Source organism: Lepisosteus platostomus, chromosome 6 (genome assembly GCF_059453375.1).
Source record: "Lepisosteus platostomus isolate fLepPlt1 chromosome 6, fLepPlt1.hap1, whole genome shotgun sequence".
Lineage (NCBI taxonomy): Eukaryota > Metazoa > Chordata > Actinopteri > Semionotiformes > Lepisosteidae > Lepisosteus > Lepisosteus platostomus.
In genome coordinates this window covers 15,708,057-15,982,615 of record NC_142616.1, presented here as the reverse complement: position 1 = coordinate 15,982,615, position 274,559 = coordinate 15,708,057, and the positions used below count along the sequence as shown (strand labels likewise).

Below are 274,559 nucleotides of genomic sequence, written 5' to 3'. Positions count from 1 at the left end.
CCGGGCCTACCGCCATGCCGGCAGCCTCCTCAACCACAAGAAGTCCCACAAGACCGGCGTCTTCCGGTGCTTCGTCTGCCAGAAGCGTTTCTACAACCTGCTGGCGCTCAAAAACCACCAGAGGGTGCACTTTGACATCAAGAGGTAAGACCGGCGGCGGAGGGGCAGGAGTCGGCCGCACCAGTCGCCCGCATCTTGTAAGAATACGACGAGAGGAGGCCGTTGGACCCGTCCAGTAAATTTGCCTTTTTAATAGTTAACTGAACCGCCGGTTCTTGAGAGAAGCCAGAGTATCGGCTTCATGACATGGCCGGGCAGTTGGTTCCACACTCACAGCACCCTTCGTGTAAAGTAGTGCCTACTGAGTCTCTGAACGCTGTTCCCTACTGTTTCACCGTGCCTTCTGTTTGCTTGAGAAGTTTCATTGAAGAAATCGGCTGTGTTGGCCTTCTAAACTCCTCTGAGGGTTTTTACTACTTGTGTTGGGTTGTAGTTTTGTTCTGTTCATGATTCAAGAAACTCAGTTCCTTCAGTCTGTCAGTGTAGGACACGCCGTTCAGACTAAAGAGACTCAGTTCCTTCAGTCTGTCAGTGTAGGACGCTCCGTTCAGACTAAAGAGACTCGGTTTCTTCAGCCTCCTGACACGCATTGTTTACAATCTTCTAAATACACAGCATCTTTTGATTTAAATTTCACACTTTTAAGTAAGTTAAGTAGCATAACATTTTGCCTTTTTAATTGGTTCACTGGATTGTCTTGAAACTGTAAGTGACGCGTTAACATGAACTATAAATAGAAGTGCTGAACTAGAACACGCTGCGCATGAAAAAGACTGAGGTGTTTACCTTTTTACTGTTACATGCAACACCCCGCTCTTGTTTGCATTAAACATCACCTGCTTGTGTCTGTTAAGTATTGGAATCTTTCATGTGGTGCTTAATTCTAATGGGAAAGGGTGATTAAGGGGACAGCATGGTAGCCCAGTAGTTAGCATTGCTGCCTTACATGGCTGGGGTCCTGGGTTCAATTCCTGGGGTGCTATCTGCGTGGAGTTTGTTCTTCCCATTTTCGCATGTGTTTCCTCCCAGAGTCCAGAGACGTACAGCTAGGTAAATTGTCTTCTGGGATTCATTGGGTTCGTTGAGTGTGTTTGTGTCCGTGTCTGCCCAGCGATGGACTGGTGTTCCATCCAGGAAGTACCCTGTCTAGCGCCCATTGCCTGCTGGGATTGCTCCCCCACGAGCCTGTACTGGACAAAGCACTTGAAAATGGGTGGAAAATCGTGAAACATTGCTCAGTCTGAACACCTGCTGGAGGTTAAGGACCGGCTCTTCTGAAACAAAGCTGCTCACTGAGAGTTTCCTCTTAAGACGTGGGGTGTAGTGGCCACAATGTGCTGTCAGTGCCTTACCTCATTTCCAGCAGGACTGATGTTGGCAGTGGTAGCTTAGAGGTTCTCCAGTTCTGATCCTGGATCACTCGCCTGGTCTTTGCTCTGTTACACCGTTGAGTTAGAAGCAGGATTTGATGGAACTGTTTAACTGTTCTAAACATGTCAAAGGTCACTGCTATATCTACTTAACAGTCTCGTTCAGGGGTTCCCAGTCCTGGTTTTGGAGGCTTACAAATCTGCTGGATTCCATTACGGCCCACCTCAATTGCTCAATTGAGCCTTTAATTGAGCTGACGAGTTTCTCGAGTAGGATGCAGTAAACCCTCGATATCCGCGCTTTTGCCTCTTGGTGGGAGAGGAAAGGCGGCCGCCCACTTCCACAGCAACGTCAGCTCTCAGATGGGCTTCACGCGCCCTGCAGCGTAGGAAAGGCACTGCTTGGTCAACAAAGAGTTCACGTGTCTCTGGAGCAGTGCCTCAGTAGTTCAGTTTCCTCTAGGGAAAGCGTTAGATGTGGCTTGTGGGTGTTATCAGAGCACTGCCTGCACGTGGCTCAGGTGAGTGAGGACATTTGATTCACTTTCTGATCTGTGGTTTCTGTGCTGTGATAAACTTTCTTACAGTACAGCAGTGCTGCAATTCTAGTAGTAAAACAAGACGTAAAGAAAAGGCAATCTAGTAAAGATGGGGGGGGGAAATGAGCTCTTAATACATGGTAAGCTGTTGTATCATAACAGTGATCTTATTTGCACATATATAAGCTTTTTTGAGGTTTCCAGTACTCATTTTCACTAAAAACAAACTTACTACAATTATTTAGATGCTGCAGAGCTATTTCTGAAACGGTTCATGGTTAAAGCACAATCACTGTGGAGATGCTTGTTCCTCGAGCTGTGGAGCCACATCCTGTTTTCCCCCTGAGATATTCAGTCTCGTGTTCACTAATTCACCATGCAGCGAGATCTCGTGACGCCTAACTTCCCATGAATGCTGAGGTTTTATTGCATCTGCCATTTTTTTTTCTTCTTGGCGAATTTGAGGATTTATTTTGCCACCGAAGAGGCAGCTTCTCGCAGGTTTGAGCAGTTTGAATTAAGCCCATTAAGGGTTCAACTGTGTCGCCGAGAGCGGGGCTGGAGCCAAGACCTGGTGTGTGTGATCCAGGAGCAGGACTGGGAGCCCAGATCCCCCTTCCTTTCTCCTTCCGCCCCGGTCCTGAAGGCCTCCGCTCTCTCTCCCCCTCTGCTGCAGGCACAAGTGCTCGGAGTGCGGGAAAGCCTTCAAGATCCACAAGCAGCTGGTCAGCCACCAGAGGACGCACGAGGAGAACCGGGCCCGGGCCAAAGAGCTCAACCGGCAGCTGCAGCGCCTCCTGCAGGCGAACGGCGGTACTGCGGCGCCGGCGGCTTCTCCTCCCCCGCAGCCTGACCCGCCGGCGAAGCCGACGCCGAAGCGCAGCCAGAGGCAGAATCGCGGCCGCGTCCTGGATTCCAGTCTCCCGGGGGCGGGAAGGTGCGACTTCCCAGGGCCTCCTCCTCCCCCCGGAAACACCCCGTCGGCCCCCTCTGCCGGCGCCAAGCCCCCAGCCGACCCCGAGCCGCCGCCGCCGCCCCTCGCCGGGGACCCGCAGGACGAGCGGCCCTACGCCTGCGATCAGTGCGGCAGGACGTACCGGCACGCCGGCTCGCTGGTCAACCACAAGAACTCGCACAAGGTCGGCCAGTATTACTGCACCATCTGCAGCAACACCTACCCCAACCAGCTGGCCATGAAGAACCACCTGCGCAACCACTTCGCCGTCAAGAAGCACTGCTGCGCCGACTGCGGCAAGGCCTTCCGGGGCCGGCGGCAGCTGTCCAGCCACGAGCGCTCGCGCGTCTGCCGCCGGAAGAGGGGCCGGGACCCGCGGCGGCCCCGGAGGGCGGCCCAGAGGCGGGCCGGCGGCCCCGAGGCCGAGCCGGAGGCGGCGGGGGGGCCCCCCGGCGCTCGCTGCGCGCGGTGCGGGCAGGCCTTCGCCTCGGCGGCGGAGATGGCGGGGCACGCCTGCGCCCGCCCGCCGCGGGGGGATGGGGCGGGCGCGGCGAACGGCGGCGCCGGCTCCCCCTCCGGGGCCGCCGCCGCGCCCGAGGAGCGCCCCTTCCGCTGCGACGTCTGCGGCCGCACCTACCGCCACGCCGGCAGCCTGCTCAACCACAAGAACACCCACAAGACGGGGCGCTTCGACTGCGCCGTCTGCGCCAAGGCCTTCTCCAACCCCATGGCCCTGAAGAACCACCTGCGCATCCACACCCAGAAGAGGCGCCACTCCTGCCCGGACTGCGGCAAGGCCTTCCGGCTCGCCAGCGCCCTCCGCAGCCACCAGAAGGTCCACTGCGGCCGGGCGCCGGCCCAGTGCGCCGACTGCGGCAAGGCCTTCCTGGGCAGCAGCGGCCTGCGGCGGCACCGCTGCGCGGCCGAGGGGGGCCGCAGCCCGGAGCACGGCGGCGCGGAGGAGGCGGGAGGGGGCGAGCGCCGCTTCACGTGAGTCGATCGGGGGGGATCGTGCTGGCAGCTCCTGCGTATAGCAATAATTATTATAATAATAATAATAATAATATCCTCACACTTAAACAGCGCTCTTCTGGACACTCCACTCAAAGCTCTTCACAGGTAATGGGGATCCCCTCCACCAGCACCAGTGTGCAGCCCCACCTGGATGATGCTCCAGTCTGCTCACACACACCAGCTCTCAGTGGGGAGGAGAGCAGAGTGATGAAGCCACTTCAGAGAGGGGGGTTATTAGGAGGCCGTGACTGGTAAATGCCAGGGGGCAATTTGGCCAGGATGACGGGGTGTGTGGGAGGTTAGGGAGTCCAGGTGCCCCCATACCCTTCCTGTGCAGCTGTGCGGGCCGCGGCCCTAACGGGTGTCTCCCTCTCCCCCCCCCCCCCACAGGTGCGAGCAGTGCGGCCGGTCCTACCGCCACGCGGGCTCGCTGCTCAACCACAAGAACACGCACACCACGGGCCTGTACCGCTGCGCCGCCTGCGCCAAGGAGTTCTCCAACCTGCTGGCGCTCAAGAACCACCGGCGCATCCACACGGAGGCGCGCCGCTTCGCCTGCCCGGACTGCGGCAAGGCCTTCCGCGTGTCAGCCCACCTGCTGAGCCACCGGCGCGTGCACGCCCGCGAGCGCCCGCGGGCCGGCCCGGAGCTGGGCTCGGGGCCCGGCCCGGCCTGCCGGCGGTGCCCCGGCCCCGAGGCGCCGCCCGGCGGGGAGAAGGCCCACGTGTGCGAGCACTGCGGCCGCACCTACCGGCACGCCGGCTCGCTGCTCAACCACAAGAACAGCCACAAGACGGGCTCCTTCTCCTGCGCCGCCTGCCAGAAGCAGTTCTCCAACCTGATGGCGCTGAAGAACCACCGGCGCATCCACACCGAGCCCAAGCGCTACCAGTGCCCGGACTGCGGCAAGGCCTTCCGCGTCTCCACGCAGCTCATCTGCCACCGGCGCGTGCACACCCGCGAGAAGCCCTTCGCCTGCCCGCTCTGCGGCAAGTGCTTCTCCAGCAAGTCCAACCTGCGGCACCACCAGAAGGTGCACAAGACCCGGCAGGCCGGGCTCGGCCTCGGCCTCGGCCTCGCAGCCCCCCTGGACGGGGGCTTCGCCGGCCTGGCGGGGCTCGGCGAGGACGGGCTCGGCTCGGGCGGGCTCGGCGCGGGCGGCTTCGCCGAGTGCTGACGAATCCTGCGTGCAGCCTCTCCGGCGGGTCCGAGAAACTGACTCCGGGAAGACAGGACATCCCTGGGATCCTTCCCCTCCTCGAGGCCTTGAATCTGCCCGGCTCGCCCCACCTTCCCTAGTAATTTAAAAACATGAGTTTTTGTAAGGGCTGGATTTTGGATTCTGCATAATCGCTGACCGTGGGTGGTCATCCCTTGTACTCTCAAGAATCTTGTTTGTTTGTTTTTTTTTGAGGGGGGGGTTGCACATGTATATTTTTATTTATTGTTTGTTTTTTTTTAATTCACAAAACATAAACGGCCTAGAGGGACATCTGCCTCCACGCAGAAGCCTTTCCAGTTCTCTTTACCTCGGCGTTGCGGTCCTCCTCCGTGCCGTCCCGCAGGAGAGACTCTGAGTCCGGCAGCGGCTCTCGCCAGCCGGCGCGGCGCGGTGCAGCGGCGCCCCCCAGTATTAGTGCCTGAAAGACGAGGGGCTCTGCGGTGAGGGCGTTTTCCGCTCCCCGAAACTCTGAACCGGCTGTACAAGTCTCCTGGGGTGAGACAGGTGCTTCTGCTAGCCGTGTCCCGTGGGGAAGAACAAATGACCTTTGAGTTTGTCCTTTGAGAACTCCAGTCCCCCTTCCTCCTGAATCGTGGCTGTAGACGACACTTCTGCTAGCGATGTCTGTGTCTGAGTTTCCAGCAGCGAGGAGAAAATGTTGTTGCAATAAAATAGATGGGGGTGGGGGAGGGGCTTCCCCTGCCCTGTCACGAGTCTGAAGAGCGAAGTTTCCGATTACAGCTCGTGGCGAGTGTGATTTTCCCATGTGTTTGTGTCCCTGCTGTGAGAACAGGAGAGAGTCCAGTGTGCTCATCTCGCTCGTCGTCTTGTATAGAAGTGTCCCCTGGGTTTCTTTCAGCTCCTTCTCAAGAGAAGCCAGGTTATCGTCTTCACCGACGGGGCTGGGCAGCTTGTTCCACTCCCCCAGCGTCCTTTGCGTATAGGTTTGTGGAACAAGCTGCCCAGCCCCGGTGTTAGCTGACGATAACCTGGCTTCTCTTGGGGAAACAGCTGGCTGTGATCCTCCAGTCAGGACAGATGTACGCAGAGAGTGGTGGGAGTGTCCTTGAAGCTGATCCTCTGGTTTCTTTCAAGAAACCACTGCATGAGATCCTGGGAGGATGGCTGTATGATGAAACCTCTGCGGGCGAGCCTTTTGGAGTGGGGAAGGCGGGTGCACTGGGGCAGTCCCACTCTGTCGCCCACAGAAGCCAGGGTCCGGTGGTACCAGTAGTCGACTGGAGACTGGAGACTTCCTTGGTTGCAGTAGATGGCCATGGCGCCTTTCTGAGCCTTGTCATGACCTCTCTTTCCACGGAGCGTTGCAACAGTATAGTGTCCCCATTGCTATACTGGGACATTAGGACCCACACAGACTGCAAGGTGAGCGCCCCCTACTGGCCCCACTAACACCTCTTCCAGCAGCAGCCTCAGCTTTCCCAGGAGTCTCCCCTCCAGGTGCTGACCAGGCTCAAACCTGCTGAGCCTCAGTGGGGTAAAAGTGGGGTCCCTCTTCTTGACGTCTCTTTGTTGGTGAAGAAGGGGGTTCAGTGTGCACATAGTCTCCTCCCCTCCCCTCTTTGTAGAGTGGCTCACTTCCGCCATGAGTTCCTTAGGCCTCTGGAGAAGACCATAGGCGACTAATTCATTTTGGCCTAATTAAACTCTTCTCCCCTGCTCTTGATCTGTTGTGTATTCACGATGCCTGCTGAATTTTTGAGTGGCTTGTGCTTGTGCAATCCATTTGGATTAATGAGATGAGAGGGTGATCCTAGTTTTATAAACTTCTGCTTTTTTGGCCCAGTTACATAAACCTCATGCCAAACAATATACATATATATTTGCACATTTAAACTGCTGAGCAAGTCAAGGGGGTGTTGGTATAACCATTTACTGTATTTGTGTGCAGAAACAGAGACCAGATCTGTATAGGAACCAGTAAAGGTTGATTCCATGTTGGAAAGAGAAGAAAAGAAAGTGTTTTGGCTGTGGTGTATTCTTCAGGTGTGATGAGGGCTTCGGGTGAACACCCGAAGAAGGCTCCACAACCGAAACGTATGTCTTTTCTTCCCCTTTCAGCAGGGAATAAACCTTTACTTGTTTCTTTGCAGCCTGCGCATGCTGCTGCAGCTCCCTACTTGAGCTAGATCTCGATATGTGTAAATGCTATATTCGGAGCTCAAGGCGGTCAGGATGCTCCAAGCGCTTCATCCGTTCCCCATACTGATGGAAGTGAGGAGACTGTGCCACGCCCCCCCCCCCGCGTAGAGTGTTGGTGATTGGATGAAGTGTGTGGTGGGGGGCGTGTCTTTCTCGCCCTGTGTTCTCTATTTCCATCGTCATAGGGGGCCGAGCCCCTGAAGAATATGAGTGCATGTCTGTGGATCATTAATACCTCCCGCACTAACCCCCCACTCCCCGGCAGACTGCCAAACAGAGCTAGTTTTCCACCCGCTCCAAGCCAGGTTTACTTCAGGTTTAGTAGAAACTGGTGTCCTGACGCTCTCGGACCCTCAACATATCATCAACACGAGGTGTCGACTCGCCGCACGATTGAAAAACAAAAAAAAGCGATACGATAATTCCCAGTTGTTATTTTTATATGTTCTAGTTATTTTATAGAAATCAAAATCTTCAATTTCGTACTGGGAATGAGGTTGCCTGTCGGTTAATAGTACTGTGAATGTCATACCCGCGTACATCGTGTGGAAGAATGAAGTCAGCCTAAATTCACGTCAGATTTGATTGTTCTGTTCGATCTGTATGAACAGACAAAAATTTAAACGGAGGAACCAGCTGAGCCAAGTAAAGCCACGAGACCGGTACAACTCTGACTAGTCGCGGCGGTCGGGAGTTCAGACCTTGCAGGGCGCCAGTGCAGTGAACCACTCTGTCCACTAGGGGGATCTGTAACGCCACCGAGTTCTTTTTGTCATACCAGGGAAGGGGGCGTTTTATTCTGGAAACAAGCTTTTATTACACTATAAAAGAACATAAAAATCAAAGTCAATAGGTTTGCATCGGTCTTGCAGTATTGGTTTTCTGGAGAAATCTTCAGAGCCAGTCATACTATAAAGCTGCAACAGCTGTGGAGTTGAATATTTCCATCAATGTAGAATTACTCAGATAAAGTCAGAGTCCTTTGCATGTGTTTTATATACCTCTTGTATACCTCAGCAAATGTCATTTTAGTCTCCCTGTCTGGGATAAACCGCTGAAGCCCCTGCAGGAAACACAAGACATACGAAGGATGTGAACAAAAGGTATCTGCTGTGATCTGGAGGAAAGCAAATGCCTTGATTCAAGCCAACACTGAAATTCACCATCTCGACACACGGTACACAGTGCAGAGAACGATCCCGCAAACCAGTCAGGAAGTAAGTGTGCTTGAGAATATTGTACAGTGACCAGGGCATGGTGGAGGGGATCAGGGGACTGTAGATCTCCAGGTGTCAGTGTGAACAGGAGTGTGGAGAAGGTGATCAGTACTGTAGATCTCCAGGTGTCAGTGTGAACAGGAGTGCGGAGGAGGTGATCAGGGGACTGTAGATCTCCAGGTGTCAGTGTGATCAGGAGTGTGGAGGAGGTGATCAGTAGACTGTAGATCTCCAGGTGTCAGTGTGAACAGGAGTGTGGAGGAGGTGATCAGTACTGTAGATCTCCAGGTGTCAGTGTGAGAAGGAGTGTGGAGGAGGTGATCAGTACTGTAGATCTCCAGGTGTCAGTGTGAACAGGAGTGTGGAGGAGGTGATCAGTACTGTAGATCTCCAGGTGTCAGTGTGAGAAGGAGTGTGGAGGAGGTGATCAGTACTGTAGATCTCCAGGTGTCAGTGTGAACAGGAGTGTGGAGGAGGTGATCAGTACTGTAGATCTCCAGGTGTCAGTGTGAGAAGGAGTGTGGAGGAGGTGATCAGTACTGTAGATCTCCAGGTGTCAGTGTGAACAGGAGTGTGGAGGAGGTGATCAGTACTGTAGATCTCCAGGTGTCAGTGTGAACAGGAGTGTGGAGGAGGTGATCAGTACTGTAGATCTCCAGGTGTCAGTGTGAGAAGGAGTGTGGAGGAGGTGATCAGTACTGTAGATCTCCAGGTGTCAGTGTGAACAGGAGTGTGGAGGAGGTGATCAGTACTGTAGATCTCCAGGTGTCAGTGTGAGAAGGAGTGTGGAGGAGGTGACCAGTAGACTGAAAATCTCCAGGTGTCAGTGTGAACAGGAGTGTGGAGGAGGTGATCAGGGGACTGTAGATCTCCAGGTGTCAGTGTGAACAGGAGTGTGGAGGAGGTGATCAGTACTGTAGATCTCCAGGTGTCACTGTGAACAGGAGTGTGGAGGAGGTGATCAGTAGACTGTAAATCTCCAGGTGTCAGTGTGAACAGCCTCTTGTTGAGGACAGTGATGATTCCCTTGTCCTGTGCAGCACTGGAGGTGACTGGTCATGGCTATCTGGGCCTCCTCCTCCGGCTGGGTCCCACCAGCAGGTAGACTGTATAACCAACACTGGCTAGAATATTGACTGTGGACGTAAAGCCCAGCGTCACCATTGCCATCTGCTTGTCGGAGCGGCCCAGCACCACGCACTGCACTTCCACTCTCGGGCAGAAGGAGGCGCTAGTCTGGCAGGACACGGTGTCGGGGGTTATGATGCTGGAGTTGATGGCAATCAGCACCCAGAGAAACGATGTCTCAATGAGGAGGAGGAGCAGGAGGAAGAAGAGGAGGGGGCAGGGGTTTGGGCGCTCCGGCTTTCCTGCCCCACCTTCGCCGCCTGCGAACACACAAACAGGACATCAGTGGTTGAGGTGAGAGGCGCGACACCGATTGTACTGTCAGTCAAGAGCCTGAGAGCACAGGTGTGCACCTGCAGGTGACAGAAGCAGACCCCCAGCCCAGCAAAATCCTCTTATTCCACAGAGGAGCTGAACTGCACCAGTAGTTATAATATTTTATTTTACAGAGGCCTCTGGAGACAGACTCAGTCCACCCAGTAGCAGTATTAATCAGACCGCTTTCCTCTTTCATGGATGCTTTTCTCTATTGTAACTCTGGAAAAGGTTAGCCTGTGTCTGGTACTGCCCTATCAGACTAGACGAAATGACTCTCCACCCAAATTCATCGTGTTGTAACATGTCCCAGGTCTGGGCAAGCAATCGCCAGTCATTCTTTACGGAATATTGTTAAAACATGTTCTTCTTGTATGCTAAATTATCAGCTTCTGAAGGCTGATGCTATAGACAATATTACACCAGATCCATCTATTTCATAATGGCTTTATCCAGTACAGGATCACAGCGCAGCCGGAGGCTATCCCAGCAAGCAACGGGTGCAAGGCAGGGGACACACACACACACACACAGACACACACACAGACACACAGATGGCACCCCAGGTCCAGAACTAAACCTAGGCAGCAATACTAACAACTGGACCACCTTGTCACCCATTGCATTGCAGTTTAAAGGTTCCGTTGTTGGAAAAAACTTTGTTTGGCAATGTCTCATAAAGTGATTTTTTTCCCCCAAAGGCCCTTGTGAGCTGAACAGAAAATATTAAATTTAACCCTTTCCATTCATTCCTCCATTGGCTGTTCCAAAGAAAATCCAGTTCAACACTTCAGGTTAAAGCTCATCATGCCAGATCAATCCGTACACAGAATCAGGTGCTGATTTAACCTAAGGTCAGGAAAGACTGCCTGTTTAAAACCCCTCCCCCTGCCCCTGTGATTGGCTGGTCATGTCACAGATGATTTAACCCAGGGTGAGGAATGGCTGCCTTTTTAACCCCCGCCCCCTGTCCCTTGGCTCAGATTGGCTGGTCATGTCCGTTTAAGCCCCGCCTCCCCGCCTCTGGGCTCTGATTGGCTGGAGGGCTCGATGCGACTCTACTCACTGTCCTGAGGACCACTGCGTGTCTTCCCCCTGCTGGCCACCTGCAGCAGCGCAATGGCCACGGCGACGGCCAGGAAGCTGAAGCTCCAGAGCGAGGCGGTGGGGAAGGAGAAGGCGTGGTTGAAGCAGAGGGCGTGGCAGAACTGGGTGAGGTTGCCGCCGCAGACGAAGTCCGTCCGGATGGCCCGCCAGCTGCTCTCGGCGCTGAAGAGCGCCAGCAGGCGCAGGCTGAGGAGCCCGTACCACACCGCCGGGCCGCGCAGCTCCAGCACCGAGCTCAGCACGGGCTGCAGGAAGCGACCCAGGCCGCCAACCAGCGACGCCATCTGGAGAGCGGGGCGCAGGTGACGGTCAGCGATCAGACATGCGCTCTAGATACACGGGAACACCAGAGAGGTCATGGACAAGAGGAGCCGCTCGGCCAAACCAGCCGGCTGGTGGGGAGGAGCTAATTGATCCTGAGATCTCATGCAGATGGTTCTCGAGAGAAGCCAGGATATCAGCTTCAACAACATGGCAGGGCAGCTTGTTCCACACTCCTACCACCCTCCGTGTAAAGACGTGCCTCCTGCACAGCTAAAATCAGTTGGACACAATGAAATACTGGTTGAAATTCGGGAGCAATCTTTGTTTCCATTCTGTTCAGATTGAACATGTTAGATAGATAGATACTTTATTGATCCCGTGAGGGAAATTGCAGATTTGTTGAGCTTGGAGCTACTTCTCCTCCAATTAATAAACAGTAAAGCAGAACAGACATTCGCTCAGTAATGCAGTGTCCTGTGTGCAGCGCTGTAATGCACAGTGTCCTCTGTGAGCTGTCCATCCTCCTGTCCATGAGTAAGACATCCAATCACTACTCATGAAAAAGGATTTAAGTTGATTCTGGACAATCACTGGGCTGTGCAGTAAAGCCCAGTGAGATCAGACTAAAATCACAGAACAGTGCAGTAAAGTCCAGTGAGATCAGGGTAAAATCACAGGACAGGGCAGTAAAGCCCAGTGAGATTGTGGTAAAATCACATGACAGGGCAGTAAAGCCCAGTGAGATCAGGGTAAAATCACAGGGCTGTGCAGTAAAGCCCAGTGAGATCAGAGTAAAATCACAGGGCTGTGCAGTAAAGCCCAGTGAGATTGTGGTAAAATCACAGGACTGTGCAGTAACGCCCAGTGAGATCCGAGTAAAATCACAGGGCTGTGCAGTAAAGCCCAGTGAGATTGTGGTAAAATCACAGGACTGTGCAGTAACGCCCAGTGAGATCAGAGTACAGTAAGTAGAGAGGCACGACAAAGCATGTTCCCCATCATGTTTCATATTTCCTGAAAACCACGGTCTCTGTGGGAAGAGCCAGGAAAGGCGGATCTGAGGCAGAGAGGCACACAGGAAGTGCAAATATCCTCTCGGCGTGAGCCGGCCTGAAGCGGAGACGTGAATCTGTGCAGCTCGGGAGAGTGTTGGTCAGGCTGTGCAGACGTAGAGGGGAAAGACTCAGTTTTCACTGCAACACTGCGCTGCCTCGAGGTCCAAACTGTGTCTGACTTCTGTTTCCCTGCTCTGGCTCTGTCGGGGACCTCTCGTTAAATGTGGGGGGACCCTGGTTTTTCCCTGGGAGCTTAAAATGGGTTAGGGTCACCAACCTGCAGCTCTTGGGGTCTTGGGGTACGATTCTGTCCCCGAGCACGTTCTGTGTGGAGTCAGCATGTTGTCGCCTTGATCACATGCGCTTTCTCCATGCGCTCCAGTTTCTCCCTGTTTCCCAAGGGCCTGGGGGCTGGGATACCAGCTGGATAACAGCTGGGGGTTGGTAAACTGGCCTTTACTAATCATGGCCTCCTAATAACCCCCCTCTCTGAACTGGCTTCATCACTCTGCTCTCCTCCCCACTGAGAGCTGGTGTGTGTGAGCAGACTGGAGCATCATCCAGGTGGGGCTGCACACTGGTGCTGGTGGAGGGGATCCCCATTACCTGTAAAGAGCTTTGAGTGGAGTGTCCAGAAAGCGCTATATACAGGTAAGGGATTATTACTGTATTTGTTATGAGGAGGCATCTCTTTATTGTCCCTGTGTGGTGTAGCTTCTCCTTGCACTTACTTGCACTGTATATTTCCTGAACAGGCCCTGGGCTGGTTCAGCCCTCACCAGGAACTGTAATGTAGTGAATTATTTATTAACAAAAAAAGGAAACAAAACCTAACACTTTCTCCGGCCAGCTACTATGTGTCAGGAAGCTGAACCCATCCCCCCTTGAAAGGATCTACCAGTGCCGGGAAGCTGCAATCCAATAGGGGACAAGGAACTGCATGTAGTAATAAAAACAGGAGGCACGTCTTTACACAAAGGGTGGTGGGAGTGGGGAGCAAGCTGCCCAGCCATGTTGCTCAAGAAACAGAGATGGGGGGATCAATTAGCTACTAACTAGAAAACGTGGCAGGTGGATCGAGTGGCCTCTCCTTTCTAGCTAAACTGTAGCGGTTTTGATCAAAGTTGGAAATTAAATACTGTACATCAGGTTTTCCACCGCAGAACGTGTTCTAAAAGTCTCGTTTTCGCAGAGGCGACTGTGCGACACATTCAACACTCTCTCTCCGGTTTGAACCGCGGACTTCCCTTTCTCCCAGCCGGCGAGAGCGGTGCGTTACTAACGCCAGGCGCGGCGAAATCACGGTAAAGCGAGGTAGGACGGTGTAAATCACCGCCGGCAAAGCGCTCGGGACTGCAGGTCCAGAGCGAATCCGGTTACAAAACAAACCCTGGAGGGGGGTCGTTTAAACGCGAAACCGTGTCGTGGAGAGTCTACCTACCCCTGTCTGAGACGGTGCTCGGCGGCAGGCGGCTGACGAGACGGGGCGGAGCGGCCGGGAAATGAAGTGGCTGCGCTCGGCACTTTTGGGAAGTGAAACCTCTCAATCTGCGCTTTCGAAAATGACAGCTCCGTCCCGAAGAGCCGGGGAAATCGGGAGACCGCGAGCAGCGGGGCGCATAAAGAGGACGCCCCGCCTCTTATCAGCCCAGCCGGGGGCGCTGGGGCAGTTAGATCACGAGCCCTTGGGAAGAGTGATACTGTATACCATCATATTTGACAGGCAAGGAGGACCAAAGTCTGACTCGAGCTGTCATTTAACCAGGGATTAGTCTGTGATGAATTAGCCCGTGTCAGACCAGAGGTCAGTCAGAAAGTGGGGTCCCCCAAGGACCTGGGTTGGGGACCCCCGTCCTAGCGGATGATTCCCAGTGTCGCACTCTAAGGTGACATTCACTCACCACTTTATCAGCAATTAGCCACTAATTAATCAATTAGCCTGCACTCACCTGGAACAACTAACCAGGAGACAGTGAGACAGGGAGGTGTCCCAAGGACCTGGGGTGAAAACCGGACACCCCTCTGCTCCAGGGACCCAGGACCTGAAGAAGGGGCATCACTTCGGGGAGGGGCATGTGAAAGCTAGGGGGGCTCGGGGGGCCGCTGGAGGCCCCTGCAGAAGTCTCTCGTGCCCGGGTCTGTCGGCCTGCTGCAAGGCACCCAACACCGTGAACTGCCTCCTCCTCTCAGTCTTAAACAGCCTTTCCTGCAGTTTCTGCTCCTCTGCTCTTACTCTTTCTGATTCTTGGTTTCCCGAAGGATGCTTTTCCAGTTTCAAGAATATTCCAGCGTGGCAGGTTTCCTCCACAACCCTCAACACAAGGTACAGCACAGTTATAGTCTGATAAAAGAGACAAACATCGCCCCCCGCTGGTCCCCCAAGGCAGAAGTCAGTTTGTTGCAAATGAACATCTCGTCTTCCAGAGAGGCCTAACACTACAGCTCTTCCATCAGTCCATGATCAGCAGCCGCTCTCCAGGAGTGTTCTCCAGGGGCCTCTCGAGAATTACAGAAAAATCTTCTCTTCCAGATGTTTTCATTTCTGTTATCACCAAAAAACTAAGCTTCAGGAGCACAGAAGGTCTGACACCTGTCAGAGGTGCGCAGCTGCAGGAGTGTGGGAGGTCTGACACCTGTCAGAGCTGCGCAGCTGCAGGAGTGAGGGAGGTCTGACACCTGTCAGAGCTGCGCAGCCGCAGGAGTGTGGGAGGTCTGACACCTGTCAGAGCTGCGCAGCTGCAGGACTGAGGGAGGTCTGACACCTGTCAGAGCTGCGCAGCCGCAGGAGTGTGGGAGGTCTGACACCTGTCAGAGCTGCGCAGCTGCAGGAGTGAGGGAGGTCTGACACCTGTCAGAGCTGCGCAGCTGCAGGAGTGAGGGAGGTCTGACACCTGTCAGAGCTGCGCAGCTGCATGCACAATGATGGCCGAGGACATGTGGCCACCAGTTTTGTGCGGCTAGGCACAGCTCTGCATGGAAACTCCCGGCACAGTGTCGCCTGCAGGCCTGGTCCTTCCCAGAATCAAGTAGTGCGTCAGGGAGTAGAGGAAGAAGAGGGCGCTGGTGAGGACGACCACGGCGGAGATGGAGGCCAGCGCGTAGATGGACATCCTCTTCTCGGCCGCCGCCCTCACGACGCACACGTAGGTGCCAGGGCACAGCCCGGTTCTGCAGAGGATGGGCGTCTCGTCCAGCGCGGGCAGGTTCCAGAAGACCAGGATGCCCAGGAAGGAGATCTCGATGGACATGCGCAGCGTCACACACAGCAGGTAGAACAACAGGGAGGCCTTGTGCCGGTGGAAGTCGATGATCACTTTGCGCTTGGGCCCGTTCTGCTCCTCGGCGTCGATCAGGCCCGCCTGGGCCTCCGACTCGGACAGCGCCGCCTTCTTGACGGCGGACTTGCGCAGCTGGGAGGCGAAGAGCTCCATGAGCAGCACGGACAGGATGAGCAGCACGTAGCAGAAGTTCCAGGCCATGACCGCGGGCCGGTGGAAGTGCTGGTTGAAGCAGGCCCGCTGGCACAGGTCGGGGCCCGTGGTGTTGCAGCTGAAGTCCGTGTCCAGCTTGGACCAGGGCAGCTGGGCCACGAACAGCACCACCAGCCGGATGCTGAGGAAGCCGAACCACAGCGTGCGGCCCTTGTAGTCCGTCGAGGCCTCGACCGCGGTGCGCAGGATGGGGATCAGCCCCGTGACGATGGCGGCCATCCTCCCGCCTCAGCGCCTGTCCGCACAGGGGGAGAAGCAGCGGCGTCATTAGTCAGGGGGTTACAGGGCGCTCTCAGGCCCGCGGGGAAGCACACACACTCGTCTCACACACCGCAGGATAAGACACTTAGTAAGACTGGACACGAGCGACAGGGGGCCTTCAGCCGGTCCAGCCCGTTTGGTAGTTAGCAGGTGATTCATCCCAGGATTCCTGAGAGAATCCAGGTTATCGGCTTCAACAACAAGGCTGGGCAACTTGTTCCCCCCTCCCACCACCCTCTGTGTACAGCAGGGGCTCTTGTCCTGACTGGAGGGTCTCATTCAGCTCTTTCTCGAGAGAATCTTGAGTATCGGCTTCAAGAATAAGGTTGGGCAGCATGTTCCCCCCTCCCACCGCGCTTTGTGTAAAGTAGGGCACAAAGCCTCCTCCTGACTGGAGAATCTCATCCAGTTGTTTTCTGAGAGACTCCAAGGTATTGACTTCAACAACATAGGCTGGGCACCTTGTTGCACATCGCCGACACTCTTTCTGTAAAATAGTGCCTCCTGTCTTGACTGGAGGATCTCACCCAGCTGTTTCATGAAGGACGTCAGGGTATTATTCTTAAAATGTACTGAAGTTCTAGGGTCTCCTTACTCAAGAAAATTACTTGCTTAAATCATCAATAACTACTGAGCTCCTAATCCTTATCAAATACGCGATTCAGGGTGTGGTCAGAGGCTCTTTGGGAGTGGGGAGCTTCTTGAGTGTGTATTTGTTCCATAGCTTTTCCTCTTTGCCGTGTGGAATTAACCAGTATGTCCCATTACTGGTGAAGAATGTATGAGTCCGGGTATCCTGGGTCCTGTCCAGGAAGCACAGAGCTCCCTATGGATTCCTGCTTTCTGCTCTGCTGTCTGTCCTGCCCCCTATCGGAAACATCAGTCCTTCTCCGCTGCAGTGTGTACTGACTCGATGACGCGCCGTCATTACACACACCTCACACACGCGCCACATGCACACAGTCGCACCACACACTTCCACGTGCACACACTCACACGTAGACACACTCGCACACACACCTGCACGTGCACACACTCACACGTACACACACTCGCACACACTCGCACACACCCCTGCACGTGCACACACTCACACGTAGACACACTCGCACATGTCCCCGTACATGCACACATTCACACATTTGCACACACCACTGCACGTGCACACATACACACATACACACACTCGCACACACACACACTCGCACCACACACACACTCGCACACACACATTCACAGACTCGCACACACCCCTGCACATGCACATGCACCACACACTCACACACACGCACACACTCGCACACACCCCTGCACATGCACACACACACAGATATGCACATACTCAAACACATGCACACACACGCACACGCACATACCTACACCCCCCCCCCCCCGCACATGCACACACACAAACCCCACATTCACACATACACACACTCACACTCTTGTATGCACATACAGACGTCCACATACACATGTGCACACGGATCTTTTGCTGTTGTAAGGCTGAGTTTTACTGGGCTCATTATTGAGAGTGACACACACATTCCACACACACTCCCACGCCCAGCAGCTCAGAATGCACAGAATGTGCTTGCAGCCAATTAACAGATTCCCGCAGACTCTGGGAGCTGGATCGGAATGCAGATACCCTTCTGCAGTTCTTTTCTAAAGCTTGTTCTCCTGAGACGAGCTTTTTCTCACTCAGACGTGAAGCAGGTGAGTGTTGACTTCTTAGCAGTTCTCATCCTGAACATATTAACCAAGTTTATTACTTGAGTTTCTGCTGCTGAAGACATCCCTAAATGTCTTTCCCCGACTGTGAGGTAAATTAAACTCTCCCACGAAAGCTAAGCACATACATTTTTACCCTGAAAGACTGAATCTGAATTATACCGATTTTATTTTCACAAAGGGTGGCGGGAGTGTGGAACAAGCCGCCCAGCCATGTTGTTGAAGCCGATACCCTGACTTCTCTCAAGAAACGGCTGTATAAGATCCTCCAGTCAGGACAGGAGGCTCTACTTTACACAGAGGGTGGTGGGAGTGTGGAACAAGAAGCCCAGCCATGTTGTTGAAGCCGATACCCCCACTTCTCTCAGGAAACAGCTGGATGAGATCCTGAGATCAATAAGCTACCAACTACCGGATGGGCCGAATGGCTGCACTCGTTCCTAACCGTGTTGTGCTATCGGTGGAGGAGGTGCAGGTGTTTTGTGTGCCCATCCCTGCACTGTTGTGGGGGCCAGAGGGTTCCCCATGACACGCATCCCCTCATCACCCGTGAAGCGCTGGGCTGGGCGCCCACTCTGCCCGGCGTCTCTTCATGCTCTAAGACTATGGCTAGAATATCCAGCTTGCGGCGTGTCTGGTATCGAGAGGCCTCTCCTCGGGGTACACTGAGAGTGGCGTTGCAACAGAAGTCGCCGCCGCAGGGCTCACATTCTTCACAGAGCTGAGCCCCAGCCACATGGCCCTGCCTGACACCGCGTCTTCAGGCACGCGCGAGCAGCCGTCAACGCTAAAGAACCCGCTATGTCTAATCAGAGTTAGAGAACAGGGACTTGAACCCTGGACCCTCAGATTAAGAGCCTTAACGACGGAGCTATCCAGGCTCTGCTGATGTCCATTCGGAGTCTTCAGGTTAAGGTAATAGAAAATTACACTGTAGGACCTGATCTGATTGCCTGTGTGGCTCTTGTGCTGTGAAGTCCCAGCACTTACTGTGACTAATTACACGTATTCTAATTCAGGCGTGCAATGCTATTATATTTAAATACAGATTCTACAAGGGAAACCTTTCAGGTTTACATTGTGTTCAATGAGCAAACAGAAGGTGCTGTGAGCCGCGGGACTGACGAATATCAATGAGGCTCCAGCTCTGCCACACCAGTGAAACGGCGGTCTGCGGTTTCCGCCTGCGGTACTGGGTTCGACTGGGGCGACCCCGATTCTGTCCGCACTCAGAAAGGGGCTGCAGGGCTGCCCGCTGCAGTTCGGGGCCAGCCTTTCTCGTTTGGTAACGAAAGGAGGGAAGTTATCCTTCCAGTTGTCCAGTCTGTCCAGTTGAACAGGTTTCCCTGCCAGGTGTGAGCAGGTGTGGGCCTGGAGAGTATTTGTCGAGAGGAGGGCCCGCCCAGCACTGCTCCCTGCTCTCCCATACTTCTGAAACAATAGCAGAACACGAACTTCAGGATGGAAGTGAACAATACAGGGTAGGGCATTTAAAACACAGCTGGACGGCATTCTCCAATCCAGACAGGAGACGCTACTTTACACAAAGGGCAATAGGAGTGTGTAACAAGCTGACCGGCCATGTTGTTCAAGCTGATGCCCTGACTTCTGTCAGGAAACAACTGGATGAGACGTTCAGCCAGGACAGGAGGCTCTACTTTACACAAAGCAGGGTGGGAGTGTGGAACAAGCTGCCCAGCCATGTTGTTGATGGCGATACCCTGGCTTCTCTCAAGAACCTACTGGATGAGATCTTGGGATCAATTAGCTTCTAATTACCAAACGAACTAGAAGAGCAAAAATGTCTGCTCTCTTTTGCATAATGTATCACATTTTCATAAAGAATGCATGGCTTGTGGTGAATCAGGTCTAGTGAATACAAACAGCAGACTGATCTACAAAAGATAAGGTGGCAGTGTGCTTATCAGGACTGAAATCTTGAATGGCTTCAAATTTCGCTCCCCTTTGTTTCAAATACCTGTTACTCACAGCTCACACGCAGCCTCCAGCCTCCAGCTTCTGTACTGCTCTCATACAGCCCCCAGCCTCTGTACTGCTCTCGCACAGCCTCCAGCATCTATATTGCTCTCGCACAGCCCCCAGCCTCTGTACTGCTCTCATACAGCCTCCAGCCTCTATACTGCTCTCATACAGCCTCCAGCCTCTGTACTGCTCTCGCACAGCCCCCAGCCTCTGTACTGCTCTCATACAGCCTCCAGCCTCTATACTGCTCTCATACAGCCCCCAGCCTCTGTACTGCTCTCGCACAGCCTCCAGTCTCTGTACTGCTCTCGCACAGCCCCCAGCCTCTGTACTGCTCTCATACAGCCTCCAGCCTCTATACTGCTCTCATACAGCCTCCAGCCTCTGTACTGCTCTCGCACAGCCCCCAGCCTCTGTACTGCTCTCATACAGCCTCCAGCCTCTATACTGCTCTCGCACAGCCTCCAGCCTCTGTACTGCTCTCGCACAGCCTCCAGCCTCTATACTGCTCTCGCACAGCCTCCAGCCTCTGTACTGCTCTCACATAGCATCTAGCCTCTATACTGTTTACACACAGCCTTCAGCCTCTATACTGCTTGCACACAGCCTCCAGCATCTATACTGCTCTCATCCAGCCTCCAGCCTTCATACTGCTTGCACACAGCCTCCAGCCTCTGTATTTCTCTCACACAGCCTCCAGCCTCTATACTGCTTGCACACAGCCCCCAGCCTCACTGCCTCTATACGGCTTGCACACAGCCTCCAGTCTCACTGCCTCTATACGGCTTGCACACAGCCTCCAGTTTCACTGCCTCTGTACTGCTTGCACACAGCCTCCAGTCTCACTGCCTCTGTACTGCTTGCACACAGCCTCCAGCATCTATACTGCTCTCATCCAGCGTCCAGCCTTCATACTGCTTGCACACAGCCTCCAGCCTCACTGCCTCTATACGGCTTGCACACAGCCTCCAGTCTCACTGCCTCTGTATTGCTTGCACACAGCCTCCAGCCTCTATACTGCTCTCATACAGCCTCCAGCCTCTCTACTGCTCTCACACAGCTTCTGGTCTCACTGCCTCTGTACCACTCTCACACAGCCTCCAGCCTCACCCCTCTGTACTGCTCCCACACTGAACCAGGCAAGCAACGTACACCCTGGACAGGACCCCAGTCCACTGCAGGGCACAAACAGTATTATACACAGACACACATACTCACACCAGTGAGCGTGCGACCAGTTTTCCCAGAGGCCCATTAATCTACCAGCATGTCTTTGGACTGTGGGAGGAAACCTCTATGAATACAGGGAGAACATGCAAACTCCACACAGATAGCAAATAGCAGGTCTGGAATTGAACACAGGGCCCCAGCACATTGAAGCAACAATGCTAGCTGCTGCCACACTGTGCAGTCTGTGTTTGTTTTTATTCTACATTAGATTCCACAAATCTAAGATGCACCTGAAGAGGAGTGAGAGTCACTGTGCCTCTTCCTGCCCTTCAGAGGAGCTGTGCTGCGATTTCAGTATGACGGGCCGGAAAAGTCCAGCACTGACCTCCTAGCCCTCTGCAGCTCCTGATTCGGGTATTCAGATATTTGGGGCAGGAGCTTCTGCTTGTGCTCCCTGACGAAAAGGGGGAAACAGACTGTAGTCATCTTCTAGATTCCCGGTTTGAAATCGAGCAGATTTAAGCATTGACGCAAAACAGATGCAGAAAATCCTGCCGGTCGCCTCTGAGCCTTCGTAGGAATGCTGTTGGAAAGCGAGAGCAACTCTCAGACCTGGTGGGATGGCCTCTGCTCCCTCACTCATCTCTCTCTGAGACGAGCTCGCTCCTGCTCTGCTTTTCTGCACTGACATTTCCCAGCGAGAAAGAGCCTGTTTCCACTCTGATCTCAGGGCTCTGCAGGGAAATCCACCGGTTCCACACACATCACACACACATCACACACACATCACACATCACACCACACACACACACATCACAGATCTCACACACACCGCACACACCACACACACATCACATACAAACCACACACACACATCACACACACCGCACACACATCACACACATCACACACACACACATCATACACACCGCATACACATCACACATCACACACACATACATCTCACACACACATCATTCACATTACCACTCATTGCAGTTATCACACACACATACATCACACATCACACACCACACACATCACACATATACCACACACTTCACACACCACACACACACTACACACATCACATACCACACACATCACACACCACACACATACATCACACATCACATACCACACACATACATCACACATACCTCTCTCACACGCACACATCCCATCAAGCCTCCCTCCCAGTCCAGCAGTGCTGGAAGGGTTGAAGAGGGATCCTGAGATCCGCCTCTCACCTGGTCAGAATCCGGATGAGACGAGAGATGGGAAGATCCTTCTCGGAGAGGAGGGGAGGGCTGGGACTCCCCGGTCAGCGCGAGCTCTCGGAGCGCAGGCGGAGGAGAGGAGAGGAGACCCAGCAGGGAGAGCAGTGGAGCCGTGCAGACTCCTGCCTGCAGGTAAAGGAAGAAGGACAAGGGCGTGGAGAGGGAACCTGTCGGACAGGTACGCCTCCACAGGCGGCCTTAACCCTTTCCTCACCCCGACAGCCTGACGGAGGCAGGGAGAGCGCCAACATACTGCGACAGGCTGTTTTCCAGGTTTTCCAGGTTTTCCAGGTTACAGTTGCTAACGTGTTTTTCAATACCAGGTTCACTTTTTTTTTTTTGGACGATGACCATACACTTTCCACCTCTGTGAGGAAAGCCTCATCCACATCAATGATTCACTGGGGTGTCGGACTGGCCTCCAGCTCCATGACTCTCTAGCAGAAATCAAACCGATGAGGCTAGACAGTCAAAGCCTTACTGTGGACCTACAGTACAAGCAATAAGGCAGTGAGTGCTGTGTCCTACAGTGCCCTAGCGTTTCTGTTGAATAGACACCTTACCAGCACATACTGGTGCCTGAGCTCCTTGATACGATCACCGTTCCTCTCGGAAGGAACGGTGTACAGCTGCTTCATGCTGCTGTGGCGTTTCGTCAGGGTCCGAGCTATCGCCATGAGGCCTACACTTTGAACATTTTGCAAAACAGTGTGCTCTGCCAGCACTCTGGCCTGAATTTCTCGAAGTTTGATTGCATTGGCCCTGTCCTGCTCAGCATTGAACGTCTTTCCTCCTCAGAACAAATCCAATTACACATTAGCAGTGGTTCTGGAGGCTAATATTCACTGGATGCATTTCAGTGTCAGCCTTTGTACAATGCATAACTTACCTGTTGGTCCGCTGGAAAGTTCTTACTATAGATGTGACAGTTGAATGGTTGAGATTTGGCTGAGCTCTTAGACCAGCCTCTCTCAATGACAGACCATGATTTATGACACGGTCTATTATGGTAGCTCTTATCTCATCAGACACAATAGCCCGTGGTCTTCCCCTGTGGCGAATGCCACCACGCTTTCGAACTCCTCTCCCTCTTCCTCTCCATCGTCCAGCCGTTGGTCTTTCACCCCCTCCTGCGGTTCTTGCTGGGTCCATGTTGAGCGAAATCATTCCAAAGATTTCCTCTTTTTCCGAGGTGGTCGTGGAATTGAAGATCTCTCAGCACCTGGGTAGGTTTTCAGCTGAGATGGGAATCAACTGTGTTTGGTCTATTTACAGAACTTCAATCAGCAGCTTGTCTCAGTAACCTTTATCAAAAACTTTGGTGTGGACTTGGAATGCGCACAAATATATTTGCGACATGGCAAATTGCTATCCCCTTGGATTGTACTGTATATGTTAGGTTTTGAAACTTAGTGTTATCAGTGCGGAGCGGTGGCTCTGTGGCTAATGATCTGTGCCTGGAACTGGAAAGTTACTGGTTCGTATCCCGTGGCCGGCAGAGGAATCCTACTCTGTTGGGCCCCTGAGCGAGGTCCTTCACCCCAGCTGCTCCAGGGGTGCTGTATAAATGGCTGACCCTGCGCTCTGACCCCCAGCTTCTCTCCCTGTCTGTGTGTCTCATGGAGAGCAAGCTGGGGTCTGAGAAAAGACAAATTCCTAATACAAGAAATCGTATATGGCCAGTAAAGTGATCTGATCTGTACGTAAGCATTTGCACAGTGGGCTGTTAAAATACACTGTTTTGCTGGTAGTGGCGCTTGAGTGAGACGTGAATTGAAGAATTGTGAAAACTATGTTCACCGAATGCATTTTGTGTCTAAGCAATGAAAAAATCATTCATGGTTCGGTCCACATAGGGGGCTGTCGTGTTAACTGTGTGAAGAGCTTTGAAAAAGTGAACTCGGTATCGAAAAACACTGTAATTCATCAAACACCATCGGCGTTCATTCACCTGGAGAGATCAGCGCTCCTCACACACCTGGGGAATTCTCCAGCACATTCAGACACTCTTCATACAAACCCTAGCTCGGCTGTCAGTAGAATCACCGCAGGGCTGCTTGTTAACCACCTTGGAACCACTCCCTTTAGTTATTTAACAATGACATAATTGGTTCTTGAAGTTGCTGTGTAATTCCACCGAAATGTAACACAGGTGGGCAGCTTGTTCCACACCCCCACCACCCCTTGTGTAAAGTGATGCCTCCTGTTCTGTTTTAAAAGTACACTTCACTTTGTTCAGGTTAAACCCATGCTGAGAGGCACATGGATGTGTTTGTACGAAGGTGGTAATTATACCGAGCAGCTGTGGACAAGGTGGTAATGAGGTGGCACGAGGTTGTTTATCCGTCTTCAGATCTGCAGCTCCCCTTGAGGTCTTTGTGCCCGGAGAGAGGCAGGCGTGGAAGAGCGAAGGAGTGATGATGGTGTCCGGGCGTTTCTGCTCTGTCTCTCTCGGGCCGGGTTGAAAGTGAAAGATGGAAAAGTCGCCCGGCAGCTCTGACTCTGGCTCTGCAGGACCCGGGTGCGACTGGGAGCCCTTCAGGTGCACCAAATGTAGAGACCAGTTAAGATCGCTCAAGCTGTGGAGGAGTCACGGCGCTTGAGTCGGAGCCGACAAGGTCTCACCTTCGAACCCGAGCCCAGCAGCCCATGAGGGCTCCAGGGCCAAGGGCCTTCCGGTAGTGCAGAGGAGTCAGGAAGAGAAGGAAGGAGAGCTCCTGACGTCCAGTTATGAGTGCGAAGGTCCCGGCACTGAACCACCACAAAGGAGCAGGTGGAGAATAATTCCATACTGAAAGGTTCTGTTGACCCAATGAGACCTTCGTCAGTTTCCGCCTGGAATGACGTCCCCTCAAACATGTTGTAATGTCTTTAGAAGTTTATACAGAAGCCTGGTTTATGGCTTAAATTAAGCAAGAGAGAGAGAGATGCTGTTTCACACTCCGTAGTGGCACAAGGACACAGGGTCACATCTGGAAACTGAAGGGGAATTCATTTAGGACCGAGGAAAGGATATGCTTCTTTACACAAAGAGTGGCGGGTGTCTGGAACAGGCTTACCCGCCAGGGTTCTTAAGGCTCAAACTCTGGGGCCCTTTAAGACACAGTGGGATGAAAGCCGAGATCCACTCCGCTATTAAACTCCCGTGAGCAGGGTGGGCCCTCGTGTGTCGCAGCACGTGAGTGTGTTTCGTAAGACTCGGGGAAAGAGGCTGTGGCGTGCGGAGGCGTGTGGTCCAGAGTTCTCTCTGGTGGAAACCGCATCCGCGCTGTAACAGGAGCGCGTTGTGTTTGGGTGTGCTGGGGCGGTTTCTACGCGACCGGCCTCCTCCTCCTGATCCCGGCTGACTTGTTATTCAAATCCCAGCTCCTCTGTCGGAGCTCCGTTTCCCCGGCACGGACGCGGTGTGTTTGTGAAACTGCTCTCCAATCCATCAGCAGACCTGAGAGCTGTGGTAACTCCGCAGGGAACACAGTCTGAACAACAGATGAAAAAGGAACACAGTCTGAGCGCAGTTCAAATGTCCATCCATGTTCTAACTGATTTTTCCAGTACAGCGTTGCAGGGGAGCAACAGGCTCAAGGCAGGTCACACCCTGGAAGGGACGCCAGTCTGTAGCAGGGCACACAAACACAGACAAACCGGGGCCGGTTTTCCCAGAAGCCAGTTAACCCCCCAGCACGACAGTGGACTGTGAGAGGAAACCCATGTGAACAAGGGGAGAAACTCCACAGTGACAGGACCCCAGAAACCGAACCCGGGGCCCCAACACTGTGAGACAGAAATGCACCACTGTAGCACCCATCCTTTCAAATGTAAATATCATTATTCTGCACTCCGCTGCCTGAACTGCTTCAACCTGGGCGTGCTGAAGCTCACTTCCAGGTGTCTTGCTGGAACTGAAAGTGTCCGTGTCTTATTATTTGCCTGCCCTCTGCTGGTCACTGCAGATGGTCACCAGCTGCGAGTGATTGGAGGGGGAGGGTGGGGCTTCTTGACCGAACCACCAATCGCCCGCTGAGGACACAGGGATGCAGGGCGGAGTCAGTGATGTCATCATGCCCGTGCCTTTCGCAGAAGCTCCTGAGCGAGGTTCCTGAGAGGGCTGGCCGTCCGGTGAAATGTACTGACTGGTCCTGTGATCAAAGTTAAACCAACTTTCTCCTGAGGGCGTTGGATCATAAAGAACAAGCAGGTCCTTATGGTAGTAACAGCGGGGGTGTGATCGTCCCGCACACCTGGGGCGCGAACCCGGGTCTTCAGCATAATGCGACAGGGCACCAACTGCGTGAGGTAAAGGAGACCTCCCTCAGCCCAGGCAGCTGAGGTCCCTGGTACGTGCAGGGAGGGCACTGACATCACCGCACTAGCTCCGCTACAGGGGCAGAAATAAAGGTGAAAAACAATACCCAACAAGCCCAGATTAAAAAGCTTTCTGGGCCCCACTGAGAGTCGAACCCGTATCATTAGAACGGGAATCGTTCAACGCTACACTGCTGCCGAACCTCTATTACGAGCTAGGGGACAGATCAGGCCTACAGATGACACCAGAGTCAGAGTGTGGAACAAGATGTCCAGCCTATGTTGCTGAAGACTGATAACCTGACTTCTGTCAAGAAACAGCTGGATGAGATCCTCCAGTCAGGAGACGAGGCTCTACTTTACACAAAGAGCGGTGGGAGTGTGGAACAAGCTGCCCAGCCGTGTAGTGGTTGTCGATCCATTGTTCCCCCCAAGAAACAGCGGGATGCGATCTAACTTTTCACTATGAGATCAGAAATGGAATCTCACCTTTAACCTAAACTGAGCTGATTCCAGGTTCCAAGGGAGAGGAATCTTGTTTTGCCTGAACGGGACTCCTGGCAGGAGATGCTGCTCCTCTTAAACATTAACCCAGCGTCAACAGCAGCTCAGTTCCAGGAACAGGCGGGTCTTGTCTTCCACAGCAGAGTGCAGCTGAAGCCCAGAGGAAGACGCTCAGCATGAGTTCCTGTCTGCTCCTTCTCCTGACGGCCGCCTTCTTCTTCTGCCCCGTCCGAACCGGTAAGAGACAGAACCCCCCCCTCTTTCCAGGCCTGCGCTTCGAGCTTGGACTTTCCCTTCCCTGCTCTGTCAGACAGAACCTTCATTCCAGCCCTGTCTGTACGCAGATCAGACAGCCTGCAGTAAGCTGGACTTGAAAGGACGTGGAGTTGAGTCTCTGGGCTTCTTCGGCCACAGGCTGGAAGCCGAGCTTTCGTTCTCTTGCTGGATTCTAACAGGAAGACCTGTCGACCTCCATGAGCCTCACCAGTCTGTGTCCAGTAGACACCGTCTGTCGTTTTGACACCTTCAGAAAGATCAGAACGGCTACAGCGAAGAGAAGGTGTTTCGGCCCATTGTGCTTCTGTTTTACTCTCATAACTACTGCTGCTTGTACTAGTCTGGGGTACAACCCGCACTGTGAAAGTACTGAGGACAAACGCCTCTGGTTATATTAGAAACCACCCACCCACATTGTGACCCACTAGGGGCACCTCTAAGTGGAGTGGACTGTCACCGGACTGGGGCTGGAGCCCCTCTGATTGAGGGGGACCTGTAAGACTCACTGGACTGGGGCTGGAACCCCTCTGATTGAGGGGGGACCTATAAGACTCACTGAACTGGGGCTGGAGCCCCTCTGATTGAGGGGGACCTGTAAGACTCACTGGACTGGGGCTGGAGCCCCTCTGATTGAGGGGGACCTATAAGACTCACTGGACTGGAGCCCCTCTGACTGAGGGGGACCTATAAGACTCACTGGACTGGAGCCCCTCTGACTATGGCAGGTCAGTTGTAAAGGATGAAGAGTAACAGGGGGCCACACTGTGCTGTGGGGGGTTTCTGGTGTCGTCCTACCTTGTGCCCAGAGCTTCTGGCTCCAGGCTGGTGTGCCGCCCAGCGTGCTGCTCGTGGCTGGGCTGGAGGCCTTCACTGAGACCGCCCGCCCGCTGGGCCCTCTGTTCCAGAGCTGCTGTGCAGCGGCGCCGAGGAGATAAGGGGCGGCCAGGTGGAGTACCCAGGGGACCGCAGGGTGGGCAGCGTGCTGCAGTACGTGTGCCCCCCGCGCACGAGGGCCCAGCCCGTGTCGTGGAGGGTCTGCGGCCGGGACGGTCGCTGGAGCCCCCTGAGGACCGCCAGGACGGCCGCCTGCGTGCGTGAGTACAGACCGCTGCGACCCCCCGCCGGGCTCAACAGTAAGGTGTAAACACGTCAATAAAAACAAGATCACGCCATCTCAAGCACACACTCTTTCAGTTTTAAACCATGAAGCACTAATCATCGTCTGTTAAAGAGTAGAGAGGCCAGGGGCTCCAGCAGGCCTCAGACTGTTCCTTCAAGATCCAGGACAGAGTCGCTGCCAGAGACTCTGACGATAACGTGTCTCCAGGACAGCAAGCATACTAGGGATGCCTTACACCCAGGAGTCACTGGGATAGTAACCCTCACTGGGATCACTGGGACAGGAACTCATGGGATCACTGGGACAGGAACTCATTGGGTCACTGGGACAGTACCTCATTGTGTCATGAGGACAGTCACGTATTGGGATCATTGGGACAGTAACTCACTGTGTCACTGGGACAGTAACCCACTGTGTCACCGGGACAGAAACTCACTGGGTCACTGGGACAGTAACTCATTGTGTCACTGGGACAGAAACTGTCACGCCCGACATCCCTCCCTAGAGGGCGCTCCACTGCTCTCATTATTGTCCGTGTGATTAAGCTCTCCAGGTGTACCCTTTCAGCGTTATTATTTAAAGAGCAGCTCCTCCAGTCCTCGGGGCTCATCATTAGGGTAAGATGTCGCGAGGCCCGCCTAGCACCAGGAAACCCTATGGCCGTCTCCTGAGGGCATAGGCCTCATCCCCGACACCTCCCGCTCCCTGAGCCCGGGGTCTGGAGGATCTCGCCCCGTCACCCTTGGACCTCCATGTTTCGTCTGTCCGTGTGCTCCCCCCTCCCGGGGATTTTAACTTTGTCGCGTCCCAGGATGGATTCCTTGTTGATGGACTCTCGGACTGTGCCCTGACCTGCCTTTGGACCCGTTTGGATTTGGATGCCGTTTTGTCTTCCCCGTTCACTGTCTCACGGATGGTCACTATTATTTTGTGCACTATTAAACCCCTGTGTGTTCCCTTTTACCACGCCTCCTGTTTTCTCCAGCTCTTACCGCATCGCATAGGGTCTTCTACAAGATCTGACACGGATTTCAGTCCGTGTTCGTGACAGAAACTCACTGGGTCACTGGAACAGTAACTCATTGGGTCACTGGGACAGTAACTCACTGGGTCAGTGGGACAGTAACTCACTGGGTCACTGGGGGATGATCATTGTTGTCACTGGGACAGTACCTCATTTTGTCATTAGGACAGTCACCTATTGGGATCATTGGGACAGTAACTCATTGTGTCACTGGAATGGTAACTCACTGAGTCACTGGGACAGAAACTCACTGAGTCACTGGGACAGTAACTCACTGGGTCACTGGGACAGTAACTCACTGTGTCACTGGGACAGCAACTCACTGGGTCACTGGGACAGAAACTCACTGGGTCACTGGGACAGTAACTCACTGTGTCACTGGGACAGAAACTCACTGAGTCACTGGGACAGTAACTCACTGGGTCACTGGGACAGAAGCTCATTGGGTCACTGGGGGATGATCATTGGTGTCACTAGTATGGTAACCCAACTCATCCCCGATAGACTGAAGTGCTCCCGTCCTTTGCCATGTGGCAGCTCTCCACTGCAGTGGTCCGATCACGCTGGAGAATGGCTGGTTTTCCCCACGCAAGGCCCTGTACAACATTGGAGACTCGGTGGAGTTCAGCTGCGCCGGGGGCCTGACGCTCTTCGGCTCCCCCAACAGGACCTGCCTGCCCACGGGCAAGTGGAGCGGCCAGACAACCTTCTGCGACGCGGGAGGTGAGTCCTGGGTCTTCGAACCCAGAGCAGCCTGGGGGAAGGTTGTTTAGATCACTGCCCACTGGCCTTGGGGGGGTGCTGGTAGATCATTAGGTGGGACTCTTTCTTTTTCTTAAATCAGGGACACTGTGCTGTAGGAGGAGCTGATTACTGATCATCACTTCCAGGACACTGTCAGTAAGAGTAGAGGTGTCCTGACTGCTGGTCAGTACAGATCCCAGGACACTGTCAGTAAGAGTAGGGGTGTCCTGACTGGTCAGTCCAGATCCCAGGATACTGTCAGTAAGAGTAGGGGTGTCCTGACTGCTGGTCAGTACAGATCCCAGGACACTGTCAGTAAGAGTAGGGGTGTCCTGACTGCTGGTCAGTACAGATCCCAGGACACTGTCAGTAAGAGTAGAGGTGTCCTGACTGCTGGTTAGTCCAGATCCCAGGACACTGTCAGTAAGAGTAGAGGTGTCCTGACTGCTGGTCAGTACAGATCCCAGGACACTGTCAGTAAGAGTAGGGGTGTCCTGACTGGTCAGTCCAGATCCCAGGACACTGTCAGTAAGAGTAGGGGTGTCCTGACTGCTGGTCAGTACAGATCCCAGGACACTGTCAGTAAGAGTAGAGGTGTCCTGACTGCTGGTCAGTACAGATCCCAGGACACTGTCAGTAAGAGTAGGGGTGTCCAGACCGCTGGTCAGTTCAGATCCCAGGACACTGTCAGTAAGAGTAGGGGTGTCCTGACTGCTGGTCAGTACAGATCCCAGGACACTGTCTGTAAGAGTAGAGGTATCCTGACTGCTGGTCAGTACAGATCCCAGGACACTGGCTGTAAGAGTAGGGGTGTCCTGACTGCTGGTCAGTACAGATACAGACACTGTCAGTAAGAGTAGGGGTATCAACCCCGGTGTCCTGACTAAATTACACTCTGGGGGACATGGTCTGTCCTCCCTCAGGTTCCTCCTTAATCCCCCTGGTCGAACAGATTCTCTCTCCTGCCCCTGATCTGTGCATAGAGGGGCTGCTGTGTGTCGCCCAGATGGGGCTGCACTTCAGTGCAGTGTGTGAAGTGCTTTGTGTTTCTTTGACATTACAGCCACTGTATACTTGTAGTTATTTAGAATTGTTACAAAGAGATTGGTTCCTTTACCCGCCAGTCCATGCCATTACTTTGAGATCAGAAATGGTTTTGCTTATTCATCTTTAAGCCCTTTCTAATGCAGCAGTAAGGTGTTTGTGTTGTGCAGCTACCACTGAAATTGAATTTGCTCATCGCAGTGGGTAGGATCTGGGGCCTCCTGAATGATGTTGAGACTGATTTTCTGGGGTGTCTCTTTCTCAGCGTCACTGTGCCAGAACCCGGGGGTGCCTTTGGGCGGTCAGAGGGTGGGTCGACGCTTTGAGGAAGGTGACCGGGTTCGCTACACCTGTTACAAAAGCCTGGTTCTTTTGGGCTCTGTCTACAGAACCTGCCTGGAAGATGGGAGCTGGTCTGGTTTAGAACCCCGCTGTGAAGGTACTGGTGTCCATAACTGCACCAGCGTTTCACCATCAGCCACCATTGCCATGTTCACCAACAGCACATTCACTATTATCACAATCTCCTTTTCCAGTGTACCTACAGCATGTTCACTATTATCACAATCTCCATAAGCAGTCTCGTCATGACCATGTTCATCAGCAGCACGTTCACTACTATCACAATCTCCCTTAACAATCTGACCATATTTTCCAACAGCACTTTCATTATTATCACAATCTCCTTTTCCAGTGTAACTACAGCATGTTCACTATTATCACAATCTCCATAAGCAGTCTTGTCATGACCATGTTCACCAGCAGCACGTTCACTACTATCACAATCTCCATTAACAATCTGACCATATTCGCCAACAGCACTTTCATTATTATCACAATCTCCTTTACCCGTGTACCAACAGCATGTTCACATTGATCACAATCTCCATTAACAGTCTTGCCATGACCATGTTCACCATTACTCTCTCTCTCTGCTTACATCTCACAGATCCTCATTCATACGATGAACCAGAAACAGTTGCGAAGCACCTGAAATTTTCTGAAGAAATTCTACTGAATCCAGACAAAGGTTTGTGCTGAGCAGGACAGCTGTAAAAGGTGTTTCTTTGTGGAGGCTCCTGAGAAATGTCAGTAGGCATCTTTACAGATGAACAAAACCAGTAGTGTTCTAAAGCTGATATGCACTTTTCCTCATCATTCACTCAGGGAGGAGTTACTTTACTTCTTTCTTCAGAAGGAAATATTATGTCCTTACCCATCTGTTAATTTAAAAATTACCAAGCTTTGGTTCTTGTTAGGTTTATTTTTCTTGATCTGTGAAACCATGTTCCCCACAGCCTGGTAATTCAATTCTATCCCCCTGTTTATCAAACACAGTAAAAGAGTAGCAATAACCAAATAACCAAACAGAGGTTTTCGAAGTGAACTCATTGCAGGTGAAGCCGACAGAAATTTTGTAACTACTTCCTGAATCTCATGGCAACACTTCAAACCATAAAAGACATCTGGTCTGTGCGTGTGTTTACTTATAGAGTGGCTCAGTGCTGGAGCAGTCAGCTCTGCCCTTCCTCCCGACATCCTTCTGTATGGAGTTAGTATGGTCACTATGTGGGGTGCTGATTTTCTCACACGTCTAAAAGATGCTAGATTGACTGTCACTAAATTAATGTCTGTCCTGTGATAGACTGGTGTCCTTTCCAGGGTGTGTTTGCGTCCTGTGATGGACTGTTGTCCTATCTAGGATGTAGTCTCCCCATGTATCCTGTGTTTACAAATTAGGCACTGGGTTGCTATGACTGACACCAAGAACAAGTGGGTTTTCGATAATGAGTGGACATTTACTTATACTATTTGCTTTAATTAGAAACTGAAATTGACTTGGCTAATTTCTTTAAAAAAATAATTTACTTTCTCTGAGCTTCACTTAACCTATTCCCAGGCTGAACGCCACATCTTCTAGCACAGAGTAAAGGAGGAACGTGTTTGTGGAAGGTATCGGAAGTATGATCACTCTCTTTAAGACTCCCAGCTCGCCTATTACACTGGCATAATGGAGATACAGGCTTCTGATGTCCAAAACTTCCATTAAAAAAATTTCAACGACTTGGCGTAACTTATGGATTAGCATCCTGGAGGAAGGGCGGCACTTTCTTGGAGCTGTTGGGTAAATGTTTTGTAAATGCAGTCCTAGCTGGTGGTGTTACCCCACTGCCATCAGAGTTCAATATTATAACAGCACACAAGTCACGCCTTTCACACAGGTCCGGGCTCAGAGACACTCCTTGTCGAAAGTGCCAGCAGCCACGTTGTGTCTGCAAACGTTTGCTCTTGATTCTTCTTTTGATCGTTTAGATTTTATTTTTCTCAGCCCTTCAGGACCGCCGCCGACCCAGAAAGATCTGTTCACTCTGTGCGGTCGCCCCCCTCCACAGACAGCCCCGAGAGCTGCCTGTTTCTGTGGGCCTGTGCCGTTGAAAGCATTGTGGAAACAGAGCATCTCTGTCTCTGTCTCTCTCTCAGTGTCTGTCGATGTCAATGCTTCGTCACAGTCATTTGTGCGCAGGAAATATATGCAGTAAAAGGGGACCGGCACCAAGCCTCCTGACATGAATGGCGTAAACTGTTGAGTACAGGAAGTATTCAGTGTGCTAAGCTGGGGGAAGTGCCTCCCACAGACTGGTCCCTGTCCTCGACTTCACTGTAAAGTTCCTGGGAGACCGAGTCACGTGACTCCGCAGAAAAGCTGCTCTGGCGCCACTTTCAACGGCAGAAACCAGCACAAACGGAGCACCAGCGAATGCTTCATTGCCTGTGCTGTTTGAAGGAGGTTAGATCTTTCAGGCTGGAGGAGCAGGAAGGGTAAAGACTACTGGTAACCTGCGGCATCCGATATCATTTTACTGACCGTTTAAGGGTTTAAGGGAACCTGAGTCCCTTGAAAACACACTGCATTTCTACCAGTTCACAGCTTAAATATGAGATACCAGAGAATGGTCTCCTTTCAATCTCAGATTTCTCAGACACAACGCAGATCCATCTGTCCATCTTCTAACAGCTTCATCCAGTACAGGGTCACAGGGCAGCCAGAGTCTATCCCAGCATGCAGGGGGCTCAAGGTAGGGTTCACCCTGCACAGGACGCCAGTCCGCCACAGGGCTGACACACATACAAACACACTCACACCAGCGCCAGTTGTCCCAGAAGACAGTTAAGCTCCCAACATGTCTCTGGACTGTGGGAGGAAGCCCATGCGAGCACAGAGAACATGCAAACTCCACACAGATAGCACCCCAGGAATTGAACCCCAGAGCTGGGAGACCACTGCACCACTGCACTACCCAACAGCTCAGATTTCACTCGTTATCTGTGTTCAGTGTGACTTCGGAATGAGACTGGCACAACAGTGCTGGAGGAGACCCAGCTGTGAGGAGAGGGGGGTCTGGATGGAAAACCGGGGGGGTTTCTCCTGCTCCGGGTTCGAAAGGCGGTGCAAGTGGGAGTCTTGTTCCTTCAACGACCCAGTGAAAGTTTGCCCACTTGGGTCTGGCCAGGTCTCAGCGGTTCAGATCCAAGTGTTTGTATTGCGAGGGGACAGGATGATGAGAGCTGAGCTGTGAAACGGGCTCACAGTGGAGTGTCCAAGGTCGACCAGAGCTCAGGGGGCACCCCAGATCTCAGCGAGCAGGCTGACCCCCAGTTCCCCACCCCGAAGCCCCAGGAACGTGACCGCACATTTAGGAAAATCATGCCCAGGGTGGGAACTGACCCTCAGTGTTTCCAAACAGGCTAGGAACCTGCTATGAGCTCAGAGTTTCCTCTTGTTTCTATCCCCAGAGATCCACATCTACTTTGTGATAAAGGCGTCAAGCAGTGTGGGCACAGAGAATCTGAAGAAGGCTCTGCTCTTTGTGGATAATTTGTCTGGGATGGTGAGAAAAGCTCTTAGTAGCTGGCTTTGTAACTGCAGGAAGAAGTCAGGTTGTCAGCTGGGAAGCTTGTTGCACACTCCCACCACCCTTTGTGTAAAGTAATGCCTCCTGTTTTCAGTTTTAAAATCTCTTCCCTCTAGTTTCCACTTGTCTCTTGTGGTTGGTGTTTCAATGTTAATTCTGGGTTGATTCTCTTGGTGAGAGATTTTGAACACTTGTATCAGGTCCCATCATGACCTTGTCTGAGACTATAAAGATTCAGGCCTATTTCATCTGGCCTATAGCCTGACTGATTGTCTTGTCCTGTAACATGTTGTCTCATACTGCCAGGTCATGGCCTCCTCTGGACAGGTGAAATGCAGTCTGGTGCTGTTTGGCTCCTCAGCTAGAGAGATGGTTCCTCTCACCTCAAACCAGGTGGCCATGGAGATGGAGGATACAGATAATGTCACAGGTATGACACTACTCGGCTCCTGGAGTCTCACCACCTCACAGACATTAGTAATCCAGCTGGCTCTGTTAGCAGTGTGGAGTCCCACCCCCTCACAGACGAGGGGCCTAGAAATGATCATCTGCTATCGTCTACCAGGGCTCGGTGCCCTCTGTGAAGGCAGTGTGAGTGGGAAATGTCATCGCTACGATTTCTGTTAGCAGACCTCGTATTATCTTGAATACTGTGCAGGTAAATGGCTGTAAATATCCTCTCTGCTTCGTACGCCGGAATCGCACGGAGGCGGGAGTTGACGCTATCTCCCCCTCTGCACGCCAGATTTCCTGGAGCAGCCGGGCGTGAACACCGGAGAGGCCCTGACGGTTGTCCTGCAGTCCGTCCGGCGCAATCCCACCGGGAAGCAGATCGTCATCCTGGTCACGGACGGTAGGGTGTGGCAGAGGGCAGAGGCAGGAGGGCTCTCGGAGAAGAGGGGTACACAGGGGCAGCTGGCAGGAGTCTCAGTCCAGAAATGCTTGCACATCGGGGTCCACGTCTGTCAACACTGCGTTCTGGGCCTCCCTTTTGAAAGCTGATAACAACAATGAAGTGCAGTGCCACTGCACACAGATTAAGATCTGACAGTACTGACCCAGCCCAGGCCCCTGAGATCACATGCACCCTCTCGTTCACCCATTTATCCATTCATCAACCCTACATCCACCCATTCACCCATTCACCAACCCACCCATCCACCCATTCACCCATTCATCAACCCTACATCTACCCATTCACCCTTCCACCAACCCACCCATCCACCCATTCACCCATTCATCAACCCTACATCCACCCATTCACCCATTCATCAACCCTACATCTACCCATTCACCCATTCACCCTTTCACCAACCCACCCATCCACCCATTCACCCATTCATCAACCCTACATCCACCCATTCACCAACCCTACATCCATTCACACATCCACCCATCCTCTCACCACCCGTCCACTCTTCCCTATTCTAACCCTTTTCCCCAGTACAGGGCCTCAGGGGAGCTGGAGGACACACCTTGGACAGAACGACAACAAACACGGGCACAGACACACACACTCACACCGGGGCCAATATTCCCAGAAGCCAGTTGACCCACCAGCATGTCTTTGGACTGTGGGAGGAAACCAGAACACCAGGAGGAAACCCATGTGATCACAGAGAGAACATGCAAACTCCACCCAGATAGGACTCCAGGTCTGGAATTGAGCCCAGGGCCCCAGCGCTGTGAGGCAGACAGATCATGGAGACATAGCATGGTCAAGACTAAGATGGTTAAATCACGTGCAGCTTGGAAACTTTTGTGCAACCTGTGTATTGGTGCCTCGGTGTTGTCTGCTGGGAGTTGTGCAGTCACTTCAGGGCACACGTCAATGGACTCTAGCTGTTTTAGGCTGTAAGGAGGAAAGTGACCATGAGGAAGTCTCTCTTCCTCTCCTTCTCTGCTTCAGGGAGACACAACATGGGACCCAGCCCCTATTCCGTCATGCGCAACCTGACCAACGCCATCCCTGAGCCGGACAAGCACCTGGGTGAGTCTGGGGACCGAGAGGGGCTCCCTGACTGAGGATCCTGTCTAACACCCGAAACTGCACACTGGTGTATTGTCTCCAATTCTGACTCTCCGTCTCAATGTCGTGTGTGCCTGTTCGATCTCTGCCCGCGCTGTCCAGACGTGTTCGCCATCGGACTGGGCGACGCCAGCAAGGAGGAGCTGGACAGGATCTCCTCCTCCCAGAGGGCCGAGCAGAGATCCTTCTACCTGCCTGACTACAGCGCTCTGGACCGCGTGCTGCCCGAAGGTGAGCTTTCTCTCGTCGTTGATTGATTGATTCATTCATTCATTCATTTGATTGATTTGATTGGGTGATTGAATGATCGGTCGGTCGGTCGATCGATTGATTGATTGAAGCAGTAGGTGAATCTGTCTGCCTGATCTCTCTGGGCTGCTCTGCAGAATCTGGGCAAGTACTAACTGGTTAGATTTCAGAGGGGAAACCTTATACTGCAGCAGAGAACCTGTCCTGCAGTGCACTGGCGTGGGTCTCCTCCCACAGTCCAAACACGTGCTGCTGGGTTGACTGTTTTCGGGGAAATTGGCCCTGGTGTGAGTGTGTGTGTCTGCTGTCCTGAGGGCCTGATGTGATGAAAGGCGCTATATCCCCTGACATATCTCCTCTCTGATCAGCGTCCTCGGACAGCTGTGGAATCAGAGGGGAGAAGACCTTTCAGTACAAGAGGGTATTCGGAGGAGTGAATGCCAGAGACAAGCAGTGGCCCTGGCAGGTGCTGCTGAAGATGAAGGTACTTGAACCCGGGACCTCATAGCTTCTCTATGCGTGGTTAATTGGGATGGGTGCTGCCTTTCTGCTCCAGGGCCGTTACGTCCTCTCCCCTGGGATCCCACAATGCATTGCACCTGACTGTGTGACGTCAGCCTCACCCGGCGTGGGCGTGTGCTCTCTTCCAGAGTGATGGCAGCTGGAAACCAAAAGGGGGCGGCTCGATCATCTCCAGGCGCTGGGTCCTGACCGCGGCCCACGTCCTGATGTGCAGGGACGTGGTCTGTGGCGCTGCCGACGTCACAGTCGTTGCCGGTAATACCCGATCGCCGCTAGCAGGCAAACGCACATTTCTGGCTATTTAACAGGAAGAAAGACGTTCTAGCTCTCAGGAATTACAGGGAGGATTAATAATTTATATCCCAAAGTGTGATCAATTACTCAAATCCCCAGGCATCATCAATAACCTAACCTAAATATCAATAGAAGTGTATAGATTAGTAGAAGTGTGTTTGACTGAAGGGATCAGCTGGAAAACGATACAATGATTTGCGTGGTTGTTCTCATAACGTGTGGAGCCAATAGCACTACACAGGCCTTTAAGAACCAGACCTCCCGCGAAAACTACAGTAGAGTCTAAGTTTCCTGTGGTGAAATATTGGCAGAGACTCTGATATCCAAGTTCCGAATCAGATCCCCTCATATCCACGGTGGAGACAGTGGTGAATTAATTGTTGCCACCCGGCAGGTGACATTGGAGGTGACAATGGAGACCAGGGCAGGGGGCTACACACGGGCGGTAAAAACGACATACAAACCTACAATGAGACGTGCTGAGCTAGAAGAGGCTACTTGTGCCAGAGACTCATGTGTTATGTGGACACATTGCTTGCATCTTCTAGACGCAAATGGTCCATGGACCACTGGTGGTCCGCCAGTGTGTGCCAGGTGGTCTGCGGGCTGACCGAGTCATGTTTCTTAAAGCAGGTCTCGGCAGAAGTCCCTTCTTCACATTAACTTTTCAAGTAATAAAAACAGTTGCAAAATATACGATTTAGTTCGTAAAAATATTAGTACTTTCATCAAATTTAATTCGGTATTAATTTTAGTACATTAATAGGTAATGATTTTACAGGGTAAGAAGTGGGTGTTGTTTGCTCCAGCTCCTTCTTCCAGCACTCCCATCACTGCTGCCCCCTTGTGTCCGCCGCAGGTATCACAAGGCGCACGGACAGCCAGGGCAGTGATCTGGTGGTGGAGGAGGTCATTGTGCATGAAATGTACAAGGACAACGAGAGCTATATCTACGACATTGGGCTGCTGAAGCTGAAGGAGGACATCGTCTTCGGCGAGCGCAAGAGGTACAGGGGTCAGAGACGTCTGCCCCACCAGCCACCAGCCAAGGGGCGCCTCGCGATGTTGAGCGGCGATGACCGACTCTGAGCTGAGAGTCAGCCTGTTGCGTAATTGACGAGAGGGACCATGTGTCAGGGCAGCACAGTGGCGCAGTGGTGTAGTAGCAGTAGTGGTAGTAGTAGCAGTTGCTGCCTCACACCTCCGGACCTAGGGTACTGTCTGCATGGAGTTTGCATGTTCTCTTTTTAGTTGGTATTTTTAGTTGGTTTCCTCTGGGAGCTCTGGTTCCTCCCATGGTCCAAAGACATGCTAGTAGGTTAATTGGATTGGTTTCTGGGAAAAACGGCCCTGGTGTGAGCGTGTGCGTGTCTGTGTGTGTCCTGCGATTCACTGGTGTCTTGTCCAGCGTGTGTCTTGCTGGGATAGGCTCTGGATTTCCACAGTGACCCAGAATAATAGGTTCTGTGAGCTTCAGTGAGCCTGATTAATAAGAAGTAGTATGAAAATGGATTTATGGGCTAATTGTGTCACAAAACATTAGTAAGACAAAGGCCACACAGACCCGCAGGAGGGAAGATCATGGCGGGGACGTCAGGGCTGCTACCACACAGTGTTTTGATCCTGGGTTCAACTGCAGATTGGAGCACATTCTGTGTGGAGTTCACATGTTCCCCTGCATTGCATAGGAATGGTGATTATTTATGGTGAGAGAATGACCTACACAGTCCCACGGTGTCTCTCTCGTCTGTGCAGCGGTGACTCTGCAGTGACACTGTCTGTCTCGTCTGCGCGGCGGTGTCTCTGCAGTGACACTGTCTGTCTCGTCTGCGCAGCGGTGTCTCTGCAGTGACACTGTCTGTCTCGTCTGCGCAGCGGTGACTCTGCAGTGACACTGTCTGTCTCGTCTGCGCAGCGGTGTCTCTGCAGTGACACTGTCTGTCTCGTCTGCGCAGCGGTGACTCTGCAGTGACACTGTCTGTCTCGTCTGCGCAGCGGTGACTCTGCAGTGACACTGTCTGTCTTGTCTGCGCGGCGGTGACTCTGCAGTGACACTGTCTGTCTCGTCTGCACAGGCCTGTCTGTCTCCCCTGCACGGCGGATCTCTCTCAAGTCCTCTCTCTTCCTGCACTGGACTGGCGCTCTCGCTGTGAGCACCAAGGTGAGACTGAATCCTCTCTTCCCTCGATCTGCAGCTGCTCTCAAACTCTTTGATGACACACACTTTCACCCTGAATTCCCGTCATGACACCACAAAAGGCTGGATGCCGTCTTCCCCTGTGAGCACTTGTGTGAGGGCTGTTTCGGCCAGCAGGGGGCGGCAGTGAGGCATGTTCTGGTGAGACTCTGAGCTCCAGGCTGAACTGGAGGGTTCAAACCCCTAACGTTGTCCCCTTTTGGCAATGTACTTAGCTCCAATTGATCCATCAGCCCCCCTGCTGTTTAGATGAAGGAGTAAAAACATTTTTGGGATCAGCTCGGTTTTCTAGCACTTTGCCTTCAGTTGTGTGCTTCATTGGTGATTGATCTTAAAGTTTTTAGCCGCTGTAACACAGCTGCAAAATTACACTGAATATCTCTGTTTATCCATCTTTTGGATGAGATGTTAAACCGAGGTTCTGACTCTCAGTGGTCATTAAAGACTTTGTGTGCTGTCTGTGTGGAGTTTGCATGTTCTCTCCAAGTTCGCTGTGTCCCAGGTTTAGATCTGCCGCACAAGTTGCCAGAACCCTGATCCATCTGTGATCCCATCAGTTTTGACAACCTTCCCTGTCCCTGCTGATGAGAAGCAGAGCTATAACCCCCTGCTGCATCGCCAAGCCTGACAGCAGAGCTGGCTGACTGGGCTGGGTGTGAGGCAGATGCACCTCTCTCCATTTAGCCCTAAGCGTTCCTGTTTTGATCACAAGCCTCTTTATGCAGACACCATGTACGAGTTTCACTATTGAGCTTTCCGAGCAATGGCCCTGCAGAGGGTGCAAGAAGCTGGTTCGGCGAAGGTTTGAAATGTGTTTTCATTTGTGCTGGAAAAGGCTGTTGTCCAAAGGCCCTGCCAAGAAGACACACATGAGGTGCCTCCCCTGTGGCGCTCTGAACCCAGGCAGGTTCATAGGAGGATTTATGGTGTGAGCGCAGCTCTGGTCTCACTCTTTAATCACCTGTTTGGAAGTGAGCATTGCATGCATGCATCAGACCTACAGAAAATATCCCCCACACTGTGGCAGAGTGGGACAGTGTCGGTGATGAGGGTGTCGCTGCAGGGTCAGTTGTGGGCAGGTCAGGACAGCTGCTGCAGTTTCAGTCTAGCTGCCCCTCCACAGTCAAGGGCCAGCTTCGTGCGTGTCGCTCCCCTTGAGTCATCTCCCACTCTCCCGGCGGGAACGCGGGTCTCCGCTAATCCCCTCGCCTGTGACCCCCAGACCTGATCTTCACCGGCCGGGGCGGTGAGGACTACAGGACCGTCAACGGGTTCGTGACTGGCTGGGGAAAGATTAGGGTGAACAGATGTATGGAGGACAACCTGCAGTACGGCAGCATCACTGTGCAGGTGAGCCCCCCCCCACTCCGGATAAACGCCTCGATTGCAGGGGCGGGTTTATTGGTCTGTTCTGTTGAGATATGTCCTAATCCAGGCAACACGGTGGCGCAGTGGTCAGCATTGATGCCTACTAGACAGCATAGCTTTCACATCGCTTGTTGTGTAATTCGCTACTGGGAAAACTGGTCTTGGTGTGCGTGTGTCTGTGTATGGACTGGTGTCCTGTCCAGGGTGTGTGAGAGTGTGTGTCTGTGTGTGTCCTGTGATGGACTGGTGTCCTGTCCAGGGTGTGTGAGAGTGTGTGTCTGTGTGTGTCCTGTGATGGACTGGTGTCCTGTCCAGGGTGTGTGAGAGTGTGTGTCTGTGTGTGTCCTGTGATGGACTGGTGTCCTGTCCAGGGTGTGTGAGAGTGTGTGTCCTGTGATGGACTGGTGTCCTGTCCAGGGTGTGTGAGAGTGTGTGTCTGTGTGTGTCCTGTGATGGACTGGTGTCCTGTCCAGGGTGTGTTGTGTCTGTGTGTGTCCTGTGATGGACTGGTGTCCTTTCCAGGGTGTATGAGAGTCTGTGCCTGTGTGTGTCCTGTGATGGACTGGTGTCCTGTCCAGGGTGTGTGTCTGTGTGTGTCTGTGTGTGTCCTGTGATGGACTGGTGTCCTGTCCAGGGTGTGTGAGAGTGTGTGTCTGTGTGTGTCCTGTGATGGACTGATGTCCAGAGTGTGTGAGAGTGTGTGTCCTGTGATGGACTGGTGTCCAGTCCAGGGTGTGTGAGTCTGTGTGTGTCCTGTGATGGACTGGTGTCCAGTTCAGGGTGTGTGACAGTGTGTGTCTGTGTATGGACTGGTGTCCAGGGTGTACTCTGCCTTGTTCTTGTTGCTTCCTGGGATAGACTCCAGCTCCCCGTGACCCTGTGCTGGATAAAGAGGTGGGAAAATGGGTGGATGTCCTAATCCAAGAAGATCACATGCAGTAGGAATACTCAGAGCTTGATGAGACAGGTTGTTATCTTGCCAAAGTGCATTAAACACATGAAAGTGTGTGTATGAGACATGAAAAGTGTTGGGTTTTGGATGCAATCTGCCTGCCTCTGACACCATGCTGCAGAGATCTGTGAAAGGATCTTTTGCGACACAAGGAGGGCTGGGGATACAGAGCTATCCTGGACCGAGGCTGAGAGACCTCTACCCACTTTGCCCTGTCTGCGGGACTTTGTGCTTTCCTGTGCCTGGTTATAGCAAAGGGGGACTAACGGTTGTCTAATTCATGAGCTGTCAACAACTAGTTTGTTTCTCATCTTCTAAAAGTTTGTGGCCAGCACTGCCTTTTGGGTTTGCTGGTGAAGTGAGTTTGTTAGAGGTCAATGGCAGTGCCGAGAGTTTGGAAATGACCCCAGGCTTCAGAGCAGGAGACTTTATTCCTGCAGGTTTTGTAAGCAGGTTGACAGACAAGACAGGTGGAAGACTTGTCTCGGCCAGGACTGACTTGAAACCCCCCCCAAAAAAACTGTCACACTTCCTAAAAGCTGTCATCTTGGTGGCTTGGTAACAAACGCCAGGAAGCAGCTGTCCGAGGAAATAATTCCTCTGCCTGCTTCCTCTCCCAGAGCCGGGAAAAGTGTGGGACAATCCTGCCAGATGTGCCCTTCACAGCCGAGAAGCTCTGCGCTAATGGAAACAATGTGGACGCTTGCAAAGGTAGGGCTTTCCATGGATATTGCTTTTGCCCTACAGCGCCCCCCTGAGGATGTTCTACATAACAGCTATTCTGATTTGAGCAGGACGGTGGCACTCTGGTGAGTGTATCGCTGCCTCACAGCCTCACAGCACTGGGGCCATGGGTTTGATTCCTGGGGTGCTGTCTGTGTGGAGTCTGTATGTTCTCCCTGTGCTCATGTGAGTTTCCTCCAGGTGCTCCAGTTTCCCCCCACAGCCCAAAACATACTGGTCGGTGAATTGGTTTCTGGGAAAACGGGGATTGTGTCTGTTTCTGTGTGTGTGTCCTGTGATGCTTGGCTGAGGAGTGTTTAGGCGGGATTCTGACTTAGAGGCGTTCAGTCATTATCCCACAGATGGTAGCTTCGCACCATTGGCTCCTCAGCCAAGCACAGGCACCAAATGTCTGAACCTGATGGGTTGGTGTCCTGTCTAGAGTGTATCCTGCCTTGTGCCTGGTGCTTGTTGGGATAGGCTGGGATAGGCTCTGGCTCCTCTGTGACCCTGGGTTAGAAAATGGCTGGTCGGAGCCAATTGATTTGAACATCTCCTGCTGCTGTTTTTCTCCAAAGTGTCGGCTCTCTTGGGAAAGAGTGTTTACACTCTTTGTGTAAAGACCTACTTTCCATTGTCAATCCGAAATGCCCCACCTTTCCCTTTCCACTGGGTGAGAAGATGGGAAACTCCTTTTTAACACAGAGGTGTTACGATCTGGTCCCCAACGTACAGGAGCTGTGATCGGTGGCAAGACGAGCCCCAAGTGCTCAGAGGGACTCGCAGGAATCTGGGGGACGTGAGGTTGATGTGCGGCTCAAAGGGAAGGCTGTGTGGAGTTCCCTGCCTGGCCAGGGCCCTTGCAGCAATGAAAGAAATGTAGTGCTTCACTTCAAGGAAGAGAAACCGAGCGTTAACTCAATGTCAGAGCACTGAATCTCAGGGGAGATCTTCAAGAAGGAGCTCCATTGCGTGATGAGGGTGCGCCTGGTTGATTTAGTAACAGGGTCTGGGAGGTGTGTCCCAAGTGAGTCTACACGGGGTTAGATGCAGACTGAGTCTCCGTGTGAATGTCCTGGCTGTTAGGAGCAACCCCCAACACCCGAGACACTCCCAGCCCAGGTGTAACAAAGGGGAGCCGAGTGTCCGGATCAAGGTGGGCAACAGTGTTACAGAAGCCATTTTCCCGTGATCCTGAAGAAAAGGCAGGGAAGACATCCGTAGACCGGAGCTCTACTAGTGGCCAAACACACGCGAGTCGACTGGGCTGCTCTCTGATCGGAGCTGTGTGTCAGAATCGGAGCCTCTGGGGCCAGGCGAGAGGAGACACTGCACTGCCTGAGGCTCACCGCTCACACAAGCCGTTAAACTGCAGGCCTGAATCCCAGCTGACACACAGCAGGTTTCAGACGGAGGCCATGTGGCTATTTACAGTCAATGTGCTCGTGACTTATACAGACAAGACCCGGAGTCTCCGACCGTGTGTGGGCTGGTAGGCTGGTGGACTGCCCCCTGAACTCTGACCTCTGACCTCTGTTGCAGGAGATTCCGGAGGTCCCTTCGTCATCAAGAGGAATGGCCGCTGGATTCAGGTACATCCTTGCTCTAAGCCTCCTGATCATTCAGTCGCAGTGAAGCGGGCGAAGGTGGGACTGCAGTCCGAGAGAATTGTGAATGATTCAACTGCATCTTTCAGATGGCATTTGCCCACTTTAAGAAAGTGGGAATGGTGTTAATAACATCTCATCAAGATGTCTGAAGTAGAGACTGTTAGCGATATCATAGGGTTAGTTAAATAATACAATACTGTAGTCCAGTCCTGGTCCTGGAGCGGTCTGTCCTGAATAGAACTATACTCAGAGGACGGGACAGCTCTACAGACACACTGCCTAGCACACCAGGACCAGGACTGGACAGCCCTGCTGCAGACACACTGACCCCTCCAGGACCAGGACTGGACAGCCCTACAGACACACTGACTGACCCCTCCAGGACCAGGACTGGACAGCCCTGCTGCAGACACACTCACTGACCCCTCCAGGACCAGGACTGGACAGCCCTGCTGCAGACACACTGATTGACCCCTCCAGGACCAGGACTGGACAGCCCTACAGACACACTGACTGACCCCTCCAGGACCAGGACTGGACAGCCCTGCTGCAGACACACTGACTGACCCCTCCAGGACCAGGACTGGACAGCCCTGCTGCAGACACACTGACTGACCCCTCCAGGACCAGGACTGGACAGGCATGCTACAAACATTGACCACTCCAGGACCAGAATGAGACAGGTCTGATCTCAGACAAAGGCATATTTCAGAATTATTGTCATGTTAGTTTACTCTACAATTTACACCAGAGGTCATGGCAAGTCAGTATGACCTGTATTTTTGAAAACACATTATTGAATACGACACCCTCATGCCATGAGCCCGCAGTCCAGTCAGTACAGTGCCGTCTCTGAGCTCGCGGTCGGTTTGCTGCCCTCTCCTGGCACAGATTGGGATTGTCAGCTATGGGGACAAGGACTGCACGAACGGCAGCACGGGATTCTACGTCAACGTGGCGCGGATGATGGAGTGGATCCGAGGGAAGGTGGGGGAGGACCTGCAGTTCGCCTGAGCGAGCGCACCCTCCCGCCTGATCGCTTCGCTGCCCTCTTCGCTCAATCCCGGCCACCAGCTGCCGCCCCGGAGAGACGACTCCGTCCCATCATGCAGTCCAGCCTCCGCCGGGCTGTTTTTAAAGGCTACAGCGGGGAGACCAGCGTCAAACCCAGGACCATGATCCCCTGCGGTTCGAATAAAGGTGGACAGGGGGAGGGGGGGCGACGAGAAACTTGTTTCCCCTCAGGGTTTTTTGTACTGGAAACCAGATCTTACAAATAAAGCGCAAAACTGAAAGATGAGCGGCGAGGCGCGTGATTCACTGAGTTTGTGATCTCCAGTCTGGTTGACACGATCGTCATCCCTCCTCTTAAGGGCGCTCCGGCTCTTTCACATTTTTGATGATTTCGTGCACCTGCCCCCAGTCCTGCCCCTCCTTGTTTTAGCTGGGCGCTCTCGTTACTCCCAGCTCTGCGATGGAAGACGGACGCCCGGAGGCCCGCCTACCATCAATAATAATAATTAAAAATAATAATTGCTTACACTTATATAGCGCTTTTCTGGACACTCCACTCAAAGCGCTTTACAGGTAATGGGGATCCCCTCCACCAGCACCAATGTGCAGCCCCACCTGGATGATGCTCCAGTCTGCTCACACAGATCAGCCATCAGTGGGGAGGAGAGCAGAGTGATGAAGCCAGTTCAGAGACGGGGGATTATTAGGAGGCCATGATTGGTAAGGGCCAATGGGAAATTTGGCCAGGACGCCGGGGTTACACCCCTATCAAGTCCCTCTACTCCCGCAGCTTGAGGGCACAGGCCTCCTGTCGGCGTCCTGACCCAGCTGAATCCGGGACTCGGAGCACCTGGCGTCGTCATCCCGTTTTTATTCCCCGTCCCTGTACCCGATCCCGTTCCGGTTTTTAACCATGTTTTGTCACGTCTTGGCTGGATCTCCCCGTTTGGACTTTTGGACTTCGCCCAGGATTCCCCCCCACCTGGACTCCTTGGACTTGTTCGCCCTGGCCACGCCCCCCCCGAGCACCAGTTCACCATCGCCACGCCCTCCTGTCTGTCAACCCCTCCTGATCCTCGCCGTCCTGTTCCACGTACTCCCGGATTATCCCCGTCACGCTAATCAGCACGGACCAGTGGTGAAGGCGATCGGACCCTACGCGGTGCGGAGAGGGAACGAGTCAGAATTCCAGGGAGCTGGAACCGGAGCGAGGTCGGAGTCAGAGTGAGGTCGGGTATCCAGAGGGCCAGGCAGCGAGGTATCCAAGTCCAAAAGACGCGAGGCAGAGACGTGGTCGGAGGCAGCGCAGGGTCGGGTACCCAGTAGTCAGTATAGAAAGAAAGCGCACAAGAGGAAGGCTAGGACGATCTCAACAGTGAGCGAGGCGTGCGCGGGTCTCAATGAGGAAACAGGGAGCGCAGTGCTAATTGCTAACAGCGGCGCAGGTGTGTACGCCGGGAGGTTTCACGCGGGAGTGTGGTTCGTGACGATACCATCTGCACAGGGTCCTGAACTCCGCTTCATCACACTGGTTTGCTTGAACACCAGCGCTTCCCCTGAGCAGGTGCGGCCTGAGCTGGTCGCTCCGAGGTTTCCTGTGTGTCGGATTGATTCATCGGGGATCCGTTCACCTGCACAGGGTGTCAGGAGAGGGAGGCCCAAGGTACGTGCACGGTGCTTATTGGAGAGTTGGTATCGGATTGATCTGAGAATCCCATCCAGCTGTTTCTTGAGCCAGGGCCAGGGTATCGGCTTCAACAACATGGCTGGGCAGCTTGTTCCACACTCCCACCACCCGCTGTGTAAAATGGTGCCCAGAAAACAGTAACAATGATGAAATCATGTGATGTACAATACCACATATAATTAAATAGTTAATTTTGACAGGGAGTCATTAATATTGACAGGGCGGCGTAATAAACAGCTGGACCCTATGCGGAAGGTTTAGTACAGATCCGAGGGCAGAGCAGAAGGCTAAATCCAATATTCAAGGCAGAGGTTGAGAATCCAGAAAAATCCAAGGAAGAGAATAGACTGAGCTGGCGGCAAGCTGGCAAGCCTGGGACTCTAATACTGAGCCTGGAACAGCGAGACGAGAGGGTTCAAACAGGGCGGAGCTGAGGCGTGACTGGAGAATGAGGTTATTAGTGAGGGCGTGTGCGGAATGGGGTTGTAACAGAACCAGCCTGTGCTCAGGAGTCAGTGACGTGTTTAATCTCGACCTCTGACAGGAGGCAGCAGCACAAGGTCTTTATCTGAATCCCAGGTCCTGAAGACAGGATAGATCTTCTCCCCCTGATTGAAGGCCATGTCAGTGAACGTGAAGATGTGAGTCCTGGACTCCACTGTGTAAAAGGAGACCTTCCTCTCGTCAATATCCACACACACCTCCATCTCCACAGGCTGACGCTCAGGGGGGGGAGAGAGGTCTTAGTGTGAGTAAGAGCAGGGAAAGAAGGATATTCCCCATCCAGGCTTAAAACTTGGGACTGATCACTTTTCGAAATGTAGCAATACCTGCCGAACGGGACAAGACTGATGACAATGTCAAAGATTAACACTCCCCCAGAAACTGAGGCTTTACGTTTAAATTCTCCCAAATACGGACTCCTTTGTAGGTAAGTAAGTGATGTTTGGAATCTGTATGTGCAGACAAATCTACAAATCCTACAAAGTTGTTTTTTTAGCATAGTACAGTTCCCGTGGGAGAAAAAAAAAACTTCCAAGTCTTTATTGACATGAAAAACATGATTCTGAATTAACAAAATGAAGCCTCACTAACTTCATTAGCAAGTTTTGTAAGTAAGTTTTTTTTACTGATTTTTAACAACAGGTTATTTGTTATTCTACAATTTCCCTCACGGGATCAATAAAATATCTATCAACTATCATTTGGATATAGAATATTAATATTTCAGTGTGGTTATTTTATTTTGTATGATATGTTTTACTTACATGTTTTGAGGTGAGTTGAGCATACAGGACTGCTCCTGAGTTATTCAGGAAGTGCTATTGTACATTGTTTTTTTTTCCTGTTCTCTTCATTGTATTGGAGAGTAAACCTCCTTACCTTCTTGTTTAATAGCCGCAGGTTGTTTTGAATAAAGACACCAAAGTTAAAATGTAATAGACAGGTGAGGTTAGCATTGTGCCTCACAGCTCTTGGGTCTGTGGTCTAAGATGCCTGCAGTTGTCCAGATAATTAAATGAATTAAACTGCATTTGAAAAGCAGGGGGTGGCACAATGGTGCCGTGGTAAGCATGGCTATCTTGTAGCACTACGGCTCCAGGTTCAATTCCTGGGGTGCTATCTGTATGGAGTCTGCATGTTCTCCCCATGTTTGTGTGGGTTTCCTCCCACAGTCCACAGACATGCTGGGAGGTTAACTGGCTTCGAGGAACATTGGCCCCGGATAGGCTCCGGCTCTCCAGTTACTCTGAATTTAATGAAGTATAGCTGTCACAATATAGTGAACAGTGTGCAAGTAAGCCTGACGTCTTCAGCTTGTGTTATCAGGCATGGAGAGCACAGGCAGGTTAGTGACATAGCCTGGGCTTGGGTTCGGCAGGAGGCGGGACATACCTGTCTCTGCACCCCTGGGAGCTAGGACTGGGATTTTTTGGTCGTGGCACTTCAGCTCACAGTGACTCTCACAACGTGAGGACCTGAGCAAGGAAAGCATTCCTCCTCCCGGCGCCACAGGGAGGAATTTGTTACCTTGTGATTTACTTATTTTTAAACACCTTTTAACTCTTAACTCTTAACTATTGTAGATGCATCTTTGTGATATTAATATGAAAGAGACTTTTCACTTTTGTATCATTTAAATAAGATGCATAAAATCTGTAATCAAGTTGGTGGGGGGGGGTCATTAATGTGCTGTCATTTCCACATCTTCTCATCTCCTGTAACTGGTCCAGTAGAGAGCCCCCTGCTGTTGAGGTCTGAGTACTGCAGATACAGGCCAGAAATCCTGGGACAAGAAACTGGAGGATAGAGCAAGGTGCCTGTTTAACACATTGGAACTCTCTTATCTCTCCAGTCCAGCTCAAAGACATGCTGGTAGGTTAATTTCTTTCTGGGAAAACTGGCCCTGGTGCGAGTGTTTTTGTGGGTGTGTGCCCTGTGATTTCCCGTCCAAGTTGTGCCCTGCCTTGTGCCTGTTGCTTGCTGGGATAGGCTCTAGCTTACCCACAATCCTGAATTGGAAGAAGCTGTTAGAAAATCAGTACATGGATTCATCTTGGCAAAACTCATGGTGGATGTTCACTCCAGTGCAAAGTATTTGATCATTACAAACATCAGTCTATGTAATTGATTAAACATTTAAAGTTGCTTTCAGGTTGAAAATGGAAGGGGCTTATGAGCTGGAAAGTGTACCCTCCCACACTGAGATCCCCAGGACAAACCCCGGCAGCTGTAGAAACTACTTGTCTTGTTTAAATGTGTACCTTTTTGGGACCTATTTGTTCAGGTAAAAAAAGATTTCTCTAAAGCAATATCTGTTTTTATTTTATTTGTTCAATACATTTTTAAGCAAATACGTCAGTATATGCTGCTCGCTGACTTCTCAAGCTGTGTGTGAGCAGAGCAAACAGCTTTATATGAAAGAAGATGAAATACCACTGATGTGCCCGACTACTACCGTAATTAATTGTTGCCTCTAATTAACAGGAAGTACCTAAAGGAGAATTTTGTCAAACCCATTGTGAATATAAGTAAAGTATTTAGACTATTTGCTAAAGTTTAGGAAGTTAATATATACTGATGGAAAAAAAAAACGCAACACCTCCACCTCCACACTCCTGTCTGCGTGGAACAGGCTGAAGAGGACCTAATGCCGCTGCTGACGAGTTCATTGCAGCCTTTGTCTGGCCGAAGCCGGTCGGGTGTGAGCAGAGGGCCTCTGACAGGTCGCCTTGCTCTAAGGCCAGCAGCATGGAGCCTCACTGTCCTGTCACTGATGTGGGCATTGTGTCGGCCATCAGTTTCAGCATCAGTACGGGTGCCGGATCTGAATCGATCTCTCAGATGGACCAGTCTGATGTGTCTGATGCTCTGGTTTGGTCACTTGAGGGCGACCGGATCTTGGTCGGTCATCCGTCCTGCCGGTCTGCTGAAACCTTCTCTGCAGTCGGGACACAGTGGAGCGGCTCAGTCTATAGTGTCTGGCAACGCTGGCACGTGACACGCCTGCCTGCAGCATGCCAATGACCCTCTCCCTTGCTTCTGGTGACATTCGAGGCATTATGGAATGACTAAGTGTGGCCTTTTTCTTGCAGTGACCTAAGCTTTGAATTAAGGCCTTTTTAAAGGTGACCTGATAAGGCATTGTTCCACCTGGATCTCATTTGGTAAAAGTGCACCTAACGAGCTTCCGTGTGATTGGCAAGTTGCAATGCCTCACTGCACAAGCTGTATTGCTGGTCAGAGGGCTTAAAACAAATTGACAATTTTTTGTGAAAGTACATAAGTATTCTCATTCCAGAAAATGTTGGGTTTCTTTTTTCATTCAGTGTATAATACAGCTACAATATTTAAAGTTAAGTGAAAATGTTTGTGAAGGGTCTTTATCAGAATTCATAGGGATTAATAAGAATAACAAAAAATGATCTCTCTTAAAAAGTTAAACGAAATGAGCCATAGAAGAAACTGGTTTAGTACCAGCAGGGGGCACTAGAGACACAGCTCCCAGAGCCCCAGAATAGGTAGTCTGGCTGCTGAGAGCTGCTGGCTGGGCTTCACTTGGTCTCACACTGACCTGAGGAGGAAAGACAGAACGAGTGAGAGGACACAGCTCCAGTGGGACAGCGGAGTGAGGGAAAGGAGACTTTGCTCTTACTCACCGTCTCTCTCCCCCTTGTGGAAGACTTTGCCATCCTGCTCTCTCCACTGCAGGGTTGTGTTTCCCATTGGAGTGCGCTTTGACAGTTCCCCTTGTACCTGGAAACAAGTTTTAGGAAACTAAAGACACAGAGACACAGAGAGCAGGGGGGACCAAAAAGGAGGGGAAACCAGGAAGAAAAAAAATCAAAACAAAAGGCAAAAAACAAGAAAAAAAAACTACAAAAACCCCGGGGAAAAATACCACAGACTGGGCAAATGGCACGTTCACATTCTAATGCTGATATCGGAGTGGACAACCTGAGGAAAGCCAGACCGAAGTCCGCTCACAGACACAGATGCCCGGAGTGATATCCAGAGAAAAGAATGGAGGAACGGCAGAACGCTTACCATTCTCTCACTGATATCGGAGAGAGCAAGACCAGGAAGAGCAAGGCAAGAGAACCCGCTCCAGACAGAAGCTCGGAGTGATATCCAGTAATAAGAATAGGCAAGCCAGCTCAACATTCAATCACTGATATCGGAGTGATCTACCCGAGGAAAGCCAGGTGCAGGACCCGCTCACAGGCACGGAAGATCGGAGTGATATCCAGTGATTAGAATAGAGGAACTGAAAAAAAAAACAGCCCAGAGAACAAAAAAAAACTGCGGCAAGACAAAAAAAAGCGCCGCTCGCGGGGTCAGTAGGTGGCTCAGCAGTCTGTCTCGGACTTCCAAAGGGACTAACTGTGGGGAGCAGGAGAGCGGAAAAAGACCCATATGCGTAGCGGTGAGACGGGAAAAAGGCCCGGGCTCATTAGTGCAAAGAGTTCAGGAATGCCGTATAGAAACCTATGCCCTCAGGGAGCGGACGTGGGGCGCCCTGGTGCTAGGCGGGTCTCAGGACATCCGAACGTCAATGCTGAGCCAGGGCAGAGTGCAAGACCCGGACATATATAGCCCAAGGGAAAGAGAGGGACAGGAAGGACAGCAGACCGGAAACTAGAGACAGGACAGAGAAGGAGCGCCCTCTGGCTGTAGAGGGCGTGACAATAGCCGTGTGTGAAGCAGCGCGGATACCACCACATCTCTGTCTCTGTGCTGCGGTGGAGGATGAAGCCCGTTCGCAGCTCAGAGAATCAGTCACACGGCAATACTGCTCTCAAAGGTAGAGCTGATCGGCCCCCGGAGAATGATCTATACATTCTGGACAGGATTTGTTCTCCAGGGCCCTGTGTAGCTTCTGTTCTTACCTGCTTCAAAATGAACTCCTTCGCTGCAGGATCATTGGGATCCTGTCCGTTCTGCTGTCTCAGCTCAATCCTCAACACAGCCCTTTTCTCTGGGGAAAAAGAAAACAGGCTCTTCCTAGTGACCAGGTTGGTGTGATTCTCCCTAATTTGACCTTGACCATCTACAAAACTTGTGCTCAGAGTAAGAGTGCCGCCGCTGTCAGAGTAAGAGAAGAATGTGTGTGGATATGGTCTTTTCCCTGAGCCCATATCAATCTCCACCTAATTAGAAGGGCTCAAGAACAAAGGTTGAGAACCTTTTGAGATATCTGTGTGCACCCAACACCTTCTGTAAAAGGGTATGAATAGTGCTTGATGCCAGTAATTAAGCACACAGTACCTGGCAGGGTAACAGAGGCTAAAAGATTAAAGTTCTGGTCCAGGTCAGTTTTAAAAAAAACAATTGTGTCTCTTCACTCTACCTGAGTAACACATGAATGGGTGCAGCTCATGACAGCTCACATCTGTCCAGTACCCATCTGGACCAATGGTGGCGCAAGAGAGCTGGGTCTTCCAGTTGGCATAGCTGGCCCTCTTTCCACTGACCCACTGCCAGTTCTCCTTACCATGGTACATTCCGATCCAGGACAATCCCGAGACGTAACCTGGAAGCTTTTGAAGCTGCTGATTTTCCTGCTGACTGTAAATGGTGACCAGGTACTTGTTCAGGGATCTGCAGTGGCTTTGGGCTTGACTCCATGACATGAGTGTCGACATGAAGACACACCTGTCAGCGATACTCCTGGACCTGTCGGCTGAAAAATCCCATATTGAATGAAACAGAAGATGATAAAACCAATGATGGAACAGAACTTCCAGTGGAATCAATCGGTTCATATTCCAACATGTTTAGAAGGGGAGTTTTTCTGTAAGATTTGCTTGGAACACCAAAGGAAAACTAACACCTGAAAGATATTTGTGCAGAATTCCTGTAGTTTCACACCCGACATATCTGCTTGAGGGTTCACCACTAATTGGTTTCTGTTTTTTTCTGTTCTTGATTTGTTCTTCCTTTCCTGCACTGCCCATGCTGTGACTGTATCTTTAACATTCTTGATAACTGACTTTGAGCATGGGGGTGAAGTGGTAAACATTGCTGCCTCAAAGCGCTGGGGCCACAGATCAAAGATATACTGGTAGGTTATTTGTCTCCTGGAAAAAGTGGCCCTGGTGTGAGTGTGTGCATGTCTGTCTGCCCTGCATTGTCTGTCCATTGCTTGCTGGGATAGCCTCTGGTTCCCCCACAACATTGTACTGGATAAAGCAGTTAGAAAATGGATGGATGGATAGACGACTGACTTTGCCAGCAGAGGCAGGTTTGGAATGGGACTTCTCCAGACTGAAGCAGTGAGACAGCAGTGCCGAGCGATGTCAGTAGTACTCATTTCCACACTGATGCTTGCTCAGAAATTGTTACAGTGCAGGCCGGTATAGAACAAATAGAAAGTATTTATATTTGGATTTGTCACAGGAACTTACCATCACAACAGAAGAACGTATACATTTCACTACAGTAGTAGTCACGCCACTGGGCTGGTTCCATTGCAACACAGAGCTGATTTCTATTTAGGTTGTTTGGTTCTATTGAATTCCACAGTCGTAATGATGAGTTTCCCCCATCATCCCACTCCCAAGGATCGTTGAACAGCCCGATCCAGAAGTTGCTGCCTTGTGCCGTCGCTTTCACTGCTTGGTTCTCACTGGGGCTGCTGATGGTGACCAGGTCAGCGTGCTGCTGTCTGCATTGATCTCGAGCAGTTGCCCAGGTCTGACTCTGCTTAATCAGGGTGTAGGTCCTGGAGCCCTGGCTGGTCTCTGATGAGGAGAAGAGCAGGCGAAAGAGATGGTTTTATGTGTGGACGGGCAAGTATGACCTGAGTGAAGATCGGCCTCTAAGTCAGAAGGGCTTAGAAGTTAAGTGGAAGGAAAGATGAAAACTAAAAGAAGGTTTGCCAAATGGCCTCCAGTCTCTTGTAACCTTTCTTATTTTCTTAGGAAACCATTAAAGAGTAAGCAGGGAGCTCCAAGGTAGTGTTATTTCCCTCTTGATGCTATAAAGGCCTGACAGTTTGATTATCACTTCTGGAGTGTCTCTTTCCACATACCTGTATAGAGGTGTCTACCACAGTTAGGAAATATGACATCAAATTTTAGTGTAGTAGAGAAAAGCAGTTTCAAAACAGAGCTTGAGAACACAGTGAGATTGTCATAATCCTCACAGTTTCTTACTTCTTATCAAATGATAATGAAATGGCTGCATTCTGCCCCTAACGAAATTACAGGTATAGACAAAACTATTACTGTTCTCAACATGAATTGGATTTGTATTTGCAGTACTGAGTTTCATGTGAAGCGATAACATGAGCCTGAGAATTGGTTATTGACAGGACCTGGCAAAGGTCTAGAGTGGCTGAAACCAACCTCTTGTGCAGTCTCCTTGCTGGGGTTGAGGTTCCATTTATAGTTAGGAGTTTTCATTTATTTCAATACAGATCCAAATGTCTCAATAGCCAATCAGAATCTTGGGTACGGGGCTAGATGACAGAATCTTTGCGAGATGTTATCAGATGGATAGACTTACCCAGCTTGAGTAAGCTTGATCAATTTAGTGAAGAAGAGTGGGCAAATATTGCAGTGTCCACTTATACAAGAATACTCACAGGTATAATTTCTGCCAAAAGTGCCTGTACCAAATATTGACTCATGGTGGCGAATACTTATGCAATCAGTTATTTTCTGTTTTATATTTACAATTAATGTAGGAGGATCTGTAGAATTATATTTTGAGTTTAACATTATAGAGTTTTGTCAATCAATGGCAAAATAATCCTAAGTAAATCAATTTTGATTCCATACTGTAACACGGTAAAATGTGAAAAAGTCCCAGGGGATGTACACTTTTGATAGCTACTGCAATTCATCTTTCAGCATAAGTATAGCCAATTGGAGTCATGGGGATACAGGGCTAGATGACAGAATCTGTGCATTGTATTGTCCACAGTGTCATCAGACTGATACGTTTCTAGTCCATAACTAATGACACACTTCAGGGTTCAGCAGAGGCAGAATAGCTCTGATTTCAGTGTTCGGGCAGTTGATCAGTTTTGAAATGCTTAAAAATTGAAATCCAGAAAAGAATTGATAAAATAATGAGGTATGTTACAATAATATAAGAGGAAGTCCTTAAGATCCTTAAGACTAGCTAATGCATTTTAAAATGTTCCCCAACAAACAGACTGAGTCCTTTCACACAAGTTGAATTGCTGTACACTCAGTGATTCAGTGGTGGCACTGGGGCTTGAACCTTCCTTTTAGAGACTTCTTTTATCTACTGGACAACCTTCATGTATGAGAAAAATCTACTTGTGTTCTCAATACAAATTTGAGTTAATTAGGTAGGCGGTGCTTTTGGTCTTGACATGAAATGGATTCAAAATGAATGAGAATTCATTTAGTTGTTTGTTACCACTACAGTGATTCTTCTTAAGACCTTTGACATTTCTCGGCTTACCTGTGGAGCACATGAAGTAGTTCAGGTTCATACAGAGTGTATCTTCCCAGGTGCCTTCAGCGTTGACTTGAGCACAGAAATAGGTCCTCATCCAGTTGTAGCTGGTGACTTCCTCCCCACTGGACCACTGCCAGTTTTGTTGGTCACGATACAACCCTATCCAGGCTTCTGTGTTGTTTCCAGCTAAATCTAACAGTATCTCTTGCATTCCTGCATTATTCACATCAGCCAGATCAGTGTAGGTCGTTCTACAGTACTGCCAGGCTTCATTCCAGGTCATTGGAGTTTCTACATAGTGGTATGTTCTGATCTGAGAGTGAGCCACTGCGCAGAGCCCTGAGGAACAAATCACACAAGTTGAGACTGTAACACCTGTTTTTCTATTATAAGATTTCTATTGTTTGCATGTTGGGGGTGTCCAAGTGCTCATAAAGTACCCTATTCTGAAAGGTCAAACTACGGGCATCCTCAGATGTGTTTGCACAGCCGTCCTTTATCTGATTGTCTCACAATGACCTTCCCTTTCTGAATCCATGTTCTCCAGTTCTTCAGTAGGCTCTGCCTCAAGAAAGCTGTTGTTTTGTAAGTACAGTGGGGTCTCGGCATCTGTGAATTAAAAATTTGCGAATATGCTTATTTGTGATTCGTCTGGCCGACAGGGTCTTGGATGAAAGAGGAGCAGAATGGGATGGAACTGAACTGAAGGTTGTTAAGAGCAACTTTCAAATTAGCAGAACAACAGAGTAAGAAAGATCGTGAGACGAATCTAGTGAGTGAGTGAGCCTCTCCCAGGACCCTGCCCAAGTACCCTCTACCAGTGTCTGCATCTCAACATGGTTGTGTTTTTGTACTGTAACAAATGCTCCTGGTTCAATGACGTTACAGGCTTCCTTTTTCATTTCAGTGTGGCATGATAATCACTGAGCAGGGAAATAGCTGGGAAGGCAGCTAAAGAAATTGCAGGCATCCACTGGACACAAAAGAGGGATTCATGTTGTTAAACTTATAACTAAGTGTGTGATTGCAGTTATTCCTTTAAGATGATAAGCATTATCTAAATTAAATTAAAGCCAATGCATTAGTACTTTAATTATCATTTAAGGGAGGCTTACATAACTCTTTTAATCATATGTACTGTATGTGAACTTGACCATTCGCTATGGTTCTCTGCACCAAACACTGGTGAATATCAAGACCCTACTGTGTCTGCTTCAGCTCTAATTGAAGTCAAGATTACTGAAGGTCGGGCCTCAGTTTCAGCTGAAATACCTACCCATCACAAATTTCAGACACACACTGCAGTGACAACATCTTGGAGTTCCCACTTGTCCGGGCCTAGGTTAGATCTCTACCTCTCCTTGCAGGGAGAATGCAAGGGGTTAACAGGCCATGTCCCAGCTCCCTCCAGAGCGCAGAGTGGGATTTTGCATTGTTCCCTTAGTTACTGATGATTTGTCTGTTGCCTCTTTACTGGGAATTTGATTTCTTTGATTTGCATGTGAAGCTGCATCACTCCCCTCTATACAAGCCACTGCTGTTCCCCTATATCCTACACTCAGAACATTTGGTTATTTTTACCTGTCTGTATATGACAATCGTCTTGTACTAGGAATCATTTTATTGATCTTCTTTGAACATCAAGAATTATGCACCAAAACTGAACACAATATTCTGAATGGGATAGTATTAAGCTATTGTAAAGCTTGAGAATAAATTTCCTTAGTTCCTCTCTTTGTACTGTAAACCTCAGCATGAGTTTGCCTCTTTTATAGCTTCCCAGCACTTTCTTGATGAAGACATAGAAGACTCTACATCAATATGCAGAACGCTTTCATGTGCAGCTTTCTGCTTCCAAAGCACCCATGCAATGTGTATACCAGTGTGGATAAATTTGCACTACATCAGTGTTAAATTTCAAAGTGTTTGCCAAGTTCATAAGTTTGTTCAAGTCTTTGTGCCATCCCTTTGCTGCTGTTTCTGTGTTTGTATCTCCCCTTGTGTTTGTTCTTCAACTGCTTTGCCAGCTGAATCCTACTCAAAGCCATGGAAGCAGATCAGGAAGAGCAACAGCCCTGTAACAGAAGCCTGCAGTGTACTTGAGCTCAGTCTGATTAATACATGGTAGAGATGGCATTGTACCCAAAAAGGCCCATAATAACCTGCAACACTGATAAAATGCATGATGCTGTAATAGTCACGAAACAAAACTATTCCTGGACACAGGGCCACATTAAGACTGTCACAGCCACCTCCCAACACACATCACTCCCAAACAACAAACACAACCGTGCCCTACATGTCATTACATTTAAAGTTCAAATCTTGTCCAAAACGTTGTACAAAAACAGAACTTAAGACAAGTTAGAATCAAAACGAAAGAGTAATTTATTGTTACGGTTGCGAAAAGCCACCTTGGCCCTACATACGCATGTACAGTACAGAAGCATTTGGCCCAATTGGGAAGCGCCGCACTCTCAAATGGGCACAGCAGCACGTCGTATGCTTGTGCAGTCACAATTAATAGGCTACTGCAGGCATTGCTTAAATGGTTTTGTGGTGCTCTGACAGCAGTCTCTGAATAGTCCATTTCTGAGGGCTGTTCCTCTTACAACAGGGACACGAGGAACCAGCACGCAACTTGGTACACTTCATAAATCGAATCCAATCAATGACAAACCAATGCACCGCCGGGCGTTCTGGGTGAATTTAGGAACGCACCCATATGTGCTATAAAGCACACAGCACGTAGCCTGTGAAAGCAAAATGCAACATGAAGAAAAAAAACTACGTGAAAACCGTCTATGACAGCTAGCTACAGACTAACAAACAAAGGCATGGGGTTGGCACAGAAATAATAACATCATGTAAACAGGCCTAGTTTAGTCAAGTAATATTCACCTTAGCCCTCTTTCTGATGTATTCTGAGTTGGCGTGTGATGTTTGGTGTACATCACAAAGCGAAGGCGGCAGGGCTTGGCGTTGAATATGATAACTGTCCAGAACTGGAACTGCCCAAGCGTGCTTTTTTTAAATGTCATTTGTTTTCCATGCTAAACTGGATAGCTGTGGCAAGCTCCTTATGCGAGTAGCTTACTCAATGTTGCACCACAACTGGCGGGATTTTTTATTTTACTCCGACATCAAGAGTTTGACAGCGACTTAGCCAATTATATCACATTGACCTCCCCCCTTACTATTACTGGCAGGGGTACAGTTGGATACAAGACAATCTTTAACAATACTCCAGTCCCTAATGATGTGATATTGGGAACAAGGGCCACTATAATAAAATAAGAATAATTCAACTGTGGCACAGCACCAGGGCACACAGTGCCTCATATAAATGATTATACAGATCTACATTTTGAGCAGTGTTGTGGCAATATGGAGAATTGCACTATGCTTGAGCAGGCAGTTATTCAATCTCTCTCTCTCTCTGTTGCGATTAAAGAAGAGGGTGAATATGTTTGCCTCTGACTGACAACAGAAACTAAAAACTCACCTGCAAACAAGAGAACAGTAAGGCTGGTCTTCTCCATGGTCGCAATCTGTAGAGGGAGAGGGAGACAAGGCTTTAATCCCTAGTTTCACGCACTTAATAAGTAAACATAAATGAATAAAAAGTAAACCTGATAGAGGAGACATCCGTAGGTGTGATGGAAAACTGACAGAGCAGATGAAATTTTTTCAGCTTTTGCAATTAAAATGTAAGATCTCAGACCCCGAGAGTGAGAGGAAATCTGCCTCGTTAATCCCTGTCAAAAGGCAAATGAATCATATAGCTTGAGAGTAGAATCCGCTTAACCATTGCAGTTCCAGGTTGTAAGATTCCGCAATCCATGAGCTCTCTAACCGTTTCTACCAAAACAGGGACGGTGGGGGAGCTGGAGTCAATCCCAGCAAGCAACGGGTGCAAGACAGGGGGCACCCTGGACAGGGCAACAGTCCATCAGACACAAACGCACTCTCCACATGCACATCCAGTAGGGGGTCACAGGGGAACTGGAGACTATCCCAGCAAGCAACTGAGTGCTTGACGAAGATGAGTTACACCCCGGACAAGACACTTGTCAGGACAGACAGAGCCAAACATAGTCACACACGCTCACGCCTGGGCCACTTTTCCCAGAAGCCACTTTACCTCCCAGCATGTCTTTGGATTGTGGGAGGAAACCGGAGCACCTGGGGCAAACCCACATGAACACAGAACATACAAACTCCACACAGACAGCACCCCAGATCCAGAATTGAACCCAGGGCCCCAGTGCTGCCAGGCAGCGATGCTGACCCCTGCACCACCAATGGCAAAATAACCTTTTTACTGTTATTTTTGTTAAAACAACGTTTGAAAAAAAAAAGCCACGATTTAGCCGACACTTTTATCAAATGAGACTTCTATTCAAAATATTTGATACACTTCAGTTGACAGAAAAATATACACTAAGGCTTTCTGATAATTACATTAAGTAATAATGGAAGTGAGGCAGGATACTGTAACGGCATGTCACACTGCCAGATCATGATAGACTTTAATTCTGCCTGCACATCTGGAGATTTAGAAATGCTTTCAAATAAATAACGTGTTCAGCCTGAGATGAAGCGATATTGACATTAAAATCTACTTTGAAAGGTGTTTTCACATCTGTTTAAAAGAACAATGAAAACACTCTACAGAGATGACTTTAAACAGCTTCATCTCACAATTTAGGGTCTTTTACTCCAGTTTCAGATTTATATTACTTTTAAACACAAAACGCTGTTTAAAGGCTGTTGGTAGTTTTATTCATTCAATTTGTGCTACTGTAAATGACAGAAGAGAACCTGTTAGCTGCAGCACTCATACCAACGTTCAGCAACATACAGCAGTGAGTCAGTCAGCTCCTTTAGACTTGCGAATGACAAAGGCAGTGTTTAAATGCAGAAGGATTTGTCAAAAACGCAGTCTTGTTTTACATTTTAAAAGTATACTTTGTAAAAGTGCTACTCTTGTTTTTGCTTGAGATATTTTATTTTTTTTTAATTTCTACAAATACATGTTCTAACCTGCAACACCACTCCCAGTGAGCAGCTGGTCAGCGTTGATGACCGCTGACAAACACGCCAATTTCTTTGCTGCGGTCTGTGCCCAGTGCCCACTCCCACGCAGACTGACACCTCAGCCCTGGTCCGGGTGTGGTTGCTGTAAACAGTGACGGGCCGCTCCTACCTGTTTACTCCAGTCCGTCCGCACTGCCGCGTGCTCCCAGTGCTGTCTCCCAGTCTGCAGTGCTGCTGTATGGTCTTGTAGTATAGCATGCATGTCCGTCACATGCTGTATGCAAACTATAGGCCTGCTAACTAGGAAAATGTCATCAGCAGCTTTTTTGAAATAAATTTCATCTGTAAGTAACACCAATAAAGGGAAAACGAGGGCACAAGCCTAAATACCGTAACGGATTTAATGTCTACAAAAAGCCATTAGAGTGATTTATTTCAAGAGAGGCAGACTCTGAAGAGCAGCTTCGTTGAAGGGGGTGAGACTCGAAATGCAGTACTTCTTAAACTGCAGGAGTTTTCGGACAGCGCTCGGATGGCAAAGCGAAGCGCAGGAGAGCAGCAAAGGGAACAACCTGATGTATGAGGGTGAACCGTTGGGAATTAACCAAGAGATACCTCTTCACCACAGTACTGCGGACCCTGTTAGCCATTATTTCACCATGCCTTGGAGACCTTCTTTCCTCAGACCAAGTGTCGCGATCGTAATCCCTCCTCTTAAGGGCGCTCTGGCTCTTTCTTATTTTACTGATTCTGTGCACCTGCCCTCAGTCCTGCCCCTCCTTATTTAAGCCCGGCGCTCTCGCTGCTCTGGGCTCAGCACTGGGAGATGGACCCCCGGAAGCCCGCCTGCCAGTGGGTTCAGGAGTGACCCGACGGCACAGGCTTCATCACGGCGTCCTGACCGTCTGAGTCCGGGGCTCGGAGCGCCTGGCCTCGTCATCCTGGTTTTATTCCCCGTCCCTGTCCCAGATCCCGTTCCGGGTTTTAACCTTGTCTATCTCCGTCTCGGATGGATCATCCGGTTTTGGACCTTGGACTTCGCCCCGGATTTCCCCCCCTGGGCTCCTTGGACTTGTTCACTGTCGTCACGCCCCCGTTTGTCAACCCGCCCTGATCCTCGTCGTCTCCTCCCCATTATCCTATTCCATTTACTTCCGGATTATACCGTCTGCATGGGGTCCTGAGCTACGCTTCACGGGAGGCTGAACCAGCTCCTGTAACACCAAGGAGATGGACGTCCGACATTGCGAGATCCTGATGGCATAGCGGGTTCTCCTGCGCCATGATGTCACGTGCCCAGAGACCACATGGGCTGCACACGGTGCACGGAGAGGAGGTTGGTTTTGATCCCTCAGCCCTCTCCACCAGCTAGATGTCAATGTACAGGGGGACTGTGTTGAATAATTAAGCAGTTTTTCATATCTGTGAAGTCTCTCTCTTTGTCGTTGAACCTTTAATGAGATTATTGTAGTAACACTATACAGTCACTTGACTCAAGATTGATATTAGATATTTGGTTTTATAGCATCTGGTTTGCATTAGGAAGATGAGCCATCATCAAATCATCACCACAACTCCTCTCTTGGTCAGCCCCCATGTGTATCCTTTTAAAAACCGCTATTCACACCAGGCTAAAAAGGCTGATTTGTGTAACCTGACTGAACGTATACTGTCTTTTGTAGCAATTGGTAAGCCCCTAGCTTTAATACTGTGGTATTTAAAATCCCAGACTATGTTTCAGAAGACGTTTTGTAACAAGAATGTGTAAACAGCAGCAGCCTCACATTGCATGCTGGGAAGTATTTCCATAAGCAAAGAGGTCACATCACATGACCACCCCAAAAGGATCAGGCAGGTGTCAATCACCATGGTAACAGGCTTGCTTGAGCTGCCACATCTAGTCCTCTCAAAATTGAGCAGTATCAGTAGGTATCAGTTGCCATGGAGTGAACTACTGTACAACGCCCAGCTTGTAGACCTGGCACAGACACAGAGCAGTCAAGACATGCCACTGGGCTGTTTTCTTTTCTGTGTTTTCATATTTTGTGTACAAAACCTGAAAATTAAAACCACTTCATTAGGCCAGGCAAGGATATTTATTGTAGCTCCTAAATCTCTGTCCAATTTCTACAATGGAAAAGAAAAGTGTATTTTTATCACTCAAGAGATTTGATATTCTTTAGTAGGACTAAATTTTTTTTCTGAAACTTTGATTCTGTGTATAAAAGCAAAATCAGACATCCAATTTAGAACTAGAGAGCTATAGACTGCAATATTTAACTTTGAAGAGAAAGTTAATGTGTAACTGCCCTCAGTGGATATATTAGACAACACAGTCCTTCTATAAGTCAGCAGTTGTACAGATCTCATGGTAATAGGAGGGCAGTCAGCATTTCTACAGATCTCATGGTAATAGGAGGACAGTCAGCAGGTGTACAGATCTCATGGTAATAGGAGGACAGTCAGCAGGTGTACAGATCTCATGGTAACAGGAGGGCAGTCAGAGGTTGTACACATCTCATGGTAACAGGAGGGCAGTCAGCATTTCTACAGATCTCATGGTAATAGGAGGACAGTCAGCAGGTGTACAGATCTCATGGTAACAGGAGGACAGTCAGCATTTCTACAGATCTCATGGTAATAGGAGGACAGTCAGCAGGTGTACAGATCTCATGGTAATAGGAGGACAGTCAGCAGGTGTACAGATCTCATGGTAATAGGAGGACAGTCAGAGGATGTACAGATCTCCCAGTAATGGGAGGACAGTCGTAAACAATCTTTTTAAGGTTTAGCTTTTAAAAATGACAAAAGTCATGAAAATTAGAATTGAAATTTTCTTGGAGTTTAAATATGTAAAACCCCTTAATCTTGGACCAAACATGTGACCACCACAAGGGCATTTTCCTACAGTATTCAAATCTGAACATCCTGTTAGCTTTCTTTATCACTTTCTGCTTAATGAGCACCAGATTTCCTAGGTTTCTTCTTGTTGTTCTTTAGGATCGGAGCCACCTACCTTGTATTTATAATAGTTCAGGTGGGTAGCTGCGTCAGCATGCGTAGGCTGCAAAGTAACAAGGAACAGGCATATTCCATGCTGAACAGAGAAGAAAGAAAACACAACGTTTCCATCTCTTTTCAGCATGGAATAAACCTATTATTTTTCCTTAATATTTATAATGTTGTTGTTTCTTACCTGTGTGAAGGATTTGTCCGTGTTAACTCTCATTTACCAGTGTCACAATCGTCATCCCTCCTCTTAAGGGCGCTCCGAGCCTTTCGTATTTTAGTTGCACCTGCCCCCTGTAATGCCGGTTAATATTTAAGCCCGGTGCTCCCACTATTCCTGGCTCAGCTTTCGGAGATCAGCCTATCAGCGGAGGTCCAGGAGAGGAGGTCCATGAAGCATAGGCTTCATCACAGCGTCGTGACCGTCTAAGTGGTGCTCCACCTGGCCTCATTTTCCTGTTCAGGATCCCGTTCCAGATTTGAACTTTGTCTGTCTCAGATGGTTCTCCGGGTATCTGGACCCTGGACTGCGCCCTGGATTTCCCCCTTGGACTGTTTGGACTTGTTGGCCTGCGCCACTCCCTCCCGAGCTCCGGGTCACCGTCATCAAGCCCCCCCTGTCTGTCATTCCGTCCTGATCCTCATCGTGTATTCCCTGTTGTCCTTCTCCAGGTACTTCCTGATGATACCGTCTGCATAAGGTCCTAAACTATGCACTTCACGGGAGCCCGGACCTGGATGGTGTCCAAATGTATTTGTCGCCTCACACACAGCGAAAGGGAGGGTTGTGAAAAATTAGTGCTGGGTGATCCAGCCCAGGCAGGGTGACCAGCTCTCGCTCATCGTGCTGGCTGAGCCCTGTGGGACAGAGCAGGACTGGGAAAGACAAGTGGAGCAAACTCTGGTGACAGATAGCGATTGGCCAGACAGCAGCCGGTGTCGGGGGACCGGGAGCACAGTTCGGGCTCCCCGTAGCGCTGGCACTGTGGGTAGAGCAGTGAGGCAGTGGGTGATTCCACCAGGAGTGGATTCCTTCAGAAGCCAGAAAACAAAAACAAAAACAAAAATCCTTTAGGAAGGAGAAGAAAGAGGATAAACAGAGAACATCAGTTATTAAAATGACAGAAGTTCTACTTAACAGAAAGCAGTTATGCTTGACCATTACACTGTGTCCTGAAAGTAAAGCATTGTTTTCAAGCCCTGACACGTGAGATAAGACTGCAGCTAGCAGCCTCTGACGAGTTCTGACCTTTTTGAGTCAATCACAGTCTGTTCAGTGATGCCACAGGACACTGCTCGACGTCCAGGACTATTTTATCTTCTCATGTTCCTCTGTTTAAGTTGGGAGTGTTGAGCAAATCTAAACAACACCCACAACAATTCAATTCAATTCACCTTTATTGTCATTATACTTACACAGGTGCATAGTATAATGAAAAGTGTTTCTCATTAGTCACTCAGGTGCAGTATATAAATAGGACAGAAGATAAGACAAAAGACAGTAACACAATAACAATAACAGTAATGTGTAATAACATAACATAAATAATATGTAATCAAGTAATTAAAACTGTGCAAAATTCCACAAACAGATCAAATATAACAGGACAAAAACAGTGCAAGGTAATTCTTGGAACAGTGCAAAAATAGTATGGTGATTAATAAATATTACGACTGATACAGTTTTACTGAGCTATCGAAGGAACAGGACAATTTTGGCTTACATGTGTGTGTAGTGGTGTTGGAGTACAGTCCTTGTCGGTACAGGAAGACGTTAGGAGAGATCATAATATGATGGGAGGGAGTGGGGGCGTCACCAACTTGACAACTCTGGGGAAGAAGCTATTTTGGAGTCTAGTTGTGTGCGACTGGAGTGACCGGAACCTTCTGCCAGATGGTAGGGGACAAACAAGTTATGACTGGGGTGAGTGGGGTCAGACATAATTTTGGTGGCTTTTTTCAGACTCCTGGTGTTGTAGATTTCCTGGATGGATGGTAAGGCACTGCCGATGATGTGTTGGGCAGTTTTGACCACCCGCTGTAGTGCCTTACGGTCGGATGCGGTGCAGTTGCCGTACCAGACTGTGATGCAGGTGGTCAGTATGCTCTCCACCGTACATCTGTAGACGTTGGTGAGGATCTGTGGATGTAAGTGTATTTTCAAGAACACTACTAGGTCCTGAAATCAACATTTTCCAATCTAGGAACAAGTAAAGGCTTATTCCACGTTGAAAAGAGAAGAAAGGAAATGCAACGTTTCGGCTGTGGAGCCTTCGGGTGTCTCCATTAGGGGCTCTGGGGCTTTGCACCTGATGATCCCTGCCTGCAATAGTAAGCATGCAATGCACAGTATAACCTGCAATAACTGACACCCGAAGAAGGCTCCACAGCCAAAATGTTGTTTCTTTTCTTCTCTTTTCAGCAGGGAATAAACCTTTGCTTGTTCCTTTGCAGCCTTAATCCATCTGATTTGTATATTGTATTGTGTGATGCGTGCAGCCTTTAGCATAGTGCAAGTGAACACAGCACTGAGACACAGCAGCCCTGAGGGCAGACTGGAACACAGCAGCACTGGGGACAGACAGACACTGGGACACAGCAGCACAGAGAACATTCATGGAAGGTTTGGTGTAGCCCACACTGAAAGGTAAGACCTGTATCTTACTATTGAATTCCTAGATGAGAAAGAAGGATGCCTTTTTGTTTAGACAACATAAATTATTTGTATGTTGCCTTGGTGATAATCTGTTGAAAGAACCTTTTGCAAATAAATACCATTAACCTTCTTGTTTGCTTTGGAAATGTTTCTGGCTACTGTGTTCTCAATTGGTGCTGATTGATTGATTCTACACGGGTAGTGTTTTTCCAGTGTGTAGCTCCCAGGAGATGGTAAGAGTATTCCTCTGCATTCCTGAAAATGGGAGGTCTTTAAATCCCAGTCTCCTCGGGTGCTAGGATAACAGATCACTGTCTGGTTCCTGTGGCACAAGGCAGCTCTGTGTTCAGTGCTTATCCAGTCAAGCAGACACTCAGCTGGATTGGGTGTGTCTCACCTGATAGGTAGCCTGTTCCCAGACATACAACCCTCTTTAAATAACCACAGCGTTGTCACGACTAGAGCGACACTAGCTTACCTGGGGCGGAAGAGCCTACAGCTCTGGGGAAACCAGGACAGAATTTTTTTGAATGTTTTTTTAAGTCGACGTGATAGTCACAAGGGGTCTGGCGCCTGGGCCGAGCCCTTATGATTTAGGGGGTCAAGCCTGCTCCTTTTTCCCGCCGTACGAAACAAGTTCTGTCACCCTGTTCCACTCCGAATCCTTGCCCTCCCTTCCTATCCCGCTTCAATACGACAGCAAGACATCCTGAGAGACGCTGGGATTGGGAACGTATTCTCCCACGGGAACGATGATATGAACACGCAGTGGGTTCCTGGAGGCCCGATACCCCGTTTTCCCCAAGATGCCCCAGAACTTTCTACTTGATCGATTACAGGTGAATAATATGGCCACTGCAATACCCTGTAATACATTCTTTATCTGTGGATTCACATTGCGTTGCCACTACAAGCAGATTATTGGTTGGTTTCTGTGTCCTTGACTTGATGACTTAAAACGGATTACGCTCCACTGTACCCATAAACAGTGTACAGAGTGGACGCAGTCGTACAAGCAGGGGACCCACTTGTGACGCTTGCTTCCTGGGGCACAACAGTTAGCTACCAGCTGCTAGCAAAAGCAGATCCTGGCTATGTACACACACACATTAGCGTAGTAGTCCCATGATTTACATACTCTTCCATGTGGTGTGAGACGGGTATTTAACCAAATATCAAAGACTGTTATCACTTTATGGGGAAAATCCAAAGCACTTAGAGCAGTGAGTACATCTCTCCTTCCTCCGGGAGCTCAGGGATGGGATGGGAATCAAGAGAAAGCGCCCTCTTTCTAAGAGGGAACCCCGGACAAAGCGAAGACGAGCCCACCGAAGCTAGGATCACTGGGATGAAAAGCCTCCAAACTGGAATTTCAAAAACCAACATCAAGCGGCACAGCTGATAACAGCTGCCTTTGCAAGGGATGCAGAATCCAGCACTGGGACTTGAAACCCCCAGGTAAAGAGATTAATCTTGTGCGAGTCTGGTTCGTGTGCTTTATTAAAGAAGAGAAGATATGGACCAAACTCCTCTGTAATACAAGTAGTAGACAAGTATGGTTGTAGCCCCAGACCTGAGCCCCTCCTCCCCCCCCCCTTTAGATCATTCCTCATGGGGAAAGGCGACAGGTTCAGTGACGGGGCGCTCTTTCCAGGAGAGACCCCCCCCCCAAGCTTGCACCGGGGGCAGTGATGGCCCATTTGTATACTTACGTTGTGGACAGCAATCACCATGGTATAATAAGCTGTAAATTCATTTAAATACAAGGTACCCCCTCCCCTTGTGCGTTACCCCTACCTACACACAATTCGAAAAGCAGCTTTGAACCCCGGTGTCAAACGGCACGGCCCCGAGAGGATCCCTCCATGTCCTCCACGCTGGCATGTGCCCTGCGCCGGCCTATGCACGATCAGGGGCCAGTCGTTCGTGCCGTGGCCCTCTGGGCTGCTCCGTCTTGCCACCTGGATGGGGCAGTGCCCTCAGGCTGCTCCCTGTCTTAAAATGCCCACTCTCCAGGCCAGTCTCGTGCAACACAGACAGTGGGCCGCTCTTTGTGAAGACAGGAAGGATTGAGTTCCGTGAAGCTGGTTCTGCTGGCAGACGGGGGCAGACATGAGGGTCCTTGGGTCACTGGGAATCTGTTGTCAGACGAAGAGGAAGAGAGAGAGAGAGGAAGAGAGAGACAGGGCCATTGTTCCTACATTCTGGGGAAGAAGATGCAGAGACACACTAAACGTGTCACGTCTGTTAACCCTTGTGTAGCTGTTAACCAGAAACCAGTGTTTAGCTTTTGACCAGTGTATAGTGGTTGACCAATGTAGCTGTTGACCAGCGTGTAGCTGTTGGGCACCTAAGACGAGTTCAGGTTTTTAATGATACTTTCTGTAATTCATGTGGAAAAAAAGAAAATGAAGCTCTGGGGAATTCAGTATTTTTTCTCCCAGAATGCAATCAAGTTTTGTCAAGCTGCACTGCGGACACGTTGTGTATTTTTCTGTAGGACAGCGGACGATTCTGTCTCCTGCTGTGTTACGTCCTCCACGCTGTGAACCCACTGCCTGACTCCAGTCTCCTTTTTACCCGTTCCTTGGTTTTCCTGGACCGTCGTCATGGAGAAGGCTCAGCTGGCTGTCGCTCTCCTGGCAGGTGACTTCTCCTTTGTTTGTCAGGGACTCGGGAGTGAGGACCTGCTCAAACACAGCCTGTCCTCCAGCCCACAGCCTTCAGAGTATCAGGCTTCCTACTGGAGTTATCCCAGAGTGCTTCACACTGGATACAAATCCATTGTGCAAATCTGCCGAGGACGATGCAAGGTCTTCTTATACCGTTGTGCCTGCAAAGTGCCGGTACTCTTCTAGTGCCCCCTAGTGGCAGAAAAACAACAACAATTGTTATCTCAGTCTTTCCATCCAAGGTCCAGCAATCTAACAGCAGCCATCCACAGCACCGAGCCAAGGTGGTTGTTTGTGATCAGCGGCAGGCCCTTCCAGCCGTTTCAATTCTTTAAAGGCTTTCCGCCCGCGTGACTCCTCTCTCCTCCTCTCCCCCGCAGTCTGTGTGATCGCCCCGGCCCCGGCCATGAAGTACTACTACATGAAGATTAATATGACCTGGGCTGATGCTCAGAAGTACTGCAGGTCGATCTTCGGTGATCTGGCCACTGTGAGCGGCCAGGCAGACCTGGATCGGCTCCAGGAGGCAGCAGGGAGGCCAGGCTCACTGGCCGCCTGGATCGGGCTGTATAGGGAGACGCAGAACTGGCAGTGGTCCAACGGACAGGAGGTTACTTTCCAGGGCTGGAAAAGAGTCCTGTTCTGTGCCCTGGTTAACATGGAGGGCACTCTGGAAGACGCACTGTGCCATGCTAATCATTACTTCATGTGCTACACAGGTAAACATAGTAAGACACACCATAATAGTAGGAAACTCTCGGAAACTGTAGTTATTTTAGTCTTTGATGCTACAGACAGACTCAGTGCATAATTATTCCAGTCTAGAATGTCCAAACCCATCTCACTACAGCTCTGGGTGGCTCTCGGGCAAGGTGGGACACTGTCCAGCCCTAATTAGCTAGGTTGGTGGACAGCTTCCTTCTCATTGGTAAATCACTGAGTCCCTCAGCCAATCAGGATGCAGCTTTCGAAGGCATCATGAGGATCTGAGCTACACAACTTCAGAGCTTCACAGCAGCAGTCTGACTTTCCTCCTCGACTGCGTCACATTTGGGCCCAAACTCTTTAAAGCTATTAGCTGTTTTGGCCATTTTAATTGTAATGAATTTACTTAAAATATTACTTCCCCTAAGTAAAGAGGAAACAATGTTAGTTTCTGTCATTAGCCCCCAGAACCTTCTGGATCTGTCTCCCCTTTGAGATAATCTTATTTCAAGAACTGTTCCAGACCCGGTGTGGTGCAGCTATGCCACTATCCCCACCCTGGTGCAGATACCTTATTTCCATACCTCCACTATTACTTTTGAAAGAAGCGAGGAACCTGAGCATGAGAGGCATCCTCACAGTGTGGAAGTGTATTGAAATGCTGGTAAATCCAATGAGGAGATTGGAGAAATCGGTGCTCATTTACTCATGCTGAAGGAACTCAGAATCAGGACACACATTTTGTGGCACCATGTAAAAATGCCCAGTATTACATCGCTCTACAGGGTCATGTAATGCAGGTCAGGTCTAGTAGTTTCTTCACACATTACTGAGGAAATGTTCCCACAGCACCCCAGCTCTCTGACCCCACAGCCCCTCCTGTCTGAGCCTCAGACCCCTACAGTCCCTCCTGTCTGAGCCCCAGACCCCCCACAGCCCCTCCTGTCTGAGCCTGTGTGTCTCTGTCAGACTCCAGCCGGGGCTCCAGGACCTACACCCTGATTAAGCAGAGCAAGACCTGGGCAGCCGCTCGAGATCACTGCAGACAGCAGCACACTGACCTGGTCACCATCAGCAGCCCCAGCGAGAACCAGGCAGTGAGGGAGGCGGCGCAGGGCAGCGTCTTCTGGATCGGGCTGTTCAACCAGCCCTGGGAGTGGTCTGATGGTAGCAATTTTACCTTTTCGTACTGGAACGAGACGCAGCCAAACAACTGGGAATTCACACAGAGCTGCTCAGACCTGTATTTCAGCAACTGGTCAAGAGGGCAGTGGAATGATGGAGGCTGCTTGGAGACATACCCCTTCATCTGCTGCGATGGTAAGACTGTTCAAAACCTCCGATTCTTTTCATCTCGGCTGCTCGGTTCCTGTGCAGGCATCGGCAAGGGGAAGTGTCATGGGCGACACAACACCTAGGCCTGCGCCTCATCAGATCCGTGGGGAACCCCAGAGCTCGCCCCTTCTCCTGGTGTCCCCGCGAAAGAGGCTGCTGTCTGCCAGTGGACAGAGCTTTCCTCTGCTGATCTCTCACAGCTGCAGTGGGGACGGCTTGTATGCATCTCACATCCCCAGTTCCCATCCCCCTCTGGCTCTCCGTGATGTCTGCCAAGCCCTGCACCCCGCAGGGTGGCTGAGACGCCCTTGACGCCCCTGCTAGTGCTCAACGCGGGCCCCGCCCGCATCCTCCGCCACACTCTGCAACCTGGGCTCCAGGCACCCCGGGGCCCCGCTCACGCCAGACTGCAGCCTGGCCGCCAGTATCGTGGCCTCACTGGTGCTGGCCCCATGCATTCAAGCCTGGCTGTGAGCTCGACCTCTGCTTCCCTGTCGGTCTTTCACGGCAAATCTGTTGTGTTTCCTGCTAACAAACTAAACAGGAGCTAGCCCAGAAATCAGGACTAGTGCGGTCAGGTTCCCTAAGCCTGCCTTCGTACACATCCCAGTATTGTGTCTGTGATGAAGCACTTCCCCATTGGCCGTGACTGAGCCTGCGTTAGTCTTTAGGAATCTGTCAGGGGCAGCCTACTGTATATCCGAGTTTCCTGTGTGGAATTCTGGATGCACAATAGGCCTTTGTAAGGGTCATCCACTGGCTTCTATGCAATAATAATAAATAAAAGTAATATCCTTACACATATTCTGGACACACTCCACTCAAAGCTCTTTACAGGTAACAGGGATTCTCCTCCTCCACCACCAGTGTGCAGCCCCTCCTGGATGATGCTCCAGTCTGCTCACACACACCAGCTCTCAGTGGGGAGGAGAGCAGAGTGATGAAGCCAGTTCAGAGAGGAGGATTATTAGGAGGCCATGATTAATAAAGGCCGGTGGGAAATTTGGCCAGGATGCCGGGGTAACACCTCTACTCTCTTCGAGAAACACCCTGGGATTTTTAATGACTGCAGGGAGTCAGGACCTTAGTTTTATGTCTCATCCGAAGGATGGCGCCTTTTTTTTTTGTAAGAGTTAAGACACAGGGTGTCCCATGTGAGTCAGCAGTGGGGCCTTTGTTCTGTCTCAAACATAGAGGAAGGACATAGACCACAGTAACGACAGTGAATTTGTGATTTTTTTTAATTCTGCAATAAAGCTAAGATATTACAGGTCAATTCATACTGTGAACAACTATTCTCAGTCATGACAGATCTTACGTTAGCACACAAGAATGTAAGAATGTAGCCCTGTTTGACTTCAGGGCCTGGCGATCCTGACAACGCTTGGAGAAGTGTGTCCCCTCCTTGCAGAGGGGAGGAGTGGCCCTTGGGGTGTCCTGGCACAGCTGCCAAGTGCCCGGCCCCTGATTTCTACCAGTGACCTTTCAACTATAAGGCTGTTTGGACTAAGAAATTGTCTGTAATCAGTGGGCTTAAGATCACAGTAAGTGATTCCCTTTTCTCAGCATGGGCCTCACATCTCAACATGATCACAGTTCATCATTTCCCAATGGCACAAGCCAGCCTGTGCCAACCATCCTGTCCCTACATCCTGCCTGTTTCATATATATTTATATGGTAGTAGCAGCAAGTGCATCAGTAATAATCGTCATTGTCTTAAATGCATCTGAAAATGAAATAGAGAAACACCTGAAAAAAACACCATAAGACTAGGAATTCAGCCACAAATCAGTGCTTGTGCTGGAGGCTTTTGCTGATTATGTAAAACATTTTTCCATATTATCCAGGTCCTGTGCTTCCGAAATCATGCCAGTTTGTTTCACAGGCCAAGTCATGGCAGGAGGCTCACAGCTACTGCAGGGCAGATAACAGGCACCTGGCTTCCATACACAGCCAGGAGGAACATGATCAGCTTTTACAGACTTCAGGCTTTTGTCATTGTATAACCTGGATCGGGCTGTACCACGGTAAGGAGAACTGGCAGTGGGTCAGCGGAGAGAGGGCCAGCTATGCCAACTGGAAGACCCAGCTCTTCTGCGCCACCGCTGGTCCGGATGGGTACTGGACAGATGTCGTCTGTGACGAGCTGCACTACTTCATGTGTTACACAGGTACAGTCACCCCCAAATCCCCACAGTACCCTAACTCTCACCCCAAAACCCCACAGCACCCCAACGCTATCCCCTTCACAACACCCCTCCTGTCTGAGCCTGTGTGTCTCTCTCAGACTCCAGCCAGGGCTCCAGGACCTACACCCTGATTGAGCAGAACAAGACCTGGGCAGCCGCTCGAGATCACTGCAGACAGCAGCACACTGACCTGGTCACCATCAGCAGCCCCAGCGAGAACCAGGCAGTGAGGGAGGCGGCGCAGGGCAGCGTCTTCTGGATCGGGCTGTTCAACGAGCCCTGGGAGTGGTCCGACGGGGGAGACTCGTCATTCCGAAACTGGGCGAGAGGGGAACCAAAAAACTTAGCTGACAGTGAGAAGTGTGTACTTCAGAGCGGCAGTCAGTGGAATGACGTCATATGCCAGACTCTGCAACCGTTCTTCTGTCAACACGGTGAGGCTTGTGAGAACAGCAGTGAGGGAGACAAATGGGCTTATGCTTTTGAAACTTTTTAATTTAGTACATAAATAATTCTTTTAGCATATGGACACCCAATCCAGGTCCTAATCAGTGTGTCTACAGGGTTTCGTTCCAACCCGGCTTTTAACTATCTTTATCAGCTCATTATTGGCTTAAAGGGACACATTTAACAACTTATTGTTTTTTTTCTTTTATTTCTACCACTGTCGCCACCATCTGGGGGCTCGAACCCGGTTCCCCTCCAGGAGCCAGTGTCCCCTCTAACTTCTCCTGAAACGGCCCCATGATAATTGTACTATAGAAGCAGATTTTCAGAATCCGAGTCCCCAGTGACCCAAATCTGAGGTAATAGTCTTCATAATCCAACACTGAGGTGACCTGCTCAGCCCCCAGAATTTAATTTTTGATGTCACCCCATCAAAAAGGTGAAAGAAATGAAGATTCTTCACTGAGGCTTAAACCTTTCCCCAGCTGAGAGTATTTATTGCTCTGATTCACAATTCTAGTGCCATCCTCTTCTATCCATTTGCCCAATAGTAGTTTCAAGATTTTGCCTATATACTGACCTGGGAGTCAAACATTACGTATAGTAAGCTCTTCTGTACAGATGTTATTTTTGGTAATAATGGGGAAAAGATACTTCTACTCTGGAATCCATCCATAGAACAGCAACCAGATACATTACATTTTGGTGCTGAAGAGAATGCCCTACACTGACAGACTGAAGGAACTGAGTCTCTTTAGTCTGAAGGGAGTGTCCCACACAGACAGGCTGCAGGAACTGAGTCTCTTTAATCTGAAGGGAGTGTCCCACACTGACAGGCTGCAGGAACTGAGTCTCTTTAGTCTGAAGGGAGTGAGTCTATTTAGTCTTCAAACAGAGAACAGAGAAGAATCCTCAAATGTATTCAGAATCCCCAGTTCAAAATCAGAAACTACAGGGAGATGCATTTAAAACAGAGAACAAGAGGCACTATTTTACACAAAATGTGGTGGGACTGTGGAACAAGCTGCCCAGCTGTGTATCTGAAGCCAATACCCGGGCTTCCCTCATAAGAAACAGCTGGATGAGATCCTATAGTCAGGACAGGAGACACTACTGTTCACAGAGGTGGGGGAATCTAGAACCCGAATCGTGATCAGTGGCACAATCTTCCATAACAGCTCTTGTTCAGCTGTAATTAAACATTGGGCTTTTAAACTGGCATTGAATGTGATATTCTAGTTTGATAGATTCAAAAGATTGTCTGGTCGTTTAGACGCCTTGTGGTTTTCAATATTTCTCTCTCAGTTTGTTTTGTTTTCCGAACTAGTCTTTGAAACCTGACCAGCAGGCTGAAAGATAATCCCAGATTCTCCATCCATCTTCAGACTTTCAGTTGGTCCTGGTGAAGGAGAACAGGAGCTGGGAGGAGGCGCTGGACTACTGCAGGACTCACCACACTGACCTCACCAGCCTCCTCTCTCAGACGGAGCAGGACCTCGCCGCCCTGGAGGTGGAAGGTGCCCGGTCTCCCCACGTGTGGCTGGGCCTCAGGCAGAGCTTCGTATCCGGCTCCTGGTTCTGGGTGAACAGGGAGCCCCTGGGGTACACCACGTGGGCCCGGGGAGAGCAGCCCCAGTGCCCCCAGTCGGGCCGCTGTGGAGCCATGTCCACTGAGACCTCCAGCTGGGCCGCGCTGGGCTGTGAGGAGAAGCTCAACTTCCTCTGCTACACAGGTAACCTGTCACTGCAGAGCTCATGGAGGACCTGTGCTCAACAGCACTCGTCCTTCTGTGTGTCCTGTGAGGGACTAGTGTCCTGTCCAGGGTATGTGTGTGTGTCCTGTGAGGGACTAGTGTCCTGTCTAGGGTGTGTGTGTCCTATAATGGACTAGTGTCCTCTCCAGAGTGTGTGTGTGTCCTGTGATGGACTGCTGTCCTGTCCAGAGTGGGTGTGTGTGTCCTGTGATGGACTGCTGTCTTGTCCAGAGTGTGTGTATCCTGTGATGGACTGGTGTCCTGTCCAGAGTGTGTGTGTGTCCTGTGATGGACTAGTGTCCTAACCAGAGTGTGTGTGTGTCCTGTGATGGACTGCTATCTTTCACAGGGTGTGTGTGTCTATCCAGTGATGGACTGCTATCCTGTTCAGGGTGTGTGTGTATCCTGTGATGAACAATGTCCTGTCCAGAGTGTGTGTCACCTACATTGGACATTTATTAGCAGTGTCTCCCCCAGTCCAGCAGGGGGCAGTGCAGCACCTGTGTGCTTTTCTAACTGTGTGGTTCTGTGTTTCCTCCACAGCTTAGTGTCTCAAAAGACCCCAAGGCAGAGTCTGACAGCAGCAGCATCTCTCCAGGCACAGGAAGGAGGACTGGGCAGCTCTGGGACTCTGGGAGCTGTGACTCTGGTGCCCTCTGCTGGCCCAGGCTCAGGTTTACAGCCCATTGGAGATGGTAGTTTCTAAAATTTAGCATTTCTGTGAGAGTAGGTTTCCTAATATGCAAGCTTTATAGATTTTAGAATTTTTGTTATTAACATACTTTGCAATTTTAAAGGGAGATGTTCAGAGCTCTTTGCTCTTGAGCATTTACCCCATATTTTCAAAGTTGTAATACAGAAATGTACCTAGATATTATAATTGTAGAATTTCAGCTCTGGGGAAAAAATGGAAACTTTTAAGTGGGGTCAAGAAACTTTCTCTGTGCTTCATCAAGAGATGAAGAAACTAGACAAACTCTGAAAAGTCACACTGTAAATGTACTTCATTTGACTTAATCTGCTGTGTGTGATCAGTGGTTTAGATCTTTTGTTTTCATTAGTTTTCTTACATTTCTGATTTCTGATGAAGTCATACCCCCCCCCATGATGGGTCTTTCAAGGGTGGAGGTGAGGATGTGGGCTTCCTGGGAGGAAGACACTGGAACTCTTCACTGAGCAGAAAGCTGTGCTTCTCGTCCAGCTTTGTGAAGTGTGAATGATGCTGTAACACACCAATGAAACGACTGTGCGTTTGCTGGGCTCGTCACTGACAATAAACAGGCTCTCTGCTTCGGCTCCGGTCACTGTAACCACAGGACTTGTGTGCGGATGATGCTCTAACACACTAATCAAACGAATGTATTATTCTCTGTGATCGTCACTAACAAGAAACAGCCTCTCTCCCCCCAGGCTCCTGTCTGTCACTGTAACCACAGGACACAAAAATCAGCTTTCCTGATCCTTTATTAAACCAGACATGCCAACTGAGCTCGAATTCTGGCTGACAGCAAAGATTTACTTGTGCAGTACCAAACTGGTACCTGGAGCTCGAATCCATGACCCTCCACTCAGGAGCTCAAAGTCATACTGATTCCCAACTCTAACATGGCAACAGCAAATCTATCGCCCTCGTATCAAGGGACGTATTTGGAGAAGGGACGTCTTCTCCAAATGACAGCACTCGCAACGCCACTCTAATTTCTTAGCTAGGAAAGGAGATGCCCTGACCAGTGTGTAGGCAGCAGCTATATCACCCTGCAACTCACAGCCTTCAGCCCACTGAAGCTCAGCAGGTGTGAGCCTGGTCAGTACCTGGAGGGGAGACTCCTGGGAAAGCTGAGGTTGCTGCTGGAAGAGGTGTTAGAGGAGCCAGTAGGGAGGCGCTAACCCATGCGCTAGCACAATGGTGGTGGAGGGGAGTCCCCACTAAAAATGCTTGGAGTGGAGTGTCCAGAAAAGTGCTTAAGTGTAAGGAGAGAACCCCACTACAGGAGCTCAGGGATCTCCAGAGGCTGGCGCAGAGCTGTCAGGGTTCCTGTCTGTAGCTGGACTCTCCAGTGCTCTCGGGGCTCCTGTCTGTACCTGCAGACTGTGGGGCTCCTGCCTCCAGCCCGTCTCTGGTGTGGACTCTCTGGTGTGCTCTCAGGGCCCCCACCCGGCCGAAGCTCTTGCCACACTGCGTGCACCCATACGGCCTTTCACCTGTGTGGATCTGCTGGTGGTGCCGCAGGGTGCCCAGCTGGCCGAAGCTCTTCCCGCAGGCGGCGCAGCAGTAGGGCCGCTCGCCAGTGTGCGTGCGCCGGTGGTTAGTGAGGCTGCACTCGCGGTTGAAGCTCCTGCCGCAGTGGGCGCAGGCGTAGGGCCGCTCACCGGTGTGGATACGCCGGTGGGCCTTCAGGTGCTCCAGCTGCATGAAGCTCCTCCCGCAGGCGGCGCAACAGTAGGGCCGCTCGCCGGTGTGGGTGCGTCGGTGGATCTCCAGCGCCCCCGTGTGGCCGAAGCGCTTGCCACACTGGGCGCAGCCGTACGGCTTCTCGCGCATGTGCACACGCTGGTGCACCCTCAGCTCCCCCGCCTGGCCGAAGGTTTTGCCGCAGCGGGCGCAGCCATGGGGGCGGTCCTCCGCGTGGGTGCGCCGGTGGGAGCCCGGCGCCCCCGACTGGCTGAAGCTCTTGCTGCACAGCGCGCAGCCGAAGGGCCGCTCGCCCGTGTGCACGCGCAGGTGCTTCCTCAGGTCCCCTGCCTGGCCGAAGCCGCGCCCGCACAGCGCACAGCCATAGGGCCGCTCGCCTGTGTGCACGCGGTAGTGCGTCTCCAGCGCCCCCGAGTGGCTGAAGCGCTGGCCGCACTCCGTGCAGCTGTAGGGCCGCTCACCGGTGTGGGTGCGCAGGTGGGTCTTGAGCACGCCCGACTGGCCGAAGCGCTTGCCGCAGAGGGCGCAGGCGTAGGGCCGCTCGCCCGTGTGCACGCGCCGGTGGTTCTCCAGGCTGCACTCGCGGCTGAAGCCGCGGCCGCACTGCGCGCAGGTGTAGGGCCGCTCGCCCGTGTGGATGCGCTGGTGGTTCTCCAGGCTGCACTCGCGGCTGAAGCCGCGGCCGCACTGCGCGCAGGTGTAGGGCCGCTCGCCCGTGTGGATGCGCTGGTGCCGCTTCAGCACGCCGGACTGGGCGAAGCTGCGGCCGCACTGCGCGCAGCAGTAGGGCCGCTCGCCTGTGTGGGTGCGCCGGTGCGTCCGCAGGCTGGCCGCCGACCCGAAGCTCCTGCTGCACTGGGCGCAGACGTGGCCGCCGCCGCCGCCTGACGGCTCTGGCGCAGGCTCGGGAGGGACGCGCCACACGGAGGACACGGGTTCGACTTCGCCTGGGCTTCCTGCAGACGGCGCCGTTCCGCGCTCCGCCTGCCCGCGTGGCTCCTGTTTGATGGGGGCGTACAGCGGGCCGAGTTCTGACTTGATGTCACCCGGGCCGAGGGGCTCCTGTTTAACGCGATCAGGGACTGGGAAGCCTCTTCTGTTGGAGCCCAGCTCTGCGCTCGGGGCAGATGGGACACTGGCGCACTGTTCGGGCTCAGCTTTAATTTGGCCAAGCACGGGCTCAGACCCCAGCTCTGTTGCGGCGGGAGGCTGCATGTTAGGGAGACCTGCAGTGTGGGGAGGAGCCCGGATCGGGGTGACCTCTGACCTCTTGTAGCCCCTTGATCCCTATGCCTGCTCTCCGGCCCGGCCTGTGCTCAGTTTTCCTTGGGCTTTGGAGTCGCAGGCCCGGCCTGAAAGAGTTAACAGAAACGTCAGATTACATGGGTAGCAGCTGAAATGTCTAGAATGAACAAAACCAGCCTGTTCTACGCTGCACCGCAGTGCTAACTGTAATGTCAGGTAAACATTCCAGGGGCTGACAACAGGACCAGACCCACTGGACCGCAGAACCAATTGGACAGAACCCGTTAATGAGAGTCTGTGTAACACTAATTAGCAATAAACAAGACGCAAGTGTAAGAGGGCAGCAGGTTCGGACAAAATGGAAATTCTTGTCTGAGCCACATTTCCCAGAAGGCTTTGGGGGAAGGAGCTGCTGCCCTCAAGTCACCTGAAAACAGCTGTTCAGGTGACTTTCAGAGCTGAACTTCCTGTCCAGTCCTCCCAGCCGTCCTGAACTGCACGTCCTGGCTCAGCCCCTTCCTCTGGCCCAGTACTTCCAGGACGGTTGAAAAAGCAGGAAGCGGAGGCTTTCTGAGGCGATTCCGATCCGCTGTCTGAGGGACGGAGAGCAGATGGGGTCTGCGCAGACTCGCTAGAGGGAGGAAGCAGCAACAGACCGGCAATGCTTCTGCTGTCCTGCAGGTACTGGGCCCCACGATAAAAATCTTATCTTGAGTCCAGGGGTGTGCAACGGGTCTGTCCAGTCACCCTGAGGCCGAGGCACTGAGGCCTGTGTGCAGCATGTGGAGTCTCAGTGCCAGGGTATCCTCTCCACTGTAGAGCACTGCTGTCCCACCCTGGTCCCTGAGGCCAGTGTGTGGACCCCTGAGGGTTTGATCAGGTCGGTAAGATAATCAGTTCAAGGAAGTCAGGAACAGCCACTCAACCTGAAACATAGCTGTTCAGCTCTTAAACCTGCTGGACGGCCCCTGTAAACCACGGCGGGTCATAAACTACAACCCAAAATTTCAGAGCAGGAAAAGAAACTTGCAAATATTCCAGTCAGTCAACTCGTTAGTTCACTTCAGTAATGACGCTGTGCAGGAATGAAAGCCAACAGGTTTGGACCTCTGAGACCTGCACAGGGGACACCTGCTCTCAGCTGCCTTTGTGTACAAGTGCTTCACGTCCGGGTCCAGCCTGAAATCGGCCGCAGCTGCTGGACTGGGGATCTCCGGGACACCCCGTCTGTGTGTCTGTCCCGCCACGGTGTTTGCACCGACACAGCCTGACGGCACCGAATCGTTCGTTACATCGCGATTAGCGACACCCTCGGGTCTCAAAACAAGACATTTTGTTTAACCGTGTTCACCCGTGTCCCTGACGTACTGTATTTCCTTGATCCTGGCCTCTTTTGGACTCCGGACGCTGCAGTTCACGAACCCGGACCCAGTCCAATTCGGGACCGGCGCTAGAGGCGACTCTGCTGCCGGTCACGGTGTCCCAGCCGTTACAGGCGGGAGGCTCCCCGGCGCCGGCGCTCGCTGGAGACACACCCACCTCGTCCCGGGGCTGGTCCGCCACGGCACCCCGGAGGTCTGGCGTGTCTGTATGTATGTCCTCAGCGGTGCGAGGCACGGTCGAGGGCCAAGAAGAAACAGGCTGTAGGATTTGGATGTGCGGGGAAGGCGGCTGCACGTCTGCGCAGCGCCTGCGAGCAGCTGCGCTCGTTCAGGGCTGCTGCTCCAGCTGCGCTCTGTTCCCCCGTCGGGACAGATGGAGTCCACACAGCGTTTGTTTAAAGCACAGATTCATGCAACCCCCCACCAACACGCGTCCCCCCGATGTTCCGGGCGCAGGATTATGAGGTTTCTGCAGCGAGACGACCTGCGGCTGCGTAGGGCAATAATGAAGCGCAGAATTGAATGACCGCTGTAGTTCCGAGTTCAAATGCCGACCACCACACCGCAAAGCTGTCTGTGGGAGTGATCGGTTTTTTTTTTTTGGTGTTACACAGTGTGCTGCTGGTGCAATTGAAGGGATCATCCCAAACAGAGACCAGTAATCCGCGCAGTGTGGCACTAGAACATCAAGAACACCGTTTAGTATTTATTTTGATTAAATTTCCAGATGGAATTTGCAGGGAGGCTCAAAGGTCTGTAGTGAACTGAAATCTACGGGCGGGGGATTCCACCTGTCCTGAATGTAGGGCTCTCTGACGCATGTCTTCGATTTCACAGTAGTGTCAGCGCATACAGACCTGCGCTCCTCTGGACCCTAGAAATCGAACTGCGCCGATCGTGCCGACACTACGGTAGGCGGGTGACCCGGTGACCCCGCTGGGGGCGTGGCTCCAGCCAGGAAGGCGGAACTGCGCTGGATGCGTGCCTGTTTCGGGGGCGAAACCGAGTCGACGGCGCAGTTTAGGTTCCAGGTTGGACTTGCTGGTGAGGTTCAGTGCTTACCCGGGATGTCGGAGGCGGCGACGGCGGCGGCGTTCCGAGCGCAGCTCGACTCCGTCATGCGGCTGCTGCTGAAAGCGGCCGTGGGGGAGATAGCCAAGCTGGTGGAGGAGAGCTTCGCCGACTTCCAGCTCCGGCTCGCCCGCAGCGCGCAGGAGAACGAGAGCCTGAAGCTGAGGCTGCGCCTGGCGCAGAAGGAGCTGCGAGCGGCGCGACAGTGCCTGTCCGCGAACAGCAGGAGCCCCGGCCGCGGGCAGGAACGCCACACTCAGACGACACCCTCGGCAGCCGCTAGCGGTCAGTCAGCCTCACTGCACAGTACGAATCTTGACACGCTGGGGGACACAGTACAGCACAGCTCTCAAACACTGAGTGACGGTGCAGAACAGTACAGCTCTGACACTGAATCACACAGTGCAGTACAGCTCTGACACTGAGTCACACAGTACACTACAGCACAGCTCTGACACCCTGAGTCACAGTGCAGTACAGCTCTGACACCCTGAGTCACAGTACAGCACAGCTCTGACACCCTGAGTCACGCAGTACAGCACAGCTCTGACACCCTGAATCAAAGTCAGTGCAGTACAGTACGGCTCTGACACAATTACACAGTACAGTAAAGCTTGGACACTGAGTGACAGTGCAGTGCAGTACAGTACAGCTCTGACACACTGAATCACACAGTACAGCACAGCTCTGACACACTGAGTCACAGTCACAGTGCAGTACAGCTCTGACACCCTGAGTCACGCAGTACAGGACAGCTCTGACACACTGAGTCACACAGTACAGTACAGCACAGCTCTGACACACTGAGTCACAGTCACAGTGCAGTACAGCTCTGACACCCTGAGTCACGCAGTACAGGACAGCTCTGACACACTGAGTCACAGTCACAGTGCAGTACAGCTCTGACACCCTGAGTCACACAGTACAGGACAGCACAGCTCTGACACACTGAGTCACAGTCACAGTGCAGTACAGCACAGCTCTGACACACAGTCACACAGTACAGCTCTGTGAGCAAAATGAGATCACATCTGTGTTTCCTACAGGCCGCCAGGACTGCTATGGAATGACGGGCAATTCCTGCATCCAGCAGTGGTGCAACAGCACGCCTCAACAGCGCCGCCCTGGTGTAGGTCAGGAGGAACTGCCCGGACCAGATTTCGCTTTCATTCCGGATCCGAGAGCTCCCTGTGCAGACAACAGCTCTTCTGCACCGGGTTCGATTTCCCTCCTGCAGGGCACGCCCACCCCCAGCGAAACACGCACACAAGGGAGAACTCAGCGGCCTGGCACCGCATGGCCGGGCCCGCAGGTCATGGAAGACTCCCGTGCTGATCCACACTCTGGCCAGCAGGGGGCGTGCAAGGTGGAGCGGGACCCCTTCGTCTTGGAGACGGGCGACACCCGCTGCACGGGTGGGGAGGACGCGGCTCCGGGGCCCACAGGCGGCACCGGGGGAGAGGAGAGGGGGAGCGGGCCAGAGCCCTCACTCCAAGTCAAAGAGGAGAGGTGTGAGCAGGACTGGACCGCTGCCGACCAGCAGGGGGCATTGGTGATCTGTGTGAAGAGTGAGTATGAACAATACCCAGGGACTGCAGTGCGATAAATTCTAGTCCAGTCCATCCATTCTGGGGTTCTGGGGATTCTGTGTGCCCCGGTGCACTAGTGCTCTGAGGCTTGGTGTGCCCCGGTGCACTAGTGCTCTGAGGCTTGGTGTGCCCCAGTGCACTAGTGCTCTGAGGCTTGGTGTGCCCTGGTGCACTAGTGCTCTGATGCTTGGTGTGCCCTGGTGCACTAGTGCTCTGAGGCTTGGTGTGCCCTGGTGCACTAGTGCTCTGAGGCTTGGTGTGCCCCGGTGCACTAGTGCTCTGAGGCTTGGTGTGCCCCAGTGCACTAGTGCTCTGAGGCTTGGTGTGCCCTGGTGCACTAGTGCTCTGATGCTTGGTGTGCCCTGGTGCACTAGTGCTCTGAGGCTTGGTGTGCCCTGGTGCACTAGTGCTCTGAGGCTTGGTGTGCCCTGGTGCACTCGTGCTCTGTCTGTGTGCTGGAAGCATGGCTGAGAAGCGGTGGTCCATAGCGAGTTCAGAGCTTTTCCCACAGCCTGTGGCCGTTTTTTACTTGTTAGATTCCTTGGCAGAGGCACTCATCTCTCTCAAATCTCTCTCTCCCCCTCCTCCCCCTCTCACCATTCCTCTGTCCCCTCCTCCTCCTCTCTGTATCGCCTCGCCCCCCCCCCTCCTGAAGTTGGTGAAACAGAAGTGGACTCCCGCTCTCCTTTCCCCGCGGGCGTCTCTGACGGAGGTGGGCCACCCGAGGGCTCGCGGGACAGCATGCCCCTCCCTGCGGCGGTTCCGGAGCCGGCGGGGCAGCGCGCGGCCGGCTGCTTCAGGTGCGGGCGGCGGGTCTGCGCGGGTGGAGAGGGGCGGCCGTGCGGCGCCCGGCGCGGCGAGGGGGCGCCCTTCCCGGGCCCGCCCCCCCCGGAGCTCGGGCCGCGGGCGTTCCGGTGCCCCGAGTGCGGGAGGGTCTTCCCGCAGGCCGGCCAGCTGCGGCTGCACCAGCGCTCCCACGCCGGCGAGCGCGCCTTCCCCTGCCCGCAGTGCTGGAAGAGCTTCCGGCGCTCCGACAACCTGCGCCGCCACCTGCTCATCCACACGGGCGAGAAGCCCTACCGCTGCACGCGCTGCGCCCGCAACTTCCGCCACCTGCACAGCCTGAAGAAGCACAAGTGCGTCGCGCCCTGAGGCCACCGGTTCTGATCCGGTTCCCATCCGGGACGGGTTGGTCTCAGCGTGCGGCCCTACAGCTGCCCGGACAGGGAGGAGCAGCGCCTCCTGCTGGCCTGCGCTCGGAAGGCGCGAGAGGAGCCCTTGTCCACCAGCAGCAGAGAACTAATTAAACCATTAAATCCGTCGGTGAGGACACAGGAGATAAGGGCCCTGGGGGGGTTCTGAATAAGTGGGTCAGAACACAACCCTACACCCCTCCTCAGCATGGCGGCATTTTAAAATCTGATCCGCTCTCTTCTCGGTCCGCCTGTCCAGAGAAGGAACCGTTCAGCTCAGAGCTGTGTCTGTCCGACCTGGTGCCTATGAAACGCTGCCCCCTAGTAGGCCTGCAGGTGGAATTGCATCCTGCAGTCCCCCCCCCCGCCAGTTTCACTAGGAGACCAGTGTCACCTGCTGTCCCAGAATCCTTGGTGCTTCCAGGATCATTCTCACTGTGGCGCAGTCATCCCTGTTCCCAACGAGAGATCGCAAGGATCCAACATCCCGACCTTCATTCTGGGTCTCGGAAGTGGGGGAACAGACAGTGGAGCCGCTTCTCCAGAACAAACATCGCGGGAAGAATGGGAACAGAGCGGGACACTCCACTCCATTTCTCTCTGCTCCACTCCTGTCCACTCCACTCCTCAGACCTGACCCTTTCCTCCAGCAGTCAGCTCTGTGGGAACGGGCCCAGATGACACGCACTGCATGCTGGGAAGGTGGCTGGAAAACTGGCATGTCCTGTAGCTGAGGATTTTGGTGACAAATGCCCAGGAAAAGCAGGTGACCCTGTGCAGGGGGGCTATCGGGGGAACGTGGAGGGGTGATGCAGCCTGTACCCCTCTCCGCCCACGCACCTTCTTAACTTAACTAACCGGCCCAGATGTGTCGCTGTAGCGGGTGTTGGGAGCACAAGCACATGCAGGTGATTAATGCACTTTCAACTAACGGTCAATCAATCAAAAACAGTGCCACATGATGTCCAAAATCGATTCATTGTTTCTACAAGTGTATTTGCAAGAATAAAGTTGTTGTTTTTGATGTTTTGTATACTTGTTGAAATGCCCACGGCAAAATATTAAAACAACCGTCGCCTCGCTTGCATCACAAGTGAGATAACTACCACAGAAACACCCCACTCTTACAGACAGCGCCTGCTACAACAGTGTCTCCCGTCACCACACACCCAGAACAGCAGTGTCTCCCATCACCACACACCCAGAACCTCCTTCAGAAGTGTCTCCCATCACCACACACCCGGAACCTCCTTCAGAACTGTCTCCCATCACCACAAACCCAGAACCTCCTACTGCACAGTGTCTCCCATCACCACACACCCAGAACCTCCTTCAGTAGTGTCTCTCATCACCACACACCCAGAACCTCCTTCAGTAGTGTTTCCCATCACCACAAACCCAGAACCTCCTACTGCACAGTGTCTCCCATCACCACACACTCAGAACCTCCTACACCACAGCATCTCCCATCACCACATGCCCAGAACTCCTACAGTGGTACAGTATCTCCCATCACTGTACATCTAGAACCTCCTTCAGCAGTGTCTCCTGTCACCATATACCCAGAATCTCCTATAAAACAGTGTCTCCCGTCACCTCCTACAGCACAGTGTCAAACTGGGGAACTGGTTTGGAAACTGTGGCTCGGAGGGGAGAGCGCCCCCTGCTGGTCGACCAGTACCACTGAGGTCTGACGGTACTGACCCGGCCCAGTCCACCCGGATCTGGCTTACAGGGTGGGAAATCTGCCGAAAGGTCAAGGGCATTTTGCTCTGTCCGGAACACAAACCACAACTCTGGAAACAAGCTGTTGGTTTTTCTTTTTTTTTACTGTATATCGTTAAGACAAGGCTGGCAGTTGGTGGTTTCATTACACATTAAAAAAATAAAAAATGATACACAGTAAGAGATAACGAGAATTCCACAAGGTGAGAAAAACAAAAGGAGAGAAAAAAAAATAAATCTAACTAAAAACGTCACCTGGCAACCACCCCATGGTCCTGATCCAATGGCAGGTCTTGTTACTGAGCACCCTCTGTGCTGTAGCCAATCAGCAAGGGCGGTGTTGGCCATTTATCTCTACAGCACCGCCCATTTTCTCCATATGGAATTTCAACATTATTTCCCGTGCGCTTGAGCGCAGGGCAGAGGCAGGGAGGAGTTGAGAGCGTGAGGAGAGAGACCCTGTTACTCCTTTCAAAGGAACCTGGTAGCCCAGAAAACTACAGCTCATGCCTTGGCCATATCCGCGATTGTTCCAGAGAGAGGAAAGGGACTGGAGAACTGGATCAATGGAGAAGACAAATCCAGGTCAGATTCCTGTAAAACAGAGCTGACATCTTTGTTTATCCTTCTCTCAGTAGGTGATGTTCTTGCTCTCCAGGAGGGGGCGTCCCCTCTCTCACTAGGTCATGTCCTTGCTCTCCAGGAGGGGGCACCCTCTCTCTCACTAGGTCATGTCCCTACTCTCCAGGAGGGGACACCCTCTCTCTCTCACTAGGTCATGTCCCTACTCTCCAGGAGGGGGCACCCTCTCTCTCTCACTAGGTCATGTCCCTACTCTCCAGGAGGGGACACCCTCTCTCTCTCACTAGGTCATGTCCTTGCTCTCCAGGAGGGGGCACCCTCTCTCTCTCACTAGGTCATGTTCTTGCTCTCCAGGAGGGGCCACCCTCTCTCTCTCACTAGGTCATGTCCTTGCTCTCCAGGAGGGGGAGCCCTGTCTCTCACTAGGTCATGTCCTTGCTCTCCAGGAGGGGGCGTCCCCTCTCTCACTAGGTCATGTCCCTGCTCTCCAGGAGGGGGCGTCCCCTCTCTCACTAGGTCATGTCCTTGCTCTCCAGGAGGGGGCGTCCCCTCTCTCACTAGGTCATGTCCCTGCTCTCCAGGAGGGGGCGTCCCCTCTCTCACTAGGTCATGTCCTTGCTCTCCAGGAGGGGGCGTCCCCTCTCTCACTAGGTCATGTCCTTGCTCTCCAGGAGGGGGCGTCCCCTCTCTCACTAGGTCATGTCCCTGCTCTCCAGGAGGGGGCGCCCTCTCTCTCTCACTAGGTCATGTCCCTGCTCTCCAGGAGCGGGCGCCCTCTCTCTCTCCCCTGCTCCCTAGTTGATGTAGATGCGGTGGAAGTCGTTGGCGCCAAAGGCGGCGTTGCACTTGGGGCACTTCCTCTGGCGCGTGTCGTAGCGCGTCTTCAGACACTCATAGCAGAAGACGTGGAAACACTTGGTCAGCACCGTCTCCTTGTCGCGAGTGTTGCAGCACGGACAGCGCAGCTTGGCCTGGGGGGGGTGAGAGGGAGAGAGGGGGGGGTTATTGAGGCCCCGAGAGAGGCAGTACCACTCTGACGACACTCCTGCTGCCCAGAGATGCAGGCAGAGGAGAGGGGCAGGGGGACATGGAGGAGACTGTGGTCGCACGCTGCCGGCTCTGAGTTGCAGGGAGACATGGGATTCGTCAGCCAGGCTCCTCCCACCTTTCCTCCACACCCACCTCCCAGTCACTGGAGCAGAGCCTCTCCCAGTCCAGCCCTGACACTTCCACTGGAGTTCTGAGTCTCCCAGTCCAGCCCTGAGTCTCCCACTGCAGTTCGCAGTCCAGTCCTGACACTCCCAGTAGAGCTCTTGGACTCCCAGTTGAGTTCCCAGTCTCCCTGTCCCTCTCACCTTGTACTGGTTGATTTCCTCCTGCAGGATTTCATCAGCGTCCGTGTAGACCTCCACCTTCTTCTGCTTCTCCAGCTTGCGGCGCAGCCGAGACAAGTCCTCCTGCAGACAGACAGGCAGGGGGTCAATGGTCAGGGGTCAGAGGACATGAGAGCTCCAGTGTCAGCACTCGGTGTTTTATAGCCAGCGAGTACCTGTGCCCTCTTCAGGTTGAAGGACTCCCTCTCTCGGGCGCTACGATTGTCAGACACAGAGTTCTGGATCTCCTTCAGCTTGGCTTGCGTGTGTTCTAACTGCACCTTCAGATCCTCCGCCAGCTGGGCGGCTTCCACTGCCTGAGAGAGAGGGGTTAATACAGACACACTGACTGACTGGACACTCCAGTACATCAACACTGCACTGAGAGAGAGGGGTTCATACAGACACACTGACTGACTGGACACTCCAGTACATTAACACTGCACTGAGAGAGAGGGGTTCATACAGACACACTGACTGGACACTCCAGTACATTAACACTGCACTGAGAGAGAGGGGTTCATACAGACACACTGACTGACTGGACACTCCAGTACATTAACACTGCACTGAGAGAGAGGGGTTCATACAGACACACTGACTGGACACTCCAGTACATTAACACTGCACTGAGAGAGAGGGGTTCATACAGACACACTGACTGACTGGACACTCCAGTACATTAACACCGCACTGAGAGAGAGGGGTTCATACAGACACACTGACTGACTGGACACTCCAGTACATTAACACTGCACTGAGAGAGAGGGGTTCATACAGACACACTGACTGACTGGACACTCCAGTACATTAACACTGCACTGAGAGAGGGGTTCATACAGACACACTGACTGACTGGACACTCCAGTACATTAACACTGCACTGAGAGAGAGGGGTTCATACAGACACACTGACTGACTGGACACTCCAGTACATTAACACTGCACTGAGAGAGAGGGGTTCATACAGTCACACTGACTGGACACTCCAGTACATTAACACTGCACTGAGAGAGAGGGGTTCATACAGACACACTGACTGACTGGACACTACAGTACATTAACACTGCCTGAGAGAGAGGGGTTCATACAGACACACTGACTGGACACTCCAGTACATTAACACTGCCTGAGAGAGAGGGGTTAATACAGACACACTGACTGACAGGACACTACAGGACATTAACACAAAAGCAGTACAAGACACTCTCTTGGTACCTTCCTCTTGTTGAGCTCCAAGGCCTGTGTCCTCAGCCCCAGCTCCTTCTCCAGGCTGGCCAGGGTGCTCTGTAACACCCCCTCCTTCTCCTCCAGCTTCTGTACCGCTAGCAGCTGAGCGTCCACCTGGGAGACACGAGATCAGGGGGAGAGGAGACAGAGACAGCCTCGTGAGAGCAGATACCCCACCCAGACTTCCTCAGTCAGCACAAGAGCTGGGCAGTGGAGTGGGAGTGGCGACGTGCAGCCCGGCGCCTCTCACCTGTGTCTTCAGGGTGAGCACCTGCTCGGCCAGCTCCTCCTTCTCCTCGCGCAGCAGCTTGTAGATCTGGTTGGATTTGATCCTCTCGCTCATCAGCTTGAAGTTGGCGTCGTCCTTCTCCCTCAGCTGCTGCATCAGCCTGATGTTCTGCTCCTGCATGTCTTCAAACGCCTGGCCTGTGACATCCATCTCACTGAGGAGAGCCTCCTCTTCCTAGTACAGCAGAGAGAGGGATTCATACAGACACACTGACTGACTGGACACTCCAGTACATTAACACTGCACTGAGAGAGAGGGGTTCATACAGACACACTGACTGACTGGACACTCCAGTACTCCAGCTGACGATACTCAAATATACATCCATACCAAACCCGACACTGATGTGGCTGTCTCTATTCTATCTAATTGCATCTCTGACATAAAAATTTGGATGACTCAAAACTTCCTTCATCTCAACTGTGACAAGACTGAAGTCATGCTTATTGGTACCCCCCATCAACTTCGTAAAGCCAGTCCTGTAACCCTGTCTGTAGATGGCTCTGTACTTGAGCTCCAATCAAAATTGAAAAACCTTGGGGTTATATTCGATTCTGGCTTAACATTCGACCCACATGTACAGCATACTGTCAAAACATCTTTTTTTCACCTTAGAAATATCGCAAGACTACGCCCTATGCTATCATTAACTGTGGCTGAAAAGCTGATCAACATATTTGTATTCTCTCGAATTGACTACTGCAATGCTCTGCTCCCTGGGGTATCTAAATCTACTCTGAACAAGCTGCAGTATGTCCAAAATTCAGCAGCCAGAATCCTGACCAGATCTAGTGCAAGTGTTCACATTACTCCTATCCTGGAGTCCTTGCACTGGCTTCCGGTCAAATTCCGCGTAGACTTTAAAATCCTCATGCTCACCTACAAGGCTTTACATGGCTTGGCACCTCAATACCTGTCTGAACTTTTATCGCCCTACTCCCCACCTCGCAACCTCCGCTCTTCAAATTCTGCCCTCCTTACTGTCCCCCAAGCCCGTCTACATTGTATGGGCGACAGGGCCTTCTCCTGCTATGCCCCCAAGCTCTGGAACTCCTTGCCCAAGGATATTAGAGAGTCACCTTCTCTAAACTCCTTCAAATCCAGACTCAAAACCCTCCTTTTCAGAAAAGCCTTTACTTAACTGGTTCCATTCTTCACCCCTCTGCTCTTCTTAATACCATCTTCCACGGTCTCCTCTATTGTTATTGTTGTATTGTTGTAATTATAATTGTGTCCTGTCTTGTGAAATTGTCTTATTTATTGTTGTAGTCTTCTTATTTATTGTTATTGTCATCCTGTAAAGCGCTTTGAGAAGCCACCTTTAAAGGCGCTATATAAAATAAAGTTTATTATTATTATTATTATTACATTAACACTGCACTGAGAGAGAGGGGTTCATACAGACACACTGACTGGACACTCCAGTACATTAACACTGCACTGAGAGAGAGGGGTTCATACAGACACACTGACTGGACACTCCAGGACATTAACACTGCACTGAGAGAGAGGGGTTAATACAGACACACTGACTGACTGGACACTCCAGTACATTAACACTGCACTGAGAGAGTTGGAGACAGTAAAATGCAGAAACAGAAATTTAACAGTGACTGGCAGAAGTGTTATGAACGATGTACCTGCTTGGTGGCAGTGAGTTTTTTCTGCAGGTGTTCAATCTGTTCCTCAGCCACTCGGATCTTCCTCAAGGCATCTTCATCTGCCAGCTTCTTACTGTCCTTCCTCTCCTTCTCCTCCAGCTCGCGGATGCGAACCCGCAGCTCCTCAACCTAAGAGAGAGACAGGGGTTAATACAGACACATTGACTGACGGGACACTCCAGTACATTAACACTGCACTGAGAGAGAGGGGTTCATACAGACACACTGACTGGACACTCCAGTACATTAACACTGCACTGAGAGAGAGGGGTTAATACAGACACACTGACTGACTGGACACTCCAGTACATTAACACTGCACTGAGAGAGAGGGGTTCATACAGACACACTGACTGACTGGACACTCCAGTACATTAACACTGCACTGAGAGAGAGGGGTTCATACAGACACACTGACTGACTGGACACTCCAGTACATTAACACTGCACTGAGAGAGAGGGGTTCATACAGACACACTGACTGACTGGACACTCCAGTACATTAACACTGCACTGAGAGAGAGGGGTTCATACAGACACACTGACTGACTGGACACTCCAGTACATTAACACTGCACTGAGAGAGAGGGGTTCATACAGACACACTGACTGACTGGACACTCCAGTACATTAACACTGCACTGAGAGAGAGGGGTTCATACAGACACACTGACTGACTGGACACTCCAGTACATTAACACTGCACTGAGAGAGAGGGGTTCATACAGACACACTGACTGACTGGACACTCCAGTACATTAACACTGCACTGAGAGAGAGGGGTTCATACAGACACACTGACTGACTGGACACTCCAGTACATTAACACTGCACTGAGAGAGAGGGGTTCATACAGATATGTGAACACTAGTCTCTTACCTCGGCCTTGGATTTCCTCTCAGCAGCCATCAGCTGTACCTTGTCTCTCTGCTCCTTGGGTGCAGACTTGTACATGTCCAGCAGCAGCTTCATCTCCTTCTGGCTCTCCTGGGCTTTCCTGACCCAGAGAAAGAGGGGTTAATACAGACCCATGGTCCGGCTGGGCACTGCAGGGAAGCACTAATGAGTAACAGCGGAGAAATAATTCTGGACACAGAAGTTGACTGTCAGGTGACTGTCCCGAATATTTGGGAGGAATGTAGTATTGTGCCTTAAACGGAAGCAAAGTTGAAGAGCTCTGACCTCTTGAACACGCCCCCTGCCCACCCTGTAACGTCAGTCACAGACGTCCTACTCACTTCAGCGGAGGTGATGAGCTCTGACCTCTTGAACAAGTACCCTACCCACCCTGTAACGTCAGTCACAGGCGTCCTACTCACTTCAGCAGCGGTGATGAGCTCTGACCTCTTGAACTCGCCCCCTACCCACCCTGTAACGTCAGTCACAGGCGTCCTACTCACTTCAGCAGCAGTGATGAGCTCTGACCTCTTGAACACGCCCCCTACCCACCCTGTAACGTCAGTCACAGGCGTCCTACTCACTTCAGCAGCAGTGATGAGCTCTGACCTCTTGAACTCGCCCCCTACCCACCCTGTAACATCAGTCACAGGCGTCCTACTCACTTCAGCAGCAGTGATGAGCTCTGACCTCTTGAACACGCCCCCTACCCACCCTGTAACGTCAGTCACAGGCGTCCTACTCACTTCAACAGCAGTGATGAGCTCTGACCTCTTGAACACGTCCCCTATCCACCCTGTAACGTCAGTCACAGGCGTCCTACTCACTTCAGCAGCAGTGATGAGCTCTGACCTCTTGAACACGCACCCTATCCACCCTGTAACGTCAGTCGCAGGCGTCCTACTTACTTCAGCAGCGGTGATGAGCTCTGACCTCTTGAACTTGCCCCCTACCCACCCTGTAACATCAGTCACAGGCGTCCTACTCACTTCAGCAGCGGTGATGAGCTCTGACCTCTTGAACACACCCCCTACCCACCCTGTAACGTCAGTCACAGGCGTCCTACTCACTTCAGCAGCAGTGATGAGCTCTGACCTCTTGAACTCGCCCCCTACCCACCCTGTAACATCAGTCACAGGCGTCCTACTCACTTCAGCAGCAGTGATGAGCTCTGACCTCTTGAACACACCCCCTACCCACCCTGTAACATCAGTCACAGGCGTCCTACTCACTTCAGCAGTAGTGATGAGCTCTGACCTCTTGAACACACACCCTACCCACTCTTTAATGTTAGTCACAGGCGTCCTACTCACTTCAGCTCGGCCCTCAGCAGCTTTAGTGTGTCGGAGTCCTTCCTCTTGAGCTCCTCGCTGCGCTGGCGCTCCCGCTCCCTCTCGCGCTCCCTCTCCCTCTCGCGCTCCCGCTCAGCCTCCCTCTCCCTCTCCCGGGCCCGCTGCCGCTCCAGCTCGCGCCGCCGCTCCTCCTCCTCCTCCTGGTCCTCCTCCTCTTCCTTCTTCACCTCAACGCCCCCCTCGCTCACTGCGTCCTCCAAGCCCGGGCCAGCCTCCCCGCTCTGACAGCGCAGCTGAGACGGAGGGAGGGGAACATGGTCAAACAGACACCATTCCCTAAAACTTACCAGTTTCCTCCCAGAGAGGTAGAGGCAGAGATGCACTGTCTCCTGCACTCTGGGATTAGACAAACATTCCTCCCTAAATTAACAACTCTGATCCCATAATTCACACACCTGCCAGAATCAGAACAGCTCCCAATCCTACTAGGGGAGGAAACTCCATAAAGCTGCAGCCTAGTATATGATCTCCTGACAGCCTGAGGAACAGACAGTGAGCCTGTCTCTCAATAACAATAATACAGTGTGTGATCTCCTGTCACAGCCTGAGGAACGGACAGTGACTCTATCAATATTATTATTATTGATAGTGATCCTCTGTAACACCCTGTAAAATAAAAACAATAATAGAACCTCTTCCAAGCGTGACATTTACAGAAACAAAGAAAGCAGAGACAGTTCTCTGACGGCGGAGAAACATGGAAACTCCATACAAAAAGTATGTCACATTGGAATCGCATCATGAGGCAATATCACTCCCTACCACACTGCCTGTTATCTACACATTAAACAGAGAGGAGCCGATGCACACCTTGCCAATTTCAACTTGTGTCTCCCTCAGCTTCCTCTTGTATCTCTGCACGTCGCCCTTCAGCTGGTGGTTGTGGTTCTGGAGGCTGCTAATCAGGTGGCGCATCTCCCTATTAATGGGACCTGTGACACAATCACACCAAGGAAACATAGTGAGACACAGTGACAGCGAGAGAAAGAGCGAAACACAGTGGCACACACGCGCGCGCGCGCACACACACACAGAAACAGCGAAAGAAAGAGCCAGACACACTGGCACGAGAGGTGAGAGTCACAGGATTGGAAGTGAGTAGTGAGAAGGAAGAGAGTTATCTCCTCTTCCTTCTCACCCAAAACACAAAGGAAAAATCTTTGCATGCTTTGTCGATTTAAAAAAAGCATTTGACTTGATTTGACATGAAAGATTTGTTTTATAAACAACTCCAAAGTGGCATAGGGGGTATAGTGTAATTAAAGCCAGTCCTCAGGGAAACAGGTACAAATTCACACTCAACAGCAACACATTGGAGCACACATCCAGCTACACATATCTCGGTCTCACCATCAGCTCATCTGGGAGTTTTGACCTGGCAGTGAAGGCACTGAGGGAAAAGCCACTCTGGCTTTCTATGCAATAAGAAGGAGGCTCTTCAACATCAATCCACCAACAAGAATCTGGCTCCAAATATTTGAAAGTGTAATCAAACCCATTGCCCTACACGGCAGTGAAGTGTGGGGTCCCCTCACAGACCAGGAGTACACTCAATTGGACAAACACCCCACAGAAACACCCACAGAGAAAAACACCTAACAACGGGTGCAGGGCCGAATTAGGCCAGTACCCACTATCAATAAAAATACAGAAAAGAGTATTAAAGTATTGGCTACACCTAAAAAACAGCGACCTAAATTCCTACCACCACAAAGCCCCGCTGAGCCCAAAACAGAGCCCCCTGAGCCAGCTGGTCCTGAGGCTCACTTACCTGAGCCACACCGACACTAATCAGCATCAGGACAGCACTGCTAGAGCTCCACAACTCAGACTCAAGCACATCACAGCACAGATCAAACAGCAATATCTCACACACTGGGACACACACACACAAACACAACATCAACTGGAATGCTACAGAACTCTCTAAACAGACAATACACACTAGCCAAATATTTGACCAAGATAAGAAACAGCAAACAGAAACAGACCCTGAAGAAGTACGGGCTCAGTGACCACAGCCTGGCCATAGAAACTAGGTGATACGGGCAGACCTGGTTGCCCAGAGAGGACAGGCTGTGCTCCCACTGCCAGCGGGGAGAAATAGAGACAGAGGTGCACTTCCTACTGCACTGTGACAGATACTCTGGGATTAGAGAAACATTCTTCCCTAAATTCAGAAATCTAATCCCAGTTTCCACACCTGCCAGAATCACAACGGGTCCCAATCCTACTGAGAGAGGGAGGAGGGAACTCAGTTGAAGTGGCAGCCCAGTATGTGATCTCCTGTTACAGCCTGAGGAACAGTGAGCCTGTCTCCCAATAATTCCCCCTATGTTTACAGTATATGTAAATATTTTATGATATGTCTTTGTTGTAAACGTCTGTAATATGTCTGTAGATGTTTTTTGTTTGTTTTGTTTCATGTTAATTTTATTTTTATTTGCTATGGCAACACTGATTGTACTCATCAGTCATGCCAATAAAGCATTTTGAATTGAGTTAAATGAAAAAGTTATCTGCTCAGTGAGACAGTGAGAGGTGAGACTGTACCTGCTTGTTCATTGGCTGCCAGGTTCTGCTCAAACTCAATCCTCAGCATCTCGTACTCCTTCCTGACCTGTGCTAGAGTGTCCTCCAACTGGATCACCTCTGTGCGTAGCTTCTTCTGGAGAGATAGCTCATCACTCTGTGAGAGAGAGGGATTAATACAGACACACTGACTGGACACTCCAGTACATTAACACTGCACTGAGAGAGAGGGGTTCATACAGACACACTGACTGACTGGACACTCCAGTACATTAACACTGCACTGAGAGAGAGGGGTTCATACAGACACACTGACTGGACACTCCAGTACATTAACACTGCACTGAGAGAGAGGGGTTCATACAGACACACTGACTGACTGGACACTCCAGTACATTAACACTGCACTGAGAGAGAGGGATTAATACAGACGCACTGACTGGACACTCCAGTACATTAACACTGCACTGAGAGAGAGGGGTTAATAGAAACACACTGACTGGACAATACAGGACATTTACATGCCTACCAGCGGCCAGGGAAGGAGACAGAAAAACAGGATGTACCTCCATGTGCTCGATCTGTCGCAGGTGGGCATTCTTGGTGGTCAGTAACAGGGCACGAGCTTCATCCAGCTGGGTCTTCACTTGCAGCGATTCATTATACAGCAGAGAGAACTGAGACTGCAGACACTTGAACTCAGGGGTCTCCTTCACCACCTCTTCTGGGATATTCCTAAGGTCCATCTGGAGAAAGGGGTTAATACAGACACACTGACTGACTGGACACTCCAGTACATTAACACTGCACTGAGAGAGAGGGGTTCATACAGACACACTGACTGACTGGACACTCCAGTACATTAACACTGCACTGAGAGAGAGGGGTTCATACAGACACACTGACTGACTGGACACTCCAGTACATTAACACTGCACTGAGAGAGAGGGGTTCATACAGACACACTGACTGACTGGACACTCCAGTACATTAACACTGCACTGAGAAAGAGGGGTTCATACAGACACACTGACTGACTGGACACTCCAGTACACTAACACTTACATAAGATATAAAGAATACCTTCAATTTTTCATTCTCCCTCACAGCCTCCTGGAGCTCCTGTTGCAGTTTCTCCAGCTCGGCCATGCGGCTGTTGGCCAGCTCCTGGTTCTGTTCCAACTCTGCATTCAGCATCTCAAACTACAAACAGAAAACACACCGTCTCACAGAGACACGGGGACACACACACATCGTCTCACAGAGACATAGAGGATTCAAAGGAGACACAGAGAAACACACTGTCCCCCAGTTTGTTTGTCCCTCTCAGGTTGTCTCTATCTCTCATTCCCATGTCTCACTGTTCATGAACTCTTTACCTTCTGGATGTTGAGGGTGATCTGTCCCCCAGGTAGACCTCCAGAGCGCCCCGAGGTGTAGTACCCAGAGTTCAGCTGAAACACGGAGACAGACACACCAGTCAATGAACATCATCACACAAAGAGCAACTCCCTCCTGCAGGGGTCACAGTGTGCTATAGGGACTGCAGACTGCGGGGGTCACAGTGTGCTATAGGGACTGCAGACTGCGGGGGTCACAGTGTCCTGTAGGGACTGCAGACTGCGGGGGTCACAGTGTCCTATAGGGACTGCAGACTGCGGGGGTCGCAGTGTCCTGTAGGGACTGCAGACTGCGGGGGTCACAGTGTCCTGTAGGGACTGCAGACTGCGGGGGTCACAGTGTCCTGTAGGGACTGCAGACTGCAGGGGTCACAGTGTCCTGTAGGGACTGCAGACTGCGGGGGTCGCAGTGTCCTGTGGCAAAGGATCGTTTGTACCTGTTCCAGGGCCTCGGCAAGGTGCTTGTTTAATTTTTGTTCCCTCTTCCTCAGTTTCTCGATGTCCCACTGCAGGTCCTCTACTGTCGTTTCCATCTCTGACACCTTTGTCTCCGAAGATGAAACCTTGTCCACCAGCTCATTATACTGAGAAGAGAGACACACTGACTGACTGGACACTCCAGTACATTAACACTGCACTGAGAGAGAGGGGTTCATACAGACACACTGACTGACTGGACACTCCAGTACATTAACACTGCACTGAGAGAGAGGGGTTCATACAGACACACTGACTGACTGGACACTCCAGTACATTAACACTGCACTGAGAGAGAGGGGTTCATACAGACACACTGACTGACTGGACACTCCAGTACATTAACACTGCACTGAGAGAGAGGGGTTCATACAGACACACTGACTGGACACTCCAGTACATTAACACTGCACTGAGAGAGAGGGGCTCATACAGACACACTGACTGACTGGACACTCCAGTACATTAACACTGCACTGAGAGAGAGGGGTTCATACAGACACACTGACTGACTGGACACTCCAGTACATTAACACTGCACTGAGAGAGAGGGGTTCATACAGACACACTGACTGACTGGACACTCCAGTACATTAACACTGCACTGAGAGAGAGGGGTTCATACAGACACACTGACTGACTGGACACTCCAGTACATTAACACCGCACTGAGAGAGAGGGGTTCATACAGACACACTGACTGACTGGACACTCCAGTACATTAACACTGCACTGAGAGAGAGGGGTTCATACAGACACACTGACTGGACACTCCAGTACATTAACACTGCACTGAGAGGGGGGGGGTTCATACAGACACACACTGCTGTACCTCGAGAGACATCTTGTGGTGGCGGCCCTGCAGACAGTTGGCCAGGTCCTGCAGCCTGAGGTTCTCCTCCAGCAGGGACTGACTGAGAGACAGCGCCTCTCGCTGGTTGTCGTCCTCAGCCACTGGAGCGGCACAGAGAGAGGGGGGTTAGTGTGCGGCCTGCCCGGGGCGTAGCCAGTGTCCCGTGCGCGGCGCGCGGCGCGGCGGGTACCTGCGGCCTTCACACGCCGGCACAGGCTCTCGATGCGGCGGTGCAGCCTGTCGAACACCGCGACCATCTTGGCCACCGCAGACTTGCTGAACTCCATCCTGCCCTGCAGCTGCAGCTCCAGCTCCTCCGCGCTGCTGCTGCCCAGAGAGGACAGGAACTCCTGCGCGCTGTCACTCAGGCCAGCAGGGGGAGACACAGGGCCTGCTGAGGGAGACAGTCACTGAGAGAGAGACAACTCAGACAGATAGAGACAGTGAGAGAACTGACGAAGTACAGGCTCAGTGACCACAGCCTGGCCATAGAAATGGGGCGACACAGGCAGACCTGGCTGTCCAGAGAGGACAGGCTGTGCTCCCACTGCCAGCAGGGAGAAATAGAGACAGAGGTGCACTTCCTACTGCACTGTGACAGATCCTCTGGGATTAGAGAAACATTCTTCCCGAAATTCAGAAATCTAATCCCAGAGTTCCCACACCTGCCAGCCAATCCTACTGGGAGAGGGAGGAGGGAACTCAGTTGTACTGGCAGCCCAATATGTGATCTCCTGTCACAGTGAGTCTGTCTCCCAGTAATGCTCCATCTGGCTACAGTATATGTAAATATTTTATGAAATGTCTCTGTTGTAAATGTCTGTAATATGTCTGTTGATTTTTTGGGGGTTTTATTTTTCATTTTGTTTCATGTTAATTTGATTAATTTTATTTGCTTTGGCAACACTGATTGTACTCATCGGTCATGCAAATAAAGCACTTTGAATTGAAATTGAACTGAGAGAGAGAGACAGTGTGACAGACAGACCATGAGAGAGAGAAGGACAGAAAGAGAGAGACAGACAGACCACCGGCCTGTCCTGTCCCATCCGAGGACTGGCGATGGGACTCACCCGACTCGCCCCCGTCCTGCTCCGGCTCCGCCGCCTCGGCCTGCTCCTCCCCCGGAGCCTGGGGCTGGAGATCGGAGCCCTCCGCTTCCGGCTGCCCCTCTTCCAGGACGGGCACAGGCGCAGAGTCCAGTCCGGGGGCTGGTGCTGGGGCTGGAGCCAGAGTGGAGGCACAGGCCGGGGCTGGGGGCGTTTCGGTGTCCAGACGCTGCAGCAGGAACTGCACGTTGTCATCCAGCTGTGTGAAGGGAAGGAGGAAGATGCAGGCGGTCACCTCTGTTCCTGCAGCCGGACTGAAAGCTCCAACTTGCCCTGCTAGCCTCTCGTGTCTTTGTTCAGTAGTATAGAACGTATTTATCACCTGTTATTTGTGTCTATCCCACCTGATGTGTGTCTGTGTCTGGGCTCAGAGCTCCAAACCCCCAGGGACAGGGAGCAGGTGTGCGCTGACTCCTGCGCTCTGGCCAGCTCGTCGTTACACACATCACAGGTAACACAGAGCCCTGGGGTTCCAGCGTGGGCGCCCCAGTGTCAGTACCTGGCCCCAGTGTCAGTACGAGACCCCAGTGTCAGTGTGTGGGCACCCCAGTGTCAGTACCAGACCCCACTGTTGGTGTGGGCGCCCCAGTGTCAGTACCTGGCCCCAGTGTCAGTGTGTGGGCGCCCCAGTGTCAGTATAAGACCCCAGTGTCAGTGTGTGGGCGCCCCAGGGTCAGTGTGTGGGCGCCCCAGGGTCAGTGTGGGAGCCCCAGGGTCAGTACCTGGCCCCAGTGTCAGTGTGGGAGCCCCAGTGTCAGTGTGGGAGCCCCAGCGTCAGTACCTGGCCCCAGTGTCAGTGTGGGAGCCCCAGTGTCAGTGTGGGAGCCCCAGCGTCAGTACCTGGCCCCAGTATCTGTTGACGATGAGCAGAGTGGTGTCGTCGGTGGCCTGTCTCTTCTCCAGCTTCTCGATTCGCTCCCGCAGCTCGTCCTCCAGCGCCTGCCTCTGCTCCAGCCGCTCGCACAGCTTCTTGTTCTTGAACTGCAGCACCTTCATGTCCATCTCCTCCTGCACAGACAAGGGCACGCGGGGTCAGAGGGAACAGGCCCGGTGACACTCCTACACAGGGGGCGTACTAACACCGGGGACTGCGCCCCAGAGCGGGGCGACACTCGGGACTGCGCCCCAGAGCGGGGCGACACTCGGGACTGCGCCCCAGAGCGGGGCGTGTGGGGGGTCAACACTCGGGACTGCGCCCCAGAGCGGGGCGTGTGGGGGGTCTACACTCGGGACTGCGCCCCAGAGCGGGGCGACACTCGGGACTGCGCCCCAGAGCGGGACGGGTGGGGGTCTACACTCGGGACTGCGCCCCAGAGCGGGGGGGATGCAGGGTGGCAGAAGACAGTGGCTGACCGTAGAGGACACCCCTCCAAGGCGGATGGGCTCGATCAGAGTGGTGGTAGTCTTCTCCTCCCTTTTCCCTTTCTTCTCGGGGGGCCCCGGTGGGCTGTCTCCTCCTCCTGCTCCCCGCTTTCCTGCCCCTGCCCCTGACATGATCACTGACACTGCACGCCTCCTCCTGGCACTCCAAGAGCTACACCTGCAGAGACAGAGCCGTTTGTACATGACCAGTACATTAACACTGCACTGAGAGAGAGAGGGGTTCATACAGACACACTGACTGACTGGACACTCCAGTACATTAACACTGCACTGAGAGAGAGGGGTTCATACAGACACACTGACTGGACACTCCAGTACATTAACACTGCACTGAGAGAGAGGGGTTCATACAGACACACTGACTGACTGGACACTCCAGTACATTAACACTGCACTGAGAGAGAGGGGTTCATACAGACACACTGACTGACTGGACACTCCAGTACATTAACACTGCACTGAGAGAGAGGGGTTCATACAGACACACTGACTGGACACTCCAGTACATTAACACTGCACTGAGAGAGAGGGGTTCATACAGACACACTGACTGACTGGACACTCCAGTACATTAACACTGCACTGAGAGAGAGGGGTTCATACAGACACACTGACTGACTGGACACTACAGTACACTAACACTGCACTGACAGAGAAGGGTTATTTAAGACACGGCTTGTACAGAACATTAAATTGGCCAATTTTTTTCAGTAACCTTCAGTCCTTCCACGTCTTCAGCGAAGAGAGATGTGGGTTGATCTGTAAGATTCCTGACAGACACATTTTTTGACAAAACGAACATCTGATGTTAGGCAGTGGACCTACTATCCTAGTAGGCGGGTCTTCCTAACGGTGTTCCTGTCCTGTTAGCATGACGCCCGATGCCCTCACTCTCCTGCACGACTGCAGTGTGCCCACCGTGAGCCGATCAGCGCTGCGGCGGCTGTTTGGCCCCGATCTCCGCACCCGACACGCAGAGCGATCCGCGTCCTTCTCCGTCTCCTCACCGCTGAGTTGACGTAGGACCTCGAAGGGAGTCACAACCGAGTAAACTGCTAATCTGGCACGATTTTTTCACGGAAAGTAATAAATTCACGAACAGAAAAGTGAACAAACCTCAGCGACTGTGACAGCGGCTCGCAATACAACACATCCTCCTCGTCACCCGGAAGTATATGTCGGACCGGCGCATTTCCGGGTCTCGCTCACGGGAAGAGGTTCCGGAAGCATCACGCAGAGGAAGCTGGGTTTCAGTTGCTGTGGAAACGAGCGAGACGCTCTTGACGCTACCGAAGGGGGTGGAAATGTTATTGTAGTTTAAATGATTAATCTTTTTATAATATTTAAGCATTACTGAAGGCTTTTTCATCCTAAACGCTAACCTCAGAATTCTGGACTAAGATACGTTTTCAGAAAATCATCTTAGAATGAAGGGAGAAGGCCTTTTGACAATGGTAAGACTTCGTCTCAGCGTGGTCGGGCTAGCCATCTGGTACCGGCTTTGCTCTGCTTTTGCAAAAAGATAACATTCTGAAAAAATGGGTTAACAACAACACGGCCTGACTATTGTTTTTGTGGGTTTGTTCTCTCTCCTCTCCTATCTTGCCTCACACCTTGTCTCTCCTCGCCTGTCCTATCCTACTCAGTCCCTCTCCCTCTCTACTCCCCCCTCCTGTCCTGTCCGTCTCACCCTCTCTCCTCTCCTACTCCCTCTGTCCCTCTCTCTCTCCTGTCCCACTGCCTCTCTCTCCTCTCTTTCTCTCCTGTCCCTCTCTCCTCTTTTCTCCTGTCCCTCTGTCTCTTCTGTCCCATTGCTTCTCTCTCCTGTCCCTCTCCTCTCTCTCTCCTGTCCCTCTCCCTCTCTCCCTTCTGTCCCATTGCCTCTCTCTCTCTCCTGTCCCTCTGTCTCTTCTGTCCCATTGCCTCTTTCTCCTGTCCCTCTCCTTCTCTCTCTACTATCTCACTCCCTTTGTCCCTCACCCTCTCTCTCCCTCAGTCTTTCTGATAACGCCCTGTCCCCTGTGCTCTTGTCTCTGCAGCCTCGCCCTCTGAAGCCCAGAGTCCTGCTGTGGTGAGTTCAGTCTCCCTCTCCTGCAGCTTGTTCTGCACTATTAAAATGCAGGCTTGTGAGATGGGCTCTGTGCTTATCCTGATGTGATTCGGGTTGGAAACTGGCAGACACAGTTTTGTGCAGTTTGTGTTTCCCAGTGATTCCCCCAAGCTGACATGGTACCAGTTAGGTAAGACCTGAACTGGATAGAGATGTTAATAAACGTGCTGTGTTTATGGGAGCTCCCTTCACGATGATGGCTTATAAAACAAACACATCTGACAGCAGCTACATGACCCTGCAGCTCACAGCTTGCAACCCACTGAAGGGAGACTCCTGGGAAAGCTGAGCTTGCTGCTGGAAGAGATGTTAGTGGGGCCAGTAGGGGGCGCCCCAGCATAGTGATGGGGACACTATACTGTAAAAAGGCACCGTCCTTCTGATGAGACGTGAAACCGAGGTCCTGACTCCCTGTGGTCATTAAAAATCCCAGGGTGTTTCTTGAAAAGAGTAGAGGTGTTACCCCAGTGTCCTGCCAAAATTTCCCCCTATCCTTTACTAATCATGTCCTCCTAATAACCCCCTCTCTGAACTGGCTTCATCACTCTGCTCTCCTCCCCACTGAGAGCTGGTGTGTGTGAGCAGACTGGAGCATCATCCAGGAGAGGAGACCCCATTACCTGTAAAGAGCTTTGAGTGGAGTGTCCAGAAAAGCGCTATAAAGGTGTGAGATTATTATTATTATATGATTATTATTACATCTTGGACGGGTAGTTATTGCTGAGATCCCTGCAGGGTAGCTGATGCCGTGGGGCGCAGGGGCGCCCCAGCAGTCTGGTCAGGGCAGTCAGTGACTCCGGCCGTCTGTGTGCAGGGCAGACCTCAGCTACGCCGACATGGAGGAGGTGGAGGCGGCGCAGACGACAGAGGAGCTGCAGAGGTCAGACCCAGAGCCTCCATACGTGTGTTAGCGGTCCGATTTCACCCGCCCCGGCGCTTTCGTAAGGGCCTCGTGGCAGGGACGCTCAGCTGAGCCACCAGTGCAGTGTGAACTCTCCCCCCCTCTGGCTCTCTCTCCCTCAGAGCGCTGGGCAGGGCGCTGGCTCTGCAGCTGTCCCGGCCCAGTGACAGCATCCTAGCCGACATGTACCTGTACGCTGTGCTGTTCTGCAGAGAGAGGCAGTTTAACAGGGAACAGACCTCAGTGCTGGTGTCCATCGTCAGAGCCCTGCACCTCGCCAATACTGGTAATCACAGCTCTGTGACCCCACACAGGAACCCCACAATGCCACTGTCTGTGACCCCACACTGTTTCACCAGGCAGGAACCCCAAGCTGTAACCCCACACTGCCACTGTCTGTGACCCTACACTGTAACACCACACTGCCACTGTCTGTGACCCTACACTGTAACACCACACTGCCGCTGTCTGTAACCCCACACCTCTGCTGTCTGTGACCCCACACTGTGAAGGAGAAGGAATAGCTGTGTTCTCATATCCTAGTCAGATTGAAAGGGGATTCAATCCAGAGTGCAACTCTTCATAGCAACAGTAACCTGACTGGTGGACTTTCATTCCAGGGACGCCCCTCAACAACATGGAGTACTGCTTCAACTACTTCACTGAGCTAGTCCTGTGCCACTGCGTCAGGGTCAGTGTGTCTGTCACTGTCTCACTGCTCTGAGCTGGCTGTCTCTGTGTTTCACTGCTCTGAGCTGTCTGTCTGTGTCTCTACCTTGAGCTGTCTGTATGTCACTGTGTCTCACTGCTCTGAGCTGTCTGTCTCTGTGTCTCACACTCTGAGCTGTCTGTTTCTACCAGGTTACAAGTAGGTAGTGTATGTCAGTGTGTTAGCCCTCATGTCTGTGTGCTGGGTGTTTAAAAATGATCTGGTCTCTCCCCCTCCCCGCTGTGTCCCTCTCTCCAGCGCCCTCCCTTCAGTATTGACCTCTTCAGCCCAGAGCAGGCCACACAGATCACAGAGTACCTCGTCAACACCTACTTCAGGCACTACGCCCTGTACAAGTACACCTTCACTCCCCAGGTGCTGAATGCCTGCAGCTTTTTCTGCCATTTCACAGACTCACTCTGCCCACCTGTCTGACTGACTGACTGACTGACTACTGATCTGTCTCACAGTCTGTCCACCTGTCTGACTGACTGACTACTGATCTGTCTCACAATCTTTCCACCTGTCAGACTGATTGACTACTGATGTGTCTCACACTCTGTCCACCTTTCTGGCTGACTGGCTGCTGATCTGTCTCACACTCTGCCCACCTATCTGACTGACTGGCTGCTGTTCTGTCTCACACTCTGCCCACCTGTCTGACTGACTGACTACTGATCTGTCTCGCACTCTGTCCACCTGTCTGTCTGACTGATGATCTGTCTCATATTCTGTCCACCAGTCTGTCTGACTGACTGCTGATCTGTCTCATATTCTGTCCATCTGTCTGACTGACTGCTGATCTGTCTCTCACTCTGTCCGCCTGACTGTCTGCTGGCCTGTCGCCCTCTTGCAGGTGAGACTGGACCTCTCTCTGACCTACTGCGGGATGCCTGAGGCCGAGGCAGTGGACAGTGACTCCCTGGAGCCAGGTACTGGCGCCACGCAGCAGCCCCAGCTCACACTGAGGCCTGTGTGCAGCATGTGGAGTCTCAGTGCCAGCGTATCCTCTCCACTGTAGAGCACTGCTGTCCCACCCTGGTCCCTGAGGCCAGTGTGTGGACCCCTGAGGGTTTGATCAGGTCGGTAAGATGATCAGTTCAAGGAAGTCAGGAACAGCCACTCAATCTGAAACACGACTGCTAAATCTCACCAGGCCTCACTTTGCGGTTTTGTTACACAGCAGTCTTTCATTGGCTGAAGCAACATGATTGATCTCAGCTGTTGTCAGCTCATAAACCTGCTGAATGCCCCTGTAAACCACTGCGGGTCATAAACTACAACCCAAAACTTCAGAGCAGGAAAAGACACTTGCAAAAATTCCAGTCAGTCAAATCGCAAGCTCAATGAAGGCATCAGTTAAGTAATTGAGTAATCACTTTGTAAAAACTAGCATGTTAACAAGCATTTTAATAAGTTCAGTGAAGTCAGGAATGGGGTGACCCAGAAGACTTTGTATATTGGGGTGTCCTTTGGCCATCTTTGGGTGGTTGCGCCCATACCGTGACTGTGTTCCAGGGCAAGGGACTGACGAAGAGAAGGAGACAGCCACAGAGGTCCTGGAATCAACTGCTCACGACGAGGAGATAAAAGACACAGAGGTGGACCATACAGGTATTGCATGCTTAAGCAAAACCCTGCCAGATTACAGTGAGCAGCCTTTACCTGGAGCTCAGATGTACACAATAAACCACCAAGCACTCGACAGAAGGAATGAGCACTGCAGTGTCTGGCACCTCAGAAGGCTGACGATCATGGGGTGTGCTTGCTGGGCATTCCCACTGCATCTGGTCTGTGTATGAGATGGAGATCCACGCACCAGTCATTCTCAGTGCTCAAGGATCATCTGTGGCCAGCATTAAAGATCAGACTCTCCTGCATTCAAACTGAAAACATGAAGTGCAGGTTCCCCCAGTTTAAAACTCTTTACAAGAGCCCAGGCGTCCAGGGAAGAGCTGTTTTAAACATTAGATCAGGGCCAGTTTGCTCTGAGCCAGCTACAGCTACACAGACCCACTGAAGCTGCCTGTGGTTAGCAGCTGGCTAGCACTGCTTTCATATTGCCCTAAACTCTAGAGTCCACAGGCAGTCCCGACCTCTCTCCCTCCCCCTGGGTGGAGCTAGGCTTTAATCCCTGTCCACTGCTAACAGCCCTGACCTCTCACTCTCTCTCACTCTTTCTAAACCCCTCCCCCTGGGTGGAGCTAGGCTTTAATCCCTGTGTACTACTAACAGTCCTGACCTCTCACTCTCTCTCCCTATTTGTAAACCCCTCCCCCTGGGTGGAGCTGGGCTTTAATCCCTGTGTACTACTAACAATCCTGACCTCTCACTCGCTCTCCCTATTTGTAAACCCCTCCCCCTAGGTGGAGCTAGGCTTTAATCCCTGTCCACTACTAACAGTCCCAACCTCTCTCACGCTTTCACCCTTTCCAGGCTTTCCTAGAGTGGAAGGTGGAAGTGAGCTCTGAACTCTGCCCAATGCACATGGTCCTGACCTCTCACTTGCTCTCCCTCTTTCCAAGCCCCTCCCCCTGACTGCCAGAAAGCTCTAATCCCCACCCACTTCACATGGTCCTGATGTCTCATTTGCTCTCCCTCCCTCCAGGCCCCACCCCCTGGGCGGAGCTGAGCCAGATTGTGCAGAGAGAGCTGAGCTCGGAGGTGAGACGGGTGCAGACCGTGCTGGAGCAGCAGCTGAGGGAGAGCACACAGAGGTTGGACAGCAGACTCAGCTCGGTGGAGACGGGCCGCGACAAGAAGAAGTAAAACCCAGTGCTGCTGCCCTATTGCAATATTAAAATATCTGTTCCATTGAAGACTGCTGCTGTCTCCTTGAGTACTGGTGTTTCCAGTTACACAGGTCTGTGTAACACGCTTGCACTCCATGTTCCAGACACTGGCAACAAAGACAAGACCACAGGGGCCCAGACCACCACGCTGCAGGTGCTCGGTCATGTGACATTCATGCTGGCCCTGTGCACAGTCGTGCCCATGTCGTTGGGTTTGAACTGCTGTAAATTTCCAGCGGTTCAGTAGTGTTGAAAAATTAGTCACACAAGGCTAACAGCTAATGGCTCTTAGTGTCATTGGTCAGAGCAACATGGGCAAAATACCTTTGTTCTCCCCTTGTAGGTGGGCAGTTGGAAAAATGGAGGAAGAGCAAAGTTTTTCTGTATGAACCCCTCTCTCAGTGCAGTGTTAATGTACTGGAGTGTCCAGTCAGTCAGTGTGTCTGTATGAACCCCTCTCTCTCAGTGCAGTGTTAATGTACTGGAGTGTCCAGTCAGTCAGTGTGTCTGTATGAACCCCTCTCTCTCAGTGCAGTGTTAATGTACTGGAGTGTCCAGTCAGTCAGTGTGTCTGTATTAACCCCTCTCTCGAAAAGAAAGACATGAAAATGCCAGAATCACAGGTTTGTAAACCACAAGTTAATCTATATTTCTCACCAGCTTGTTTATGAATGTTTTAAACATCAAGTACAGTACATAGGATGCAGTGGTGTATACAGTACTCAACAGGAAAGCGCCGCACCGCCCTTCTCTGTGCATGACATGACCTGCCCTGTAGCAGTCAGTCCCCCCGCCCTCAGAGTTCAAGAGTGAAAGCTGTGTCCCTCTCTTACTGCGGACAGGGTCGGCCCCGATGTCCTGTGCACAAAGTCAGTCCTTTCCACAGTGGTGTGTGGACGGGAGCCCCGCTCGGAGACAGCTGTCCCTGCGAGAGGAGGGATCAGGGGTGTAGGGGGCAGTGTGATGGGGTACAACTGAAGTCACAGCCACCACACCCCCAGGACTCCACTTCCCAAACTCTGGAAGCCCACCCATCCCCCCACAGCCTGCGGATAACATGTATGCAGGCCTGCGGCTCTTCCACACTGACCCATCCATTCAAGTCAGAGAGCCGTGTCAGAGGCTTGCGACGCAGCGCAGCCCGAGGGGGGTTCAGACTTTCAGGTGTCCCACCACGTGCTCCCCGAGGGCTCGGCCGACCCCCCCGAAACCCTCAGCAGAGCAGGACGTCTGGAAGAGGGCTGCGCCAGCTCAATCTAGACCTCTTGGGACCAGCGTCGCGCACGGGTCTGGAGCTGCTGGTGCCTCAAGCACACTGACAGAGGCTGCTGGCCTGGCGCCCCCGGGGAGAGTCCACTGCAGCCAGTTCTTCCCCAGAGTCAACAGGCTGAGAGGCCCCGAAGTTCTCACCCGACAGAAATTTGAAGAAACGGCTGCATGAGACTCACGGATCACTTTTAGCCGTTAGCAACCCAACCCACTTATGGTTCTGCGAGAGCCATCCTGTCCTCCGAGCTGCTCAGCACTTCCATAAGCGTCTCTGGTCTTGGGCCTGCTGTGTAAGCTCGAGACGCTGGGAGACGGTCGCCCACGAAGTGCGAAACGAACTGCCCTCCAGGTCCTCCAGGTCCGGAAATGCAGCCAGAACACAGTACTGGCAGGAACTGCAATGGTCCCGGGGCCACTGAATTTGTGTCGCGTTTGGACTTGGAATAATTAAGGATCGGGAACAAAACATTTAAAAATAAATTAAAAATTACAGACGGTCCCTCGGACAGGGCCCCGAGTTCTGGTCCTCACCCCTGCTGGTTTTCATCGCAGCCGAGCCCTCGACTGAAAAAAGGAACCTTAACTGAACCAGTCCGTCACTGGGCTGGAACCACGTGCGAGTTTATTCTTCTACTCAGAGGCTGGAGACTGGTAAGTCACCCAGGAGTTAAAAGGTATCTCAGTGCAGTGTCTGACTCCTACGTGGAACTGAAGACAAAAGAGTTTAAATTAAACCTAAATCTATGGAGTCTGTTCCCTAACTGAATGATATAACTAACGGGGCGCTCAGGTGGGACAAGGACCAGCAGGCGGGCTTCGGGGTCCCCAGGACTGGCCGCTGCAGGCAAGAGCGATGTGATAACCAGTGGTCTCCGGCTGGTGGTCTCCGGCTCGAGGGAAGGAAGCTGTGGCTCCACACTGGCGCTCGCCTACGGGGGTGAAAGGGGTGGGGTGGGACGCCAGTGTCCAGGCAGGGGTGGGACGCCCCGGAGGGGGACCTCCACTCACACGACAGACGCCGCACCAGAACGCCATCTGGGAATGCTTCCCCTTAAAAAGTTCCTGGAGATCGATGTCCGTTCCCGATCTCCCCTTCAGCCAGCGGCGCAGGGACGGGGATTGGATCGCGACAAGTCCAGACCAACCGAAGCCCCCCCCCCCTCCCCAACCCACCCCCCCCGTGGGGATGTCGGCACAGGAACACGACGACGACGACAGACATGCGGGGCGCTCGGCCCACCACGGCAGGCGCGGAGGCGGGGCCCCTCAGACTCGGGATGGGAGGAGCGGAAGGGAGAGACGGCGCTCCCTCTCCTCCCCCGGTCTCCCCCGCACGGCCCCGCTCAGTCCCCCTCGGCCTCCTCCAGGCTGGCCAGCTCCAGCAGCACGGTCTTGGGCGAGTTCTGGAAGAGCGCGGCCCGGTTCTGCTGCTCGCCTTTCTTCACCCAGTGGCCATAGATCCGGAAGGCACAGGCGTCAATCAGCTTCCTCACCCCCCGCACGGAGTAGGGGTCACGGGTCAGCACATCGCGGGTCAGCGGCCGGGCACGACGATACCGAGAGTACACCCGGATTCCTGCCAGGACGGTCAGGATGAGCACCTTAGAGAGAGAGAGAGAGAGGGGTTCATACAGACACACTGACTGACTGGACACTCCAGTACATTAACACTGCACTGAGAGAGAGGGGTTCATACAGACACACTGACTGGACACTCCAGTACATTAACACTGCACTGAGAGAGAGGGGTTCATACAGACACACTGACTGACTGGACACCGTGGTTTATGCTCTCACCCTGAACTTCCTGTAGGGGCAGAACTGCCGGACCTCCTCGGGCTCGTAGAGACGGAAGAAGGGGTGGGCGAGGGCCTGTTCGGCCGTGAGGCGCAGCGAGGGGTCCACTACCAGCAGGCGACAGATCTGAAGTGGGACACGGGGCAGGAACGTGTCAGCGCATCAGTCTGCACCAGCGCCCGCCTGCTGATCTGTCAGGCGCTGGTGCTGGGGCGTCCAGCTCCCCAGAAAGAGATGCAGTTCAACTCCGGGGCAGAGGGCATGCAGCTCTCGCCAGGGGTGCGGGCTCAGGAATGGCTTGCCATGACTAGAGAGGCCCTGACCTCTGACCTTTCACCCCTGGAGGGGTATTCACTGGTCAGAGGATGGGTGTCCCCACCTTACAGGAGAAGAGCACTCTGGTCCAATACTGGAGGGCCCTGCGAGGCCCTGTGCCCAGCACAATCACTACAACACACTGCATCATGGGATAGACTGGCCTGTAGTGCGCACTGGGGTGTGGTACAGTGACAGTGAGCACTGGGGTGTGGGACAGTGAGCACTGGGGGTGTGGTACAGTGACAGTGAGCACTGGGGGTGTGGTACAGTGACAGTGAGCACTGGGGGTGTGGGACAGTGACAGTGAGCACTGGGGGTGTGGGACAGTGAGCACTGGGGTGTGGGACAGTGACAGTGAGCACTGGGGTGTGGGACAGTGACAGTGAGCACTGGGGGTGTGGGACAGTGACAGTGAGCACTGGGACAGTGACAGTGAGCACTGGGGGTGTGGGACAGTGAGCACTGGGGGTGTGGGACAGTGAGCACTGGGGGTGTGGGACAGTGAGCACTGGGGTGTGGGACAGTGACAGTGAGCACTGGGGTGTGGGACAGTGACAGTGAGCACTGGGGTGTGGGACAGTGACAGTGAGCACTGGGGGTGTGGGACAGTGACAGTGAGCACTGGGGGTGTGGGACAGTGACAGTGAGCACTGGGGTGTGGGACAGTGACAGTGAGCACTGGGGGTGTGGGACAGTGAGCACTGGGGTGTGGGACAGTGAGCACTGGGGTGTGGGACAGTGAGCACTGGGGGTGTGGTACAGTGAGCACTGGGGTGTGGTACAGTGACAGTGGGCACTGGGGGTGTGGGACAGTGAGCACTGGGGGTGTGGGACAGTGAGCACTGGGGTGTGGGACAGTGACAGTGAGCACTGGGGGTGTGGGACAGTGAGCACTGGGGTGTGGGACAGTGACAGTGAGCACTGGGGTGTGGGACAGTGACAGTGAGCACTGGGGGTGTGGTACAGTGAGCACTGGGGTGTGGGACAGTGACAGTGAGCACTGGGGGTGTGGTACAGTGACAGTGAGCACTGGGGGTGTGGTACAGTGACAGTGAGCACTGGGGGTGTGGTACAGTGAGCACTGGGGGTGTGGGACAGTGACAGTGAGCACTGGGGGTGTGGTACAGTGACAGTGAGCACTGGGGGTGTGGTACAGTGAGCACTGGGGGTGTGGGACAGTGAGCACTGGGGTGTGGGACAGTGACAGTGAGCACTGGGGTGTGGGACAGTGACAGTGAGCACTGGGGGTGTGGGACAGTGAGCACTGGGGTGTGGGACAGTGACAGTGAGCACTGGGGTGTGGGACAGTGACAGTGAGCACTGGGGGTGTGGTACAGTGAGCACTGGGGGTGTGGGACAGTGACAGTGAGCACTGGGGGTGTGGGACAGTGAGCACTGGGGTGTGGGACAGTGACAGTGAGCACTGGGGTGTGGGACAGTGACAGTGAGCACTGGGGGTGTGGTACAGTGACAGTGAGCACTGGGGGTGTGGTACAGTGACAGTGAGCACTGGGGGTGTGGGACAGTGAGCACTGGGGTGTGGGACAGTGAGCACTGGGGTGTGGTACAGTGACAGTGAGCACTGGGGTGTGGGACAGTGACAGTGAGCACTGGGGTGTGGGACAGTGACAGTGAGCACTGGGGGTGTGGTACAGTGAGCACTGGGGGTGTGGGACAGTGACAGTGAGCACTGGGGGTGTGGGACAGTGACAGTGAGCACTGGGGTGTGGGACAGTGACAGTGAGCACTGGGGGTGTGGTACAGTGAGCACTGGGGTGTGGTACAGTGACAGTGAGCACTGGGGGTGTGGTACAGTGAGCACTGGGGTGTGGGACAGTGACAGTGAGCACTGGGGGTGTGGTACAGTGACAGTGAGCACTGGGGGTGTGGTACAGTGACAGTGAGCACTGGGGGTGTGGTACAGTGAGCACTGGGGGTGTGGTACAGTGACAGTGAGCACTGGGGGTGTGGTACAGTGAGCACTGGGGGTGTGGGACAGTGACAGTGAGCACTGGGGGTGTGGGACAGTGACAGTGAGCACTGGGGTGTGGGACAGTGACAGTGAGCACTGGGGTGTGGGACAGTGACAGTGAGCACTGGGGTGTGGGACAGTGACAGTGAGCACTGGGGGTGTGGGACAGTGACAGTGAGCACTGGGGGTGTGGGACAGTGACAGTGAGCACTGGGGGTGTGGGACAGTGACAGTGAGCACTGGGGGTGTGGGACAGTGACAGTGAGCACTGGGGGTGTGGTACAGTGACAGTGAGCACTGGGGTGTGGGACAGTGACAGTGAGCACTGGGGGTGTGGGACAGTGACAGTGAGCACTGGGGGTGTGGGACAGTGACAGTGAGCACTGGGGGTGTGGGACAGTGACAGTGTGCACTGGGGGTGTGGTACAGTGACAGTGAGCACTGGGGGTGTGGGACAGTGACAGTGTGCACTGGGGGTGTGGGACAGTGACAGTGAGCACTGGGGTGTGGGACAGTGACAGTGAGCACTGGGGTGTGGTACAGTGAGCACTGGGGTGTGGTACAGTGACAGTGAGCACTGGGGTGTGGGACAGTGACAGTGAGCACTGGGGGTGTGGTACAGTAAGCACTGGGGTGTGGGACAGTGACAGTGAGCACTGGGGTGTGGGACAGTGACAGTGAGCACTGGGGTGTGGGACAGTGACAGTGAGCACTGGGGTGTGGGACAGTGACAGTGAGCACTGGGGGTGTGGGACAGTGACAGTGAGCACTGGGGGTGTGGGACAGTGACAGTGTGCACTGGGGGTGTGGGACAGTGACAGTGAGCACTGGGGTGTGGGACAGTGACAGTGAGCACTGGGGGTGTGGGACAGTGAGCACTGGGGGTGTGGTACAGTGAGCACTGGGGTGTGGGACAGTGACAGTGAGCACTGGGGGTGTGGGACAGTGACAGTGAGCACTGGGGGTGTGGTACAGTGACAGTGTGCACTGGGGGTGTGGTACAGTGAGCACTGGGGGTGTGGGACAGTGAGCACTGGGGGTGTGGGACAGTGAGCACTGGGGTGTGGGACAGTGAGCACTGGGGTGTGGGACAGTGACAGTGAGCACTGGGGGTGTGGGACAGTGACAGTGAGCACTGGGGGTGTGGGACAGTGACAGTGAGCACTGGGGGTGTGGGACAGTGACAGTGAGCACTGGGGGTGTGGGACAGTGACAGTGAGCACTGGGGTGTGGGACAGTGACAGTGAGCACTGGGGGTGTGGGACAGTGAGCACTGGGGTGTGGGACAGTGACAGTGAGCACTGGGGGTGTGGTACAGTGACAGTGTGCACTGGGGGTGTGGGACAGTGACAGTGAGCACTGGGGTGTGGGACAGTGACAGTGAGCACTGGGGTGTGGTACAGTAAGCACTGGGGTGTGGGACAGTGAGCACTGGGGTGTGGGACAGTGACAGTGAGCACTGGGGGTGTGGGACAGTGACAGTGAGCACTGGGGGTGTGGGACAGTGACAGTGAGCACTGGGGGTGTGGGACAGTGACAGTGAGCACTGGGGTGTGGGACAGTGACAGTGAGCACTGGGGTGTGGGACAGTGACAGTGAGCACTGGGGGTGTGGGACAGTGACAGTGAGCACTGGGGGTGTGGGACAGTGACAGTGAGCACTGGGGGTGTGGGACAGTGAGCACTGGGGTGTGGGACAGTGAGCACTGGGGTGTGGGACAGTGACAGTGAGCACTGGGGTGTGGGACAGTGACAGTGAGCACTGGGGTGTGGGACAGTGACAGTGAGCACTGGGGGTGTGGGACAGTGACAGTGAGCACTGGGACAGTGACAGTGAGCACTGGGGGTGTGGGACAGTGAGCACTGGGGTGTGGGACAGTGACAGTGAGCACTGGGGTGTGGGACAGTGACAGTGAGCACTGGGGGTGTGGGACAGTGACAGTGAGCACTGGGGGTGTGGGACAGTGACAGTGAGCACTGGGGTGTGGTACAGTGAGCACTGGGGTGTGGGACAGTGACAGTGAGCACTGGGGTGTGGGACAGTGACAGTGAGCACTGGGGGTGTGGGACAGTGACAGTGAGCACTGGGGGTGTGGGACAGTGACAGTGAGCACTGGGGTGTGGGACAGTGAGCACTGGGGTGTGGGACAGTGAGCACTGGGGGTGTGGTACAGTGACAGTGGGCACTGGGGGTGTGGGACAGTGAGCACTGGGGGTGTGGGACAGTGAGCACGGGGGTGTGGGACAGTGACAGTGAGCACTGTGGGTGTGGGACAGTGAAAGTGAGCACTGGGGGTGTGGGACAGTGACAGTGAGCACTGGGGGTGTGGTACAGTGACAGTGTGCACTGGGGGTGTGGGACAGTGACAGTGAGCACTGGGGGTGTGGGACAGTGACAGTGAGCACTGGGGGTGTGGGACAGTGACAGTGAGCACTGGGGGTGTGGGACAGTGACAGTGAGCACTGGGGTGTGGGACAGTGACAGTGAGCACTGGGGGTGTGGGACAGTGAGCACTGGGGGTGTGGGACAGTGACAGTGAGCACTGGGGGTGTGGGACAGTGAGCACTGGGGGTGTGGGACAGTGACAGTGAGCACTGGGGGTGTGGTACAGTGACAGTGTGCACTGGGGGTGTGGGACAGTGACAGTGAGCACTGGGGTGTGGTACAGTGAGCACTGGGGTGTGGGACAGTGACAGTGAGCACTGGGGGTGTGGGACAGTGACAGTGAGCACTGGGGGTGTGGGACAGTAAGCACTGGGGTGTGGGACAGTGACAGTGAGCACTGGGGTGTGGGACAGTGACAGTGAGCACTGGGGGTGTGGTACAGTGAGCACTGGGGTGTGGGACAGTGACAGTGAGCACTGGGGTGTGGGACAGTGACAGTGAGCACTGGGGTGTGGGACAGTGACAGTGAGCACTGGGGTGTGGGACAGTGACAGTGAGCACTGGGGGTGTGGGACAGTGACAGTGAGCACTGGGGGTGTGGGACAGTGACAGTGAGCACTGGGGGTGTGGGACAGTGACAGTGAGCACTGGGGGTGTGGGACAGTGACAGTGAGCACTGGGGTGTGGGACAGTGACAGTGAGCACTGGGGGTGTGGTACAGTGAGCACTGGGGGTGTGGGACAGTGACAGTGAGCACTGGGGTGTGGGACAGTGACAGTGAGCACTGGGGTGTGGGACAGTGACAGTGAGCACTGGGGGTGTGGGACAGTGACAGTGAGCACTGGGGGTGTGGGACAGTGAGCACTGGGGTGTGGTACAGTGACAGTGAGCACTGGGGTGTGGGACAGTGACAGTGAGCACTGGGGTGTGGGACAGTGACAGTGAGCACTGGGGGTGTGGTACAGTGAGCACTGGGGGTGTGGGACAGTGACAGTGAGCACTGGGGTGTGGGACAGTGACAGTGAGCACTGGGGGTGTGGGACAGTGACAGTGAGCACTGGGGGTGTGGGACAGTGAGCACTGGGGTGTGGGACAGTGACAGTGAGCACTGGGGGTGTGGGACAGTGACAGTGAGCACTGGGGTGTGGGACAGTGACAGTGAGCACTGGGGGTGTGGGACAGTGACAGTGAGCACTGGGGGTGTGGGACAGTGACAGTGAGCACTGGGGTGTGGGACAGTGACAGTGAGCACTGGGGGTGTGGGACAGTGACAGTGAGCACTGGGGGTGTGGGACAGTGACAGTGAGCACTGGGGGTGTGGGACAGTGACAGTGAGCACTGGGGTGTGGGACAGTGACAGTGAGCACTGGGGTGTGGGACAGTGACAGTGAGCACTGGGGGTGTGGGACAGTGACAGTGAGCACTGGGGTGTGGGACAGTGACAGTGAGCACTGGGGGTGTGGTACAGTGAGCACTGGGGGTGTGGGACAGTGACAGTGAGCACTGGGGGTGTGGGACAGTGACAGTGAGCACTGGGGTGTGGGACAGTGACAGTGAGCACTGGGGGTGTGGGACAGTGACAGTGAGCACTGGGGGTGTGGGACAGTGACAGTGAGCACTGGGGGTGTGGGACAGTGACAGTGAGCACTGGGGGTGTGGTACAGTGAGCACTGGGGGTGTGGGACAGTGACAGTGAGCACTGGGGGTGTGGGACAGTGACAGTGAGCACTGGGGGTGTGGGACAGTGAGCACTGGGGTGTGGGACAGTGACAGTGAGCACTGGGGGTGTGGGACAGTGACAGTGAGCACTGGGGGTGTGGGACAGTGACAGTGAGCACTGGGGTGTGGGACAGTGACAGTGAGCACTGGGGGTGTGGTACAGTGAGCACTGGGGGTGTGGGACAGTGACAGTGAGCACTGGGGTGTGGGACAGTGACAGTGAGCACTGGGGGTGTGGGACAGTGAGCACTGGGGTGTGGGACAGTGACAGTGAGCACTGGGGGTGTGGGACAGTGACAGTGAGCACTGGGGGTGTGGGACAGTGACAGTGAGCACTGGGGGTGTGGGACAGTGACAGTGAGCACTGGGGGTGTGGGACAGTGACAGTGAGCACTGGGGTGTGGGACAGTGACAGTGAGCACTGGGGGTGTGGGACAGTAACAGTGAGCACTGGGGGTGTGGGACAGTGAGCACTGGGGGTGTGGGACAGTGACAGTGAGCACTGGGGTGTGGGACAGTGACAGTGAGCACTGGGGGTGTGGGACAGTGACAGTGAGCACTGGGGGTGTGGGACAGTGAGCACTGGGGTGCAGTCACACTCACCAGGTCCTTGACGGTGTCCGAGCGGTCGTCCCACTCCGGGGAGCTGAACTGGTACTTCCCCTCCATGATCATCCTGAGCATCAGCATCTGCTTCCGGTGCCAGAAGGGCGGCGAGCCGGCCAGGAGGGTGAATATGATCACCCCACACGCCCAGCTGCACAGGGCAAGAGAGAGAGAGAGTCAGACACCCCACACGCCCAGCTGCACAGGGCAAGAGAGAGAGAGAGAGAGTCAGACACCCCACACGCCCAGCTGCACAGGGCAAGAGAGAGAGAGAGAGAGAGAGAGTCAGACACCCCACACGCCCAGCTGCACAGGGCAAGAGAGAGAGAGAGAGAGAGAGAGTCAGACACCCCACACGCCCAGCTGCACAGGGCAAGAGAGAGAGAGAGTCAGACACCCCACACGCCCAGCTGCACAGGGCAAGAGAGAGAGAGAGTCAGACACCCCACACGCCCAGCTGCACAGGGCAAGAGAGAGAGAGAGAGTCAGACACCCCACACGCCCAGCTGCACAGGGCAAGAGAGAGAGAGAGAGAGAGTCAGACACCCCACACGCCCAGCTGCACAGGGCAAGAGAGAGAGAGAGAGAGAGTCAGACACCCCACACGCCCAGCTGCACAGGGCAAGAGAGAGAGAGAGAGAGAGTCAGACACCCCACACGCCCAGCTGCACAGGGCGAGAGAGAGAGAGAGAGAGAGTCAGACACCCCACACGCCCAGCTGCACAGGGCAAGAGAGAGAGAGAGAGAGTCAGACACCCCACACGCCCAGCTGCACAGGGCGAGAGAGAGAGAGAGAGAGTCAGACACCCCACACGCCCAGCTGCACAGGGCAAGAGAGAGAGAGAGAGAGAGTCAGACACCCCACACGCCCAGCTGCACAGGGCAAGAGAGAGAGAGAGAGTCAGACACCCCACACGCCCAGAGAGTCAGACACCCCACACGCCCAGCTGCACAGGGCAAGAGAGAGAGAGAGAGTCAGACACCCCACACGCCCAGCTGCACAGGGCAAGAGAGAGAGAGAGAGAGTCAGACACCCCACTGCTGGAGAGATGCACCACACACACACACCCTGAGCTCAGACTGGCACACAAACACACACACTACAAACACACTGAGCTCAGGCCGGCACACACACACACACACACACACACACAATGAGCTCAGACCGGCGCGCGCGCACACACACACACTACACGCACACACATACACAGAGCTCAGACTGGCGCATGCATGCGCGCGCACACACACACACACACACACACACACACACACACACACACACTGAGCTCTGTGGTGACAGTGACTCACAGGTCCACTTCCTTGCTGTATCCTGGGTGAGTCTCATCCATGGAGCACTTCAGTATCTCAGGAGCCAGATACCCAGGGGTCCCACACAGCTCTGAGTGGGATGACACAAATAGTGAGAGGCCTGTTGTAAACCCCCTTCTCCCCTCCAGTCTCACGCCTCGGTATCTCTCTGAGCCTGTCTAGACAGCCAGGTCTGTCTATGTCCAGTTTCTACGTCCAGGCAGTGGTCACTGAGCCTGTCCTCTCTGGACAGCCAGGTCTGCCTGTGTCCAGTTTCTGTTGTCAGTGCCCAAGTATGACAGTCCTGCTCCAGCCCCCCTCTCTCTCCCACCCTCCAGCCCCCCTCTCTCACCTCTCAGCCTCTCTTCTGGGCCCAGCTGACAGGAGAAGCCGAAGTCAGAAAGCTTGATGTTTCCATTGTCGTCTAGCAGGATGTTCTCGGGCTTTAGATCCCTGTGGATGATGTTGAGGGAGTGGAGGTACTGGACAGCCTGCAGCAGAGCCCGCATCATACTCCTGGACAGAGAGAGGGGTCAGAGCGGTCAGCACCGGACACTTTAGCGCAGCATCACCACGAGACTCACCCACCACCCGACACACTCACCTGGTCTCCTTCTCACTCAGCGTGACCTTCTCTGTCAAGTAATCGAACAGCTCACCTCTCCTCATTCTGAAACGTCAGAGAGAGAGGTTCATACAGACACACTGACTGACTGGACACTCCAGTACATTAACACTGCACTGAGAGAGAGGGGTTCATACAGACACACTGACTGGACACTCCAGTACATTAACACTGCACTGAGAGAGAGGGGTTCATACAGACACACTGACTGACTGGACACTCCAGTACATTAACACTGCACTGAGAGAGAGGGGTTCATACAGACACACTGACTGACTGGACACTCCAGTACATTAACACTGCACTGAGAGCGAGGGGTTCATACAGACACACTGACTGGACACTCCAGTACATTAGCACTGCACTGAGAGAGAGGGGTTCATACAGACACACTGACTGGACACTACAGTACATTAACACTGCACTGAGAGAGAGGGGTTCATACAGACACACTGACTGACTGGACACTCCAGTACATTAACACTGCACTGAGAGAGAGGGGTTCATACAGACACACTGACTGGACACTACAGTACATTAACACTGCACTGAGAGAGACAAGGTCAACTTTTCAATCATTGAGAGCAAAAGTAATACTCACAGATCAAACACCAGGAATATAAATGTGGACGATTCATAGGAATCAATGAGGGTAACTGAGGAAAGAGAAAAGAAAATCAGTCCCACATCTGGGACATGTCATTGATGTCTGCGGAGAAAGAGAGACTCACTGATGGAGGAGAGTGGAGAGAGGGACAGACTCACTGACGGAGGGGTGTCCACAGAGAGAGAGAGACTCTCTGACAGAGGGGTGTCTAGAGAGACAGAGACAGAGAGGTGTCCACAGAGAGAGAGACAGACTCACTGATGGAGGGGTGTCCAGAGAGACAGAGACAGAGAGGTGTCCACAGAGAGAGAGAGACAGACTCACTGATGGAGGAGAATGGAGAGAGGGACAGACTCACTGACAGAGGGGTGTCCAGAGAGACAGACAGACTCACTGATGGAGGAGAGTCGAGAGAGTGACAGACTCACTGACAGAGGGGTGTACGAAGAGACAGAGACCGAGAGGTGTCCAGAGAGAGAGAGACAGACTCACTGATGGAGGAGAGTCGAGAGAGTGACAGACTCACTGACAGAGGGGTGTACGAAGAGACAGAGACAGAGAGGTGTCCAGAGAGAGAGAGACAGACTCACTGATGGAGGAGTGTCCAGAGAGACAGAGACAGAGAGGTGTCCACAGAGAGAGAGAGACAGACTCACTGATGGAGGAGAGTCGAGAGAGTGACAGACTCACTGACAGAGGGGTGTACGAAGAGACAGAGACAGAGAGGTGTCCAGAGAGAGAGAGACAGACTCACTGATGGAGGAGTGTCCAGAGAGACAGAGACAGAGAGGTGTCCACAGAGAGAGAGAGACAGACTCACTGATGGAGGAGAATGGAGAGAGGGACAGACTCACTGACAGAGGGGTGTCCAGAGAGACAGACAGACAGACTCACTGATGGAGGGGTGTCCGCTCACAGTCTTGAGGATCTGTATCTCCTTCAGGGTGGAGCTCTTCACCTCCTGCAGCTGCTGCTCTGTCATCCTCTCAGCCGTGATCTCAATGATCTTCACCGCAAACTCCTGGCCGGACTGCCTGTGCACACACCGCCGCACCACGCTGCTCACGCCCCTGGAGACAGGGAGAGAGAGCTCCAGCACTCCGGCTCACACTGTAACCAGAATCCCAGAACTACTCCAGCTCACAGCCCAGTCAGGCCAGTCCAGCCTGGAGAGTCTCACACTGCTCTGTCAGTGTCAGTGGAGTCTGATTAAAATCTCAGTTCATCACTGATCAAGATCACAGTCCAGTCAGTCCAGTCCAGCCTGGAGAGTCTCACACTGCTCTGTCAGTGTCAGTGGAGTCTGATTAAAATCTCAGTTCATCACTGATCAAGATCACAGTCCAGTCAGTCCAGTCCAGCCTGGAGAGTCTCACACTGCTCTGTCGGTGTCAGTGGAGTCTGATTATAATCTCAGTTCACACCGAATCCAGCCCACAGTAAAGTCAGTCCTGTACTGTGACTCACCTGCCAATCACCTCTTTCGGATCATACTTCTGATAGAATTCTTTGGCTCCTGCCCAGTCAGGGAGCTCATCTCCCAGCTGCAGATCGCGGGTCATGTTGGGTCTTAAGAGAGAAAGACAGAGAGTCAGACCTGGCTGTCCAGAGAGGACATTATAATTAAAAGCTCAGTGACCACAGCCTGGACATAGAAACTTGACACAGACAGACCTGGCTGTCCAGAGAGGACAGGCTCAGTGACCACAGTCTGGACACAGAAACTGGACACAGGCAGACCTGGCTGTCCAGAGAGGACAGGCTCAGTGACCACAGTCTGGACACAGAAACTGGACACAGGCCAACCTGATTGCCCAGAGTGGACAGATTGAGCTCTCACTGCGAGCAGGGAACCCTCCACAAGGTCAGCCCGTTCTCGTGGACACACAGTGACTGCTCAGAAACTGGACCTGGTGGACACGGTGATCAGCTGCACTTTCTGCTGCGCTGTGAGACATACTCTGGGATTAAGACCAGCATTCTTCCCAAACATAACACATAGAGTCCCAGAATTCCCACAGCTCCCAGTGCTGCTGGGAGGGGGACTCAGCAGGGAGCCTGTCTGGTCGTCTCACTGGTGTACATGTCTCTGAAACTCGTGGCAGATGCGACTGTGCTGGCAGCACCGTCCAGCCGCCTGTCGCACCGCGGAGGCTCGCCGAGCTCTGGACAGAGGGACAGCGGTATGAGACCCCAGCTGCGCCCCTCCCCGACGGGTCCATCCCCCCTGCCCCCCTGACCCCTGACCCCGCAGCAGGGAAATCCCAAAACCTGACGTGACCTTCCTCACTTCCACCATTGGCCTGGCCAGCGACCGGGAGGGGCAAAGGGGCATCTAGTACCACAGGCGTGCTGGGTGGGGCAGGAGGGGCATCCAGTACCACAGGCGTGCTGGGTGGGGCAGGAGGGGGTATCTAGCACCACAGGGGTGCTGGGTGGGGCAGGAGGGGCATCTAGCACCCCAGGCGTGCTGGGTGGGGCAGGAGGGGCATCTAGCACCCCAGGCGTGCTGGGTGGGGCAGAGGGGCATCTAGCACCCCAGGCGTGCTGGGTGGGGCAAGGGGGGGAATCTCGTACCACAGGCGTGCTGGGTGGGGCAGGGGGGACTGTTCAGGAACTAGCAATGAACCGATGGACTGCAGCAGCTGCAGTGCTGTGGGTCGGCAGCTCTGCCCGACCGAGGTCAAGGTGAACACGAAAACCCCCCCCCCGTTCCCGTGACCCTGTCCTGCGTGTAAGTCAAAAGGAGAAGCCGGGGAGGGCGTGGACGTTGCGGGTGGAACGTGTATTCACTAGTATTGTCTGTAAATATCACGTCGCCACCTCTCCAGTATCTCTCTCCCTGTCCACTCCACGACACCGCACTTGAACCCACGGCTACGGCTACGGCCCCCTCCCCCGAGCTACACGCGTGTTCTTGCGTAATAGCGGCGCGCGCGCGCGCACAGCAGCCTACAAGTTTTAATCCTCTGCCCCTCTGCCCCTCCCCCGGGAAACCAGGTACTGACCAGTGTCTGTTCCTCGGGTCGTCACGTAGGACACGGCGGCGGCTGTAAGTGGAGCCTCGGCGAGCGTCCGGCGCTCAGGTCATCGTCCTCACAGCACGGGCAGGACTCGCTGCGGGCGTGAGGGACGCGTCCGAGCCGGGAGAGAGCGGCCCAGCTGCGAGATCCTGGCCCCCGGCGTCTCTTCTAGACCCGGGCGGGGAGCTGTGTGACCTCGGTCTGCACAGTGGTTACTCCGAGTCCCTGCAAATTCAGCGGCAGAGCGTCGGAGGGAGGGAATCGTACCTATGTGCAGCAGATCGAGCCGTATCCAGACTAATGCATTTAATCCAGAGCCGAAACTCGTCACTGCGGTCTCTGCAAATACCTGTACTTGCAGCTCGTCCGGGTTTGTTGTTGCTCCCAGCGGTAAAATGATCTGGTTACGACCTGTCACGGCTGATTGAAACACCTTCCCACCAATCGGGTTGCAGCAAAGCCTCGTCAAGGCGGTCTGCCAATGAAAACCCACCAATCTCTCTCTTCGTCACCAGGCTGTAACCAATCAAATCTCTCCACTCACTCCCTAGACCACGCCCGATCCTAACATTACGAAATTCTGAAGCCGTCTTGGCGCCATGTTGGTAGGGGACGAAAAAAAGGTCTTTCCACGCCCTGTGTGTGTTTTAGGGGTTATGTAATACAGATGTCGGAGCAGACGGAGAAAATAGGAGCGGGGCGAATATGTGTGGAGTTTACAACCCCCTCTCTCCTTAATTCAGTAAGATTTATTTTATAGCTGAGGCCTTTACGACTTTCTAGAAAATGGGAAGAGGACGATGACTCAATAATGGAGACTAACGAAAGAACATTGGCGCCCCCTGCCTTGTCAATTAGAATTAATATTTAAACAATCCCAGTTTCTTTCCAGCCGCCTCTGGGATAATCCTGGGGAGTCAACTATCACCAACAACACCGCCGCAGTCTAAAACACCCTGCACTGATGATTTTGAAAATGAATCATGGGATGAATAGGTTCCTCTCACCTGGGACCTGTCTTCTCTTTTTAAACAAAGCACTGAACGCTGTTCTCTTCTAGGTAGCACTTTGTCAGCATGCTGGGGCTCTGGTTTGTAATTGAACATAGAAAATGGTCATTCAAGGGCTACAATATGACTCTTAAACACCCAAAGCTTGCAAAGGTGAACAAAGACTGATGATGATGTTCACTGCAATGACCTTGTGTCTATAATATGGTATCTTGTTTATATACCACGATCATCCATGATTGAAAACTGAGGTATTGTAAGTTCAAGCAGAATCAAAACTAATCTTGAAAGTACAAAGTGTAAAACATGCTATCTGAAAAAGAGATAAACCTCCTATCTGCTGTGAATACATTTAAACTCATAATCATTAAACATGACTGATATGCTGTGCTGTACGGGTTTTCTGTATACTTCACATACCCCCCTGTACACAGATCAGGGGCAGCAGAGAGAAACTGCTGAACCAGGAGGATTAAGAGGGACTGTCTAGCCCAGAGTAGAGTTTAGTCAAGACACTGGGGTCAACACCCCTACTTTTAGTGACTTACCAGCAGTCAGGACACCTCTACTCTTACTGACAGTGTCCTGGGATCTGTACTGACCAGCAGTCAGGACACCTCTACTCTTACTGACAGTGTCCTGGGATCTGTACTGACCAGCAGTCAGGACACCTCTACTCTTACTGACAGTGTCCTGGGATCTGGACTGACCAGCAGTCAGGACACCTCTACTCTTACTGACAGTGTCCTGGGATCTGAACTGACCAGCGGTCTGGACACCTCTACTCTTACTGATGGTGTCCTGGGATCTGGACTGACCAGCAGTCAGGACACCCCTACTCTTACTGACGGTGTCCTGGGATCTGGACTGACCAGCGGTCAGGACACCCCTACTCTTACTGACAGTGTCCTGGGATCTGTACTGACCAGCAGTCAGGACACCTCTACTCTTACTGACAGTGTCCTGGGATCTGTACTGACCAGCAGTCAGGACACCCCTACTCTTACTGACAGTGTCCTGGGATCTGTACTGACCAGTCAGGACACCCCTACTCTTACTGACAGTGTCCTGGGATCTGGACTGACCAGCAGTCAGGACACCCCTACTCTTACTGACAGTGTCCTGGGATCTGTACTGACCAGCAGTCAGGACACCCCTACTCTTACTGACAGTGTCCTGGGATCTGTACTGACCAGCAGTCAGGACACCCCTACTCTTACGACAGTGTCCTGGGATCTGTACTGGGATCTGTACTGAGTTCTGTACAGTACTGGACTACTGAGAAGTATTTCAGGTGGGTATTTGTGTCAGCATGTGTAGGCTGCAAAGGGACAAGTAATAGGTGTAGCCTCATGCTCACCTATAAGGCTCTGCATGGCTTAGCACCCCAGTACCTGTCTGATTTACTATCGCCCTACTCCCCACCTCGCAACCTTCCCTCTTCTAATTCCTAACTGTCCCCCAAGCCCGTCTACATTGTATGGGCGACAGGGCCTTCTCCTGTTGTGTCTCCAAGCTCTGGAACTCTCTGCCCAAGGATATCAGAGAGTCACCTTCTCTAAACTCCTTCAAATCCAGACTCAAAAGCTTCTTCTTTAGAAGAGCCATTACTGAACTGGCTCCATTCTTTACCCCTCTGCTCCTACTTTTCTTAGTACCACCACCCAGGGTCTCCTCTGTATATTATAATTGTGTTTTATCTTGTGTATTCTCTTTTTTATTGTTGTTGTCATTCTGTAAAGCGCTTTGAGAAGCCACCTTTAAAGGTGCTATATAAAATACAGTTTATTATTATTATTATTATTATTATTATTATTATTATTATTATCCCATGCTGAAAAGAGAAGAAAGAAGACACAACGTTTCGGCTGTGGAGCCTTCTTCGGGCGTGAGGTCTCACAAGTGCCCCACAGGCAAGGAAGGTAAATAAGAAGCTCTAGAGCCGGGCAGGACGGGACTGCTGCTCCCCTCCGCTCCAGCAGGTGGCGCCACCGCCTCGGCTCTCCGCTGCACCGGAACAGGACAAGGACCAGCAGCGCAACAAGGATCTTCGCTTCAAGGGGAGGAAGTGAGGCGGTTCAGGGGCTGTAGTGAATAGTGAGAGCAGAAAGGGGAGAAAAAGGAGGAAATCTCCGACGTGGTGGTGGAGAAGACAGATTCTGAGAGAGGGAATACCGGATGCGTCGATCACCACCCTGGTGAATTTGGTCTCCGCGTGTTTTGGGAGGAGAAGGGACACTCTTTAAATAGCCCTCGCCGCCCGTGTGGGGCTGTGTGGGAGAGACGGAGACGGGCTCTCGCCGAGATGACGGCTGACTGGCTCCGCGGCGTCTGACAGCAGCAGCCCGGAGAGTGACCGGCTCTGACTCGGGGAGAGGGGGGGGGGGAAGGAGGAGAGACGACCGCCGTCCCGGGGAAGCTGACGGCTGGCCGGCGCGTGAGGAAGACCCCGAAGACCTTGACACCGCCGCCGGTCTCGGGGGGCGTCGCGCGCGGGCTTATCCGCACGCAGAGGCAGAGGGAGCTCGAGCCGCCCCGCGAGGCTCCACATTGTTCGAGGGGGGGAGCGGAGCAGAGCGGAGGCACGCGCTGACCGTCGCCAGTATAAAGGGCGCAGCGCTTCGGGGCGGGCAGGGGAGAGGGAGCGACCGAGAGGCGGAGACGGAGCGGCTCGGTCCCGGGCTCTGCTGCTCTCGCCCCGCCGTGTCGGGGAGCACCGGCTCCGAATCGTGACGGGTTCGGGAGGAAACACCCCAACAACAGCTATCTGGCATAACGTCCCCCCCCCTCCTCTCCGGGGCAGCGTCCATACTCGCCCCCTCCCTCCTCCTCCTCCCCCTCCTCCCCGCTCTCCCCTCCCCCTCGCCACCATCTGTGTCCCGGCCGCTCGCATTGTGCGCTCACGGTGCTGCGGGGCTTGCGGCGCGATTTCTACGCTTTTCTTCCTGTCCGCTCGGAGCAGAGACCCGTCTGGGCGGCTTGTTCCCGGGCCCTCGTCTCGGAGAGGTACCCGGAAAGCTCCTTTGTTCAAGAGTCAAGAGCGGGGAGGTTTTTCAGCGCTTCAACTACCCCCCCCTTCCTTTCCCCCGGTCTCTGTTGTGCTTCAGCGGGGCCGCGGAAGGAGGAGGAGTCCGACCTGAGAGCCCTCCGCCTGGGGAAGCGGCTGCAACGCGAAGCCGAGGCTTCTTCCGTCCCCGGGCCCCGTGGATGTTAATGGATGCGGAGAGCCGAGTGCGGGATTGGGAGAGGGAAGTGACCGCCGCGGCCGTTGTTTTCGGGAAGGGAGGCGCCATTTCCTTCGCCTCGCCTTGAAGAGGAGCCGCGCTCGCTCCTGCTCGGTGCGCCGTCTGTCTGCGACGCCGGAGCGGCTGAGCTGCTGGTGTCGAGGGAGAAGAGAGAGAGAGAGAGAGAGAGGGGCCTGCTCCCCTGTTTTCTCTCCTCCACAGGCCCTCACAGACCCCCCAGTTCGGATTTCCCTCTTCGCGGAGGGAGACTCGCCCGCGGAGCGACTCGCCTGCGGGACGCACGGCCGTTAGAGGAGGGCGAGCTCGAGCCCGGGCGCGGGCTGTCAAGCGGGTGTCCTCGCTCACCCTTGTCGCGAGCCCAGGGCACGAGCCTGCTGTCCCCCCGCGAGCCGGAAGGCGGAAGTCCTCGCCGAAGCGGACAGACAGACCGCTGGGTGGTTGTTGTTGTTGTTGTTGTCGTCGTCTTCGGGGTTAAGAGACACGAACCCTGCGGGGGTGAGACAGGCTGAGCCTCGGACGGGGCGCAGAGCGATGAGCGGCAGGTGTCGCTCGGCAGAACAGGGGAAAACCAGCGCCGAGCCCGCCGGCTGCGCCTCCTGAAAGGCCGGAGGGAGACCGCCAGGGCGAGAGGAGAGACCCCCCGCGCCCCGCGAAGCGGCGGAGGCAGAGCCTGGTGCCCGGGCGTGGGCCATGCTGAGCCCGGCCGGCTCGGGGCTCGGTGTCAGCGGATTCGGGCTGGGCTGCGGGCAGGGCCGGCTCCCAGCGCAGTAGCGACGAGCCCTCGGCTCCTCGGCTTCGGCTCGGACCCACACGCCAGGGGCGCCTGCTCTAGTTTCGGCAGCGCGGACGGGATGAGCCGGCAGGCGCCGTGAGAGACGGAGAGCGACACACAGACGGGACAGACGCGTTTCGGACGACAAGAGCCGAGAGCGGATCTTCAAGGCGAGGACGCAGAGCGGAGAGCGGCCGGGGGCGCCCACGGACTGCGCCATGGACGGGCCGGGCCGCAGCGCCGGCTACAGGCAGAGCCGGCGGTCCCGCTCGCAGCGCGACCGAGAGCGGCGCCGCCGCCGCTCCGACCTCGCCGAGCAGCAGCGCGCCTCCTCGGGCTCCTCGGGCTCCGAGCGGGAGGCGGCGGGCGGGGAGGCGGGTGGCGGCGGCGCCAGCAGCCGCCACAGGCCGCCGCGCCGGCGGAAGCGGGAGTCGGTGTCGTGCGAGGAGGACATCATCGACGGCTTCGCCATCGCCAGCTTCGTCAGCCTGGAGGCGCTGGAGGTAAGCGGGCCCCGAGCACGGGCCTCTGGGGTTAGGGGTCAGGGCTGAGGTGGGGGTGTTGGGGTGCTAGGTGTGAGCAAGTTGCCGAGGTGGGGGGGTATTGGGGTGCAAGGTGTGAGCAAGTTGCTGAAGGGGGGTGTTGGGGTGCTAGGTGTGAGCAAGTTGCCGAGGTGGGGGGGGTATTGGGGTGCCAGGTGTGAGCAAGTTGTCGAGGTAGGGTGTTGGGGTGCCAGGTGTGAGCAGGGAGGGGTCAACAGGGATGTCACTGAGGGGGTCACTGTGGCGCAGAGGACCCCGGCGATCTGCGTGTCCCCTGGCGGATGGGACACGCCTGGCAGAGTCTTCGACAGACGGGGTTCGTCTGAACTGTTGTCAGCTTGTGAGCCGTGCTCCTGATGGATGGGACACACCTGTGTCTTGCTCTCTGCTCCCCGCCTGGGAGTCGCCCATCACCATGGCGCTGCAGCGGTCGGGGGGACCCGGGCCCCTGGGCTCAGGGGGGATCCCAGTTTTCATCCACGGGCCGTCGCCCCGGCTCCCCGTCCTCCTCCTGGGCCTCTTCCAGCTGAGCTCTGGGACACGGTGGAGTCTTTGACGGACGGGGTTCGTCTGAACAGTTGTCAGCTCGTGAGCCGTGCTCCTGAGCGCTGAAGAAACCGCACAGTGGGCTCTGTGGGGGCTTGGGTCAGGCAGGGTCTGGGGGTCCCAGGGTGGACCGGGGCTCTGTGTGGCTTGGATCACATACAGGCGCTCTTGAGAACGCACCCAGGCACAAACAGTGGTGGGAGGCTGGAACAAGCTGCCCAGACATGTTGCCGAAGCCCCGGACTTCTCGAGGAGCAGCTGCATGAGACCCTGCCCTCAGGACAGGAGACTGGACGCGCAGGGTGCTGGGAGTGTGGAGCAGGCTGCCCAGACGTGAAGCGGATGCCCTGAGTGGATGAGATCGCCCCAGTCCTGTGACGCTGGGTCAGGGACACGGGGGCTGCAGCAGCGTCCGTGAGCCCCAGCTCTTTGCCTGGATTGATCCCGCTGATCCCCGGCTGTACCGTTACTGGAGCGCCCTGCCACGCCCCTCTCCCCCGGGATGGGCGATGAGCCACTGCTGTGGCTTACCCTATCTGCTCCGGCCCACCGGACCCCTTCATGCCCTCTCCCATCTGGGCCTGCACCCTGATCCCTCCGGACCACCAGACCCCTTCACACCCGGTCACTCCGGACCCCTTCACGTCCTCTCCCCGTCTGGGCCCACACCCTGATCCCTCCGGACCACCAGACCCCTTCACACCCGGTCACTCCGGACCCCTTCACGCCCTCTCCCTGTCTGGGCCCGCACTCTGATCCCTCCGGACCACCAGACCCCTTCACACCCGGTCAATCCGGACCTCCGGACCCCTTCACGCCCTCTCCCCGTCTGGGCCCGGTCGTCTCCCAGTTCCCCCGCCCTGTGGACCTCGCTGCCGAAGGACCGGCCCGAATGGATCAGGACTGTTTCTTGCCGGAGCCAGGCCATCCCGCACATCGCTTCCGGACAGCAAGTCCGATCGGCTCCATTTCCCCCGTCCTGGGGTTCTGAGCAGGACCCGGCTGGGGCTGGACGTTCCTCTGTACAGGGGCCGTGCGTCCAGCGTGCAGGAGTTCACTCTGGGGTCGGACACTCGCGGCCGTGCTGAGGAAGCTCTGGGCCTGGTGTTGAGAGGGATGGCTTTTCCACACGATCCCTGAATCTCCGAGTCAGTTGAAGGAAGCCGACCTGCAGAGTGGATCCCAGTTGGGACAGAGGTCCAGCAGGCCAGGTGGTCAGAGACCTTCCCTTCATCGGAGCCTCCCTCCCAGTCTCCTCTTGGTCATTCAGCGTTGTCCCGAGTGTCGGAGATCCATGGACTCGAAGGGAACCGCTTCATCGCACAGACCTGTACCCCGCTTATTCCACTTATTTCTGAGTCAGCAGCCAACTGCTGAGGGGTCACCCCAACATTGGGCATTCTGTCCATCTGGTGACAATTCAGGAAAGACGCCTGAACGAGGACAGTTCCGAACCCCAGAGCCCCATAAGTTACACCCCCTCAACCTTTAAGAGCCGAAAGCAAAATAGCCCATCTCCCCAGACAGTTAAGTGCCATGAGTCTGGGATTAAAGGCAGGGCATCAGTTCTATCCTCCCCCACCTTCATGTTTAATGGACGCTCTCGCTAAGCTGGTGCTGCGTTGGTGGGAGTGTCCTTTTCTTCTGCAAGGAGCTGGGCCTTTTCTTTGCCTTATGAAAGGAAGGCAGCGGTTGAGCGGCAGCATCCTCCATGTTGAAGCTGAGGCCCGCTGTTGAGCCCGTCCAGGGCCCGGTTGTGCGGCCGAGATCTGGGCTGGAGCGAAGACCAGGTGTGTGTGTGTGTGTGTGTGTGTGTGTGTGTGTGTGTGTGTGTGTGTGGTCTGGGTTCTGGACCCTTGCGCAGAGCTGGCCGGTGACGGAGGGCTGCGCTGATGCAGGCAAGTCCGGAACCAGCGCCCCCCCCGTTACAGCCGGGGCGCAGAGGCCTGCAGGCGCGAAGCAGGATCACGGTGACGGGGAACTGTTCACCCGCACAGTGGTGGGGTTCTGGTGTACCCCAGCTTGCAGGTCCCGCGTGGCGCAAGCCGCGTGGATTGGGCCTTCCAGTCCGCCGGGCTGCTGCGCTCCTGCCGGCCCGAGTCTCGCCTGGTACTGGCTTCTTCAGACAGGCCCTCAGCCTCCTGGGTGCCCGGGTTCGAGGAGTGCTGGGACCCCCCGCCCAGTGGTGGCGACGTCCCGCGTGGATAATCTCGCAATCAGACGAGAGCTTCGCTCGCGTGTGTGCTCGACCCAGAGGGGAAGACTCCCTCCAGCGGCGGCGTATCGGCCCTTAATTACACTCTCCCGGGAGTGTCTCTCTTGCTCTTTTCCAGCTCTGCTGTTCTCTTGGTTAGGGGTACAGCCCTGTCCTGGCCACTCTGGAGCCTAGTTAGCGCAGCTAGCTCCAGCCCCTGGAGAAAGGGCACACCCCTTGCAGAGTAACCTTGCGTGGCCTAATGGCCTGAAATCAAGACAGTTTCCCTCTGCGTTTACACAGTGTAACACACAACCCCTCCGGGTGAGAAGCACGTGCGCTGACGTTCTGGAAAGTCATTACGGATGAGGACCTGGTGAACTGGGCTGGACGGGGGCTCACGCCCCTGAGCCCGTCCCTGTTGGAATGAGTCGCACTTGTGCGCGGATCGCTCTGTGCCAACGCAGCGCACCGGGTTCTGGTCCTGGTTCTTCCAGAGCTGCTCGAGGCCTGGGCCTCTCGGGGACAGTGATCTTCCTGCCCTCGGGCTGTGTGCCCTGGGTCCCCGTCATGCTGAAAGGTAGACGTCCTTCCCGATTCCAGTTTTCGTGACTGGAGAGCAGCAGGTTTTCTGCGTTTTTTGCTCCCTTCGGTCCTGACCAGTACGGGGGTCCTGACTGCGGCCGAGCAACACCCCCCATTACAGAGCAGCGTTCTCCCCCCTCCACTGTGGGTCATGTGCTCTGTTGTTTGCGTTGCAGCCGGAAGGTTCTGTCCCGGTTTGAACCGGCCACGACCCGCTTTCCCCGCGCGGCATCTGGGTCCGGTGCAGTGCTGTGCGTTCCTCGCGCGCGGCTCGGTGTGGGCTCTCCTGGGCAGCGGCTTTCTTCCTGCTGCCCTCCCACACCACGACGGGAACACGCGGGCGGCTCTTGACACTAGCCCCTGGACTCTCGGTGGCCTCTCTTGCTGTGGGCCTCCCCTTGCTTGGTCATCCATTTTGGAGAGGTGACTTGACCTAGGCTAAGACGGGCCCTGGCAGGAGTGTGTCTGCGTCTGCCCTGCCCTCTTGCCCTCGGAGCCCGGCGCTCGCTGGGACGGCGCGGTTGGAAAGTGGGTGATCCACGCAGGGTCTAGCTGGTGCCCTACGTGGTCTTGACTCTTCCAAGAGAGATGTATGGCCCCCGACACCCGTCTCCCGCGCTGCGGCTTTCCAAGACGATATCCCGAGGACCTCCGGTAGCTCCTAGCTGCCCAGGGTCGACTCTTCACCTGGAGCAGCGGAGAGCTACAGGAAGGGCTGCTTCTGTTCTGGAGTCGTCAGAACCGCTCCAGTTGAGGCTGATTGGCTTGTTGTGTGATGTGGGAGGTAACGGGTCACACAGAGCTGGTTTACCATTGCTCTTGCGTTCGTCCGCGTGTTCACCCTCTGTGACTTTTCAGGATGTTGCAGAGGTTGTGTTGAGGTGTGTGAATAAAGGTCGGGTGGATTCCGTTGGCGTCTCTTATTTTCTCTCTGGCGGGGCCACAGGGTGTGTGGCCGAGGGTGCGGACTGTGATGACGCTCGCCTCGCGGTTCTCTTCGGCGGCGGCGCGGTTCAGCTGGTGAAAGATCCAGTTCTGGCTCTGGGATCGAGGGTTTCCAGTCACGCGGTTAATGAGCTCATGAGCCCGACTGGAGCAGGTTCCAGACTCTCTCGGGTTGGGCGGGTCCCTGGTTCTGGTGGTCAGAGCAGCAGGGTCACGGACTTCAGGCCCTGACTGTGTCCGAGACGGTGTCCGGGGGCTCTCGGACTCCGTTGCCATGGAGCCCAGCGTCTCCTGGTTTTGGCCTTGACCTGCGTGAGCTGGGCCCGGGTGCGGCCAGGAGCCGGTTATTCTGCCTGTTCCGAATGCGTGTCCGACCCGGCTCTTGATCGTGACGTGACATGCGGTCGCTGGGGGCGTGTGTGGATGAGCTCTGCCAGTTTTTTTTTGCCGAATCCAAGAAAAGTCTCGGAGGTGATCCCTCCGTGGTCGGAGGTGGGCGGGGAGGGGGGTGTGACGGACTGTCAGCTGTGTGTGTCTGAGAGGGCACAGCTGTGGCTGCTCCTTCCCCCTGTTCTTCCAGGAGAAACCAGGGCTCTAGTTTCCGGGGGGTGGGAGGTTGCGGGAGCCTGGAGTGAAATTGGGGTACCTGATCTCAACATACTGAGGCTGTCTGGTGTCGTGCGTGCCGCGTGTGCGTCTAGGAGCCTCTGGTTGATTCCTCTCTCCCACTGCAAGGGGCCTCGGCTGCTGTTCTATGTGAAACCGTGGCTCTAGTTTCTGAGGGTGAAATCGGGGTACCTGATCTCAACATACTGAGGTGTCGTGCAAGCCTTGTGTGTGTCCAGGGGCTTCTGGTTTGTTCCTCTCTCCCACTGTGAGAGGTAGCAGCTTCTGTTCTTCCAGGTGAAACCAGGGCTCTAGTTTCTGGGTGGAGGTGGTGGGAGCTTGGAGAAGAATTGGGGTACCCGAGTCTGGTGTGGTGCGTGCCTCGTGCGTGTCCAGGACCCTCTGGTTGATTCCTCTCTCTCTCTCTCCCTGTTTGTGTGTGTGTGTGTCTGGTGCAGAAGGACTGCTCCCTGAAGCCCCCAGAGCGAGTGGCCCTGTGGGAGCGCAGGGGTAGCAAGAGGAAGAGGGCGGAGGAGGAAGGGCCACGGTCGGACCCCGAGGACGGGGACCCCCTCCCCCACCGGCCCCCCGCCGCCTTCTCCCGCCATGAGGGGGCCCCCGACCGAAGAGCCAGCAAGCGCCGGAGGAAGAGAGAGGTGAGAGGGCAGCGCCCTTGTCCCAGCCCGGAGGGGAAAGCTCGGGAAGATCCCGCTGCCTGACGCGAGACCCCTCCCGCTTCGTACCCGGGGTCTCGAGAGGCGTACTGGTACCCTAACAGAGCCCCGCGCTGCCGGAGAGCACTGGTGCCTGTTCGTGATCACCACACTTACTGCAGAGCAGTGGTTACAGGGGGCCTGCAGGCCTGTCGTTTCACCTCTCAGGGTCAGAAAGAATTGGCATGGAGGAGTGCCTTCCAAACCCCGGTGAAAGCAAAAAGTACACCGTAACGTGTAAAACCCAGTCTCCATCACGACGGAGGCACAGTTTCCAGATTTGCGCTGCGCTGTGTTCTGCGATTCACCAACAGTGAGTCAACAGGACTTCCCGAGACGTGAGCAGCCCTCTTACACTGTGAACAAGCAGGCTCGTGACTCCAATAGGAACAGTGCTTTCGGTTTTGAGGTGTTTCTGCAGACAAATAAAACTTACTGGCTAATTGCATGCGGATCAGGTTGGAACGTTACTGGTGGGATGTCTGCTGCACAACCTGTACTCTTTCACTCGCACGTCCCGTTGCTTTAGTCATTACCGGGACTAGTGAGCAGGAAGGGCCCCAGTTCGTGGGGACTCGAACCCGAATCTGCGACAACGTGCCGACTAACAGTACTTTCACAGTGTTCAGATTAAGCACAAAATGGGGAACTTTGTAAATTTTTTTCTGTGTGGTCACGGAACTTATTTTGTTACTGAGATTTAACAGCCGCTCTGAGAAACTGGGACTGCAGTTCCTCCTTAAGATCAGTAAGGTGCGGAGGTGACCCTCTGCTGGGAGAATCTGAGAACTGGGGGCTGGGAAACCGAGTGGAAGGTGTGCTTGTGTAGAAAGAGGGGTTTAATAAGGTCGGGATGAATGCCGCACAACCAGAAGTGTGGCGCTGCCCCCTGTGTGCTGCTCTGTGTGCTCAACTCTTTCTGTCCTTTTTTTTTCCTGTCATCTGTGCCCTGCCCTTGTGCCCTTTATTCTGTTCTCTACTCTGTGTCCTGTATCTTTCCGCCTGTGTCCTCTGTCCTCTTGAGCTGCCCTCTGCCCTCGGTGCTCCTGAACCCAGGAGGTGCCCTGTCCTGACAGTCCCTTCTCTCTGTGCTGTTGCAGGGTCCTGGGAGCCTGTTCCTGGAGACGGGCTACATCGTAAGTGTCCCTCCCCCCCAAAGCCCCCCCCCCCCCCCCCCCCCCCCCGCCCGGCTTCAGCAGCGACCCGCCACGAGGATGTCTGTACATTTTGCGATGGCGGTGACAGCCTGTTACACCAGTTTTATGATAACTCCACTTTTGTTCCCCCACATTGGCTGGCTGGGGGATCTGAAGCAAGTGCTCTGATTGGCTAAGGCACCAAGCTGTTTTATATTCCCCACTCCCACCACCCTTTTTGTAAAGTAGGCCCAACTGGAGGATCTCATCCAGATGTGTCCTGGAAGAATCCCGGGTATCAGTTTCATCACAAGGCTGGGCACCTTGTTCTCCACTCCCACCCCCCTCTGTGTGAAGACACAGGGTGTTCATTATAGGCCTCAATTCTGGGGACAGCGGGCCTGAGATTTGGGAAAGGTTCTGCGATCATAACAGAGGTTACAAATCACAATTTGGCCCCTCTAGCTGGTTTAGTAGTGGCTGGCCAGCTTGTTCCACGCTCCTACCACCATTTGTGTACAGAGAAGCTGCTTTCCTTTCAGTCTGTGGACAGGTAGACCTCTGCTTGTCTCACTGTTCAGGCTGTTGGAAAAGCTTAGACCAGAAGCTGCCCTGCCCCTCCAGCCCTCCCACAGGCGCTCTGACAGACTCCCATAAGGAAGCAGGTCTTCGCCAATTCCAGTTCAACCAGTTCAAGCTGCTTCCTCCCCAGTCGGTTTTCCTAGTCTGAATGAGAAAGGTCCAGATCTCCCACTCCGGGATCGACAGGGATGGCCGTGTCCCGGGGGAGCTGTGATGCTGTGTTAGAGCCGGGATTAAGAGACAGTGCTGCCACAGTGGCTACATGAGACTGACCTGCTTTCTGTTTTCTCTCTGCTGCAGTGCGACACAGAGAGCGACTCTGGAGACAGGGTGAGTCTGCGAGTGTTGGTGACCCTCTGACCTGGCCTAGGGACCCATGACCCGGTCCAGCCTGGAGTGTCTCGGACTGCTGTGTCAGTGTTGGGGGAATGTGTACCTTGTCTGAAGGCAGTCAGACTCCACTGACACTGACAGAGCAGTGTGAGACTCTCCAGGCTGGACTGGACTGACTGGACTGTGATCTTGATTAGTGATTTATTTAGATTATAATCAGACTCCACTGACACTGACAGAGCAGTGTGAGACTCCAGGCTGGACTGGACTGACTGGACTGTGATCTTGATTAGTGATTTATTTAGATTATAATCAGACTCCACTGACACTGACAGAGCAGTGTGAGACTCCAGGCTGGACTGGACTGACTGGACTGTGATCTTGATTAGTGATTTATTTAGATTATAATCAGACTCCACTGACACTGACAGAGCAGTGTGAGACTCCAGGCTGGACTGGACTGACTGGACTGTGATCTTGATTAGTGATTTATTTAGATTATAATCAGACTCCACTGATACTGACAGAGCAGTGTGAGACACTCCAGGCTGGACTGGACTGACCGTACTGCAGGCTGGATTAGTTATGAACTGTGATCATAATCAGACTCCACTGACAGAGCAGAGTGAGACTCTCCAGGCTGGACTGGACTGACTGGACTGTGATCTTGAGTGGTTATTGATTGGGATTATAAATGGTCTCTCTCTCGCTGTGTTCAAGGTCTCTGACGACATGGATCGGATGTTCACGGTGACCACCAGGAAGGGTAAGGAAAGCCTCCCTCCAGTGACGCTTCGGCTTTTTATTCCTCACTCAGGCACTCGGGTCGGAAGTTGGGGGGGGGTTAGGTTTTTATTTAGAATAAATGAGTCCTAGTCACATGAACTGGGGGTTAGTACAACTAACTGTCAGCTGTGATGGTGTTAAATCCTAAAGAACATGGCAATGGTTCTGAAACCACGACGCATGCAGTCCTGTCGAGTGGTTCCCGGGAACATGGGTTCACACACACCGTGGAGAGCCAGGTTTATCTGGCCTGGGGATGCTGCACTGATTGTGCCAACTACAGCTCCCATAATCCCAAAGGGCCAATTCCTGTAGTGTTCCTGCATCATGATTCGCTAAGATGCCTGGTGGTCAGGGGGACTGGTCTGCCAGGAGCCCACTGGGAATGACCCCACGTGGGCTTATTTCTGAAACACTGGGACAGTGCAATGGGATGGAATTCCAAATGATTGCTTAGCATGGCACAGGACACTGGTAGCTTTCAGGGCCATGGCAGAGGTTCTGCACCGGGTCGTCTTGGCATGCTGTCACTCCGCGACGGTCTTCCCAGAAACCCCAGAAACACCCTGCTACGTTTCCAGCCAGGGTGCCAGCAGCCAGCTCCGGAGTGTATCGGGGTGCAGCAAGAGTAACTTCTCTCTCCCTCCCTGTCAGTGCCCGAGACGGCAGTGGGACCCGTGAACGGCCGCCCCTGTGACTCCTGTGGCCCTGCCCGGCTCTCGGTGACGCCCCGCGTCTCGGGGCTCCAGCGCAGCCAGGAGAGGAGCCAGGACCCGCTGCCGCCCCCCCGCGATGCCCTGCTGCTGCTGCCGCCCGGCCCCGCGGCCCCACGCCACAGCCCCTCCCCCGCCCCGGTCCTGCCTTCCCAGCACCCCCGGCTCGGGCCCTCCCCCGCGCCCCAGCCCGCACAGCCCCAGCTCAACGGAGACGGCCGACCCCCCTCCCACGGCCCCAGCCCCCCGCAGCCCAGGAACAAGACGCCCCTGTCCTTCGGGCCCGCCCCGCAGACCGTCTACTCCTCAGGGCTGGGACTGAGCACCGTCAGGTGCGTGTGTGCTGGCGGGGGGGGGGTTCGGGTCGAGGTCCATCTGCTGTGGCGGTGCTACAGCGCCGCCGGACTGTCGGGTCCGGCTTGTCTCCGGGTTCAGCAGTGTACTCCTGTATTAACTCTCTCCCTCTCTCTCTCAGGAGCAGTACCCCTGTCAAGCGACCCTCCTCCAACCCCCACTCCCAGTCCCACCGCTCCTCCACGCCATCATCCACTGGAATGGCCATCTCGCTGGGGGGGGCCGGGGCCCCTCCCTCGTCTTCCCACAGCTTTGGTGGCGCCCTGCGGCCCCCCTCGCACCCAGGGTCTGGGGGAGCTGGACTGTTCACCCCCTCCCCCGGTTTGCCTCCTCCGCCACCTCTTCTTCAGGTGTCCAGCCATCACCACAGCACTGTCCCTGCCAACACTGCTGCCTTCACAGGTAGATATGGACACACTGTAGCACTGTACTGACGCACACTGTCGCTGTCCACACCGCTGTCCCCACTGCTAGATATGGACACACTGTAGCACTGTACTGACACACTGTCGCTGTCCACACCGCTGTCCCCACTGCTAGATATGGACACACTGTAGCACTGTACTGACACACTGTCGCTGTCCTCACGGCTAGATATGGGCACACTGTAGCACATTACTGATGCACACTGTCGCTGTCCTCACGGCTAGATATGGGCACACTGTAGCACTGTACTGACGCACACTGTCGCTGTCCACACCGCTGTCCACACTGCTAGATATGGACACACTGTAGCACATTACTGATGCACACTGTCGCTGTCCACACTGCTAGATATGGACACACTGTAGCACTGTACTGACGCACACTGTCGCTGTCCTCACGGCTAGATATGGGCACACTGTAGCACTGTACTGACGCACACTGTCGCTGTCCACACCGCTGTCCACACTGCTAGATATGGACACACTGTAGCACTGTACTGATGCACACTGTCGCTGTCCACACCGCTGTCCCCACTGCTAGATATGGACACACTGTAGCACTGTACTGACGCACACTGTCGCTGTCCACACGACTAGATATGGACACACTGTAGCACTGTCCAGTCAGTCAGTCAGTGTGTCTGTATGAACCCCTCTCTCTCAGTGCAGTGTTAATGTACTGGAGTGTCCAGTCAGTGTGTCTGTATGAACCCCTCTCTCTGTCAGTGCAGTGTTAATGTACTGGAGTGTCCAGTCAGTCAGTGTGTCTGTATGAACCCCTCTCTCTGTCAGTGCAGTGTTAATGTACTGGAGTGTCCAGTCAGTCAGTGTGTCTGTATGAATCCCTCTCTCTGTCAGTGCAGTGTTAATGTACTGGAGTGTCCAGTCAGTCAGTGTGTCTGTATGAACCCCTCTCTCTCAGTGCAGTGTTAATGTACTGGAGTGTCCAGTCAGTGTGTCTGTATGAACCCCTCTCTCTCAGTGCAGTGTTAATGTACTGGAGTGTCCAGTCAGTCAGTGTGTCTGTATGAACCCCTCTCTCTGTCAGTGCAGTGTTAATGTACTGGAGTGTCCAGTCAGTCAGTGTGTCTGTATGAACCCCTCTCTCTGTCAGTGCAGTGTTAATGTACTGGAGTGTCCAGTCAATCAGTGTGTCTGTATGAATCCCTCTCTCTGTCAGTGCAGTGTTAATGTACTGGAGTGTCCAGTCAGTCAGTGTGTCTGTATGAACCCCTCTCTCTCAGTGCAGTGTTAATGTACTGGAGTGTCCAGTCAGTCAGTGTGTCTGTATGAACCCCTCTTTCTCACTCTCTCTCTTTCTCTCTTTGTTCTCTTCACAGATCACGACTTGCTGCGTCAGGAGTTGAACTCTCGGTTTCTGAGTCACAGCGCAGAGCCTGTGGGGGTTGGGGGAGGGGGTGGAGCGGGTGGGGGCCGCGGAGGGGCTGGGGGCGGCTCGGCGTCGGGGGCGGCCCCGGGTTCAGGTGCTGGGGCGTCCCCGGCCCAGCCTGCCATTCCCCCGCTGGCCTTCCAGTTCCACCAGCACAACCACCAGCACCAGCACACCCACACACATCAGCACTTCACCCCCTTCCTGACCTCCCCCGCCGCTGCGCCCCCTCTGGTAGGTGTCGGGATTGCGCTCTTGCCCCTTTCCTCCACCGGGGCCTCGTCTTTCCTCGTCGGCGGCAGCTGCAGGCCAGGCTGTGAGGTGCCAGGCCGGGCCAGCGCTGACCCGAGGGCCGTGCCGTGGGGTCTGCTCTCCTTGTAGGTGGGGCTCTCGCACTGTGTCCCCCCTGAAGGGGGGACCTGGGGCATCAGTGGGCTGTCCTGCTTCACATTGGAGACGTCCTGTGCTGGATCAGCAGGCCTGGGGCGCTGCTGTCTGGCCGCAGGCCTGGTCATCGGCACAGGGCCGTCCCGGGGCTCAGCAGCTCTGTTGCGCCCGACGTCCGAGCACCTTGTCCTCTCCCGGGGCCGGTTGTGGGCGTGGGCTGAGGGGCGGAGACGCTGAGCTCCGGTGCGTTGGTCTGATCCGCGTCTCCCAGCAGGACAGATCCTGCCTGGCGTGCGAGCCCCCCACCCCCCCTGTGGGCCGGGGCGACTGGGCGGTGACCGCTGCGAGCTCGATCCACCCATCTCTGGGTGCCAGCTCTCAGGGCAGACGCTGGTTCTTTAGAAAGCAGCGCAGGGGGCTGTTGGGGTATTGGAACTCTTTGGGCTGCCGTGTGACCTTTGACCCCAGTCCTGACTAAGTGCTGGAGAGGGTCCTGGGGCTCCGTCAGTGAACAGCTCGCCTGCTCTCCCAGAGCCAGCCTCTTCTCTGGGCTTTAGAGCTGACCACTCCCAGCAGCTCCTGGTACCCAGTGGGACAAGGGAAGCAGGCCCTCACCCGCCCAGTTTCTCCGTCTTCGTTCGTCTCCCGCTTGTAGCGTTCAGCCTCTCAGTCCTTCCTTCTCTTTCTCTTTCTCAGTTCGACAAATTCCCAGGGAAGATGGAGGGGCTGTACCGACACAGTGTGAGTGGGGCCTCTATCTGTGTTTCTGTGTCCATGTCCATTTGCCTGCTCAGCTCTGTGTTTTTTCTGTTCCTCCCTGTGAGATCCTGCTTGTGTCCTCTCTTCCAGTTCTACCCCAACTACCCCCACTCTGTGCCTGGGATCCAGCCTGTACTGCCTGGACCATTCAGCTCACTGCAGGGAGCCTTCCAGCCAAAGGTGAGGACTCGCTGACCTTTGACCTTTCACACTGCAGCCCACACTGTTCTATATCGCCCTCACCCTTCCAGCAAAAGGGTGGCACTGTCTCTGACACTTGTTCTTTCACACTGCCCCTGTGCCAAAACTCAGACCTGGGTTCTCTAGTTGTCGCACTCAGACCTAGATAGATCACTGCTCACTACCCACTCCCTAGCTGTTCCATGAGTGACAGTCTCTCTGCTTCCAGGCTACCAATCCAGAGATGGCAGCTCGACTAGGGGCGGTGCCTCACGCCCTGCAGCCCAAAGACCCCCGGGTGAGTGACAGTGTTTCTGGTGTGTATGTCCTCAGTCACTGTTGGTGCACAGTGAACAGGTGTGTGTGTGTGTTTGTGCAGTCTGTGATCAGGCTCTGGCTGTGCACAGTGAACAGGTGTGTGTGTGTTTGTGCAGTATGTGATCAGGCTCTGGTTGTGCACAGTGAACAGGTGTGTGTTTGTGCAGTCTGTGATCAGGCTCTGGTTGTGCACAGTGAACAGGTGTGTGTGTGCGCACAGTCTGTGATCAGGCTCTGGTTGTGCACAGTGAACAGGTGTGTGTTTGTGCAGTCTGTGATCAGGCTCTGGTTGTGCACAGTGAACAGGTGTGTGTGTTTGTGCAGTCTGTGATCAGGCTCTGGTTGTGCACAGCGAACAGGTGTGTGATTATTGTTAATTGTAGGACATGCTGTCAGTGTTTCCTTCTGATTATGGCTTGTTGAGATCACAGGTTGCCAGTAGCTAATTGACCTAATGAACTTGCTGGGCTCAGTGAGCTGTAACAGTGTTCTGATTCTCACTGTCTTTTTCAGCTGACTGATCACTTCAGGACTTCACTGCGAGTCAACAATGTAAGAACCTGCAATTGCTCTGACTCTTTTTGCTTAATCTACCTCTGACATCACAATCTGTCGGCATATCGCTCTGTCTCTGATGTTTATCAGTCAGTGTGTCTGTATTAACCCCTCTCTCTGTCAGTGTGTCTGTATGAACCCCTCTCTCTCAGTGCAGTATTAATGTATTGGAGTGTCCAGTCAGTGTGTCTGTATTAACCCTTCTCTCTCAGTGCAGTATTAATGTATTGGAGTGTCCAGTCAGTTAGTGTGTCTGTATTAACCCCTCTCTCACAGTGCAGTGTTAATGTACTGGAGTGTCCTGTCAGTAAGTGTGTCTGTATTAACCCCTCTCTCACAGTGCAGTGTTAATGTACTGGAGTGTCCAGTCAGTCAGTGTGTCTGTATTAACCCCTCTCTCACAGTGCAGTGTTAATGTACTGGAGTGTCCAGTCAGTCAGTGTGTCTGTATGAACCCCTCTCTCTCAGTGCAGTGTTAATGTACTGGAGTGTCCAGTCAGTGTGTCTGTATTAACCCCTCTCTCACAGTGCAGTGTTAATGTACTGGAGTGTCCAGTCAGTAAGTGTGTCTGTATTAACCCCTCTCTCTCAGTGCAGTGTTAATTTACTGGAGTGTCCAGTCAGTGTGTCTGTATTAACCCCTCTCTCTCAGTGCAGTGTTAATGTACTGGAGTGTCCAGTCAGTCAGGGTGTCTGTATTGACCCCTCTTATGCTCTCTCTAGAAGCCGGGCAAGTGGTGTGCAATGCATGTAAGAGTAGCTTGGATGATCCTGAGACACCAGGAGAAAGTCAAGGTAATGGCATTATGAAGAGAAGATACTTGAATTAAGAGGAATATTTGCAAATCTGCAAAGATTTGTAGTTTTATATGCTACTCTTATCCTGTGCATTATGTCCCAGATTAACAGCAAAATGTACCAGTTTCAGTCTAACGACCCTACTGCTTTCGAACATGTAGTAAGAAGTTTAGGATTGTTGTTAAGAGATTCCCACAGAGCAGTGTGAGACTCTCCAGGCTGAACTAGACCAACTTCACTGTGCTCTTGATTAGGTATGAACTGTGATAATAATCAGACTCTGACAGAGCAGTCTGAGACACTGCAGGCTGTACAGGACTGGACAGAGTTCACTGTAAACTGGGTTAGTGATTAACTGTGATGAGAATCGGGCTCTGAGAGAGCAGTCAGTGCCTCCCCGGTCCCCTGTCGCTTCTGTGCTGTACACTCTGTTCGTTTGCTCACTGTCCTCTCTGCTGCTCAGATGATGCAGGGGGACCCTCACAAGCTGGACTTCCGCACTGACCTGCTGGCCAGGATGCCCGGGGCCAGCTCTCTGCCCACCTCTCACCAGCTGGCACGCCCCGCCTCTCTCTTCTCTGCGGCTGGTGAGTCTGGGTCCGGCTGTCCCCCTTTCCTTTTTGCTCCTCCTGCCCGTTGGAGAGCGACCTTTTCCACATGGATCTGTCTGCACAGATCAACAGGGAGTCGGCCGTCGGTTCCTTCTCTTGACCTCCTTCACCCAGGCCTCTGTCTCGACAGGTGCAGTTCACCCCAGCTCCTCTCCGTTTGTTCCCCCCTCGGGACCTCACTCCTCTTTCCTGGCCCCAGCAACCCACCTAGGTAAGAATCTCTTGGGCGCACACGGCCCTGTCACAGCGGTGTGTCGGCACTTTCGTGTGCACGGCCCCCGTCGCACGGACACTGGTGTGTCGGCACTTTCGCGTGCACGGACACTGGTGTGTCGGCACTTTCGCGTGCACGGACACTGGTGTGTCGGCACTTTCGCGTGCACGGACACTGGTGTGTCGGCACTTTCGCGTGCACGGACACTGGTGTGTCGGCATCTTCTTAGGTGCAAAAGGTGTCTTTAATTCCAGGAAGCAATCTGTACTTCTGTGACGAGCACTAACCAAGCTCTCCCATTTCTCTCCTCCTCCCGTCTCTCTTCTCTCTCTCCTGCAGATCCCTTTGGTCGCTCCCAGGCTTTCACACCTCTGGGAGCTCTGGGTAATGGGGCGTTTGGCGGCTTGGGCAGCCCCACACTGGGTGAGCACTGTGTGTCTGAGGGAACAGAGCACAGGGTTCGAGTGCAGAGACGGGGCGGGGGAGGGAACAGGGCACAGGGTTTGAGCGCAGAGACGGGGCGGGGGAGGGAACAGGGCACAGGGTTTGAGCGCAGAGACGGGGCGGGGGAGGGAACAGGGCACAGGGTTTGAGCGCAGAGACGGGGCGGGGGAGGGAACAGGGCACAGGGTTCGAGCGCAGAGACGGGGCGGGGAAGGGAACAGGGCACAGGGTTCGAGCGCAGAGACGGGGAGGGAACAGGGCACAGGGTTCGAGCGCAGAGACGGGGCGGGGGAGGGAACAGAGCACAGGGTTCGAGCGCAGAGACGGGGCGGGGCGGGGGAGGGAACAGGGCACAGGGTTCGAGTGCAGAGACGGGGCGGGGAAGGGAACAGGGCACAGGGTTCGAGCGCAGAGACGGGGCGGGGGAGGGAACAGGGCACAGGGTTCGAGCGCAGAGACGGGGCGGGGGAGGGAACAGGGCACAGGGTTCGAGTGCAGAGACGGGGCGGGGAAGGGAACAGGGCACAGGGTTCGAGTGCAGAGACGGGGCGGGGAAGGGAACAGGGCACAGGGTTCGAGTGCAGAGACGGGGCGGGGAAGGGAACAGGGCACAGGGTTCGAGTGCAGAGACGGGGAGGGAACAGGGCACAGGGTTCGAGCGCAGAGACGGGGCGGGGAAGGGAACAGGGCACAGGGTTCGAGTGCAGAGGCGGGGTGAGACTGTGTCTGGTTCTGGTGGTCTAGATCTGTGTGTGTGCCTGTTGCAGGAGCTGGCTCCGTGTTCGGGCACAAGGACTCCCCGGGCGGGGTGACAGGGGGCTTCGGCAGCCCTCACGACACCTGGAACCGCCTGCACCGCACCCCCCCTTCCTTCCCCACCGCCCCCGCCTGGAGCAAGGGGTCCGAGAGCGAGCGCGACAGGGACGCCCCCCTCATCAAGGATGAGAAGGACCGGTAAGAGGTCTTATTCCTGCTGTTGGGCCCAGTATTGGACCCGGTGTTGTTCCAGGTGTTGGGCCCAGCTCTGGATCAGGTGCTGGACCAAGTGTTATTCCCAGTGTTGGGCCCAGTTTTGGTCCTGGTGTTGTTCCCGGTGTTATTCCTGCTGTTGGACCCAGTTTTGGACCCTCTGTTATTCCAGGTGTCATTCCTGGTGTTGGGCCCAGTTTTGTACCAGTTGTTGTTCCCGGTGTAGGGACCCGGTGTTATTCCAGGTGTTGGGCCCAGTTTTGTAACCTGTTGTTCCTGGTGTTATTCCTGCTGTTGGACCCAGTTTTGGACCCTCTGTTATTCCAGGTGTCATTCCTGGTGTTGGGCCCAGTTTTGTACCAGTTGTTGTTCCCGGTGTAGGGCCCGGTGTTATTCCAGGTGTTGGGCCCAGTGTTGGGCCCAGTTTTGTAACCTGTTGTTCCTGGTGTTATTCCTGCTGTTAGACCCAGTTTTGGACCCTGTGTTATTCCAGGTTTTGTTCCCAGTGTTGGGCCCAGTTTTGTACCACGTGTTTTTCCCAGTGTTATTCCTGCTGTTGGGCCCTGTGTTATTCCAGGTGTTATTCCCGGTGTTGGGCCCTGGCCCTGCCTGGTCACTAACCCCTCTGCTCTCCTCCTCCCCCAGTGACAGCGCTGCCTATGGCCGCCACCCTGTCCGGATGTCTCCCGCCCACAAGCCGGCGCCTGCGTCCCATAGCAACGGCCACGGCAGCCACGGGCCAGGAGGAGGCCCGGACAGCGACGCCGCCCCGCGAGCGCGGAGCCGCGAGCCCAGCCGGGACCGGGACCACGAGAGGGAGAGGGAGAGGACCCGGGACAGGGAGAGAGACAGCCGGCAGGCCCCCGCAGCCCCCAGGAGCTCCTCGCTGGCGCCGGAGAGACCCCGCTCCTCCTCCTCGGCCTCCTCCTGCGCCCCCACCCCGGCCGGCGAGTCCTCGCGGCCCTCCCACACCCCCCCGGCCCGGCCCGAGGAGGCGGCGGGCCGCTCGTCCAGGGAGAACGGCTGCGCCCCAAACCCCCCTCCCGCGGACCGCAAGCCCAGCACCCCGGACCTGCTGCTGCCCCCCCAGCTGAAGAAGACGCCCGACGGTGGCCCGCCCGCCTCCCACGTGAAGGTGAAGGAGGAGCGCAAGGAGGAGCCGGAGCCCGTCCCAATCTCCCTGCCCCCGCCCCCGCCGCCGCACGCCTTCGAGAGGCCCAGCAGCCGCCCGCACCCCTCCGCCCTGCACCCCCCGCTGGCCCCAGGGCCGCCGCTGGGGCCCCCCGCCTTCCCCGCGCTGGGCTCCCTGTCGCTGCTGGAGCGCACACGCATGCTGGACTACCTGGGCGGGCCGGTGCCGGTGCTGGCGGGCGAGCGCTTCCCGCCCCACCACCACCACCACCCCGCCGCGCCGCCGCCGGCCTCCGCGCCCTTCGGCTGGGACTGGCGGGAGCTGAGCCAGCAGCAGCAGCGGCGGGAGGCGCTGGCCCTGCGCCCCGACCCGCACCTCAGCCGGCTGCTGGCCGCCCAGCACCACCATCACCACCACCACCACGCGCAGCGCTTCTACGAGTCCTCCGCCGCCGCCTCCTCGGCCGGCGGCGCCCCCGGGCGGGCGGACGACTTCGGCCTGCTGGCCCACGAGCGGCCCGGCGCCGGCGGCCTCCTGGACGAGGAGGAGCGGGCGCACATCCTGCGCGAGGACTTCGAGCGGGCGCGCTTCTACGCCGGCGTGCACTCCCACCCGGGGCCGCCCCACCCCGGGCAGCACCCCGTGGCGGCCGCCGCCCTGGAGCAGCTCGCCCACCCGGGGCTGCTGGCGCCCCACCACGGCCCCCCGCCGCCCCCGGGCGCGCTCTACTCCCGCCTCGGCCCGGCCCTGCACACCCACGCTCACCACCCCAACAGCCTGCTGACCAAGACCCCGCCCGGGCTGGTGGGGCCCCTGGGCGCCGGCCCCCCGCCGCCCCTCATCCCCACCGTGGCCCCCAGCAGGGCCTCCGCCTCCCCCCGCAGCTCCCGGATGGGGGGTCCCCCGGTCGAGCTGGCCATGTACGGTGCCCACAAGGACCGGGACTCCAGATAGTGGGGCGCGCAGTCGGGGCGCTGCCTGGTAGCGGGTGTCAGTTTGTTCCCCGGTTCCGGTGTCGTGACCCGCGGGGGGGAGAGGGCCAGCGCTGCAGGAACTCAAACCCTGAGCCGCCCCCAGCCCCTCTCCTTGGGGACAGGGCTGCTACCCCTCTGACCTCCTCCCCGGAGGCCCCAGTGGGATTCGGCAACGCAGTCCCTCCGAGGGGTCACCCTGTCCCCAGAGGGATGTCGGGGCTCCCCTGCTGTGGCACTGTGACAAAGTGTGTGGGGCGCCCCCGTTGTTTGTCCTCTGCTCTGCCCCCATGGTGGGGGGGGGGGTGAAGGGTCTTGGAGATGGGGCACCCCCGTAATGTATGGGTGAAGGGTCTTGGAGATTGGGCGCCCTGTTGTGGGTGGTGAAGAGGTTTGGGGAGGGGGTGCCCCTGTCGTGGGGAAGTGAAGGGTTTTGGAGAGGGGGGCTCCCGTCGGGGAGGGGTGAAAGGTCTCAGAAAAGAGCGAACTGCAGGCGTCTGAGACCCCCCCCCGCCCATCCTACATGCAGTGTGTCGAACCCAGACCCGCGCAGCGCAGAGGGAGTTCAACACACGCCGCCGTGCCCGGCAGCCCTCAGTGCATTCAGGCAGAAGTATGCGCTGTGCTCTTAATTCAGGTGTCATTTTTCTATATAAATATTGTAAATTAGTCAAGTGTTTGCCCATCAGCACACACACGCTGGGCTATTAATCCCCTCTCGCGCACCTGGGCAGTACTACTGCGTAATATTATTGTTGCTATTATTATTATTGTAATTATTAATATTATTATTAATTATTTTTAATAAATATATTCCTTTTTTTGAGGCAGTTTTTTTATTTTTTTAAGTTTCCGGACTGTTACTGGCTCCTTTCCTTTAGGCTATTGTATGGACATTTGGATCACGACGTGAACATTTCAAGGAAAATACGTTTTGTGGGGAGGTGAGGTGAGGGCTCGTGTTGAACTCGTCAGGAGTCCTTCAGGGCTCCCCGCCCCGCTCTGCGTCTGGATATTGAGCGTTCCTCTTGAGGTCTGTGGCCTGCAGAGGGGACAGCAGAGGCTCCTGGACTGTGCCCAAGAAGCGTGGAGCAGCAGTGGAGTCCTGGCAGGCGGGTTGTGAAGACAGACCGCCCGCATCCTCCACCTTGACACAAGACCCCATCCGCACGGCCTGAGGAGGAACTCGGCTCTTCAGGACCCGGAGATCTGAAACACGCTGGAGAGCAACACAAAGAGAAGAGACTGCTATAATATGAATATTTTGTACATTTTTAACACCTGGGATTTCCTTCAAAAAAAAAGCTAACAATGAAAATGTTTTGGTTATTTATTTGGGTGTGTGTTTTTTCTTCTTGAGCATGGTTGCGTTGCCCGTCTGGGGAGGGACATTGTGTGAGAGCATGTCCACAGGGCTGTATTGGGACAGAGTGGAAGAGCTGCTCTGCTTGACCTCGCCCTACCAGAACTAAGAGCTGGTCCGCGTGCTTGTGCTAACTAGAATAACACTGCAGCACAGGGTTATTCGCTCGTTACTCCACTCATCCAGTAACACGGGGTTAAGTTCTGTAGTTATTCCACTGTTGGTATAAGGTAGCGTCCCGAGCTGTAGTTATTCCACTAATGCAGTAACACAGGGCCATAAGCCGCAGTTATTCCACTAATAGTGTAAAACAGGGCTGTGCTCTGCAGTTATTCCACTAATTCAGTTTCAAGACCATGTTGTAGCTGCAGTTATTCCACGTACAGAGTTACAAAGGGGCCATGTGCTGCAGTTATTTCACTAATGCAGTGACAAGGCCGTGAGCTGCACTTCTTCCACTAATAGTGTAAAATGGGTCTGTTACTAAAACTATTCAGTGATCTGCAGCTGCTTTATCAGGATCACAAGCACAATAAGCAAGTGCAACAGATCGAGGTGCTGAATTGATGCTCCCTAAAATCTAAAAAGTATTTCACTAGGGAAAAACAACATCCAAAGATTGAAAGCCTGGTGAGAAACGTGATTTATCCTGCTTGATTAATTGTTACTAGCCACCCCCCTACTCTTCTCAAGAAACATCCTGGGATTTTTAATGACCACAGAGTCAGGACCTCAGTTTTATGTCTCATCCAAAGGAAGGTGCCTTTTACTGGGGCATTAGGACCCACACAGACTGCAGGGTGAGCGCCTCCTACTGGCCCCACTAACACCTCTCCCAGCAGCAGCCTCAGCTTTCCCAGGAGTCTCCCCTCCAGGTGCTGACAAGGCTCTTACTGCTGAGCCTCAGTGGGCTGAAGGCTGTGAGCTGCAGGGTGATACAGCTGACATTCCTCCATGTGTCCAAGTGCACAGTTATCCCCCTGCCCCCCTCACGTTGGCCGGGCTGACTGGCACAGAGCCACTTCTTTCTGAAAGGCAGCTGTTTCGTGGTGAGGAACATGCATTGTGCATGGTGTGATCCCACTACCCACATACCCCCCTGTACCGCACTGTCACTGTCCGGTACCCCATTGTCCCTGCGCCGTACCCCACTCTCGCTGTCCTGTAGCCCACTGTCCGACTGGGGCTGACGTCCGGCTCGCCGTGACCCCCGGATTCTGAAGGGATTCCAAGCTTGCCCGAGTTTCCCCTGGAAATGTCTCAGTCCCTCGCTCACTAGCGCAAGAGGGACCCGCTTGTTCTGAAGAGGCCCAGCTGTGTGCAGGAGTTAGGGCACGCCTGGTCACACTGCATGAGTCGCCGAGTCATAACCCCCGCAGGGTCCAGACTTCAACAAGACATCTTTCTGCACATTTTAGAGCACCATTCAGATCAGATCACTTTATTGGTCATATACAATCTCTTGCATGAGGAATGTGTCTTTTCTCAGACCCCAGCTTGCTCCCCATGAGACACACAGACAGGGAGAGAAGCTGGGGGTCAGAGCGCAGGGTCAGCCATTTATACAGCACCCCTGGAGCAGCTGGGGTTAAGGACCTTGCTCAGGGGCCCAATGAAGTAGGATTCCTCTGCTGGCCGCGGGATTTGAACTGGCAACCTTCCAGCCACAGGCACAGATCCTGAGCCACAGAGCCCCGTTACTATTTCTTTGCTAATTATCCAGTTGATTCATCAGAACTTTTCTTAAGCCTTCAAAACTTGATTGGCTCCTTGGGCCTTAAATTAAGCGAGACAAAGACACTTCCAGAGTTAAAGACGGACCCCGCTAACCTCTCAGGGTGCTGTGCCTACCCTCAGCCACCATGGGCTCCTCTAAGCAGCTGACTGAGGACTTGAAAATAAAGACACGCGACTCTTACAAAGCAGGGGAAGGCTTTAAAAAGACATCTAAAAGCCTCCAACTTGGAATCTCCACCATCAGAAACATCGTGAAGAAATGGAAGTTAAGGGGAACCGTTGAAGTCAAAAACAGAAAACTGAACTGCTCGTAAACTGGTCAGATATACGCAGCAGAACCCACATATCGCTGCAGAGGAGCTGCAGAAAGGTTAAACTGCCACCGCAGGTCCACAGTACAGCCTGGCTTACACAAAAATGATCTGCACGGGAGAGCTGTCAGCAGGAAACGTCCTCAGAAGAGGCGACGTTGGAAGTATGCAAACCAATACTGGGATAAGGCGGAAACCGTTTGGAACAAAGGGCAGGTGGACTGATGAAACAGAAATTGAAAAGGTTTGGCCACAGCCACAGAAGATGCATTTGGAGAGGGACAGGTGAGGTATTCGAAGAAAAGAACACCTCGCCAGCTGTTCAGCACGGGGGTGGATCCGTTATGCTTGGGAGTCGTGTTGCAGCCGGCGGTGGCACAGGAGACAGTGTGCGGGTAGAGGGAAGAATGGACTCTACTAAATATCCACACATCCTAGAAGCTCGTGTCCCAGAGTCAGTGAAGAAATGGAAGCTGAAAAGAGGCTGTATGTTTCAGCACGACGGCAATCCAAACATCCCTCAGAATCAACCATGAAGTACTAACAGGAACGGAAGATGAAGGTTTTGGAATGGCCTTCACGGTCCCCAGGCTTGAATAGTATTGAACATCTGTGGGGAGATCTCGACTGCACTGTACTACAGCTGCACATTACTGCTGCTGTTAATCCTACAGCTAGAAATCACTGTGGGTGTTCATGTGTTTTTTCGAAATTATTTCTACTATTAATACTACTGCTATACATAACTGTTGAGGTTAAGGCTTATCCCCTACAATTAATTCTGCTGTTAATACTACTGCTGTCTATTACTGCTGATGTTGACGCTACTGGTTATGTCATGGATCAGGTGACCCCTAAATTCAGGCTTGTTTTTACTGCAGCTCACATCTGGCAGCCCCCTGGAGCTCAGCAGGTGTGACCCTGGTCAGTACCTGGAGGGGAGACTCCTGGGAAAGCTGAGGCTGCTGCTGGGAGAGGTGTTAGTGGGGCCAGTAGGGGGCGCTCACCCCAGAGTCTGTGTGGGTCCTTATGCCCCAGCATACTGATGGAGACATATTATTCTGTAAAAAGGTGCCGTCCTTCAGATGAGACATAAAACCGAGGTCCTGACTCTCTGTGGTAATTAAAAATCCCAGGGTGTTTCTTGAAAAGAGTAGGGGTGTTACCCCAGCATCCTGGCCAAATTTCTCCCTGACCTTTACCAGTCATGGCCTCCTAATAACCCCCCTCTCTGAACTGGCTTCATCACTCTGCTCTCCTCACTGAGAGCTGGTGTGTATGAGCTGACTGGAGAATCATCCAGGTGGGGCTGCACACTGGTGCTGGTGGAGGGGATCCCCATTACCTGTAAAGAGCTTTGAGTGGAGTGTCCAGAAAAGTGCTATATAACTGTAAGCAATTATTATTATTATTATTATTATTATTATTATTATTATTATTGTTATTATTATTATTACTATTACTGCTTCTATTACTCTGTTGTTATTACTGTGTTATTAATACTACTGCTGTAAATACTCCTACCTCTATTACTGTGGCTATTAATAATACTGCTGTAGTTTTGCTGTATGCTACTGCTGCTCCTAACACTCCAGCTCTATATTACTGCTGCCCTTAATACTACAGCTCTATATTACTGCTGCCCTTAATACTACTCCTGTATATCACTGTTGCTCTAAATACTACAGCTGTCCATTACTGGTGCTCTTAATACTATTGCTGTATATCACTGTTGCTCTTATTGCTGCTGCTGTACACTACTACTGCTGTTAATACTACAGCTGTACACTACTACTGCTGTTAATACTACAGCTGTACATTACTGCTGGTCTTAATACTACAGCTGTACATTACTGCTGGTCTTAATACTACAGCTATATGTTACTGCTGCTCTTGATACTACAGATTTGTTACTGCTGCTCTTGATACTACAGTTGTACGTTACTGCTGCTCTTAATACTACAGCTGTACGTTACCGCTGCTCTTAATACTACAGCTATATGTTACTGCTGCTCTTGATACTACAGCTATATGTTACTGCTGCTCTTGATACTACAGCTGTACGTTACCGCTGCTCTTAATACTACAGCTGTACATTATTGCTATAGGTGTTAATACTACATCTAGACATTACTGTTGAGGTTAATACTAATCCTGTACATTAATTCTGCTGTACATTACTGATGCTGTTAATACTGTACTACTACTGTACACTAATGCTGCTATTAATACTACTGCTGTACATTAGTGCTGCTTTTAATACTACTGTACATTACTGCTGGTGTTAATTCTACTGTTGTATATTATCAATTTCCCTATGGGATTAATAAAGTATTATCTATCTATCTACTTCTGCTTTTAATATCACTGTAAATAGTCTGTGCTTTTAATATTGCTGATCTATATTATTACAGCTGTTAATACGACTGATATCACTACTGTATACTAGTGCCACTGTGAATACTATTACTAACCATTACTGCAGGTGTTACAACACATATAATACACAATGACATATAATGACATATAATAATGTTCTACATTGCTTGTAATGTACTGCTGTTATTAATATTGCTGCTATATATTACTGCTGTTTGTAAAAATACTATTGGACATTTCTGTTGCTTTCAATACTGCTGCTGTAGTTTACTAGTGCTCTTTATACTACTGATTATCTTATTTCTGTTGTTAATACCACTGCTGCACAGTGCTGAAGCTACTCCTGAAATACATTACTGTCACTGCTAGTGCTGTAAATTACAGCTGATTTCAAAACTACTGCTGTACATTACTGCTGCTGTTAATACTACTGTTGTACAGTACTGCTGTAACTAATATTAATGCTGTATACTACTGCTGCTAACAGTACTGTTGTACATTATTGCAGCTGTTCATACTGCTGATCAAAAGTATTGTTGCTTTTCATACTACAGCTGTACATTACTGCTGCTCTTAATACTACACCTCTATATTACTGCTGCTCTTAATACTAGTGCTGTACATTACTGCTGTTCTTAATACTGCTGCTTCCATTACTCTGTTCTTAATACTACAGCAGCAGTGACATACAGCAATAGTATTAAGAGTGACAGTAATAGACGGCTGTAGTATTAACAACAGAGTCGTAATATATACTGTAGTAGTAATATTAATAACAGCAGTAATGTACAGAAATAGTATTATCAGCAGCAGTAGTATTGACAGAAATAGTAATAACAGCAGTAGTATTATCAGTTGCAGTAATGTTTGGTAGTATTAACAGCAGCGGTAATATGTACTGTAGCAATAATATTAATAACAGCGGTAATGTGCAGGAAACATCAGCAGCAGCAATGAGTAGTACTACCAGCTTGACTAAATTACTACTGCTGTTAATACTACTGCTGTAATAATCATCATTAATAATTGCTTACACTTATATAGCGCTTTTCTGGACACTCCACTCAAAGCGCTTTACAGATAATGGGGATCCCCTCCACCACCACCAATGTGCAGCCCCACCTGGATGACCTGTACATCACTGCTGCTGTTCATACAACAGCTGTACATTACTGCTGTTCTTAATACTACTGCTGTACATTACTGCTGCTGTTCATACTACTGCTGTACATTACTACTGCTGTACATTAATACTGCTGTTACTACTACAGCTGTACATTACTGTTGCTGTTATTGGCGCTACTGTCACAAATGCAAGTGATTATAGTAATTGGTTTCATTACTCTGTTCTCCTCCCCACTGAGAGCTGATGTGTGGTGAGCTTTCTGGCGCACTATGGCTGCCGTCGCATCATCCAGGTGGGGCTGCACATTGGTGGTGGTGGAGAGGATCCCCATTACCTGTAAAGAGCTTTGAGTGGAGTGTCCAGAAAAGCACTTAATAAGTGTAAGCAATTATTACTATTATTATTATTAATTATTATTGATCAATTATAGTTATTAATCACTTGTATAATTAATAATACATGATAACAGTATTATATACTGTGGTAATAATATTTGATATTAATAATTGTTTCATGTAACAATGTATATTTTTATTGTTTAAATAACTATTTATTCATTATATTTATTAATGATATTTATTTATCTTCTTTCATCTCAAAGCAGGTACAAATGAATATCGTAAAAGGAGTTAAAAGTGGGGGGTATGAGAGGATCCCGCAAAATTCTGCTATGAGCTCCCAGGATCCCAAAAATTCTGCTAGATCTCCTAGGGTTCCTCAGTGATCTGTCAGGGTTTCCAAGGATCTACAGGGATCAGCCTCAGGATCTCCCAGGGTCTCACAGGATTTCCACGCAGACAGGAATCCTTACTTTACAGTGGCTGCTAGAGGAATGAAAGGTGCAATGGTGTGTCTGTGGGCGCGCAGGTGGTTTTTGGGGGTACCCGGTGTGGGGAGATGGGGTCCCAGTGCAGCGAAACCGCTAGGTGGCGCAGTAGCTCCAGGACCCGCATGCACTTGGGTGCTGCTATGGCCTTTAACACAGGACTTCTGCTCGCTGTGGTCCCCTGGCGAAGGGCTATGCGCCCAGGAGGGGCGAGCGGGCTCGACGTGTCCGGGCTACAGGTGCGCAGGCGAGAGCCGGGCGGCTCAGCCCGGAGGGTCACGGGAGTCCGTCTCCGGCTTCTCAACTGGGGCACACGCAGAGCCCGTTCAGGCGACAGACGCTCCTGATATTTCGACCAAAGAGCATACGAGCGACATGCCGGGGGTGTAACGCACGGCAGGAGTAACTGTGAAAGAGGAAGACTCACGGTGGCGCCCGGGGACGACACTGGGGGAAAAAAAAAACAAACGCTCGCCTTGGAGACAACTTCTTTCTCGCGCTGCAGGACGAGCAGAAAACTACACTTCCCGTCAGCCCCTGCCGCGGCGGCGGGCGGCCGGGCTCTCGCGAGGCTGCGGCGCGCTCCCAGCCTCTCGGCGCGCGGCGCTCCTCCATTTCGCTGAAACCCGAGTCTCCTCCCCGCAGCCGGCCGCCGAATCGCCGTCCGGACCCGCAGCCGGTTAGCCCTCACTTTTACCCGCTCCCACGGTCCCGCCAGCAGCTCGCTGGGTACCGAGAGACAGTTTGGAGCGGCCCTGTCACGGATTGAGGACGATTTCAGGCGGATGGCGACTCCTTCCCCGAGTTTTTAGTGAAAGAAAGCGGCTGAGAAATTCAGGTAGGAGGGGAGAGAAGATGGCGGCGGGGGTCGGGGAGGAGGAGGGGGGGGTTCCGCGAGGGGGCGAGCGCCGGGCGGCGCTCATGGGGCGGCATCAGCGACCGGCCTCCGCGTTGCGGGGGGGGGGTTGTGGCCGAAACAGGACCTCGCTGGGCAGCGGCTTGTCCCCGTCCTGTCCCACAGACTGGCACGGCGCGGTAGCGGCAGGGGAAATGCACTATTTCAGTCTGGTCCACGATGGGTTTTCGAGGCCGGTGGATGTTGTGGTGAGCTGCCTGGTCCCCCCCTGGCGGGCCCCCGCGCGGCGTGGGCTCAGAAATACCTGCGGAGGGAATTTTTGGGGAAGCGACCCCGAGCCGGGATAGGGTCCCGCAGCCGTGCGGAGCCCGGGGTCGGGGTGGGAAAATTTTCGGCTCCGAGGGAAAAAAAAGCCTAATTTCTGGGCGGCGGTTGACCCCGCGGGTGACGTCACGGGGGTTTATTCCCTCGCCGGGGAGGAGGGGGTCTGGCGGGACACGGGAAGGTGGCGTGTGTGTGTGACCGGGATATTAATGTTTCACGGGCGAGCGCGGAGGTGCGCAGCCGTGGGAGCGGAGCCGGCCCGCCGTCGCCGGTGGGGTTACATAACTGGGCCGCCGCGGCTGCTGCCCGGGGCCGGCCCGGCGGAAACCCGGCGCCCTGCGGGTCCTGCAGGGGGAGTTGACCGGCTGAGGCTGAGCGGGGAGCGCAGCGGTACCGGCTCCTCCGCACTGGCAGGCCGGCCCGGGCTGAGCCTCGGCGAGGTCCCGCTCTCCTGCGAGTCTGCGGTGCTCGTGCGGGGTTCGTGCCCCCCTGGCTGCCTCTGCCGGGTGTGGGGGGGTACCGCCGCCCCTCTCGTGTGCTCCGCTGCGGGCCCCGCAGAGCCCATTACCCGCCCGGACTCAGAGGTCCCGCCCGGAGCTGTCCCGGGTACCCCCGTGCAGGCAAAGTGAGGGCGGGAGACGAGGGGTACCCCCGTGTGGACAGGGTGAGGGTCTGAGACAAGGGGTATCCCCGTGAGGGCCGGAGACGAGGGGTACCCCCGTGCAGGCAGGGTGAGGGCTGGAGTGAGGGGTACCCCCCGTGCAGGCACGGTGAGGGTGGGAGTGAGGGGTACCCCCCGTGCAGGCACGGTGAGGGTGGGAGTGAGGGGTACCCCCCGTGCAGGCACGGTGAGGGTGGGAGTGAGGGGTACCCCCGTGCAGGCACGGTGAGGGCTGACCTGCTTGCCTCCTGTCCAGCTCTATGCTGTGCTGCTCTCTGTCGCTGCTGCACCCCACATCGTGGAATCACGCACACACCCCCCAGGTCTGAGAGACGCACACACCCCCCAGGACAGGAGTGTACAGGCCCTGAGAGACGCACACACCCCCCAGGACAGGAGTGTACAGGCCCTGAGAGACGCACACACCCCCCAGGACAGGAGTGTACAGGTCCTGAGAGACGCACACACCCCCCAGGACAGGAGTGTACAGGCCCTGAGAGATGCGCGCACACACACACACACACACACCCCAGGACAGGAGTGTACATGCCCTGAGAGACGCACACACCCCCCCCAGGATAGGAGTGTACATGCCCTGAGAGACGCACACACCCCCCCCCCCCCAGGACAGGAGTGTACATGCCCTGAGAGATGTACACACACACCCTCCAGGACAGGAGTGTACAGGCCCTGAGAGTGAGACACACACCCCCAGGACAGGAGTGCACACTTCCTGTCACAGTACTGAAGCTCTTGACTGGTGTTCCAGATCACACTGTTCCTGTCACTGTACTGAGCCTCTCGACTGGTGTTACAGATCACACTGTTCCTGTCACTGTACTGAGCCTCTTGACTGGTGTTCCAGATCACACTGTTCCTGTCACTGTACTGAGCCTCGTGACTGGTGTTCCAGATCACACTGTTCCTGTCACTGTACTCACTGTACTGAGCCTCTTGACTGGTGTTCCAGATCACACTGTTCCTGTCACTGTACTGAGCCTCTTGACTGGTGTTACAGATCACACTGTTCCTGTCACTGTACTGAGCCTCGTGACTGGTGTTCCAGATCACACTGTTCCTGTCACTGAACTCACTGTACTGAGCCTCTTGACTGGTGTTACAGATCACACTGTTCCTGTCACTGTACTGAGCCTCTCGACTGGTGTTACAGATCACACTGTTCCTGTCACTGTACTGAGCCTCTTGACTGGTGTTCCAGATCACACTGTTCCTGTCACTGTACTCACTGTACTGAGCCTCTTGACTGGTGTTCCAGATCACACTGTTCCTGTCACTGTACTGAGCCTCGTGACTGGTGCTCCAGATCACACTGTTCCTGTCACTGTACTGAGCCTCTTGACTGGTGTTACAGATCACACTGTTCCTGTCACTGTACTCACTGTACTGAGCCTCTTGACTGGTGTTACAGATCACACTGTTCCTGTCACTGTACTGAGCCTCTCGACTGGTGTTACAGATCACACTGTTCCTGTCACTGTACTGAGCCTCTTGACTGGTGTTCCAGATCACACTGTTCCTGTCACTGAACTCACTGTACTGAGCCTCTTGACTGGTGTTACAGATCACACTGTTCCTGTCACTGTACTGAGCCTCTCGACTGGTGTTACAGATCACACTGTTCCTGTCACTGTACTGAGCCTCTTGACTGGTGTTCCAGATCACACTGTTCCTGTCACTGTACTGAGCCTCGTGACTGGTGTTCCAGATCACACTGTTCCTGTCACTGTACTCACTGTACTGAGCCTCTTGACTGGTGTTCCAGATCACACTGTTCCTGTCACTGTACTGAGCCTCGTGACTGGTGTTCCAGATCACACTGTTCCTGTCACTGTACTGAGCCTCGTGACTGGTGTTCCAGATCACACTGTTCCTGTCAGTGTACTCACTGTACTGAGCCTCTTGACTGGTGTTCCAGATCACACTGTTCCTGTCACTGTACTGAGCCTCTTGACTGGTGTTCCAGGTCACACTGTTCCTGTCACTGTACTCACTGTACTGAGCCTCTTGACTGGTGTTCCAGGTCACACTGTTCCTGTCACTGTACTGAGCCTCTTGACTGGTGTTACAGATCACACTGTTCCTGTCACTGTACTGAGCCTCTCGACTGGTGTTACAGATCACACTGTTCCTGTCACTGTACTGAGCCTCTTGACTGGTGTTACAGATCACACTGTTCCTGTCACTGTACTGAGCCTCTTGACTGGTGTTCCAGATCAGACTGTTCCTGTCACTGTACTGAGCCTCGTGACTGGTGCTCCAGATCACACTGTTCCTGTCACTGTACTGAGCCTCTTGACTGGTGTTACAGATCACACTGTTCCTGTCACTGTACTGAGCCTCTCGACTGGTGTTACAGATCACACTGTTCCTGTCACTGTACTGAGCCTCTCGACTGGTGTTACAGATCACACTGTTCCTGTCACTGTACTGAGCCTCTCGACTGGTGCTCCAGATCACACTGTTCCTGTCACTGTACTGAGCCTCTTGACTGGTGCTCCAGATTGAACTTTTCCTCTCATCTCTGCCATTTATTTTCTTCTGTGCTCCTCAAGCCACCATTGTGTTCTATTCAGGTGCTGTTTAATATTTTGTGCTCTGTGGAGCAATAAGTCTCATTTTACTTGGAAAGTTAAGCGTCTTCCACTCCCCTTATTATTCTTTAGAAATGATGTTTCTTGCCAACTTCTGCAAGCGACGAAGGGACGCAGTATTTATCTGCGACCTGGTGATTCAGCTGCGAAGAAGCCCTGCATTTTTTTGTTTTGTTTCTGCGTCACGTACTAAAGCCCAGTCCTAAAGCATAGTCCAAAACCCAGATTTTTTTCTGGCTGAGATTTTGGAAGGAAAGCCGCGATGGCTCGTAGTTTCTCCTATTCCTTCCTTTCACTCAAGAGAACACGTTGGTGTCCCGATCTCGCGGTGATTCGTTCGCCGTTTTCGATCTGACCAGATCTGATGGAAATGCGTGGGGGTTGAGAGCTGCGCGATGGCTGGCAGGCTGTCTCGAGGTCTCGGTCTCGGTCTCGCTGTGAGACGGATTCGCGTGCGTGCGTGCGTGCGTGCGTGCGTGCGTGTTTGGTCGGCGTTCGCGTGTTTCTCAGGAGGTCCGGCGGCCCACACAGCCCGCGTACGTCTGCGGGACACCGTGCCGAAGTGTTGGGCACCCTGCCGCACCTGCTTGTTCTGTTCCGCTCAGGGGGCCTACAGCAGAGTGGGGGGTGCCAGCCGGGGCTGGTGGGGGAAGGGGCCGGGGTTGCCCACCGGCCCTCAGTCCTCCCTCACGAAGTACCGGCGGAAAGCGGGCACCGTGCGAGGGTTTAGGGGAACCCGAGGCGGCAGGGAGAGGGTGTTCCCGGGCGCTCGGGTCACTGGGAGCGGAGGAGCGCCGTGACGTCTGGTGTGGCCGCTGTGTAGTAGGGGAAGGGGTGTCTGGGACCAGCCTTGAGCGTGGGCCAGCGGGGCTGTGCTGCACTGTGTGGAGCGTGACCTGTCCCCCCCCTCTCTATCTTGCAGAAGCGCAGGTGCCCATCAACTCAGCATCCTGGAAGTGGAAAGCACAGACGAGCCTGGTCCTGAGCCACAGACAGGTCAGAGCGCCCCAACTGTCCCAGCCGCTACACCTGTCTGTCTGTCTCTGCCCGTGCGTCCCCCTGTCCCGCGCGCTGGCCCCAGCCGGTGAACATGCGTGTCCTCGTGTTGTTCGTGAGCTGGTGATGTTTGAGGAAATCCCCCTCTCGGCTCTCCTTCTTGCTTGCGTCAAGCTTTGCAAAACAGGTGGCGCTGTCAACTTTCTGCATGCCTCTCCTGCTCATGTGCTCTTGTTCTCTTGCGGTCTCTTCCAGGTGCGTTGTGCGGCGGTGGTTTTGGGGAGACGCTGCAGGGGTCCCCAGCTCCGGACGCCTCGCCCCTCAGACTGGCAGTCCAGAATGAGGCCGGGCTATCCCAGCATGCCCCGCAGCAGGCCGTCGCTGTCGCCACACAGCCGCCGCCACCGCCGCCCCCCCTACAGGAGAGAGAGCACAGCAGCAGCGCCCCGTGGGACACGCGCCCCCGCCCCCAAGCAGACGGCGCCGTGGAGCCCGAGAGCCGCCCGCACCCTGACAAGACCGCGACCGGCGCTGGCCAGCACGGAGCCGAGCCCCGGTGCGTCTCCCTGCCCGCGGCTGAGCAGCCCGAGGGCCCCAGGCCAGCTGAGTCCCTGCAGCAGGTGGGGGATCCCCGAGACGCCGCCGCCGCCGCGCAGGCCGGCTCCGCCCGCCTCATGGACTCGCAGGACACGGCCCTGGCCCTGCAGGAGGCCGAGACTCTCCCTGAGCCGGGCAGAGACGCGGCGGAGTCTCGCGGCCACGCGGTCCTGCAGGAGGCCGGCCGGCGCAGTCCCCCAGGGGGAGACGCCGCGGGGCCCGGCGATGGCGGGGCCGACACAGCGCCCGGGCCCTTCCTCCAGGCTGCCGCAGATGAGGACGGGGCCGGGAGAGAGGACGGAGGAACACAGGGATGTCCCGGTATCCCAGGCAGCTCCCTCTCCCCTGCGGAGGGACAGACGCACAGAGGAGCAGGCGCCGCCCCCACAGGAGAGCCTCCGGCCTCCGAGAGCAGCTGGGGAGCCGACCCCGGCCCCCCGCCCACAGCTGCTGCCCCCCTTGGGCCCGGGGGCGACGGACTTGAACAGCAGGCCGCCCCGCTGTCCGGCTGCCCCGCTGCCGCCCCGGCCCAGGAGCCACCGAGCCCTCGTGGCGAAGAAGCTCCTGGTGGGCCTGGCGGCGCGCCTGGCGCGGAGGCTGCTGCCGGGCACGCGGACCCCCAGCCCGCCCAGCCCGGTGCGGAGGCGGGAGGCGACCAGGCCGGCGCTCAAGGCGCTGGCAGCCCTGCGGACCCAGGCGGCGCGGCGGGGGGCGGGCGGCGCGCGGGCCTGGCTGCTCCGGAGGCTGGGGCTCCTGCTGCTCCAGATCACTGCCAGGATGCGCTCCCGGAGGACGGCCCAGCCGCCTCCCAAGACCTTCCGATCCCTCCCGTAGAGTCCGAGTGTGACCACGGCGCCGCCAGCCTGCCCACCAATGACCTCGCGGCGCTGCAGGGGAGCCCGAGGGGAGCCGGGGGCGGTGGAGATGCGAGCCCTGGCGCCCACCAGGCAGAGGGCAGTGCCAGCCAGGTCCCGGGCAAACCCCTCGGTCCGTGCGCCAGTCGGGCCGAGCTGGCCCCGGGTCCTGTGGAGGAGGGCAGCGAGCCGCGCGACCGAGCCAGAGCCAACGACTGCGCGGCTCTGACCGGGGCGTCCCCGTCCGATGGGGGCTCCCCAGTCTCCGTCTGGGGGTGCAGGTCAGAGACTGTCCTCAACAACGACCCCCCGGTGAACCAGCACGACGACACCTGCTGCCTCCCCCTCAACGACCTCCACAGCGTCCCCTGCTCTCCCCTGGGTGCTGGACAGGGGGACGGCTGCGCTCTCCAGAGCAGCCAGCAGGGGGAGCCCGACGGGAAGCCAGCTCTCCCTGCCCCCCGAGACCCTGCTGAGGAGGGCCAGGCCCGCAGTGGAGAGGAGGAACCCCTGCCTGGCCTCGTGGCTGGAGGACTGCTGCCGAGCGCAGACTCTTCTGAGGGGGCCAGCGGGCCCGGCGCTGGGGACCCGCTGGTGGCCTGTGTGGGCTCCCCGGAGCAGCCGGCGGAGCACGTTGGTCCCGGGAGGTCAGAGGTGGAGATGGGTGCCGCGGTGCTGGATGACGTTGCCGGCGTGGTCAACGCCCGCGTGCCGTCGCCGTCGCCTCCGCTCTGCGCCGCGCCTGCCAGTGCGCCCCACACGGAGGAGAGCGCGGGTGACCCCGCTGACCCCCAGCTGCACACGGGCGTCGGGGTCTTCAGGCTGGGGCCGGTGTTCGCCCCGCCCGTGCCTGTGGCTGCTCCCGCGATGGACACTGGCGACAAGCCGAGGGAGACGCCCGCGGGCGCCGCCGACGGCACCGACTGCCCCCTCCAGACCGACGGGCCGTCCCCCTGGCCCCTGTCTGCGGCCCCCGCGCAGCTCCCCGACACGCCGCCCTTCGGGGATCCCCCCGCCCGTGCTGCTGAACCCCGGGCGGACAGCACAGCCTCGGGGCCTCCGGGCGCTGCCGTGGAGGTGCCCGCCCGGGCCCAGGCCAGCGGACTCGGAACCGGAGAGCCCAGTCCGGCACAGTCCAAGGTACGCCGCGCGCCCCCGCGGTCATCGCCCGGGTGAAGCGGGCTGTTCGGTGCCGAGCCGTTGTGATGGCAGAATCTGGGGGGGGCTTGGTGTTCCATGGTCAGGGTTTAGGGTTAGGCGTGCGCTTCTGGGACCGGGTTCGAGAAACCCAGAGGAGGGCGTCCTGGCGGTCTCCCCAGTGATGCGCGAGGTGAGGAGCACTTGTTCCCGCCGGCGCCGAGTCGGGGAGGAGGAAGTGTGCGCCTGCGTGTGTGTGCGCGCTCGCTCGGTTGGGTCGCGGGGCGAATGGGACAGAAGGAGGTGTGGCGACAGTGCCCGCAGTGCGAGCAGCAGTAGCTCATGATCTCTTCTGGCCCCGGGGAGCCCCCTTCAAGCAGGGTTTGTGGGTCACCCTGAAATCGCCAGTTTCTAAAGATAAGGAGCATGTCTGCCTTTGAGAGAGAGAGCACACAGGTGTTTAGGAATGTTAGTAGCCCGCTGGGACACCTGTCTTGCCTGGTAGAAGAGTGGTCAGGGCAGGCGTGTGTCTGTCAGCGCAGGGACAGGTTGTTTGAGCCCAGTTCGGAGCTAATCAGCTGCAGACCCTCCCGGAGGTGCCAGGCTCTGCCTTCCTGCGCCTGCGGGTGGGAGACCCAGGACTGACTTGTGTTTCTGGACTGTTTTGCAGCTGAGGGTAATGACAGAGTGACTGTTTTGGCAGGGACAGGGCACGCCAGGCAGGGAGAGCACGTTCCTGAAGGTAAGAGTCGCGCAGGGGCGTTCTTGTACGCGCAGTGAAGATTTGTTTTTTAGACATTCTCAGTTTTTCTTTTGGGAGCTGGTGCTCGTCCTGCAGGCGGTGCGGAAACCTCGTAGTGAGATAGATAGATCTCCTCAGTATAAGCAGCATGTGCACTAAACCTGTCCTGTGCACCAGGCCTGGCTGTCGGGGTGAGAGCATACGAGCTGGGAAGTGACTGGGTCTCCTTGCGGGTTGCCTGGCCTTGCCAGGGGCTTAGAGCTGGGGTTGTGAGCCAGCAGGGTTCCGTCTGGGACTGGAACTTGCAGGCCGGATTGTCACTTTGCCATTGTCCGGCTGAATTATTCCGTACGGTGTCCTGGAGAACTTTAGTTCCTCTTGGAGCAGGTCATATGAGATCCGTCATTCTCGCTGTCTCCCTGTCTTCCGGCTACCTGGGGCAGTGAAGGGAGCAAGTCTGCGTCTCGTCTCCCTTTTCTACTTTTTTCGCTGCCGCCTCGTGGTTCTGCTTGGAAGACGTGCATTCTGGGGCTCTAAACCCGGCTGGGAAAATCGTGCTCCAAAATCTCAGGAGGAGAGCAGTCCGCTCCCGGTTATCTGGGGCGTGCAGGAAGGGTTCTGTGGCGTGATGCGGCCCCCGAGAGGCGTCTGGCATGTGCTATCGGATCACTTCTCTCACGACACCTCAGGCTGCCGGGGCTGCTGTGGTGGTTCTCCGCTCTCAAGGTGATGGTTTTCCTGTTGGCTTCTCTCCCGCAGCTGAACAAGTGGATCACGGACAGGATATCGCCGGCCCGCCCCTCTTCCTCCTCCTCCTCCTTCAGCCTCAGTGGCTGGACGCCCCCCGTGGAGCGCCACTTCACCCCCCTGCGGGGGCCCCACGGCAAGTTCATCTCCCCCCCTCAGCGGGCCCCTTCCACTGCCTCCTCGCCGGGCTCTCCGGCCGACTCCGCCCAGCGCCACGCCCGGGGAGAGCGCAGCCACTCGGACATCGCGGAGCTGGCCAAGCACGTGAGTCTGACCGCCCTGCCTGCAGGCTGTGTGGAAGGTGCTGCGCTGACAAACGAAGTGTTTGCCGCTGCCTCCTCAGCATCTTAACAGGTCGTGGCCGCAGGGCAGTGGGCCAGGATTTGGTAGCTGGTGCTGAGAGGAAAATTCTCCCCCTGCAACTCACTGCTGGGTCCCACTGTGCCAGTAGTGCTACTAATGGGGAGAAACACTGCAGCTCTTTTGTAGTTTCTGTGTGCTATCCTTCCTCTCCCTCTGTCTGTGTCCCAACCTGATTTTCCCCTCACTCTCCTCTCTCTCGGGTGCCCCACTCCTCCTCCCTCTCTCTCCTCTCTCTCGGGCGCCCCACTCCTCCTCCCTCTCTCTCTAGGGTACCCCCCCCCCACCTTCTCTCTCGGCATCCCACCCACCCCTCCCTCGGCGTCCCACCCCTTCTCCCTCCTTCTCTCGGCGTCCCACCCCTCCTCCCTCCTTCTCTCGGCGTCCCACCTCTCTCTCTCTCTCTCTCTCTCTCTCTCTCTCTCTCTCCCTCCTCTCTCCCTCTCTCTCTCTCTCTCTCTCTCCCTCCTCTCTCCCTCTCCTCTCTCTGGGTAACCCTGCCTCTCTCCCATTGTGCCTTTACAGGAGGCTGAGATTGAGCACCGCACAGCTGCTCTGAAGCGTGAGGGCTTCTGGTCCCTGAAGCGGCTGTCCCGAGTGGCGGAGCCCAGCCGACCCAAGGTGCACTGGGACTACCTGTGTGAGGAGATGCAGTGGCTGTCGGCTGACTTCGCGCAGGAGCGCCGCTGGAAGAGGGGCGTTGCTAGGAAGGTCTGTAACAGTCAGTGCTTCCTGGTGGGCAGGAGCTGCGCGGGTCTGCGCAGGCTGTCCATGGGCCTGGCAGTAATGTGCCCCTGATGCTGGGTGTTGGGGCTGGGGGGGAGGTGTGTTCAGGCTGTGACGTTGGGTGTCGGGGTGTTGAGGTTGCGGGGGTGCGTTCAGTCTGTGACGCCGGGTGTTGGGGTGTTGAGGTTGGAGGGGTGTGTTCAGGCTGTGACGCCAGCTGTCAGGGTGTTGAGGTTGGAGGGATGAGTTCGGGCTGTGATGCTGGGGGGTGTGTGTTCAGGCTGTGATGCTGAGTGTCTGGGTGTTGGGGAGGTGTGTTCTGGCCGTAATGCGGGGCGTTGGGGCTGGGGAGGGGGTGTGTGTTCAGGCTGTGACGCTGGGTGTCGTGTTCAGGTGGTGCGGATGGTGATGCGTCACCACGAGGAGCTGCGTCAGAAGGAGGAGCGTGCTCGCCGGGAGGAGCAGGCCAAGCTGCGGCGCATCGCCTCCTCCATCGCCAAGGAGGTGCGGGCCTTCTGGAGCAGCGTGGAGAAGGTACCAGCACTCGCCCCTTCCTCATCCTCAGCATCTTAACAGGTCGTGGCCGCAGGGCAGTGGGCCAGGATTTGGTAGCTGGTGCTGAGAGGAAAAGTCTCCCCCTGCAACTCACTGCTGGGTCCCACTGTGCCAGTAGTGCTACTAATGGGGAGAAACACTGCAGCTCTGTTGTAGTTTCAGTACCCTATCATGCCTCTCTCTGACTGCAGCTCTGAATTTCCCAGTTATGTCCTGTAGTGTCCAGTCAGTGTGTCTGTATGAACCCCTCTCTCTCAGTGCAGTGTTAATGTACTGGAGTGTCCAGTCAGTCAGTGTGTCTGTATGAACCCCTCTCTCTCAGTGCAGTGTTAATGTACTGGAGTGTCCAGTCAGTCAGTGTGTCTGTATGATCCCCTCTCTCTCAGTGCAGTGTTAATGTACTGGAGTGTCCAGTCAGTGTGTCTGTATGAACCCCTCTCTCTCAGTGCAGTGTTAATGTACTGGAGTGTCCAGTCAGTCAGTGTGTCTGTATGAACCCCTCTCTCTCAGTGCAGTATTGATGTAGAGACAGACAGAAAAAAGAAACACGACAACAACAATCTGCATACAGATTTTCATGGAAAATCAAGTGTTAAGTACTGATATGGCTACAGGTATAACTGAGAACTTAATGAGGTGTGACGGAACTTATGAACGAGTGTGTTTGTATTAACCCCTGTCTCTCTCAGGTTGTGCAGTTCAAGCAGCAGTCTCGGCTGGAGGAGAAGAGGAAGAAGGCCCTGGACTTGCAGCTCGATTTCATCGTGGGCCAGACAGAGAAGTACTCTGACCTGCTGAGCCAGTCTCTGAGTGAGGCCCCTGCGGGATCCGTGCTCCTGCCGCGCCATGGGGCCCCGGTGCGGCCCGCTCCGGAGGAGGATGGTAATGTCTGATGAGGAGCAGCACGTGTGTGTCCGTGTCGGGTGTGTGCACATATTCACAGGGACAGTGCGTGTTAGACTGTTCTCGGCTACCTCTGCTCTCCCCAGATGGAGACTTTGAGCCCCAGTGTGAGGAGGAGGACGATGAGGAGACCATTGAGGTGGAGGAGCAGCAGGAGGGCAACGACGCCGAGGCACAGCGGCGGGAGATAGAGCTCCTGAGGCAGGAGGGGGAGCTGCCCCTCGACCAGCTGCTGCAGACTCTACGCGCACAGACGGAGGCCCAGGTGAGGTTCTGCGCAGGCTGGACATGAGACGGGGGGCGGGCAGGAGCTTGCGCGGGTCTGCGCATCCGGGGGGAGGCAGGAGCTTGCGCCGGTCTGCGCATCCGGGGGGAGGCAGGAGCTGTGCGGATCTGCGCAGACGTGCAGGTGGGGAGACAGGAGTTGCGTGGGTCTGCGCAGGCTGTGTAGGTGGGAGCTGCGTGGGTTTGCGCAGGCTGTGCCAGCGGGAAGGCAGGAGCTGCGTGGGTTTGCGCAGGCTGTGCCAGCGGGAAGGCAGGAGCTGCGTGGGTTTGCGCAGGCTGTGCCAGCGGGAAGGCAGGAGCTGCGTGGGTTTGCGCAGGCTGTGCAGGCGGGGGGAGGCAGGAGCTGCGCGGGTCTGCGCAGGTGGGAGATGGGGAGTGGCAGGAGCTGCATGGGTCTGTGCGGGCTGTCCAGGCGGGGGGAGGCAGGAGCTGCGCGGGTCTGCGCAGGTGGGAGACGGGGGGAGGCAGGAGCTGCGCGGGTCTGCGCAGGCTGTGCAGGTTGGGGGAGGCAGGAGCTGCGCGGGTCTGCGCAGGTGGGAGACGGGGGGAGGCAGGAGGTGCGCGGGTCTGTGCAGGTGGGAGACGGTGGGAGACGGGGGGTGGCAGGAGCTGCGCAGGTCTGTGCAGGCTGTGCCCTCAGGCTGCTCACTCATTATGGTGACAGGAACGTGAGCACAAGCGGTAAGCCTTTGCTTGACTGCCTGCTCTCTCACTCAATCAGGACTCTTCAGAGGGTGAGGGCTCCCACAGCACCTCTCGTGCCCCAGAGGAGGATGAGGATGATGAGTTCGCTGCCAACGAGGACGAAGGTGAGTGGTATATTATGGTTTCTGCTGTGCACTCAGTAGTACTGCACTCTGCGCTGTTGTAATTAAATGGTGTCTCTGTACCTGTGCATTAATCCCTTTCTTTCTGTCCAGCGGAGGATGAGGAGGACACCATAGCAGCTCAGGAAGTAGTTGAGGGGGATGCTGATCATTCACAGGAGCTCAGTGACCTGGCCAGAGAAGGTAACACCACCCCTTGTTACTGCAGTGTTAATGTACTGTAGTGTCCAGTCAGTCAGTGTGTCTGTATTAACCCCTCTCTCTCAGTGCAGTGTTAATGTACTGGAATGTTCAGTCAGTGTGTCTGTATTAATCCCCTCTCTATCAGGTGAAATGAGTATAGAGGAGCTGATGGAGCGCTATAGTGGTGCCTATGCTGAAGATTTTGAAGTGCCCTCAGCTTCGGAGTCATCCTCCAGCTCTGAGGAGGAGCAAGAGGAAGCAGATGAAGAGTCCGTGAATACTGGGGAGCGAGAGGAGGAAGATCAGAGTGAGGCAGCGGAGGGAGACCAGAGTGAGGAAGAGGAGAGTCACTGTTCAGGTAACTGGACCTGGAGCACATTGCAAAAATGACGTACAGTCTGTCGGAGCATCCCATCATTTTTCCCACACAAGTTTAGAACCACGAGCTATTTGAGTTAAAAACCCGCCTGATGTGGAAGAGCCAGGTGTGTGTCACGGTCTTGATGTGCAGCTCCAAACCCCACGAGCGCACACAGGACAGGGAGCGGGTGTGTGCTGACTCCTGCGTTCAGGCTACCTCAGGGAAGAGAGGAGCGGAGCTCCGGCCCCCTCCCCCTCCCCGCCGGATGAGAGGCTGGTGTGATAAGATATCGATTCTCCTTGGGCGAGAGTCTGGTGCTTAAGTAGGGGTCACGCTCAGAATATAGAGGGATCCTTCACTGGCCTGACTGACCACGGGGTCTCTGTCTCCCCTTCGGTTTGCCCCAGACTCCTCTGCAGCCCTGGACAGCGATGACGGGCGCTCGAGTCCCGGGGGTGACGTGGGGGTGGCGTTCCTGCTGAAGGGGGACCGCAGCCCCCCCACCCCGGGAGAGAAGGTCCCCATTGCTCCCCGGCCCAAGAAGGAGATCAGCGACATCGCCGCCACAGCCGAGAGCCTGCAGCCAAAGGGGTACACGCTGGCCACCACCCAGGTAATAATAATAATAATTAATAATAATAAACTTTATTTTATATAGCGCCTTTAAAGGTGGCTTCTCAAAGCGCTTTACAGGATGACAATAACAATAAATAAGAAGACTACAACAATAATTAAGAAGATTTCACAAGATAGGACACAATTATAATTACAACAATAACAATAGAGGAGGCCGTGGAAGGTGCTATTAAGAAGAGCAGCGCCTGTCCATCTGGAGCCGTTCTCCCGGCTCACCCTCTCTCCCTCCTCTCCGCCAGGTGAAGACGCCTATCCCATTCCTGCTCTACGGCACGCTGCGGGAGTACCAGCACATCGGGCTGGACTGGCTGGTCACCATGTACGAGAAGAAACTCAACGGCATCTTGGCGGATGAGATGGGGCTGGGCAAGACCATCCAGACCATCTCGCTGCTGGCCCACCTGGCCTGCGAGAAAGGTACTGAGAGCCTGGGCATCACTGGACACTCCAGTACATTAACACTGCACTGAGAGAGAGGGGTTAATACAGACACACTGACTGACTGGACACTCCAGTACATTAACACTGCACTGAGAGAGAGGGGTTCATGCAGACACACTGACTGACTGGACACTCCAGTACATTAACACTGCACTGAGAGAGAGGGGTTCATGCAGACACACTGACTGCCTGGACACTCCAGTACATTAACACTGCACTGAGAGAGAGGGGTTCATGCAGACACACTGACTGACTGGACACTCCAGTACATTAACACTGCACTGAGAGACAGGGGTTCATACAGACACACTGACTGACTGGACACTCCAGTACATTAACACTGCACTGAGAGAGGGGTTCATACAGACACACTGACTTTACGCAGCGATATTTCAGTGAGCTATAAGGATTATTGGTGTCGCAGACCATGTTGTAAAATGTCTCCTCTCTCCCTCTCTGAGGTAACTGGGGGCCTCACTTGATCATTGTGCCCACCAGTGTGATGCTGAACTGGGAGATGGAGCTGAAGCGCTGGTGCCCTGGCTTCAAGATCCTCACTTACTATGGCAGCCAGAAGGAGCGCAAGCTCAAGAGACAGGTAGGGGGCAGCGCAGAGCTCTGCCCGTGCTGGTTGTGTGGCTGTGGACCCGCCCGGAGGCCTCAACCGTTGGTCTCTCTTCCACCCCCCAGGGCTGGACGAAGCCCAACGCTTTCCATGTCTGCATCACCTCCTACAAGCTGGTGCTGCAGGACCACCAGGCCTTCCGCCGCAAGAGCTGGCGCTACCTGATCCTGGACGAGGCGCAGAACATCAAGAACTTCAAGTCCCAGCGCTGGCAGAGCCTGCTCAACTTCAACAGGTGGGGTGCGCCCCCGGGGCGGCTGGCTAACGTCCGCACCTCTCTCTCTCAGTTCAGGTTCAATTCTAGACGCTTTATTGGCATGGCCGATGTATATGATCTGGCAACACTGAAATTCAGTTAACACAACATCTACGGATATTTACAGTCATTTACGATACAGATACACCGTAATACATTTAAATACAAACATATGGAACACTATTGAGAGACAGGCTCACTGTTCCTCAGGCTGTGTCAGGAAATCACATTATTATTATTATTATTATTATTATTATTATTATTATTATTATTATTGAGAGACAGGCTCACTGTTCCTCAGGCTGTGTCAGGAAATCACACACTATTATTGAGAGACAGGCTCACTGTTTCTCAGGCTGTGTCAGGAAATCACATTATTATTATTATTATTATTATTATTATTATTATTATTATTATTATTATTATTGAGAGACGGGCTCACTGTCTGTTCCTCAGGCTGGGACAGGAGATCACACACTGTATTATTATTATTGAGAGACAGGCTCACTGTCTGTTCCTCAGGCTGGGACAGGAGATCACACACTGTATTATTATTATTGAGAGACAGGCTCACTGTCTGTTCCTCAGGCTGGGACAGGAGATCACACACTGTATTATTATTATTGAGAGACAGGCTCACTGTCTGTTCCTCAGGCTGGGACAGGAGATCACACACTGTATTATTATTATTGAGAGACAGGCTCACTGTTCCTCAGGCTGGGACAGGAGATCACACACTGTATTATTATTATTGAGAGACAGGCTCACTGTCTGTTCCTCAGGCTGGGGCAGGAGATCACACACTATTATTATTATTGAGAGACAGGCTCACTGTCTGTTCCTCAGGCTGGGACAGGAGATCACACACTGTATTATTATTATTGAGAGACAGGCTCACTGTCTGTTCCTCAGGCTGGGGCAGGAGATCACACACTGTATTATTATTATTGAGAGACAGGCTCACTGTCTGTTCATCAGGCTGGGGCAGGAGATCACACACTGTATTATTATTATTGAGAGACAGGCTCACTGTCTGTTCCTCAGGCTGGGGCAGGAGATCACACACTGTATTATTATTATTGAGAGACAGGCTCACTGTCTGTTCATCAGGCTGGGGCAGGAGATCACACACTGTATTATTGTTATTGAGAGACAGGCTCACTGTCTGTTCCTCGGGCTGGGACAGGAGATCACACACTATTATTATTATTGAGAGACAGGCTCACTGTCTGTTCCTCAGGCTGTGACAGGAGATCACACACTGTATTATTATTATTGAGAGACAGGCTCACTGTCTGTTCCTCAGGCTGGGGCAGGAGATCACACACTATTATTATTATTGAGAGACAGGCTCACTGTCTGTTCATCAGGCTGGGACAGGAGATCACACACTATTATTATTATTGAGAGACAGGCTCACTGTCTGTTCCTCGGGCTGGGACAGGAGATCACACACTATTATTATTATTGAGAGACAGGCTCACTGTCTGTTCCTCAGGCTGGGACAGGAGATCACACACTGTATTATTATTATTGAGAGACAGGCTCACTGTCTGTTCCTCAGGCTGGGGCAGGAGATCATAAGCTAGGCTGCAGCTCTGTTGAGTTTCCTCTCCCAGTAGGATTGGGAGCTGTTGGGATTCTGGGAGGTGTGGGAATTCTGGAATGGGAGTTGTTAATTTGGGGAATGTTGGTCTAATCCCTGAATGTTTGTCCCTCTCTCACTCTCAGTCAGAGGAGGCTGCTGCTGACGGGCACGCCCCTGCAGAACAGCCTGATGGAGCTGTGGTCCCTGATGCACTTCCTGATGCCCCACGTCTTCCAGTCGCACCGCGAGTTCCGCGAGTGGTTCTCCAACCCGCTGACTGGCATGATCGAGGGCAGCCAGGAGTACAACGAGGGGCTGGTCAAGAGGCTGCACAAGGTACTGCCCCCGCCGCCCCCGCCCTGGCCGACGCAGTGTGCCCCCCCCTGTGCCCGAGCCTCACCTCACGCTCTCCCCTCTCTCCGCGCAGGTGCTGCGGCCCTTCCTCCTGCGCCGGATCAAGGCCGACGTGGAGAAGCAGATGCCCAAGAAGTACGAGCACGTGGTGCGCTGCCGGCTGTCCAAGCGCCAGCGCTTCCTGTACGATGACTTCATGGCGCAGGCCTCGTGAGTACCCGCCACGTCCTTCGGGGTGGGGAGGGGAGGGTCACTGGGTTGCGGTAGCTGAGTTGGTCATCTCTCGCTCTCTCCCCTCCCCTCCTCCCTCTGTCCAGCACCCGGGAGACGTTGGCCAGCGGTCACTTCATGAGCGTCATCAACATCCTCATGCAGCTGCGGAAGGTGTGCAACCACCCCAACCTGTTCGACCCGCGGCCGATCCACTCGCCCTTCATCACACCCCGCATCCTGTACACCACCGCCTCGCTCGCCCTGCGCGGGCTGGACACGCACCCCTTTCAGGTGAGTCGCACCCTGATGAAGGACCACAGCCTGGACACGGATACTGGGCACAAGCTGACCTGGCTACTCATGGAGAGCAGGCTCAATGACATAGCCTAGACATAGAAACTGGACATAGGCAGTTGCTGACCCTCAGGCCTCTCTTTCTCCCCTGCGGCGCTGTGATCTGTGTTAATGTGACGTCACTGTGGCCCGTGTGCCTGTGCTGACCCTCGGGCCTCTCTCTCTCTCCCCTGCAGCGCTGTGACCTCTGTGTTAATGTGACGTCACTGTGGCCCGTGTGTCTGTGCTGACCCTTGGGCCTTTCTCTCTCCCCTGCGGCGCTGTGACCTCTGTGTTAATGTGACGTCACTGTGGCCCGTGTGTCTGTGCTGACCCTCGGGCCTCTCTCTCTCTCCCCTGCAGCGCTGTGACCTCTGTGTTAATGTGACGTCACTGTGGCCCGTGTGTCTGTGCTGACCCTCGGGCCTCTCTCTCTCTCTCCCCTGCAGCGCTGTGACCTCTGTGTTATTGTGACGTCACTGTGGCCTGTGTGTCTGTGCTGACCCTCGGGCCTCTCTCTCTCTCCCCTGCAGCGCTGTGACCTCTGTGTTAATGTGACGTCACTGTGGCCCGTGTGTCTGTGCTGACCCTCGGGCCTCTCTCTCTCCCCTGCAGCGCTGTGACCTCTGTGTTAATGTGACGTCACTTTGGCCCGTGTGTCTATGCTGACCCTTGGGCCTCTCTCTCTCCCCTGCAGCGCTGTGACCTCTGTGTTAATGTGACGTCACTGTGGCCCGTGTGTCTATGCTGACCCTTGGGCCTCTCTCTCTCCCCTGCAGCGCTGTGACCTCTGTGTTAATGTGACATCACTGTGGCCTGTGTGTCTATGCTGACCCTTGGGCCTCTCTCTCTCCCCTGCAGCGCTGTGACCTCTGTGTTAATGTGACATCACTGTGGCCTGTGTGTCTGTGCTGACCCTCGGGCCTCTCTCTCTCTCCCCTGCAGCGCTGTGACCTCTGTGTTAATGTGACGTCACTGTGGCCCGTGTGTCTGTGCTGACCCTCGGGCCTCTCTCTCTCTCTCCCCTGCAGCGCTGTGACCTCTCCATGTTTGACCTCATTGGCCTGGAGGGCCGTGTGACGCGCTACCAGGCGGACGTCTTCCTGCCGCGGAGGAAGGTCTCCCGCCTGCTGGTCCAGGAGGTGATGGACTCTCCCGACCCGCCACCGCGGCCCAAACCCGTCCGCATGAAGGTCAACAGGTGCGCAGCTCCCGTTACCATGACGCCTTTGTGACACAGGAGGCCGGATGAGGCTGCATGGTGGTGTGCTTGCCGGTCTCGAAAAATTGAGGTTCGCTGCCAAGGAGCGGAGCTGTGTCTAGCGAGGTGTCAGTGACTTCCTGGGTAGTCCCTGGGCCTTCCCATCAGCAGAGCTCGTGTTCCCTAGCGAAAACCTGCAGTGTTGTGTGAATAACATCCAGACCTGGGTGTCGGGATGAGGGGGGGGGGGTCGAACCCAAGTCAGAAACTCCATGGTCTCTTCGTATGGGGTGCCCGGTGATAGTGAAGGGATTCAGAAGACTTCAAGAAACCCTGGGGAACAGGGGTTCAGAGCTGCAATCCCAGACAGGGTCTGAAAGACCAGGGCCGTGGCAGCGTCGGTCTTCTGGTCCACAGTGCACTCTGGTAGCCGTCGCCTGATTAAACGCTCAGTGCGTCTCTTAACCTCCCCCCTTCTCTCTCTCTCTCTCTCTCCGGCAGGATGTTCCAGCCGCTGCCGAAAGCGGACGGGCGCACTGTAGTGCTGGTGAACAGTCCCCGCCCCCCCGGCCCGGCCCCCTCTCCTGCCCCCTCGCCCTCCCCCCTGCTGCGCCCCCCTGTGGCCCCGGAGAGCGCCCCCGTTGCCGCCGCCCCCCTTCCGCAGCAGCACCCCGCCCCTCCAGGTGAGCAGCCCCGGAGGCCGGGGGGCCGGTGTCCCGTGTGCTGAGGCAGCGGGGCGGAGCGGTGGGCTGCCCGGCCCGCTCCTGTCCGGTGTGGGGCGTCAGGGTCTCCGTGTTGCAAACCCCCCCCCCCACACCCAATCGGGGAGCACGAGTCCTAGGCTGACCCGGGGCAGTTGTTCATTGTAACGGGCTGGGTGGAATGAGTGCAGCCAGCACAGGTTATCTATAAGATCAGAAGCTCGTCCTTGAGCGGGCTGTGATGTGTAACAAATTCATGTCCTTTCTTGAGATATGGGGTCAAAGGACCGGGGGCGTGTTGTCAGCTGTGTGGCGTTGAGTCGTCTGTGCTAATGGGCCTCTTGTCCCTTTCTCTCCCAGTGACGGTGTGTTCGGTGCCGCCCGCTGCTCTGGCCCGGCCTCCGCTGGTCCCAGCTGGCCCCAGTGCTGTCTGCGTTGGCGGAACCGGGGTGAGGCCCGGCGCCCCTTTGCCTGTACTGGCTGTGCGGCCTCCGGGATCCCCTGGCACCCTGCTCCGGACCCCGACGGCACCCGCAGCCTCTGCGCCCCCTCTGTCAGGCTACGCAACACCCACTGGTGGGACCGTCACCCAGCGAGTGCTCCTCACCCCGGACATGCAGGCCAGACTGCCCTGTGAGTGCACACTGTCTCTGACTGTGGATCTCTCTCTCTCTTTGTTGGTGTCTGTTAAAATTCTTTATTCACATGCTGGAGTTTATATCTCTCGTATTAACCCCCCTCTCTCAGTGCAGTGTTAATGTACTGGAGTGTCCAGTCAGTCAGTGTGTCTGTATGAACCCCTCTCTCTCAGTGCAGTGTTAATGTACTGGAGTGTCCAGTCAGTCAGTGTGTCTGTATGAACCCCTCTCTCTCAGTGCAGTGTTAATGTACTGTTACCCTCTCTCTAGCCGGTGAGGTGCTCAGTATAGCCCAACTTGCCTCTTTGGCCAGTCGCCCAGTCCAGTCGTCTCAGGGCAGCAAGCCGGTCACCTTCCAGCTGCAGGGCAACAAGTTGACTCTGTCAGGAGCGCAGCTGCACCAGGTCAACATGAGCCAGCCTCGGCCCGTGCAGGGTGAGTGTCTGCGTGCTTCCCTTTAAAACCCTCTAGCGCGGATCTTGAGTGCGTGTTTTTATCCCCCGGCTCAGTGCAAGTGCTGTTGAGATGCCAGGTGCTGTCGTGTGTGTGTGTGTGTGTGTGTGTGTGTGTGTGTGTGTGTGTGCGCGCGCGTGCGTGTGTCTGGGATCCGGGTTTCTGTTTCGCTGCCTGCTCGCGCGCCCCTCCAGTGTCGTGAACTGTGCGTCGTGGTGATGTCATCAGTGACCAGATCCGTGCCCGTCTCTGCAGGGAACGTAGTTCACCTGGTGTCCAGTGGGGGGCAGCACCACCTGATAAGCCAGCCGGCCCAGGTGGCTGTGATCCAAACCGTGAGTCAGAGCAGCGCGGGGGTGGTCAGCACGCACCAGCCCACCCTGCCACCCGGTCCCCCCGGCCTGTCGCTGCCGCTGAATGCCACCCAAGGTAGGGCTCTTTCCGGCTCTTCCTCCCACGGTGCAGAACTGCGTCGACGGTTTTCTGTCCGGTCAGAGTCATGTTGCTTCAGTGCAAGGGTTAGTGGAGAACTGCTGGGACCTGTACGTGGTCTACTGCTCTGCTTCGTTGTGTCACTTTAAAAACTGAGGCCAAAACAGCTGGACTGGCAGACACTGTGGCAGCGGCAGATGAAATTTGGAATGATTCAGCTGATGTTCAAGCCTGGGCGAGCACCTGGCAGATGACGTTGAATGCAGGTTTCAAGTGCCAAGTTTCACGTGCGGGCAGCACTGACATGAACTGCTAATACAGAACAGGACAGGCAGACAGTGGTAATGTGCAAAATTTGCTTTTTTAACAACCAATTCAAAAGACAAATGGATGTGAGGATCTCGAGTTAAGTGTTGAGTTTTAATCAGTAGTAACTCTCTCTTTTCAGTTCCTTCCTCCATGGTGTCTGGCTCTGGCATTGTGAAGATCGTGGTGCGCCAGTCGGCTGGTAAAGAGGGGGTGCCCACCCTGGCTGTGCCCCCCACCCCCCGTGCCCCTCCCTCCTGCCCCACCCCCTCCCCCTCTCTTGCACCCCATTCCAATAGCAGCCCGTCCGTGCGCCCGGTGCCCCCCTCGCAGCCCGTCAGCCGGCCTCCTGCCCCCCTGCCCAGCCAGCTGGCCCCCCCACGGCCCCCCCCTCAGCCCCCGTCGCCCACCCCCACACTCCCGCCGCTGCGGCCCGTGCTGAGGGTGCTGCAGGGCCCTGCCGCCGGGACAGAGCAGGGTGAGGAGCGCCGCCGTCTCTCGGGGTGCTGAACCCCCGCCCGCAGGCACTGGGCTGCTCCTTGCTGCTTCAGTGATGCCCCTCCCTCCCTCGCAGACCTGTGTCCTAACTGTTGTCCCTCTCTCCCTCTGTCCGCTCGCAGCGCGCCTGAGCGCGACCCCGGGCCGGGACGACAGCGACGTCATCACCCTGCGCGTGGCCACGCCGTCGGGAGCGAGCCCCCACCTGGGCGGCGGGCTGAGCACCCCGAGAGTGCGCACGCAGGTGCCTCCGCCCCCCCGCTCGCCCTTCTACATGGTGAGTAGCCTCTGGGCCAGCCCCTGTACCGCTGAGGCCTGACCCCCTAGTGTCCAGGGGTTGACCCTTCTCCAGGCAAGCTGTGAGGACCCCAGCCAGCTGATCCCGAGTCTCATCTCGGGCAGGGCCGGCCGGTGGCAGGACCCTGCCTCCCACCCGAGCTCGGAGCGGGGCTTCCTGCTCGAGTCACACGGCGGCGGCCCCTGCAGTCTGTTCGAAGAGATGAGCTTTGCTGATGGGGTCAGCGCCCTTGGTTTTCTCGATTAATCATTTTAGTTTGGCTGACGTTCAGGCAGCCATTTCGAAGCGGCGCCCTTTCCTGTACAGGGAGCTCTTTTTCCCAGCGCGAGTCGGCAGCTCTGCGACAACTTCATCGCTGCCGCTGGCCGTGCGTGTCCCGTGCGAACCTGCGGTGGAGGAGCAGGGGTGCCCAAGCACTGTCCAGCTGCCTTTCGTGACGTTACACAAACACGTTTTGAGGCCGCAGGCTTTCATTGTGAAAGCAATCGGAACGTAAACCCTCCTTCGTTTTCCCCGCTTTCCTGCTGAAGGCTGGCGCGTGTGGTACCATTACATGAGTTTGAGAAAGTAAGGGCTAACGCTATGTCAGTCCTGAATGGGTTTTCTGGAGATCCTGCCCCTACCCGTTAGTTCCCATGGAATCAGTGGCGAGGAGTCTGTGCTGTCTTCGGGAACGCCACGGACATGTTGCAGCGCTCACTGTCGTTGTGACTCGTCCAGATGTCCACGACGGGCGTGACCAAGCCCGGACCCGCTCTGATCAGTACCTGCGTCCTGGCTCTTTTCTTTCAGTCCTGGCTGGCGGACCGGCGCAAGGCCCAGCGTGAGGCCCGCCTCTCCCGGATCCTGCGTGTGAACGAGCAGCACTGCTCGGCCCGGCCCATCTATGGCCAGGAGGTCCTGCGCTTCCTGACCGTCCTGGACCGGCCCTCCGCCCCGTCTCCCGACGCCCCGGGGCACTGGCTGAGCTCCGGCTACGCCCACTGCCTGAACGCCCAGTCCCAGGCTCCGGACCGGTACTGGGAGCGCAGCGAGGCCCTGAGCCGGGTCATCCAGACCCCAGAGCAGCGGATAGAGCAGCTGTCCAACGTCATAGACAGGTGCAGACTAGCGGCGTGTCCCTGAGCTCACGCAATTCTTCCAGCAATGTTAGCCAGTCACTGTCCTGGTCCTGGAGAGCCCCAGTCCGGTGAGGCTTATAAGTCCCCCTCAATCAGATGGGCTCCAGCCCCAGTCCAGTGAGTCTTAGAGGTCCCCCTCAATCAGAGGGGCTCCAGTGGTTAGTTCAATGGTGGATTGAGGTCAGTTCCCCCAGTCTACAGTGAAGTGACCCCTGCTGCCCCCTCTCTTCCCCAGGTTCATCTTCGTGATCCCCCCAGTCGAGGCCCCGGCCGTGGCCCTGCACACCTCTCACCCCCCGCCCTGGCTGGCACACCGTGAGGCCGTGTTCAGGGAGCGGCTGCGCGCCGAACTGTCCCCGCGCACCGCCTGCCTGCACCGCGTCCACTGCAACATGCGGACGCAGTTCCCCGACCTGCGGCTCATCCAGTACGACTGCGGTGAGTCCTCCGGCCACCAGGGGGCGGTCTCGCAAGAGGCCCATTGGCCGGCGCACCCGTTACTCACCCCTCTCTGTCTGCCGGCCCGTAGGGAAGCTGCAGACTCTGCACATGCTGCTACGCCGGCTGAAGGCGGGGGGTCACCGCGTCCTGATCTTCACCCAGATGACCCGCATGCTGGACGTACTGGAGCAGTTCCTCAACTACCACGGACACATCTACCTGCGCCTGGACGGCAGCACCCGCGTGGAGCAGAGACAGGTGAGCTGTGGGGATGAGCACCGTTTGGAATTGGGAATGCTGGGCTGGAGGCTTCTTCAGTCAGCCCAGGAGACGGTGGAAAGGGCTCTTCTCCCTAGGAGCAGAAAGACTGAAGTGCTCACAGCGGCCTACACAGACTCCTGTTTCTCCTCCTGCTGCCTGGTGCTGACCCCTCCTCTCGCTCTCCCTCAGGCCTTAATGGAGCGCTTCAATGCAGACCGGCGGATATTCTGCTTCATCCTGTCGACCCGCAGTGGGGGCGTGGGGGTCAACCTGACCGGGGCCGACACCGTGGTCTTCTACGACAGCGACTGGAACCCCACCATGGACGCCCAGGCACAGGACCGCTGCCACCGGATTGGCCAGACCAGGGACGTGCACATCTACAGGTACAGTGCGGCGCTAATCCTGACACAGAGCTGACCGTGTCAGCCATCTGCAGCCCAGCGTCCCGCTGACGCAGGTCAGGGAGAAGCGCCTCTACGGCCCAGAGTCGCTCTAGAGCAGGCCGGGGACGAGCGCCTCTACGGCCCAGAGTCGCTCTAGAGCAGGCCGGGGACAAGCGCCTCTACGGCCCAGAGTCGCTCTAGAGCAGGCCGGGGACGAGCGCCTCTACGGCCCAGAGTCGCTCTAGAGCAGGCCGGGGACGAGCGCCTCTACGGCCCAGAGTCGCTCTAGAGCAGGTCTGGGACATCTACAGGTACAATTAAGTCTTCAGTTTTGTGCTGTGAGTTCACTGGGTATTGCTGGTTGTTGTTCAGACTGATCAGCGAGAGAACGGTGGAGGAGAACATCTTGAAGAAGGCCAATCAGAAGAGGATGCTGGGAGATATGGCCATCGAGGGTGGAAACTTCACTACAGCCTTCTTCAAACAGGTACTCCCTCCCCCCCCCATCTTCCTCCCGTCCTGGTGTCGGTGCCTCCTCAGCATCTTGACAGGTCGTGGCCGCAGGGCAGTGGGCCAGGATTTGGTAGCTGGTGCTGAGAGGAAAAGTCTCCCCCTGCAACTCACTGCTGGGTCCCACTGTGCCAGTAGTGCTACTAATGGGGAGAAACACTGCAGCTCTGTTGTAGTTTCAGTACCCTATCATGCCTCTCTCTGACTGCAGCTCTGAATTTCCCAGTTATGTCCTGTAGTGTCCAGTCAGTGTGTCTGTATGAACCCCTCTCTCTCAGTGCAGTGTTAATGTACTGGAGTGTCCAGTCAGTCAGTGTGTCTGTATGAACCCCTCTCTCTCAGTGCAGTGTTAATGTACTGGAGTGTCCAGTCAGTCAGTGTGTCTGTATGAGCCCCTCTCTCTCAGTGCAGTGTTAATGTACTGGAGTGTCCAGTCAGTCAGTGTGTCTGTATGAACCCCTCTCTCTCAGTGCAGTGTTAATGTACTGGAGTGTCCAGTCAGTGCATTAACCTTTCTCTTTCTCCTTAGCAAACAATTCGGGAGCTCTTTGATCTGACCGAGGGGGAGAGGAAGGAGATGGAACAGCCCAACCAGGCCCCCTCCCGACAAGAGGAGGAAGAGGCCTTGAACAACAAACACACCTCTATCCTGGAGCAGGTGAGGGGCTGCAGTGCACCTAGACACAACTGGCATCCCACAGGGCTCTGTTTTTGGTCCCATTCTTCATATCTTTTGCATCTGTTTCCAGTTCAAGGCTTGTCCATTCATTTTCTAACCTTTTTATCCAGTATGAGGTTGTGGGTGAGTTGGAGCAAGCAATAGGCGCAAAGCAGGACACACCCTGGACAGGATGTCAGTCCATCACAGTGGACAGCAATGTTGACCACTGCACCTTATTTCTAGGCTTATGAAACACTGGAATCATACTCGCGCAAAACCTGGTACGAATTGCAAGCTACAGAGGGTCCCTGTTGGAAGTCGGCTTAATAATTTGTTGCTTTGCATATACGTTGTCAATTAAATTAATTATGCGTCGAACATCATACTGATCTGTCCTTTTTTCAGGGCACCAATAACTAGCACGTGTAGGTGGTTAGTGAATTGCCTTGTTCCAAAATGAAACAACAAAGGAAAAAGGCAAAATGCAACACGTAAAAATTGTTCTCGTAGCCAGTGCAGTTGCAAGTGACTCGGATTATGAATCGTTGTTCCGCCTCGTTAAAATCAATCTCTTACCTCTTCATTGATCCGGGAGGTGGATTAAGGTGTGATTGCTCACTTTTAAAGCCTCTTCTCCACATTGGGCTTTCAGGAGGCTCCGTGATGAGGCAGTGGGCAAAGGGAAACTATCGGGGTGGGGATTTTGGCATGGTTTGACCTTGTGAACGCAGTGATGCGCACTAGGGTGGCGTGGGGTGAGGGAAGTGTTGGCTGCATCAGCGGTGTTGGAGTCGGGGGGAGGGGGGGGTATCGACCGTGTCGCAGTGCTTGACTGTTGGGTTTGACGAGCTGACAGCTGGAAAGGAGCTGATGCTGGCTCGCTGTTTCTCTGTACGCGTGAGTTCGGGGTACGTATCTGAAGGTCACGACATTATTCTCCATGGATAAGACTTTCCTCTTCTAAGCAGAGGTCACATGATCTCCCAGGCTTGTCGCGGCCAAGAGCTGCATTATTTAGGGACGTATCCTGGACTTGCATGGGGACCCCCTGTACTGTTCTTCAGTGCACCCCTGTAACACTGGATGGAACCAAGTCCGACTTGGGACCATCAGCCCCATTAATTTCTGATTGGTAGAGCCTTCAGCTTGGCTGCTGGGGGAGGTTTATGCTGTGATGCTCCTGAACCCTCCGTGTTTTCCATTCTCATGGCTGGGGGGGCGTTCCCTTTTGTACGTCTTCACACTATACGTCACGGCTTTCCGTGGGCACGGGTTCGAGCCTGGATCGTGTCACGCCAGCCGTCCGGGACTGGCTGTCCTGGGGCAGTGTGGGATTGCTCGGCCAGAGCGCAAGCAGCTGGGTCTGCGTGCTGGGGCGGGGGGTCCTTCCCGTGCCGCCGCGTTCTCCTGCCGCACTCGGTCAAGTTCAGTCGGTTTCGCCTCTAGCTCTGCGGGCAGAAACTGCAGCGGCTGGCCCGGGGTTCACCAGCTCCTCTCTCTCCCAGGCGCTGTGCCGGGCGGAGGACGAGGAGGACATCGCCGCCGCCTCGCAGGCGAAGGCGGAGCAGGTGGCGGAGCTGGCCGAGTTCAACGAGAACATCCCGTTGGAGGAGGGCAGCGAGGGGGCGGGCCGAGAGCAGGAAGAGGAGGAGCTATCCAAGGCTGAGCAGGAGATCGCCGCCCTGGTGGAGCAGGTACAGACCGACACGTGACACACACACTCAGCAGATTGCAGCTCTAAAGCGGAGCGGAAACACACACCATGTTTGCCTCTTGCACCGGTGTGTCATTCTCGCCATGGGTCCAGGCTCCTGCCTCCAGGTGTCCAGTCAGTCAGTGTGTCTGTATGAACCCCTCTCTCTCAGTGCAGTGTTAATGTACTGGAGTGTCCAGTCAGTGTGTCTGTATGAACCCCTCTCTCTCAGTGCAGTGTTAATGTACTGGAGTGTCCAGTCAGTCAGTGTGTCTGTATGAACCCCTCTCTCTCAGTGCAGTGTTAATGTACTGGAGTGTCCAGTCAGTCAGTGTGTCTGTATGAACCCCTCTCTCTCAGTGCAGTGTTAATGTACTGGAGTGTCCAGTCAGTCAGTGTGTCTGTATGAACCCCTCTCTCTCAGTGCAGTGTTAATGTACTGGAGTGTCCAGTCAGTGTGTCTGTATGAACCCCTCTCTCTCAGTGCAGTGTTAATGTACTGGAGTCTCCAGTCAGTCAGTGTGTCTGTATGAACCCCTCTCTGTTTCTCTCACAGCTGACTCCAATAGAGCGCTATGCAATGAACTTCCTGGAGGCCTCACTGGAAGACGTCTGCAAGGAGGAGCTGAAACAGGCCGAGGTAACTGCCTTCTTTTCTCACAAGCTCTCCCACTGAGCTGCACTCGTGCGCACCGCCTGTATTTGAGCCGCGCCCTGAGAGAAGGGTTCTGGGCAGCTACTTATTAAGCAGTGGCCTTGGGTTCATATTAAAAGGGAGGGACGACAAGGTCTCTGCCCTGCTGAGGAGCAGTTCCTGTGGTATAAAAAAAATATTCCAGACCTGTGTTTGCTGGATCTCCTGCGTGTGGTCCAGAGCGAGGTAGCAAAAGATGCCAACTAACAAGGTTGGGGCCCTCATTCTGCAGAAGTGGCCGCTAGGCTCGGTCTGAATCGGTGTTTTCCTCTTTGCAAGGGGCTAGCAGAGCAGTTGGTGTTTTTTCTTTGTGTGCAAGATGTCCTCTCTAAAGGGACGTTGCTTCTGTCCTTACACCCACGTGTGGTTTCTGGGGTGGGCCGGTCCCAACGCAGCGTCGCTGTTTACGCCGCTGGCCGTGGCGTTCAGACGCTCTTCCTTGGTGTTATCGATGAATATGAAACTGAACCTGCAGCGCAGCCTAGCGACTGTCCACATTGACGCGGCAGGGCTGATGGTGTACAGCCATGCGGTGCTGGTGCCTTCCTTGAGTTTGGATCGGTCTCGATCTGTGAAGGCATGGCAGCTCTCCTCCTGGGGTGCGCGTGGTCCGAGGATGCGCCAACTGGTCTACTTATCCCAGAGCCTGCTGGAAGATTTTAGACTGGGCTGAGATTTTGGACTGCCACACTGTGGACATTTCAGCAGACGCTGTGGGTTTGTCTGAATTCCTCTCTCGGGGAGAACAGACACGATTGCGCCCCGTTTTCAAAACCCTTGAGGGCCGGGCTGGGGTAACCCGACGCGGATCAGGAACTGCCATATCTAAATGTTCCCGGGGGTCTCTGAGGTGAGCGGTGGTTTGGCTTCTTCGCGTGCAGGCAGCCAGCTTAGTGATGGAGTTGAAACGTTGCTTTCAGGGGTGGGTGTTGTCTCGGTTGTTTCACCGCCTCACAGTCCAGAAGAGCAGTGATGAGGAGTACTTACAGACCCCGGAGACGCAACCGGTTAGGTGTGAAGAAGGCTCTCAGGACGCCTTCCTCGCCTCTTGGCTTTGTCTGCCAGTCTCTGGACCGAGAGGCGCTTAGAGTTCGATCGGGGTGCGTTTTCCTTGTGCCGTGGCCTGGGGCTCCGGTGATAATCAGCGAGGTGGTAATCCGATCAGGTTGTGACCACAATCTTTGTCGCCTGGTTCCCTGGAAGCTGCTTAGGGGGTTGTGCTGGTGCCAGAAGGGGTTCACAAGGGTTGAACTAATGCCAGCGTGACGGTGGTCGGGTTTTCAGAGTTTTGTCTGTGAAATATTTGCAAGCGGGATTCGAGGGGTTAAGAAACAGCTTGTGTCCAGAGCCCCTGACACTGGAGCTCTTGTGCCTGACGCCCTCCTTCTCCTCTCCGTGTCCGCAGGAGCAGGTGGAAGCCGCCCGCAAGGGCCTGGACCAGGCCAAGGAGGAGGCGTTCAAGCTGCCCTCGGACGACGAGGCCCCGTCTGTGCCCCGCGCCCCGCCCGAGGACGCCCCGCACCGCCGGGCCCGCAAGACCAAGGAGAAGAGCGCCCTCTGCACCCGGGCCAGCGGGAGGCTGAGGCCTCGAACCCCCGCGGCGGAGGGGGCAGACGAACTTCCCCCCGCCCCCGGCCAGAGTCCGGGGGAGGTGACGGGAGACTCCCCTCCACAGCCTCGGATCGACGTCCTTCCTACCACTCTGGCTCGACCGGAGCCTGAGGCAGGGGCCCGGACCGAGGACAACATGCCAGTGCAGGAGGCGAGCACGGCATGTGTTTCCGCTCCGGCTCCGGCTCCGGCTCCGGCTCTGGCTCCGGCTCCGACCCTGGCTTCGGCTTCGGCTAATCCGAATCCGGCTCCGGCTCCGGCACCTGCTCCGGTTCTGGCTCTGGCTCTGGCTCCGGCTCCGACCCTGGCTTCGGCTTCGGCTAATCCGAATCCGACTCCGACTCCAGCTCCGGCTCCAGTTCAGGCTCCGCTGGTTCCCGCCCCCGAGGAGGACAGCACCCCGCAGCACAGAGACGTGCCTGAGCCTGCCGGCCTGGCTCTGCAGGGAGACACCAAAGACGAGCTCCACCTCCCTTCACCACCGCCACTCACCCGCCTCGCCACCCCCGAAGCCCATCAGCTGCCCGAGCCAGCCGAGCCGGCGCCGCCTTCTCCCCAGAACGACCTTTTGCCCGACGCAGGCGTTGGGCAGCCAGAGGGAGGAGGAGGAGGCCTCCCTTCCCCGGGCCCTTCCTCCCCACCCCAGCCAGCCGCCTGCCAGGCCCCCAGGGACCCCCAGCCCCAGGTCTCCCCTCTCTCAGTGCCTTCTGCCGCCCCCACGTCTCCCTGTGGCGAGACCGGGAGGACGGCCCCACTCTCCCCTCCGGCCACCCCCGTACCCTCCTCCGAGCCCCCGCCTCCTTCGCAAAGGGGGGGCGGCCCCCACAGCCCCCCTGCCCCGCTCCATGAAGAGCCAGAGCCTCATGCCGCCCCGCAGCCCAGAGCAGAGAGGGCGCCGGAGCAGCCCGTCTCCACAAGGGAAGGGGGGTCAGCCCCCGGCTCGCCTGTGAAGAGCGAGGGGCTTGATTCCTGTGGGACGGCTGCCGCCATGTTGCCCGGATCCCTTGTCTACAGCAACGCGGACGAGGCAGGGCAAAGCAGCAGCCCTGGACATCGCGCTGCAGAACTGGGCACCCCACCTCCCCAGCCCCCGCCCGCCTCCCCCTTGCCCTCCCCCGGCTCCTCGCCCCCGGGCTCGCCGCCGCTGCCACAGGCGCCGGCCCGCTCTCCCCGCAAGCGGGTGTCGGCGGACGGGGAGGTGCTGAACAGCCTGCAGGAGGGGTCGCCCTCGGCCAAGGTGCTGCGCAAGCTCCCGGGCCGGCTGGTGACCGTGGTGGAGGAGAAGGAGCTCAAGCGCCGCAGGAGGGGAGCGAGCGGCCCGCGGAGGGACGCCGCCGGGGAGGCCGACCGAGGGGCGGACCCGGCCGCGGAGGACGGAGCCATGGCCGCCGGGGAGCCCCCCGGCCCCGGAGACCTGCTCGACCACGCACCCGCGCTGCCGGACTCCCTGCCCGGCCCCGGCAGGGCCTACCCCGCGGACATGCCCGTGCTCAGGAACCTGCCCGTGCGGCGGCGCCTGGAGACCGAGTCGCGGTTGGCGGCCCAGCTGGGCGAGCAGCCGGGCCGCGGACGAGGGAGGGGCGCCGGGGGAACGGTGGGGGACAGGAGGAGCTTCTCGCCCGGCTCCCCTCGGAAACAGGACACCCCGCCGGAAAGGGACTGCTTGTCCTCGCCAGACAGCTCCGCCGCCACTCCCACCCCTCCGGGGAAGCGCAAGCGCGGCAGGCCCCCCAAGACGCCTCCCCGAGCCGTCAGGGACCCCAAAACCCTGGAGTCGTCGTCGTCTTCGCCCCCGCCGCCTCCCCCGGCCCAAGTGGCGGCGGCGGGAGACGACAGCCTGTCGCCCTCCCCCAAACGCAAGCGGGGCCGGCCCCGCAAAGACCAGCGCCCGCCCGAGATGGCCGCGGACTGCCCCGCCAGCCCCTCCGCGTCGAGGTCCCCCGCTGCCGCCCCCACCTCTCCCCTCCTCCGCAGCTCCCCGCCCGATCCCTCCTGCCTGCCAGTGCCTGCCCAGACCCTGCCGCCCAGCCCCCACAGGCAGGAGGCGCAGCTGGAGGGGGAGGACAAAGAGGCAGCACTGAAGCAGAGTCCCACAGAGTCCCGGGTAGGAGAAGAGGGGGGGAATGGCAAGATGGCGCCGCCTGAGGAGAGCAAGAGCAAGGGCTCGGAGAACAGGAGGCCAGGGAAGAGGAGGGACAGCGAGAGCCGGGACTCGGAGGACAGGAGGCCAGGGAAGAGGAGAGACAGCGAGAGCGGGGCCGAGGCAGACGAGGAGTTGTTGCCCCACCGCAAGAAGAGGAGAGTGACCCGCTCCTCTCAGGAAGAGCACTCCCCCTCTCCCTCCCTGCGCAGAGTGACCCGAGCCGCCGTCAGGGGCCGCAGTCCCCGGCCAGAGGAGCAGCGGAGGCGCAGCCGGGCCAGGCAGGGGGGCAAGAGGGGGAGACGCGCGGCACAGGAGGAGGAGACGGAGCCGCCGCAGCACCGGCGCAGCAGTCAGAGCCAGGAGTCGACGCGCTCTTCCTCCGCGTCGTCGTCCTCCTCCTCTTCCTGCTCGGCCTCCACCAGATCGTCCTCGCTGTCCACCGGCAAGAAGGGCGGCCGAGGGAAGGCAGCGGTCAAGAGAAAAGGAGAGGAGGTGGAGACGGAAGAGGAGGAGGACGCTCCCCAGAGGAGGGTCACCCGCTCCTCCCGGACAGACGCCCTGGCCGCCACCGCCACCTCGCAGTCCTCCTCCCCCTCGTCCTCCGATTCGGAGGCGTCCGGCGGGACGGGCGAGCGGCGCCTGACACGGGCGTCCCAGCGCAGGCCGGAGGGCAGGCGGCGGGAGGTGGAGCGCCAGGGCAAGGGCGGGGACAGGAGGAGAGCGCCGAAGAACCTGAAGAGGAGAGAGCGTCCGCGGGAGGCGGGCTCGTCCGGCAGGCTCACGCCCAACACCACCACCACCACCGGGGGCGAGTCGGGCAGCGAGGTGTCGGTCAGGGCGACCCGCAGGACCCTCACACCCTTGCCCGCCCGCCAGGACCCAGAATCCACCTCTGCACCTCGGGCCGCCGCGGCTGGCCCCCCGGACAGCGAGCGCAAGCAGAAGGCCGGCGCGAAACCGCGGCCGAGCCCCGTCCCCGAGGTCCTAGGCAAGCGCTGCTCGGCCCTCAACGCGGCCGCCAAGCTGCTCGCCATGCGCGGCCGGGGCTCGGCGGGTCCCGCCGGCAGAGGGGGCCGGCAGGGGGGCACCACCACCTCCTCCTCCTCCTCAGCGGACCGCAGCTGCCGGCCCGAGCCCCTGGCCGAGCACCCCGAGCCCGGCCCCCGCTGCACCAGGCAGAGGCCGGGGCCGCTGGTGCCCCCGCTGGAGGCGGGCGGCAAGAAGCCGGCGCAGAAGCGGGCGGAGGCGGGCGGGCGGCAGGCGCGCAGCAGGAGCAGGGCCTCGCGCCGCAGCAGCAGCGGGAGCTGCCGGAGCTGCAGCAGCAGCAGCAGCAGCAGCGGCGGCAGCCGGATCAGCCGCAGCCTCAGCTCCCAGAGCACGGGCCGCAGCCGGAGCAGCACGGGCGCGGACAAGACCTCCGGCAGCGACTGCGAGGAGCGCCGCTCGCGCCACAGGGGCCGCCGGCGGCAGGCGGAGGACTCCTCCTCGGACAGGGAGCGGGGGGGCCGCCGGAGGCCGTCCCGAGGGGGCGGGAGGCTGCGGAGCCGCCAGCCCCCCTCGGAAGGCACCCCCGACCGGGTGCTGCGCAGCGTGGCGGCCGCCGCCGCCGCCCAGGCCCGCACGCCCGCCAGCAACACGCGCTCCTCGTCCTCCTCCTCCTCGCAGCACCAGCCCCCGCCCCGCCGCCGGGGCAAGACCTGAGGGTCCCGAGGGCGCCGGACTCGACGCGCGGACAGAACCTGCCCCTCTCCGGGCGCCAGGCTGCTTTCGAGGGGGGGGGGGGATAAAACTGCTTCTCTCAGGCGCGCACCCTTCCCCCTGCCCTCTCCTCTGCCACCCCCCTCTCTTGACGCGGCCGTGAGCGCCCCCTGGTGGACACCGCGAGGAGCCGCACTGCTCACGTACAGAGAGAAGGACCGTGGGGGGCCGGCTGCTGCGGCACTGTCTTGCCCTGCTGGAGGAGAGAGATGGGTGTCCGCTTGGGTCCCGGAGCCTGTCCGCGTCTGCGCCCCAACACGCTGGGGGTCAGACGCGCAGGCTTGGGGGTGGACGGGGGGCACACTGCTGCTAGCTCCCTGTAGGGGGCAGCGGGGATCAGGCGTGGGAAGGGGGGGGTCGGTTCTGTCCAGTTCTGTCCTTACAGCTGGACCCCTCTCCCTGATAGAGCACGCAGGAACCTCGTTTGGGGTAACAAACACTGGTTGCCCCCCCTTTTCACCTGCCGTTTGTTTTTTCAAGAACTGTGGGAGGGACTGGGGGGGAGAGGGGAGTTGGTGCCAAACCTGCTGGGGTGCCGCTGGATGAACTGGGGTACAAGATGCCCCGTAGTTTGAGAAGGTGAGGGTTTTTTAGGGGCTTAGAGGGCTTGCTCTTCTACTCCAGAGGGAATCCAGCAGCCGGCACAGTACATGACGTCAGGTCGGAGCCAGGGGTGATTTTAGGGAGCTTTTTGGGGGTGAGGAGTGACGGCTGGGAGCGGGCAGGCAGTGTGTCTAGGGAGAAAGGGCTGTCGGCACTGCCCCCAGAGCGAGGTTCCTGCTGCCCAGCGGTGGCCCTGTGTGACCCGATCTGCGGTTCCAGTACCAGCAGCTGCAGGGCCCTGAGCTCCGGGGGGCGTCCTTTCAGTTTCAGGGGTTCCAGCGGTTCAGCGGAAGAGTAGGGGTGCCCCGTACCAAACTGCATGAGACCATCAATTGAAAAGCCAGGTGTTTCGACACGTTTCCGTCGGGGTTGAAGTGTACTTAATCTGTCTGCTCCCACTGAACAGACTCGGGGTTTCCTCCCCCCTTCCAGGCCTCATCTCCCCCCATCTGCCCCTCTCGGTACCCCACTAGCACCCCAAACCGGCGTCCACGCGCTGTGGAGCCCGGTCTGACCACTGGAACTGGAGGGGGTGGGGGGGCTGGTGTTGCCTTAATGTGGAGACTGTTGGCCAATCGGCACATAAAATGACCCCCCCCTCTCCCTCTCTGTCCAGTCTAGCTCGCACCTTCTCTTTCCCTCTCCCTGCCCCTGGTCGAGCTGGCGCCCCATCTCTCCCTCTCCCTGTCCCCAGAGCGTCTGAGTCCTGTTCCGACCTCTATCTGGGGTTGGACTGGCCAAGCCCCTGTCCATCCTTGTTCAGAAGGCACACGCTGCAGGGCGCGGGGGAGCCAGAAGGGGGACCCCCCCGAGTCTGAAGTGGAGGCAGCCATGAGCATGTCCGGGAGAGCTGGGGAGAGGCGTTAGGAGGCGGGGCTGGGGGGGAGTTCTGGGACTGGGAAGGAGTTTGGTGGGGGGGGGGATGAAGGTTTTTACGTTGGACTTTATTTTCAGTTTCTACATTCCTGTGTTCCCGTGTAATTCCAGATTATTTTACTTGAACGAAAAACGATTAAATAAAAAGACCAAAAAACTTGAAAGAGCCTCTGCAGTGGTGGGTGTTTTTCACTGGGGTGGGGAGGGGGGGTGGAGGGCTGGCTAATTCTGCCCCGCCAACAGGCTTTAACCCCAACTGGCCCCCCTGGGTGTTTCATTCAATTACCTGACTTACTGGGAGCTGCCGGAGCAGTTGGCTAGTTCTCATCTACCTGGAAGTGTGGGGTTTTATTTCATCCACCCCTTTTCTAACCGCTTCTTCCAGTACAGGCTCGGGTGGAGCCGGAGCCTATCCCAGTGAGCCGTGGGCACAAGGCGGGGTACACCCTGATCGGGGTGCCAGTCCATTGCAGGGCAGACAGACGGACGCTCACACCAGAGCCAGTTTTCCCAGAAGCCCATTGACCTACCAGCTTGTCCTTGGATTGGGAAGGAAACCAGAGCACCCACAGGAAACCCACACGCATTTGGAGGACATGCAAGCTCCATGCAGACAGCTTGAACTCTCCGGGTCCGGAATTGAACTTGGGGGGCCATTGAAAGGCAAGTTACGTCCCGTTGAAGGGGGCAAAACAAACCATTAAAATGCATCGTGTCAAGTCAATTAAAGGACTAATGGTTTAACTGTGCGGCAGATCTGGGCTCGAGCCAAAACCGGGGGTGTGATCCAGAGTCGGGATTGAGATCCCCGTTTTAACCCTTCATGGCAAGGCCCGTGGTGGAGAGACACGGCTGAAACACTACCGCCGGGGCCTGAGTAGAAAAGTACAGGGAAGTGCAAAACCAAAAAGACATGACACTCTACAAAGCATAGTGTCGCTATACAAAGTGGAACACGCTGCCCAGCCATGTCGTGGAAGCCAATACCCTGACTTCTCTCAAGAAACAGCTGGATGAGATCCCTCAGTCAGGACAGGAGGCTCTACTTTACACACAGGGTGGTGGGAGTGTGGAACAAGCTACCCCCCACCATGTGGTTGAAGCCGATACCCTGACTTCTCTCAATAAACAGCTGGATGAGATCCTTCAGTCAGGACAGGAGGCTCTGCTTTACACCCAGGGTGGTGGGAGTGCGGTCTGCATGTGAGAGACAGTAGAGTTCCCAATGTTTTGCACTTCAGTTATGAACTACCTGGGTCACCGATTTACTTCTTCATATTTTTAAAAAGGGACACAACTACGGAATATTGAGACATGCTCGTTAGTTTCTTTGTAAGGACATGCAGTTTCTTGCTAATATTTGCCTTTTAAGGCTACATCCGCAACTGTTCTGATTAGGCTATGATATTGGTGACTATTTTAATTTTCCTGATCATACAAACGCGCAGAAGAACACAACTGCAGAATAGTCACTCTCGCACCAGTGGCACAGTGCTTGAACTCGACAGACGGGGTTACTGGAGGTCAAAGTCACTGCGTGTGGTCACGTGATCACTGGAGAAACAAGGCGCTATATCTCGGGAACGAGAGCAACTGGAAAGCTATTTTCAACCGCACAAACACAGCACTAAGGAATGAGACCAGTTTGGTTTCCCTACGACACTGTAGAGGGGCTGAGTGACGGCAAGGCCCCGGAAGAACACGGCGCTATATCTCGGAAGCGGAAGAAGCACAAACGCTACTTTCAACAACACAAGAGTAGCGCTAACGAATGAGGTGGGTTTCATCGTTTGCGCTGTCTGTAGGGGGGACCAACTTCACGGAGCTGCGGCCCAGCCACGTTGTTGGAGCCGATACCCTGACTTCCCCTTTCAGAAGCAGCTGGATGAGATCCTGGAACCAATGAACTATTGAAGTACCAAATGGGCTGGATGGACCAAAGGGCTTCGTCTTGCGTGTGACCGATCTGTTCTTCCGGGTCTCTCAGCTGTGAGAGCCACTGAACGCGGAGGAATACCCATGCTGCTCAGCTGCCCCACGTGCTTTGTGTTGGAAGTGCTAATTGGGAGGTGCTCCTCAATTCTCGTGCTATTTTCTTGTCACAAGAATGTGTCCAATGAGTGTGCCGGTGATAAAATTTCAGGTGATAATTTCCCTTTTTTTTCCCCCCCAAGGTGAAGTCTTAAACTTACCGTAGTGTTTCTTTATGATGAATTTAACGTGCATTTAAACCGTGCTAACATTTTTATTAGGATAAGTATTGCATTTGGTAAAGCTTTGGTTAGGTTTTGGAGTGGTCCGCCCCCTAATGCTATTTTACCCATAAGCCCTGTAATTTTTTTTTGCGTGATTTTGCGTAACGTGAGGTTTTACAGGAGCTCATCTATTGCGTTATAGCAGAGACGCCCGTACTCAACACCAGGTCAGAGACACAGCTGGGGCCAACTCCAACTCTTGAGTGGGGTTGGTCTTTCAGGTCATCCATTAAGAGTTCAAGGAGCTGGCAGTAGCTGCAATTAGCAGTGGGAAAGATTGCAGGTATGATGGGCTGTGGGGTCTCCGCTGCACATGAACTGCAGATCTGTAGACAGCAAAACCGGCCCGACGAGTGGAGGATGGTTTGGTGTTTGGCTGTCTCCTGCCTTCTCTATCACTGACCAAGGGTAAACAGAAATGTTGACAATCTCCACAGGAAAGGTTGCCCTTTATTGCTCACCTTGGCACTGTGTTGGACAGTCTTTGTCCGATTGTAGTGTCCATCTTAGCACTATATTAATCCTGTCTGACTGTAGCAGCCAGCGTGGACCAGTACTGGACAGTCCTGTCTGACTGTAGCAGCCAGCGTTGGCACCATGTTGAACAGTCCCGCTAGAACTCTGCCCTGTACAGAGTTGGACACTTACAAATTGCAGGTAACCTGAGGCCGAGAGAGCCTGCAGGCTTCACATACCTTCCTCTGGGAAAGAGCTTTCTGGCGCCAGATCAATATACTGCAGTCGTTCAACATGAAGTGCTTTTGTACAGTACATTAACACTGCACTGAGAGAGAGGGGTTCATACAGACACACTGACTGACTGGACACTCCAGTACATTAACACTGCACTGAGAGAGAGGGGTTCATACAGACACACTGACTGACTGGACACTCCAGTACATTAACACTGCACTGAGAGAGAGGGGTTCATAAAGACACACTGACTGGACACTCCAGTACATTAACACTGCACTGAGAGAGAGGGGTTCATAAAGACACACTGACTGGACACTCCAGTACATTAACACTGCACTGAGAGAGAGGGGTTCATACAGACACACAGACTGACTGGACACTCCAGTACATTAACACTGCACTGAGAGAGGGGGGTTCATACAGACACACTGACTGACTGGACACTCCAGTACATTAACACTGCACTGAGAGAGAGGGGTTCATACAGACACACTGACTGACTGGACACTCCAGTACATTAACACTGCACTGAGAGAGGGGGGTTCATACAGACACACTGACTGACTGGACACTCCAGTACATTAACACTGCACTGAGAGAGGGGGGTTCATACAGACACACTGACTGACTGGACACTCCAGTACATTAACACTGCACTGAGAGAGAGGGGTTCATACAGACACACAGACTGACTGGACACTCCAGTACATTAACACTGCACTGAGAGAGAGGGGTTCATACAGACACACTGATTGGACACTCCAGTACATTAACACTGCACTGAGAGAGAGGGGTTCATACAGACACACTGACTGACTGGACACTCCAGTACATTAACACTGCACAGAGAGAGGGGTTCATACAGACACACTGACTGGACACTCCAGTACATTAACACTGCACAGAGAGAGAGGGGTTCATACAGACACACTGACTGACTGGACACTCCAGTACATTAACACTGCACTGAGAGAGAGGGGTTCATACAGACACACTGCTGACTGGACACTCCAGTACATTAACACTGCACTGAGAGAGAGGGGTTCATACAGACACACTGACTGACTGGACACTCCAGTACATTAACACTGCACTGAGAGAGAGGGGTTCATACAGACACACTGCCTGACTGGACACTCCAGTACATTAACACTGCACTGAGAGAGAGGGGTTCATACAGACACACTGACTGACTGGACACTCCAGTACATTAACACTGCACTGAGAGAGAGGGGTTCATACAGACACACTGACTGACTGCACTTCTATCTCTCAGTACAGTATTGGAGCAGGTCAGAGCGGGGTTAATCCTGCTTCAGACTCGCCTGGGTCGTTTACGGGAAAGAGCTCTTCAGAAGAACCCGCGTGTTACAGATTTGCTCTGGGGTCTAGCTGTGGCGTATCCTTTCTCGGGGGGCGGGTGGGGGCCCTCTGACGTGTACACGTGTGGGGGAGGGGGCTGTCCGAGTCCAGGCTACTTTTAAAGCCTGGTTTCTTCACTGGTCGGCACGCCGCCGGGCAGACCGGACTGGACTGGACAGGGCTCCGCGGCGCAGGGAACCACCGCCGAGGCTGTGCTTCAGTATCGACGGCAGCGATGGAAGTCGAGCGGGGTGTGTCGATTCGTGTTTTGTGCAAGAACTCGGACAAACCCCGCGTTTCTCCGGGTGGAGAAGCGGCCGGTACCTCTGGAGGGCGTGTGTCCGTGTGTTTGGAAAGTCAGCCTCGTTTGTGAAAAGCGCTCGGAGGAGACGAGTAGCGCAGACCTTCCGTACGGCGGCTCAGGGCTACCGGCCTTAAAGCGGATGCATAAAGGCGCACATAAACCGCCGCGTGTTTGTATTGAGCGCTGGATTGAAAATCGGGCCACAGCCGAGTTTTCGGGAGTGTGCCGCGTAACAGCTCGCTATAACGCTACTCTGTCGCAAGGGATCACTCTTGCACTGTCGGATCCCAGCGCAGCGCGCGTACTGGACCGGGCCGTGTCGCTCCCGCACCTGCGGCGCCTGTGTCTCTGTGGTTGAATGCCCCGGATTGCGTCTCCGGTGTGATTTGCTGTGGATTTCTCGCAGTCGCGCGCTCTCTGCATCGCGTCGTAGCAATATCACCTGCATCGGCTCAAAAAGCCGGGGTGCCTGGTTCTGGGGACCTCCGAACCTGTCGATTTTCACCCGCTCCGAGCTCGGTAAATGAACACTTTGGCCTCACAATACAACCACTCCACCCGTCCCAGCGGGGGTCTGCTCTGTTTCCGCTTCATTCGGATTAAAATCGGTTTCGGTGCGCGGCGGTTTTCAGACGGGGCGTGGCTTTGAGTATAGTGGGCGTGTTTTTCGCAGAGTGGGCGTGTCTTCCATGGCGAACGTGTTGTCTTTAAGAGGGCGTGTCTTATTGGTTAAATGGGCGTGTCTTGTACGCTAAAGGGGTGTGTCTTTCGAGGTAATGGCGGGAAGTGGGGAACTGGTGAACAGGCGTCTTCCTGCTGGGTGTCCAGGGTCCAGGACCCCAACAGTAATGCCCCTACTGAGACCGTTGTTAATTAGTTATCAATTAATCAATTAAGTCCTTTAGCGATAAGGACACTCCGATTTGCAGTTAAAGGTTTTTTTTTTAATTATGCAATTTCCAAGTCCTGCTGAAATAAAAAAAAAACCTTTAACTGCAAATCGGAGTGTCCTGATCGCTAAAGGACTTAATTGATTAATTGATAACTAATTACCAACGGTCTTGTGCGGTTATGTTCTGAAGTGGAGGGCAGCAGCACGGCTGAGCGGCTCGTTCCAGACCCCTGCCACTCTTTCCGCGAAGATGCGTTCCCACTTCCCGGCCTGCGTGACGCTGACCTTCAGAGGCAGTGACCGCAGATCGGGGCGATCCGCTGCCTTCCCCGGCAGTGGCGTGTCTCCCCCCCGCCCCCCTCTCCGCTGTGAGAAATCCCGGGTGGCGGGACAGGGGTGGTGCCTGCTCTCCTCTCCGGGCCCGTCCTGTTGTGTCATGCTGGGAGCTGGAGCAGTGCAGGCCGTGCGGGGGGGGTGGTCCTCTCCCCCCTGCTTCTGGGAAGAGGCTGGGAGCAGCGGCGCTGCTGAACTGGACCTATTGTCTGATCCCGCTCGGTTGTGGAGTGGGGGTGGGGGGGTGTTAGAGAGTGGCGCCGGCAGTAAATCCCACATAATCTGCCTTCCAGCCGTCGCGGCGTGCCACTCTGTACTGCGCAGTGACCGCTGTACGGGCCCGAGCCAAGCGCAAGGCCCAGCGAACCTTTTCATACTCGGTATCGTCTTCAACAACATGGCTGGGCAGCTTGTTCCACACTCCCACCACCCTCTGTGTAAAGAAGTGCCGTCTGTTCTCAGATTTAAATGCGTCACTCCTAAGATTCTCCCTTGTGCACGTGTGAGATTCACCTGATTCACTCTATCAATGCGTCAGCGTGTCTTTCTGTGTGACTGTTTCTCTATCCAAGTGTGACATCCTAGAGACTGCTGTCCCTCTCCTCCCACACTCCCCCTGGATTCACACACTGAGACACACCTGACTGGACTGTAGACACTGCAAGAGACACTGCTGTCCCTCTCCTCTCACACTCCCCCTGAATTCACACACTGACACACCTGACTGGACTGTAGACACTGCTGTCCCTCTCCTCTCACACTCCCCCTGAATTCACACACTGACACACCTGACTGGACTGTAGACACTGCTAGAGACACTGCTGTCCCTCTCCTCTCACACTCCCCCTGAATTCACACACTGACACACCTGACTGGACTGTAGACACTGCTAGAGACACTGCTGTCCCTCTCCTCTCACACTCCCCCTGAATTCACAGACTGACACACCTGACTGGACTGTAGACACTGCTAGAGACACTGCTGTCCCTCTCCTCTCACACTCCCCCTGAATTCACACACTGACACACCTGACTGGACTGTAGACACTGCTAGAGACACTGCTGTCCCTCTCCTCTCACACTCCCCCTGAATTCACACACTGACACACCTGACTGGACTGTAGACACTGCTAGAGACACTGCTGTCCCTCTCCTCTCACACTCCCCCTGAATTCACACACTGACACACCTGACTGGACTGTAGACACTGCTAGAGACACTGCTGTCCCTCTCCTCTCACACTCCCCCTGAATTCACACACTGACACACACCTGACTGGACTGTAGACACTGCTAGAGACACTGCTGTCCCTCTCCTCTCACACTCCCCCTGAATTCACACACTGACACACACCTGACTGGACTGTAGACACTGCTAGAGACACTGCTGTCCCTCTCCTCTCACACTCCCCCTGAATTCACCAGCACACACTTGCACTCTCACCATTTCAGTAGTAAAGTTGCATGAGCCCGTCTCTGTTTTCCAGCAGACCCAGACCTGGCCCAGTACGCCCCTCTCGAACCCAGTGTCCAGGACATGCTGGAGAAGTCCCACAGTCTGACAGTGCTGCTGCTGACCCACTGTAGGGATCTTCTGCTGGAATATGTGAGCGCTCACTCTGTACCTGCGGCTACGGGTTCGAATCAGTGACCCAGAGTGTGGAAAGGGCAAGGGTGGAGTGGGAGAAGTGAATAACAAGTAATTCCTTTCTTTTATATAGTGCCTTTCATCCAGGTGGATAATATATCCCTCTACCCATTTTCTAACTGCTTTATCCAGCACAGGGTCACAGGGAGCTGGAGTCTATCCCAGGAAGCAACGGGAACAAGGCAGGATACACCCTGGACATCAGTCCATACACAGACACACACTGTCACACACCCTGGACAGGACACCAGTCCATCACAGGACACACACAGACTCACACACCCTGGACAGGACACCAGTCCATCACAGGACACACACAGACTCACACACCCTGGACAGGACACCAGTCCATCACAGGACACACACAGACTCACACACCCTGGACAGGACACCAGTCCATCACAGGACACACACAGACACACACACACTGGACAGGACACCAGTCCATCACAGGACACACACAGACTCACACACCCTGGACAGGACACCAGTCCATCACAGGACACACACAGACACACACACACTGGACAGGACACCAGTCCATCACAGGACACACACAGACTCACACACCCTGGACAGGACACCAGTCCATCACAGGACACACACAGACACACACACCCTGGACAGGACACTAGTCCATCACAGGACACACACAGACACACACTGTCACACACCCTGGACAGGACACCAGTCCATCACAGGACACACACAGACACACACACCCTGGACAGGACACTAGTCCATCACAGGACACACACAGACTCACACACCCTGGACAGGACACCAGTCCATCACAGGACACACACAGACACACACACCCTGGACAGGACACTAGTCCATCACAGGACACACACAGACACACACTGTCACACACCCTGGACAGGACACCAGTCCATCACAGGACATACACAGACACACACACCCTGGACGGACACTAGTCCATCACAGGACACACACAGACACACACTCTCACACACCCTAGACACCAGTCCATACAGAGACACACACACCAGTTCTCCCAGAAGCCTCTTACCCTTCCAGTCTCTGGACTGTGGGAGGAATCCCTCATGAACACAGGAAGAACATGCAGACTCCACACAGATGGAACGCCAGCACTGTGAGGCAGAAGTGCTCACCATGCTGTCCATGATAATATATAAATATGAATTCCACTCTGGGTTGGTCTCCCTAGGCTTTGTCTCTCCTGCCCCCATAATGTGTGCAGGGGAGGGGGTGCTGTGTGTCGCCCAGAAGAGGGATGAAAGGCGCTACATCAGTGCAAGAAATTGATCACCACTGATAGCAATTCCTGGATTGGATTTAGCCTCAGAATGCGGCAAAAAACATTTAATTTCCAGATTAAATGCAGAATCGCAAAGTTTTCTCCTTCTTCCTTGTATTGGTTTATCAATCAGAGACAGTCCATAAAAGATCCAAGGTTAATAATAATAATAATAATTATTATTATTATTTACTTATATTTATTTATATAGCGCTTTTCTGGACACTGCACTCAAAGCTCTTTACAGGTAATGGGGATCCCCTCCACCAGCACCAGTGTGCAGCCCCACCTGGATGATGCTCCAGTCTGCTCACACACACCAGCTCTCAGTGTGGAGGAGAGCAGAGTGATGAAGCCAGTTCAGAGAGGGGGGTTATTAGGAGGCCATAACTGGTAAAGGCCAGGGAGAAATCTGGCCAGGACTCTGGGGTAACACCCCTACTTTTTTTGAGAAACAACCTGGGTTTTTTAATGACCACAGAGAGTCAGGACCTCAGTTTTACATCTCATCAGAAGGATGGTGCCTTTTTACAGTATAGTGTCCCTGTCACTGTACTGGGGCATAAGGACCCACACAGACTCTGGGGTGAGCGCCCCCTACTGGCCCCACGAACACCTCTTCCAGCAGCAGCCTCAGCTTTCCCAGGAGTCTCCCCTCCAGGTGCTGACCAGGCTCACACCTGCTGAGCTCCAGGGGGCTGAAGGCTGTGAGCTGCAGGGTGATAGGTTCAAGCTACTGTAAGATCAGCCAAAGACACATCCTGTTTCTCCCGAGAGCAGGGCAGGATTGGTTCAGTTTTCTCTAGAACGGAATCAAGGCAGTAAGAGGGATTTGGATGTGGGTGGCGGGACACTGTAAAATAATTCAAGCAGATAGCTGCGTCAGCTGGCACAGGCTGCCAAGGCAGAAGTAAGGGTTTATTCCCTGCTGAAGAGGCGAAAGGAAACGCAGCATTTCAGCTGTGGAGCCTTCCCGCCTGAGGAAGGCTCCTGCTGTAAAACGAGGTGAGCTGACCCCCCTCCCCTCTCTGTCCCGTCCAGCGGCGGTGGCAGGGACCCCCGTTCCTGGACCAGAGCTTCTCCCCTCCTCCCTTCGCCTGCCCCGGCTGCCCCCCCCTGCTGCCGGCGGAGCTGCGGCGGAGCCCCCTGTCGGCCCCGGAGCGGCTGCGGGAGAGCCACGCCGCGCACCGCGTCCTGGCCGCGCGCCTGCCGCGGGTGCAGCGCTGGCAGGGCGAGCTCAACCCCCGGGCCCTGCGCCTCCACCGCCTGCTGGGGGAGGTGGGCAGCCGGCTCGGCCTCCTGGCGTCCAACCTGGCCGGCGCGCTGGGGCTGCCCGACTCGCCGGGCCTGCCGGAGGAGGAGGAGGAGGAGGAGGAGGACACGGAGTACGCCCGCAAGCTGGCCGGCTTGAGCGTCTGCCAGGCGGTCCTCAGCTGGCTGGAGGAGACGGAGAGGGACCTGCGCAGCCTGGCGTCCCCCCCCGGCCCCGCAGCCCTGAGGAGAAGTGGACTCCCGGCCCCGTTCCTGGTGGGGGGATCCGAGAACGAGAGCTTCAGGACGGGGGCCCCTGTTTCCCACCATGCACCTGGAAAGAGTCGCCAAGCCCTGAGCCCCCCGCGGGCTCTTCCTCTGGGCCGACCCCTCCGCCCCTCTCTTGCAGGCGGGCGGGAGGGACACGCCCCCTTGCGGGGAGAGCGGGACGAGGGGGTCGGATCGGGAAGGGAAGAGGTTGCGTGGGGACGTGAGGGGACAAGACGAGGAGACTGGAGGGACAGGGACGGCCTGGATCTGACCCCTGGGGCCTGCCGTTGGGAAGCCTTGTTTCGAGTGAACAGCTGGCCATTAATACACCCGCAAGTCGCGGGCGGAGCTCCCGCTGCTGTGTGCTGGTGCCGGAAGAGTGGCCGGCGTGCGAGAGGAGTTTCTGGCCTCGGCTCAGGAAGGCAGGGCTGGGACCCCGGACGACAGCACTCCTGCTGATACACTGAACACTGCTGCACGACGACAGCACTCCTGGTGACACACTGAACACTGCTGCACGACGACAGCACTCCTGCTGATACACTGAACACTGCTGTACGATGATAGCACACCTGCCGAAACACTGAACGCTGCTATACGACAACAGCACTCCTGCTGATACACTGAACACTGCTGCACGACGACAGCACTCCTGGTGACACACTGAACACTGCTATACGACGACAGCACTCCCGCTGACACACTGAACACCAATACACGACAACAGCACTCCCGCTGACACACTGAACAGTACTGCATGACAACAGCACTCCCGCTGACACGCTGAACACTGCTATACGACGACAGCACTCCCGCTGACACACTGAACACCAATACATGACAACAGCACTCCCGCTGACACGCTGAACACTGCTATACGACGACAGCACTCCCGCTGACACACTGAACAGTACTGCATGACAACAGCACTCCTGCTAAAACACTGAACACTGCTGCACGACAACAGCACTCCCGCTGACACACTGAACACTGCTATACGACGACAGCACTCCTGCTGACACACTGAACAGTACTGCATGACAACAGCACCCCTGCTGACACACTGAACACCGCAGCAGTGACACAGTGCTAGTACTGACACATGGACATCACCAACAGTCCTGCAGAGGAACGCTCCCATGTGCTCCTGAATAAGAAGTGGTGGATCTGGCACGGCTGACTGCCTTAGTGGTTTATTTTGTTAGTGTAGGTGCAGCACCATGAGGTCTTTTTGTGTGTAATGGGTTCGAGCGTTCCAGCCTGCTCTGCCAGACCCAGAGTCCACAGTGCTCGCAGCGGCGTGAGAAGGAGGTCGCTCTGGGCAGGACTGCTGACCCCGGAGCACTTAGATTTCCCCCCCAGCGTACATCCACTCAGGCAGAGACTGAGTAGAGCCTCCTGTCCTGACTGCAGGATCTCATCCAGCTGTGTCTTGTAAGAAGTCAGAGTATCAAGTTCTAACAACATGGCTTGGCAGCGTGTTCCACACTCCCACCACCCTGTGTGTAAAGTAGAGCCTCCTGTCCTGACTGCAGGATCTCATCCAGCTGTTTCTTGTAAGACGTCAGAGTATGAGCTTCAACATTAGGGCTAGGCAGCTTGTGCCATACTGTCCCACCACCCGTTGTGTATATTAGTGCCTCTCATCTTCCAAAGGCAGCAACACTGGCTGATCAGTGGCTAACTGTGATTATGGGGCATAGACACACATGCACGCACACCCAAGACAGGACACCTATCCATTAAAACATCCACAAAAAAAGTAGGAGACGATTCAGACATACTAACTCATTTCTCGATGTGTTTTGTATGTCGAAGGAAACTGCAGCACCAAGCAAAAACCCCCCACACACACACTACTGAAGAGCATGCAAACTCCACACAGACACCCCAGATTCAAACCCAGGAACGCAGAGTGACACCCCTATCTGCTGCTCCCCCAGTGCCACTTCTTACAAACTCTGAATTACAGTACAGATTTCCTCGAGTCTTGTTTCATTCAATCCAACCTGAAGCCTTAATTACGATCGTTATTCGAATTGTCTGGTGAATTACTGAAGTCGCAATAACAGACAGGAGCTGAGAGAGAGAGAGAGCCCATTTATTGTCAGCGATGATCTCGGCAAACACCCAGAGTCAATGAATCAGGTTTATAAACACGGCAGCGGTGCGAAGAGCTGTTCCCTCTATCTCCATCTTCAAATAAAAGCCCGCTACACCTCCTATATTATGGCTATATTCTCCTTTTATTTTCTCAGATAGCAGTTTATTGCAAATTATCTTAACAGCTTTTAACGTCACATTATAAAGTTGCAAAGGTTATGAATAAATCCTAAAAATCTGCAAAAGCTTGCCTATTAGGAGACCTACTGTACTGTAACAGAAATGTAAATCTTAACAGGAACAATAGGTTTATTCCATGCTGAAAAGAGAAGAGTGAAAAAAACGTTTCAGCTGTGAAGCCTTACATTGTGTTTTCTCTCTTCTCTTTTCAGCATGGAATAAACCTGTAACTCTTTCCTTTGCAAACTACACGTGCTGACGGAGCTCCCCACCCGAACTACTGTAAATCTGAACTATTACTACCATCTCCAATGGGCTGTAAACCTGAGCCTGGACCAGCAGAGGGCACCAGAGTCACAGCTCCCAGAGTCCCAGAGCTGCCCAGTCCTCCTGCCTGTGCCTGGAGAGATGCTGCTGCTGTCAGACTCTGCCTGGGGGTCTCTGGAGACACTAAGCTGTGGAGGAAACACAGAACCACACAGTTAGAAAAGCACACAGGTGCTGCACTGCCCCCTGCTGGACTGGGGGAGTCACTGCTAATAAATGTCCAATGTAGGACACACACATCCTGGACAGGACACTATTTCATCACGGGACACACTAACACCCTGGACAGGACAGCAATCCATCACAGGACACACACACACTCTGGACAGGACACTAGTCCATCACAGGACACACACACTCTGGACAAGACACTAGTCCATCACAGGACACACACACACACACACTCTGGACAGGACACTAGTCCCTCACAGGACACACACACATATCCTGGACAGGACACTAGTCCATCACAGCACACACAGAAGGACGAGTGCTGTTGAGCACAGGTCCTCCATGAGCTCTGCAGTGACAGGTTACCTGTGTAGCAGAGGAAGTTGAGCTTCTCCTCACAGCCCAGCGCGGCCCAGCTGGAGGTCTCAGTGGACATGGCTCCACAAAGGCCCGACTGGGGACACTGGGGCTGCTCTCCCTGGGCCCACGCAGTGTACCCCAGGGGCTCCCTGTTCACCCAGAACCAGGAGCCGGATACGAAGCTCTGCCTGAGGCCCAGCCACACGTGGGGAGACCGGGCGCCTTCCACCTCCAGGGCGGCAAGGTCCTGCTCCGTCTGAGAGAGGAGGCTGGTGAGGTCAGTGTGGTGAGTCCTGCAGTAGTCCAGCGCCTCCTCCCAGCTCCTGTTCTCCTTCACCAGCACGATGTCTCGAGCATCTGAAGGCATGGAGGAGGAGGAGACAAGATAGCTTTACACACAGGGGGGTGGGGGGGTGGAACAAGCTGTTGAAGCCGATACCCTGGATTCCCTCAAGAAGCAGCTGGATGAGATCCTCCAATCAGGACAGGGCAGCTTACACAAAGGGTAGTGGGTGTATGGTCCAAATAATCAATTGAAGAAGATAGAATATCACATACTCAGATGTTCCCCAGTTAAAGTGTGTTATTTCCAACAGCTTCAGCACACAGAACTCTATGCAGTTTCCTCCTAACTTGGGAATTAAGAACTTGTTCCCTTATTTCTGACTAAACTGATCTAACAGGTTGATCACTTGGAGAACAGACAACTGGGAGTGACACAGGGTGAGTGCCCCCTACTGGTCACACTAACTTCTCTTCCAGCAGTAACCTCAGCTTTCCCAGGAGTCTCCCCTCCAGGTAGTGACCAGGCTCACACCTGCTGGGCTGCAGTGGGCTGCCAGCCGTGAGCTGTGGGGGAGATATGGTTTCTGGCAAAAGAGGATGTGGCCCTACCTAGGTTGCTGCTGGAAGAGGCGTTAGTGGGGCCAGCAGGGGGTGCTCACCCTGCGGCTCATGTGGGTCCTAATGCCCCAGTATAGTGACGGGGACACTATACTGTAAACAGGCGCCGTCCTTCGGATGAGACGTAAAACCGAGGTCCTGACTCTCTGTGGTCATTAAAAATCCCAGGGCGTTTCTTGAAAAGAGTAGGGGTGTAACCCCGGCATCTTGGCCAAATTTCCCCATCGGCCTTTATCAATCATGGCCTCCTAATAATCCCCCTCTGTGAATTGGCTTCATCACTCTGCTCCCCTCCACACTGAGAGCTGATGTGTGGTGAGCGTTCTGGCGCACTATGGCTGCCGTCGCATCATCCAGGTGGGGCTGCACATTGCTGGTGGTGGAGGGGAGTCCCCATTACCTGTAAAGCGCTTTGAGTGGAGTGTCCAGAAAAAGCGCTATATAAGTGTAAGCAATTATTATCATTATTACCTCCTGTGAGGATCAAACTCATGACCTTCAGATTATGAGACCGATGTGCTACCTACTGGACAGACACTGTATCAGATACACTCAGAATATGCCCATAGCAGGAGTATCCAGGATTTGACATTGTATCAGATGTCCTCAGCAGGAGTGACAATCTATGAGACACGCCCACATCGAGTCAGTGCTCAAGTCTGATTGGTCAGCTCCAGCTCACACACCTGAGTGAGGGCGAATGAGTCCTCCCCCCATGAGCACAATTCACAAAAACAATTCAGGTTCAGAAGGGCTGCCAGCGGATGTAAAGAGAGACCTTTTTCGAGTGGAAAAATGAAATGAATGATCATGTTAGAAAAACGTTCACCTGCAGCACGATCCAGAAGAGACAGTTTCCCCAGAGCTGACGGCCTCTGTGCTAAACCTGCGTGAATAACTTCTGCGTGAGGGGAAACACAGAGGACTCACCCCCAAGACAGAGGAAGGGAAACGCACGTCCACAATTCTTATCGATCAAGGCTCCCCTGGACGGACTGCTCAGAGACAGCAGTACACACTTCTCATTGCCACCCATGTTGTTCGGCTCCCCTGTCGTCCAGTTTCGGAATGACGAGTCTCCCCCGTCGGACCACTCCCAGGGCTCGTTGAACAGCCCGATCCAGAAGACGCTACCCTGCGCCGCCTCCCTCACTGCCTGGTTCTCGCTGGGGCTGCTGATGGTGACCAGGTCAGTGTGCTGCTGTCTGCAGTGATCTCGAGAGGCTGCCCAGGTCTTGTTCTGCTCAATCAGGGTGTAGGTCCTGGAGCCCTGGCTGGAGTCTGAGAGAGAGAGAGAGAGAGAGAGAGAGCTCAGAGAGCTGGGGTGCTGTGGGGGTCTGGGGCTCAGAGAGCTGGGGTGCTGTGGGGGTCTGGGGGTGAGAGAGTTGGGGTGCTGTGGAGGTTTGTGGGTGAGAGAGTTGGGGTGCTGTGGAGGTTTGTGGGTGAGAGATTTGGGGTGCTGTGGGGGTTTGGGGCTCAGAGAGCTGGGGTGCTGTGGGGGTCTGGGGCTCAGAGAGCTGGGGTGCTGTGGGGGTCTGGGGGTGAGAGAGTTGGGGTGCTGTGGGGGTTTGTGGGTGAGAGATTTGGGGGGCTGTGGGGGTTCGGGGGTGAGAGAGTTGGGGTGCTGTGGGGGTTTGGGGGTGACTGTACCTGTGTAACACATGAAGTAGTGCAGCTCGTCACAGACGACATCTGTCCAGTACCCATCCGGACCAGCGGTGGCGCAGAAGAGTTGGGTCTTCCAGTTGGCATAGCTGGCCCTCTCTCCGCTGACCCACTGCCAGCTCTCCGTGCCGTGGTACATTCCGATCCAGGACAATCCCGAGACGTAACTTGGAAACTGTTGAAGCTGCTGGTTTTCCTGCTGACTGTAAATGGTGACCAGGTACTTGTTCAGGGATCTGCAGTGGCTTTGGGCTTGACTCCATGACATGAGTGTCGACATGAAGACACACCTTTCAGCGATACTCCTGGACCTGTCGGCTGAAACACAAATAGAGAATCAAACCTGAAACTCTTGAGAGGCTGAGTCTCGTCAGGGGACGTCCTGTCCAGGAGGGGTGATCTGAGGATCACCAGTGACCCCATTACTCACAGGTCTCCAGGAAAGAGACAGGAAGTGGTTCTGAGAGAGAGGGGCTCAAACCCTTACAAGGGCTGGAGATGATCTCACACTCTTCTGTCCCGTGCTGCTCTCCTGCAGTGTATGTGAGTGTCACAGTGTCCTGTGTGTGTTACACTGCGACACTGTGTCTGTGAAACACTGTGTCCTGTGTGTGTGTATGACACTGTGTACTGTGTGTGAGAGACACTGTGACAGTATGTCCTGTGTGTGTGAAAGACACAGTGTCCTATCTGTGCGTTACACTGTGACGTGTGTGTGTAACACTGTGTCCTGAGTGTGAGAGACACAGTTTCCTCTGTGTGTGTTACACTGTGTCCTGATGTGTAACGCTGTGTCCTGAGTGTGAGAGACAGTTTTCTCTGTCTGTGACACTTTGACACTGTGTACCGTGTGTGAGAGACACTGTGACAGTGTGTCCTGTGTGTGTAACACTGTGTCCTGAGTGTGAGAGACAGTTTTCTGTGTCTGTGACACTGTGTACTGTGTGTGAGAGACACTGTGACAGTGTGTCCTGTGTGTGTAACACTGTGTCCTGTGTGTGAAATTATTATGAAGCTGTGATCGGGGTGATAACAGGACCCCTGTGTCCCTCCCTCAGACTGACAGTGACAATTCCAGACTGAATCCGCAGTGGAAGAGCTGGGAAGATGCTGTTGGGAAGATGCTGAGGACTCACCGTCACAGCAGAGGAAGGACAGTGCAGTCAGACAGTTCATATCGTACCACACAGATAGAGACACAATGACAGAGGGACCCCCAGTCATTGAAACACAGAGCTCAGTTCGGTTCTGATTGTCAGGTTCTCCTGGAGCCCACAGTCGAAATGACGAGTCTCCCCCGTCGGACCACTCCCAGGGCTGGTTGAACAGCCCGATCCAGAAGACGCTGCCCTGCGCCGCCTCCCTCACTGCCTGGTTCTCGCTGGGGCTGCTGATGGTGACCAGGTCAGTGTGCTGCTGTCTGCAGTGATCTCGAGAGGCTGCCCAGGTCTTGCTCTGCTTAATCAGGGTGTAGGTCCTGGAGCCCTGGCTGGAGTCTGAGAGAGACACACAGGCTCAGACAGGAGGGGCTGTGGGGGTGTGGGGGTCAGAGAGTTGGGGTGCTGCCTGCTGTTCACCTGCTGCCTCATAAAGACTCGACTGGAGCTTTAGAGCCGGTTGTCTTTACCTGTGGAGCACATGAAGTAGTTCAGATCGTCACACACTGCATCCTCCCAGGTGCCTTCAGCGTTGACTTTAGCACAGAAATAGGTCCTGTTCCAGTTGTAGTAGGTGACCTCGTCTCCACTGGACCACTGCCAGCGGGGCTGGTCCTGGTACAGCCCGATCCAGACCTGAGGGGCAGAGGAGCCCTGGGCTGCTACTAAAAGCTGCTGCAGCTGTGATTGGTCAAGCACGGTGGCCAGGTCACCATCGTCACCCTGTCTGCAGTACTGACGAGCGTCAAGCCAGCTCATTGCTGTCTTCACCAGGTAGGGTCTCCTGCTTCGGCCATGGGTGACCACGCTGAGCCCTGAGACATAAACACAGGCACTAATTCACACCTGTCTGTAACTCCTCCAGCAACACACACAGAGACACTAATACACACCTGTCTGTAACTCCTCCAGCAACACACACACAGACACTAATACACACCTGTCTGTAACTCCTCCAGCAACACACACAGACACCAATACACACCTGTCTGTAACAGCCTGTCAGTGTGGAGAACTCCCTCCACCCTAAAGAGACTCAGCTCCTTCAGCCTGTCAGTGTAGGACACTCCCTTCAGACTAAAGAGACTCAGTTCCTTCAACCTGTCAGTATGGGACACTCCCTTCACAGTAAAGAGGCTCAGTTCCTGCAGCCTGTCAGTGTGGGACACTCCCTTCAGACTACAGAGATTCTGATAATTTTCTTTTCCATAACATCACAACCAAACTTGTAAAAACATTGCATAAGTAGACCTTACTAGTGTGTTATACAGTTTTAACATCCCTTTATTTAAATTCTACATTTAAGCCATATCCCAGTATTTTGTTTGCCTTCTTTCGTGTGCTGTGTGCCAGCGAGAGGTGCCGTCACTCACCTGCCAGCAGGAGGACAGCCAGCCCCCTTCTCTCCATGAGCCTGTATGGGGAACAGGACCAGTGCTGAGTCAGCTCTTCCACACACAGACCCTGACTGAACTGGACTGAATGTCCTCAGTCTTGAACAGTGAAGACTGCCAGCAGACCTGACAGAAGTATTCAAAATCCTCAACCCCATCAACACAGTCACCCCACCAGACGTCTTCACAATCAACAGTGAGACACCAGCCTGAGAAATCAAGTGGAAAATACCAGGGAAGAATTTACAACTTATTTTCATAAAGGGTGGGGGGAGTGGGGAACAGGCTGCCCAGCCATGTCGTTGAAGCCGATAACCTGTCTCTCAAGGAACAGCTGGATGAGATCCTTCAGTCAGGACAGGAGGCACTACTTTACACAAAGGGTGGTTGGAGTGTGGAACAAGCTGCCCAGCCATGTCGTTGAAGCCGATAACCTGACGTCTCTCAAAGAACAGCTGGACGAGATCCTTGTTTTAATTAGCTACCAAACGGGCTGGAATGTGCGAATGGCCTCCTCTTGTCTGTGACCCGACTGATGTTTCCATAAGCAAAAACTGTCATTTGAGTTTTGACTGTGTGCCTGCTGGGTGCTGACAGACGGAGATATATATAGCGCAAGATCGGGGCCGTGTTTCCGAGCGCCTCTGCTGGACCGCGACGAAACGAGAAGTTTGGCCGGACCTGATTTTTGCAAACCAAATGGTTTTCACCCACCCACATCTCTCCACTCTGCCCGAGCTTCTGTCCTCTGCTGCAGTATGAATTTTCACTTCAAATGAACAATTCAGATTTGAAGTAATAACTACAAGACTGGGTTGCAATGTGGTGCAGTGGTGGGCATTGCTGCCTCTCACCTCTGGGGCCCGGGGGTTCAGTTCCAGAACTGGGGTGCTGTCTGTGTGGAGTTTGCATGTTCTCCCCTTGTTTGCATGGGTCTCCTCTAAGAGTTCAAAGGCAAGCTGGCAGGTTTATTGTCTTCTGGGAAAGCTGGCCCTGGCGTGAGGGTGCTTGTGCCTGTGTGCCTGCTCTGTCACGGACTAGCGGCTCGTCCGCGGTGTACTCAGCCGTGCGCCTGTGTCTTGCCGGGATAGGCTCCTGATTCCCCACCACCCTGAGGGGGAAAGTAATGCCTCTTGTCCTGATTGGAGGATCTGATCCAGCTGTTTCTTGAATGAAGCCGCTGCCTTGGCTTTTACAACATGGCAGGGCAGCTTGTTCCCCACTCCCACCGCCCTGTGTGTAAACAGGGGCCTCCTGTTCACAGTTGTGCAGAAATGCACTACTCTGTAGTTTCCACATGTCTCCTGTGGATCTGTTGCGATGACTCTGTTAATGGCTTTGAGGGATTGTGAATACCTGTGTTAGGTCCCTCATAGTATTCCCCATTCAAGAGATTCTGTTCCCTCAGTCAGTGTGGTACACTCCCTTCAGACTAAAGAGACTCAGTTCCTCCAGTCTGTCAGTGTGGGACTCTCCCTTCAGACTAAAGAGACTGAGTTCCTTCAGTCTGTCAGGAAGAATCTATGGCCAGCAGCTATATCACCTTGCAGTCTGTGTGACAGAGACACTATACTGTAAAAAAGGCGCCGTGCTTCAGATGAAACATAAAACCAATCATGGCCTCCTAATAACCCCCCTCTCTGAACTGGCTTCATCACTCTGCTCTCCTCCCCACTAAGAGCTGGTGTGTGTGAGCAGACTGGAGCATCATCCAGGAGGGGCTGCACACTGGTGCTGGAGGGGAGACTCCTGGGAAAGCTGAGGCCGCTGCTGGAAGAGGTGTTAGTGGGGCCAGTAGGGGGCGCCCACCCTGCGGTCTGTGTGGGTCCTAATGCCCCAGAATAGTGACGGGGACACTATACTGTAAACAGGCGCCGTCCTTTGCATGAGACGTAAAACCGGGGTCCTGACTCTCTGTGGTCATTAAAAATCCCAGGGTGTTTCTCGAAGAGAGTAGGAGTGTTACCCCAGCATCCTGGCCAAATATCCCATTGACCTTTACCAGTCATGGCCTCCTAATAACCCCCGTCTCTGAACTGGCTTCATCACTCTGCTCTCCTCCCCACTGAGAGCTGGTGTGTGTGAGCAGACTGGAGCATCATCCAGGTGGGGCTGCACACTGGTGCTGGTGGAGGGGATCCCCGTTACCTGTGAAGAGCTGTGAGTGCAGTGTCCAGTGTGAGGATATTATTATTATAATAATCTAGTGTCAGGTTTCCTCTGGTATAGCGATAGACTCTCGAGGGCCAGGACTGCTGGTGCTGCTCACTCTTTGCTCTCTACATTGCTCATGTCTTTGGAAATACTTCAGTTTAGATATTTTGCTGCAGTTTTGAATCCAGCTGCTCCCTATTCCCGAATGTTCAGCAAACCCCAGCAATCCTCAACGCCGCTGTGCGTGGACCTTAACTTATCTCCTAGCTTGGGGCTGCTGCTTTTCAATATGGAAATGGGCGACACACTCTGTACGCTCCTGTCGGCACCTAACACTCTTTAGAAACACACAGTTCCAGTGTCTGGTGCTCTTGCTGCTGTATAAGCTGCGTGGAGAAATTGTCATTCACCTTGAACTCCGCTCTATTTGCAAGCCTTGGTCTGCAGAGCCGTCACAGGAAATACCACAGGCTGAGTGCAATTCGGAAACACAAACTGCAGTCCAGCCTTGTCTGAAGCAGACCACTGATACCTTGTCCTCACTCCTCTGATACTGCTGACCCCTGTGCTGGTCTCTACAGTACACTGACTCCTCTGATGGTCTATTCAGTAATATAGCTGACCTCTCTGATGGTCTCTACACCACACTGTCCCCTCTGCTGGTCTCTACAGTACACTGATCCCTCTGCTGGTCTCTACAGTACACTGATCCCTCTGCTGGTCTCTACAGTACACTGATCCCTCTGCTGGTCTCTACAGTACACTGATCCCTCTGCTGGTCTCTACAGTACACTGATCCCTCTGATGGTCTCTACAGTGATACAGCTGACCTCTCTGCTGGTCTCTACACCACACTGTCCCCTCTGCTGGTCTCTACAGTACACTGATCCCACTGCTGGTCTCTACAGTACACTGATCCCTCTGCTGGTCTCTACAGTACACTGATCCCTCTGATGGTCTCTACAGTACACTGATCCCTCTGATGGTCTCTACAGTACACTGATCCCTCTGCTGGTCTCTACAGTACACTGATCCCTCTGCTGGTCTCTACAGTACACTGATCCCTCTGATGGTCTCTACAGTGATATAGCTGACCTCTCTGCTGGTCTCTACACCACACTGTCCCCTCTGCTGGTCTCTACAGTACACTGATCCCTCTGCTGGTCTCTACAGTACACTGATCCCTCTGCTGGTCTCTACAGTACACTGATCCCTCTGATGGTCTCTACAGTGATATAGCTGACCTCTCTGCTGGTCTCTACACCACACTGTCCCCTCTGCTGGTCTCTACAGTACACTGATCCCTCTGCTGGTCTCTACAGTACACTGATCCCTCTGCTGGTCTCTACAGTACACTGATCCCTCTGATGGTCTCTACAGTGATACAGCTGACCTCTCTGCTGGTCTCTACAGCACGCTGTCCCCTGTGCTGGTCTCTACAGTACACTGATCCCTCTGATGGTCTCTACAATAATACTGCTGTCCCCTCTGCTGGTCTCTACGGTACACTGACCACTCTGCTGTTCTCTACAGTGATACAGCTGACCTCTCTGCTGGTCTCTACAGTACACTGACCCCTCTGCTGGTCTCTACAGTGATACAGCTGACCTCTCTGCTGGTCTCTACAGCAGACTGTCTCCTGTGCTGGTCTCTACAGTATACTGACCACTCTGCTGGTCTCTACAGTGATATAGCTGACCTCTCTGCTGGTCTCTACAAGGATATAGCTGACCCCTCTGCTGGTCTCTACAGTGATATAGCTGACCTCTCGGCTGGTCTCTACAGTACAGTGACCCCTCTGACAATCCTGTTGGAAGGGCTATTTTTATTTAACACCTTGAAAGAAATATAATCATTAATAATAGTGCTTTACTTTTATATAGCGCTTTTCTGGACACTCTGGCCTGATGTATTTTCTGCGTGTGTTGTTACACGTTCCCAGGCTGGAACATGCAGGATGTCGACCTGTCTGACACTTTTATGGCTGCTTCTATTACGGAGGATAAGGGTCCTTTGATTCGTGTAGATTCGAGTAGTGTGAAAAGGACTCCGGTGCAAATTAGTGAGAGTGATGTCTATGCTGAAATTGCCCGTAACTAGAGAACAGCTTATTGCAGTGTGACCGTCGCGGTTCCGTGCTGGCTCGTTCCCTCCGCAACACCTGGGGCGCAAACCCGGGTCTCCGGCGTAACGCAACAGGGAACCAGCCGCAGGAGCTAAACGAGACCTCCCTTAGCCCAGTCGGCCGAGGTCCCCGCTATGCGCAGGGAGGGCGCTAACGTCACCGTGTCCGAACTAGCTCCGCTACAGCAGCACGGAAAGCCGGTTCTTCTCTCGCTGCTCCTCGGTCTGCTGTTGTGGATTCAAAGGCGGTTACGGAAAAATATGTGGCGTATTTTATCGCTAAGGAAATCCTGATGCGCGAACGGATTCCTCCCAGATGCAGAGACGATGGTTGGGAATTCCGTCTATCAGGTTGTCGTACCTACTGCTTCTCGCCCTCGTGTCCCGTGTTTAGCTCATTGTTCGCCTGGACACTTAGGGGTTACGAAAACACATAGCCGTATTTTAAGACATTTCTTTTGTCCGGGTCTGAAGGCAGACGTGGTCCGGTACTGTAGAACGTGCCCCACCTGTCAATGAACAGGAAAACCGAAAGCAGGTCATTCCGTCTGCTCCGCTCTATCCCGTACCGACTATAGGAGAAACATCTGTGCGCGTTATTAGTGACTGTGTTGGTCCCCGCTGACAAAAACTAAATCTGCCAACCAGTACTTGCTGACCGCGATGTGTGCTGCTACTCGCTTCCCCGAGGCTCTCCCGCTGCGTAAAATACCGCCTCCGGTGATCGTGAAGGCTCGGCTTCAATTCCTCTCTCTCTTCGGGCGGCCAAAAGTGATACAAACCGACCGAGGGACTAATTTTATGTCTAACCTTTCGGCACAGGTCATGAGGCAGCTGTCGGTTAAGCTCGCCACCTCTAGCGCTGGTCATCCAATGCGTGCGTATTGCTTCGAGGCTGGACAGGGCTGGGATGAGGGTGCGCCTCTTGTTGTGTTTGCTGTGAGGACAACCACGCAGGGATCTTTGGGGGTTCAGTCCAGCCGAACCTGTATTTGGAGGTAGTGTCAGTGGGCCTTTGAAATTGTTAAAAGACAAATGGAGCTCTGAAGATTCCGACTCTAATCATAATGTATTGGATTTTGTTGGTACTTTTCGCGAGAGATGACATCATGCTTGTTCTGTCGCTCAAAGGTCTCTGTCTTCTTCGCAGTCTAAAATGGAGACTCGATATGACAAGAAATGGGTTTTTCGGGAATTTCAGTCAGGAGACGAGGTTTTAGTCCTATTACCGATATCTGGTTCGGCTTTTACACGCACGATTTTCCGGCCCGTATGTCATTGACCGCAAACTGAGCGCAAGTGATGACGTTGTCTGCGCTCCCGACCGATGCTAAAACCGTACTTTGATAGAGAAGATCGTCCTGGAAACAGCAGCGTGAAGCTAGCTACTCCTGGAAATGAGTCGGTTAATAACCCGGTAGTCCCTCCGGCTTCTGCATCTGTGGCGAGCAAGCAGTGGTGAACACGGCCCGGAGACAGGCGAGCTTGAAATGCGTAATGTGTCGATTCAGTGCGCTCGGTTAGCGGATTCGGAAGTTCTGGCTGACTTGTCTTCCTGCCTGTCTCATTTGTCTGAAATAGAAAGAAAAGATCTAATATCTCTCATTGAAAAACCGTTCTGCTTCATTCCCTGTGCTTCAGCATGACACTGACGTGGGTAGCGCCCCTCCTATTGAACAGCGCCCTGATCGTGTAAACCCAAGGAAACGTGCTCTTCTGCAGAAGGAGAGCACGGTCTAAGCGAAAACGAGTCCTAGTCCGTGGAGCTCCCCTTCTCTAGTAGTGCCCAAACCTGGCGGGACGAAGCGGTTTTGTACAGATGACAGAAAAGTCCAACTCGGCCGGATTCATGTCCTCTTCCCAGGATGGAAGATTGTATTGATCGCTTTGGGTCCGCCCAGCTTGACTTGCTGAAGGGTTATGGGCAAGTCCCTTTAACTGAACTTCGTCGCTCCGGACCGCTGCCCGCGGTACGCGGTGACGGCCCCAGGTACGCGCAACGCTCCGGCCGCGCTCCCTCCAGAGGCCCGTGGGTTGTGCGTTGGCGGGGGCGCGCCGAACTGTGGGGCATACCTGGAGGACGAGGTGGTGTACTCTTCCGGTACACGCCTCGGGAGCAGCGTCCGGGCGCCATGGGAAGGCTTCCTTGACACTCCGCTTGGCATAAGGGGAATGTGCTAAAGCAGCCGTGACTTATTTGGGTAAGCAGGTGGGTCAAGGTCAGGTGCGCCCTGTTGGGTGCCGAAGTTGCCGCATCAAAAAGCGGACGTCCCTGTGCCTAGCACAAAACGCGAACTTCGCCGTGTTCTGGGAATGGCTGGGTACTGCCGTAACTTGTGCATATCAATCACAGACAGTGCAGGTCAGTTCAACCTAACAAGCACAGCTAACCGCCAGAGAGAAACAGGCACATTGTCTGTCTGTTATAGGGAACTGCTACAAGCCCCTAGTATTGCTGCCTCACAGCGCTGAGGCCCTGGGTACAATTCCAGACCTGGGGTGACTGTCTGTGGGGAGTTTGCATGTTCTTCCCATGTTCATGTGGGTGTCCAACTGTTGCTCTGGTTTCCTCCCACCGTCCAAAGACATGCGGACGACTCCCTTAATCAGCTTCAGGGAAAACTGGCCCTGGTGTGAGTGTGTGTGTGTGTGTTTCTGTCTGTCTGCCCTGAAATGGACTGGCGTCCTGTCCAGGGTGTACCCTGCCTTGTGCCCAGAGCTTGCTGGGAAAGGCTCTTGTTCCACCCGACCCTGTACTGGATAAAACCAGTTAGAAAATGGATAGCTGGAGATTAGCTTTCTTACTTTCAAACATTTTATAAATATACCCATCTTAAGTATATTCATTTTAGTGCTGGTTTATGCAGTACGAATGACAGCTATATATATGCTATTAATATTTGCTAATTTGTTGCAATGGGTCTTGCTGTGAATAAGCATGAAGACCTTAGTTTGTGCCTGGAGGCTGCAGTGCTCTCTGTGTGTTTCTCTCTGTGCCCAGTGTCTGATCGCTCACCCTGGTCCGGGTGGGGCTCCTATAGACAGTGAGATGGGCTCCTACCTGCTCAGCATCGCGTCTGACACCTTGTCCTCAGTGCTGCTGTGTCCCAGAACTGGATCCCAGTCTGTCTCAGTCTGTCCTCAGTGCTGCTGTTTCTTAGTCTGTCCTCAGGGCTGCTGTGTCTCAGTCTGTCCACAGTGCTGCTGTTTCTTAGTCTGTCCTCAGGGCTGCTGTGTCTCAGTCTGTCCACAGTGCTGCTGTGTCTCAGTCTGTCCTCAGTGCTGCCATGTCTTGGTCTGTACTCAATGCTGCCGTGTCTCAGTGTGTCCTCAGGGCTGCTGTGTCTCAGTCTGTCCTCGGTGCTGCTGTGTCTCAGTCTGTCCTCAGGGCTGCTATGTCTCAGTGTGTCCTCAGTGCTGCTGTGTCTCAATGTGTCCTCTGGGCTGCTGTGTCTCAGTCTGTCCTCTGGGCTGCTGTGTCTCAGTCTGTCCTCAGGGCTGCCGTGTCTCAGTCTGTCCTCAGTGCTGCCGTGTCCCAGTCTGTCCACAGGGCTGCTGTGTCTCAGTGTGTCCTCAGTGCTGCTGTGTGCCAGTGTGTCCCAGTCTGTAGCTGGGCTGCTCTCAGTGCAGTACTGCTGTGTACACCCTTTTCGACAGTGAGAGGAGCCTTTTCCACATCCCAGAATGCAAATTCCTGCTCTGCCGCCTATGGAAATGCTTCTCCTCATTTTGTTTTCGCAGCTGTTTGTTGTTTTTGAAAGCACACTCAGCCACCACTCGGAGCGACCGCAGTGTGACAGCCTGAGACCGTGCCCGGAGATGGGCTTTCCAAACAGTGCCAGAGTCTTCCACGGGACAGCAACTAGCGTTCAGCAGTGGACTATGTAAATGGGAATGCTCCCAGCTGCCCCACAGCTTAACTGTTGCTTACTATCGTCAGCTGCTGGGATGCTTCTGCCCACATGCCAGAGAGGCCTGAGCGTTTCGAACCACCTGACCGTTTAGCGCCACCTATAGAGCAGGAAGCAGGAAGGAGCAGAGTGCTCTGTCTCTTTCTCCTTTCCTGTTTCCCACAGAGCAGTGCAGCTGAACTGTGTCTGGAGCTGACATGTGATGCACACAGGTGCGGGGTTTTTGCATGCAGGTAGCAAAAATAGAGACTATTGATACAAAACTGGAAAACACCGAGCTGGAAGAGGTTACTTATGAAAAAGACTAAGGAGTTTATGTGGCCACATCATTTGCATTTTCTAGACCACATGGTGAGCCAACTCAGAAGGTACACAAAATATTGGGATATCATGAGATCGTGGGATTTAAAGCGAAGGGAGATAAAATTGTATGCCACAATAGTTAGGCCTCATTTAGAAGATTGCGTACAATGTAGGTTGGCATGGTGACAGCACAGTGGTAAGCATTGCTGCCTCGCAGCTCTGGGGACCTGGGTTCAGTTCTGGACCTGGGTTGCTGTCTGTGTGGAGTTTGCATGTTCTCCTTGCATCCATGTGGGTTTCTCTCGCATGCTCTGGTTTCATCCTATGTTCCAAAGTCAGGCTGGTAGGTTAACTGGCTCCTGAGAAGACTGTCCCCGGTGTCTGTGAGTGCCCTGAGATGGACTGGTGTCCTGTCCAGGTTGTATCCTGCCCTGTGCTTGTTGCTTGCTGGGTTAGGCTCTGGCACAACACCAAGCACAGAGCAAAGAGACACAACACCAAGCACAGAGCAGACAGATACAACACCCAGCACAGCACGGAGCAGACACAACACCCAGCACAGCACGGAGCAGACACAACACCAAGCACAGCACGGAGCAGACACAACACCAAGCACAGTGTGGAGCAGGCACAACACCAAGCACAGAGCAGACAGATACAACACCCAGCACAGCACTGAGCAGACACAACACCCAGCACAGCACGGAGCAGACACAACACCCAGCACAGCACGGAGCAGACACAACACCAAGCACAGAACAGACAGACACAACACCAAGCAAAGAGCAGACAGACACAGACACACACAATCACACCTGGGCTCATCTTTGCAGAAGACCGTAAACCATTAACCATTAGGGAGGAAGCAGCTGGAAGAAACCCGCGTGAAACCCCACACAGACAGCACCCCAGGACCCGAACCCGGGGCCCCCGCGCTGTGTCAACCCCCTGCCCATGACGCGGCTCAGTCGGACCGGATTGCTTAAACGCACAAGCGCTGCAGCTTCCTCTTTCGGGCCCGCTGTGTCGAACCCCCCGTGGACAGGCGAGGTCAGGCTCGGGCCTGGCGCCGCGGGGGGGAGGGGCACTGAGCTGCCCCGCCCTCTCAGTTATGGACGAGAAGGATTTTGGAACACTTTCGCTCACTTAGCTTCCGCCCTTAAAAGATACAGTAGTTGTACTTTGTCAGTGGTCAGGTACCCCCAGGAACCCCCAGCTCACACCAGGAGGAACAGCCCCGGTGCTGGTCAGATCAGGGGTGGACCCGCCTGATCTGAGCGCACATTGGAATCCAAAGCCTCGCGCGTGAGCTAATTGTTGTTGCGATCGTAATCCCTCCTCTTAAGGGCGCTCCAGCTCGATCAGATTTCACCCAATCACATGCACCTGCCCTCAGCCCTGCCCCTCTCGCTGCTCTGGGCTCAGCACTGGGAGATGGACGCCCGGAGGCCCGCCTGCCAGTGGGTCCAGGAGTGACCCGACGGCACAGGCTTCATCACGGCGTCCAGACCGTCTGAGTCCGGGGCTCGGAACGCCTGGCCTCGTCATCCTGGTTTTATTCCCCGTCCCTGTCCCAGATCCTGTTTTTCCAGATTTTAACCTTGTCTATGTTCGTCTCGGACGGATCATCCGGTTTTGGACCTTGGACTTTGCCCCGGCCTTCCCCCCCTGAACTCCTTGGACCTGTTCGCCCTGGCCAGGCCCCCCTGTCTGTCAACCCCTCCAGATCCTCGTCCTCCTGTTCCACGTGCTTCCGGATCGTACCGCCTGCACAGGGTCCAGAACTACGCTTCACGGGAGCCCGGCCCGGCTCTCGTCACAGCTGTGCTGCTGAGCTTGCTAGCACCCTGAACGTGGACGTTAGAAAATGAGCACACAGGATCCAGTCGGCCAAACAGCCGATTCTGCTGTCTCTGAAGGAGCACGTGACCGAGGGGACGCTGTTCTTGGAGAGATAATTAATAATATTAATAATAATTGCTTACACAGCGCTCTTCTGGACACACTCCACTCAAAGCTCTTCACAGGTAATGGGGATCCCCTCCACCAGCACCAGTGTGCACCCCACCTGGATGATGCTCCAGTCTGCTCACACACACCAGCTCTCAGTGAGGAGAGCAGAGTGATGAAGCCAGTTCTGAGAGGGGGGTTATTAGGAGGCCATGACTGGTAAAGGCCAATGGGATATTTGGCCAGGACACAGGGGTAACACTCCTACTCTTTTCGAGAAACACCCTGGGATTTTTAATGACCACAGGGAGTCAGGACCCCGGTTTTACGTCTCATGCAAAGGACAGCGCCTGTTTACAGTTAAGTGTCCCCGTCACTACACTGGGTCACTAGGACCCACGCAGACTGCAGGGTGAGCGCCCCCTACTGGCCCCACTAACACCTCTTCCAGCAGCAGCCTCAGCTTTCCCAGGAGTCTCCCCTCCAGGTGCTGACCAGTCTCACAGCTGCTGAGCTCCAGGGGGCTGCCAGCTGGGAGCTCCTCTTGGAGGAGGCCTTGAGGGCCCTGGATCCGGGCAGTCAGAGCGTTCTGGGTGTTGGGAAAAGTTAAACCGTTCCTCGATTTTGCCGAAGACAGATACGGGAGACCGCATTCACACCCGCGCTGGCGTCTGGGGCCTCAGCGGCCACGGGCCAGAGCTCACTCGCTGCTTTGAGGGACGGGTTTCCGGAACACGGACGTAGCGTGACGCGCAGACGGAAAGCCTGGCGGATTCAGTTGGCCTGCGAAAGGGATTTATCCAGCAAATTCCGTGGAGAATGGAAGGAGAAACTGCTCAGGAGGTTGAACTCTACGACGGAGAGAAGACGGCAACTTTATTGACTACGGGCATGCTAAAATGAATTCTTTAGTGGGTGGTTTTCTGGCGTGGCTAGTTGGGATTATGGACTTGTTTGGTTTAGGGTTCTTAAGTAGCAAAGACTGTCGCCTGTTTTGGTTTTTACTTTAGTTGCTGCGCTGATTTTGCAGGTTGGTTGAAATGGTGTGGAAGTATGTCTCCTGACAACTGTCTAGTGGGCTAAGGGTTATGCTGTGTGCATGAATCGTTTGTTTGGGTTTGTTACCGTCGTGCTGCAGTGAAAAGTGAGTGTTGAGGTACAGTAGGCCACCTGTTTTACCGTCTGCGAGTCGGTATCTTCTATCATGAAGCGCTACTCAGCGGCATGGTTGTGCGATTTCACTTGGGTACTTGCACACGTCTCCCTCCCCCAGTAATGAATTCACACTGAAGACCCGCTTGTGGCGTCGAGAGTCGCCTTAGACTGAATTCTAAGACTGCCACCGAGGGGCCGGGTTTGTCAGGCAGGCGCGGGTATCCTACCTCCCAGGCTCTCCGTTTCAGGCTTTGCATGTGAAACCTCAGCTCCGATACTTCACGGGACGGACTACAAAATAACGCGGCGGAATCAGCAGTCGTTTCCTTACACGCTGTTTCACTTCAGTTAAAGTACATCACACGGACGAGCGACCGACTTGCCCGAAAGAAACCAGAAACTTGGCGTTTCTCTTTCAATCCGAGTAGTTTTTTTCCCCCGCGCCACAGTGTCCGTATATATATATATTGTAACGCAACGGGGGCTTACAGATTATTTTGATTACAGAAATATAAGTGTGAAAGATTTACGCCAGTTCCTGTCCGGGTGACGGCAGTGTGTGGTTTTCCTACATGTTGTTTTTTCTCATGTGACTGCGTGTTTAGGGAAGTTCAAGGGCACATACAGTATCCCCTGGAGAGACGGGAGCCGTGCTCCGCACGTCGGACTCGGAGCGCCGTTCGCCTTGTGATGTTGCGTGTACAGGTAGAGGTACAGGTAAGCGGGAAAGGCCCGTGACTGTGCGTGGTACGCGTGTGTTCCGAGAGCTTGCGTACATCGTGATATAGCTGTGTTTCGGTTTATTTCAGTTATTTCGGAGTAAAGGAACAAGTAATAGGTTTATTCCATGCTGAAAAAAAGAAGAAAGAGAACACAACGTTTCGGCCGTGGAGCCTTCTTCAGGTGTGAGAGAGACAGGGCAGTAGGCAAAGGTAAAGTAGCGGGAGAACAAAGGTTGAGAGGGAGGAGGAGTGAGAGGCGGGAGCAGGGGACAGAAAGAGAGGCCAATCAAGAGGTGTGAAGTCAGAATGGGTGCAGAGAGGTGTGAAATGAAACTTCCAATGAATGGAGAAAATTTAAAAGAACAGTAATCTGTCGTTAAGGGAAGGGAGAATGTGTGATCCTAGCTGCAGAATAATTTTAGTTTCGGTGGTCTTTCTAATGTATGAGTTTGGAAAACCGTCTTTGAGAACACAGACGGAGAGATTAGAGTGGTCGTGGCCGTCAGAGGTGAAATGAGAAACAATGGGCTTGGAGAGATCTTTAATCTTCACAGCCCTGACGTGTTCTCTGAAGCGGTCTCCGAGTCTCCTTCCTGTTTCCCCAATGTAGATGGCTGGGCATTTACTGCAAGAGATACAGTAAATAAGGTTGCTGGAGGTACAAGATGCTGTCTGGGTGATCCGGAATTGTCCTGAGGGGCCTTGAATGAGTGTGGTGGTGGCTGTGTACTTGCAGGTGATACAGCGAGCTCTTTTGCAAGGGAAGGTGCCTGGTGTGGATGGTTGCTGAGGGCAGTCAAGGGAGCTGTGAACGAGGAGGTTACGCAGATTAGGTGGTCGGCGATATGAGATGATAGGGCGATCAGAAAAGAGGGCCCCAATGGAGGGATCATCCTGTAGGATGGAAAAGTTCTGGTTAATGGTCCTGGGGATAGGAAGTGTGTTAGGGTGGTAAGGAAGCACCAAAGGAATGCGGTTGTTACGGCGGGAGTTCCTGATCGGGTTGATGGTCCGGGGGGTGTTTTTGGCTCGGGCAAGGGCCCTGTCAATCACACTGCTGGGGTATCCTCTGTTGATAAAAAATGAGTACATTTCGAGGGCTTGGTTTTCGAAGTCGATGTCGTCGCTGCATAATCGTCGTAACCTAAGGAACTGTGAAAAAGGAAGAGAGTTTTTAGTGTGGTTGGGGTGAAATGAGCTGTACAGGAGGTAGCTGTGTGAATCCGTGGGTTTGTAATAAACTGAAGTGGACAGTCGGGGGTAGTTGATAGACAAGTGGATGTCTAGAAACGGAAGAGTGGTGGAAGAAATGTTAACCGTATATTTGAGGGACGGGTGGAAGTTGGTGAAATGGTGCAAGAAGGATTCAAGCTGATCGTTGGAGCATGTGGCGGCACCGACGCAGTCATCAATATATCGTTTGTAGAGGTCAGGGACATAGCCAGTGTAGGAAGCGAAGAAGCGTTCTTCTACCCAGCCGACAAAAATGTTGGCATAGCTGGGTCCCATTCTGGTGCCCATGGCAACTCCACTGACCTGTTGGTAAAAAAGATTATTGAAAGAGAATGCGTTCAGTGTGAGGACCAATTCCGCAAGGCGTACCAGGGTGTGGGTGGGTGGATCAAGCACTGTGCGTTTGTCCAGCGTGTGCTTGAGGGCTGTAAGGCCATCATTATGGGGAATGACGGTGTACAGAGATGTGATGTCCATGGTAAAAATGTGGCATTCGGTACCCTGAAATCGGAAATCATTGAAAAGTTGGAGCGCGTGGTTGGTGTCTTTGATGTATGAGGGAAAATTTCTATTTCGGAGTAATATCAGTTGGTGGTCTACAGTGCGTGATACTGTCCTTAATCGTGGCAGGGAAATACTGTACTGTATATAAATGCCTAATTAATATCCTCACACTTACATAGCGTGTTTCTGGACACTCCACTCAACGCTCTTTACAGGTAATGGGGACTCTCCTCATCCACCACCAGTGTGCAGCCCCGCATGGATGATGCTCCAGTCTCCTCTCCATGTACTGACTAGGCTCACACCTGCTGAGCTCCACCGGGCTGAAGGCTGTGAGCTGCTGGCTCTGTCAGCATCTATAGTATGTGATATGGACAATTAGAACTGACAGCTTTCTCATGGACACAGGGTGTTCTGGAGCCCAGCCTGTAATACACAATCTTTACTAGCACTCAGTGTGAAGTGATGTGGCATCACTAAATCAGCTCACCAGTCTGATCTAATTAACCCCGTCAGGTGTTTCTCTTCACAGCATCCTGTGTCCTAATCTAGATAAATGTAAGAATCTCTCAAGAAACAGCTGGATGAGCTCCTCCAGTCAGGACAGGAGGCCCTTCTTTACACAGAGGGTGGTGGGAGTGTGGAACAAGCTGCCCAGCCACGTTGTAGAAGCCGATCCCCTGGATTCTTCCATAGACACAGCTGGATGAGATCCTGCAGTCAGGACAGGAGGCTCTTCTTTACACAGAGGGTGGTGGGAGTGTGGAACAAGCTGCCCAGCCACGTTGTAGAAGCCGATCCCCTGGATCCTTCCATAGACACAGCTGGATGAGATCCGGGGAACAGTTAACTACTAAGCGCCACACGGGCCGGGTGGGCCGAGAGGTCTCTGCAGCTCGTCGCCGGGAGGTGAAGATTCCCGGAACAACGAGAGAGTCTGACCACACTGCGGCAGTTTAAGAAAGCCCAGGCGCGTCGGCCGCGATTGCGCAGTTCCTCGCCCAGAAAGGGGAAGAGAGAGCTTGGGGGACGCTGCCCTGTGCCCTGCGGGAGTCAGACGAAGAGTCCTGGGAATCTTCGTGAACGGCGTGTCGAGGCAGGAGACAGACCTCATTGGATTGTTTAATGTGACTTGAAGGACTGAAAGCTTCAGAAGTGTCGTTGTTTTTGTTTTCTACTGAAAGGCAAGTGTTCGGGAGCTGTAAAACCGCCAGAAAGTTGAGATTGATCCCACTGTGGACTGAACCGCTCTGGTCCAGCACCAGAGTTTGGGCCTCAACCACCTGCCTGGGAAGCCTGTTCCAGTCACCCACCACTCTTTGGGTAAGTTAATGTATGCATCCAAAATTAATTCCTTTTTAGTTTGCAGTTGTTTCACTGTGGGGTGTGGAAACCCCTGAGGATTTTATATACTGGGGTCCGATCTCGTCTCCGTCTCCGTCAAACCTGAAGAGATTTAGTATCTTTACCCAGCTGGTATCAGACAATCGCCTGAGACCAGCAATCATTATTCTTGGTGCTCTTCTCTGAACTCCTTCTGTGGCTGTAATTTATTTTCTGTGCTGTGTTGACCGGAATGGAACACGATATTCTAGTTTAGATGTTTCTGATGCAGTTTCCCAAATTGTGTGTCATGGAAAGGTTCCAGGTGTTTCATGGAATCAGACGGGATCGTGTCCGAATAGTCCGGATGTGTAGGAAAAGTGTGGGTCAGCCATGCTGCTGAAGCCGATACCTTGGCTTCTCTCAAGAAACAGCTGGTTGAGATCCTCCTTTCAGGACCGGAGACTCTACTCTGCACCAGGGGTGGTGGGAGTGGGGAACAAGCTGGCCCGCCTTGTGCTTGAAGCCAATGGGCTTGTACTGTGACATGGAGGCATGCAGTAATCAGTGGATCTCTTTCAGTGATGGTGTCTGTTGAGTCCAAGCATCTCCTTGTGATTCTGCTGCTTCTTGTCAGGATTCCTGTGACTGGATCAGGTAGGAAGAGTCCAAGTATTCAAAATCCTCTAGGGCACTGAGAATGGGAAGAGCATTTGAAACTGAGAACAGGAGACAGTGTATTACACAAAGAGTGGTAGGAGTGTGGAACAGGCTGCCCAGCCACAGTGGTGAAGCTGATACCCTGACTTCTTTCTTTCTAGACAACAGAACAGAATTCAATACGAAACAATTCAGCACAGTGCAAAGTAAACGCAGTCCAGCATACAAGTCAACACTACACAAGACAGCACAACATAACACATTGCAACACAACACCACACAGCACAGCATAGCACTCTGCATCAGCACAACAACACAGCACAGCATAGCACTCTGCATCACAACACAGCACAACATCACACATGTCAACACAACTGAACACAGCACTACACAACACAACTCAGCAGTCATTAAAGCACGTTTGTCTGCAGCCAGGTGTCCCTGTGACACTGATGCCATCTCCTGTACACAGACATGACCACCTGATGCTTGAACTATTTAGTTAGTTGACAGTATTCTCTGAGTCGGAGTGGAGAAACAGTCACTGCTTCTGCTTTTAGAAATTAAAATAATTGTGCGAGTTGTAATGTACAGAAGCTTCAGACTGTTGATAGGAAGCCTCCCCTTGTCTATCCTGTGTTCTGAAAGCACAGTGTAGAAATATTTTACTTCAATGTGTTTTAATCAGCTGTGAAATATCTCCTGTTGTGACGAATCCACAGCCCTGGGCTCCCAGCCCTCAGTGTCTCTCCACTCCCCTGGAGGAGGTCAGACCCAGCTGCTGTGCAGGTCAGAGGGCTGGTTCCCTGCACCTGCAGTGATCTGGACAGACAGAGATGGACACGATGTGACCTCACTGTCCAGCACCACAGTGGAGAAGGACAGTCAGGGGCTCCTCAGTGTCAGCAGCTACATCCCAGTCCAGCAGGAGTCCAACATCTTCTCCTGTCTGGTCAGAAGTGCTCTTCCTGAACCAGACTGGGAATCTCAGCTCCACATACCCAGTGAGTATCGTACTAAGACAATATTTCAGGAGTTTTCAGAATTCATGTTTTAGTCATAACAGCAAGACAAAACTCATTCCCACTTCATCCATTTTCGAACATGCTTTATCCAGTACAAGGTCATGGGGAAGCCAGAGTCTATCCCAGCAAGCACTGGGCACAAGACAGGGTTTACCCGTGTGAATGCAGGGAGAACATGCGAACTCCACACAGACAGCACCTCAGGAACTGAGCCCCGGGCCCCAGAGCTGTGAGGCAGCGATGATATAACCACTGGGCCACCTGGACAGAGTCTTCTGAGCATCCAGACCAGTGACCCGTCTTTATTTCAGGCAGTTTCGCAGCACACTGAGGGATCGACACCTCTGCACTGCTTTTTACTGCTGATCTGTTTGGTTGTCATCCCACGGAAGACCAGAGATGACTGGACTCTGATTCAACCCACGTCCGTATCCTTCCAGTCAGTTCTGCAGCCGGGGGAACTGTTCCACAGCACCTGGAACAAGTCCGTTGTAGCGGCTTCTAGTGCCAGACCGTCATCAAGACACCCCTCTTGTGGCGCAACCTGCCGACGTGGTAACAGGAAGTTGAATTTCCCACTCAGCCTCAATGACATCATTTCCCGTGTGTTTGCTACATCGATAACCAGAAGTTCTCTTTTGTTTTTTATGCTGACACAGTGATTTCCACCAGTTTGGGATGTCTGCTCCCATGCATCTTTGCCTTATTGTGGAAGATCCAGGCTACTAGATGCTGTCAGTTCCTGTGGGATCACATTCCTGTGCTGTTTTCCAGGAGACTTTTTCTCTGGACCCTCTGGATGGATGGTGGCTCTCTGTGTAGCAGCAGCTGTGGCTGCAGCAGCGTCAGCACTTCTGGTGATCCAGTGGAGGAGAATGGACAGTATGTGCTCATTAGAGATGTGTGTCTGAATGTCTGTGTCAGGAGGGGTTTAAACACCACTGTATGGCAGTTCACAAGCAGCACAGGACACCCTGCTCTTGTAAACAGGGGTCAGTGAACAGACACCATTATATCATACTTTATAGGTTATTTTTCAGAGTGACACCGGTGTTATACACCCTCACATCCTCTCTCACTCCCTCACCCCTCTCTCTCTCACCCCTCTTATTCTTCGACTCCCTCTCCTCCTCCCTCACTCCCTCTTACCCCTCTCACTCGCTGCCTCACTCTCTGACTCTCTCAGGAAGCCAGCTGTGAGTGACTGTGCTGTCTGTGTTCTTTCCAGAGCTCGAGAGACGGTGGATATCTGAGTGTGAGTCACACAACGCAGAGGACCTGGAGCCGCACCGGAGTCACTCTCTCACTCCTCTCTGGGGAGCCTCGTCTCACTCTCTCACTCCTCTCTGCGGAGCCTCGTCTCACTCTCTCACTCCTCTCTGCAGAGCCTCGTCTCACTCTCTCACTCCTCTCTGTGGTGCCTGGTCACTCTCTCACTTCTCTCTATGGAGCCTCATCTCACTCTCTCACTCCTCTCTGTGGTGCCTGGTCACTCTCTCACTCCTCTCTGGGGAGCCTCGTCTCACTCTCTCACTCCTCTCTGCTGTGCCTGGTCACTCTCTCACTTCTCTCTGCAGAGCCTCGTCTCACTCTCTCACTCCTCTCTGTGGTGCCTGGTCACTCTCTCACTTCTCTCTATGGAGCCTCGTCTCACTCTCTCACTCCTCTCTGTGGTGCCTGGTCACTCTCTCACTCCTCTCTGTGGTGCCTGGTCACTCTCTCACTCCTCTCTGTGGAGCCTCGTCTCACTCTCTCACTCCTCTCCACAGAGCTCTCATCACTCTCTCACTCCTCTCTGCGGTGCCTGGTCACTCTCTCACTTCTCTCTGTGGAGCCTTGTCTCACTCTCTCACTCCTCTCCGCAGAGCTCTCGTCACTCTCTCACTCCTCTCTGTGGAGCCTCGTCTCACTCTCTCACTCCTCTCTGCGGTGCCTGGTCACTCTCTCACTCCTCTCTGTGTGCTTAGCACTCCTATCCAGTCTGGGCTACTGCTTCAAGCAGAGACATAGAGACTGTGATCTCAACACTATTACAGTTGGAAGCCAGAAATGTTATTGAATTATTAGCAGGCTGGACTGACTGAACACCCAGAGTTCACTTATTTAAAGATTTATAATACTAATTCTACACGCTTAAGCAGAAAAATACTTAATAACTTATATCACCTGACTTGTTGTGATTAAACTTTGCGGTCTTATACAAGTTTCTTTAATTTGCAGTGAATTTTGCACTTCGTCGAGAAATTGGTAAGTTTAGTTTAAAAAAATCCCTGGAACACGGTGTGACTGACTGAACATCCTGAAACACAGTGTGCGGTGTGACTGAACACCACATCAATCCCCGTCTTTTATCTCTACAGATACTGTGAAGAGAACTCCTGTCCCTAAATCAGGTGTGTGGAGACTTCTGACTTACAGCAATGACTATACTGATGCCTTACTCCCATGGTGGAGCCCAGTTTGTGTCTGTGACTCACAATGTCTGTGTTCAGTGTGTGTCTGTGACTAACAGTGTCTGTATCTCTGTGTTCAGTGTGTGTCTGTGATTAACAGTGTCTGGATCTCTGTGTTTAGTGTGTGTCTGTGACTAACAGTGTCTGTATCTCTGTGTTCAGTGTGTGTCTGTGACTAACAGTGTCTGGATCTCTGTGTTCAGTGAGTGTCTGTGATTAACAGTGTCTGGATCTCTGTGTTCAGTGTGTGTCTGTGATTAACAGTGTCTGGATCTCTGTGTTCAGTGTGTGTCTGTGACTAACAGTGTCTGTATCTCTGTGTTCAGTGTGTGTCTGTGACTAACAGTGTGTGTATCTCTGTGTTCAGTGTGTGTCTGTGATTAACAGTGTCTGGATCTCTGTGTTCCAGAGTGGCAGTGGCTGTGCAGTGCTGCAGGTAGGTCCCATCTGCTGTTGAAGACAGACACAGTAAACCTTGCTGTTGTGATACACAGGGGCTGTTTTCTGGGGTTATTGAATACAGTCCCAGGGCTATATGTATTGGTCCCAGAGGGTTTGTGTTCCTGCGACACGGGTAATAATTTGGAGTCTCCTCTTCCTGGGACAGGAGTGACTTTGGGGTCTTTCTGTTCTGCCCAGCTGGTGTTCTCATAAGGTCCTGGACATTAACTGACGCAGTGGTTTGTTTAACTAAGAATGACACCGGAGTGTCAATATTATTTCACTGTGTCCTCACAGACAGTCGCTCCTGTGGAGTGAGTGAGTGAGTGATGCAGTATCCTGTTCTACACAGAAACGGTGGGAAGTTTCAGTGGAAGAGGATGCCTTGTCAGTATCAGGGCCAGGCTGACATTCCCCCTCACGTCCAGCAGAGGGTGCACCTGATCTTCATGGAATAACTCGCAGGACTGTCACTAGTCACCTGGACATGGGGACTCATTCACTAGAGCTTCCTTTGGGTTATGAAGCATCTACAGATTAAGATGTTTAGGTAGGGTGTTTAGGATCTGCCACATGTGCAGAATGCGTGCTAATGTATACAGATGCACTAATCAGAATAACGATAGGCACAGACATTAAGAGAAGCTGTTGAACTTTAAAGTGCTTCTTAACTTCAATGCAAATTAGTACTGATGAGACCCGGGTGAGGTGAGCGACCCTCTCCTGTTTATAAAGTTGGTTCCTCAGGGATCCCCATTACATGGGGTAAGGAGGTGTTAAAAGTATTATGTTGAATTTAAGAATTCAAGAACAGTTACAGAGTAGAAGAGGTCATTCTGCCCTCCAACCCATTTGATCACTAGTTACTAATTGGTCTCAGGTTCTCATCCAGCTGTTTCTTGAGAGACGTCAGGGTATCGGCTTCAACAACATGACTGGCAGGTGGTTCCACAGCCCCATCATCCTTTGTGTAAAGCACACAAAAGCAGCTCATCTGGGATCGAACCCGGGAGGAAGAGCCATCCCCCTGAGACCAGCGAGCTGCACCAGTCTGGCTCAACTTTCTGGACAGAAGGTGTCCAAAGTGTGTTGGTGGGCATCGACTGTCTTAGGCGGACTGTCCCTTAAAGACTGACGAGACCCTCTGACACCTCTATAGTGTGTGGACGGGTGCTCACACACCTCTATAGTGTGAGAACGGGTGCTCGCACCTCTAAAGTGTGCGGATGGGTGCTCTCACTCCTCTATAGTGTGCGGATGGGTGCTCACACACCTCTAGTGTGCAGACGGGTGCTCACACACCTCTAGTGTGTGGACGGGTGCTCACACACCTCTATAGTGTGCGGACGGGTGCTCGCACCTCTATAGTGTGTGGACGGGTGCTCACACAGCTCTATAGTGTGCGGACGGGTGCTCACACAGTTCTATAGTGTGCGGACGGGTGCTCACACAGCTCTATAGTGTGTGGATGGATGCTCACACCTCTATAGTGTGCGGACGGATGCTCACACACCTCTTTAGTGTGCGGATGGGCGCTCAGACCTCTATAGTGTGCGGACGGGTGCTCACACAGTTCTATAGTGTGCAGACTGGTGCTCACACAGTTCTATAGTGTGTGGATGGATGCTCACACCTCTATAGTGTGCGGACGGATGCTCACACACCTCTATAGTGTGCGGACGGATGCTCACACACCTCTTTAGTGTGTGGACGGGTGCTCACACAGTTCTATAGTGTGTGGACGGGTGCTCACACAGTTCTATAGTGTGTGGACGGGTGCTCACACCTCTATAGTGTGCAGACTGGTGCTCACACAGTTCTATAGTGTGCGGACGGGTGCTCACACAGTTCTATAGTGTGCAGACTGGTGCTCACACAGTTCTATAGTGTGTGGATGGATGCTCACACCTCTATAGTGTGCGGACGGATGCTCACACACCTCTTTAGTGTGTGGATGGATGCTCACACCTCTATAGTGTGCCGACGGGTGCTCACACACCTCTATAGTGTGCGGACGGGTGCTCGCACCTCTATAGTGTGTGAACGGGTGCTCACACAGCTCTATAGTGTGCGGACGGGTGCTCACACAGTTCTATAGTGTGCAGACTGGTGCTCACACAGTTCTATAGTGTGTGGATGGATGCTCACACCTCTATAGTGTGCGGACGGATGCTCACACACCTCTTTAGTGTGTGGATGGATGCTCACACCTCTATAGTGTGCGGACGGGTGCTCACACACCTCTTTAGTGTGTGGATGGATGCTCACACCTCTATAGTGTGCGGACGGGTGCTCACACACCTCTATAGTGTGTGGACGGATGCTCACACCTCTATAGTGTGCAGACGGGTGCTCACACAGCTCTATAGTGTGTGGATGGATGCTCACACCTCTATAGTGTGCGGACGGATGCTCACACAGTTCTATAGTGTGCAGACTGGTGCTCACACAGTTCTATAGTGTGTGGACGGATGCTCACACCTCTATAGTGTGCAGACTGGTGCTCACACCTCTATAGTGTGTGGACGGGTGCTCACACCTCTATAGTGTGCGGACGGGTGCTCACACCTCTATAGTGTGTGGACGGGTGCTCACACCTCTATAGTGTGCAGACTGGTGCTCACACAGTTCTATAGTGTGTGGATGGATGCTCACACAGTTCTATAGTGTGCGGACGGATGCTCACACACCTCTTTAGTGTGCGGATGGGCGCTCAGACCTCTATAGTGTGCGGACGGGTGCTCACACAGTTCTATAGTGTGCAGACTGGTGCTCACACAGTTCTATAGTGTGTGGATGGATGCTCACACCTCTATAGTGTGCGGACGGATGCTCACACACCTCTTTAGTGTGTGGATGGATGCTCACACCTCTATAGTGTGCGGACGGGTGCTCACACAGCTCTATAGTGTGTAGATGGATGCTCACACCTCTATAGTGTGTGGACGGGTGCTCACACTCCTCTAGTGTGCAGACGGGTGCTCACAGACCAGAAAGGATCTTTTCATACTTTTCAGGTATCAGCTTCAAGCTTTCTCTGAATTCCTGACATCTTCCGTTTCCTTCTCCCTCAGGGGAGCTCACTCTGGACCCGGATACAGCCCACGGCGGACTAGTCCTCTCCCGGGATGGGCTGGGGGTGAGACTGGACAGGTGGATGGTTTCCCAGAGCAGCTTGTCCAAGGAAGGGAGGAGAGTGAGTCTGGGAAAACAGATGGATCACTTTGCCAACCCACGCAGATTCGATTCCCAGCCCTGTGTCCTGGCCAGGCAGGGCTTCACCTCCGGGAGACACTACTGGGAGGTGGAGGGGAATGAGGACTGGAGAATCGGAGTGAGCAGAGAGTCTGCGCAGAGGACAAGAGGGTTCAAATTCACCCCACAGGAGGGTTACTGGGGTCTGGGATGTTATTCCTCTTGCCTCATTGCACTTACTGACCCAGTGACCCCCCTTCACTGCAGTCTGCAGCCCAGGAGGGTGGGGGTGTGTGTGGACATCGAGGAGAGGCAGGTGTCTTTTTACAGTGTGGAGACCAGGACACACATCTACACTTTCACTGACATGGTCTTCAAACAGGGGGAGAAGATGTGTCCATTCTTCTGGACGATTGATAAGCAGAATGAGCTTGTGCTGCTGCCCCCTGTCAGCGGTGGAGATTAAACACTCGCATTTGCACACACAGACTGATATACACTATGTCACAGAATACCGGACAAGCCCACAGTGGGACTAATGCTGTATTAGACACCTTCACAGTATGAGTGACTCTGAACAGACGCCCACATCAGGGAGTGACTGTATCTGATACACCCACAGTAGGGAGTGACCCTGTACCAGACACAGACCACAGTGGGGAATAACTCTGTATCATGCCAATAAAAGTTATAGTCAAGACATTATAGTCTGAAGGGAGTGTCCTACAGTGACAGACTGAGGGAACTGAGGCTCTTTAGTCTGAAGGGAGTGTCCCACACTGACAGACTGGAGGAACTGAGGCTCTTTAGTCTGAAGGAAGTGTCCCACACTGACAGACTGGAGGAACTGAGGCTCTTTAGTCTGAAGGGAGTGTCCCACACTGACAGGCTGGGGGAACCGAGTCTCTTTAATTTTTGGATTACAGACTAAAGAAGATTGCAATACAAGTGTTCAGAATCTTCAAGGGCATCAACAGAGTCAAGAGAATTTCTCCAGAATCAACAGTAAACACGATCTAGAGGTGCTCAGCTGGGAAAATACAGGGAAGAGCGTTTAAAACCAAGATCAGTGGTTTAAGGGCTGTGCACAGCGTTTGTTCTGTAGACTGAAGCTACACGTCTGTGGCCACAGGGTAGACAGCCCACGAGACTAAACCATACTCGGGTCCCCCCCCCACGCTGAGGCCCACTTTCTGCACCACCATTACAGTCCTGCTTCTCAGTGTGAATGGATGAATATAGGAATGGGACCAGCAGCACTGCCTGGTGGCTGGGCCGTCCACAGGTCAATCCCATGGCCACCAGTCTGGGGCCTGTGGGGTCCCTCCCAGACACCAGCACCTGAAGAGCTGGGAGAAGTTAAGTCAGGTTCATCAAGCCAGCAAGGAGCTGATTGATACAGCTCGTTAAGAGTCCGTTAAGAGTTCCTGAGGGAAATCCCACAGACACTCCAGCCCTCCAGGCGCAGGACTGCAGACTCTGATCGGTCAGCAGTTGGTAATTAACTCAAATCTTCCCAGAACGGCAAATTATCAGATTTGCAATTAGGTCTAGGAAAGGCATCAGCATTCAGCAATTCAGAAATCACCCTGAAACGCTGGGAATTAATATATTATTTTTATTATCATTGTCATCAGGGTCATCAGCATCATTATTATTAACAGTTAAAGACATGGCGCAGAGATCTGCTGTCGTGTTTAAGGAATGATGGGTAGTTTTTTCAAAACAAGTGTGGTTTCGGGGAAACTGGCACACGACAAGAGACAAGCCACCCGCACACACAGACGCACAAACACACACACACACACGCACACAGGACAACAACAGGTTAGAAAACAAAGCCATAAAAAAAAATTAAAAAAAAACAACGACGCACACGCACGCACACCTAGAACGGTGATCCAGATCTGCGTGGTGACGAGATCCCTCCCTCCACTGGCTCAGCACCGGCGGCGGCACTTCAGCCTGCTACAGTAAAGGATCTGAGCTGCTTCCCCATTCCAGAGCGACTGAGCTCTCCGGCCTCCTCCCCGCCGCCTCTGGGATCCCTCCGAATCCATCGCACAGGCCCGGAACCCCGACTCACCCCTGTCCCCGCCCCCTCACTCTCCCAGCAGCGTGCAGATTGTTTCAGTCAAGTGTGCATATCAGCACGTAGGCTGGAAACAACATGATGGAGCAGAGTTTCTTTGAAATGGGCTAAGGACCCTTCTTAAAGGCCAGTCCCGGGCTGCTAACCCTGCACGAGCTCCTTGTTGAGAAATCTGTCTTTCGTTGAGGCCATCCGCCTTTAAATCAGGTGCGTCAAACTCGGACTGGGGCGTCCCAGGCTCATGGGATTAATTCATGAATGAGACCGGCAGTGCCCCCTAGTGGCTCAGCGTGAAGGGGGTTGACCTCTGTGATCCCATCCAGGGGTCAACAGCTCTGCTCCTAGAGTACTCCGTTAACCCGATTGTTTTCTTAATGAGATTTTTCTTAATGAAGCTGTTTTACAGTCGATCACACAAGACATTTCAATACAGGTACAGTTGCCAGCAAGCGACCTCAGTGCCCGGTGAGAAGTGTTATAGTCACACAGCTAATTAAGGAATTAATTAGACCAACTACGTATTTGAGAACAGGGGAACAAAGATCAGAAGACACCAGGCACCCCACGATCTGAGTCCGAGACCCCCAGTGCTACATCAGGAGTTCCAGGTTTTCGTTCCAGCCCTGCAGTGACTCGATAACGGGATTAATTGGAACTATGCAGCTGGTCTCAGCTCTTAAACCTTGAATACTGTCCTCAAACTGTAGCACGTCACAAATACAATCTTTCGAGTAGAACAAATAGCATGCACATATTCCAATCTAGCAACTCGTTAGTTCAATTAAGGCCTCAGTTAAGTCATTAAGCTGGGCTGGGTTGAATTTCAGAAGATGTCAGGCCCTGCAGGCAGCGAGCTTGTCAGACTCTGCTTGCAACACTGTGCCACCTCTTCTCCGAGGGCACTCCTGAAATACCGCTCTAGGGCTCAAATCCAGGCCCTCCTCGCGTTCAGAAATGCATGTGGACATACAGTACGACAGACAAGCTCTTCCAGGGGAGTCCAGGCTGACAATACCTTTGAACACTGTCCAGAGTTGTGTGTTTTTAAGAAAGGCGGACCAGTTTTTTTCTGTAAACACTTCTGGGGTCAAATTCCATCACCAGTTCCAGGGTCAAACTCGGCCCATTTAGAGCATCGTTAAGGTAAACGCGCTGGGGATAGTATCCTGCTGGGGTTGGTGTTTCCCTTTCTGTCCCCGGATACTAGGAGGGAAGACAGCAGGAAAGGGGAGGGGAGGGAGGGCGCCTCTGTCCGGGTGCGCTCCGAGCGGAGGGAGTACTGGGCCAGAGCAGAACACACCCTCATCAGCCACACCACTTCCAAGGCCGCCGGCACCCTCCTGCTGCCACAGCTTCCGCGGGGAGGGGGTGTTTCAGTTTCCTTTCATCTGCGCAGCTCTTTCTCGCCAACCCCCGTTCGGCACTACTTTACACAATGGATGGCAGGAGTCTGGAGCAAGATGCCCAGCCACGTCGCTGAAGCCAATACCCTGGGATTCTCCGGAGGGACAGCCGGATGAGATGCGAGACGCCAAACAGACCAGCAAAGCAAACCCGTGCCCTCCTCCTGTTGGTGGCCTCGCACGTTTGTAGTCAGATTTTAACTCTGCGGCAGACGAGCAAACAAGGAAACTGAGACGTAGGCAGATCAGGCTGCTGTGCCGCGGGACCCTCACCTGCTATTCCAGTTATTTCCCAGTTCGGGAGCAGACTGGCCGCAGGTCCTCCGGGCAGGACAGATACTGACCGATAGCCCGGGGCGGCCAGATGGGGGGGGGGGCCCAAGTGGCCCGTGCACCTCTGCTCTCTGACCTCTGACCCCTGCCCCCCCGCTCGGCCTGTGACCTTCCGGGCCCCCGCGGTCCGTCTCCGGGACACGGTGGCCAGGACAGCGGCTACAGTCCCACGTCCCCGAGCGCGCAGGTCTCTTTCAGAGCAGGTAACCAGCAGCTCCAGCAGGCCGAGACCGGGCCAGACCAGTCCTCAAGTCAGGAAGTTTGGTCTCCCGTGTCCGGCGGAGACCTGCGTGATCGTGGGGCCCAGAGACGGGGCTGGCCAGCGCAGAACAGTGCAAACTGCCACTTTAATCAGCTGTAAACATAGGCGGAGTGCGGAGAACATCCGTTCTCCATTTGAATAAAAATTAACTTAAAAAGAGTTTAAAAAAAAACAAGAAAACGAGAGATTTCTTCACTTTCGGTACGACAGGACTGACGATTCTACACATCACACAGCTAAAGACACCTCGTTTGTAAAGGATCAGTGTCATTCTGCTGTACTTCCCATCTCTCACTGTGTCTCCTGTCCTGTTGTGTTTATTACCGAGGGAGTCTCTGTGATCTCCTCTCACTGTGTCTCCTGTCCTGTTGTGTTTATTAATGAGGGATTCTCTGTGATCTCCTCTCTCTGTGTCTCCTGTCCTGTTGTGTGTGTTTATTACCGAGGGATTCTCTGTGATCTCTCTCACTGTGTCTCCTGTCCTGTTGTGTTTATTAATGAGGGATTCTCTGTGATCTCCTCTCTCACTGTGTCTCCTGTCCTGTTGTGTGTGTTTATTACTGAGGGATTCTCTGTGATCTCCTCTGTGTCTCCTGTCCTGTTGAATGTGCTTATCACCAAGAGGCTCTGTGTTCTCCTCTTTCATTGTCTCCTGTCCTGTTGTGTGCTTATTACTGAGATACTCTCTGTGCTCCCCTCTCTCTGAGTGTCTCCTGTCCCATGTGTTTATCACTGATACACGGCGTTACCTCCTCTGTCTCTAACTGTACCTCCTTTCCTGCAGCGACTGATGCACTTGCTATTATATACAGGATGGGAGGCCCAGTGAGAGAAGGTAATGGGTTCTTGGGGGGGGTGAGGGGGTGGGGCAGAATTACAGAACACTAAACTACTAAACCACATACACTATTTCTATTATAAATATATTCTCATGTGCTGCACTGCATTATTATTAAAGTTTGCTTGCGGGTGTTGGGCTCGGACAGCCTGCCGAGCAGGAAGAGCCGCCCCTGTCTTCAGTGTTAATGCAGGGCGGGGCGGGGAGGGGTCCAGCAACGGGTTGGCTATTTATAAGCGCGGGCGCCGATCCGTCGGCTCCGTGCGCCTGCTCCGCGCGCGCCCCGCGGCCGGAAGAAGAACGGGAAACGGGAAACCCCCCCCGCTGGGCTCCGCCAGATGTGCGCGCCCGCCGCCCCCCAGGTGGTTTGTGGGAAGCCGTGTGCTCGCCCAGGCCCCGGCGGGAAGGGAAACGCGCGGGAGCGGGATCGCGGCCCCTCCGTCTCCGCCCGCGGCTGCTCCGGCTTCCAGGCCATTAGGTCCCGCCGCCCCATCTGTCCCCACCTTCCACCTGCTCCCGGTTTCCGAGACTGGAATACTGTGGCAGAGAGAGACGGCCGTCCTGGGAGTCCTCCTGTCGTGAGAGAGAGACAGCTCAGCTGTCCTGTACAACAGCACTTGCCCACGTGCACTGACTGAAAATGGACAATCACCTCTTTCGGAATGTCTTCTTATCGCAATAATAGTGAACATTTGTTAGAGTGTTTACTAATTGTGAGAATATTTTCTATTGTGAAATGCTGTTTTGGAAATAAAGTTTATTTTGAGAGAAAAGAAAAACAGCACAGACACCAGGGGAGACAGTACTGCATCTAAGGGACAGTGTGCGTCTCACACCTCTCTCTCTGTGACAGTGTGCGTCTCACACCTCTCTCTCTGTGACAGTGTGCGTCTCGCCTCTCTCTCTGTGACAGTGTGCGTCTCACACCTCTCTCTCTCTGTGACAGTGTGCGTCTCGCCTCTCTCTCTCTGTGACAGTGTGCGTCTCGCACCTCTCTCTCTGTGACAGTGTGCGTCTCACACCTCTCTCTCTGTGACAGTGTGCGTCTCGCCTCTCTCTCTGTGACAGTGTGCGTCTCACACCTCTCTCTGTGACAGTGTGCGTCTCGCCTCTCTCTCTGTGACAGTGTGCGTCTCGCCTCTCTCTCTGTGACAGTGTGCGTCTCGCCTCTCTCTCTGTGACAGTGTGCGTCTCGCCTCTCTCTCTGTGACAGTGTGCGTCTCGCCTCTCTCTCTCTGTGACAGTGTGCGTCTCACCTCTCTCTCTGTGAGTGTGCGTCTCACCTCTCTCTCTGTGACAGTGTGCGTCTCGCCTCTCTCTCTGTGACAGTGTGCGTCTCACACCTCTCTCTGTGACAGTGTGCGTCTCGCCTCTCTCTCTGTGACAGTGTGCGTCTCGCCTCTCTCTCTGTGACAGTGTGCGTCTCGCCTCTCTCTCTGTGACAGTGTGCGTCTCACACCTCTCTCTCTGTGACAGTGTGCGTCTCGCCTCTCTCTCTCTGTGACAGTGTGCGTCTCACCTCTCTCTCTGTGAGTGTGCGTCTCACACCTCTCTCTGTGACAGTGTGCGTCTCGCCTCTCTCTCTGTGACAGTGTGCGTCTCGCCTCTCTCTCTGTGACAGTGTGCGTCTCGCCTCTCTCTCTCTGTGACAGCGTGCGTCTCACACCTCTCTCTGTGACAGCGTGCGTCTCACACCTCTCTCTCTGTGACAGCGTGCGTCTCGCCTCTCTCTCTCTGTGACAGTGTGCGTCTCACACCTCTCTCTCTGTGACAGTGTGCGTCTCACACCTCTCTCTCTGTGACAGTGTGCGTCTCGCCTCTCTCTCTGTGACAGCGTGCGTCTCGCCTCTCTCTCTCTGTGACAGCGTGCGTCTCACACCTCTCTCTCTGTGACAGCGTGCGTCTCAAACCTCTCTCTCTGTGACAGTGTGCGTCTCACACCTCTCTCTCTGTGACAGTGTGCGTCTCGCCTCTCTCTCTGTGACAGTGTGCGTCTCGCACCTCTCTCTCTGTGACAGTGTGCGTCTCACCTCTCTCTCTGTGACAGTGTGCGTCTCACACCTCTCTCTCTCTGTGACAGCGTGCGTCTCGCCTCTCTCTCTCTGTGACAGCGTGCGTCTCACACCTCTCTCTCTGTGACAGCGTGCGTCTCAAACCTCTCTCTCTGTGACAGTGTGCGTCTCACACCTCTCTCTGTGACAGTGTGCGTCTCACACCTCTCTCTCTCTGTGACAGTGTGCGTCTCGCACCTCTCTCTCTGTGACAGTGTGCGTCTCGCACCTCTCTCTCTGTGACAGTGTGCGTCTCGCCTCTCTCTCTGTGACAGTGTGCGTCTCACCTCTCTCTCTGTGACAGTGTGCGTCTCACACCTCTCTCTCTGTGACAGTGTGCGTCTCACCTCTCTCTCTGTGACAGTGTGCGTCTCGCCTCTCTCTCTCTGTGACAGTGTGCGTCTCACCTCTCTCTCTGTTACAGTGTCTCTCTCTCTTCAGAAATAGGTGTCCTTGGGTTCGGCTGCCCCATTCTCCTCCGCCTGCCCGTCTGCCCCCGTCTCCCCAGCGGTGGCGGCTGCTGCCCCCCCGTTCTCCTTCTTCTTTCCACCTCCGCTCTTCTTCCTCTCCTTCTCCGCCTTCTCCTTCTCCTTCTTCTGCCTCTCCCGCTCCGCCTTCTCCACCTTCTCCCGCTCCTTCCGCTCCTTGGCGCGCTGCTTCTCCTCCTCTTTCTCCCGCTTCTTGTCCTCCCTGCTCTTCTTCTTCTTCTTGCCCTCCTCGGCCCCCCCTCCTCCTCCCGGGGCCTCGCCCAGGACCCCTGTGGCTGGGAGGGGGGTGTTGTTGGCTGTGGGGGAAGGCAAGGTGGGCACCACAGCCTCCGAGACGACTTTGGGGCTGGGGGGCGGGTTGTGGGCGAGCCTGAGGGCGGCAGGGGGCAGCTGCGAGAGCGAGGACGCGTCGCCCCGAGTGCGCCGGAAGGTGGGCAGGCTGAGGAGGCTGGCGGAGGAGCGCAGCGGCCCCGCGGGCGGGGGCAGGGAGGCGTGGGAGCTCCGCAGGCGCTGCTCCTGGATGGCGCGCGTGCCGTGGAGCCGGCGGCAGGGCTGGTGCTGCAGCTCCCCTCGCGTCTCCCGCCAGCGCTTCACCTGCACCTTGCTCTCGCGCTCGATTAGGGCCTCCGTCACAGGGAGGGAGATCACCTGGGGAGCAGGGACGGGGGTTAGTGTGGCCAAACTGACCCCGAGGTAGAGAGGAGTCGCAGCACTGGACACTGAGCACAGAGCTCAGTGAGCAAGACAGGCCTAATCAACAGAGCACAGAGCACACACACTGAACGACAGGCCAAATCAACAGAGCATAGAGTGTACATCCAGCAAGACAGGCCCAATCAACAGAGTAAAGAGTGCACGCACTGAATGACAGGTCGAATCAACAGAGCATAGAGTGTACATCCAACAAGACAGGCCCAATCAACAGAGTACAGGGCGCACGCACCAAAAAACATGCCTAATCAACAGAGCACAGAGCACACACACCGAACAATAGGCCGATTCAACATAGCACAGAGTGCACACCCAGCAAGACGGGCCAAATCAACAGAGCACAGAGCGCATGCACCGAATGACAGGCCCAATCAAAAGAGCACAGAGCGCATGCAATGAAAGGCGAGTCTAATCAAAAAAGCACAGAGTGCACACCCAGCAAGACAGGCCTAATCAACAGAATACAGAGCAAGGCACCAAAAGACATGCCTAATCAACAGATCACAGAGTGCAAGAGGTACTGCAGTTGCCATATAATACATATACAGGATGTACAGACCTCGTGTACTAGTGCTTCCTCCTTCACGTTGTCCGGGGGGATGTTCCTTAGCCGCTCCATGGTCTCATACATCCCCTGACACTCGCGCAGCTGCTGCACAGAGCCCAACATCTGGCGCAGGAGCACCAGCCCCACACGAAATATAATCTTTACTCCTACAGGGAGAGAGAGACAGAAAGGGAGTTAATACAGACATAAGGAGAGAAAAACAGAGGGGTTAATATTGACTCCTACAGAATACAGGGATAAGATCATCCTCATGTTCTCCTCACCCTCTAATTCCATTCTGTCAGAGTCTACTCTCCAGACACACTCCCCTTCTCTTGCACATTCCTGTGTCCCTACCTTCGCAGAAGAACATGTCCCAGACCCGGAGAACGCAGGCCCAGGGCAGGGTGCGGGAGTACACACACATGAACCACTCTGTCATGTACAGGATGGGGTCGATCTTGAACTTCTTCAGGTGTCTGTAGGCCATGGGGCAAACCCTCCGCAGAAGAGAGAAGAAGATCTCTCCATCCAGCTGGATCGCCTCCTGCACGAGAGGGAGGGGTTAATACAGACACACTGACTGACTGGACACTCCAGTACATTAACACTGCACTGAGAGAGAGGGGTTCATACAGACACACTGACTGACTGGACACTCCAGTACATTAACACTGCACTGAGAGAGAGGGGTTCATACAGACACACTGACTGACTGGACACTCCAGTACATTAACACTGCACTGAGAGAGAGGGGTTCATACAGACACACTGACTGGACACTCCAGTACATTAACACTGCACTGAGAGAGAGGGGTTCATACAGACACACTGACTGACTGGACACTCCAGTACATTAACACTGCACTGAGAGAGAGGGGTTCATACAGACACAAACAGGCAGAGAGGAGGAGGAACTGTCACTTGAACAACTAATAAAAGACTAAAGAATTTCAACAGGAAAAACTGAGGATCCAAAGAGATTCTGTTAAGATTTCTGCCTGACCTAAACAATATTGGTTTATTGTTCATTTTCTGAGTTTGTCTGTCTACAGTGGGAGCTTGTGTCACATCCCCTCATCGACCAGCAGGTGGAGCAGGGACTCACCAGGCCTGCACTGTAGTAGCCAGGTAGGTACTTCTCACAAATCTGAACCAGGCACCAGAAAGCTTGCTGAGAGAAAGGAGACAAGCACCTCGTTAGGTACTGCACACACAGTTCCTCGTTAGGGTCTGCAGTACTACACTCCACACACACAGCTCCTCGTGAGGGTCTAGAGTACTACACTCCACACACACAGTTCCTCGTGAGGGTCTGCAGTACTACACTCCACACACACAGCTCCTCGTGAGGGTCTGCAGTACTACACTCCACACACACAGCTCCTCGTGAGGGTCTAGAGTACTACACTCCACACACACAGCTCCTCGTGAGGGTCTAGAGTACTACACTCCACACACACAGCTCCTCGTGAGGGTCTAGAGTACTACACTCCACACACACAGTTCCTCGTGAGGGTCTGCAGTACTACACTCCACACACACAGCTCCTCGTGAGGGTCTGCAGTACTACACTCCACACATACAGCTCCTCGTGAGGGTCTAGAGTACTACACTCCACACACACAGCTCCTTGTGAGGGTCTGCAGTACTACACTCCACACACACAGCTCCTCGTGAGGGTCTAGAGTACTACACTCCACACACACAGCTCCTCGTGAGGGTCTAGAGTACTACACTCCACACACACAGCTCCTCGTGAGGGTCTAGAGTACTACACTCCACACACACAGCTCCTCGTGAGGGTCTAGAGTACTACACTCCACACACACAGCTCCTCGTCAGGGTCTAGAGTACTACACTCCACACACACAGCTCCTCGTGAGGGTCTAGAGTACTACACTCCACACACACAGCTCCTCGTGAGGGTCTAGAGTACTACACTCCACACACACAGCTCCTCGTTAGGGTCTAGAGTACTACACTCCACACACACACACACACACACAGCTCGTCGTCAGGGTCTAGAGTACTACACTCCACACACACAGCTCCTCGTGAGGGTCTGCAGTACTACACTCCACACACACACACACACACACACACACACACACACACACACACACACACACACACACACACACACACACACAGCTCCTCGTCGGGGTCTGCAGTACTAGAGAAAGCCACACTGCGTGCCTCGCTTGTGCCCCCCTGCTCTCAGGCCCTCTCACCTCGGCTGGCATGTGCATGAGCAGCACTGCGGCCACAGGGGCCTGTGCCTGGCAGTAGCCCTCCTCGGGCCGGTACACCGTGTAGGCCTTCAGGATACGATACAGGTCCTGCTGCCTGAGACGCAGAGAGAGACGGGCTAGCACACTAGACACTGCTGTGTGTGCGCGGGGACAGTGGGGCAGTGTGTCACAAGGTCTCAGTGTATGTGTGCGTGTGGGGACAGTGTCTCACTGTGTGTGTGCGCGCGGGGACAGTGTCTCACAGTGTCTCAGTGCGTGTGTGCGTGGGGACAATGTCTCGCAGTGTCTTAGTGTGTGTGTGTGTGCGCGGGGACAATGTCTCGCAGTGTCTCAGTGTGTGTGTGCGTGCGTGGGGACAATGTCTCGCAGTGTCTCAGTGTGTGTGTGTGCGCGGGGACAATGTCTCGCAGTGTCTCAGTGTGTGTGTGTGCGCGGGGACAATGTCTCGCAGTGTCTCAGTGTGTGTGTGCGTGCGTGCGTGGGGACAATGTCTCGCAGTGTCTCAGTGTGTGTGTGCGCAGGGACAATGTCTCGCAGTGTCTCAGTGTGTGTGTGCGCGGGGACAATGTCTCGCAGTGTCTCAGTGTGTGTGCGTGCGCGCGGGGACAATGTCTCGCAGTGTCTCAGTGTGTGTGTGCGTGGGGACAATGTCTCGCAGTGTCTCAGTGTGTGTGTGTGCGCGGGGACAATGTCTCGCAGTGTCTCAGTGTGTGTGTGTGCGCGGGGACAATGTCTCGCAGTGTCTCAGTGTGTGTGTGTGTGCGCGGGGACAATGTCTCGCAGTGTCTCAATGTGTGTGTGCGTGCGCGGGGACAATGTCTCGCAGTGTCTCAGTGTGTGTGTGTGTGGGGACAATGTCTCGCAGTGTCTCAGTGTGTGTGTGTGCGTGTGTGTGTGTGTGTGCGTGCGCGGGGACTGTGTCTCAGTGTGTGTGCGGGGGACAGTCTCTCACCCGTGTCCACCTCGTGCGGCGAACATCTCGTGGAAGGGGAACTGGCGGTGCAGGTCCTTCTCTATGATGTCCAGCCACTTCGGGTCCCCGGGCTCCCTCTCCAGGGCCTGAGGCAGACAGAGGGAAACAGGCCGCCGCGTGTCAGTCAGCTTTGCCCTGCCCGGGCCAATCACGAGACGGGGGAAATCTTGACAGCTTGATCCCCTCCCCCTGGGCCTGTCCCTCACACCGCCTCCAATCCCACAGTGCCTGGATCCCAACCCCCTTGTACCCCCCACCCACCCCCAGTGTGACACACGCACTGGGCTCAGGCCTGCACCCTCCGCGCCGCCCCGGCCAGAGCGCACTCCGACGCGCAGGGATCATGGGAGGCAGAGAGGATTATGGGATTAGCCCTCAGCGCGGGGGCTCAGTCTGGAAGAGCAGATGAGGGAGGGGGATTAGGGCTGGGAACCCCAGGGGAGAGGCGAGAGGAGGACACACCACCCCTTGCCTGCCCGTCGTGGTCTCCTCATCTGTCTATAATCTGTCTCGTCTGTGCGGTTTCCCTTTCTGCCCGTCGCCTCAGGCTTCTGCTGATTCTGGTAGAGTAACCGTCTTCTCTCAGCCTGTCCAGACTTCTCCTGTCTACTAGCCAGTCCGCCCGGCTCTCACCTCAAACTTCCCGGGGTTCTGGTCCATCACGTCTTTGCTGTTGGACAGGAACTGCCAAGCCTTTGCCCGCAGAGAGGAGGGGATCCCCTTCCTGCAGCGTAGCTTCACCTGCGCCCCAAAAAAAAACATGGTGAGACGCCCCAGAACGCGTTCACAGAGCAAGACGCACAAGTCTGGAAACATACTCACTGGGACAACCCATCATCAGTGAAAGAGAGATGATGCCTAGCACACACAGTCCTACAGAGCAGCCCTGAAACACTCACAATTAAACCCCAAAGCAGACACAGCTGGAACAGTCACGCTGAGAATAGGGCTGTAGGGTCCCAGCAGGAATAGTCACGCTGAGAATAGGGCTGTAGGATCCCAGCAGGAATAGTCACGCTGAGAATAGGGCTGTAGGATCCCAGCAGGAATAGTCACGTTGAGAATACGGCTGCAGGAAACCAGCTGGAACAGTCACGCTGAGAATAGGGCTGTAGGATCCCAGCCAGAATAGTTACAGTGAGAACAGTGGTGAAGGAACAAAGACACAGCTGGAATGGTCACACTGAGAATAGGGCTGTAGGATCCCAGCTGGAATAGTCACGTTGAGAATAGGGCTGCAGGAAACCAGCTGGAATAGTCACGCTGAGAATAGGGCTGTAGGATCCCAGTTGGAATAGCCACACTGAGAATAGGGCTGTAGGATCCCAGCTGGAATAGCCACACTGAGAACAGTGGTGAAGGAACAAAGACACAGCTGGAATAGTCACACTGAGAATAGGGCTGTAGGATCCCAGCTGGAATAGTCACGTTGAGAATAGTGCTGCAGGAAACCAGCTGGAATAGTCACGCTGAGAATAGGGTTGTAGGATTCCAGCTGGAATAGTCACGCTGAGAATAGGGCTGTAGGATCAAGGCTGGAATGGTCACACTGAGAATAGGGCTGTAGGATCCCAGCTGGAATAGTCACGCTGAGAATAGTCCTGTAGGAAACCAGCTGGAATAGTCACGCTGAGAATAGTCCTGTAGGAAATCAGGTGGAATAGTCACGTTGAGAATAGTGCTGCAGGAAATCAGCTGGAATAGTCACGCTGAAAATAGGGCTGTAGGATTAAAAATAGTCCTGGTAGAAAAACTTTGGTCAAATCCAAACTAACAACAATCACACAGACACACAGAAACAGATTCACAGAATGACACCTGTACCTTCTGGAAGCGCCGGGAGACCCACTTGTCCCAGTTATTGAACATGTCCAACCACTTCATCTCCCTCTGCCGAGCCACCTCCACTCTCATCTCCCGCTCACTGGGACACACAGAGAGAGGGGTTAATACAGACACACTGACTGACTGGACACTCCAGTACATTAACACTGCACTGAGAGAGAGGGGTTCATACAGACACACTGACTGACTGGACACTCCAGTACATTAACACTGCACTGTGAGAGAGGGGTTAATACAGACACACTGACTGACTGGACACTCCAGTACATTAACACTGCACTGAGAGAGAGGGGTTCATACAGACACACTGACTGACTGGACACTCCAGTACATTAACACCGCACTGAGAGAGAGGGGTTGATACAGACACACTGACTGACTGGACACTCCAGTACATTAACACTGCACTGACAGAGAGGGGTTCATACAGACACACTGACTGACTGGACACCCCAGTACATTAACACTGCACTGAGAGAGGGGTTCATACAGACACACTGACTGACTGGACACTCCAGTACATTAACACTGCACTGAGAGAGAGGGGTTCATACAGACACACTGACTGGACACCACAGTACATTAACACTGCACTGAGAGAGGGGTTCATACAGACACACTGACTGACTGGACACCCCAGTACATTAACACTGCACTGAGAGAGAGGGGTTCATACAGACACACTGACTGACTGGACACTCCAGTACATTAACACTGCACTGAGAGAGAGGGGTTCATACAGACACACTGACTGGACACTCCAGTACATTAACACTGCACTGAGAGAGAGGGGTTCATACAGACACACTGACTGACTGGACACTCCAGTACATTAACACTGCACTGAGAGAGAGGGGTTCATACAGACACACTGACTGACTGGACACTCCAGTACATTAACACTGCACTGAGAGAGAGGGGCTCATACAGACACACTGACTGACTGGACACTCCAGTACATTAACACTGCACTGAGAGAGAGGGGTTCATACAGACACACTGACTGACTGGACACTCCAGTACATTAACACTGCACTGAGAGAGAGGGGTTCATACAGACACACTGACTGACTGGACACTCCAGTACATTAACACTGCACTGAGAGAGAGGGGTTCATACAGACACACTGACTGACTGGACACTCCAGTACATTAACACTGCACTGAGAGAGAGGGGTTCATACAGACACACTGACTGGACACTCCAGTACATTAACACTGCACTGAGAGAGAGGGGTTCATACAGACACACTGACTGACTGGACACTCCAGTACATTAACACTGCACTGAGAGAGAGGGGTTCATACAGACACACTGACTGGACACTCCAGTACATTAACACTGCAATGAGGGAGACATTTAATTTAGTCACCCTTTGGTGTGGCATAACACTGTACTGCATTTAGGTATTCTTTCAACTACAATGATGGTAGTTTCCAGTCAGTAAGATAAGATCATAAATTACAGCTGCAATTAAAACCACAGCAGTCCTCATCAACTGCAATACTGTGTGAAATCAGAGACCTCTGATCCTAATTTAGAAAAAGGGAGTGATAGCGATCATTGTGAGTAAGATGCATTTTCGGAAGCACACATTGAATCACAACTGGGAGGAAAAGAGGTATGTAATCTTTATGCATACAGGTACAGGAAGTCCTTAAACACTGACACAGCCAGTGGACTCCTCCAGTCCACTGACACAGCCCAGTCACAGAGCTCTAGACTCCTCCAGTCCACTGACACAGCCCAGTCACAGAGCTCTAGACTCCTCCAGTCCACTGACACAGCCCAGTCACAGAGCTCTAGACTCCTCCAGTCCACTGACACAGCCCAGTCACAGAGCTCTAGACTCTTACTGTCCACTGACACAGCCCAGTCACAGAGCTCTAGACTCCTCCAGTCCACTGACACAGCCCAGTCACAGAGCTCTGGACTCTTACTGTCCACTGACACAGCCCAGTCACAGAGCTCTAGACTCTTACTGTCCACTGACACAGCCCAGTCACAGGGACTCTAGACTCCTCCAGTCCACTGACACAGCCCAGTCACAGAGCTCTAGACTCCTCCAGTCCACTGACACAGCCCAGTCACAGAGCTCTAGACTCCTCCAGTCCACTGACACAGCCCAGTCACGGGGCTCTAGACTCTTACTGTCCACTGACACAGCCCAGTCACAGAGCTCTAGACTCCTCCAGTCCACTGACACAGCCCAGTCACAGAGCTCTAGACTCTTACTGTCCACTGACACAGCCCAGTCACAGAGCTCTAGACTCCTCCAGTCCACTGACACAGCCCAGTCACAGAGCTCTAGACTCCTCCAGTCCACTGACACAGCCCAGTCACAGAGCTCTAGACTCTTACTGTCCACTGACACAGCCCAGTCACAGAGCTCTGGACTCCTCCAGTCCACTGACACAGCCCAGTCACAGAGCTCTAGACTCCTCCAGTCCACTGACACAGCCCAGTCACAGAGCTCTAGACTCTTACTGTCCACTGACACAGCCCAGTCACAGAGCTCTAGACTCTTACTGTCCACTGACACAGCCCAGTCACAGAGCTCTGGACTCCTCCAGTCCACTGACACAGCCCAGTCACAGAGCTCTAGACTCCTCCAGTCCACTGACACAGCCCAGTCACAGAGCTCTAGACTCCTCCAGTCCACTGACACAGCCCAGTCACAGAGCTCTAGACTCTTACTGTCCACTGACACAGCCCAGTCACAGAGCTCTAGACTCTTACTGTCCACTGACACAGCCCAGTCACAGAGCTCTAGACTTCTCCAGTCCACTGACACAGCCCAGCCACAGAGCTCTGGACTCCTCCAGTCCACTGACACAGCCCAGTCACAGATCTCTGGACTCCTCCTGTCCACTGACACAGCCCAGTCACGGGGGTCTAGACTCTTACTGTCCACTGACACAGCCCAGTCACGGGGCTCTAGACTCTTACTGTCCACTGACACAGCCCAATCACAGAGCTCTAGACTCCTCCAGTCCACTGACACAGCCCAGTCACAGAGCTCTAGACTCTTACTGTCCACTGACACAGCCCAGTCACAGAGCTCTAGACTCCTCCTGTCCACTGACACAGCCCAGTCACAGAGCTCTAGACTCCTCCAGTCCACTGACACAGCCCAGTCACAGAGCTCTAGACTCCTCCTGTCCACTGACACAGCCCAGTCACAGAGCTCTGGACTCTTACTGTCCACTGACACAGCCCAGTCACAGAGCTCTAGACTCCTCCAGTCCACTGACACAGCCCAGTCACAGAGCTCTGGACTCTTACTGTCCACTGACACAGCCCAATCACAGAGCTCTAGACTCTTACTGTCCACTGACACAGCCCAGTCACAGAGCTCTAGACTCCTCCAGTCCACTGACACAGCCCAGTCACAGAGCTCTAGACTCCTCCAGTCCACTGACACAGCCCAGTCACAGAGCTCTAGACTCCTCCTGTCCACTGACACAGCCCAGTCACAGAGCTCTAGACTCCTCCAGTCTACTGACACAGCCCAGTCACAGAGCTCTAGACTCCTCCAGTCCACTGACACAGCCCAGTCACAGAGCTCTAGACTCCTCCAGTCCACTGACACAGCCCAGTCACAGAGCTCTAGACTCTTACTGTCCACTGACACAGCCCAATCACAGAGCTCTAGACTCCTCCAGTCCACTGACACAGCCCAGTCACAGAGCTCTAGACTCCTCCTGTCCACTGACACAGCCCAGTCACAGAGCTCTAGACTCTTACTGTCCACTGACACAGCCCAGTCACAGAGCTCTGGACTCCTCCAGTCCACTGACACAGCCCAGTCACGGGGGTCTAGACTCTTACTGTCCACTGACACAGCCCAGTCACAGAGCCCTAGACTCCTCCTGTCCACTGACACAGCCCAGTCACGGGGGTCTAGACTCTTACTGTCCACTGACACAGCCCAGTCACAGGGCTCTAGACTCTTACTGTCCACTGACACAGCCCAGTCACAGAGCTCTGGACTCTTACTGTCCACTGACACAGCCCAGTCACAGAGCTCTAGACTCCTCCAGTCCACTGACACAGCCCAGTCACAGAGCTCTAGACTCCTCCACTCCACTGACACAGCCCAGTCACAGAGCTCTAGACTCCTCCACTCCACTGACACAGCCCAGTCACAGAGCTCTAGACTCCTCCACTCCACTGACACAGCCCAGTCACAGAGCTCTAGACTCTTACTGTCCACTGACACAGCCCAGTCACAGAGCTCTAGACTCTTACTGTCCACTGACACAGCCCAGTCACAGAGCTCTAGACTTCTCCAGTCCACTGACACAGCCCAGCCACAGAGCTCTGGACTCCTCCAGTCCACTGACACAGCCCAGTCACAGATCTCTGGACTCCTCCTGTCCACTGACACAGCCCAGTCACGGGGGTCTAGACTCTTACTGTCCACTGACACAGCCCAGTCACGGGGCTCTAGACTCTTACTGTCCACTGACACAGCCCAATCACAGAGCTCTAGACTCCTCCAGTCCACTGACACAGCCCAGTCACAGAGCTCTAGACTCTTACTGTCCACTGACACAGCCCAGTCACAGAGCTCTGGACTCCTCCAGTCCACTGACACAGCCCAGTCACAGAGCTCTAGACTCCTCCAGTCCACTGACACAGCCCAGTCACAGAGCTCTAGACTCCTCCAGTCCACTGACACAGCCCAGTCACAGAGCTCTGGACTCCTCCAGTCCACTGACACAGCCCAGTCACAGAGCTCTAGACTCCTCCAGTCCACTGACACAGCCCAGTCACAGAGCTCTAGACTCTTACTGTCCACTGACACAGCCCAGTCACAGAGCTCTAGACTCCTCCAGTCCACTGACACAGCCCAGTCACAGAGCTCTAGACTCCTCCAGTCCACTGACACAGCCCAGTCACAGAGCTCTAGACTCCTCCAGTCCACTGACACAGCCCAGTCACAGAGCTCTGGACTCCTCCAGTCTACTGACACAGCCCAGTCACAGAGCTCTGGACTCCTCCAGTCCACTGACACAGCCCAGTCACAGAGCTCTAGACTCTTACTGTCCACTGACACAGCCCAGTCACAGAGCTCTAGACTCCTCCAGTCCACTGACACAGCCCAGTCACAGAGCTCTGGACTCCTCCAGTCCACTGACACAGCCCAGTCACAGAGCTCTAGACTCCTCCAGTCCACTGACACAGCCCAGTCACGGGGTTCTAGACTCCTCCTGTCCAGTGACACAGCCCAGTCACAGAGCTCTAGACTCCTCCAGTCCACTGACACAGCCCAGTCACAGAGCTCTGGACTCCTCCAGTCCACTGACACAGCCCAGTCACAGAGCTCTAGACTCCTCCAGTCCACTGACACAGCCCAGTCACAGAGCTCTAGACTCCTCCAGTCCACTGACACAGCCCAGTCACAGAGCTCTAGACTCCTCCAGTCCACTGACACAGCCCAGTCACAGAGCTCTAGACTCCTCCAGTCCACTGACACAGCCCAGTCACAGAGCTCTAGACTCCTCCAGTCCACTGACACAGCCCAGTCACAGAGCTCTAGACTCCTCCAGTCCACTGACACAGCCCAGTCACAGAGCTCTAGACTCCTCCAGTCCACTGACACAGCCCAGTCACAGAGCTCTAGACTCTTACTGTCCACTGACACAGCCCAGTCACAGAGCTCTAGACTCCTCCAGTCCACTGACACAGCCCAGTCACAGATCTCTGGACTCCTCCTGTCCACTGACACAGCCCAGTCACAGAGCTCTAGACTCTTACTGTCCACTGACACAGCCCAGTCACAGAGCTCTAGACTCTTACTGTCCACTGACACAGCCCAGTCACAGAGCTCTGGACTCCTCCAGTCCACTGACACAGCCCAGTCACAGAGCTCTAGACTCCTCCAGTCCACTGACACAGCCCAGTCACAGAGCTCTAGACTCCTCCAGTCCACTGACACAGCCCAGTCACAGAGCTCTAGACTCCTCCAGTCCACTGACACAGCCCAGTCACAGAGCTCTAGACTCTTACTGTCCACTGACACAGCCCAGTCACAGAGCTCTAGACTCCTCCAGTCCACTGACACAGCCCAGTCACAGAGCTCTAGACTCTTACTGTCCACTGACACAGCCCAGTCACAGAGCTCTAGACTCTTACTGTCCACTGACACAGCCCAGTCACAGAGCTCTAGACTCCTCCACTCCACTGACACAGCCCAGTCACAGAGCTCTAGACTCCTCCAGTCCACTGACACAGCCCAGTCACAGAGCTCTAGACTCTTCCTGTCCACTGACACAGCCCAGTCACAGAGCTCTAGACTCCTCCAGTCCACTGACACAGCCCAGTCACAGAGCTCTAGACTCTTACTGTCCACTGACACAGCCCAGTCACAGAGCTCTAGACTCTTACTGTCCACTGACACAGCCCAGTCACAGAGCTCTAGACTCCTCAAGTCCACTGACACAGCCCAGTCACAGAGCTCTAGACTCCTCCAGTCCACTGACACAGCCCAGTCACAGAGCTCTAGACTCCTCCAGTCTACTGACACAGCCCAGTCACAGAGCTCTAGACTCTTACTCTGTACAGTAGTGACCCCAGTGTCAGGGTGCAGTGACCCCAGTGTCGGGGACTCACCTGTTCTCGCTATACTGCGATCCCCCCAGGAACCCGTACTTGTCCGTGCGGCGGAAGGTCATGCCGTTGATCTCGGAGTCGGAGCCAAGCGAGCTGGCGTCGTCGCCCAGGCCGGCCAGGGACTCCAGCGTGCCGGACATCAGGCTGGCCGACTCCAGGTAGCTGAGCGTGTCGGGGGCGGGGGGCCCGCGGCGCACCCCGGGGAGCAGCGAGACCGAGCCCGACAGCTGGGGCGGCTCCTGGACCAGGGGGATCGCTGGGGACTGCGGTCCCGGAGGGGGCTCCGCACCTTCCTGCTGGGGTGTTTGTGCACTTTTCTCGAGGTCCGTCTGGCCCTGCCCCGGGGGGGGGGGTGCCCCCGTACCCCCGTCCGAGTTCTGCCAAGGCTGCGGGGAAGGGGAAGTGTGTGGTTCCACTGGGGTTTGGGGGTCCACCCCCGGTGCATGGAGGCGGCTTCTGTCCGCCCCCTCGTCCCGCCCGCCGTGCGGACGAGGCTCAGCTCCCACGCCGTAGGGGGACGGGCTTACTGGCGGGTCGGCAGGTCTGGACCCGAGGTTGGCTGCCCCCCTGTCTGGTCCCGAACTTCCATCGGCGTACCCCACCTGGTCCCTCAGGCCCTGCCCTGTTGGGGACCCAGCTCCGGGCTTCGCGGGGGGCAAGGGGACGGCAGGCTTTGCCCTGGCTGGCGATACAACCCTGACCAAGCCTCCCGGCCTGCTGCCTGGGCCCATCACAGCAGGGTCGGTGTACAGGGCCGATTTGGGTACGGGGGATTTGCTGGCGTCATTGGGGACCCCTGGTCGGTGCTGTGGGTCAGGGGGGGTCTGCGCTGGGGTGTTGCGGGGGTCCCCTAGGCCCTGGGGTGAATGCGTGAGTGCTGAAATTTCGGCCATATCCGCAGAATCCTGAGAGAGAAACAAACGAAGAGACAAGAGTGAAAACTGAGCAAAATCTGTCCGCTTGAATCTGCCCTTGACCGACCCACCGGCCCCACAATCAGGGGAGATCTGTCCTTGACTGACCCCACAATCAGGGGAGATCTGTCCTTGACTGACCCCACAATCGGGGGAGATCTTACCTTGACCGACCCCCCACAATCGGGGGAGATCTGTCCTTGACCGACCCCCCACAATCGGGGGAGATCTGTCCTTGACTGACCCCCCACAATCAGGGGAGATCTGTCCTTGACCGACCCCACAATCAGGGGAGATCTGTCCTTGACTGACCCCACAATCAGGGGAGATCTGTCCTTGACCGACCCCCCACAATCGGGGGAGATCTTACCTTGACCGACCCCCCACAATCGGGGGAGATCTGTCCTTGACCGACCCCCCACAATCGGGGGAGATCTGTCCTTGACTGACCCCCCACAATCAGGGGAGATCTGTCCTTGACCGACCCCACAATCAGGGGAGATCTGTCCTTGACTGACCCCACAATCAGGGGAGATCTGTCCTTGACCAACTGACCATTGCCTAGAAAAGACAAGGCATCGGAAGTCATCCCCTTAACAGCACAAGCCCCTTGATCGTAGCCAGAACGCAGAATTAACAACATCAGCCTTCATTAGCATCTGCAATGGCGAATGCACAGAGAAAATGCAGCAGCCAGTGACAGGTGACCAGTTCCCGGGAACACTGGGACACTGTGGACCAGCAGCCCCTGCTCTGATCTCATTAACACCAGCCAGCCGTGGGCGGGCGGGGCATGAGCTCAGGGGGTGGGTCTCAGTCTGAATCTTTGATTCAGTGTTCATGCCTGTGCCCAGTGATGGGCTGGACCCATCCAGGTTGCATCCTGCCTTGTGCCCGTTGTTGGCCAGGTCCTTTACCGGATAAAGGGGTTAGAATAGGGCTGAATAGAAGGTAGGTGTGAAGAACAGAAGTAATCACATTTCAGAGAAGACGACAACCACTTAAAATGTTAACCGAACGTCTCTCTCAGCATGCAGAGTATGTACGAGCTGGGAAACCCTTGCAGTGCAGGAAGGAGATACAGCACAGTGTGCTCTCTTTATTGCGCACTAACCTGCACAATGACCTGCTGCTGCTAATTATGGCCCAGCGTAAACAGAAATAGACCTCAGAACGTGATGGGTGGACAGAGGACAGGTCCCACGACTGGCGTGGACGGTCTCAGCCGTGCTGCAGCGGCTCTAAGCACTTCTCTAGGTTATAAATATAGCCCTGCTGAGGAGAAGACTTCCTGTCTGGGAGTGAGTCAGAGTAGCACTCACAGCTTGTGAGCAGTCCTTACAGGACCGAGACCCCACACTACAGCCCTGGACACAGGATGAGACCCCACACTACAGCCCTGGACACAGGATGAGACCCCACACTACAGTCCAGGACGCAGGACCGAGACCCCACACTACATCCCTGGACACAGGACCGAGACCCCACAGTACAGTCCAGGACACAGGACCGAGACCCCACACTACAGTCCTGGACGCAGGACCAAGACCCCACACTACAGTCCAGGACGCAGGATGAGACCCCACACTACAGCCCTGGACACAGGATGAGACCCCACACTACAGTCCAGGACACAGGACCGAGACCCCACACTACAGTCCAGGACGCAGGACCGAGACCCCACACTACATCCCTGGACGCAGGACCGAGACCCCACAGTACAGTCCAGGACACAGGACCGAGACCCCACACTACAGTCCTGGACGCAGGACCGAGACCCCACAGTACAGTCCAGGACACAGGACCGAGACCCCACACTACAGCCCTGGACACAGGACCGAGACCCCACACTACAGCCCTGGACGCAGGACCGAGACCCCACACTACAGTCCTGGACGCAGGACCAAGACCCCACAGTACAGTCCAGGACACAGGACCGAGACCCCACACTACAGCCCTGGACACAGGACCGAGACCCCACACTACAGTCCTGGACACAGGATCGAGACCCCACAGTACAGTCCAGGACGCAGGACCGAGACCCCACACTACAGTCCTGGACGCAGGACCGAGACCCCACACTACAGTCCAGGACACAGGACCGAGACCCCACAATACAGCCCTGGACGCAGGATGAGACCCCACACTACAGTCCTGGACACAGGATCGAGACCCCACACTACAGCCCTGGACACAGGACCGAGACCCCACACTACAGCCCTGGACACAGGACCGAGACCCCACACTACAGCCCTGGACACAGGATGAGACCCCACAATACAGCCCTGGACACAGGATGAGACCCCACACTACAGTCCAGGACGCAGGATGAGACCCCACACTACAGTCCAGGACACAGGACCGAGACCCCACACTACAGTCCAGGACGCAGGATGAGACCCCACACTACAGTCCAGGACGCAGGACCGAGACCCCACACTACAGCCCTGGACACAGGGCCGAGACCCCACACTACAGCCCTGGACACAGGACCGAGACCCCACACTACAGCCCTGGACACAGGATGAGACCCCACACTACAGTCCTGGACACAGGATGAGACCCCACACTACAGTCCAGGACACAGTCCTGATGTAAAACAAACTGCCCCTTGGTTATAATAAAGACAGTCTCCCTCTCTTCCTCTTGTCCCCAGTTTCTCCAAGTATGTACACTCATCTCTGCCCAGCTAGAGATCAGGGCTTCACCATGCAGCACCTCTGCACAGGAATGCCTGGCGATTCGCTCCGGGCTCCAGGCTCCAGGCTCCAGCAGAAGGAACTCGACAGGTTGTAATCTTAGCGACTCAGTCACACCAGCGATGACTGCAGGCCAACACAGAGCCACATGGTCAGGCCACACCTTGAAAGTCCAGTGTGCTGAGCTGCTGTCCTGGGCTACAGTGGGACTGTGGAGGTCAGATTCACTACAGGTGCTCTTGGTTCAGACTGAGCAACCCCTCCAGGACCAGGACTGGACAGCCCTGCTGCAGACACACTGACTGACCCCTCCAGGACCAGGACTGGACAGCCCTGCTTCAGACACACTCACTGACCCCTCCAGGACCAGGACTGGACAGCCCTGCTGCAGACACACTGACTGACCCCTCCAGGACCAGGACTGGACAGCCCTGCTGCAGACACACTGACTGACCCCTCCAGGACTAGGACTGGACAGCCCTGCTTCAGACACACTCACTGACCCCTCCAGGACCAGGACTGGACAGCCCTGCTGCAGAAACACTCACTGACCCCTCCAGGACCAGGACTGGACAGCCCTGCTTCAGACACACTCACTGACCCCTCCAGGACCAGGACTGGACAGCCCTGCTGCAGAAACACTCACTGACCCCTCCAGGACCAGGACTGGACAGCCCCGCTGCAGAGACACTCACTGACCCCTCCAGGACCAGGACTGGACAGCCCTGCTTCAGACACACTGACTGACTGACCTTCAAGGACAAGGACTGGACAGCCCTGTTGCAGACACACTGAACGTCCAGACCAGGACTGGACAGCCCTACTGACAAACTGACTGCTCCTCCAGGACCAGGACTGGACAGCCCTGCTGCAGACACACTGACTGACCCCTCCAGGACCAGGACTGGATATCGCGGATGCGGACACACTGGCCGGCCCTGGAGGTCTCTCTTGGCCCGTGATGACAGAGAAATACGCATCACCGCTGTACAACCCAGCAGAGAGAACTGAGAGAACTGCACATCCCGATAAACTACAGCTCGGCAACGCCGCCTCGGTGCAGCAGTTCCCCGCGTCGTTCCGCTACCCGGCCCCGCTATCCGCTCGGGGCGGATAGCGCCCGGAGAAGCTCAGCTACTCCTGCACGGCGCCCTGGCGGAGGTTTCAGATCCGTCCCCCCGCCTGGCCTCGCAAGCTTCGTCGACACAACTTCCCAATTCAAAAACATGCAGCATCACCGCAGAGTTACACCTCCGGCCCCCCTCCCCGCTGGGCCCGGGCCTCAGCCCCGGCCTTGCCCAGCCGCGCTCGCCCCCGCCACTCACCCACAGCCGGGATCGCCGGCAGGTTGCGTCCGCCGCCGCCGCCGCCGGCCGGGGGGTCCGTCACCTCGGCCAGCCCCCTCCCGCCTCCACCACAGCGCCCGTTACCGGACCCCTCCCGTCGGGAGCGACTGGACGAACTGCGGAAAGCGGAGACCGTGCCGTCGGCTACCTCGTCCTCAGACCTGGCGGAACTCCAGCTCCCGTCCCGCCTCCATCTTTTCAGCCGGCCGCTCCCTTTCCCGTGAGAAAAGGACGTTTTTGTTCGGGAATTCACCGGGATGCGAGCGGAGTGCAAGCGCTGCTTGTCAAACCACAAGCCTGTCTCTCTCTCTCTCCCCTGTCAGCCAGACACCGTCCGCATTTCCTCACTGACAGCGGCGTGCGCGCCCCCGACACGCCGGCCCCAGGCTTGAAGACCGGGAGCCAAAAGGGCCGGCCGAAGAGCGTGCGCGAACCCGCGTGTGCGTGCGAGCGAGCGAGCAAGGGAGCGAGCAGGTGGCCTCGCGTCCCGCGGCGCGCTGCCTTAATCACCGGCGATCGTAGCTCAGCACTGCCGATGAGGCAGCGGTGGCCTTTAACATTACTGTTCAGCCGACGCCTTTATCTGAGGAGAGGAACCGGTAGTTACTGGACCACAACAAGCAACCTGCTACAATACGGCCTCAGATGACGGAAATTACAGTAATACACTTCCGCCTGGGTTGGAAAATACAGAAATTAAATCAACAGGAAGCCGAAACACAAATAAAATCAAGCAGGAGCTAGACAGTTTTCCTCTCTGTGTCAGACAAGCATTGAACAATTTGACTTTGCTGTCCCAAATGGGAAATTTGCTTTGCTGGCAGTTGAAAGACATAACACAGTACACAATACATTGAACACAACACAAACCCGTCAGTAAATAAGACACATAGTTCAAGTTCAAGTTTATTGTCATTATACTCGTATACAGGTATATGGTAAAACGAAATGCTATTTAGCTCGCTCTCAGACGATAAGTACTACAAAAAAAAAGCAACAATACAATTGTATAACAAAAGAACGACTGAGAGAACAGGCAGTGTGCAAAACAACAACAGATGTGCAAAAACATGCATCAACAGAATGAAATAAAGGATAGAAATGATGGGGAGTGAGCTTTTGACATGTATGGTAGAGGTAGATTTTCAATGTGTGTTTGGGTTTTTGGTAAGAAAGAAAGAAAGGAAGAAGACACTGTGAGGTTCAGATCATAGGTGAGAGGTGAGGTGAGAGTGAGAGAGGCTGGGAATTTAACAGTTTTATAGTGCGGGGGTAAAAACTGTCTCTGAGTCTGGTAGTCCGGGCCCGAATGCTCTGGTACCGTTTTCCAGATGGTAGCAGATCATAAAGTCTGTAGCTGGGGTGTGTGGAGTCTTTGATGATGCTTAGAGCTTTCCTCAAGTACCGTCTGTGTCATGTCACGTCACGTCACATACATGGACCGCATGACGAGAAAGAAAAAGAAACGCTGTATATGCATTCACTAAAATATACAGCCAGTTGTCCCAGTTAAGCAGGTGAAAAGCCTTTGGAATACAAGAGACCTGTGTCCTGCTGCATTTGCATACAGGTAGTCTGAGTCAACGCCCAGTGCCGTTGTCGTCAGCGTGCCTGACTACTGCCACAGACGGACCGCCTGGGCTCCCTCTCAGAAACGCGGCGTTATCTTTCCCCACATGAAGTGCTGGCCCCGGGCCCTCTCCGCGCCCGAGGCGAGCACGCTGAGAGCCGGAAATGTAGCCGTTCCCCTCCCAGTCTCAGCCCCCAGCTCCAGTGAAGGGCGGCCTCTGCAGGCAGGCCACAGCGGCCTCAACATAGCAGCCACGACACTGGAACGCGCAAAACAGTGTTTTCACGTAAATACCTCCACGGCACGGTCCTATTTTGGGCAAAATATTATTAGACGAGCCTTGTGTCAGTGGCTTCTCAGCACTGACGCTGGACTCCCTGATGTCATACGGCCGTCTGGGACACGCAGTTATAAATGTACACTGTCCGTGTGAAGAACAGAATGAGGACAAGACGCAGAGGCCGTGGACACAGGACATCTCACAGACAAGAGTGGGGGGCCGTTTGAGAGGCCGCAGGCTGGCTGATCTCAGGATCTCATCCGGCTGCTCCTCCAGAGAATCCAGGGTGTGGGCTTCGACGACATGGCGGGGCTGCTTGTTCCACGCCCCCGCCCCCCTGGGTGTAAACTAGGGCTTCCTGCCCGCCTGGAGGATCTGATCCACCCCTCTCTTGCTCCCTACTCCCACCACTCTGGGTGTAAAGTAGTGCAAATCTTTTGCTTGATTGATCAAAAACTTTTAATTAGCAAGTGGGGTGGGTTTCAGGCACCAGGCTTAACGATCCAGGGTCTGAAGAGACCGTCCATATTCTGTTTTTTTTTGTTTTAATGCAATGACCAAAGAAAAGTATAATATATATTTTATAATAGTGATTATAAACAGCCCCTTTCACAGGGTAGGCTACAGCTGTGCTCCACTGGTCAGCCCCAATACTGCCTAAACAACTGTGCCTCCCTGCAGCTTAATTAACCACGAAGAGAAACAGATGAGCAGAGAGATGAGGGGCTTCTGCTTTCTGGTGGCGTGGACTGTCGGAGCTGGTTCACGCGAGCGAAGAACGCTGTTGGAAAAGTGCTGGCGGGATCTAAAGTGAAGCTCTGGTCCGGCCCGGCCCGGTGCCTGCATGCGGAGAGGTACAGGCTCTGACCCAGTACGGGCTCAGTGGCCTGGGTCCGGCTGGCTCGGAGCCTGGAGAGAGGGCCCAGCGGTGAGCAGCCGTGTGGGCGTGGAGGCTGTATTGTTCTCACAGAGACGCAGGGGGAAGTTGAGCCCTGCTGATACGGGGTATTAATAGACACAGAGAGAAGTCAATCTGACGTCTCACCTCAACTTCCTCCAACCTTCAACTCAGATGAAGTGCTCACACACAGGACGGACAGAGCCAGGGTGCACACAGAGCCGTGCACACTGGACTGGCAGAGCTGCACAGACACACACAGAGCTGCACAGAGCCCCACACACACTGGACTGGCAGAGCTGCACAGACACACACAGAGCTGCACAGAGCCCCACACACACTGGACTGGCAGAGCTGCACAGTGACACACACACAGGACTGACAGAGCTGCACAGACACACACAGAGCTGCACAGAGCCCCACACACACTGGACTGGCAGAGCTGCACAGACACACACAGAGCTGCACAGAGCCCCACACACACTGGACTGGCAGAGCTGCACAGAGACACACACACAGGACTGACAGAGCTGGACAGAGCCACACACACACACAGGACTGACAGAGCTGCACAGACACACACAGAGCTGCACAGAGCCCCACACACACTGGACTGGCAGAGCTGCACAGTGACACACACACAGGACTGACAGAGCTGCACAGACACACACAGAGCTGCACAGAGCCCCACACACACTTGACTGGCAGAGCTGCACAGAGACACACACACAGGACTGACAGAGCTGGACAGAGCCACACACACACACAGGACTGACAGAGCTGCACAGACACACACAGAGCTGCACAGAGCCCCACACACACTGGACTGGCAGAGCTGGACAGTGACACACACAGAGCTGCACAGAGCCCCACACACACAGGACTGACAGAGACACACACACACAGGACTGGCAGAGCTCCATAGAGACACACACTGGACTGGCAGAGCTGCACAGAGACACACAGGACTGACAGAGCTGCACAGAGCCCCACACACACTGGACTGCCAGAGCTGCACAGAGACACACACACACACACAGGACTGACAGAGCTGCACAGAGACACACACACACTCACAGGACTGACAGAGCTGCACAGAGACACACAGGACTGACAGAGCTGCACAGACACACACAGAACTGCACAGAGCCCCACACACACTGGACTGGCAGAGCTGGACAGTGACACACACAGAGCTGCACAGAGCCCCACACACACTGGACTGACAGAGCTGGACAGACACACACACAGGACTGACAGAGCTGGACAGAGCCACACACACACCGGACTGGCAGAGCTCCATAGAGACACACACACACACACTGGACTGGCAGAGCTGCACAGACACACACAGAGCTGCACAGAGCCCCACACACACAGGACTGACAGAGCTGCACAGAGACACACACACACACACAGGACTGACAGAGCTGGACAGAGACACACCGGACTGGCAGAGCTGCACAGAGACACACACACTCACACACACAGGACTGACAGAGCTGCACAGAGACACGCACACTCACAGATCTGACTGAGCTGCACAGAGCCACACACACTCACAGGACTGACAGAGCTGCACAGAGACACAGAGACACACACACACACACACAGGACTGACTGAGCTGCACAGAGACAGACACACACACACACACACACACACACACACACACACACACACACACACACACACACACACAGGACTGACAGAGCTGCACAGAGACACACACACTCACAGATCTGACTGAGCTGCACAGAGACACACACAGTCACAGGACTGACAGAGCTGCACAGAGACAAACACACACACAGGACTGACAGAGCTGCACAGAGACACACACAGAAAATTAAGGCACTATATCTCGATACAAAGCCATTGAAGAAGCTACTTTTCACGGCACAATGTACCACACACGAATGACAGCAGCTCGGTCCCCCTGCACTGCTGTACGGGCTTGAGTGACGACACAGCAAAAATAACAAGGCGCTACTGTATATCCCGGGAACCAAAAGAGCCAAACCGGCCCCAAACCGGCACACACAGAGCACTAACGTACCCGGCGGGTTTGGTTGTTTGAGCTGTTTGACGGGAGGCCCAGCCCACGGAGCTGTCCACGCTCCAGGGGGGTCTCGCGGTCACTCCCCCCGCCCCTCCCGCCCCTCTTGTAGATCCTGCAGCGCCGGACCCGGGGCTCAGAGGGCGATCCACTCGTGAGGGAGAAGGGAGTCCGATCCGGTCCGCCACTTTAACACAACCGCCGAGCCAGAGACGCCGAGGACAGCGAGGATGACGGTCCAGCCGGGGCGGGTGTACCTAGTGACGGGCGGCTGCGGGTTCCTGGGTCAGCACCTGGTCCGCTTGCTGGTGGAGAAGGAGGAGACGGTGTCGGAGGTCCGGCTCTTCGACCTGCACGTGGACCCCAGCCTGGAGCAGCTCGGCACAGGTGAGGCCGGTCCGGGGTTCGAGGCACTGGCTGCCGAAGGCGCTATACAGGCGGGAAGACCCGCACTCGATCCGGCGCTGCGTCGCTGTCGAGATCCGGCAGCGCCTGCTCGGTCGGGGCAGGTGGCTGTAAACCCGCTCAGTCCCAGAGTGAACCGGATTGACACCCGAGAGCGCTCCGGGCTTCAGCCGGACGGACGTCCCGGAGAGCGACGAATGCCGGCGGAGACCGGACTAACAGCGCGGGGTCGAGCCGACCCGCACCGAGGTGACCGCGGCGTGTCCGTCACAGGTCCGGCTGTCGCGGTGTCTCAGTCTCGCCGGTCCCGGCGGGCGAGCTCGGTCTCCTCCGTGATTCGCGCTCGGGGCGCTGAGCGCGGAGTGAAGGACACGCGAAAGCGCGGAATCGGCGCGGAGGCCGGTGGTTAGCGGGTCCGTCCTGCGGGTACCGCGTGTCCCTGTCCCGCACGAACGTGTCCGGCGACGGACAGATGCCCTCGCGCGCAGGGGAGTAGCTTCTCACCTGGCGCCGCGTGCCCGTCGGGGTCAGGCTCCGGCGCACCGCGAGCCAGAAGGGTGCCGCGGTCACGGGTGAAGCGGTGAGGTGAGGGGTACAGGAGGGCTCCCCGAGGGAGGACAAACGGATCACCTCCGGTTCTGCTGCGGGGCTCTCAGCCGACACGGGACCCGAACTCTCACGGTTGGACCCGTCCGGACTCGAGCTCGTTAAAATGGATGCGGAGACCCGCAGCGGTTTTCAGCATTATTTGGGGTTCGTCGGGCTAAATCTAAGGGGAGCGGAGAGTGATGTGGCTACCGTTGTCCTGGAGGTGCTGTTCTCACAATTTGCCAGTGAAATCAATGCGAGGGACAAGCCGTGGTGAGCCGGTTTGTGCAGAGGGGGGAGACCAGCCCCGCAGGTGATCCCAGCGGTGAGCGCTGGTCGCCACGGCCCTGCTCTCGTGCCTGCGGCTCGCCGCGAGGCCAGGGCGGGGTGTCGGTACCCCGAGGTCGGCAGCGGGGTGACTCAGAGGCAACTGTGGGCTGCGTCATGCAAAACACAACACAGGGAGGGGCGAGAGGAGGCCCTCGGCCCGTTTGGGCTACGAAAGAGAACTGATCCCAGGAAGTCATCCAGCTTGTTCCACACCCCCACCACCCTGTGGGTAAAGTAGAGCCACTTGCTCTGACTGGAGGATCTCAGCCAGCTGTTTCTTAAGAGAAAACAGAGGGTCTGCTTCAACAACGTGGCTGGACAGCTTGTTCCACACTCCCACTGCCCTAAATTCAAATAATTCGAGCTTAGCTTCATTGTCATGGAAGCAGGATATTGACTCTTTCTCTCTGTCATAGGCTTTGTCTGAAGACTGAAGAGACTCAGTTCCTCCAGCCTGTCAGTGTAGGACACTCCCTTCAGATCCTTCATGCTCCTTCATGTGAACAAGAGGAAAACATACAAATTCCACACAGATAACACCCCAGGAATTAAATGCAGGGCCCCCGAGAGTAGTGATGAAGCAGTGATAAACACTGTGCTCCAGTTATTTTTACTTTCCTACTTTCAGTTATTTGTAAATCTTAGTTCATTAATATTATACAGTACAGTTCATGTGCTGTGACATCACAGCGCCTGTGCAGTCCACTCTGGTGTCTGTGTGACATCACAGCGCCTGTGCAGTCCAGTCCAGTCTGGTGTATGTGTGACATCACAGCGCCTGTGCAGTCCAGTCCATTCTGGTGTATGTGTGACATCACAGCGCCTGTGCAGTCCAGTCCATTCTGGTGTATGTGTGACATCACAGCGCCTGTGCAGTCCACTCTGGTGTCTGTGTGACATCACAGCGCCTGTGCAGTCCAGTCCAGTCTGGTGTATGTGTGACATCACAGCGCCTGTGCAGTCCAGTCCAGTCTGGTGTCTGTGTGACATCACAGCGCCTGTGCAGTCCAGTCCAGTCTGGTGTATGTGTGACATCACAGCGCCTGTGCAGTCCAGTCCATTCTGGTGTATGTGTGACATCACAGCGCCTGTGCAGTCCAGTCCATTCTGGTGTCTGTGTGACATCACAGTGCCTGTGCAGTCCAGTATGTACAGCCGTATGTGTGACATCACGGTTTTTCCCTCTTCCCACAGAGAGAGTGAAGATCCGACTGATCCAGGGTGACATCACTGACTACCCCACAGTAAGAGATGCCCTGCAGGGGGTGCACCTCGTCATCCACTCTGCCAGCCTGGTGGACGTCCATTACCGTATCCCTGAGGAGACCATCCGCGCGGTCAACGTGCACGGTGAGTCCCGGCCGCGCCGCTCCCTCCCTGCTGGGCACCAGTGCCCGGGCACTGACCCTGCCGACCCCTGTCCACACCTGGAGCGCTAAGCTGCGGGCGCTGATGGAAGAGACGCTGACGAGCTGCATCTTCTGATGCCAGCTCACATGTTTCTGCCCTCCCACCGGCACACAGACAGGCTGGACTGCCAGTCCGTCTCGGGAGAGGGCACGGGGAACGCTGCCACTGACGATCAGAGTACCCAGGTCTGAAAAGAGTACACTATGCTGACAAACTGAAGGAACTGAGTCTCTTTAGTCTGAAGGGAGTGTCCCACACTGACAGGCTGCAGGAACTGAGTCTCTTTAGTCTGAAGGGAGTGTCCCACACTGACAGGTTAAAGGAACTGAGTCTCTTTAGTCTGAAGGGAGTGTCCCACACTGATGGGCTGAACGAACCGAGTCTCTGAAGTCTTTAGATTAAGTCTTTAAGGGAAAGAGTCAATATCCTGCTTCCATGACAATGAAGCTTAGCTCAAATTATTTGAATTTAGGGCAGTGGGAGTGTGGAACAAGCTGTCCAGCCACGTTGTTGAAGCAGACCCTCTGTTTTCTCTTAAGAAACAGCTGGCTGAGATCCTCCAGTCAGAGCAGGAGGCTCTACTTTACCCACAGGGTGGTGGGGGTGTGGAACGAGAGACAGCTGGATGAGTTCCTGGGATCAGTTCTCTTTCGTAGCCCAAACGGGCCGAGGGCCTCCTCTCCCCCCTCCCTGTGTTGTGTTTTGCATGACGCAGCCCACAGTTGCCTCTGAGTCACCACACTGCTGACCTCGGGGTACCGACACCCCGCCCTGGCCTCGCGGCGAGCCGCTGGCACGAGAGCAGGGCCGTGGCGACCAGCGCTCAACGCTGGGATCACCTCCGGGGCTGTTCTGCACCTTCTGCAAAAACCATCTCCTCCAGGCTTGTTCTTCACATTCATTTTACTGACAAATAATAAGGAAAGCACCTGTAGGACAACTATATTCACATCGCTCTCCGCTACCCTTCGATTCAGAAGAGAAGAGCGACCAGGTACATTCTGGGCTGCAGGAACTGAGTCTCTTTAGTCTGAAGGGAGTGTCCCACACTGACAGGCTGCAGGAACTGAGTCTCTTTAGTCCGTATTAACAGAGAAGATTACAAGGTGACTGACACAGGTATTCAAAATCTTCAAAGCCATTGACAAAGTTAACCCAGAAGATTTCTTCAGAAACTGCAGTGAAGAACAAACCAGGATTACAAGTGGAAACTACAGGGATGCGGATTTCAAACTGAGAAGAGAAGGCACTACTTTACACACAGGTGGGGTGGGAGTGTGGAACAAGCTGCTCAGCCATGTTGAAGTTGATACTCTGACATCTGGCAAGAAAGAGCTGGATGAGACACACAGATCAATTGTCTTCTTACTACATGACAGGCCAGACCAGCCGAATGGCTGCTCTCCTCTGTGTAATGAACAGTTCTTTTCGGACCCTATGCGGACGACACAATCCGAAGAAGTGGGGAAACGTGGGGAAAAGTCATGCAGGAATACGGGGCTGAAAACAAGGGGGGTGTGTCCAAAGTGCGCTGGTGCACGGGGGAGGCAAACAATCCAAAAGTTACCCATAGAGGGAAACCAAAAACACAAGAAAGTCCATAGCCAGGTGATCCATCCAAACAAGGAATTAAAAACACAAACTGGGTCGGAACCAGCGGACAAGGAACAGGAACAGTGGTTAAAACCTTAACTGGACCAGGCACTTCCAGGTCCCGGACTCGCACGGTGCGGAAACCAGATGCAGAGCCAGGCTGAACGTCAGCGCCTGGCTTTTAAGGTGGGCTGGGAAAAGGGGTCAGGTGCACAGAATTAAGTCTAAAGTGAAAGGGCTGGAGCACCCTTAAGGAGGAGGCACTATAATGTGACACTCTGTGGCTCTTCTTATCAGTTGAGTGTAATTCTTCAGGTTGATTTGAATTGTTATGTCATTGCAGATGAAACTGAGGAGGGTTACAAGGGAATCGCACTCTGTTGTGATGTGTTCTTAGATTCGCTGTGTTTAGCAGGTCCTCTGGAAGCTCAGAGCAGTGGTGTCAGTTTGCTCAGGGTGTAGAGGTCCTCTGACGCCCCCTCTGGTGTGTGTGTGTGTCTGCAGGTACTGAGAACGTGCTGCGCGCCTGCGAGGAGCTGGGGGTCCACTATCTTGTCTACACCAGCAGCATGAATGTTGTGGGGCCCAATTCCAAAGGAGACCACTTCTACAGGCAAGGCTGTCTCACTGACTCATTACTGTCTCTCTGTGTCATTTCTGTCTCTTTAACTCCCAATCGGATCTCTCCTGTACAGTTCAGATCTCTCCTGATCCCAGTCAGATCTCTCCTGTACTGTTCAGATCTCTCCTGATCCCAGTCGGATCTCTCCTGGACCTGGTCACAACTCTCCTGTTCCCAGTTGGATCTCTCCTGTACCGCTCAGATCTCTCCTGATCCCAGTTGGATCTCTCCCGTACCGTTCAGATCTCTCCTGTTCCCAATCGGATCTCTCCTGTACCATTCAGATCTCTCTTGATCCCAGTCGGATCTCTCCTGTACCGTTCAGATCTCTCCTGATCCCAGTCGGATCTCTCCTGTACCGCTCAGATCTCTCCTGATCCCAGTCGGATCTCTCCTGTACCGTTCAGATCTCTCCTGATCCCAGTCGGATCTCTCCAGTACCGTTCAGATCTCTCCTGATCCCAGTCGGATCTCTCCTGTACCGCTCAGATCTCTCCTGATCCCAGTCGGATCTCTCCTGTACCGCTCAGATCTCTCCTGTTCCCAGTCGGATCTCTCCTGTACCGTTCAGATCTCTCCTGATCCCAGTCGGATCTCTCCTGTACCGCTCAGATCTCTCCTGATCCCAGTCGGATCTCTCCTGATCCCAGTCGGATCTCTCCAGTACCGTTCAGATCTCTCCTGATCCCAGTCGGATCTCTCCTGTACCGTTCAGATCTCTCCTGATCCCAGTCGGATCTCTCCTGTACCGCTCAGATCTCTCCTGATCCCAGTCGGATCTCTCCAGGTGTCACCGGCACACCTGTGCTCTTTCCTCCCTGTCGCTCGCTCCTCCTGGAGCTGGACTGGCTGTGTGGAGGAGGAGCTGGACTGACTCTCCTCTCTCTCCGCTGGCGCCCGCAGGGGGGACGAGGACACGGAGTACAATGTCTTCCACGACATGGCCTACCCCAAGAGCAAGGCGGAGGCCGAGAGGCTGGTCCTGAACGCCAACGGCAAGCAGGTAAGACTGCAGCCCCCCGGTCCTGTGGGCACAGAGCCCTCACTGCTGCAGACTGGCACTGAGGGACTGTACCTCCTGCCCCAGTCTGTCCTGTGGGCACAGAGCCCTCACTGCTGCAGACTGGCACTGAGGGACTGTACCTCCTGCCCCAGTCTGTCCTGTGGGCACAGAGCCCTCACTGCTGCAGACTGGGACTGAGGGGCTGTACCTCCTGGCCCAGTCTGTCCTGTGGGCACAGAGCCCTCACTGCTGCAGACTGGCACTGAGGGACTGTACCTCCTGCCCCAGTCTGTACTGTAACCACAGTACCCAATGTGTGATGTTGTTTCAGATCAGCGGGGGGAAGGTCCTGTACACTTGTGCCCTGCGCCCCACTGGTATCTATGGGGAGAACCACCAGGTGATGAAGGATTTCTACAAAAGGGGCATGAAGACTGGGAGCTGGATACTGCGTGCCATTACCAACAACATTGAACAGGGCCGTGTCTATGCAGGTACACACACTGATCCTCACTCACACCACACCTGAAAATCACCTCTGTTTCACTTTCCTTACCCCAAACGTGAACATCACCTACATCTCACTGTCTTCTCACCTCATACCTGAACATCAACTCCGTCTCACTGTCTACTCCCTCCACACCTGAACATCACCTCCGTCTCACTCTCTCCTCACCCCACACCTGAACATCACCTCCGTCTCACAGTTTGTCTCCTGTATCTCTGTGCCTCAGGAAATGTAGCCTGGATGCATCTGCTGGCCTGCAGGTCCCTGCAGGAGCGCCCCCTACTGCTGGGAGGGCAGGTGTACTTCTGCTATGACGAGTCTCCCTACAAGAATTTTGTGGACTTCAACATGCAGTTCCTGTCGGGCTTCGGCTTCCGCGAGGTGCGCATCCCCATGTGGCTGCTGTGGGCCGCGGCCATGACCAACGACCTGCTGCACACGCTGCTCAGGCCGCTGTGCAACTACTCGCCCCAGCTGAACCGCTACACGCTGGCCGTGGCCAGCACCACCTTCACCGTGAGCACCGACAAGGCCCGCCGCCACTTCGGCTACCAGCCCCTGTACTCCTGGGAGGAGAGCCGGTGCCGCACGCAGGCCTGGGTGCAGACCTTCCGGGACTGAGCGAGGGGGCGCTGATCCGAGTGGATCAGTGGCGCCACAGGGACGGGGAGGGGGGAGAGACAACAGAGAGTCCCATGTTGGCAGTGACTCTGTATCAGACACACCCCCACGGTGGGAGTGGCTCTGTATCAGACACACCCCCATGATGGGAGTGGATCTGTATGACACACCCCCACGATGGGAGTGGCTCTGTATCAGACACACCCCCACGATGGGAGTGGCTCTGTATCAGACACACCCCGTGATGGGAGTGGATCTGTATGACACACCCCCACGATGGGAGTGGATCTGTATAAGACACACCCCCACGATGGGAGTGGCTCTGTATCAGACACACCCACAAGGGAGGAGTGACACTGTCCTGGACACACCCAAAGTTAGAGTGATCCGCCCAAGGAAGAGCGTCTGCACGGTGGGCACACGAGCTGGTCTCCTACAACAAGTGTCCCAGGTCACCTTGGTGGACTTCCCCCTACTGGTCCACTGACAATTGTAGCAGCAGTTTCGTCTTCGTTTAAGTCCCGTTGAGCTCCTGAGATCCGACTACATCAGGGTGCAGGGTGGCAACTCTACTGTCTGTGTGAATCAGAAACAGTTTTTTTTTTGTTGTTTTACACTCAATAAACATGTGGTTTTAAAATACTGTGCACCTCTGTTTTCTGTTACCGTTTGAGTAGGACATTTTGCTCATCATGTAGTCCTTTATTCAAGACATCTGTTGGAAGGTGCTCTGACACCAGCGCAGCTACAACAACACAAAACCCAGTCAACCAAGACACAGCACAGATCAGGCAACACCTGTGTGTCCCTTATTTAGGGGCACACACACTACCTGGGCTGCTACAGACCCTAAACTGACAGTAACACTAGTCTGACCAGCGTAGGAGGCAGCAATGAGAAACCGAGTCTGAGGAAGTACAGATACAGACAGACCTGGCTTGAGAGGACAGGCTCAGTGACCACAGACTGGACATAGAAACTGGACACAGGCAGACCTGTCTGTCCAGAGATAACAGGCCCAGTGACCACAGTCTGCACAACTGGATCACCGTGTGATCTTCTGTCACAGCCTGAGAAACAAACATTGAGCCTGTCTCTCAATAATAATACTGTGTGTGATCTCCTGTCCCAGCCTGAGGAACAGAAAGTGAGCCTGTCTCTCAATAATAATAATAATAATAATAATAATAATAATAATAATAATAATAATAATAATACTATAGTGTGTGACCTCCTGTCACAGTCAGAGGAACAGACAGTGAGCCTGTCTCTCAATAATCATAGTCATAACCATAATAATTAAAACAAGAATAATAGGTGGCACAGTGTTGCAGTGGTTATCATTGCTGCCCTGTAGCGCTGGGGCCCTGGGTTCAACTCCCGGTGTGCTCTATGTGTGGAGTTGGTATGTACTCCCAGTATTCGCGTGGGTTTCCTTCTACCGTCTAGAGACATGCAGGTAAGTGAATTGTCTTCTGAGAAAACTGGCTCCGGTATGAGAATGTGTGTCTGGGTCTGTCAAGGGTGTACCTCACCTTTCACCTTTCACCCAGTGCTTCCTGGGAGTAGGCTGCGGACCCCTGTGACCAGGGGAAAATCATTGAACACTGTACTTCCGAATCCGACCAGCAGATGGCAGCCTGACCCAGCAATTCACCGCCAGCTGCTCCTCTTGCTTCCTCTGCTGACACAGGTGGGAAATTTGCATTGCAGGCAGGTACGCAATCGTGCCAATATATTCGTAACCACTGACAATTGTAGACTACACCTTTTCACCACTGTTGGTTTTCCAGCCGGTTGATTTTTATGATTCACTAGGAATGACAACACCCAAGATCAGAGCATGATGAACTATTGTGGAGCGAATATTGGCTTAACCCGCTTGGCTGAGGGCCGACCTCCTGGCGCACAATACATTTAGCACAACACGAGCCCATTTTCAAATACGAAACACAATCACGAGACAAACAAATTGGCAGCTAAAGTTATCGTCACCATTTAGAAAAAAAGAAGAAATTGGGCCGTATGTGAGTAAGGCTGACACATCTAAGCTAAGCAGGTGTGAGCCTGGTCAGTACCTGGATGGGAGACCTCCTGGGAAAAACTAGGTTGCTGCTGGAAGAGGTGTTAGTGGGGCCAGCAGGGGGCGCTCACCCTGTGGTCCATGTGGGTCCTAATGCCCCAGTATAGTGATGGGGACACTATACTGTAAACAGGTGCCGTCCTTCGGATGAGACGTAAAACCGAGGTCCTGACTCTCTGTGGTCATTAAAAATCCCAGGGCGCTTCTCGAAAAGAGTAGGGGTGTAACCCCGGTGTCCTGGCCAAATTTCCAATTGGCCCTTACCAATCATGGCCTCCTAATACTCCCCCTCTATGAATTGGCTACATCACTCTGCTCTCCTCCCCACTGATAGCTGATGTGTGGTGAGCGTTCTGGCGCACTATGGCTGCCGTCGCATCATCCAGGTGGATGCTACACATTGGTGGTGGTGGAGGGGAGTCCCCATTACCTGTAAAGCGCTTTGAGTGGAGTGTCCAGAAAAGCGCTATATAAGTGTAAGCAATTATTATTATTATTATTATTATCTATGACGAAGAAAGAAAAAAGTCAAAAACACAAGCAGTTGTCCAGATTAAGCTGGTTAGAAGCTGTAAGAATAAAGGAGAACGTGGTTCTATTGCACTTAAATCGACGCCCAGACAGAAGGAGCTCAGGTTCACAGTTCAAGGGGTGGTCATGAGAATCTGTGATCATACTGTCTGTGATCATACTGTTTGTGATTATACTGTCTGTGATTGATTATACTGTCTGTGATTGATTATACTGTCTGTGATCATACTGTCTGTGATCATCCTGTCTGTCTGACAGCTGTAGCTGGAGCTCCAATGAGTTTGCTGGCTGCCTTCACAATCCTGCTCACTCTGTTTGTATTGTGGGCTCAGGTTACCAAACCGGGCTCCTGCAGTGAATGTTAGGACGGGTTCAATGAAAGCTCTAGAGGATAAAGTCATGGTTGTAGCACACATATTAAAGGAGAGCTGCGGTCCCAGTGTCTCAGATAGGTCATTAAATCTTGGTACAAGAATACGTTCTTTGAAGTTATAGAAAAAATTACAAATTTCCAATTGAGCACAAAATTGTGAACTTTGCAAAGCCCTGGTCTAGCCAGAGGGAAGTGTGAGAGTCCCCACGAACTGGGGCCCTTCCTGCTCACTAGTCCCGGTAATGACTAAAGCAATGGGACGTGCGAGTGAAAGAGTACAGGTTCTGCAGCAGACATCCCACCACAGAAGTGTGCCAATGTGATCCGCACGCAGAGCTAGACAGTAAATTGTATTTGTTGGCAAAACCGAAAGCAATATTTCTATTGGATTAAGAGCTGTTTTCACAAGCCGCACTCGTCACCGGAAAGTTCCCTCCCTCGTTCTGAATCGCAGAACATGACGCTGCGCATACCTGGAAATTTTGTCTCTGTTGTGATGGAAATTGGAGGTTTTATGCGCTACTGTGTTCTTTTTCGTATTCACTGGGGTTTGAGACGCACGATTCTTTCTGACCCTGAAACGTGAAAACAGGGCTGCAGGTCCCCTCTACAAGAGCAGAGTTTCGTCAGGAAGAACAATCACTGTCGACTCT

At 54.3% G+C, this 274,559-nt stretch overlaps 19 protein-coding genes across 42 annotated transcripts in view; 10 read left to right on the top strand and 9 right to left on the bottom strand.

Annotated features, from left to right (window-relative positions):
- The window catches only part of znf646 (zinc finger protein 646), a 9,604-nt gene extending 2,760 nt beyond the window's left edge, over nucleotides 1-6,844 (top strand). The window contains exons 1-3 of the mRNA XM_088638012.1: nucleotides 1-144; nucleotides 2,646-3,914; nucleotides 4,329-6,844. The exon at nucleotides 1-144 is cut by the window's left edge and continues 2,760 nt beyond it. Of these exons, the coding sequence (XP_088494138.1) occupies nucleotides 1-144; nucleotides 2,646-3,914; nucleotides 4,329-5,115 (2,200 nt within the window). The 3' untranslated portion in view covers nucleotides 5,116-6,844. The remainder of the gene's footprint in view (nucleotides 145-2,645; nucleotides 3,915-4,328) is intronic.
- Nucleotides 6,845-8,112: 1,268 nt separating this feature from the next.
- Nucleotides 8,113-14,490, bottom strand: LOC148660573 (uncharacterized). Of its 3 annotated transcripts, none has more exons than XM_088638098.1 (3): nucleotides 14,356-14,490; nucleotides 11,047-11,416; nucleotides 8,113-9,925 (listed from the first exon to the last, which is right to left on the bottom strand). In XM_088638098.1, exons 2-3 carry the CDS (start codon nucleotides 11,369-11,371, stop codon nucleotides 9,600-9,602), a joined length of 651 nt encoding a protein of 216 aa, XP_088494224.1. In that variant the 5' UTR covers nucleotides 11,372-11,416; nucleotides 14,356-14,490; the 3' UTR covers nucleotides 8,113-9,599. The 3 variants fall into 3 exon arrangements, with proteins under 3 accessions (XP_088494224.1, XP_088494222.1, XP_088494225.1); XM_088638096.1 differs by lacking the exon at nucleotides 14,356-14,490 and adding an exon at nucleotides 13,848-14,349; XM_088638099.1 differs by lacking the exon at nucleotides 14,356-14,490 and adding an exon at nucleotides 13,848-14,349 and having other exon boundaries at nucleotides 11,047-11,371.
- Nucleotides 14,491-15,363: 873 nt separating this feature from the next.
- On the bottom strand, nucleotides 15,364-22,451 carry gjz1 (gap junction protein zeta 1). Its single transcript, XM_088638095.1, has 2 exons — nucleotides 22,296-22,451; nucleotides 15,364-16,132 (listed from the first exon to the last, which is right to left on the bottom strand). The coding sequence occupies exon 2, from the start codon at nucleotides 16,114-16,116 to the stop codon at nucleotides 15,364-15,366; it is 753 nt and encodes a 250-aa protein (XP_088494221.1). The 5' UTR covers nucleotides 16,117-16,132; nucleotides 22,296-22,451.
- A 4,766-nt stretch (nucleotides 22,452-27,217) lies between these two features.
- LOC148660571 (complement factor B-like) lies at nucleotides 27,218-46,497 on the top strand. Its single transcript, XM_088638051.1, has 18 exons — nucleotides 27,218-27,368; nucleotides 28,313-28,501; nucleotides 30,089-30,274; nucleotides 31,605-31,778; nucleotides 32,289-32,369; nucleotides 35,135-35,229; nucleotides 35,560-35,683; nucleotides 35,999-36,106; nucleotides 37,163-37,243; nucleotides 37,385-37,513; nucleotides 37,900-38,015; nucleotides 38,182-38,308; nucleotides 39,207-39,354; nucleotides 40,423-40,508; nucleotides 41,767-41,894; nucleotides 43,485-43,575; nucleotides 45,130-45,179; nucleotides 46,089-46,497. Exons 1-18 carry the CDS (start codon nucleotides 27,308-27,310, stop codon nucleotides 46,209-46,211), a joined length of 2,097 nt encoding a protein of 698 aa, XP_088494177.1. The 5' UTR covers nucleotides 27,218-27,307; the 3' UTR covers nucleotides 46,212-46,497.
- Nucleotides 46,498-50,682: 4,185 nt separating this feature from the next.
- LOC148660570 (snaclec rhodocytin subunit beta-like) lies at nucleotides 50,683-54,075 on the bottom strand. Its single transcript, XM_088638102.1, has 4 exons — nucleotides 53,750-54,075; nucleotides 53,289-53,377; nucleotides 52,059-52,155; nucleotides 50,683-51,973 (listed from the first exon to the last, which is right to left on the bottom strand). Exons 1-4 carry the CDS (start codon nucleotides 54,042-54,044, stop codon nucleotides 51,954-51,956), a joined length of 501 nt encoding a protein of 166 aa, XP_088494228.1. The 5' UTR covers nucleotides 54,045-54,075; the 3' UTR covers nucleotides 50,683-51,953.
- A 717-nt stretch (nucleotides 54,076-54,792) lies between these two features.
- LOC148660569 (putative C-type lectin domain family 20 member A) lies at nucleotides 54,793-60,377 on the bottom strand. Its single transcript, XM_088638170.1, has 3 exons — nucleotides 60,341-60,377; nucleotides 56,839-57,174; nucleotides 54,793-55,142 (listed from the first exon to the last, which is right to left on the bottom strand). The coding sequence occupies exons 1-3, from the start codon at nucleotides 60,375-60,377 to the stop codon at nucleotides 54,793-54,795; spliced, it is 723 nt and encodes a 240-aa protein (XP_088494296.1).
- A 9,667-nt stretch (nucleotides 60,378-70,044) lies between these two features.
- LOC148660568 (macrophage mannose receptor 1-like) lies at nucleotides 70,045-76,919 on the top strand. Its single transcript, XM_088638169.1, has 6 exons — nucleotides 70,045-70,186; nucleotides 70,593-70,931; nucleotides 71,887-72,237; nucleotides 74,101-74,424; nucleotides 74,541-74,876; nucleotides 76,275-76,919. Exons 1-6 carry the CDS (start codon nucleotides 70,150-70,152, stop codon nucleotides 76,778-76,780), a joined length of 1,893 nt encoding a protein of 630 aa, XP_088494295.1. The 5' UTR covers nucleotides 70,045-70,149; the 3' UTR covers nucleotides 76,781-76,919.
- A 1,170-nt stretch (nucleotides 76,920-78,089) lies between these two features.
- Nucleotides 78,090-82,867, bottom strand: LOC148660567 (uncharacterized). 4 transcript variants are annotated; one of them, XM_088638074.1, is made up of 2 exons: nucleotides 82,746-82,867; nucleotides 78,090-80,408 (listed from the first exon to the last, which is right to left on the bottom strand). In XM_088638074.1, exon 2 carries the CDS (start codon nucleotides 80,269-80,271, stop codon nucleotides 78,670-78,672), a length of 1,602 nt encoding a protein of 533 aa, XP_088494200.1. In that variant the 5' UTR covers nucleotides 80,272-80,408; nucleotides 82,746-82,867; the 3' UTR covers nucleotides 78,090-78,669. The 4 variants fall into 4 exon arrangements, with proteins under 4 accessions (XP_088494200.1, XP_088494199.1, XP_088494198.1 ...); XM_088638073.1 differs by lacking the exon at nucleotides 82,746-82,867 and adding an exon at nucleotides 81,841-81,965; XM_088638072.1 differs by lacking the exon at nucleotides 82,746-82,867 and adding an exon at nucleotides 81,670-81,793.
- Nucleotides 82,661-86,560, top strand: LOC148660566 (uncharacterized). Its single transcript, XM_088638079.1, has 3 exons — nucleotides 82,661-83,039; nucleotides 83,801-84,322; nucleotides 84,999-86,560. Exons 1-3 carry the CDS (start codon nucleotides 82,661-82,663, stop codon nucleotides 85,493-85,495), a joined length of 1,398 nt encoding a protein of 465 aa, XP_088494205.1. The 3' UTR covers nucleotides 85,496-86,560.
- A 790-nt stretch (nucleotides 86,561-87,350) lies between these two features.
- rnf40 (ring finger protein 40) lies at nucleotides 87,351-103,592 on the bottom strand. Of its 5 annotated transcripts, none has more exons than XM_088638033.1 (21): nucleotides 103,516-103,592; nucleotides 103,115-103,425; nucleotides 102,370-102,556; nucleotides 101,857-102,024; nucleotides 100,981-101,215; nucleotides 100,098-100,301; nucleotides 99,887-100,008; nucleotides 99,015-99,161; nucleotides 98,557-98,631; nucleotides 98,261-98,380; nucleotides 97,744-97,923; nucleotides 97,199-97,334; nucleotides 95,456-95,577; nucleotides 94,607-94,878; nucleotides 93,276-93,393; nucleotides 92,376-92,525; nucleotides 90,697-90,909; nucleotides 90,435-90,560; nucleotides 89,393-89,533; nucleotides 89,199-89,300; nucleotides 87,351-88,814 (listed from the first exon to the last, which is right to left on the bottom strand). In XM_088638033.1, the coding sequence occupies exons 3-21, from the start codon at nucleotides 102,508-102,510 to the stop codon at nucleotides 88,638-88,640; spliced, it is 2,949 nt and encodes a 982-aa protein (XP_088494159.1). In that variant the 5' UTR covers nucleotides 102,511-102,556; nucleotides 103,115-103,425; nucleotides 103,516-103,592; the 3' UTR covers nucleotides 87,351-88,637. The 5 variants fall into 5 exon arrangements, with proteins under 5 accessions (XP_088494159.1, XP_088494158.1, XP_088494162.1 ...); XM_088638032.1 differs by having other exon boundaries at nucleotides 103,225-103,425; XM_088638036.1 differs by having other exon boundaries at nucleotides 100,098-100,298; nucleotides 103,225-103,425.
- cfap119 (cilia and flagella associated protein 119) lies at nucleotides 103,570-108,938 on the top strand. Of its 2 annotated transcripts, XM_088638092.1 has the most exons (9): nucleotides 103,570-103,853; nucleotides 104,439-104,470; nucleotides 105,324-105,389; nucleotides 105,533-105,696; nucleotides 106,031-106,101; nucleotides 106,378-106,494; nucleotides 106,976-107,051; nucleotides 107,638-107,733; nucleotides 108,728-108,938. In XM_088638092.1, exons 1-9 carry the CDS (start codon nucleotides 103,827-103,829, stop codon nucleotides 108,886-108,888), a joined length of 810 nt encoding a protein of 269 aa, XP_088494218.1. In that variant the 5' UTR covers nucleotides 103,570-103,826; the 3' UTR covers nucleotides 108,889-108,938. The 2 variants fall into 2 exon arrangements, with proteins under 2 accessions (XP_088494218.1, XP_088494219.1); XM_088638093.1 differs by lacking the exon at nucleotides 106,378-106,494.
- Nucleotides 108,939-109,535: 597 nt separating this feature from the next.
- Nucleotides 109,536-125,895, bottom strand: phkg2 (phosphorylase kinase, gamma 2 (testis)). 3 transcript variants are annotated; one of them, XM_088638088.1, is made up of 11 exons: nucleotides 124,890-125,895; nucleotides 124,526-124,765; nucleotides 122,985-123,086; nucleotides 122,412-122,587; nucleotides 121,512-121,566; nucleotides 120,890-120,955; nucleotides 120,638-120,801; nucleotides 120,286-120,376; nucleotides 118,975-119,128; nucleotides 111,978-112,103; nucleotides 109,536-111,781 (listed from the first exon to the last, which is right to left on the bottom strand). In XM_088638088.1, exons 3-11 carry the CDS (start codon nucleotides 123,077-123,079, stop codon nucleotides 111,524-111,526), a joined length of 1,185 nt encoding a protein of 394 aa, XP_088494214.1. In that variant the 5' UTR covers nucleotides 123,080-123,086; nucleotides 124,526-124,765; nucleotides 124,890-125,895; the 3' UTR covers nucleotides 109,536-111,523. The 3 variants fall into 3 exon arrangements, with proteins under 3 accessions (XP_088494214.1, XP_088494213.1, XP_088494212.1); XM_088638087.1 differs by having other exon boundaries at nucleotides 124,526-125,015; nucleotides 125,548-125,895; XM_088638086.1 differs by having other exon boundaries at nucleotides 124,526-125,895.
- Nucleotides 125,896-127,566: 1,671 nt separating this feature from the next.
- fbrs (fibrosin) lies at nucleotides 127,567-150,088 on the top strand. Of its 4 annotated transcripts, none has more exons than XM_088638008.1 (18): nucleotides 127,567-130,070; nucleotides 135,447-135,641; nucleotides 136,799-136,834; nucleotides 137,717-137,746; nucleotides 138,470-138,515; nucleotides 139,190-139,580; nucleotides 139,724-140,004; nucleotides 141,368-141,651; nucleotides 142,501-142,545; nucleotides 142,654-142,743; nucleotides 142,973-143,041; nucleotides 143,575-143,613; nucleotides 144,340-144,411; nucleotides 144,878-145,001; nucleotides 145,156-145,236; nucleotides 145,579-145,662; nucleotides 146,451-146,637; nucleotides 147,298-150,088. In XM_088638008.1, the coding sequence occupies exons 1-18, from the start codon at nucleotides 129,786-129,788 to the stop codon at nucleotides 148,736-148,738; spliced, it is 3,780 nt and encodes a 1,259-aa protein (XP_088494134.1). In that variant the 5' UTR covers nucleotides 127,567-129,785; the 3' UTR covers nucleotides 148,739-150,088. The 4 variants fall into 4 exon arrangements, with proteins under 4 accessions (XP_088494134.1, XP_088494137.1, XP_088494133.1 ...); XM_088638007.1 differs by having other exon boundaries at nucleotides 127,568-130,070; nucleotides 135,444-135,641; XM_088638011.1 differs by lacking the exon at nucleotides 145,579-145,662 and having other exon boundaries at nucleotides 135,444-135,641.
- Nucleotides 150,089-162,470: 12,382 nt separating this feature from the next.
- srcap (Snf2-related CREBBP activator protein) lies at nucleotides 162,471-192,121 on the top strand. The gene is made up of 33 exons (XM_088634394.1): nucleotides 162,471-164,537; nucleotides 165,238-165,276; nucleotides 166,036-166,287; nucleotides 166,909-167,094; nucleotides 167,503-167,643; nucleotides 168,354-168,546; nucleotides 168,654-168,832; nucleotides 169,574-169,661; nucleotides 169,773-169,862; nucleotides 170,008-170,220; nucleotides 170,631-170,836; nucleotides 171,099-171,276; nucleotides 171,762-171,898; nucleotides 171,991-172,160; nucleotides 173,913-174,105; nucleotides 174,197-174,333; nucleotides 174,441-174,627; nucleotides 175,701-175,870; nucleotides 176,372-176,553; nucleotides 176,932-177,204; nucleotides 177,480-177,644; nucleotides 177,918-178,091; nucleotides 178,543-178,878; nucleotides 179,021-179,175; nucleotides 179,989-180,296; nucleotides 180,553-180,755; nucleotides 180,847-181,016; nucleotides 181,209-181,405; nucleotides 181,778-181,892; nucleotides 182,445-182,573; nucleotides 184,082-184,270; nucleotides 184,826-184,909; nucleotides 186,369-192,121. Exons 1-33 carry the CDS (start codon nucleotides 162,621-162,623, stop codon nucleotides 190,416-190,418), a joined length of 11,406 nt encoding a protein of 3,801 aa, XP_088490520.1. The 5' UTR covers nucleotides 162,471-162,620; the 3' UTR covers nucleotides 190,419-192,121.
- A 4,244-nt stretch (nucleotides 192,122-196,365) lies between these two features.
- Nucleotides 196,366-204,470, top strand: LOC148660560 (cardiotrophin-1-like). 2 transcript variants are annotated; one of them, XM_088634393.1, is made up of 3 exons: nucleotides 196,366-196,518; nucleotides 199,285-199,400; nucleotides 201,766-204,470. In XM_088634393.1, the coding sequence occupies exons 1-3, from the start codon at nucleotides 196,503-196,505 to the stop codon at nucleotides 202,702-202,704; spliced, it is 1,071 nt and encodes a 356-aa protein (XP_088490519.1). In that variant the 5' UTR covers nucleotides 196,366-196,502; the 3' UTR covers nucleotides 202,705-204,470. The 2 variants fall into 2 exon arrangements, with proteins under 2 accessions (XP_088490519.1, XP_088490518.1); XM_088634392.1 differs by having other exon boundaries at nucleotides 199,282-199,400.
- A 111-nt stretch (nucleotides 204,471-204,581) lies between these two features.
- LOC148660559 (macrophage mannose receptor 1-like) lies at nucleotides 204,582-218,927 on the bottom strand. The gene is made up of 8 exons (XM_088634390.1): nucleotides 217,845-218,927; nucleotides 210,485-210,525; nucleotides 209,582-209,926; nucleotides 209,091-209,450; nucleotides 207,940-208,272; nucleotides 207,220-207,570; nucleotides 205,393-205,743; nucleotides 204,582-204,983 (listed from the first exon to the last, which is right to left on the bottom strand). The coding sequence occupies exons 1-8, from the start codon at nucleotides 217,853-217,855 to the stop codon at nucleotides 204,979-204,981; spliced, it is 1,797 nt and encodes a 598-aa protein (XP_088490516.1). The 5' UTR covers nucleotides 217,856-218,927; the 3' UTR covers nucleotides 204,582-204,978.
- A 3,680-nt stretch (nucleotides 218,928-222,607) lies between these two features.
- On the top strand, nucleotides 222,608-234,358 carry LOC148660558 (butyrophilin subfamily 1 member A1-like). 7 transcript variants are annotated; one of them, XM_088634385.1, is made up of 11 exons: nucleotides 222,609-222,807; nucleotides 224,777-224,847; nucleotides 225,746-225,884; nucleotides 226,467-226,541; nucleotides 227,267-227,548; nucleotides 228,344-228,451; nucleotides 228,798-228,824; nucleotides 229,790-229,816; nucleotides 229,930-229,962; nucleotides 230,432-230,458; nucleotides 233,538-234,358. In XM_088634385.1, exons 4-11 carry the CDS (start codon nucleotides 226,469-226,471, stop codon nucleotides 234,122-234,124), a joined length of 1,164 nt encoding a protein of 387 aa, XP_088490511.1. In that variant the 5' UTR covers nucleotides 222,609-222,807; nucleotides 224,777-224,847; nucleotides 225,746-225,884; nucleotides 226,467-226,468; the 3' UTR covers nucleotides 234,125-234,358. The 7 variants fall into 7 exon arrangements, with proteins under 7 accessions (XP_088490512.1, XP_088490511.1, XP_088490509.1 ...); XM_088634383.1 differs by having other exon boundaries at nucleotides 222,609-222,819; XM_088634384.1 differs by lacking the exon at nucleotides 224,777-224,847.
- A 904-nt stretch (nucleotides 234,359-235,262) lies between these two features.
- Nucleotides 235,263-259,156, bottom strand: tbc1d10b (TBC1 domain family, member 10b). Its single transcript, XM_088634380.1, has 11 exons — nucleotides 259,014-259,156; nucleotides 254,076-254,980; nucleotides 247,436-247,535; nucleotides 246,245-246,352; nucleotides 245,591-245,697; nucleotides 244,618-244,732; nucleotides 243,492-243,557; nucleotides 242,741-242,930; nucleotides 242,396-242,550; nucleotides 241,045-241,773; nucleotides 235,263-239,159 (listed from the first exon to the last, which is right to left on the bottom strand). The coding sequence occupies exons 2-10, from the start codon at nucleotides 254,966-254,968 to the stop codon at nucleotides 241,075-241,077; spliced, it is 2,433 nt and encodes an 810-aa protein (XP_088490506.1). The 5' UTR covers nucleotides 254,969-254,980; nucleotides 259,014-259,156; the 3' UTR covers nucleotides 235,263-239,159; nucleotides 241,045-241,074.
- Nucleotides 259,157-263,923: 4,767 nt separating this feature from the next.
- Nucleotides 263,924-271,559, top strand: LOC148660556 (3 beta-hydroxysteroid dehydrogenase type 7-like). 2 transcript variants are annotated; one of them, XM_088634388.1, is made up of 6 exons: nucleotides 263,924-264,226; nucleotides 266,357-266,512; nucleotides 268,670-268,778; nucleotides 269,691-269,790; nucleotides 270,122-270,284; nucleotides 270,525-271,559. In XM_088634388.1, exons 1-6 carry the CDS (start codon nucleotides 264,070-264,072, stop codon nucleotides 270,917-270,919), a joined length of 1,080 nt encoding a protein of 359 aa, XP_088490514.1. In that variant the 5' UTR covers nucleotides 263,924-264,069; the 3' UTR covers nucleotides 270,920-271,559. The 2 variants fall into 2 exon arrangements, with proteins under 2 accessions (XP_088490514.1, XP_088490515.1); XM_088634389.1 differs by lacking the exon at nucleotides 263,924-264,226 and adding an exon at nucleotides 264,312-264,493.
- Nucleotides 271,560-274,559: the final 3,000 nt, after the last annotated feature.

What these genes read in the sequence shown, in the direction of transcription:
- LOC148660568 (XM_088638169.1), top strand. Translation starts at nt 70,150, where the DNA reads ATGGAGAAGGCTCAGCTGGCTGTCGCTCTCCTGGCAG. An exon ending in CTACTTCATGTGTTACACAG is followed by an intron (nt 74,425 to 74,540) that starts GTACAGTCACCC and finishes TGTCTCTCTCAG; the next exon opens with ACTCCAGCCAGGGCTCCAGG. An exon ending in ACCGTTCTTCTGTCAACACG is followed by an intron (nt 74,877 to 76,274) that starts GTGAGGCTTGTG and finishes ATCCATCTTCAG; the next exon opens with ACTTTCAGTTGGTCCTGGTG.
- LOC148660558 (XM_088634384.1), top strand. Translation starts at nt 226,469, where the DNA reads ATGGTGTCTGTTGAGTCCAAGCATCTCCTTGTGATTCTGCTGCTTCTT. An exon ending in GATTCCTGTGACTGGATCAG is followed by an intron (nt 226,542 to 227,266) that starts GTAGGAAGAGTC and finishes ACGAATCCACAG; the next exon opens with CCCTGGGCTCCCAGCCCTCA. An exon ending in ATCTCAGCTCCACATACCCA is followed by an intron (nt 227,549 to 228,343) that starts GTGAGTATCGTA and finishes GCTGTTTTCCAG; the next exon opens with GAGACTTTTTCTCTGGACCC.
- LOC148660570 (XM_088638102.1), bottom strand. Translation starts at nt 54,044, where the DNA reads ATGTCGACACTCATGTCATGGAGTCAAGCCCAAAGCCACTGCAGATCC. An exon ending in CCCATTCATGTGTTACTCAG is followed by an intron (nt 53,378 to 53,749) that starts GTAGAGTGAAGA and finishes CTTTTTCCCCAG; the next exon opens with AGAAAAGGGCTGTGTTGAGG. An exon ending in AGGAGTTCATTTTGAAGCAG is followed by an intron (nt 52,156 to 53,288) that starts GTAAGAACAGAA and finishes ACTTGTTTCCAG; the next exon opens with GTACAAGGGGAACTGTCAAA.
- LOC148660569 (XM_088638170.1), bottom strand. Translation starts at nt 60,377, where the DNA reads ATGGAGAAGACCAGCCTTACTGTTCTCTTGTTTGCAG. An exon ending in TACTGTTCTCTTGTTTGCAG is followed by an intron (nt 57,175 to 60,340) that starts GTGAGTTTTTAG and finishes TTTGTTCCTCAG; the next exon opens with GGCTCTGCGCAGTGGCTCAC. An exon ending in CTACTTCATGTGCTCCACAG is followed by an intron (nt 55,143 to 56,838) that starts GTAAGCCGAGAA and finishes TCTCCTCATCAG; the next exon opens with AGACCAGCCAGGGCTCCAGG.
- LOC148660559 (XM_088634390.1), bottom strand. An exon ending in CTACTTCATGTGTTACACAG is followed by an intron (nt 207,571 to 207,939) that starts GTACAGTCACCC and finishes TCTCTCTCTCAG; the next exon opens with ACTCCAGCCAGGGCTCCAGG. An exon ending in TCCCTTCCTCTGTCTTGGGG is followed by an intron (nt 205,744 to 207,219) that starts GTGAGTCCTCTG and finishes CCATGCCTTCAG; the next exon opens with ATGCTCGAGACATCGTGCTG.
- LOC148660560 (XM_088634392.1), top strand. An exon ending in GGGATCTTCTGCTGGAATAT is followed by an intron (nt 199,401 to 201,765) that starts GTGAGCGCTCAC and finishes TGTCCCGTCCAG; the next exon opens with CGGCGGTGGCAGGGACCCCC.
- rnf40 (XM_088638033.1), bottom strand. Translation starts at nt 102,510, where the DNA reads ATGTCAGGGGCAGGGGCAGGAAAGCGGGGAGCAGGAGGAGGAGACAGC. An exon ending in GGCAGCCAATGAACAAGCAG is followed by an intron (nt 95,578 to 97,198) that starts GTACAGTCTCAC and finishes ATTGTGTCACAG; the next exon opens with GTCCCATTAATAGGGAGATG. An exon ending in CACAAGTTGAAATTGGCAAG is followed by an intron (nt 94,879 to 95,455) that starts GTGTGCATCGGC and finishes CCTCCGTCTCAG; the next exon opens with CTGCGCTGTCAGAGCGGGGA.
- phkg2 (XM_088638086.1), bottom strand. Translation starts at nt 123,079, where the DNA reads ATGACCCGCGATCTGCAGCTGGGAGATGAGCTCCCTGACTGGGCAGGA. An exon ending in CGGACACCGTCAAGGACCTG is followed by an intron (nt 112,104 to 118,974) that starts GTGAGTGTGACT and finishes GTCCCACTTCAG; the next exon opens with ATCTGTCGCCTGCTGGTAGT. An exon ending in GCCCCTACAGGAAGTTCAGG is followed by an intron (nt 111,782 to 111,977) that starts GTGAGAGCATAA and finishes TCTCTCTCTAAG; the next exon opens with GTGCTCATCCTGACCGTCCT.
- LOC148660573 (XM_088638098.1), bottom strand. Translation starts at nt 11,371, where the DNA reads ATGGCGTCGCTGGTTGGCGGCCTGGGTCGCTTCCTGCAGCCCGTGCTG. An exon ending in ACGCAGTGGTCCTCAGGACA is followed by an intron (nt 9,926 to 11,046) that starts GTGAGTAGAGTC and finishes GTGTGTTCGCAG; the next exon opens with GCGGCGAAGGTGGGGCAGGA.
- LOC148660571 (XM_088638051.1), top strand. Translation starts at nt 27,308, where the DNA reads ATGAGTTCCTGTCTGCTCCTTCTCCTGACGGCCGCCTTCTTCTTCTGC. An exon ending in GTCTTCGGCGAGCGCAAGAG is followed by an intron (nt 39,355 to 40,422) that starts GTACAGGGGTCA and finishes TCGTCTGCACAG; the next exon opens with GCCTGTCTGTCTCCCCTGCA. An exon ending in GGAATGGCCGCTGGATTCAG is followed by an intron (nt 45,180 to 46,088) that starts GTACATCCTTGC and finishes CTCCTGGCACAG; the next exon opens with ATTGGGATTGTCAGCTATGG.
- fbrs (XM_088638007.1), top strand. Translation starts at nt 129,786, where the DNA reads ATGGACGGGCCGGGCCGCAGCGCCGGCTACAGGCAGAGCCGGCGGTCC. An exon ending in AGGGGCTGTACCGACACAGT is followed by an intron (nt 142,546 to 142,653) that starts GTGAGTGGGGCC and finishes CCTCTCTTCCAG; the next exon opens with TTCTACCCCAACTACCCCCA. An exon ending in CTTGGGCAGCCCCACACTGG is followed by an intron (nt 145,663 to 146,450) that starts GTGAGCACTGTG and finishes TGCCTGTTGCAG; the next exon opens with GAGCTGGCTCCGTGTTCGGG.
- LOC148660566 (XM_088638079.1), top strand. Translation starts at nt 82,661, where the DNA reads ATGCGTGCCTGTTTCGGGGGCGAAACCGAGTCGACGGCGCAGTTTAGG. An exon ending in ACCCTCGGCAGCCGCTAGCG is followed by an intron (nt 83,040 to 83,800) that starts GTCAGTCAGCCT and finishes TGTTTCCTACAG; the next exon opens with GCCGCCAGGACTGCTATGGA. An exon ending in ATTGGTGATCTGTGTGAAGA is followed by an intron (nt 84,323 to 84,998) that starts GTGAGTATGAAC and finishes CCCCTCCTGAAG; the next exon opens with TTGGTGAAACAGAAGTGGAC.
- LOC148660567 (XM_088638074.1), bottom strand. Translation starts at nt 80,271, where the DNA reads ATGCAGCCTCCCGCCGCAACAGAGCTGGGGTCTGAGCCCGTGCTTGGC.
- tbc1d10b (XM_088634380.1), bottom strand. Translation starts at nt 254,968, where the DNA reads ATGGCCGAAATTTCAGCACTCACGCATTCACCCCAGGGCCTAGGGGAC. An exon ending in TCGCAGTATAGCGAGAACAG is followed by an intron (nt 247,536 to 254,075) that starts GTGAGTCCCCGA and finishes TGTGTGTCCCAG; the next exon opens with TGAGCGGGAGATGAGAGTGG. An exon ending in GCCGCACGAGGTGGACACGG is followed by an intron (nt 244,733 to 245,590) that starts GTGAGAGACTGT and finishes TCTGCGTCTCAG; the next exon opens with GCAGCAGGACCTGTATCGTA.
- LOC148660556 (XM_088634388.1), top strand. Translation starts at nt 264,070, where the DNA reads ATGACGGTCCAGCCGGGGCGGGTGTACCTAGTGACGGGCGGCTGCGGG. An exon ending in CCTGGAGCAGCTCGGCACAG is followed by an intron (nt 264,227 to 266,356) that starts GTGAGGCCGGTC and finishes CTCTTCCCACAG; the next exon opens with AGAGAGTGAAGATCCGACTG. An exon ending in CCGCGCGGTCAACGTGCACG is followed by an intron (nt 266,513 to 268,669) that starts GTGAGTCCCGGC and finishes GTGTGTCTGCAG; the next exon opens with GTACTGAGAACGTGCTGCGC.
- cfap119 (XM_088638092.1), top strand. Translation starts at nt 103,827, where the DNA reads ATGAAGGGAGAAGGCCTTTTGACAATG. An exon ending in TCCTGTGCCACTGCGTCAGG is followed by an intron (nt 106,102 to 106,377) that starts GTCAGTGTGTCT and finishes CCCTCTCTCCAG; the next exon opens with CGCCCTCCCTTCAGTATTGA. An exon ending in CAGTGACTCCCTGGAGCCAG is followed by an intron (nt 107,052 to 107,637) that starts GTACTGGCGCCA and finishes ACTGTGTTCCAG; the next exon opens with GGCAAGGGACTGACGAAGAG.
- gjz1 (XM_088638095.1), bottom strand. Translation starts at nt 16,116, where the DNA reads ATGGCCGCCATCGTCACGGGGCTGATCCCCATCCTGCGCACCGCGGTC.
- srcap (XM_088634394.1), top strand. Translation starts at nt 162,621, where the DNA reads ATGGACTCGCAGGACACGGCCCTGGCCCTGCAGGAGGCCGAGACTCTC. An exon ending in CCAGTCCGGCACAGTCCAAG is followed by an intron (nt 164,538 to 165,237) that starts GTACGCCGCGCG and finishes CTGTTTTGGCAG; the next exon opens with GGACAGGGCACGCCAGGCAG. An exon ending in CGCTGCCAACGAGGACGAAG is followed by an intron (nt 169,662 to 169,772) that starts GTGAGTGGTATA and finishes CTTTCTGTCCAG; the next exon opens with CGGAGGATGAGGAGGACACC.